Raw genomic sequence first — 288,358 nt, forward strand, 5'->3', positions numbered from 1 at the left:
ATGCCAAGTCATGTTGATTCTATCATCACAACACCTCTTTTATCTATCTACTTCTCTTTACTCACTAGTCACCAAGGTAATTCACATCCTTAACACTGTCCATATGGCCTATTGTAATAGCTAGTAATTGTTCCCCTTGCTTTAAGTCTCTTCTCTTTCAATAAACAAGCATTTATTAAGCTCCTACTATGTGCCAGGCTTAATGCTGAATTGTTGAAAGACAAAGACAAGAGTGAAGCAATTCTTGTGCTCAAAGAATCTTTTACTTAGCCACCATTTTTCCTAAGGAACCTTGTCATCCTCACTGTGAAAAACTTTTAGTGACACCCTCCCCCCCCCGCCCCCCATTGCTTCCAAGATAAAATATTCCTCAGATTTTAATATCCTATATAATCTGGGTCTAATCTTAACTTTTGGTTATTTCCCATAATTCTCTTCCTTGTACCTTGTCTTTCAATAACACTGGACTACAATCTAATTTCTGAAGTTAGTAGATACTCTATCTCCCATCCCCAAGTACATCCTCAAGCTGTCTACCTTTGCTAGAGCACAGTCACTCATCTCTTCTCAGAATCCTTATTATCTTTCAAGAGCTAATGTAGGTGCTATCTCTTCCATGGAACCTTCATTGTTGTTCAAGCCCTTCTTGGAGTAACTTAGTACCATACTTACTTGAGATACATTGTAAACCTCTCCCCAGTAGGATACAAGTTTCTTGAGAGCAGAAATTGCTTTAGTTTTTGTCTTTATATCCCTAATATCTGGCCCAATGCCTTGCATATAGGTGATCGATAATGTTTTTTGAAATAGAATTTGAATGTTCCTTAAATCATGTATAGAATATTTCTACAAAGAACCTAGAGTAATGGAAATCAAAGCAACGAGTACTTACAATTGCTAATATCTCCTTATTTTACTTTTGTTGTGTTTTGGTAGAAATATAATTTGAGAGAAGTTTCAATTCCCCCCTCTTTGGTATTTTGAGATTCATTCCCTAAATACCTTTTAAACTGTATTATATCCAACGTGGATTTCTTAACTATGTACTTTTTTAGGTCTTATTGTTCTTCACAGTTTATCATTTTAAATTCTATTACCATGAGTGATTAGTCTGAAAATAGTAGTTCTCACAATTATTATTAATTAGAAAAAAAATAGATCACTGTTAAAAAAAAAAAAAACATTAGTAGCTCCATTTCATTTTATGTATATTTGCTATCTTATTCTTCACTTAATCTGTAAAAGTTCTTCTAATAATCTCATTCAGCTGGGTCTCACACCAAATTCTCTCTGAGTTTAATTCCACTTCAGCTACCTCTTATTATTTTAAAAGGTACTGCTTCTTATAATCTTAGGTCATTCTCACTTTAATGTTTTTCAACTCAACTTCTTCAAAAATATGGTATCCTTGCTGTCCTATATTTACATTTGACAAGGAATTATATTTATTTGTTTGCTTATTTACTTATTACTTATTCATTCATTTGTGGTTATTAGTTTGGGGAGTTGAAGGTTTTTTTGTTTGTTTGTTTGTTTGCTATTTACAGCAATTTTTAGATGAATTTCTTTCAGTCTCCTTGTTTTGGAATCTATTTGTCTGATTAAACTTCTTTTAGGCAGCTAATTGGCACAATGGATAAAGCAGCAGGACCAGAGTCAGAAAAACATCTTTCTGAATTCAAATCCAACATCAGACACTTTCTAACTATGTGACTCTGGGCAAGTCACTTAACCCTGTTGACCTCAGTTATCTTATCTATAAAATGAACTGGAGAAGGAAATGGAAAACTCCTACAGTATCTTTACCAAGAAAATGGGGTCACAAAGAGTCAGACTTGACTAAAACAATTAAACAACTATAAAATAACTATTTTATTTATTATAGAAATATCTCAATTTCTTAAATTATCTTGTTAATATTTTACTTGGAAAATTTTTCCAATTTTCAGAACTAACAACTTAGAAAATTTTAGTTAGATCTATAATTGCACTCCATGTCTTCTTTTGTAAATCCTTTCTTCTGATCCAACATTTACTTTATATTATGTCTAACCAGACTATAGAATGAGCATAAATGATTCTGAAACAACTACTACACCTGTAACCAGTCACTCTCTGTATGTTAAGATGAAGACAAATTCATTTTTATGATGTTATTTAGAGCTTCCCATATCTAGCATCTTTTTGAAATAAGTGTCCATGCCTCAAGATGAAAAATGCTATCTGTCTCCAGAGGAAGAACTGATGTTGTCTGAATACAAACTGAAGCATACTATTTTTCACTTTCTTCTTTTTGTTCAGGTCTTCTTACACAAAATGACTAATATGGAAATGTTTTACATGATTGCACATGTATAACTTAGATCAGATTGTTTGCCATGTCATGGAGGGGGAAGGGAAGAAGAATGTTAAAATTTGTTTTTATATGTAATTGAGAGAAAAATAAGCTATTAATTGAAAAAAACAAAAAAGGGCCGGGGATTTTCAAGCGTGAGGGTTCTGAGCTTTCCATAAGCCTTTGGACTACTTTATTCCTTGATTCTGAACCAGATTTTCTAACATAGCTTTCTCTGTTCCTCTCTACTCACTTTCAAGATGAAATTACTAAGTACCAAAGTATATATTGGCTTGTTGAACTTTTCTACTTCATTCTCTGAATGGTTCTTGTTGTATGAGCTACAGTTATCACTATGGTAATCTATTTGTTTGTACTCGTACTGATCACTATGAGATGAGAAGATTAAGGATGCCATGAAAGGATGCTTATTTATTTTTAAAAAGCTTTTTTATTTTCAAAACATATGCATAGATAATTTTCAACATTCACCCTTGCAAAACCTTGTCTTTCAATTGTTTTTCTCCCTTCCTTCCCCCTACCCCATCCCCAGACAATAAATAATCAAATATATGCTAAAAATGCAATTCTTCTATACATATTTCCACATTTATCATGCTGCACAAGAAAATCAGATCAAAAAGAGAAAAAATGAGAAAGAAACAAAATGTTAGCTAACAGCAAAAAGAGTGAACATACTATGTTCTGATACATACTCAGTCCTCTCCCTGGGTGCAGATGGCTCTTTCCATTATGAGATCATCGGAACTGGCCTGAATCACTTTGCTGCTGAAAAGAGCCATGTCCATCAGAATTTATCATCATATAATCTTGTTCTATATATGATGTTCTTCTGCTTCTACTCACTTCATTTAGCATCAGTTCATATGTCTCTCTATGCCTAGGATATTTCTTTATGTATGATGTCAACTCTATCCACAACTTTATTGTAAGTTCTATGAGGAAAATACATGAGCATCCTTCTATTAGGTCTTCTCAACATCTTTAGCCATTTGACCCTGAACTCCCTGGGATCATGGATACTAATCTTTACTGTGACCAGTTTCTCCTTACCTCTACCCCTGTGCAACATTCTCTCCCACACACAAGCCCTTTCTACTTCTTATTCTGAGAAATGGAATTAAATAAACAATAAATACCATTGCCTCTGGAAAGGGTATACCAATGAATTGCTCTATTTTTCCACTCATCAACTATTCAGGGCTTCTCAAACTTTCCCATGCATGACCCCTTTTTGCCCAAGAAATTTTTATGTGACCTCAAGTATATAATACAAGTATAAAAATCAAACATTTACTGATAATAAATCATAATTTCACAACCCCCCCACACACACACATTCACTTCTAGGATTCCATCTGCAATTGTGAACAACAGTTTAAGAAGCTAGAATCTATATGACTTCCCATACAAACTTCCTTCCTTGCCACCATTCAGCCTATATGTGTTATCTCCTCCTTTAGAATGTATTTTTTTGAGGGCAGGGACTATCTCACTTTTACATTTACATCCTCAACAGTTAGCACAGTGCTTGGCAAGCACTTTAAGGTCTTTATTCATTTATTCATTCATATAATACCATGTCCATCTCTTGAAAGAGAGTCTAAATTGAAAGGACCAAAAATTAAATTCATATTTTAGATTTAACAACTGTAATTTTTGACATCTTTTGTCTTCCTTCTCCCCACTCATTATTAGTATGGAAGCAAAAAGGGCCACAGATGACTGAAGGCCCTTTTTAATATTTGTCTATTTCATGGGTTGTCAAAAACATAAAATCACTGTCTAGTGGTCAGTATGAATTACTTAGCTGGACTGGTCATTGGTAATGATATATGGTTGGTCTTTCTGGCTTAATACAACCTGTCATAGCTTATTCTCCACTTAGTATGTCTATGAGAACTCATGAATCACCTCTATTCACTCATGAAACTTTGGAATAAGACTTCAGTGGATTACATCATAGTAAGTACATCAAATCCTTCTCCTAACAAAACCCAAAGTAATACCAGAGTTCAGTTTTTATATGTGCCAGATTATGAAATATAGCTGGTCAAGAAACATCTTAATAGGAAGGAAATAAACATTGAGTAAGTACCTTCTTCATGCCAGGCATTGTATTAATCACTTTACAAATAGTAGCTCATTTGATTTTCACAACAATCCTAGAAGGAAGATGCTGTTATAATTCCCATTTTACCATGGAAGAAACTGAGTCAAAAAAAGAGATTAAGTGACTTGCCCAGGTTATACAACCAATAAGTGTCTGAGGTCAGATTTTAATTCAGGTCTCCCTGACTCCAGGCTCAGTGCTCTATCCATTGTGCTAGTTAGCTCCCATCAATATGGACATTTTCAACAAACATGATAGATGGATAATAAACTGAATTCAGAAGTGAGTAGTGCACATTTCTATGGTGCTTTAAGATTTTAAAAAGTTATTTCCTTGTAATAAGGAGCTACAGTTAATAGAGTGCTGGGCCTGAAGTCAAGAAGTCTCATCTTCTTGAGTTCCAATCTGGTCTCAAATATTTACTAGCTATGTGCCCCTGCGCAAGTCACTTAACTCTGTGTGCCTCAGCTTCTTCATCTGTAAAATGGGTTAAAGAAAGAAATGGCAAACTTCTCCACTATCTTTGCCAAGAGAGCCCCAAATTGGGTCACAAAGTGGTGGGCACAGCTGAAAAACAACTGAACAACAAAACAAATTATGCAATCATATGAATTAATAGTGTAAATGTTATTATCTTTGCTTTATAGATGAGAAAATCATACTTTGCCCTTACTTGAGTGTCTTACTTGCCCTGGGTCACAGAGATAGAATTTGAAACTAGGTCTGCCCAACTGAGATACCAGTAATCTTTCCATATTCTCCATAGAAGGAAGGGACCAAGGCAGACAGAATTTCAGAATTATAGTGATCTCAGTCATCTCAAATGTCTTCCCACTGCAGGTTATCTCTTTCATGCCAATTTTCCTGCTCATGTAATATTTCCAAATAACAGTAACTTGATACAAAGCATAAATTACAATTGTCCAAAAGCTTAAACAATCAATCAACAAGCATTTATAAAATGCTTATGAAGACTGAATTAGCACCCTGGATACCTTAGAATCAGCCAGAGACAGGATAAGCAAAAGTCCTTGGTTTTTAGGGGTAGAAGTGAATTGGGTGGACACAGAATCTCTGTGACCTTCCTTTTACACCTCTACTGCCAAAGTGACTGGTTTGTCTTACTCCATTCCCTAATCCTTCCCACAATTCTCTGTATACCGCAAAAGATTGAACCAGCACAGAATAGTGGGAAGGGCCATTTTCCAAGCATATGCTAATAGAGTATTGCCCAATCTGTAATTAGCTTTAAGTGCACAAACCAACCTCAGTGCATCAACTCAGAGTTTCAGCCCTTTACAATGCTCATGATGTGTCAAGCACAAAGACAAAAATAAACTATTCCTTAACATGAAGTTTATTTTCTGATGTATATGGCAAATAGAAGCATCCCTAAAAACTGAAGCAGTTTTTACTTTTATTTCTGCCTAGTATACTGCATGGCATATAATGAATAAATGAAATAATTTTAGAACCCATATCTATACATAATACCTCTATTTGCATAAGACCTTTTCCATTCCTTGTCATATTTAATTGAGGAATCAGCATGGTACATGGGAAAAGGACTGCTCTGGAAGTAGAAACTTCAGGTTTGAATTTTAGCTTTGCTACTAATTACTTACCTGTGCAACTTTGGACTATTTACTGTTTCTTGGAACTTAGATTTCCTCATCTATAAAGGGGGATGGACTGGATTGTTTCAAAGAGATCTCTAAATCTGTCGTAAAAATAAGCATGTGAGTTCACTTGTGTGAGTATTAATATTTCCATTTTGCATATGAGGAAAATGAAACAATGATGTGATTTTTCTCTCAGTCACACAGCTGAGACCCATACCGAGGTCCACAGCCTTTTTTCCACAGTGCCATGCAAAGATATTTCTATTTGAAGTGAGTATATTAGTGCTTAGATAGATAGGCTGCAAGAGGGTTCAATCAGATGAGATCCATCAGCAGGAAGATTTCCTAGTCAAGTTGAAATTAGAATTGTGGGAGATGCAGAAGGACTCTTGCAGACAGAGAAGACTGCTAGCTGGTTTTGCCCACAATTGAAACAATTGTTGGAATTATATTGGCAGGAAATCTGAATGACTAAGTGCTTAAGTTTACCTGTGTAGCCATAATGATTGCTGCTCTGGGTTGAAGAGCAAATAGGCAGATGTCAATCCTATTATGTGTAATGGGTAAAGTTCTGGGCCTTGAGTCAGAAAAATTCAATCTGGTCTTAGATACTTTTAAACATGTGACCCTGGGCAAGTCATTGTGTTTCAGTTTTTTCAACTATAAAATTGGTGTAATAATAACATTTATCTCTCAAGACTGGTGTGAAGATCAAATGAGATAAAATTTGTAAAGTTTCTAGAACTGAACAGATGCTTTAAAAATTCTTATTTCTTTCCTATTCACTCTTTGTACAAGAAACTCCTCCCCTTCGATGTGAATTTTTCTGTAGGTACTCCCATTGCTATTCCCCTCTGATAAGTACCATTCCTTTCAAAGCAGGTCTGGGAAAATAGCAAATGGTAGGTATGTGTCTCAGTACCAGCCCATTCAATTATTGCTTAATCCCATTAAAAAATCTTCTTTTTGCCATGGGTTGCTCCAAAAAGGAATAAATAATTCTTTCTTTGCTTCTGAATCCAGAAATCACTGTCAGATAAAATATAACAATCTAAAATCTCTCTCTCCTCCCAGATAATGTCTAATCATCCTCTTCAAGCTGCATGTGAATCATAATTTATACAGTTAAGTAGTTCCAATTAATGTTTTTTTAATCAATCTTTCCATCTTAAGAAAAAAGTAAAAATAGTTAAACTTAGAAGGAAAAAAAATCTCTTAAAATACAGTATAGTCTAGAGTCATGGGGAAGACAGTCTCATTTTTTCTCACAAGAGAAGTAAAGAAAGAGAAAAAAGGAAATGAAGAATCACTGTCTTGGATTTATAGCTTGGATGGATTTCTGTAGCATTATTATAGTTCCTTGTCCTTCGTTATCAAAGAGGACCATGACATCAGGGAGGTGATACCATGCCATGCAAGTGAATTGGATTTAAGTGAGGGAGGGCTGGGCAAAGTCACCAGCCTCACTTTTTATTCTAGAGCTATCTGGCAAGATATAGATCAAGAAGACTAGAGATGGTCCCTGAATACAGTAAAAGAGTTTTGGTTTTTGAAGCTAAGGTCTTTAACCTGCCTCAATTTGACTGAAGCAATCCTAATCATTGATAAAGGCTAGGTAAGAAATGAGTCAAAGAATTGCCTCTTTTACCTCTTTATTCTAGGAGGGGAAGATCCTCTGGGTTTCTGGACAAAAAAGAAACAACTGCTATTTATATTCACTCTGAGCTAATTAGGACCCAAACAAATGATTTGGGTTTAAGGTAAGGAGTTAGTCCTTAAATCCCTACGTATCTTATAAGGTTTCAGAGATAAAAATATTCATCCTTTAGGCAAAGTACCAGCCGTTAATGAAATGATAACCTATGTAAACGAAGGGAACAGAAGTGAAAGAAGAAAGACAGAAGAGAAAAAGGGAAGGAGAAGAAAAGGAGAGGAGAGGAGAGGAGAGAAGAAATGAGAAGATAGGAGAACAGAGGAGAGAAGAAGAGAGAAGAGGAGAAAAGGAAAGAGAAGAGGAGAAAAGGAGAGGAGAGGAGAGGACAATGCATGATTTGTTTACAATGCCTTTAATTTAGTTTGATGAACTTCAAGGCTGAAAGATTTTTTTGCCACTTAAATGGTGATTGTACCTCTGTGGCTCTCACTTCTTGCAGTTCTCTTGCTTTCTCTTTCAACCGATCTAAAGAATTGGAGAGGCTAGTTTATAAGTCTGTATCAGTCACTTTCTAGTACCAACATCAGGGCAAAACTCCCCAGGAGGATTGCAGAGGACGTGTATATTAGGATATTACTACCTGAAATCACCAAGCATCCATCTCTAGTGCCTGTATGTCTTTTGTAAAACCTGGAAAAAATGTAGCTAAAATAGCATTACATTTATCTCAGTCCCCCCATTTCTTGGCATCAAGTAGCTATAGGGTCTTGAATGCTGACATAAATTCAGAAATAAATCTAGATTAAAAAGTGTTGTCCAATGGAAAGAAATTTGAATTTGAAAATCAGAGGACAAAGTCTGGCCCCAGTACTTACTAGCTGTGTGATTTTAGACTCACTCAGCCTGGATTTCTTCATCTCTAAACCAGAAATAATACTTATCCTGCCTTCCTCATAGGATTATCATATGGGTCATCTTCATAAATATAAGATGGAAAACTTATGGTTAGCCAGCAGTTTTGAAAAAAAAAAAATCTGAGAGTTTTAATGGATTGTGAGTTTAATGTTTAATTAAAGAAAATAATGTTTAAATTCAGAAAATCTTAGCAGCAAAGAAAACAAATACAATCTTTGGCTTTTTAAAGAGGGCGTAGCTTCCAGGAGTAGGAAAGTGATAATTCCACTCCACTCTGTCCTTATCATCTGGAAAACTGTATTTATATCTGTGCATACAAGGTGAAGAAGGATTTTGCCCTCTTGTTCACCCTCTCCTGTTTATCACCCAACATAGTAAAAAGTCACAAGTTCATGTCATAAGAGGTTCAGTTAGGAGAAACTAGACATGTTTTTATCCTGGAGAAAAGGAGGGCTAAGAAAGATGATGGTTGTCTTCAACTATTTCAAAGGTTTTCACAAGAAAAGAAGAATTAGATTTCCTTTGTTTGGCCCTTGGTAAAGAATCTGGAGCAATGGATAAAAGTTTTAAGGAAGCCAGTTTAGACTTGGCATTAAGAAATAATTCCTAACAATTAAATTAAAATTGAAGGGGCTGCCATAACAGTTTATTGGATTCCCCCTTTGAGCAGATGCTGGAAATCATTTGGCAGTATGTTTTTCATAATGGATATTCCTTTCATATATGAGTTGAATTGGATAGCCATTAATGTCTCGTCCAACTCAAAAATTCTGTGATTCTATTAAAATGAAAAATGTCATATTAATTTGAATTATTTCAGTTATGAGTATGTACATATGTGACACAAATAGAGAAAGAGAGAGAGAGAGAGAGAGAGAGAGAGAGAGAGAGAGAGAGAGAGAGAAAGGGCAACTGGGTAGTACTGTGAATAGAATAATAGAATACCAAGTCTGAAATCAGGAATATTTATCTTTCTGAGATCAAATTTAACCCCAAACACTTTCTGGTGTAAATGTGGGCAAATCACAACCTTATTTACCTCAGTTTCTTCATTTGTAAAATGAGCTGGAGAAAGAATGGCAAACCATTCAGTATTTGCCTAGAAAATGAGGTCACAAAGAATCAGAACAATTGAAAAATGCCTGAACAATTCTCATCAGTCATTCATAAGAAATGCTTTCAAATTTTTAAATACAACTATCACATCCTCTAGGCTGATTATCTCTAATTCCTTCAATAAATACTAATATATCACTAATTTGAGGTTATTTACTACCCTGGTTGCCTTCTTCCAGCTTTTTTCAATGTCCTTCCTAAAATATGATATCCATAATAATAATAACAATGATGATGGTTAATGATGATGATAGCAAGTATGTAACACTGTAAGGCTCACAAATTATATGTAATAATTCTTTTGATTCCCACAAAAGCTCTGGAAAATTAGATGCTATTATTTTCCCCATTTTTTACAAAAGAAGAAACTGAGGCAATAAAAAGTTAAATGACTTATCTGGGGTCACATAGCTAAGATATGTCTGAGATAGGATTTGAATTTAGATCATACTGATTCAAAGCCTAGGCTCTATCCATTAAGAACTCAATTGTCCAATGCAGTATTCCAAATAGGGTCTGGCAAGGGTAGAATATGGCAGTATTTATTCTTTTCTACCATTTCTCTTAATGAAGCTAAACAAACCTGTTTGGAATTCAAAGGCTTTTATATCCTAAACCCCCTCTCTATCTTTCTAGCCTTATCCCATCTTACATTTTACACTCCCTCCCAAGTGTTCTTCTAGCTAGTGATACTGGCTCCTTTGTTAGAATATATACAAGACGTTCCATCTCCCATCTCTGCCCATTTCACTGTCTGTCCTCCCCCCCAATACTTGGAGGGCTTTCCCTCCTGATTTCCCTGGAATTCTTTAAGACTCAAATCAAATCTCATCTTCTATAGGACACTTTTCCCAATCCCCTTTTATTTCTAGTGTCTTCTTTCTGTTTATTATTTCCAATTTATACTTTGTACAGATTGTTTGTACAAAGTTGCTTGCATATTATATTACTCATTGTGTGCTTCTAGAGGGCAAGGACTGTTTTGTTTTTGTTTTTTGCCTTTCTTTCTATCTTCATGGCTTAGCACAGAGCATAGAATACCTCAGGCACTTAATAAATATTCATCAGCTGACATTAATTTTCCTGGTTTCCATATCACTGACACATATTATTGTTCAGATCACACACACCCACACACCCACACACCCTTACTTTTTTCTTTTTTTTATGACTCTACTTTTAAAAAATGTCTTAATAGTAACTTATTTTTCCAATTAGCTGTGAAGACAATTTTTTAACATTCACTTTAATGAAATTTTTAGTTCCAGATTTTTTCCCATTCTTCCTTCTCTACTTAAAATGGTGAGCAATTTCACATAGGTTATAATTATTCAATCCAACACATACTTTTTTCATAGAACTATTGTCTAGCCAAGCTTTTCCTATCCTCATGAAGCTGATTTATTTTTTATTAAAAATTAAAATTTAGGGAATGACTGAATAAGTTATGGTATATGAATGTAATAGAATATTATTGTTCTATAAGAAATGATCATAATGGCCTAGAGAGACTTACACAAACTGATACTAAGTGAAGTGAGTAGAACCAAGAGAACGTTGTACATAGCAACAAAATTATGTGAGGATAAACTGTGATGGACTGGGCTCTTTTTTTTTCTGAGGCAGTTGGGGTTAAGTGACTTCCCCAGGGTCACAGAGCTAGGAAGAGTTAAGTATTTAAGACCAGATTTGAACTCAGGTCCTCCTGACTTCAGGACTAGTCCTCCATCTACTGCACCAGGCTCTTTTCAATAATGATAGGTGATTCAGGCCAATACCAATAGACTTGTGATGGAGAGAGCAATTTGTATCCAGAAAGAGGACTATGGAAACTAAATATAGATCACAACCTAGTATTTTAGGCTTTAAAAAAATCAAAATTTAAGGCTTTACATTTATCCTTATTAAATTTCATCTTTTTAGTTTCAGTCCAGCATTCTTGTCTATCAAGATCTTTGGAAATCTTAATTCTGTTGTCTGACATACAATCTACCTGTCCTAGTTCTATCATTTTTTTCTAGGTTTTGTCATATGCCAGTTTGAAAAGTATCAGTCATGTGCCTTATTTGACTTATTGATAAAAATGTAGAATTGTGCAGGGATTGTATAGATCCCTGAGGCATTGAGTTAGAGATTTCCTGTCAAAGTGACCTCAAATTATCTCTCTGGGTCCAGGCATTTAAGTAGTTGATTGTACTACTAGCTAGCCCATATCTTTCCATCAAGTTCACAATAATAACACATTTCTCAAATTTCTCAAATACTTTAGTAGAATCTAAGTAACAACATAAATGGCATTCTCCTGTTGTACCTGCCTTATAAGGCTATCTTGAGAAAAAGTAAGTTTTATTTATCATGGCCTGTTTTCTACACTTTCATTTTACTAACTATTCTCTTATCAATCCTTCTACCATTTAACCAAAAACAAAATCCAACCTCACTGGTCTATAGTTTTGAGGTTTTTGTTTCCTTCCTTAAAAAAAAAAAAAATCAAAACAACATTTGCCCTTCCTTAGTGCTGCATGCATACAAATATGCACAGTATAAGTAATGAACAAGGTGAACTGATCTGATTTATTCAAAAAGTTTAGTTTATTCAAAATATAAAAAGATAATAATGTGGGAGAAGAGTTACACTGTCTATAAAGAAGATCTATTCATAGAAGGAAAAACCAGGGACCACAGTAGAGAAGCAAAGCCGAAATTATTTGGGTGGGGATCAGTGGAAGCAGAAATGGTTCTCCATCTTTCCAAAATCACTTGTAATGGATCCTCACTTACATTGACCTAGTCTTTCAGGACTCAAGACTTATGAGAACACAGTTCATTTTGGAATGGGAGAGCTGAACTCATCAAGGGTTACTAGTCATTCTTTCTCAATTCCCCAATCGATCCTGGGAATCAATTCTCTATTAGTCACTTTTGCTTTGTCTTTTTCAAAACTAATAGAATTTTCCACAGGAGAGAACATAAAATCCAAATAGGAGTTGATCCAGCTTTGCAATCTCTCTGTCATCATCTGAACCACTCTAGTGGTTCATTTTTGTTTCTTGGACTCAAATTCTTTCCCTAATATAACAACAGCAACAACAAAATGTCCTTATATGTGTTCACTAACTTCAACTCATTCTGGATTTTAATGGTCTTGACACTATTTGTCCAGATTTAGATCATCTTTTTTTATTTAGCCTCCATTACCTGCCATTACTTCCATTTTCTATGGCTATCTTTTTAAAGTCAGTGATAAGTTACCTTTGCATCCACATTGATCTTAGAAAATCCCCTTTTTTCTCTCATCATCTGAATTGTTTCTCTCTCTCTTTTTTTTTTTTACTAAGAATTAAATATTTACGAGTCATTCCCTAACTGACAAATGACCAAAGGATATAAATAGGCAGCTTTTAGAAGAAATCAAAGCTATTTATAGTCATGAAAAAATTCTTAAAATCTATGGATTAGAAAAATGCACATTAAAACAACTGTGAGGGGACAGCTAGGTGGCTAAATGGAAAGAGCACCAGCCCTGAAGTCAGGAGGACCTGAGTTCAAATTTGACCTAAGACACTTAATACTTCCTAGCTGTGTGATCCTGGGCAAGTCACTTAATCCCAGTTGCCTCAGGGGGAAAAAACACAACTGTGAGCTATCACCTTACATCTATCAGCCTGCCTAATATGACAGATAAGGAGAATTAATAAATGTTGGAAGGAATGTGGAAAAATTAGGACACTAATGCACTGTTGGTAGAGCTGTGAAATAATCCAACCATTCTAGAGAGCATTTTGGAACTATGCCCAAAGGGATATCAAACTATGTATAAACCCTTTAATCCAGAAATGCCACTACTAAATCTGAATCCCAAAGAGATCAAAGAAAAAGGAAAAGGACCTATGTGCATGAAAATATTTCTAGTAGCACTTTATGTGGTGGCAAAAATTGGAAATTGAGGGAATGCTCATCAAATGGTAATGGTTGAACAAGCTGTGGTATGTAATTGTAAAAGGATACTATTGTGTTCTAAGGAATGACAAGCAGGTGGGTTTGAGAAAACCTGGAAAGACTTATATGACCTGACACAAAGTGAAGTGAACAGAACCAGAAAAACATTGTACATAGCAACACTAATAACATATAATGATCTACTGTGAATGACTTAGCTTTGCTCAGCAATACAATGATCCAAGTCAATTCCAAAGGATTCATGAAGAAAATTAATATTGACCTCCAGAAAAATGAGTGGATGCCCATCAGTTGGAGAATGGCTGAATAAATTGTGGTATATGAATATTATGGAATATTATTGTTCTGTAAGAAATGACCAACAGGAAGATTTCAGAAAGGCCTGGAGAGACTTACATGAATTGATGCTGGGTGAAACAAGCAGATCATTATATACTTCAACAACAATACTATATGATGACCAGTTCTGATGGACCTGGCCATCCTCAACAATGAGATCAACCAAATCATTTCCAATGGAGCAGGAATGAACTGAACCAGCTACACCCAGCGAAAGAACTCTGGGAGATGACTAAAAACTATTACATAGAATTCCCAATCCCCATATTTTTGCCCACTTGCATTTTTTATTTCCTTCACAGGCTAATTGTACAATACTTCAGAGTCTGATTCTTTTTGTACAGCAAAATAACGGTTTGGTCATGTATACTTATTGTGTATCTAATTTATATTTTAATATATTTAACATCTACTGGTCATCTTGTCATCTGGGGGAGGGGATGGGGGAAGAAAGGGAAAAATCAGAACAAGAGGTTTGGCAATTGTTAATGCTGTAAAGTTACCCATACATATAACCTGTAAATAAAAGGCTATTAAATAATAATAAAAATAAATAAATAAATATTACCTCACTTCTCCAGAAAAAAAAAAAAATTGACCTCCAGAGAAAGAACTGATAGATTCTGAAAGCAAATCAAAACATGTTTTTTAAAATTTATTTTTGTTAGAAATTTTTTTTTGATTGGTGCTTTCTTTTGTCATATGGTTAATATGGAAATATGTTTTGCATGCCTACACATGTATATCCTATATCAAATTATTTGCCTTCTCAGGGAAGGGATAAGGGAAGAAGGGAAAGAAAGAATTTGGAACTAAAAAATTGAAAGAACATATGTTAAATTGTTTTTATGTGTAATTGGAAAAATATTAATTTTTAAAAATAATTTAATTCTTGAGGATGTCTCATCTCTTCTTGTTTGATTTTACCTAATCGATTTTAATTCATGCTTAAGAATTCTTATCAATGTAGTAACTAATAAAGGATTTAGAAGATAAGCATGTTTCCCCTCTTTTTGTTAAAAGCAGAGAGAATAGATCTGAGTTATAGAATAAGACACATTTTCAGAGAAGGCAATTGTGTAGGTTTATTTTGCTTGACTGTAGATTTATTTTGCTTTATATTTGCTTGAACGGTAAAGAAGATGGTTTTTGTAGGGGAAGAAGAGCTGGGTTAGAAATGGAGTTCATTCTCATATTTAATTATAATCTGCTTTTGGGAGGTGAGAGGATGAAAGTGAGAAAATAAAGTAAAAAAAAAGTACAGAACAGAGAACAAAAGAACAACCTACAAGGAAGCAAAGAAAATATGGACATTCATTAATATAATTTCTTCTACTATTATATATCCTTTCTTGAACTGGAAATTTATTGTTATATATTTTGAATCTTCTTTGGTGTTCTGCTGGTCATATGACAATTGTTTTGTTTTCCTTTACATCTTTTTTTCCTATTTAAAAAAAAATAAACAGAAAATAAAATAAAAAATCAATCAATCATAATCAGAAATGAGTTTGTGATAGTGAAATCAAAAAAAGTAAAAAAATAATTATCAAGAAAACATTTAAAAAATGAAGAGAATAGAAAGAAGTTCAGAAGAGGATTCAGACAAGGTAATACAGAAACTACTGTGTTGAGTTTAATACATATTTAACTTAAAATAAAAAAGTTGTACATATTATTCATGATGTCATATAGAATCTTTTGTAGTTCCTGATATTAAAAAGTTTGTTGTCTATCAAATTTAGAATAATAAAAAAGAATATTTTAAAAATTAATCCATGACATTCTCAATTTTCTCTGAACTCCCATAAATCTACTTTCCCAAAATTTACATGTCATATTGTACCTAGCTTTCTTCTCACTTACCATAAATTCTAAAATGAAAGAGTCTTTTGCCTTCCCAGCAAGATTCCAATTATTTCCACTGCAGACAAGAGTTTTACTTGTCACTGAAAATCTGATCCAGAACATGAGTTATGCTCATGTTGTTCTCTCATTTTTTCAAGAAAGAAATTATCATTAAAAAAAGAAAAAAATTTGACTCTTCTGTTTTGAGTAGACTGAGATTTCTAGTAAATAAGCAAAGAAATGAAGCTCTCTAATCTTAGAATATCATTTTTTATTACTAGACTTCTTGTCTGTTTCCTGTATCCCTCTTTCTATCCAAGAGGTGTTCCATCATTCTTTCCCACTCTGTGTCCTGATTTTCTTCATATGAATATATATTCTTTATAGACAATGCTACTCTATCCTCAGTCTTTTACTAATTATTTTCTTTCAAATGAAGTATACCTTCAGAAACAGGAAATCATATTTGCCTCCTTTCTTAAGTATCCCTAATTCATCTTTCTTTTTACTCATATTGCACTTTTGTACATAGAATATGGTGTTGACTCCTTTCTTAGATTTTGTTTCCTGGAAATTTCAGAGCATCTCTATTGCTATTCTTCTTACATTCTTACTCTTTATGCTATCTATCCCTTTCCCACCTTATTTTTTCCGATTAAAAAAAATTTTTTTTCTGGGTTGTTTTTTTTTTTCTGTTTATGGCAGCCCTTTTTGTAGTGGCTAGAAAATGGAAATTGAATGGATGCCCATCAATTGGAGAATGGTTGAATAAATTGTGGTATATGAATGTTATGGAATATTATTGTTCTGTAAGAAATAACCAGCAGGATGATTTCAAAGAGACTTACGTTAACTGATGCTAAGTGAAATGAGCAGAAACAGATCATTATACACTTCAACAACAATACTATATGATGATCAATTCTGATGGATGTGGTTCTCTTCAACAATGAGATGATCCAAACCAGTTCCAATTGTTCAGTAATGAAGAGAATCAACTACGCCCAGAGAGAGAACTATGGGAAATAAGCGTGGACCACAACATAGTATTTCCACTCTTTCTGTTATTGTTTGCTTGCATTTTTGTTTTCCTTCTCAGGTTTTTTTTTTTTTTTTACCGTCTTTCTAGATCTTATCTTTCTTGTGCAGCAAGATAATTGTATAAATATGTATACATATATTTATTTAACATATATTTTAACATATTTAACATGTATTGGCCTACCTGCCATCTAGCAGAGGGGGTGGGGGAAGGAGGGGAAAAGTTCGAACAGAAGGTTTTGCAAGGATCAATGTTGAAAAATTGCCTATGAATATGTTTTGTAAATAAAAAGCTATGATAAAAAAATTAGATTTTAAGACTTCAGCAAAACCATTCTTAGGAACATTTTTAAATATGCTCTCTCCCTGACTAGGTTCCTGCCATTCTTTCATTTTAAGTCAAGGGGGCCAGGAAATCAAATCTCAATCTCAGGCATCATTTAAAAAATATATTGTTACTTCTTTTTACATTGCTTTCACTTCTGAATGATATTGCCACTCAAAAGAAACTTTTCTTGTTACAATAAAGTAAAGTTAAATAAATCTATAGTTGATGATTTGAAATGATAGTTCATTTCATACTTGTTTTCCAAAAAAAAGAAGTCATGTTTCATTATACTGATCCCACTAGAGTACAAGACCCATCTATTTCTACCTCATCAATCAGCTATTCTTTTCCCCAGTCCTTCCTTTATCCTGAAGCCCGTACTTCCAATTGGTAGCAATAATAAAAATAGCACCTGTGCTCCTAATATCTTCAATTTCCTCCCCATGACTCTGTAGTCTCTAGTAATGTTTTGCAGATTTCTTTTGAAAAGTATCGGTTGGGACTAAATGAATACCACAGGTGGAGAGTAGTCATCTGGTTTGATAAGCCGTGGGAGGTCCTCAAACATATTCTGTATCATCCCCCAGCAAGTCATCATACCTTTCTATTATTTTCAGTGACAAATAGTCATCTTTGGTACTCCTTATCTGGAGAGTCACTAAACACTGCTATTTATCTCTTCTTAATCTGAGCCTTACTTGATGGTATCTCCTCTGACACCACCTGGGGATCAATATCAGCATGCCCTGGAGGATAATAGATGCTTTCTGCTCACTGTCCAGCATTCTCATTAGGGAGAATTTCATATATGACACAGTCATACTTTCAGCATTTTTTTTAATTGACGCAAGAAAGAGCAACCATGGCTTTGAACAAAACATCTTATCTCTATTAGCAGTGTTCAGTTGGTGCAATTATGTTTTTGAATAAAACATCTTAGATTTGGATTTCATTTTTGTTCTCCATAAATATTTAAAAGGAAGGCAAGTAAGTGCTGCAGTCAATAAACAACTAGGCTTCAAGTGAGGAAGACCTGGTCTACTTCAGGTACTAGCTGTATGATATTATAAAAGTCATTTAATTTCTCCCTGTCTCAACTTCTTCACCTCTAAAATGGGGTAATAATAACATTTATCTTGCTGAATTGTTCAGAGGATCAGATAACATAAGTAAAGCATTTTGCAAACCTTAAAATGTACAAATGCCAGTAGTTGTATCATTATATCATTAGATTCACAGAATTTTAAGATTTAGTGTCTTGTCCAAAGTGATTAGACAAATTGGTGAGTGGAGATCCCTTTCTGGGGTAGAGGATCTGAATATAAATTAAAGGAGGAAATATAAAACTAAAAACCAGGCTAGGATGATATCAATATGATTATGGAATATCTAAGTCAAAATCCATTAATATGTAAAATCCTTGAGAACAGGAATTGTTTCATTCTTTGTAATTGTATCCTTCAGTGCTTTTCACAATACTTGATATAATATACATATACATTTATACATACATGCACTATATATGTGTGTATGTATATATACAGATCTGTGATGCTTAATTTAAAAAATCTTGCTTAATTGATTGGTGACTAGAACATTTGAGGAATCTTTTCTGCATATAGATTTACAAATGAATTCTATAAAACATTAAAAATACTATTAGTTCTAATACTATATAAGTTTTTTGCAATTAAAAAGAAAAAAGTGCCCTTCCAACCTCTTGAAACCTAAATTAGGAAGAGATGAAGCAGAAAAAGAAAAGTACAGACTAATATATATATAACACAGACATAATATACATAACATTGATGCAAAAATTTTAAATAAGCTATTAATAATTAGACCAAGCAAAAAAAAATGAATTATATATTATGACCAGATTGGGTTTATGCCAGAAATGCAGTTAGGTGACCATAAAAAAGACTTTAAATATGATGAACCATGTGAATAATATGTAAATAACAAAAACTACATTGTTATATCAATAAGTACTGAAGAGTCTTTTGCCAAAAATCCAACACTCATGTCCATTTTTTAAAATCCTTTAGAAATTACAGAAATAAATGGACCTTTTTTCAATATAATAAATAGTAATTATCTAAATTTGAGAGCAAACATGTCACAGGGAAAAGTTAGGGATCTTTCTGACAAAATCAGAAGTAAAGGAAGGCTACCTATTATTACCCCACCATTTGACATAGGTCTAACAATGCTAGCAATAGTAAAAAAGAAGGAACAAGAAAAGAGGGAGAAAAATTGAGGGAATAAGTATAGGCAAAGAGAAAACAAAATTCCTGATTTTTGCAAATGATATAATGTGCTTAAAGAATACTAGAAAATCAACTAAAAATTAATTGAAGGAACAGCTAGATGGCACAGTAGATAGAGCACCAGCTCTGGAGTCAGGAGGACCTGAGTTCAAATGTGATCTCAGACACTTAACACTTCTTGGCTATGTGAACCTAAGCAAATCATTTAATCTCAATTGCCTCACAACAACAACAAAAGATAAAACAAAAATTAATTGAAGTAACAACTACCATAAAGTTGTATAATATAAGGTAAATTCACATAAATTATCAGCATTCTTGTGTAACAAAATTCCTATATAACAGTACTTTTATTCCAACAAAGTCCCTCAATAAAAGCAAGAAAGAAAAATTTCATTCAAAATAACTACAGAAGTTATTCAATATTGGGGGGTGTGAATGCCATGAGCTAACCAGGGACTATACAGATCTATAAAACATTCTTTGCAGAAAAATAAAATAAAATAAGACCTAAAAGTGGAAGAAATATTAATTTCACTTAGATAAATAGAGCAAATATAATGAAAGTTACAATACTTATTTAGTACTATGCCCATCATTCTCTCAAAAGAAAATTGTATAGTTCTAGAAAAAATAATAACAAAATTTACATGGAGAAACAAAAAGTCAAGAATCTCCATGATAATAATAAAAAAAAAAATTGAGAAGGAAGAAATTATTCAGTACCAGATCTCAAATTATACTAAAAACAGCGATCATTAAAAACAGTTTGGCATTAGTTTAAAAAAAAAAAAAAGGAGGGAGAAGTTGATCAGTGGAACAGATCAGGCATACATCATACAAAAGCAAACAAAAACAGTGTGTTTGATAAACCCAGAGACTGTACTTTCTAGGAGAACTCATTGTTTAAAAAACTGCTAGAAAAGAGGACAAGTGTCTAGCAGAAATTAGATTTAAACCAACACCTCATACCATACAGCAAGATACATTCCAAATGGATATATGATCTAGGTATTTTTGTTGTTGTTGTTTGTTTGTTTGTTTGTTTGATCTAGGTATTAAAGGACACATAATAAACAAATTAGAATAAACAAATGAAGAAACTGAACCATACAAAGGGAAAGTGTTCATAAATAAGCAAATGATAGAGGATCACACAAGATAAAATGGACAATTTTGATTGTAAAAAATTTAAAGTTTTTTTGCATGAACAAATCTAACATAGTAAACATTAGAAATGAAATAGGAATCTATGAGGGGAAAACATTTTGGAATGGGGTCTTTAGTAGTCTCATTTCCAAGATATGCAAAATACTAATTCAAATTTGACTAAGAACTATTTCCCAAAAGATAAATAGCCCAAGGATATGTAAAAAAAGTTTTCAAAGAAAGAAATTCAAATTGGGAATTATTAATTATTTATTTTATTATTATTATTAGAATAATTAAGAAAACAAAAACCTCAGTTCCAATAGGCTTGGAATGGAAAATGTCATCTGCAACCAGAGAGAGAATTTTGGAGAATGAATGTGTAGGGACACATAGTATTTTCACTTTTTTTATTGTTGTGTATTTTTTTTTCTTTTTCATAGTTCCCCCCACCCTTGCCCTGATTTTTCTTGAACAATATGACAAATAGGGAAAAATATTTAAAAGAACTGTACATATTTAACTTATATCAGGTTGCTTGCTATCTTGGGGAGCAGGGATATAAGAGAGGGAAGGACAAAAAAATTGGAACATAAAGTTTTTTTTTTATTATAACGTTTTATTGACAGAACATATGCCTGGGTAATTTTTTACATTATCCCTTGCACTCACTTCTATTCCGACTTTTCCTTTCCCTCCCTCCACCCCTAGATGGCAGGCAGTCTTATACATGTTAAATATATTATAGTATATCCTAGATACAATATATGTGTGTAGAACTGAACAGTTCTCTTGTTGCACAGGGAGAATTGGATTCAGAAGGTAAAAATAACCTGGGAAGAAAAACAAAAATGCAAACAGTTTACACTCATTTCCCAGTATTTCTTCTCTGGGTGTAGCTGGTTCTGTCCATCATTGATCAATTGGAACTGAGTTAGATCTTCTCTTTGTCAAAGATACCCACTTCCATAAGAATACATCCTCATAAAGTATCATTGTTGAAGTATATAATGATCTCCTGGTTTTGCTCATTTCACTCATTATCAATTCATGTAAGTCTCTCTAAGCCTCTCTGTATTCATCCTGCTGGTCATTTCTTACAGAACAATAATATTCCATAACATTCATATACCACAATTTACTCAACCATTCTCCAATTGATGGGCATCCATTCATTTTCCAGTTTCTAGCCACTACAAAGAGGGCTGCCACAAACATTTTGGCACATACAGGTCCCTTTCTCTTCTTTAGTATCTCTTTGGGATATGAGCCCAGTAGTAACCCTGCTGGATCAAAGGGTTTGATAACTTTTTGGGCATAATTCCAGATTGCTCTCCAGAATGATTGGATTCGTTCACAACTCCACCAACAATGCATCAGTGTCCCAGTTTTCCCATATCCCTTCCAACATTCATCATTATTTTTTCCTGTCATCTTAGCCAATCTGACATTTTAGCCAATCTGACAGGAATGTAGTGGTATCTCAGAGTTGTCTTAATTTGCATTTCCCTGATCAATAGTGATTTGGAACACTCTTTAATATGAGTGGAAATGGTTTCAATTTCATCATCTGAAAATTGTCTGGAATATAAAGTTGTTTTTTTTTTTTATTTAATAGCCTTTTATTTACAGGATATATACATGGGTAACTTTACAGCATTAACAATTGCCAAACCTCTTGTTCCAATTTTTCACCTCTTACCCCCCCACCCCCTCCCCTAGATGGCAGGATGACCAGTAGATGTTAAATATATTAAAATATAACTTAGATACACAATAAGTATACATGACCAAAACATTATTTTGCTGTACAAAAAGAATCAGACTCTGAATTATTGTACAATTAGCTTGTGAAGGAAATCAAAAATGCAGGTGTGCATAACTATAGGGATTGGGAATTCAATGTAATGGTTTTTAGTCATCTCCCAGAGTTCTTTTTCTGGGTATAGCAAGTTCAGTTCATTACTGCTCCATTAGAAATGATTTGGTTGATCTCGTTGCTGAGGATGGCCTGATCCATCAGAACTGGTCATCATCTAGTATTGTTGTAGAAGTATATAATGATCTCCTGGTCCTGCTCATTTCACTCAGCATCAGTTCGTGTAAGTCTCTCCAGGCCTTTCTGAAATCATCCTGTTGGTCATTTCTTACAGAACAGTAATATTCCATAATTTTCATATACCACAATTTATTCAGCCATGGAATATAAAGTTTTACAAAAATAAATTTTGAAAATTATCTTTACATGTAATTGGAAAAAGAAAATACTATTGAGAAATAGAAAAAAAGAAAGGAAAAAAAGAAAAGCCTTAAGGTAAGTACTTTAATTCATTAAAAATCATCACAAAGAAATTCAAGCTATCAAAAATCATTTAAAATTTCCTTTAAAAACTAAGAATTAAAAAATACAAATTAAAGCAGCTTTAAGGCTCTACTTCATATCTATCAGATTGTCAAAGATGGCAAATGAAGAAAATGACAGATATGAGGCACTATCAGAAAAAGGTACTCTACGTTAGCCAAATATTAAAAACCACAGGGATATCTTAGTGGGACATAGCTAAACAAATTGTGATATATGAATGTAAAGAAATATTATTGTGCATAAGAAATTATGAAATGGATAATTTCAGAAGAAACCAAGAAGAATTCTTTAAACCAATACAGAGTGAAATGAGTAGAAATAGAACAATTTAAATAAGAATAACATTACAGGGGAAAAAACTGAAGATTTTATAACTCTGTCCACTGATAAATTATGAATCCAAAAAAATGAAATAAAACATGCCATTCATTGATAAACTTAAAATGCAGAAAGAGAAATATATCTTCAGACATGCTTAATATGGACAATTGTTTTCCCAGACTATGTTTCTATGTAACAAGAGCTGAATTTTTTGATGTTTTTTTTTTTTTAATATGTTCAATGGTGGAGAAGGACAGATTCGTTAAATGTAATCCTTAGCTCATTTGGAATTTGAACAATGCGGTCATCCCAAAGGAGTTGTGCTCTCCAAAGTGGAGTTGGAATGCTCGGCAGTTTGGTTCGAGAAAGGACTTCAGTGTCTGGTACCTTATCCTGCCAGGTGATCTTCAGAATCTTCCTCAGACAATTCAAATGGAAGTGATTCAGTTTCCTGGCATGGCACTGGTATACTAGTTTTCACAAGCTATATTTGAACTCATTTCTTATTTCGGGCCTAATACTCCATCTACTATATCATTTAATTGCCTCTAATTATGACAATTGTCTAATCAAATGTAGTTAGTTATATTTCTTCCAGTCTACTATACATTTTATTTCATATTACATATGCAAAATATGTAAGGTCTGTTCTAAAACTCTTTTTTACAGAGGCCACAGAAACTGGTACTATCTCTTTGAGAATCAAGGGTGTTTGATGAACAATAGGCTTCCCATGTCTGTGGAGTCTAGGGTTTACCTTTGATCCATGAGGATTTATTGAAGTTTTTGGAGAAAACAGAATAAGGATGATGAAAACCTTCTTTCTTGAGAGAACTGTCTTAATTATCATTTTATGAAGAAATCTTATAGAGAAAATTTTATAAGCCATGAATGATTCTAGAAACTGATAAGTTGGTCTTGTAAAAAGCTGGAAAGGTTATTTTTCTGGCATGGGTAGAAATAGACTGGAAAAGATAAAGAATTTGGAGGGATCTTTATTTAGGAAACTTTCATAACTATCTTAGGGATAAGATAAAAAAAGTTTCTTACAAAATGATTTTTTAGTGATGTCATGAGTGAACTAAATGATATAGAGCTGTGTTTCCAGATATGAAGAAGAGGAATTATCAATAGTTTCAGTAATAGTTTGAGGTGATTCCTTCTCACAATCAAAACAAGTAATTATATCTTTTTATTAGATTTCATTTTTTAATATAGCTTTTTATTTACAAAACATATGCACAGATAATTTGACAACATTGACCCTTGCATAACCTTGTGTTTCAGATTTTCTCCTTTGCCCCCACTCCGTCCCCTAGATGGCAAGCAATCCAAAATATGTTAAATATGTTAAAATATATATTAAATCCAATATGGTAAACATTAGATTTCATTTTTTTCTCTTTTTGGAGGGGGAGTGGTCATGAATTAGAAAATATTTTATTTTTTAATTAAAGCTTTTTATTTTCAAAACATATGCATAGATAATAGTCAACATTCACCTTTGTAGAATCTTGTATTCCAAATTTTGCCCTCCCTTCCTCCATCCTCTCCCACAATAACCCAATATATATTAAACATGTGCAATTCTTCTTTATATATTTCCACAATTATCATTCTGCACAAGAAAAATCATATCAAAAAGGAAAAAAAAGAAAAAAAAGAAAATGCAAGCCAACAACAAAAAGAATGAAAATCCTATGTTGTGATCCACACTCAGTCCCCACAGTCCTCTTACAAGATCATTGGAACAGGCATGAGATTTCATTTTTTCTAAAGTGTATTTCAAGTTAATACACTTAATAATAAATTTATTATTATTAATTATAAATAAAGTTATTATTATTTCATTTGGGAAATTAGAAGTTTTAATATAAAGAGAAGTGAGTAACTACTGATGGGAAATGAGACTCTTCCAGTTTAATAAATAAACAGTATTTGATAAATGGTGTGGGAGCTATAGCCTTATATGTTTGGGAGAAATGTCGAAATTATATTAATTAATTAATTAGTTAATTAATTAAGAATGTCAAACATAATTTTGCATTAAATATGAGAACTAGCCAAGTAGCAGAATGAGGGACAACTGACAAGTAAGAATAATAATAGCATCTGTCTCCCAGAGTTGTTTTTGGAATCAAAATAATATTTGTAAAGTGCTTTGCAAACCTTACGGAGATATATAAATATTAGCCCGTACTCAGATGGATGTGTGATTTCATTGATTCAGGAGTTTCCTCCAGCAATGAAGATCTCAACCCATCAAGGTCTGTCATTCCTGTGCAAGATCAATACTAGAGGTATTATAATTTTTTTATAGATGAGGAAACTGAGGCTCACAGACTTTAAGGGATTTGCTCATGAGTTGCACAACTGTGCAACAGTTATTATTGCAACAGTCAATAAGAGATAGACTAGTACAGGTCCTGGAGTAGGCAGGCTTTGTCACTTAACATCCAAAGAGCTCAGTTTCCTTATTTGAAAAGTGGCAGGGTTATATTAGATGGCCCCTAATGGCCCTTCCAACCTGAGATCTAGGATCCTTCGTCAAAGATCAGAGGCAACTCTACTAAAAAAGAAAGATGTTGATTTATTTCAGTTTTATTCCCCTTCCTCCCTAGTCCTCTCCCTTTTATCCTCTCCTATTCCTTCCATGTAAAATAAAATAGCCTTAAGCCATGCAGTGGGAGGAAAAGGGAGGAAAAGGCATGAGAAGTGCATGAGCTGTAAAGTGAAAAGGCAGAGTGGGAATTAGCTGGGTCTGATTCTCCCATGCTGTGCTCAGTCAGAGGCTTTCTCCAGTCCCCTGTTCCCCTTGGTGGATGAAGAAAGAACTGAGGAAGCTGTTCTCCCATAGGTTCTACAAGCAAAAGCAAAATGGAATTCTTTTCTTTTCCCCCTTCCAGGAAAACGAATTTCACTATTGGCTGTGCAACTACCCTTCATAAGCTTTTGCTATTTGAAAGAAAGGCTTAATGTATTGAAAATATTTAACAACCAACTCACTTCCAAAGAATGTACTTTTAATGTATATTTTATGTATATTTTAAAATGTACTTTTTAGGAGCAGCTAAATATTAGCACAATGGATAGAGAACTAGTTTGAGATCAGAAGGATCTAAGTTCAAATCTGGTCTCAGATACTTATTACTACCTAGCTGTATGATCCTAGGCAAGTCACTTAACCCCAATTGTTTAGGCAAAAACAACAACAAAAAATGTACTTTCAAAATTTTAATCTGCATTATTAACATTTTCTTCATCATTTTCTTACATTTATACAATTGGCAAAATAATAAATCAAGCTCTGATTAATAGGGCTTTCTATTTTCAAGATATAAATTCTCATAGAGAAAATTTAACAATTATACCTCAGGAGTCTGTTCAAAGCCTACTTCAGCATGTTTTTGCCATGCCCACCCCACATAGGGTATCAAACAAATGGTTATGATAAGAAAATAAAAATAAAAGCAACAATGTGGATTTGGAGCCAGACAATCTAAATTTCTCATTTTACAGATGAGGAAACAGAGTCACGGAGAGGGAAAGCTAATTTCTCAAGGTCACACAGTTAGTAAACAATTCCTCTGGATTCATTTATTTTTCCATTGTACCATACCCTTCTCCCCAGAGCAGGCCACTTAATTTTTTGTCAACTGTCTAAATGAATTAAAATCACCCTTTAATTTGACTTCACTTCTTTCTGAAATGGGCGTCAGATGACCCAGATAGAGTCATATTTTCCCTCTACTTTGATCTTTTGATAATCTCCCATTATCTGTCATTTGCAGATCATTTCTCCAATTAGAATGTGAACTTTTGGAGGCATGAACTGTATTTTTTTCCCTTTTTTTTACATTCCTAGGCTTTTAGCACAGTATCTGGCCAATAGCAAACAGTTAAACATGCTTATTAATTATTCACTGATTGATTGGAGATGGATGTTTTTGTGTTTGAATTACCAGCTCTGGTCCTTACTAATTGTGGGTGGCCTTTTCTTAATCCTCATTATCCTTGAGCTCTCTTCAGCCTTCAACATTGTTGATCACCTTCTGCTGAACCTCTTCTCTCTAGGTTTTTGGGACTCCATTCTCCTCTGGTTTTCTTCCTACCTATCAGACTGCTCCTCCTCTGTCTCATTTTCCAGATTTCCTTCCAGATTACACCAACTAATGATACGCATCCCTCAAGGTTCTGCCCTAGCCCTCAGTTTTTCTCCCTCTCTATGACTTCATTTGGTGATCTCATTTAATGACTATTTCTATGCTGATAATTCTCATATCTACTTATCCTGCCCCAATCTCTCTGTTGATCTCTTATCTTGCTTCTCCAGTCTCTGCCTTTCAGACATGAACTGGATACAGTAGACAATGAGTAAAACTCAATATGTTTAAAACTGAACTCATTTCTCCCTCCAAACTCTCCCCTCTTCTTACCCTCCCTATTATGGTAGAGCAAGGCTTCTTAAACTTTTTCCAATCACAACTCCTTTTCGCCTGAGAAATTTTTACACCATCCGGTATGTAGATATATTATTTAAAATAGGTATCCAAACCAAACATTTACTGATAACAAATCACAAAGAAACTTATTTTAAAACAATTCTCTGATATACATATATAATTTTACCACTTATTAAAAATAAAAGCAAATTTGCATACTAATGAGATAGGTGTGATTGTTTCTTTTTATATAAAACATTAAATCTAGGCAGAATGTTTTACTCTTTTTACTAAGTTTTTCTTCTTACCAAATTTACCTTTGCTAAATTTTTGTGATCTCCACATTAAATCCAGAGCCATAATTTAAGAAATTTTGTCGTAGAAGTCAACGCCATCTTCCCAACACCTCCAGTCTTGAAACCTAGGAGGAATATTCAATATTTCATACCATCCTCTTTTCCCATTCAATCTGTTGCCAAGGTCCTCCAATTTCATCTTTGCAACATCTCCCAAATACATGCTCCGATCCCTCATCTGACACTGATGATCTGACACTTCTCTGATGGATGCCCTTATCACCTTATATCTGACTTGCAATAGCTACTGGGAGGCTTGTCTGCCTCAAATCTCTCTCCACTCTAACACATCCTCTATTTAGCTACTAAAGTGATTTTCCTAAAACACAGGTCTTACCACATCATCTTCCTACTCAATATAGGAAGTTTTGGCTTCCAGAACCAAATTCAGCATCCTTTCCTTGGCATTTGAAGTACACAGTCCAGAGTCTTCCTATATACTCCCTGGTGTGTATTCTGAGTTCTAGTGACACTGGCTTTTTAGTTGTTTCACAAACAAGATACTCCATATCTGGGTTCAGGGTATTTTCTCTGATTGTTCACATGCATAGAATGGTCTCTTTCCTTTATTCCAGCTCCTGACTTTCCTGTATTCCCAGTTTCTATAGGAAGCATGTCCCCAAGCCCCTCTTAATTTTAGTGCCTTCCCACTATTATCTCCTGTTTTTCTTGTATACAGCTTGCTTTGTATATATCTATTTGCATCTTTTCCTTATTAGGATCTAAGCTTCTTCAGGAGTAAGAGTATTTTTATAGAACTTATGACAATGCCTAATTGACAATGCCTTTCTTCTGTTGATTGCTTCTATTCAACTCTTTGTGACCCCTTCCTTCCTTCCCTCCCTCCTTCCCTTCCTTCCTTTCTTCCTTCCTTTTTCCCTTCCTTCCTCTTTCCTTCCCTTACTTCCTCCCTTCCTTCCTCTTTCCCTTTCTTCCTCCTTCCTTCCCTCTCTCCTTCCCTCCCTCCCCTCTTCTCTCCTTCCCTCCTTCTCTCCTTCCTTCCTTCCCTCCCTCCCTCCCTCCTTTCTTTTTTCCTTCCTTCCTTCCTCCCTCCCTCCTTCCTTCTTTCCTTCCTTTTCTCCCTCCCTCCCTCCCTCCTTCTCTCCTGTTGATTGCTTCTATTCAACTCTTTGTGACCCCTCCCTCTCTTTCTTCCTTCCAATTCTTCCTTCCTGAAATTCTACCATTATTGATCTTCCTTTAATCCTGAAGACTTCCTAACCTCCCAAAAGTTTACATCTTAAAATCAGTACTAGCTAACATCTTGCTGGGAATTGGTTTATTAGTTTTTTATTGAGACATTGGATACAAATAGACATCCAAAAGAATGAGATAAAATAATAGCCTAGATTTAAATCACTCATTAGAATGGAAATTTTATACCTCCCTTAATAATTTATATTATTAAGTTATATTATTAAATAACAATATTTGTTGTTAAATATAATATTATAATAAATTATATTATTATAAATTAAACTGTCATTCTTTATAATACAAATTACTTTTCTTGCTATAATAATATGAGAGAAAAGAGGGAAGCCACCAAAAAGAATCACTTGACAAGCTTATTATAAAGGATAAGCTTTCAAAAAAAGAAAGAGAAGAGGAACTAAATCTAAGAAACACAGAAAAGACCAGTTTTGACCTTCAATATTTTGTAGAGCAATAGTAAGAAGAGAATTATTGATTATGTAAGCATCATATACTGTAGAAAGTAGGGGTCTATCTTTTGCTCTTTGTAATACTTTTATAAGGCAATGTGCCACGGTGAATGGGGAGCTGATTTCAAAGCTAGTAAGACTTCCATTAGAGCTGACATTTTGACCCTATGATTCTGGGCAAGTCAGTAACATTGCAAAGCTCTAGGCAAGTCTCTAACATTATAATTTTTCAAATTTTTAATAATATTTTATTTTTCCAAATACATGTAGTTTGCAAGATTCATTTTTGTAAGATTTAGTGTTCCAAATTTTTTCTTCTTCCCTGAATCATCTCCCCCTACCCAAGACAGCAAGCAATTTGATATAGGCCAAATATGTGCAATACTTTTAAGCATATTTCTATATTTATCATATTATGCAAGAAAAATCTGACCAAAAGGGGAAAAGCCACAAGAAAGAAAACAAACAAACAAAAGGTGAAAAAACTATGCTTCAAACCACATTCAGTCTCCACAGTTATTTTTCTAGATACAGATGGCATTTCCCATTCCAAGTCTATTGGAATTACTTGGAATCACTGCATTGTTGAGAAGAGCCAGGTCCATCACAGTTGATCATCACATAATCTTGTTGCCACTGTAACACTATAAATTGCAAAGAAAATGTTGATTTGCATTAGCAGAAATAATTTCTTCATCTAGAAATTTCCCATACCAATAAAACCACAATAATAGTTCCTATCACTCAAAATTCTATAATTTTGTTGGTATCTCTATGTTTTAATCCACAATGTTAACAGCAATTTCCCTCGAACTTCCCATCTGCATAATTATATTCACCCTCTGCAGTTTCAACTAGATACTCTGACATTCTTCATCTTTTCCCCAAACTGTAATGTTAAGTTACTTTGAGGTTGTTAGCCAGCTGTTAGATTTGATCCCAAAGTGGTTATATTTCAGAGAAGGGAGAAATGATCCCCAACATGTTAACATGTATTTTATAAAGCACTTTGGGAACCTTCCAAGGCAGAATGAACTTTATGCATTTCAAAAACATTAACAACATCATTACCACTACTAAATCATTACTAATGCTTTCTTCATATGGTACCAAAGGTTCCATTAACATCAGGTACTGCCTTAGGCCCTTAGAGAAAGAGAAGTACTAAAGAGATTCCCTTCTATATGGTGATAGGATCATAGGATCATATATTTGAAGCTGGAAGTGAACTGAGCTCTTTAAGAGTAAAATTTATTTATTTAGTTACTTATTTATCCATTTTTATTTATGTGTTTAATTATATTTATTCACTTGTTTGATTTTTATTTGTTTTTGCTTTTCTTTATAGCCCTAGAGCTTAGAAAAATACCTACTGTTTAATAAATGCTAATTGACTTAGTCATTAAAGAGACCTTTGAACCATTAAGCTCAATTTCCTTATTTTACAATTGTGGCTGAGATGTTAAGTGACTTGGCCAGGACTACACGGCTCCAAAATAAAAGTAATATAAAAAAGTATTTAAAAATGTGTTTTTAGTAATATGAATTAGGCAATCATCCTGACTCCTTGGGCACTAGCAGTCTCCATCAGCTATAATTTCAAGTTGTTTGTACCCTAGGAGCAAATTTTTAGTCTCTGCAGTTCTTTTCATAAACAATTGTGTTATTCAAAGTGTCAGAAACTCTTCTAAAGTGTAAAATGTACTCTTTATACTATGAATGGACCTCACTTTTAAATTTTATCATGTCTATTTTTTTTTTTTTGCCCCATATGAGTTTCAACACAAGTTTTCCCTTCCAACTGCTTGTCATAATTTAGGCAATATACATTTTTATTCACTTTTCAAACCATGTGATTGTTAGATTGCTTTTTTTTAATTGACTGTAAATTTCTTTAAGGAGACAATATAAAGTTCCAGGGCTTGATGAAATCAGCATAATGCCATCTGCAAATAGAAGCATCTGGAGAACCTTCCCATTGATACAGAATTCCTTTTATATTTGGATTTGGTGCAAGACATTGTCTATGACAGTAGTGAACATCTTTGGTGAGCATATGTCTCCCTATTTCATGCTTCGTTTGATATTGATAATCAGAGGATTATTGAACAAAATTATCTCTATGCTTGCATTTATCAAGACATCTTGGATGATCTTAACATTTATAAGCCAGACATTTTGTTAGAAGAGAGATTTTGAGGCTGCATTTTGCTCTATCAAATAAAATGCCTTCTTAAAATCAATAATGTGATTCTCATCTTTTAAATGTATTATTTTTACCCAAAAGGCATTTTCCAATAAATTCTCTAAGCAATTCCTTCTCTCCAAAATAATATATTCACCCCAAATACTTTAATGGGGATAGTAGTTTAACAGTTAACAGGAAAGAAGACTATGTCTTCTAACTTCAATAACATCGTAGTAACATTGACCATTGTATTTGATTAAAGTTTTATTGCCTCTCATTTATTGCCTCTCCTTGCCTTGTTGACTCTTTATTTACATTTTCATAATTATTATTTATATTATTCTTTTGCTTCTGCTTTCTCTACTTTATATTACTTCCAAAAATATATTAGATGCTGAACTAAACCTAGTTAAGACCTACTGATTTCACTGACTTTATCATCTTAACTGTCATTTCCCTTTTTCATTTAACACAGATTTATTGTTTAAAAGGGATCTTGGAGGTCCTTGAATCCAACCTCTTCATTTTTCAGACATCATTGAATATTATAGTGTTTAAGTTGAAATGCAGTTGCTAGATCTCTTCTTTCATGAAAGAAGAGATCACTAGGAACCATTGCCCATTATGTATTTTCCTTCTTCCAGTTTTACCAACAAATGTTTTCAGGATGATGTGGCCTTTGGGTCCAATGACTAAGCTTTTCCAAATATATTCTCCGGCTCCACTACTTTTTACTATTTTATGAGATGATACTGTTCATAATCTCCAATCTGAATTTGTACTGAATTTGTAGTCCAAATAAGTACTAACCTTGACTGCCCTGTCTTTAATTTTTTGGGGCTAAGGCAATTTCTGAGGTCTTTCAGCTTTTTCATTATGATGACTATTTTATATCAATTAAATTTCTGTTAAAAATGGTGATAATTTGTGACAATAAAAAAGTTCTGAGAGACCAAATTTATGGGTAAGTTAAAATTTGTTTTATTGACTATGGCTAGAAAGCAGTTGCTTTTGATGATTATTTGGCACTTTCACCTGTGGCTCCAAGAAGCTGTAGCATGCACAATGGCCCATCTCAATAAACCATCTGGGCCAAAGGACTAAATAAAGTTGAGAATAACCCATGGAGTTATTCAAACTGTAGGGGAGTGGGGTGAATACCCCAAGGATGTGAAGACTTCCCCAGGCAGAATGGGCAAATAGAACAATTTGTTCCAACAGCTATGAGGGTAACTAAAGCAGCATTTATGGAATACACAGAACTTAGTTAGACATGGAAGACGCTGGGGTCATCCATTGCATTTCAAGCCATCATGTGTCGTATTGACTTTTGTCTTGCTATTGGACATCAATGATTCTAGAAGAGAGAGTGAGGCTGAAGATTTTGTGCAACTGTGCCTAACTCAATTAGTAAGTGAGTCAAGATATCACCCTATGAAAGGACCATCAAAAGGTCCTTTTCAAAAAAAAAAAAAAAGGACAAACAACAGCAACAACAAAAATAATCTTCCTCTTCCTACTTATATAGGCTTGTCCTCAAACAGAAGGCACATTCAATTATTGGGAATGTGCCTAGTAATTTCCTAGATTGGAATATCTGGGTGCCTATGTTTGAGCTTCACTAGTGTAGCATTTGAGAATCTGGGATCTCTTCCACGCTTCAGTAAGGCATCATTGTATGTCTTTGTGGGAACCAAATTTATTAAGAGGCATTTTTAAGTCCAGCATGGATTTTAAAAACCAACTGTTTAGATATAATATACAGGGTATAGTTTAATATATATATATAGTATATACAATATATAGTATAGTCTATATATGTATATATATATAAAATATAGTATAGTATATAGTATATCACATACTATATACTATAGTATATAGTATAGTAAAAGATTACTTGTTAGTCAATAAGCATTAACAATGTATAAACATGGAAAATATGAAAATATATTTTAAAGAATTACACATATTTAATCTATATCAGATTGCTTGCTCTTTTGTGGAGGGGGAAGGTAAAGGAGGGAGGGAGAAAAAATGGAACTTAAAATCTTACAAAAATGAAGGTTGAAAACTATCTTTACATGTATTTGAAAAATTAAATATTATTGAAAATTAAAAAGAAAATAAGAAAAAAACAGTGTAATTTTAGAGAGCTAGATTGATGTGGCAGGTAGAAGACTAGTCTAAGAATCAAGAAAACCTAAGTTTGATTCCTACCTCAGACTGACAAAATGTATGGCCTTGGGCAAGTTATTTAACCAATGCCTCAGTTTTATCATTGGTAAATTGGGGATAATAATAGCACTACTCTCTATGGGCCAATTAGGAGGATCAAATTAAATTATGTAGATCAAGTGCTTTGCAAACCTTAGAGTACCTAAGAAATATGAGTCATTTTAGGCTACATTGATAGAAGTATAGTGTTGAAGGACAAGAAGCAGTGATGCTCTTGTGTTCTGCTCTGATATGAGCACATCTAGAGTATTGTGTTAAGTTCTGAGGGTCTCATTTTAGGAAAGACATTGACAAGATAGAGCAATTGCAAAATGGGAAGGGGTTCAATGTCATGCTACACAAAGATTTGTTGAAGAATTATAAATGGCAAGCTTGAAGAAAAGAAGACTTAAGAAGAACATGATTTCTGTATTCCAATATTATATGATTGTCAAGTAGGAAGAGGGTTAGATTAGCTTTTCTTGATTACAAAATGAGCAAATAAGAACAATGAGAAGGTAAAGTTCATCACAATATATAGAAGTATTTCCTGACATGAAGAACTATTCAAGTATATTCCTTTCTGTCTCCATTCAGTTTTCTACAAAGATCTAGCATGTCTAAGTTTTCTAAAATTCTATTTACCTCCTTAATTTCTTTCTTGTTTATTTTGTGGTTTGATTTATTTAATTCTGATAGAGTAAGGTTGAGATTCTCCACTGATAGAGTTTTGCTGTCTATTTCTTCTTGTAGATCTCTTAAATTCTCTAGGAACTTGGAAGTTATATCACTTGGTGCATATATTATTTAGTATTGATATTACTCCATTATCCATGATACTCTTTAGCAAGATGTAGTTTCCTTTCTCATCTCTTTTAATTAGATCTATTTTTGCTTTTGCCTGATCTAACATCAGGATTGCTATCCCTAATTTTTTTTTTAACTTCAGTTGAAGCATAATAGATTTTGCTCCAGCTTTTTACCTTTATTCTGTATGTATCACTCTATTGTGTTTCTTGTAAACAACATATTATAGGATTCTGGCTTTTAATCCAGTCTGCTATCCACTTCTGTTTTATGGGAGAGCTCATCCTATTCACATTCACTGTTAAAATTATTAACTCCATACTTCCCGCCATCTTATTTTCCCCAAGTTATATTTCTCTCTTTCCTTTCCCCCTTTCTCTCCTCACCAATGTTTTGATTCTGACCACCACCTCCCTCAATTTGCCCTCTCCTTTTATAATTGCTCTTCCCTTTCTTATTTCTTTTCCTTTCTCCTTCTGTTCTCCCTTCTATTACTTCCCCCTTTCCTTTTTCCTTTCTTCTCCTACTTCCCTGTGGGTGAGACAAGTTTCTATGTTAAACTAAATATATCTGATATTCTCTCTTTGAGCCAAATCCAATGAGATTAAGGTTCACACAATGCTCATTCCCCTCCCTTCTTTTCCCAGGGAGAGCTATTCAACAAAGGAATGGGCTGCTTTTGGAGAAAGTTGATCTGTTTTCACTAGAAACTTTCATCTCACTTATTAGGTATGTGGTAGAGAGGATTCTTGTTCAATTATGGATTGGACCAGGTTGTCTCTGGGGTCCCAGTGAAATCAAAGATTTTTCTGATTCTTGCTTTACCATCCTAACCAAACCTATCACAATCATCTTTTGAAATAGTTCAGGGGAGAAATGATGAGGGATTTTCTATGGAGGATAAGAAATAAGTGGAGTGAAGTGATGCAAGAATATGTGAGGGTAGAATCAACAGGCTTGGTCATTAATTACAAATGTAAGGGAGAGAAAGTATAAGGAGTTGAGGATGACACCAAAGCTTTAAACTCACCACACCTACTATTTCCACAGGTGGAGACAAAATTATTAGAAAAGAAACACAGAAAGAAAAAAAACAAGTTGGCTATATGCACATTATAAGCTGAAAATGACTCATCATTAGAAGCAAAATCATTTAACAGGACAGACTATGAATACATCATTAACGAACTAGTCAGAAAATCATCATCCTCCATCATCATTTAAAATTAAAAAGTATCTCCAAAGGAATTGTTTACTGCTTTGTCTGCAAAAAGTACACCAAACAGTAAACCAGAGAGACAAAACAGCCTTTTGTGGGCTGTTAGAGCACTTAGGAGGTGTAAATTGTAATTAGCCATATGCTGGGCTTGCATAGTCCAATAAGAACTAAGCCTGCAACATCATGAGAACAGCAGTCCAATTTCTCAGGTCAGAAGCAGAATTATAGTACAAGCAGGAATAACTTGCTGAGAGAAGCCTTGTGCCATATACACCATCATCAGGTTTCAAAGAGTACAGAAAAGTGATCTTTCTTATGCTTGAGTTAATAACAGGCAATCACATCCCTAAGTAATTATATATCTGATTAGGAAACCCTGGCATCTTGAGGTGTACAGGATGCCATATGTGATCAAAAGGGGGGAAAAAGCAAATTCTATACCTTCAATCATTGTAGATCAGAGGACATATACAATTTGGCAGGATAGTGAGGAATTAAATGCAATTAAGTTGTGAAAATATTACTCGCAAGTGGCCTGGGTTCTTATGAATTCTTAACTTGAGATCTATGATCATAGGTTTCAAATGCATACACACATCATAAATATATATATATATATATATATACATATATATACACATTTAGACACACACATATTCATATGTGTGTATTTATATGTATATATACACATAGAGAGACAGAGACACAGAAACAGAGAGAGAGGGAGAGAGGGGAGGTAGAGAAAGGGAAAAAAGGGAAGGAGGCTAGAGGGAGGGAGAGAAGGAGGAGAGGAGAGGAGAGGGAAGAGAAGGAGGAAGGAAGGAAAGGAAGGAAGGAGAGGGAGAAGGAGGCAGTTCTGGCACAGCAGAGAGAGCATGAGGCTTAAAGTCAGGTCAATGTTCAAATCTGGCCTCAGAAACTTCACACTTAACTAGCTGTGTGACTCTGGGCAAGTCACTTAACCCTGATTGCCTCACATAATAGATATAGAATTACATTTCAATATAATTACATTTCTTTGTAATACCATGAAATGTTATACATTTCAAAACTATTCTGAGAAATTATGGCTTCCACAAACTGCTAAAGGTGTCCATGACACAGAAAAACTAAGAACCTCTGATTCTAAGTGTTATATACTTACCTCCTTAATTTCTTTCTTGTTTATTTTGTGGTTTGATTTATCTAATTCTGATAGAGTAAGGTGGAGATTCTCCACTGATAGAGTTTTGCTGTCTATTTCTTCTTGTAGATCTCTTAAATTCTCTAGGAACTTGGAAGTTATATCACTTGGTGCATATATTATAATTTTTTCAGACTTCTTCAATGTGATGATCAATTGTACCGATTCTTCCCCCTCCTTTTTGTCTTAAAACATTATTTATTATATGGGAGAGTCTCTGGAAGGGGAAAAAAGAGGAGGAAATTGGGGTGGGGGACTGTGGTGATTAAAAAGAGACATCAATAGTTATTTTTAAAAAACAAAAAGTTGGCCAAAATAAAATCCCCAAATAAGAACCTAATGTTATGGAATGAATAATAGATTTAAAATAAAAGATCTTGGGTTCAAATCTCAACTGTTATTTTTGTTACTGCCAATACAAGTCACTAAATTTCTCCAAGTCTCAGTTTTTTTGTTGTTCAGTCATTTTCATTCATGTCCTACTCTTCATGACCCCATTTGGGGTTTTCTTGGCAAAGACACTGGAGTGCTTTGCCATCTCTTTCATTCCTGGAGAAGATGAAAAGACTGAGGCATGCAGGGTTAAGTGACCTGCCTGAGGTCACACAGCTAGTCTAAAACTAGATTTAAATTAAAGTAGATGAGTCTTGTTGATTCCATGACCACTACTCTATCCACTATAGCGCCATCCAGTGAAGGCTTAGTTTGCTCCTCTATAAAATGAAGGGGTTAGACTGGATTTTAAGGTCCCTTCTAGGTCTAAATTTATGAATCTATTATTTCTGTGCTAAGGAAAGGGGGAAAGTGTTTGATGAAAACCTGGAGTTAGTCCTTCTGAGACTAAGAGTGACAGTGACTCCTTCCAGAAGAATTAGAGTTCTAACTTATAGAAATAAGAGGTAAACTCTAAGAGGAATTGGAGCTTTTTAAAAAACTGATTTCAAGAAGAAGGTAATAGGAAGGTAAAGGACAGGATAATCAGCCCATTAGGAAGTCAGGGAAAAAAAGAGAAAAAAGGAAAAAAGAACTAGAGTTGGAGCTGAGGGAAATCCCAGGACTGCAGACTTCATGGATGTTGGTTACTGGCAGCCACAATAGAGCATTTCTATAGACTATGAAGTAATACAGACAAAACAATCAATCTCCAAGAATTTGCTAAGAATCTCCCATTGTTTGAGGCACTTTTGGTACAAAAACAAAAAGGAAAGACTTCCTATTTTCAAAACGTTCTTCTTTTATGGGAGAGAAGACATGCACATATGAATGAATATATGCCATACAAATATAAGGAATTTTGAGAAGGAGGGAGTTACTAGAGGAAGCAAGGTGACATAATAGATCTGGAGTCAAGAAGATTCAAATTCAAATCTAGACCCAGACACTTCTTAGCTGTATAAATGTGAACAAGTCACTTGACATGTTTACTTCAATTTACTCAATTATAAAATGAGAATAATAATTGTATTTACTTCACAGGGTTATTGTGAAGATAATATTTATAAGTGAGATAATATTTACAAAATGTCCCCCACCTCTTACTTCTCTTTTGTCTGAATAATTCCTTACTGGATCATTATTCATGTCTTTCCTCCTCCAATAAATATAGACTAGTAATGTTCCTGGGTCTTCCTTTCTTCTCTCTTGATGATCTTGTCAGTTTCCATAAGTTAACTTATGATCTCTCTATGAATATTATCCCTTGCTCATCTGTCACTTGAAGACCAATTGTACATTACCAATTGTCAGCTGGACATCTGTAGTTGGGTGTCCATAGACAATTCAATTTCAATATATCCAAAATCCACCCTTCCTAGCATCCCTATTTCTGTTGAGGCTCCCACCAATCATCAGACTCACAATCTCAAATCTTTTTCATCATCCTGTCAGCTTCCAAATCTTCCAAATTCTAATTGCACAAAGCTTTCTCACATCTGTCCTCCCTTTTGTACTCACAGAGCAACCAGTCTACCTCAGGTCTTTATTGCTCCTTGCCTGTATTGTCGACAGCATCCTAACCAATTAGCACATGGGCCCCCTCATTTTCTTCCTCCACTTTTTTCTTTTGATTGGTGAATAAGACTCACACCTCCATTTGAGGAATCATCTATGACCACCATGTTTGCTGAAAACTAGCCCATTATTCCCTGGATTCCTTCTGGACTTTGCTTTGCACCCCATCCAATTCCCTTCTACTGCTTACTAACATTAGAATGTAAGTGTTTTGAGGATAGGGAGTGAATTCTTGGTGTTTGTATTTGTATTCCTAGCTCTTTTTACATTGTCCTGGCACATTGTCAATATTTAATAAATAAATAAGTAAAAAGGAGGGACCAGTCAACATTTTCACATGCTTCAGAGAAGGCAAGTAGAATGAGGATTTTTAAAAAATCATTAGATTTGGCATTAGTAACTGGAAAAATTAGTCTCATTCAGTGTCAGATAAACCAGATGATAGAGACGTGAGCAAGTGTGGGAATGTGTAAAAAACAAGAATACATTACTTTTTTTCCCAACAACTAGAATGAAGACAGGAAGGATAGGACAATAGCTTGAAGGGAAAGCAAATTACAGGAAAAGATCTTATTGTTTTAAACCTGAGTGTGTTTGTAGGCAGAGGGTAAACAGCTAGTTAGGTGAAAACAATGCATTCCTTTGCAGAGGGGATAATTGAAGATGCAAGATCTAAAAAGAGATGAAAGGGCATGGGATCAAGCTTGGCAAAGAGGAAATATGGTTCATCTTCAGAAGCAGAACAGATGAGGACACAACATAGAAAGACAGAAAGCCTTTGAGGTGTGCAATAAGATATGTGAAGGAGCAGCTCTCATCAAGTTACTGTATCTTGTCAGTAACACCAGAGGCAAAGGTTACTGTGGTCACTAAAATCAAATGTCAAAAAGATAGAAATTAAAGGATTGTTGTGTCATGGTGAGGATCCAGTTGAGGTTAAATAACATGGATTTATCATAGCTTTAATCATTTTATTTTTTATTATTATTTTTAGATTTTTTTATTAAAGTTTTTTATTTTTCAAAACATATGCATGGACAATTCTTCAATATTAATCCTTGTAATACATTGTGTTCCAATTCCCCCCCTTCCTCCATACTCTCCGCTAGATGGCAAGTAGTCCAATATATGTTAAACATAGTAGAAATCCAATATATGCATATATATTTATACAATTATTTTGTTGCACAAGAAAAAATCAAATCAAATCAGAAAAAAATGAGAAACAAAATAAAATGCAAGCAAACAACAACAAAAAGAGTGAAAAGGCTATGTTGTGAACCACCCAGTTCCCATGGTCCTCTCTCTGGGTGTAGATGGCTTTCCTTCATCATTAAACAATTGGAACTGGTTTGAATCATCTCATTGTTGAAAAGAACCGCATCCATCAGAATTGATCATCTTATAATCTTGCTGTTGCCGTGTACAATGATCTTCTGGTTCTGCTCACTTCACTCAGCATCAGTTCTTGTAAGTCTTTCCAGCCCTTTCTGAAATCATCCTGCTGGTCGTTTCTTACAGAACAATAATATTCCATAACATTCATATGTTATAACATATTCAGCCATTCTCCAACTGATGGACATCCACTCGGTTTCCAGGCTTTAGTAATTAAAAAAAATTCCTCGAATGCTGCTCCAACACTTCTTAGCTGTGTCTGGAACATGATCACAACATGGATCAAGTTTGGATGGAAGTATGGCCCAGGCATGAAGGAATTAGTATCTGCCATTGGCATCTGAATACCCACCTTATCTGAGCAATTATCTCATGGTCACAACTGCACTAATTTGAGAGCAAGAGCCATAGTTATTATGTAAGTGAAGCAGAAAAGTTTAACTATCATACTTGTCACAGTTTGTTGTCTTGACCTATCGACCAATGGAGGCAGCTGGGTAGCACATGGATAGAGTGCGGGGTCTAGAATCAGCAAGACTCTTGCTGTGTTCAAATCTAACCTCAGACACTTCCTAGATATATGACCCCCCAGGAAGGTCAATTAACCTTGTGTTTCTCCATTCCTTACCTATAAAACGAATTGGAGAAGAAAATGGCAAATTACTCAAATACCTTTCCCAAGAAAACCCCAAATGGGGTCACAAAGAGTAGGACATGACTGAAAAATGGCTGAATAAAAACATAGGGCAATAAGTTAAAGATTAATCTAGATCTGAAAAAATCATCTAATAAACTTGGTATTATGGTAAGTAGATAGCAGATACAGTGGCTGGGCTGGAATTCCACCTCAGACATTTACTAACTGAGTAAGCTAGACAAATCATTTAGTTTCTATTGTCTTAACTTTCTCAACTATAAAGCAAGAATTATAATATCTACTTGAGAGGGTTGTGAAGATTAAATGGGATAATTTTTTAAGTGTTTAGCACACCATCTAGCACATTAGGCACCATGTAATTGCTTATTTCCTTCTTTTCCCTTGTGTTAATTTCTTTGTATAGAACTTGAGAGAGTAAAGAGAAGACAGTACATTTCGCACAAAATTCAAGAAATTCTAAAAAGAAAAGTCATTGATTAAATTTGTTTATTTGAGGTTGACCTGAATGATCAAGAAATCATACCTATAGTTCTACAATTATATGATTAGAAAGCACAATGAGACTATTCCACTTTCAGCAGTTTCTTTTTTTTTTTGTATCCCATTATCATCCCACATCCCCCTACCCAGTGAGTAGTACAAAGTAAAAGTACAAAGTACAAAGGCAATTCAAACTGTGCCCCCTCCCTTCTAATTGTTGGCATCTTAATAACAATTATATTACTGTTCACAAATGATTTGTTCCAAATGCAGTCCAGGCAGAAACTAGGGGAGAATGGCAGAGCAGAAGGCTTTGGTGATAGTGGGGGTGGAGGTCGTGGTGGCTAACAGAGCTTCTTCAGGTTGGGGGTAGCAGCTGGGTGATTCTATGATCCAGCCAGACACAGGTGCTCTTAGAAAGGAGCATATGGGAAGTGCCTGGAATGAGGCCCTTCTCTTGCTTATACAAAAAAGGTATACACAAAAAGAAGGAAAAACAAGCTTAGTGAATGTTGACTGATGATTTAAAAAAAAAAAAAAAAAGCCCTATTATTAAACCAAGCTAGCCAAATCATGTCTGCATTTCCATCTGAAACTCAGCATGTCCAAAACAACTCAGTATCATTTCCCCTAAAGCCTCCCCACATGCTACCGTCCCTGTTATAATAAAGGGCAACACCCTCCATCTTCCCAATCCCTCAGATTCAAAACCTAGATGTCATCCTCAACTCCTTACCAGCCCCTTTCCAGTCTCTTGCCAAGACCTGTCAAATTTTCCCCTTGCAACAATTTCAAATTTACCCCCTTCATTTCTTTAGCAAGGCTATCATCTAGGTGCAGGTAGGTCTTCATCACCTCATCCTCATCCCAATCCTCCCTCCATTCAGCTGCCAAAGTAATTTTCCTAAAGCAAAACTCTGGCTTATCACCTTCCCTATTCAATAAACCCCATTAGTTCCCCACCTCCTGCAGAGTCAAATATAAATCCTCTGTTTGACATTCAAAGTTCTTTAAAACCACTTCTGTCCCATTTTCCCAGTCTTCTTACACCGTAAACCCACTACCATGTATTCTGGAATCTAACATTGCCTTTTTGCTGTTCCTCAAACAAGACACTCCATCTCCCTATTCCCTGCCCTTTCTCAGTCTGTTCCTCATGTCTGGAATAGTCTCCCTCCTTTTATTCTCTTTTTGACAGGAATCTTTCCCAAGCCTCCTTAAATCTAGTACCTTCCTTATAGTGATTATTTCCAATGTATCATATATTTAGCTTGTTTATACTTAGTTATCTGTTTGCATGTATCTTCTATTAGACTGTAAACTCTTTGAGGACTTCTTTGTATCCCAGCACTTCGTACAGTGGCTGTCATATTGTAAGTACTTAAAAAACATTTATTGAATTGAATTGAATGTAGTCTTCAAAAGAGCAGAACTTGTTCCAAGTGAACCTCACTGTTTCTTGAATGTTTACAGAAACACATGCCTTTTGAGCTTATATGGAATTAATGTCCTGTTTTCTCTGGGGTTGATATATAGACTAGCAGGAGCCAACTCTTCCCTATTGAATTGTACTAAAATGTAAGCTCCTTGAGGAAAGAATAAGCCTTATTCATATTTGTATCCTATATGATACCTAGTATGTTTTCTTGCACATAGTTGATCCTTAATGAATATTCATTTAATTCAACTAAATGAACTGGATGGCACTTAATCTTTGCAATCTGTCCTGTTCCTTCCTGTTCACCTTTTGAGCAATTCAAACCATTGTTTTTAATTTTTAAAGCCCAGCTTGGTTTTGGATCTGTCATTACAAATGTTACTACTTCCCCTTGTCTAATAGGAAAACAATCAAAGTCATGCAGACAGTTTAATCAAAGGTATTGAGATTTTTCTTTGGAAGACAAAGATTTTTCTTGAAGACATTTGTTATTGGATGGGGAAAATTTTTCCTGGAAATTTCTTTCCCCATTCTTTTAAATTTGTTGACCTTTTGAATATACCACATTCATCCTGACTTCCCTAGTTAATTGAACTAACAAATGAAATAATATCTGTAAAATGCTTAGCTCAGCCCAGGCCCATAATAGGTGCTATATAACCCCATCTATTTTTTAAACCCCAACCCCATCCATTTTTTAAAAGACAAAAATAAAATAAAATCAAAAACAGAAGTCTGAGGGACTATCAGACACTCAATAAAATACTTGCTAGATTAATTGGATCATGATTTGCATATTGAAATAGTGCCCAGTAATTCCAAGGCCAATGAATGTAATGAAAACATAGCAAATACAGCTAAATCCTGCCCATCTAAACCCTGTCACGACTACTCTGATCATTCTGTCATTTCCTTATCCTGTTAAAAGTCAGGTCTCTACCTCCTTCCCTTCCCTCAACTCTCCCCCCACCCCCAGTCTCATCTTAACTTAGCCTTCCCCTGTGCCATGGATTTTTACTCATTTTCATATATACTCTAAGTTCAGAACACTGTGACTTCAAGTCCTAGTCTATATTAACTCCCAAATGTGGTATTTTTTTGAACACCCAGGCAGTGTATATCATATACTATCCCCTGATTTCTGAATTGGTATCCCCCCTTATTAAGAGTAGACCAGGCAAATAATTAATGAAGAGGGGTGCCTTTAAGCAAGGAATAGAAGTAAAACCTCAGAGGATGTAGCTTAAAGGTAATAAAATGTCTAGGGAGCAAGATTTAAGCATCTAAGGAGGAGGTTAAAGAAATAGTTTATTCCTTCCTGTGAAAATTAAAACCCTTTCAGAGTAATCTGCTCACCAGAAGCCTATCTAACAATAACAACCATTTGCAGAAGATGTGGGTAGAAAAAGATACACATTCATCTTACTGCTAATTGCCATCTTCTCTGTTGTTTCTGCTTCTGTTTTTATTAACCACATTCCTGATAAATCTGCCGGCTCTCTCCCTTAGCGTCAACTATGTAGTATAGAGAATAGATCTATGGGGATCAACAAGAACTGAATTCAAATTCAGACTTAGCCACTTACTAGTTTGTATCTCTAAATGAGTCACTTAATCCCTGTCAACCTCAGATTCCTCTACCATAAAATGGAATTAATAAATAATAGCACCTATCTCCCAATGTTGTGAAAATCAAATGAAACAATATATGTAAAGTGTTTAGAATAATGATTAATAAATGCTTGTTTTTTTTCCTTCCTTCCCTTTTCCCCTCCATCTCCCTATCATATTTTCACATGATACATATTAACAGTAGGATGAGAGCTGACTTCAGGAGCCATGAAGACTGGGTTCAAGTCTTGCCTCAGAGATCGCAATCAAGTATTATATGCTTACTATCTTTCAAGCACTATTCTAGGAGCAGGAGGAGGAGGAGGAGGAGGAGGAGATTATCCCCCAAATACAATAAATTTATATTCTAATGAAAGACAAGTACATTTAAAAATAAATACAGCATAAATGTCTGTTTTTGTATATAGAGTACCTCATTAAGTACATGATAGGAAGGAAGAGAAATAGCAGCTTGAGGAACAGATAATCAGGAAGGATTCATGCAGAAGATGGGGTCTTAACAGCATTTGAAAGGAAGAGAGAGATACTATGAAGTGGAAGTAAGAAGGGAGTGTTTTCTGGTGCAAAAACATAGAGGGCCTTGAGTGAGGGACAGAGAGAAGTCCAGTTTGACTGGATCATAGGGTGTAGGTGGGAAGGAGAAATATCTAATGATTCAGAAAGAGCAGTTGGAGTCCTATTGTTTAGGGATTTAAAGTCTAATCATCATAGTTTATATTTTATTCCAGAGGTAATAGGAAGCCACTAGAATTAGTTGAGAAGAAGATTCAATTGGTAGTATTGGCACTTAAGAATGATCACTTTTGACAGAAGTGTGTATAATGGAGATGAGAGAGTTGCAGCAGGGAGACCAATTAGGAAGATATTATAATAATTTAGGAGAAATGTGATGAAAGTTTGAATTAAGGTGGTAGCCTTTTAAATAGAAAAAGAGAGTCAGATGTGAGCAGTAGTATGCTGGAGCCAGATTGAATCTGCTCTTGGGAAAGCCTATCGTTTCATTTTCAGTGTGAGCAATTTCACATTGGAAATCAGCCAATATTGCAAACAAGGGTTTTGATTTCTTGTTTTGTTGATTATCAGGACTTCACAAAGTGATGGAGAAAATGTGAATAATATAGATTAAACATAAAACTGTATCCTATGTGCATTCCCCTCCTCCCCCAGAAAGCCAGTTGTTCAACATTTAGTAGTTCACCATTGGATGTAAGAAATGTGAACACAGGAAAAGCAAGATTTAGCAATGGATTGGATGGATGACATGAAACTAGGCAGAGTATTAACAGTAATATCAAGATTATGAATGCAAGACATTGCTAGATGGTGGTGAGCTTAACAGAAATAAGGAAGTTTAGAAGAAAAGATGATTTTTTTACTGTTTTAATTTTAGAGTTGAAGATGTCTCTAGACATTGTTTGACATGTCCAATAGGTGATTAGTGGTAGGAGAGTGGAGTTAGAGGGAAAGGTGAGATGGATATCTAGATCTGGAGTCATCTTCAATCTGAACTTTTTTCAAGCTCCCATTTGGGGTGTTCTTGGCAAAGATATTGAAATGGTTTGCCATTTCCTTCTCAGTTCATTACCCAGATGAGAAAACGGAGGTAAAGAGGATTAACAGATTTGATCAGAGTTACACAGCTAGTATATGTCTGAGGCTAGAGTTGAAATCAGAAGATGAGTGTTCCTAACTCCATGACTCGTACTCTATCAACTGCACCACCTATAGTGTAGGACAAAATTTTTGATATGAATGATGAGCCATCAAAAGAGATCAAGGACCATCAGATAGGTAAGAGGCAAACCATGAGGAAGTAATGTCTCAAAAACTTAGGGAAGAAAAAGTATCTAAGAGGAGAGAGGGTTCCAGCAGTGTCAAATATATCAGGCAAGAAGGATAAGTGTTCATTTTAAAATATGAGTACAGCTTAAATTGAGCAATTAGGGATAAATCCAGATTATAAAGGGCTGAGGAATTATGAAAATAATCTGATGGAAAAAACAAGGGGAAAAGAAAATGAACATGGAGAAGGGTTGACCTTGGCAAGGAGAAGGGGCATTTATTTGTCAGGAACTGGGAGGAAAAAAGGAAAGAATGAGAGATGATGCCAAGAAGTTGTGACATAGAGACCTGGAGGGGGAACTCAAATCAAAACATATCAATTTTTTTGATTCAAGTAACAGACAAAGTACTCAGATGAGAGACAAGGGAGAGGAGGAGGTATAGGGGGCTTGAAGAGGAAGAAAGATGATTTGGAATACCTTGCATGGTGAATGGAATAGGAAATCAATTAGAGAGAAATAAAAGGACTTCTCTGCTTTGAAGTTGTATGACATAAATTCATCTAGAAAGCAAGACTGAGATTTCCTCCAGTTTCATTAAGCTGCTAGTAAGTAGGCATGGAGTAGGTAGCTGTTGGAAATGATCCAGGGTGGAGATTTGGCAAGAGAAAAGCTGCAAAATGACAAGGGGGCAAAGCGATCCCAAAGATCAAAGTATAGTATGAATTGAAATGGCTAACTATTGGGTTGAAGTTGGAGAGTGGGACGAATTAATGCAGAGTAGGGGTAGCAGATTAATAAAGAAATAAATAGTACAGGGAATGGAAGTCTCAATGAGTTTTGAAGAACAAGTATAGGAAGAATGAAGGATAGGAAGTAATGGAATGACAGAAAGTAATGATCAGATAAGGGAAATGTGTCAGAGTGGGGAAGTAGAATACTTGTGGATAATGGAAAGATCTCTTTGTGAACATTCCTATATGTAGCTTATGGGTAAAAGTAATGGGGAAGGAGCAGAATATTCATTGCAGATGGATGAATCTTAAAGAATCTTAATATAAAGGCAGGAGCTGGAGAGTACAGGGAAATAGTGAACTAGACACTGAACTACTTGAGAAAGAATGGAATCTGATCTAGCTGTGTAACCCTAAGAGAGTCATTTAACCTTTAAGGATCCTAGGCAACTCTTTAACACTACTAATTGAAGAGAAAGTTCTAATAAGTTCTGAAAAAAGTAATTTTTCATTTGGAGTTCCTTATGTCCATAAAACTACAGTCCCACTCACCATCCCAATCTCAATCCCAATTCAACGATTTCCCTGCTAAATACACTTTTTTTTTTTGTCATCTCAGTCCATTATATATCTAATAATATATACACACACACCAAATTGTCTTTTACTCCCACTATATACATGCATTACAGATAAGTAAATCATTGAAATAGTCTCTTAAAGCTAATAAGTACTTTAGAGATCATTATCAACCTATCAAAAACAGAGTCCATTACCTTTCCCCTCAACATCCACTCCTCTTCATAATTTGCCAGTGTCCATGAGGAAATCTCAATTTTTCCAATTACTAAGTTTTTCAATCTAAGAATCATCCAGAATGCTTCACTCTCTCTCTCAACACTGCTCATTCCCATGCATCCACTTAGTCTTCAAACATAATTGATTACACTTTCACAACTCTAATTTTCCTTCCTTTTTTCTTTACTCCTACCACAACTATCCCAATTTGGGCTTTTATCACTTTTTACTGGACTACTGTAATAGCCTTCTATCGGGTACCCCTGTACCTAGTGTTGTCTCTTCCCAAACTGTCCTCCACCAAGCAGCCAAACTGATATTCCTGAAATAGGTCTTACAGGTATTCATTTCCTATCCAATAAGTCTCTGAGGCTTGTTCCCCTTTGTTTTTAGAATAAATACAAATTTCTTTCATTGACATTTAGTGCCCCTTCCAATTTGGTTACTGTCTATCTTTCCAAGATGATTACACATCATTCTTCCTGACACACTCTATGCTTCAAACAAACCGTCCTATTTACTACTCCTTATATATGATATTCCCTTTCCTATCTCTATTCCTTTGTACAAGCAGTCATTCATGCTCTGAACATCCTCTTTTTTCACTCTTGCCTTTTAAAACACTTAGCTCTACTTAGGGTTCAGCTCAAGAACCATCTCTTTAAAAAAAAAAAACCCTCTATTGTTTCCCCTAATTTTTACAACCCCTTCTCCCATTAGCTTATATTTATTATATATAGATTTTATATTTATATATCTGTGAACATTTTCCTACCATTCACCCAATCAACAGAATTTAAACTCTTTGAAAGCAGGAACTTGTTTATTTGTTTATAACCCCAATGCTTAACCAGGTGCCGGATGCATAGTAGTCATTTCATAAATAGTTTTTGATTGATTATTCTAGTACAATCTCCTACACCATGAAGGAATTCAGCTGTATCCCTTTGTTTGAATATATCCAGTGATAAGGAACTCTCTATTTACCAAAGCCGTGCATTCCATTCTTGTATCTTTCTAATTGGTAAATTTCTCACTTGAATATGATGCCAAATGTCAACTTAATGATAGAGCATGACTGTATTTTGTATTTGCTCAATAACTTTTTATGGAATTCTCATCTATCATTTTTCTAAGCCTTTCTTGAACTAAGGTCTATTTTCATTCTTTATGTGTTTACTTCCTGTGGCATGTGGACATTTATCATGATATGTGTAGCTTGTTTTATAATGAAAAAGAACTCTATAAACATGAGTTATTGCACTATTAGTTTTAAAACTGGAACAAACTAAAGGGTTCGCCATCCAACCCTTAAGTAATTTACAAAGCAGATGATCTTACTTTTGTCAACCCAATCACCAAGTTCATACTCTATAAAAATTCTTCCCACTTTTGACTGACTGCTTTTGAGGGAAAGGATACACACTCATCATGTGTAATAAAAGGAAGGTAAGTCTACTATATAACTATTATGGAAGACTAAAGAGGGAGAAGATGAGGAAAAGAATCAGACTAAAGAGGGAGAAGATGAGGAAAGGGATCAGACTAAAGAGAGAGATGAGGAAAGGGATCAGACTAAAGAGGGAGAAGATGAGGAAAGGGATCAGACCAAAGAGAGAGAAGATGAGGAAAGGGATCAGACCAAAGAGGGAGAAGATGAGGAAAGGGATCAGACCAAAGAGGGAGAAGATGAGGAAAGGGATCAGACCAAAGAGGGAGAAGATGAGGAAAGGGATCAGACCAAAGAGGGAGAAGATGAGGAAAGGGATCACATCAAAGAGGGAGAAGATGAGGAAAGGGTCAGACTAAAGAAGGAGAAGATGAGGAAAGGGATCAGACTAAAGAGGGAGATGATGAGGAATCAGGTGCTCTCTTTAAATGTAACTCTTTTCTAGGAAGAGCTACAGGTGTGATACCTTGAACCATAATAGTAGTACTGCAGTATATCAGGCCTTAGAGACATGAACCTCAACTGTAAAATGGTGATGATAATGGTGCCTACCTCTCAGGGTTGTCATGAAGATCAAATAAGATAAGAATATAAAATTCTTAGTACAGTGCCTGGCCTATAGTAAATGCCATATAAATGTTAGTTATTATTATAAAACAACAAAAATAATTTATTAAGTGCCTACAGGTATACATGTTAGCTCCAGGGGAGACAAAAAGTTTAGATAAGATTCTTATCCAGCTCATAGTCTAGGAGGGAAATATGTTCTATTTTTGTACAAAAATACATATAATAAAAATAATACATGATAAATGTCAAAACACAGTAATGTTCCAGAGAAAGAAAGGTCATCACTAACTGAGAGATGAAGGCTTCTTAGAAAAAAATGACCTTTGATTTGAATTTATAGGATAGGCAGGAATTTCACTAGAAGAGAGGCGCTAGAAGAGGGAATCTTAGGCATAAGATACAGGCCAAAGGATGGGATGAAAGAAAGTGGAAAATCTTAAGATGGCAAGTAATCTACTTCAACTGTAATGAAACTTTTATAGAGAGAGTAAATCTGTATGATTGATTTGCCTACTAACTAACTAACTAATCTAACTCCCCTTTAAGACTGTTTAGGAGGTATTTCTTGATTGTCCCAGTTGCCCCCACTCTCAAAAATTACTCTATATTTATTTTGGATGTGGTGGGGATTGAATCAATTAATTGATTTTGCTCAATCCACTTTACCTCTGAAATCCTTATCAGATAAGAACACAGTAAAATGAATGAATCCAAAATACTAAGAAATTAGGAACAAGGTGTAAATGAGACTTGGACATTTCCCATTGAATCAGTTAATGACATTTTAGCTAGGTAAAATTGAAAGTCTGCTCCTTTAGTAACCTAAACTTAGTCATGCTTTATGGAGCTTGTAAAAAAAAAATCAAACATATAACTGATTTGGAATTGGGATTTGACAGTATGACATCCTGATAGTCTCAAGCCAAGCCCCTAGAAGGAACCACTTGGGAGGGAAGAAAAAAACTTCAGCTTAGGTTTCAGTCTTGGTCTTGGTCTTTTTCTTATCCATTGACTGGAGAAGACATTCAGAGGGTTGAAATCAATATCTATTGGGAATAGCTGGTGTAGTTTCTCCATCAGGAGGAGCTGAGGACATGTTAGATATACTGAGAAAAGGCAGTTTCGTGACCATAACAACTCAGTTTAAAATCTTCAACATTCCTAATGGAAATGTCTTGATGATTCTAGAAAAAAGACTGAAATCTATGTGTTAACCCTTTGTCAGTTTTTAAGCTTCAACCCACTTTCCTAAGACTCTGTATTTCCTGGTAGGGGAGTTATTTACAGTTTACAAATGTTTTTTAAAGATATCAACTAATAATCATAAGGGAAAACGCACAATGGGAACTTGTGAACTATAGCATTAAAAACATACTCTATCCCACCGGGGCTATCTTTCAGATTTCAAACCTTCAAACAAGTGCTTTCCCCTAGAGATCTAACTTTCTAGGGTGAGCAGAGGATTGGAATATCAGCCTCAGAACCTGTCCTGAATGTATATGCAGGGTATCCCAAATGACTTAATGCAGTCTTCTACTACAACATGCATCAAGACTTTGATAAAGGTTAGGTGGATTAGCCATTGCATTAACAATGCCCAGGATCACACAGTTAAGTATCTGGGGCTAGATTTGGACTCGGATCTTTCTTTTGGGCTCTAGGTTCAATGTTCTTTCTACTTGCCACTTTTTGGAGATTAGTGATATATCTACTACTAAAATTCAGGAGGGAAATGAGTTGGGGTTGAGTAGGAAAAAAGTTTCAGTTTTAGATGAGTGTAGTTTGAGACTCTAATAAAACACCATCAGGTAGTTCATTGTTTCCTGTAGGCAGGATGATTGTTTAGGAAGTTGGAGAAGCAAACTGAAAGCTAGGGAGCTAAATCAAGATGACTAATAGCAGAGATTTAGAAGTTTGTAAGTCTGCCATATAGAAGTGACAGTAAATGCCAAGGGAACACATGGAGATAATCAAGAAAGAAGATGTAGAGAGTGGAATAGAAAAGAATCCAAGAGAGAATTTTAAGGAACACCCACCTCCAAAGGACAAAAGGAAAAAAATATTTACCAGCAAAACAAATAGAAATTAAAAGAACAGGAGAACAAGGAAAACTACTTGTCTTTCAAGATGGCAATATTTGGAACAGAATCCATGGACAGCCAAAGTGTCTGTGGATAGATTTCAAAGGGTCTGTGAACTTGGATTATTTTCAATAAATTCTAAAATTTAGCAATTCCTTCAATTGTGAATCTTGACAACAAATATGATTCTGAGGAATACATAGTCTTCACCAGATTTCCAAAGAAATTCATGACACAAAAAGATTAAGAACCCCTCACCTAGAAGGAGAAAGTAGTAAAGAATAACACTTAAAAGAAAGATCAAGAAAGCTGAAGATGGGAAAACTATCAATTAACTAGATGATTAAAAGGTCATGCTTTATAGAGCAGAAGTAAAAGGGACCCTAGAAGTAAATTGGCCCAACCCACATTTGAGCAGGAACCATCTCCAAGCTCATCAACAAATAGTCATCTACTTTTCTCCATTTGAAGAAGTTCAAAGATGGTAGATTCACTATCTCTGGAAGTAGTCCGGTTCAAACAGCTCTGTTAGAAAGTGTTTTTTTGTTTTTCTCTTAACATGAAGTCAAAATATGCCTCTGTAACTCTAGACTGAGGTCATCATTAATGACAACTCTCAAGAATTGGGGAAGGATCTTTCATCCTTGTCACCACTCACATAACTGCCAACCAATTGTTATTGATAAGGCAAGCATATCAGCCTTGCAGAAATGGCAAAGTAACTTAAAGGACAGACAGAAAGCAGGATATGATAGGCGGGTCAAACCAACAGCACCATTTGTCCTCAGACCTCAATAGAGAAAATCCAGGACCTTCTGCCTAGAATCTCAGTAATAGCAGTACCTCCCAGACCATAAACCCCATTTCCAACATTGCTGATGGCCTGGTCCAAGGGAATGATGGGATGAAACCGAGTCTATGGGTACTGCCATATTACGAGCTATAACTAGTTAAAACAAGAAAAGAATATTTTTGACAACCAAAGTCTTTGATTTTCTCATGTAGTTTAATCTAGAAATTGTAATGGGCCGAAGCTCAAGTTGATGCACTGAAGTCCCAAGCACGTGAGGCTAAATGGTAATTGGACCATACTCTATTAATATATATGCTTGGAGAAAGAATGGCCCCCACCCACTCTTTGTGCAAGTCCTGATGTGTTGTATAGGAAATGACGATTTTGGTGGGTGGAGGCAGAGGGGCAGGGAGAGGCGGGAAGAGAAGGCTAGCTGGCTTCTGGTCTGGCTGGCTTCTTGACTCAGCTGCACACATTGCAATTGTGAAACCCCCTTTACCTCTGATCCCCCTTCACCTCCGATCCTTCTTCACCTCTACTGAGAATAAGGATTGAAGATTTTCCCTTAACCTGAATTCCTGACTCTGGCTGATTTTAAAATACGCGGTCATCACAAGAAATGAATGTGTTTTTTCACTAGAGATGACACTAAATTAATACTATCTTTCTGCTTTGCTGCTATATTCTAAGTCCCACTGGGCTTTTCCATCCAGCTTGGAGCTGAATTCTTATATTTCTTACTTCTTTAGAATATAAGTTCTTTAAAAATAGGTATTCCCTAGCTTACCTATTTTTATACATTGTACAGTTCTTTGCACAGTTCCCAACACTTAATAAATGCTTGTTCACTACTTGAAGAAGAATGAATTTCTAGTGGATAGTTCTAGCTACTTGATCACATTTTTTTCTAGGTACCTGGTAAGTATTAAAATTTTGCAATTTTAGCCATGTGTTGCACAATATTAAACATTTCCTTGCAGAATTTGCACGGGTCAGTAAGTCCAGGTTTCTTAACAATGAACTTTCTGTAGTTCTTAGTTGTAATGACTTGCTCCAGTATCAATATTCTGAACCCCCCTGCCCCAACCCCCACAGTGAACTCAGACATTTATTTAAGCCTTCTTTGGTTGACATATTGTTAATTGAGTTCATGTGGAATATCTACTGCCTTTCTTGCATCTTAGCTGTTTCATAGGCTCCATCCAGTGGTAAACTACTATCATTAACATTTGCTAGGTACAATGGTATCTGTCTCTAGAAAATATTTCTGTAAATTGTTATTTTTACTACCATCACTAATACTAGCTGTTATTTTCTTAAAATTGGAGAATTGTCACAAAGTAGGCTGGAGAGATGTCTTTATTGTGATTGTGTTATTTCAGTCAAATGTGACTCTTCATGATCCCATTTGGGGTTTGGCAAACATATAGGACTGGTTTGCCATTCCTTCTCCAGTTCATTTTACAGATGAGGAACTGAAGCAAATGGAGTTAAGTGACTTCCCAGGATCACACAGCTAGGAAATGACTGAGATCAGACATGAACTCCTGATTCCAGGCTGGTGCTCTAATCTGTGTCACCCAGCCCTTGAAGAGAGAACTCTATTTGTGCCAAATAGCTGTTGCCTAATTTCTTTTATTTTCATGCATTACTGCAGGCAGTATCCTATGCTTGGAATATATTTCACTCTCATCTTTTCTTTGGTGAAATCCTTTTCTTTCTTCAAAGACGGGCTCAACTGCTGCTCTTTCATCAACCCTTTCTACTATCTAGTCTCAAAGCCCATCTCTCTCGCTTCCCAAATTGGCCTGGAGCAATTTCTCCAGCTCTCTCCTTTAACTCTATCATATTCTACCTTGTAGTACCTCGTGTAGGAGGCTGTCAAGCTTAGGTAACTATTAATTCCCATAAGAGTAAGGGTTGGATTCTTAAAATCATAGATGCAGAGCCAAAAGATACCTTAGAGATGATTGAGTCCAACCCCCTTTTTACAGAGGGGGTTACAGAGGTTCTGAGTAAGTTCTTTGCCATCTGTTTCTCACCTAGGTCAGTGTTCCATCTATATGTGTGTATCTATATGTGTGTGTATATATATGTACATATGTATGTTCCGAATATAATGTTTGTTCAGTGTTCCATCTATATGTATAGGTATGTGTATATATATATATCCCTAATATAGCACGTGATGTTATTTGTTCAGTGTTGTATATATATGGATTGTGTGTATATATATATACCGAATATAGTGATTTTGTTCAGTCTTCCATATACTTATATGTATGTGTGTATATACATATATGCATGTGTGTATATGTTCCGAATACACTAAGTATGTTTGTTGGATTGTTGTATTCCTTAAAAATATGGCTACAGTTTCCCTCTCCGCTAGTGCCTTTCCTCTAAAATTGCCTTCCATATGTATTTTGAATGTAGTTCTTTTTATGTCGTCTCTCCCTTTAGGAAGTGAGCCCCTTAAATTAAGAGACCATTTCCCCCCCTTTTCTTTCTTATCTCTTGCGTATAGTTCATCGACGCGCACTTAGCGAGCGCTCACTGTTTGCTGTCTGGACTTCTGTGTCTAGACTGTCATTGCCCATCCGCACTTCTGCCTTACTTGCTTTCTGACTTGACCCTATGAAGCTGTGCCGGATGCCCGGGAAAAGGGGAGCTGCTGTACGGTGGGGTGGAAGAAAGCAGGAAGCCATTCCACTTCTTGCCTTCCCGAAGGACAAAGCATCCTACTCTCTCGCTAGCCAAAAGGAGTATCCTAAGTCCTTTCTCCTCTCTCCGGCTCCAAGAACTGCAGGAACGCCCCTGCCCCAGGCCCTCGCTGGCCCCCACCCTTCACACCCAGCGCACCCCCGCCCTGCACGAACTCCCACCCGCTCCCTCTGTGGCCCCGCCCCTGCGCACACTCCTTTTTCCGCTTTCCTCCAATGATGGTCAGCAGGCGGAACGCCGTCTGCAGCCGGGGCCCGAGTCTACGCTATCCCTCGGTCCCGGGTTCTCCGCTCCGCATTACGCAGACGCGGCACTCTCCGGCCCCGCTGGCCCCCCTCCCTCCTCGCCCGCCACCGCTTCTGAATGAGCCGAGCGCCGCGCAGGGGGTCGCGGGCCCGGGGGCACTGGCGCTACGGCCCGGGGGGCTGCGCTGGCAAAGTTGTGCGTCCTTGAAGGCTGGGGTGCGGCCTGGGTCTGTGCCTCCGGGCCCCTCCCGGGGGCCGGACCGAGCGCGCGGGGAGCCGGACCATGGAGGTGGAGGAAGCGTTCCAGGTGGTGGGGGAGATGGGCATCTACCAGATGTACCTGTGCTTCCTGCTGGCGGTGCTGCTGCAGGTGAGTGCCCGCCGCATCCCACGGCCCTCCTCTGCTGCGGGGCGGCTGGTTAGGGGCCGGGGGACCGGTGTCCCGGCTCCGCGCGATCCTCCTCTACGCGTCCGGGAGGAGGGAGGCTGTGGTTCCCGGAGCTCCGAGCGGGTCTCGCCCCTCCCTCTTCTTCAGGTGCGGGGCTATGCTGAGGTTTGGGCTCAGTGCCCGAAGAATGCTAGGACTCTGGGTAGCCCGGGGCCTTGCAGCCCCAGTTCCATTCATGGGTCTCACTCTATCCTTACCTTGTTTTCTACCATCTAGCTGCTCCCGCTCCTTTTCATTCATCTGAAGGGCAAGATGTGCCTTTGCCCGGGTGCAAGGGCTGTTTTCTAGATGCTGAACATAGTTCATCCATCCCGGCCTGAACCCAGGACGGCATAATAAATAAGTGATCTGTGTCCTTTCCAATGTAATCTGGCCCTCCATGTATCAGAGCATCCTTTGGGAGAATTTAAAGGTTTTGTTTTCTTTTCATGTTTCAGTGCATTTTATAGAATAAGATGTTCAGACTCTTTTTAATGTGCAGTTAGCACTGAGATATACTAATAGACTAGAAGACATTCAGGGACTCCTTTTACTGATAAACCCAGAGAGATTAAGTGACCACTAGAATTGAGACCTAGATGTTCATCTTCCCCACATGAAGGGAACCTGAGGCCCAGAAGGAAGCTGTGGCTTGTCCCAGAAGGAAGTTGTACATATTAGCCACAGATCTGTAACTAGAATTTGAATCCTACTAACTTAAATGTTCATTCCACTGGCATTCTAAAATTATCCCAAGGAGGTTCTTTTAGATTCTGATTCTTCCTCCATAGTTTTAAAATCTATCAGAAATTCACATCAAAAGTTCTTCTATCATGACCATACTCTGCCATGATATTAAAATGTAGATATTAATTTTTATTTTATGGAAATAATTTAAAACTCAGAGAATTCTGGGGAATGAATGAATTTGGAAAGACGAACCTGAGCAACATGAATTTAGGACTTAAAGTTGGTCCTAAAGACCAACACTGTTTCACTTTCCTAAGTGGAGGGAGTTAGGAAGGAAGTCCCATCACACTTAAAATATGATGTGATACACTGGAAAAACACAGCCATTCTCATGCATGTCAGATTTGGAAATTATTATAAGAATTTCAAGGCTGATCAAAGATGAGATTAACTACTATGTGGTGCAGGTCTATGGGTATTCTTCAGCTTTTTAAAGTGCCACCTAACATGTTTAGGCATTGAGGTATAACCACAAGATTGTTAGACTTGCATAAGTGGATGAGGCAGCAGGAAAGTTTGAAAAAAAAGGAACTAGCCTTAATGATTAGTTCTCTTTTCTTTTCATGTATTGTTTGAGGTGTAGACTGCTTTCAATACCCATCAGAAGAAAGGCAGTTTGGCAAATTCCATTTTCTTTTCACATAAAGGAAATTCCCAATATACTAATGAAGTGTTTGAAAAAAATTTCCTCTAAGTTTGTTGTTTGAATACTTTGTGTACACATCTTGCTCATTAAACAATTACTCTATGGAAAAGCACTGTGCCCCAAAGCACTGTACTTGAGGCAGATGGGGAAAAAGATTGCAAAGTTTTGGAGGAAGTTTCCCTGTAGGAGTCTGTAATGCATTCAGAAAATATCTTTTGATAATCCATGAACATTAATTTACATATAGGTGCCCCCTTCAAAAAAAAAAAAAAAAACAGACACAAAAACAATCTATATAAACTTGTGGTACTAAAAGAGGAGTTGTCTTGCAAAGTGTGCTAAGTCTGGAGAAAAAGGACAGATGTAGTCACTTGGGGGACCTTGAACAAGACTCAGTAAAAATGGTATATTTCTATCATCTGATTGTGACTTCATTATTTTGCCTAATAAATTAATTCCAGAACATCAAAGTGACAAAAAATACATGTCAGGCCAACTACCTCTGATTCCTGGATTTGCTTGGATTTTTCAGTTATCATCACTACCTAATATAAATTGGCCAGAGTTGGCAGATTTTCCATTTTCTTATTGATCAGATGACTTTTTTCCATATTTTAGCATTGCTGTTGCCATCTTGTGCTTAAATAATAATAGTACTTGGTATTTATATAAAACTTTAAGGTTTGCAAAACATTTAAAATAGTGTCTCATTTGATTTTTACAATCATGAGACATACGTAGTCATTCCTATTAAAGAAAACAGGCTCAGATTAATTAAATAATTTGTCAATGATCACACAGTAATAAGACCCTGAGACAATATTTATTAAGCACCTACTATGTGCTGAGTACTATGCTGATTGTTGGGGATGCCAAGTTGGATGAAAGAAAATACACTCAGGGAATTCCCAGTCTAAAGGAGAAATCAAACTCAGCTGTTTGGGACGTCCAGTTTAATTTAGATCAAGCTGGTTTCGCATGTATTGTAGTGAGTATAGGTTCACTGTTGTAGTTCACTCATGTCTAACTTTTAGCGACCTCATGGACCATGGATCTTCTTCACCATCTTTCAAAGTCTGTTCAAGTTCATGTTCCCATAACATTATGTATCCATTTCAACCTCTGCCGTCTCTTATTCCTTTTGCCTTCCCAACATCAGGGGCTTTTTCAATGACTCCCATCTTCTCATTATGTGGCCACAATATTTAAGCTTCAGCTTCAGTATTTGACCTTCCAGTGAATAGCCTGAATTAATTTCTTTAAGTACTGGCTAGTTGATCTTCTTGCTGTCCAAGGAAGTCTCAAAAGAGTTTTCCAGCACCACAGTTTAAAAGCATTGATTCTGCCGAGCCCAGATTTCCATATAGTCCACCTCTCATAGCCATGTGTTACAACTGGAAAAAACCATAGCTTTGACTATCTAGACCTTAGTCAACAAAGTGATATTTCTGCTTTTAATGTGCTGTCCAGATTTGGTATAGCTTTCCTTCCAAGGAGCAAGCATCTTTTAATTTCATGACCGCAATCATTGCAGTGATCGTTGAACCCAAGAATATAAAATCTGACACTGCTAATAGTAAAATATGCTGCTAAAGAAGGTAAGAAAGAAGCTACTATTTTGGAAAGAACTGTATTTTTATATACAGTTTGCTACTTTGGAAACTACCTATGGCAGGGGTCTTCAAACTTTTTAAATAGAGGGCCAGTTCACTGTCCCTCAGACTATTGCAGGGCTGGACTATAGTAAAAACAAAAACTTTGTTTTATGGACCTTTAAATAAAGAAATTTCATAGTCCTGGGTGAGGGGGATAATCGTCCTCAACGCAGCATCTGGCCTGCGGGCCATAGTTTGAGGATCCCTGACTGTGGTGTCAAAGTCAGTGGAAACTGGGATCAGTAAAGTATATTTAAGAATCTCCATGGGGGAGGAAAAGGAACCTATTGACCTAGAAAAACCACATGTTAACATTATCTATGTTCTGTTTCAGGACTTCTTAAACTTTTCCCACTCATGACTCCTTTTTGCTCTAGAAATTTTTAGGTGACCCAACATATATTGATACATAAAATAGATACACGAATCAAACATTTACTGATAACAAATTATAAAGAAATTTATTTTAGAACAATTCTTTGGTATACATGTGACTTTAGCATTTATTTAAGATGGAAATAAATTTGCATACTAAGGAAGTGATTGTGCTTGTTTATGTTTACACAAAGAATTAAATCTTGGCAGAATATTTGATCCTGCAGGAACTTTTCACTAGAACATTCAAAAAACTTTTACTGTTGCCACATTTTTCATGACCCCACATTCAGTTATGGGATTCACAGTTTAAGAATTTTATTCTATTGTATTTTCTTTATTTGATTAAATATTTCCAGTTACATTTTAATCTGGTTTTCTGTAGCACTTGGGTAGGTTGGGGCTGGCAAGGTGAGTTTTACACTTTTGGTATAGAGAATTTGCTTTAATGTGGCTAGAACTAACTCAGTTAGCCTCAGTTTTCTTACATGTAAAATTGGTTGGACTTCTGAGGTCCATCCTTCCTCCTTCCATGTATATGATTCTGTGACCTTTTCTAACTCTCAATCTATGATCCTATGAACTGTTTCATATTCATAAATGATTTTTAAGTGGGAGCTGCATTCATATGCAAGTTGTTCCCTTCCCCTCTCTATGCAATATTTATATTTTAAATAAAAACAAACTATGTATCTAAAATGAAAGTAGCTCAGCCTTGTTCATAGTCAAAATTAAGATTTGATTCAATTTAGGATACCTTTGTTAAGAGCTCTTTTTTTAATGCTGAGCTTAATGCTAAGTTTAATTGATAAGAGTTCCTTCCCCCATAAATCTCACAGGGGAATATGATTGACATTCAAGAGATAATAGTAAAAACAGTATATGGAGTCAGTGTATTTTATAGGGGCAGAGTGTATGTAATATTTTTTGGGGGAAAGTTAACTAGAGCAGAAGTGTTAATTTCATTGACTGGATGGATCAGAGTTCAGAATTTCTGAATATGACCTGACCCAGATTAAAATGTAATTGGGAAATGTTGAATGAAGTAGTTAAAAATATAATACAGCACTGGTAATATTGATTTGTGGTTTTCTAAGTCAATATGGGGCTCATTGGAATCTGCTTCTATTTGAATTTGACACCTCTGAGGAATCAAGAAAAACTTCTTGGAAAAGGTGACAAAAATTGGGCTTCAAGAGTGAGAATTCAGTAGGAAAAGAGTTGGGAGGAGATAACATTTCAGACCCAGAAACAGGCAAATCACAGGTCATGTTTGAGAACCAGAAAGGAGGCTGGTTTGGCAGGAAGCAGTGGAGTAAGGCTGCCTTTGGACCTGATGCCCAAGATGGGTATAGGATACTTTTCTGGATGTCTTTTTAAAAACAAAACAAAACAATGTGGCAATTAACTTTCAAGTGATTACTGAACCAGCTAAAAGTTGATTATAATGTTTAACGTGTGAGTCATTTTGTTTACTTTTCATTTTTTGCCTCTGTTTCCTGGTAGCAATTGTGAGTTGGAATGCTAGTCACTTAATTAGCATTTAATTAAGTGCCAACTGTGTGCCAGGCACTGTTCACACATATAGAGGCAGGAAAATAATAAATCTAGTTGGATTGTGCACAATTCCTGCATACATGAATGTGGAGAAAAATGGAAAACAGGACATACTCCTTTGTTTTAAATTCCATTAGGTATTGGAATATTACTGTACCCTAAGAAACGATTGACTGAAGAATACAGATACATGAAAATACTTATATAGGCTAATGCCAGAAACTAGTCACATAGTCAGGGATAAGTGATATGGACAAATTGTATTGAGTCATTGCCATTTCATATGGAGAAGAGAGTGTTGGCCAAGGTATATGTAGGTGCTTTGCAAACATTTTCTGCCTCTGGGTCCTTCTGGAAGAGCCACAAACTAAGCAAACTATTTATCATAGGTGAGTTTTGAGCGCATGTTGGGTTTATTCCCCAAATTTCTGGGGATTTTATTGCTTTCCGCCCACTTTGGGTCACATAAAGGCTTGTCAAATCAAATTCAAGGAAAAATACAAGGAAGTGCGTGGTTAGCTATTTATGTGGCATTGGCTTGTCATTCTGGTATCCCAAGTCTCACAGGTAGTAAGTAACCCAGCTTCTCTGACTCCAGAGATATTGCTTCTGCTGTATCAACCTCTAATGATATCTGAGTTTTTATTAATCTTGTTTATTTTCTTATGATTACAGTGTAGGAAGAGAAGACCCAATCATCAATGCAATTTGTTTTCTTTCTGTTAATGGGTTTCATTCATTTAATTTTTTCTTTTTAAAAATAATAATAGCTTTTTATTTTTCAAAATACATGCAAAACCTTGTGTTTCAGCAGTTAATCTAATATAGGTTAAACATGCACAATTCTCAGAAACATATTTCCACATTTATCATGCTACACAAGAAAAATCAGATCAAAAGGGGAAAAAATGAGAATGAAAAAAACTATCAAGCAAGCAACAAAAATACTATGTTGTGATCCATATTCAGTCTCCATAGTCCTCTCTCTGGATGCATTGGGTCTCTCCATCATAAATCTCTTGGAATTGGCCTGAATCAATCTCATTGTTGAAAAGAACCAAGTCCATCACAGTTAGTCAAGTTGATGGGTATTAAAGGAAGGGCAGACCATTGGCAATCTGGAGCATGCGAGATCTGGAGACAGAGGACCCAAGTTCAAATTTTGACTTTACCACTTATTATTTTTGTGATCTTCACAGATCATTTGGCTTTCCTGGGTCTCGTTTTACTCAATGGTAAAATGAGAGAGTAAAGGAGATTGGACTAGATGATGATGAAAGTCTTCTAAATATGTGTTGTTATAGAGCTATCTGAAGACCCAGATCCCAAGTTGGTAGGGAGAAAAGACGAGGAAGGCTTCTCTTGACAGGGTTGGAATTTTGTGAAGTTTTTGATCTCAAGTTTGGAGCAATGCTCCATCACCCCTCCAGATTGGAAGAGGAATCATGGTAGCCTTGTGGTGATAAACATTGATAGGATTCAGAATTGAAAGTAGTTTTTGAGTTTATCATCTCATGTCCTTATTTTACAGCTGAGAGATTTACCACTTAGAAAGGTAGAACTATTTGCACACACATACTCAGGTAGTAAGGTATTCAAATCGTATTTCTGTAGTGCTGAGAAACTTACAAAATACTTTTTTCCCAACAGACCTGTGAGGTAGATTAGATAGATGTTATTTTCACTTTTTTGTAAATAAATAAAGTAATACCCAGAGGGGTAAAATGCTTGTTAAGTGATCAAAATGACTTAACCCATATGGCTATGGAGTGTGTTGAAGGTGGCAGCCTTTTTCTGTTATTACCCACAGTCCTATTTCTCATCCCTAGAGATGGGGAGGCGACCTAACCATCTCTTAACCCATATAACTGTTCATCAAGATCTCTTAAATATGAGCTAAATTAAAGATGGAAACTGTGGTTGAGTACTCATGCAGTGAACCCACCATGCCCTATTTATGTCATCATTTAACCAAGATTAATTAAAATGTTGGTCCTGCTGATTAATTTTGGGTCATGCTGTACTTGGCATCCTTCATGAGTAATTTAGAAAATGTCATTAGCTGAACTGGTAAAGAAAGTTAAAAAAAATGCTGGATAATATATTTCACCAAGTTTGGAAAAAGAGAATAGTAATATACATGAATGTTGTCTTATCTTATGGTGGTGTTTTTAAGTTTTAAAAAAGCTTGCCTCTTGTATCCTATTACTTTTTATTTAATTTTCATAATTTGTGTTGTTTTGCATGAAGTCTTTAGGTGTATCTGAAGACTGGGGTTATGATCAGTAGTAATAGTTATTCTTTTAACCAAGTGTAAGTGGCAGAACAAGTAAAGAGTAAAGACATTTTTTTAAAAATGTTTTTATTTATGTATTTGTTTTTATTTGCTAGAATGTCTCCCTATAACTCTCTCCCTCTTATATCCCAGAGAATTAAACAAATGAGTAAAACCCTGAAGAAAATGTGATGTGATAATGTATACAACATTTCATATCCATAGGATTCCCTCCTCTTCCTCCATATACACATATCTATGTAAAGGAATTGGGGAAAGTATCTTATTTTTATTCTTTTTTGTAATTTTGAAACATTAATTTTTAAGGAACAAGCATTTATTAAGTACTTATTAAGTAAACAGTACTATGCTTTCCATTGTTTTATGATGGTTATTTTCAATTACATTGTTATAGTTATGTGTTTTCTTGATTTTCTTTACTTCATTTTACATTAGTTAATCAGTAAATTTCTCCATGCTTTTCTGAATTCATCATATTCTTTGTTTCTGATAACACTCAAATACCACAGTTTATTTAGTCATTCTCCAATCAGTGAGAATCTCTTTGCTATCATAAAAGGACTACTAAAAATGTTTTAGTGTACATAGAGCTATTCTTTTTATCAACATATTCCTTAGATAGATTCCTAGGATGATTTGGGTCCAAGACCATGGAAATTTTAGTTATTTTATTTATATAATTACAAATTGCTTTCTAGAATGCCATACTAATTCATAGCTCCACCAACAGTATTATAGTATACCTGTCTTTCAATAACCTTTTCAATATTGATTATTCCCATTCTTTCTTATCTTTAACAGTTTTCTGGTGTTAGGGAAAACCTCAGGGTTGTTTTGATTTTCATTTCTTCTATAATTAGTGATGTGGAGGATTCTTTCATAGAGTTGTCAATAGTTTGCAGTTCTTTCAAGAACTGATTTTATTCATAGCTGTTCACTTATCTACTGTGGACACTGGCTTTAATATTATATATTTTCTAGCTGTCTACATATCTTAGATATTTAAACTTTATCTGAAAATCGGATATAAAATGTTTCCCATATGAAATTTTTAAATTTTAACTTTTAATAAATGATAATAACTTTATTTTTCAAAATACATGCAAAGATAGTTTTGACATTCACACTTGCAAAACCTTATATTCCAAATTTTTCTCCTTCCCTTCCTCTTTTCCTCCTCCCCTAGACAGAAAGTGATCCAATATAGGTTAAATATGTGCAATTATCCTAAACATATTTTCACAGTTATGCTATACAAGAAAAATCACATTGAAAGGGGAAAAAGTGAGAAAGAAAAAAACAACAAGCAAACAACAACAAATGTGAAAATATTATATTGTGATTCACATTCAGTCCCCATAGACCTCTGGATGTAAATGGCTCTTTCTGTCACAAATCTATCGAAATTGGCTTGAATCACTCCATTGTTTGAAAAGAGCTAAGTCTATCACATCACATAATCTTATTGCTGGGTACAATGTTTTCTTGATTCCATTCACTTCACTTAGCATTGGTTCATTTAAGTCTCTACAGGCTTTTTTGAAATCATCCTGCTGATTGTTTCTCATAGAACCATAATATTCCATTACATTCATGTACCATAATTTACTCAGCCATTCTCCAATTGATGGGTATCCACTCAATTTTCAGTTTCTTGCCATTATGAAAGGGCTGCCACAAACATTTTTGCACACCACATTTTTTTTTTCCTGAGGCAATTGGGGTTAAGTGACTTTGCCCAAGGTCACACAACTAGGAAGTGTTAAGTGAACGCAGGTCCTCCTGACTTCAGGGGTGGTGCTCTATCCACTGCACCACCTAGCTGTCCCCCATAATATTTTTAATGTAGATATAAAAGTAACCTAGATATCCTGATAGTAGCAATATGATTTATTTCTTTTTTTTCCTGAACCAACCAGATTTGTTATTATATTGGCATGAGGAGAAAATCCTTTTGGCAATGCAGATCAGAACCTGTTCTGTAAGATATTATTATATGTGGTCTAGGGTATTGAAACATTGAGGGCTGAAGATAGAAACTCCTGACTTTAAATTCTGCTTTCTTCCCACTTCTCAGTGTTGCCTTTAATTTCTTAAAGTATTTTTTAAAATTTAAAATAGTAACTTTCTGATACTGGAATCTCCCTAATGTTGGCAAAATGGCAGTCTGGACAAAACAATCTGAATGGGTAAGAGAGATGAGATGGGGATATGGTCTGGTATTTTAAAACTTATTATGGATAACCAAGAGTTGCTAGAAGAGAAAGCCTAATGTTATAAAGAAAATACTAGACTGAAAATTTAAAATCTTGTTTTTTGATTGCTGACTCTACCTTAATAGCTACAAGACTCCCATCAAGTCACTTCATCGCTTTGTACTTCAGCTTAATCACCGAGAAAATGAAGGAGTTAGACTTGATAATTTCTCCTCTCTTCTGAACTAAAAAAAACAAAAATTAGATAATTGCATGTGAATTATCCCAAAACAAATTCAAAAATAAAAAAGGAAAGACAGCACCATCCATATATTATGTGCTCACAGGTCCTTCTATCCATGGGGTTTCTGAAATGATACATTATTTTAAACCCAAAAGCTCTAGTTTCATCATCTATAAAATGAGGGAACCGGACTACATGGCCCCTTAAGTCCCTTTGTTCACTTTAAGTCTATAACATTAGGGTCAATCATTGAAGTCTTAATGGATCCCTATAGTATCCACAGGTTTGGAACTTTTCTTCTCTCTTTCTATCCCTTACCCTCACAGGACTTCCCTCTACTTCTGTAATTTGGAAAGATTGGAAACACCTAAACTTCACTAAATCTAGGAATGTAAATTGAGATAGAGAACAGCAAATTAAAACTTAAGTGTGAGTTTGGGGCTTTGAGATATACCCATTGGCCTTTTTCAGTATCCAAAGGACAAATTACCTTTTCCCTATCTAGTTAGCATTACAGAGAAAATGGATAACTAGTAATTCATTTCCTGGGCATATGAAATCAGACTGTAAATTCCTTGACAACAAAGACTAATTTTTCTTTTTCTTACCATCTTCAGTGTTTGTGTAGACTCAATCAATTGAACTGAATTTGAAAGAGAGGGAACTCCTTAAATACTCTTTTCTGGGATTCAAATCTTCCTGTCTCCTTTTAAAAGAACATAGAATTGTGGTTTTGCAGCTCAAAAGGACCTCAGAGACCATATAGTCCAACCCTTAGGGGCTTTTTATCTCTGTCTTTCTGTCTCTGTTTCTCAAGTCTATATATCTTTCTCTGTCTCTCTGTGTCTCTGACTCTGTCTCTCTCTGACTGTCTTTCTTTCTCTCCACCTCTTTGCCCCCCTATCTTTCCCCTTCTCTTTCCTTCCCTCTCTCTCCTCCCCTCTATCTCTATCTCTCTGTCTGTCTCTGATTGTCCAGCTCTTTCTCTATCTCTATCTCTTTCTCTCTGCCCCTGTCTCCCCCTCTGCCCCTCTGTCTTCTCCTATCCCCTTCTTCCCCTCTCTCCCTCCCTCTCTGTCCCCTTTCTCCTTTCTCTTCCCTCTCTCTTCCTCCCTCTTCTTTCCCCCTTCTCTCTGTCTCCTTCCTTCTCTCTCTCCTTCCTTTTCTCTCTTCCATCCCTCCCACCCTCTTCCCCCCCCCATTCCCCTATCCCCACATTGCCAGATGCCTTTGCACATTTCAAACTCAACAACAGAGCTCATTAGCTTTTCCCCTATTGTTTCCACTTCAGAACTTTCCTATTGCTGTCAAACATATCACTCTCCTTCCAGTCACCAGGTTCATGACCGCAAAGCCATAGTCATCTCTTCATTCTTGCTCACTTTGCTGCTCCTCATTCCCTGTCAGTCACTAAGTCCTATCAGTTCTGTTTACATACACAGAATATTCTCTCAGATCTTTTTCTCCATTCACAGAACTGCTGGTCTGCTTAGGTCCATCTTTTAACACATCTTAACACTATCTTTAACACATCTTCAACACTATCGAAATAACCTTTTAATTGGTGTCCTTGCCTCAAATTCCCTCTCTAACTACACACATCCTACGTACAACTGCCAGAGTGATATCCTAAAGCACAGACAGAACCATGCCTTTCTCCCTGTTCAATCAACTCTAGTAACTTCCTGTTACCAATAGGAGCAAATATTAATCCTGTTGCTGAACATTTCCAGTCCAATCCAATAAGCATTTATTAAGTACCTACTAAGTTCCAAGTACTGTGCTACTATACAATTAATAAAAAGATTGTCCCTGCCCTCAAGGAACTTACAATCTAAATTCCTTTGCATTTAAAACCCTTTACTTTGGGCTCCAAGTTGGATTTCTAGTCTTATGAATGTTAGTCCTTCCCCTTCATATATTATTGAGCTCAACCAAACTAGCCTCGCTCTTTGTCACACACTACAATATATCTCCTGTCTCCTTACATTTGCAACAACATATTTTTCCCCTTTATCTGGAATGCATTCCTGTCCCATCTTGTCTTTCTAAAATCCATGATTTGGAGCCAGCTATATGGTGCAGTGGATAGAGCACTGGCTCTGGAATCAGAAAGACATGAGTTCAAAGATGATCTCAGACACTTAATACTTCTTAACTATGTGATGCTGGGCAAGTCACTTAACTTCAAATGCCTTGCAAATAAACAAATGCTTAGTTTTCTTCAAAGCTTGTCTCAAGCCACTTCCTCCATGAAGTCTTTCCTGATTCCCCCAGCATTTCCCTGCCAAAAGTTACATTGTATTTATTTAGTATATCCTGATTTTGTGTCTGTCTCTATGTGTACATATTTCTGATAATGTAATATAATCTCTTTGAGGAAAGACATGGTTTAATTTTTATCTTTGCATCTTCAACAGCTGACACATAGTAGGTATTTAACAAATATTTGTTGTGATTATTTATGATCTTGTTGTACTTGTAATTTTAAGTTCTTGAATATTTCAACGAAATGGCCCCTTCCTATGTTGTAGCTTTTTATAGGTTCCCGAATCAATATGGAGAGAAACCATTTTCTTTTCTTTTTCCTTTGTAATAAATTGCTGCCATAGAATGACCTACATAAGCTATTCATTCCTCTAGATTTACTGCTAAACATGAAAATACTTCTTACTGTGGTTCACATTAACCTTATGTTATATTACTTATCATATCATGACTTTTTTTTTCCAGGCCAGTTTCATTCTCTTAACATGACAAACGACTCTTCCTTTGCCTTAAAAGAAAAAAAACAAACAAACTTCACTTAATAGTTGGATCACTGCCCTATAAAACAGACTTTTTATTCTTCAGATAGCAGAACACATGGTAAATTTCAGATTGATCAGATCTTATCAAGGGGGGTCATCTGATCAGAAAGTTATATTGTTCAAGCTACATGAATTTCCATTTCATCTGTTTCATGAAAAAGATGTCTTTTCTTAGAGCCAAGTGAACTCAAACATTGTCCAGAGTTTGGTATTATTAGCTTAATAGTTCATGTGTGCTGGCTAAGCTGAAAAACAAACTAAACTAAAAAAAAAAGCTTATATACCTGCTTTGTGGAAGGTACTTAGAGCAGGAATCCTGAAGCCTCATTTTTTAATCCTGACCCTGTTACTGACATCACTTTTCTGTATCTCTCTTCTCATCAGTAAAATTGAAATAATATTTACAGTACAGAAATCTCATTATAATTCTTTATAAAGCAAGGATTCTTAACTTGGTTCCTCTAGATAGATTTCAGGCGAGGGAAATACAAGGTCGGTGACCTTGGATAAGGGGGAAAAAAACCCATCTTTATTTTTCACTAACTTCTAACTGAAATTTAAATTCAATTAAAATTCAATTATTTAAAAATATATTCTGAAAAAGTTAATAGGTTTCATCAATGAATATCAATGAATATTAATCATTATTGATAATTAATGTTATTAAGGAGTTTCAAGAAGTGGTGAGAAATATTCTGCCCTCAAAAAGTTTACAATCTATTGGGGGAGACAGTATGCAAACAGTACATGCAAAATGGATTATATTCAGGCTAAATAGGAAATAATTAAAAGAGGGAAGGCACTGGAATTAAGAAGGTTTAGAGCTTCCTATAGAAAATGGGATTTTCATTAGAACTTAAAAGGTAGCCAAGGAGGACTGTAGTCAGAGCAAAGAAAAACATGGAAGATAGCCAGAAAAAAATGCTGGAGCTAAGAGTTGGAATGTTTTGTAGACATCCAAAGGAATTCATGATAAAATAAAAGAAAGAACCAATCACTGTTTTAAAATTTCCATAGCATCACAGGACTTGTAGGTGTCAAAGACCTCAAAAATCATGTATTCCCCTCCTCCCCCCCACTTCCCATTTTAAAAAGAGATAACTGAGGATCAAGGAAAATAGTCACCCATTGCAGTAGTACCAGAGATGCCATATTTTTTGACTCCAAATTAATTCTCCTCTAGGCTGTACACTCAGTTCTTCTTTTCTCTATCATGTCTCAGAAACCTCTTCTCCCTGAAAGTTTACTCCACCTCTGGAATTCTCACACTGAAAAATACCCTCTTCTCCTGCAGTTTCTTCCTCCAATAAGCCTTTAGCAAGTGCCTATCATATAGTAGGTGCTTAATAAACAATGTTCTTTTGCACATGTTTAACATACGCTGGATTACTTCCATCTAAGGGAGGGTGTGAGGGGAGGAGAGGGAAAAAATTTGGAACACAAGGTTTTGCAAGGGTGAATGTTGATAACTCTATTTTGAAAATAAAAAGCTTTATATTAAAAAAAAGAAAAGAAAAATAAAGTTAAAAATAAAAATAAATAAATAAATAAATGATGTTCTTTTCCTATTACTTGTCCTCTGATTGGCTGGTCCTTTTCCATTTGAAGAAAGATGCCCAGTTCTGCCCTGTCTTCATTCTTCTCCAGATTTCACCTCTGGTTCTCCTAAATTTCTCTGTCATGTGCTTGTAGGTGTTCCCATCATTCTTTTGTGTTTTGTCTTCTACCAATAGAATATAAGCTCCTTGAGGACAGGGACTGTCTTTCTGTTTATATTTGTATTCCCAAGTCTGCACAGGGTCTTGGCCATGTAGTAAAATTAAAAATGCTTTTTAATGTGTTGGTTCTATTGTGTCTCAAAACACTCAATTGTGCCACTGAAAAATGGAAGGTTCCTTGCATTCTAAGTCCATGTGTGCTGAGAACCCACTGATAGAACCACTGATGGAACGGAACCACTGATGGCAGCAATAATTGAATGTATACTTATAGAGAAATTTGTTTAAAGGCATTTCTTAACAAGGCAGTAGCAGCAAAATACCCTGTTTTGATCGGAGTAAGGTGAACACTGGGTATTCACAAAGACTTGTAAATTGCTGCTCTGGATTTTCCTTCTCTGCAGCCCAGAGGGAGGAAAATCCATAATAAGCATTTATTAATTCTAAAGCACGCCTGGTGTGTCAGGTACTGTGTTAGGAAAGCTTAGGTGGCACAGAAGACAAGAGTATTGTACCTAGAGTAGGGAAGACTTGAATTCAACTCCAGTTTAAGACAACAGCTGTGTTGTCAAGTCACTTTAACCTCTGTCTGCCTCTTATCTCTCATCTGTAAAATGGGAATAATAATAGCATTTACCTCTCACAATCCTTTTAAGAATCAAATAGTATGATAATTGTAAAGAACTTAGCACAACATCTGGTACAAAGAAAGTGCTATATAAATGTCAGCTATTATGATTATGATTATTATTATTGTTAGGGATACAAATACAAGACCCAAGCCTTCTCTTCCTTCAGGGAACTTCCTTATAAACAGGGAGATAAATATACATATGTAGGTACATGCACAATATATATATATATAAGGCAAATTTTGGAGGGGGATGTACTAAGAGATGGGAGGATGAGCAAAGTTTTCATGTAAAAGGTAGAATTGCATTGAGTCTTAAAAGAAGGGAAGGGAAAGGGAATAGACAATTATAGACTGCATATTATATGCCAGGTACTGTGCTAAATGCTTTACAATTATTATCCCATTTGATTCTCACAATTCTGCAAAGGTAGGTGCTATTAATACCCCCCTTTTACAATTGAGGAAACTGAGGCAGACAAATTAGACAACTTGCCCAGAGACACATAGCTAGTAAGCATGTGAGGCTGAAGTTATAGTCAGATCTTTCCAACTCTAGACCCAGAGTTTTGTCTACTGTACCAAATAAGTGCTTCATTGCATAGGAAGAATAGGGAAAGAAAATATACCTGTAAGTTCATTAGTTTAATTAGCTCCTTGATTAAGAAATTCCTTCCCTTGATTCAGGTCAGTACGTTCACTACCATTTCTGTCCTAGAAAATTGTCTAAGATAGATACTAAGAAATCAAGTGACTTGCTGAGAGTCAGTATGTCAGGTAATATTTGAGCCTGCTTTTTCCTGCCTAAGAAGCCAGCTGTATGCCATCCTACTTGTCTTGAAGGTAACCAGAGATTTGAAGCAAAAGCAGTAAAGTTGGCATCTCAGGTATGAGGGACAATAAAGCAAAACTGGGAGATGCAGAGCAATGTTAAGTTTCTATTAGAAGCTCCATACAGTTGGACCATGTTGTTTGTCATGAGGAATGATGCGTAAAAAAGCTAGAAAGGGAAATTGGGACCAACTTGTCGAGAGTGGATGGAGAATAGAAAATTATAAGACTTTCTCTCTTAATAAAGAAGAAATAGGAACTTCTTGCTATAATGAAAAAGAAATTGGGAGCAGAAAAAAGTAGGAGTGGAATTTGGCAAAACTGACAGAGGGATGTTGGAATTGAGGATAAGATCTAGCAAGTCTGAGAGAATTCAGAAAAGATCTAAGGTAAATTAACTCTTTCTGAGATGAGGGAAACAAGGAATACAGTAAGCAGTAATTCATAACAAACAGTTAAAAGTTAAAGATTTATTTAGGTATTTGAGTTTCTGAAATTTTACTGTAAATATTACACAGTTTATTTAAATATGATCATGAATAGATCTAAGAGTTATGCTTAGTTTTATTTAACAAAGTTATAGGGGTTTTTATTTTTTTTTTTTAATGAACAGGAAAGTACTCTATTCTTTGAGACTTAAATTAATCATTCATATAAGAAACATAATTGTTTGAACTTTGACAGAAGCCCAATTGAAAGTGTCCACCCAGTGGTGGAATTTGATTGGAATTTGGAGCGTCTTGATTTTGGGCAAAGTATCTAAAAAGAAGTAACAGCTTTGGAATTGACAGTCTTATGATAAATGTGAACATATGTTTAGAAATATATGTTTAATCTATATTGGATTACCTGCTGTCTAGGGGAGAGTGAATGTTGAAAAAAATATTTTTGTAAATATTAAAAAAAACTATTATTAAAAGAGGGAAGTGATAGTCTTGCAAGTTCAGACTTCTAAAGTGATAGCTAGTATCACACCCATCCTTTTCACTTTCCTGACCTTCTAGGAAACTCAAATAAAGCAGTATTTCCTTGAGCCCTTTGAAAAAACTATAAAATTCAAGATCCACAAGGTGGTGATGGTGTTGGTATAATTATACAGCATCATTAACTACACTGGCCAGAAAAATGCATCCAATGGAAGAGTGTAAATTCATGAGAATGAAATTTTTAAGGTGGATGGCAATTTTCTGTGGAATGTTTTAATGTTGTGCATCTTTATTGCTAGCTTTATGTTGCCACGGAAGCGATCCTTATTGCATTGGTCGGAGCAACGCCTTCCTACCACTGGGACCTGGCAGAGCTTTTGCCTAATCAAAGCCATAGCAACCAGTCAAGGACTGAAGACCAAGCCTTTGGGGAATGGTTCCTGACAGCCAATGGAAGCGAGATGCACAAGCACGTCCATTTCAGCGGCACCTTCACTTCCATTGCCTCCGAGGTAAATGATGAGGAAGTGAAGAAGAAATAGAGTAGTTGGGTCACTTTAATAAATTGGCTTCTTTGTCCATAGTCACCTACTCTTCGAATTTTATTTGCCTGAATTTTAGAGATACCTCAAAAGATCATCCTAATCATCATCAATAACAATCAAAATAATAATGAAACTGTGCTGTTTTTATTTGGAGAGTGGGGATAGTAATTGAGAGTGTATGTATATTCCTGGAGCTGGGAACTTCTGGGGAGGAACAACTTCTACCAGTCCAAGTTAGCTCCTTGTTAGGTAGGAATTGCCTAAAGTGCTGAGAGATGCTGTGATTTGACCTTTCTGCCATAGTTAGAGGCCTGCTCATTAGGTCTTTCTGGCTTCACAACCAAATGAGAAATACCGATAGCAACATGGCCTTCTTCAAACTGGTCCAATTTAATGAGGAATGGGAAAATGCTGTCTAAAAACTTGTTCTTTTTTCTCCTCACTAGAAAGAAAAGGGCAAATAGACCAAAGCTGAATTGTAGTTTGCCAGCCTTTTAACAGGATTAGAAGCTCCTTGAGTGTGGATACTGAAAACCTTACATTGTTTATTGCATCACTATATGCAGAATAGGAGGTCAAGAAACATTTATTTACTGAAAAAAATAAGGAAAGTACAGAGATCCTGTAGAAATTGACATGAGAAAATACTGAAGTTGCCACGCAGCCTGATAGATTCTTTATTTTTAATTTGTTTTTTGTTTCCTTGGATATACTTTTCATGTGTAACAATTTACTCCACACATTAGTATGACAACTATTTTTCTTGAATATATTTATCATAACAACTGGCATTTATATACTACTTTAAGATTTGCAAGTTGCTTTATAAATATATTTTGATCTTCCAAGGAAAACAGGGAGGCAGGGTGCTATTATTAGTTTCATTTTACAGATAAGGATTGAGTCAAACAGAGTTAAGTGACTTACCAAGGAGAATACAATTAGTATCTGAAGAATTTGAACTCAGGTTTTCCTGATTTGTATTAACCTGTGTCTCAAATTAGAAATAGAACACAATTTTTTAGCCTCAATTCCATATAGACTATGTCTGTGGTCCCACAGAGCTGCTCAGCTTAATCCCCTAACATATATTATAAAGGTTATGGCCTTCCAGCATGGCGTGTAGCCTGGGAGGAGGATTTAACCACTATATTGGTGATGGAAAATTTGCCACATAGGCAGTATTTGTGGATTTAGAAATGATTCTATTGTTTGAATGATAATAGAAAGTGCAGAGGACCAGTGGTCAAACTACCAGTCTGAAACCCCAAAGAATGACGTCTGTGTAAACTCTTCAGAAGGTTTTTGGATTTAAGTGGGTCCTACTCAAGAAAGTGGTAGCTAGGTGACACAGTGGATAGAGTTTGGGACCTAGAGTCAGGAAGATTCTTCTTGAATTCATATTTGGCTTCAGACACTTACTAGCTGTGTGACCCTAGGCAAATCATTTAACTTTGTTTGCCTCAGTTTCCTCATTTGTAAAATAAACTGTAGAAGGAAATGTCAAATCACTCTATCTTTATCAAGAAAACCCCAAATGGGATCATGAAGTCAGACACGATTGAACAACTCATGAAAGTATGAAAAACAGTAATGAGAAACTCAAAACTACCCTTCTTCATGCTATGTCCATATCAGACTTTGAACACATTTTTCTTAAAGAATGTTTTAGGAAGGGGCAAAGGAAAAAGGGATGCAGATGTGATTAACTTCATACTGTATGCTGGAAAGACTATAAACTGGCAGGCTTGACTATTCTGAAATGAGCTTCTAATAGCCATTGGGGTGAATTTATGTAGCAAATTGCTATCTGCTGTATTCAAATTATTCCCTGAGCTATGACTCATTCAGAAAGTACCAAGCATCGATGAGACACACAATTATCATGCTTAATTAATGTTTGCAACCAAAAAAGAGTAAGGTTGGATTCTTTAATATCATTGTGGATAATGTGGAACTGAAATGGACTGATTATTATCTTGAGATTAATATATTTTCCCTAAGCCATACCCCAGGGTCAAAAGAGAGAGTATAAAAACTATTTGAAAAATCCACTGCAATAATTGCTTTGGAAGCTCATTTTTTTAATGCCTTGCTTCCTTATGCCTGTGTTACTGATTGTAATAGCCTGCACACTTCACCCATTAAGTGGTAATTCAGAATGACAACTACACAGAGATGGAGCAAGTTAGTTAATCACCATGAAACTGTTCCTGAAATACCCTGTCCAACGACTTCCTCAACACAGAAGGCCCCCGATTGCCCAATATTCTCTTTTAGCAAGATCCTCCCATAGTGAGTCAGTTTCAGATATCCTTACAGGAAGTACAGTATAAGGTGAAGGGGCCACAATTCAGCCAAAATATTTTGAATTTTTCTGTATCTGCAACAGAGCCAGTATCCAATACATTAGTGAGAACATGTCAGTAGGGAAAAACCCAGAGTTGTGTTTGTGAGAAGTTACTAGTCATACCAGCCTATCATCCTGAAGAGTTAACCAAATTCTGAAACTTATTGGGATTGTTGCATATGGCACCAGTTTGGGATTTCATCGGTTATTTTAAAAACAATACTTCCAAGGCTATTGCCTTCTGGTTTGATAAGGCAAGAGGCTGAAATATTAAATGGGTAAGGACAACATCTGGGTATCCATCCTGGTCTTTACAATCAGACTGTCCACATGTAATACCCTATAAGGAATTCTTTATCTTTCTCCTTCTAAGACTTGTACTAAGTAAGCATCTCTCACTGGGCTTTTCCAACACTCTGGTCTTTTAGAAAAGATGGTGGCCAAATGGGTGATCTGGTGCTCCATTGTCCTATCTGCCATCTGAAATCCAGTAGGCTTATAAACTAGTTTTTTAGATTTCTGCTCATTTCAAATGTTAGATTGAGCTAAAGAACTAGGAAGGTTAATTTGCTTTTTAAAAAAAATCACTTTGATATGTATTGAGAGGCTAAATATCAATAAAGTTGGGATTGTCCATGCCATATAAATGAAGAAACTATGCACCACTTTCTGGTGATCCTAAAATTTCACTGTTATCATTCTGCACATTCTTTTAGTATTTTAAAAATTCAAGGATTTTCTCCCCCTCTGTAGTTTAATTTAATAGCCAAAATTGTAAGAACCAAAACCCCGGTCATATTTATTGCTTTGGGACCAAAAGCCTCTAAAATTACCAGAGGTAATCCTTTATCATCATATCTACCATACATCACCAGATTGAATTTTGTGCCATTCTATCTTGGTCCGGCCTTCTAGAACTGCCATAGGCTGTGACCCATACCATCTCCCCACCAGATGAGGTGTCCAAATGACCCAATGAGATTTCTTTAATTCACCTTCCTGTGATATCAGGTAGCTGGCACAATGGACAGAGGATTAGATTTGGAGTCGGGAAACCTTCAGTTCAAATCCTGACTTAGACACTCACTAGCTATGTGAACCTGGGTAAGTAACCTCTCAGTCTTAGTTTCCTCATCTATAAAATGAAGGTAATAATTCACAAGTTCATTGGGAAGATCAAATAAGCTTGATAACTTACAGTGCAGCATTATGAACAAAGAATTGTCCCAGAAGTTAGAAAACTTGTTTAGAATTTCTTCTTTCCTTCCTTCTTTTCCTTCTCCCTTTCTTCTTTCCTTCCTTCTTTTTTCTTTTCTTTCTCCCTTCCTTCCTTCTTTCTTTTCTTCTTTTCTTTTTCTCTTCCTTCCATTCATCCATCCTTCCTTGCTTTTGTTCTTTTTTCATTTCTTTTTTCTTCCTTTGTCCCTTCTTTTCTTCATTCTTTTCCTTTTTTCCTTTCTTCCTTCTTCCCTACATTCTTTTCTTCCTCCTTTCCCCTTTCTTCTCCTTCTTTCTTCTCTTTTTTCATTTCCCTTTTTCCATTCCCTCCCTCTCTTCCTTCTTCCTTCCTTTTTTTGTGAATGTAGATAGATGGGCAACTGGCTTGTTAATTTATAGTCTTAGAACCTGCAACACTGAGCAATTAAGACCAGGGTTTATATATTTTAGAGCTGGAATATCCTTATTTTGTAAATGAGAAAACTGAAATTTAGAGAAGTGACTTATCTAAAGTCACAGAGGTCTAGAGCTCAGAGATTGCCTAGTCCAATGCCCCCATTTTATAGATGAGAACATCAAAGCAAAGACAATGTAGATGAATTGTTCAAGTTTGCACAGTTTCAGGTGGCAGGGGTCAGATTTGAACTCAGGTCCTATGATGCCACAGATGGAGCTGTTTTCACTGTACTGCAGAGCTGGGTTTCAAACATGTTTGTTCTTTCCATTCTCCCATTCTGTAATCAGAGGCCCACAATGAATACATCTGGGTTCCTTTAACTTTCTCTAATGTCTAAGTGAAAAATAATCTATCCCTTTTCTATGGGTCTTTACTGGTTTCCATAGTTTTTCTTTTCATTTTGGGAAGTTAAAACTACAGATATTATTTCTTCAATCTTATAAATTCAGTTCATTTCAATGTAATTCAGGAAACAGTAAGTGCCCATTATGGACAGAGTATACTGGGTTTTGATGATAGCAATAAAAAGACAGAAATGAAAGAAAATCCCTGCCCTTAGGAAGCTTATACTCTACTGAGAGATATAGACAAGCAAACAAAGAAGTATATACAAAGGAAATTGAAGAGAGGGAAGCATTAACACATAGAGGGATTAGAAGCTTCCAATAAGAAGGAGCTCATGCTTTTCAATGTAGGTGTTCTATCTATCCTGTGAGATTGGAGAAAGGAATTCTGAGTTCAGAGAACGGCAAGTGAGTCATTTTGGCTAGAACGTAGTGTCCATGCAAGCATGTTCTGGTGGGAATAATGAGGAAGCTAACTCTCAGAGATAGATTGATTTACATAAACCACACAGTAAGTATGGAAGGTGGGATCCAATGATAGATCTCCTGACCCCACTACTGGATTGGCCACAAGGTGATGTCATTCACTTGTAGCAAACTCTCAAAAACCTCTCAAAGTACAGAGGTGCTATAATCTGCATCAATTTGGGAATTCCAATACTGATGGAATAACAGATGGTTGGAGTACTCTGGTAAGAAGAAACATGATTGCACAGGGTGGGTTCGGTTCTTTAGGAACCGTTCTTGTTGTTTAGGTATTTGTCAGTTGTTTGTGACTCTTTGTAATCCTTCTTGAGGTTTTCTTGGCAAAAATACTAGAGTGGTTTGCCATTTCCTTCTCCAACTCATTTTACAGATGGGGAAATTGAGGCAAATAGGGCTAAGTGACTTACCAAGGATCCCCCAGTTAGTAAATGTGTGAGGTCAGATTTGAATATAGGAAGATGAGTCTTCCTGACTTTGAGTCCAATGCTCTATCCAATGTCCTTAATGTCTCTAGAAATAGCCATCAAATATCATGCTTCATTTACAGTGTTGATATTGTTTGTCTGGGGAATTCCATTCTGACTTACAAAAAGAATATTTGGAAGACAATCCATCCATAAGTTGGAGGGTCCATGGAGCAAAACTACTCTTGGAAGTTTAGGATGTGAGCTTCATGCAGTGGTTTTAAGGCAGCTAGATGGTGCAATGCAAAAAAGTGTTGGGCTTTGAGTCAGGGAGACTTGAGTTTCAGTTCTGCCTCAGATACATTCTAGCTGTGTGAACTCACTCTCTCTCAGCCTCAGTTTCCTTATCTGTTAATTGAGGATAATAATGTCATATATCTCTCAGGATTTTTGCAAACTTTAAAGAGCTATCTAAATGCTCAGTGTTGTTGTTATTGTTATTGTAGAACTATTACTATTATTATTATTATTGCCAAGAGGCTTGGTTGGAATCCTAGCTCCAGTACTTACTGTTATTCAGTTCTTTGTCATATCTAACTCTTTCTGACCCCATTTGGGGTTTTCTTGGCACAGATACTAGTGTTTTGCCATTTTCTTTTCCAGCTCTTTTGACAAATAAGGAAACTGAGACTAGCAGAGTGAAATGATTTGCTGAGGGTCACACAGCTAGTAAATATCTAAGGCCAGCTTTGAATTCAGATCTTCCTGACTGCAGGTCTGGTACCCTGTACATTAAATGTGCTGTCTTGTTGCCCTGTTACTTGCCATGTAACCACAGGCATTTCACTGACTCCGTCTTAGATAACAAGTTGATCGGGAGAAGCAACAGTAACAGTATCCATGCCATCAAGATGGCAGAGTTGTTGTGAGAATAACCTCTGCAAAACTTGTTCAGTCATTCCCAACTCTTTGTGACTTCATGGACCAAACTGGCTATGAAGTGTTCTTGACAGAGATCCTGGAGTGGTTGGGGTATTTCCTTCTCCAGTGGATTAAGGCTGAGAGAGCTCAAGTGACTTGCCCATAAGTGTCTGAAGGTCTTACTAACTCCTGCCCCAGTGCTCTATCCATTGAACTATCTAGCTGCCTCCTGCAAACTTTAGAATGAAAGAAGATGGATTTCTTATATTTTAAAAGAGATAAGAGCATGAAGATTTTAACTGTAAAAAACAACTATCAGCATCTGCCAAGCCAAGTCTTTGATTTGAGTCCAAAAACACTAGGATCATCAAACAAACATTAGGCTCATTTAAAAAAAATGTCCTGCACATTTGGTTTGGAGATCTTCAAAGGTAAAAACAACAACACCTCATTCCTCTGGCGCAGAGAACAATGATTGGTGTGTGTTTGGTTTTTTCCAAAGTCAAAATCCACTCAGATTTTCCATACAACTGAAGTTATCCTTTCAAGGCCATAGCTTTTAAAAAATCCTAATGATTTTTGATAGGTAGCTTTTCCTAAAATATATCATATACTTCCCTGCCCATAAATGTTGTTTTTCTTGTATATACACGTTGGTTTCCCTGCATCTTAAGGTCATCGTCATAACATGACCTTTTCTGATGATCCCATTATGAGCAACATGGCTTTAGAGGATAGAGAACTGGCTTTGGAGTCTGGAAAATCCGGGTTCAAATTCCCCTTGGGACACATAACTAATTGTGTGACACTGGCAATGGTGTACGCATAAAAAAAATAAAGTATATGCATAACACAGTTAATCTATTGTATTAATATATTTTCTCCATGACTTTCTTAATCCTAAACTAGTTGTGTCAAACTCAAATAAAAAAGATCCCTTTCAGGGCATATTGACTTAGAAAACCATAAAATAGCATTATTATTTTATTTTAATATGTTTTGTTAAACATTTTCCAATAACATTGTAACTGTGGTTCCAGCCATGCTGGGGAGTTTGGTAGGGCCTGTATCACCTCTGGTCTAGAACACCAGCAAAACAAATCCTGATTTTTAGTGTTTGCTAATATCTTGGGTTTAAATGCTCATGTGGAAAATTGAACAATTGACTTAGTTGAGCTGGTTCAAGGTGGCACTGAACCTGTTAGTTTTCTCTGCAATTTAAAACAATAAGTTACAGAGAAGTTACAAACCTGCCCTGGGCAAGGCAGCTTCCAGAATGAGGGAGTTCTCTAAATCCCTGAAATCTTAAGTCCAGACTCCCTCCTCCTCTTTCTGAGAAGCATCCTTTGTATTGAATAGTAATATATATTTTTTCTTTTTTACTTTCTATTGTTCTCTTAAAAAGATTTCATCCTGTTTTGAGCAACATTCTCTCCATCTTCTAGTGTCATTTGTTATTTCTAATTTAGCAAACTAGGTAACCAAAATTTTAAAAATAGTATTTTATTTTTCTAAATACATGCAAAGATAGTTTTCAACATTCATCTTTGCAAAGCCTTGTATTCCAAATTTTTCTCCCTCTCTCCCACCTCCCCCCAAGATAGCAAGCAGTCTGATATAGGTTAAATATGTACAAGGTAACAAATCTTTTTTTTTTTCTTCCCTGAGGCAATTGGGGTTAAGTAACTTGCCCAGAGTCACATAGCTAGAAGTGTTAAGTATCTGGGGTCACATTTGAACTCAGGTCCTCCTGACTTCAGAGCTGGTGCTCTGTAACAAATCTTTTTGAGGGACCTTTTGTTAGTTCCATAAAGGAAAGAATATTGGACTGGTACCACTATGAAACACTGGACAAGTCACTTATTTTCTTTAGGCCTCAGTTTACCCATCTATAGAACTGAAGACACTGAATCAAATCAGTTTTTCCTAGCAGTTGGCCCATGATCTAACACTAGTTAAAAAGAAAAAAAAAAACCATTATTACCAAAGATGTTTGCTTTCTTAAATTTAATAAACAAACCAAGTTATTCCTTTTCCTTTACCCCCCTCCCAAGTTTTTCCCTTTCTCCTGATCTTCCTATTTCTAGTTCTCCCTAATTACTTGTCCGTGATCCCAGGCTCCTGAACTCTTGTACTAAGGTTATGGAGGATGATAAAGTCCATAGTAGAAAATTTATATATTTTCATAGTCCATAATACCAGTTGGAAAGTTCTCTACTTGGAAGGTATCCAGGTACCTTCCAGCTTTGAAATTCTGTGATTGGTGAGTTCTAATTGGGAGCCTCCATCTTGGAGATGGTGCCATCCTAGCCATGTTTCCTCTCCCTTCTGGCTGTGCATCTGACTGTCTAGACATGTCTATCAGGTCTTAGCTGGCTTTTTACCCTGGAATTTCCCTCAGTGCTTGGGACCTTCTCATCCATGAACAGTCCTCTCTCCATCTTTTCCCAGTGATGAGTTTCACTTGGGGGATGGGCCCAAATCAAACATATTTCATTCTCCTCCTGACTAAACTTCTCATTCTGCTTAATTCCCCATAATATCTCTGTATAGATGCCTTCTTTTTCCTCCTTCCCTTTCAACTCACCCACTAGAATATAAGTTCCTTGAAGGTAGGAACTGTCATTCTTTGTGCTTATATTTATAATCCTAATGCATAGCACAATGCCTAGAGCATAATAAGTATCTGATAAATATTTATTATTCTAATAAATGCCAATTTTCTCAGATGAAATATCAGAGAAGCAACAAAGCATGGTATTTAAAGGGGCCAGTCTTGAAATAATAGAAAACTAAGTTCATCTGTTGTCTCTGATCCGTGCAGCCAGGTGGTGTAGTAGAGAGAATGCTGTAATTAAACCTGAGTTCAGATGCAGCCTTATCACATACTAGCTGTGTGATCCTAAGCAAGTCACTTTAACCTGTATGTATGAGTTTCCTTACCTGTAAAATGAAGGTAATAATAGCAACAAGCCTCAAAATTCTGTATAAATGTTGTTATCATTATTTTGTGGATCTGGACAAGTCGTTTATTCCTAAGGAACTGCCCCAGACAACTCTCTGAAATTTGAGTAGTTAACAGATGATATGTCACTCTGCATTAGTAGAAAAAGTTTTCTTTATAGAAGAAATTGTAAATCTCCTAACTCTTCTCCAGCAGTTTCTTTTTTCAAATGAGCAATAAAGTGTGTGGTTTCAATTAAGGGAATTTGTGACAACTGTTTCAAGAATGCAGACTTTTTTTGATTGGAGATTGTCAGAAGTTTGATTTCCAAAAGACTGATCTCTAGTAAAGTGGCACGTATCTTAAAATCTTGTTGACTTCCTTTCTTAATTATGACAATTCAAAGTTCAGAAAAGAACCAGGGCTACAAAAATTATTGTGGCAGTCTTACTGTCCATCTGTCTGGAAGGAAGTAAGGAAATAAACACTTAAGTGCCTACTATGTGCTAAGGCTTTAAGTCAATACTATAAGCCACAGAAAACAGAAAGAGAATGCTTGCTGAGCTTCAGCCAGATGGAAAGAACTCAATTGGGAAAATAGAAGCTTTCAAAAGGAAAGGGTCAACTTTCTCAACCAATTTGGCTGCTTTCAGGAAGGGCGATAGGAGGAATTCAACTCTTTAGTCACCCCTGAGACTACTCACCCCAATTCTTTAGGAAGTGTAGTCTTAGATAATGATGGCTCTCTGAGAATAGGGATTTCTTTCTTCCCTTTCATTTTTTTATGGTCCAAAAGTAGCTGAGAGCTGTAAAAGCCATTAGCTTACTGAAGAAATGGACCAACCATATTATATGGGTTTGAATGACTATAAAATTCTTATAATAGCATTATTTTAAAAACTTTTGAATATTTTGTTGACTGAATCTTGAATAGCATCTGAGATGGATTCATTATTCTACAGTCTAGTTAATAGTAAGCTATGTATGAGGGGAAGGGGAAATTAGTGTATAAGCTATCACTGTACATGCAGCCTTTTAATGACTGATTCAATGCAACCATTTTTTCCCTTGGCCTAAAGGCCTCTTTTTCCCCTTTTTTTAGTGGTTCCTAATTGCCAATAAGTCATACAAAGTGAGTGTAGCCAGCTCATTTTTCTTCAGTGGTGTGTTCGTGGGAGTGATAACATTTGGCCAACTTTCGGATCGTTTGGGAAGGAAAAAGGTCTATCTAACAGGTAAGTTATTGCAATCCTGATAAAACCCAAGTTTCATGGCAGTCCTATGTTACTTTTTCATTGTGCTGCTTAAAGTTCTTTGGGTAACTGTTTAGAAAGTGTAAAATTTTGTATTGATTTTATCTGACAGGCAAACTACAACCAGACCCAATTTTTGCCAGATATTTATAGCTTGACTTACCAAGACCAAGTATCTTAATTTTCAACATTATCTTTGTCCTTCTCCTCTAAATTCTAGGGTAAGAATCTCATATAATCTCAGAGTTGTATTGTGTCTCTTATTTCACGGATGAGGAAACTTAGGTTCAAGAAAGATGAAATGACTTTCCCAAATTAGTTTCCCATAGGCCCAGTGGAATAATGAGATAGTCTGCATTCAACCTTCAGCTAGATTTCTGCCTCCTTTGTAGGTTGCCTCTCTCTAAACAGACTACAAAGAATTCTGCCAAGTTCGCTTGCTATGTGGTAACCAATAGAATAAACACCAGAATTCTAAGATCATAGAATTTAGAACTGGAAAGTACCTTAGAGATCACTTACTCCCATAACCTCATTTTGTAGTTAAGGCAACTGAGACCCAACAAGAGTAAAGTGACTTTCTCCTCTCTTCCTCCTTCCTTCCCTCCCTTTCTTCCTCCTTTTTTTCTCTCTCTCTCTCTCTCTCTCTCTCTCTCTCTCTCTTTCTCTCTTTTCTCTCCTCTCTCTGCCTCTCTCTTCCCCCCCTCTGTGTGTCTGGGTCTGTATATATGTATATATATGTTTTCCCCCAGTTACGTGTAAAACAATTTTTTATATTTGTTTTTAAAACTTTGAGTTTCAGATTCTCTCCCTTCCTCCTTCCCCATCCTCCCACTTTCAATTGAGAAGGCATATGTGAAGTTATACAAAACATTTCTATACAAGTAATGTTTTGAAAGAAAACATAGATTCCTCCCCCCAAATAAAACTCTGGGAAAATAAAGTTTTAAAAAAGTATAATTCAGTCTGTATTCAAATACAAACAGTTCTTTCTCTGGGTGTGGATAGTATTTTTCATCATAAATTTTTCAGAATAATTTTGGATCATTGTGTTGCTGAAAATAGCAAAGTCATTCCCAGTTGATCATCCGACAACACTGCTATTAATTTGTACATAATACAGAGGACTTTCCAGTTTTTTTTTTTCTGAGTGCATCCTGCTCATTTCTTATAGAAAATAGTATTCCATCATAATTACATAACACAATTTATTCAGCCATTCCCCAATTGATGGGCATCCCCTCAATCTCTAATTCTTTGCCCTGAGAAAAGAGCTGCTATAAGTATTTTTGTACATATAAGTCCTTTTCCTTTTTTTAATCTCTTTTGGGATTCATGCCAATAGTAGTATTGTTAGGTCAAAGGATCTGCGTGATTTTATAGCTATTTGGGCATAGTTCATATCATAAAGTGACTCACTTAAGAAATGCAGGTAATAAAAGAAAGTTAAGGATTTGAATTGGGTCTCCTGATTACAAATATAATACTCTCTTCATTATAAAGACTATCTGGTGTAGGTCATTTAGAATTTACTTGTACTAGCCTCTGCTCTCTAATAGTTAAATTGTCAGTTTCTGTTCTTCCTAGAAGTATTTTCTTAGTAAGTGTATGAAAAAGATATAACTTAAAAGACTATAGCTTAAGAACATTTGTATTTTTCAAGGACTCTCTTCATAAAGCAACAGATAAAATAAATAATTATCGTCAAATGTTGTTTTTTTGTACCTTTTTTAGTAAATGAATATTATTCCTTGCTTTTTTTAGGTTTTGCCCTTGACATCCTGTTTGCTATTGCAAATGGATTTTCCCCCTCATATGAGTTCTTTGCCATATCTCGATTTCTCGTGGGAGTGATGAATGGAGGGATGTCGCTGGTATCTTTTGTTTTATTGAATGAATGTCTGGGCACTGCCTACTGGGCTCTAGCAGGTAAACTTTTAGACTCATTTATAAACAAAATAGATCTTGGTAGACACTATTATGGACACCACGAGAACTGGTTTAACTCCAAAGTCTTTGAAAAACAAGTTCAGAAGTTCATAGTATTATGTAAACAACACTGACCTAGACATAAAATGCCAAAGTTTCAGTCCTGACTCACTGTCTTTTATGAAAATGGGCAGGTCAGTTAACTCTGAGGCTCACTTTGCTCATATTTGAGCAAATATGAGGGGGTTCAATTGGATGATCTCAGAGGACTCTCTAGTGATCTGGGAATATAAATGTTGTTTAATAATTTTTCTCTTCTGAATTTAGTTCCAATTTTTTTCCCATGTGACCTTGTACAGGTAATTTATTAGCATTTCCTAGAATCATGGAAGACCAGGTGTGGAAAGGACCTTAGAAGTCACTGAATCCAGTCCTTGAATTTATTGTTGTTTTTCAAGAAACTTTATTGATGCCTCTTTTCTTTACAGCCTGTTTCAAAAACAGGTCCCTCCCTCCACTGGAGCCTTTCTTCAGGACAAATCAGCCAACAAGCATTAAGCACTGATTCTGTGCCAAGTACTATACTAGTCTCTAGGGACAGGAAGGCAGAAATAAACCAGTCCCTGCTCCTAAAAAACAAGTTGTATCAAAGAAAAAAAAATCACACAAAATAGATGAGACAATGAAAGCTTCTTTAATATAGCTAATTTTCTTTCCTAATAGCCCTCTACCTTTCTGCTGTGGGGGAAGAACATTTGTTATTTGTCCTCCCAGGATCCTCACTGACTTTTTTAGCTACTGAAAGCTGTTTCTTCTAGTGGGACCTGCACTTAAATCATAGAAGTCACTGTGTCTGTAGATTGGTTATATTTAGAAGTAGCTAGGTGGTGAAGGAGCCTGGAGCCAGGAGGATTTGAGTTTAAAATAGGCTCCTACACTTCCTCATTTAACCTCAATTTACCTCAGTTTCTTCATCTGTGAAATGAGGTTAATAATAGTATCCATCTCTAGTGGTTCTGAGGATCAAATGAGATGATATTTGTAAAGCATAGTATCTGACACATAATAGACACTGTATAAGTGCTGTTATTGTTATAATTATTATATTTTTCTTTTAGCTCTATGTATTCATTTTGTATCAGTTCAAACAGACCTTCCCATGTTTCTCTGAATTCCTCACAGTCATTATTTTTAGTGCATAGTAATATTCCATTATGTTCATACAGTTTTTTCAGCCTTTTCTCAATTAATGGGTATTCACTTTGTATTCACATTTCTTCTTTATTCCCAATTAGTGCTTGTATTAATATTATATTATATAGTGGACCATTGTTTCTATTTTTGATTTCCTTGGGGCATATGCTGACTAATGGGATGGCTGGATTAAAGGATTTGGACAATTTAATCACTTCACCCCTCTCAAGCAAAATTGTTTTCCAGAATTATTAGCATTCTGCATTTCCATTAACAATGCATTAGCCTGCCTCTCTTGTTAGTTCCCCTCAAATGCTGCCTGTTCCCATATTTTGTCACTTTTCCCAATAGACATGTTAGGAGGAGAAATCTCAGAGTTTTACTTTGCTGTTAGTGATTTGGCACATATAATCACTTAGAGTTTTCAAAGTTTCTTTTGAATTTTGTTGTCATTTTCAGACCTTTTGAGAAATAACTCTTCCTTTTATAAATTTGTGTTGATTCACTCTATATTTTGGATGTTAGGCTTATAAGTGATATATGTTGCAATACTATTTCTATCTTATTTTACTTCATTGATTTTATTTATATTCAAGTTGTAGAATTTTATGCAATCATAATTACCTTTTATGATTTCTCTCTCATTTAGAATTCTCCCCACATATATATAGAGAGACATAATTTTAAAAGAGATTTTCTCTTGATCCCTTTGATTTTTTTTATGGTATGTCATTTTATATTTAAATTACATACACATTTTGAGACTACTGTGGTATATAGTGTAAATTATTGCTCTACACTTAATTTCTGCCAAAATGGTTTTCAGTTTTCCATGTAGCTTTTTGGGAAATGGTAGTGAGGCCAAGAAGTTAGTCATTTCGTTACTCATTTAGGCTTTGTGTTTGTTAACACTGAGCTCCTATTTTCATTTATTTCTTTTTTAGTCATTTCACTTTCCTCATAATTTTGATTGGTTTTTTTTAATTAATAGTATTTTATTTTCCCAAATACATGCGAAGGTAGTTTTCAGCATTCATCTTCACAAAATTTTGCATTTCAGAATTTTTTCTCTCTCTCCTCCCCCCTCGCTCAGATAGCAAGCAATTTGATATAGGTGATCATGTCCAATTCTTCTAAACATATTTCCATATTCATCATGCTTTGCAAGAAATATATCAAAAGGGGGAAAAAAACCAAGCAAACAAACAATAACAAAAAAAGTGAAAATACTATACTTTGGTCCACATTCAGTCTTCATGGTTCTCTCTCTGGATGCAGATGGCTCTCTCCATCACAAGTCTATTGGAAATCAACTCTGAGGTACCACAACACACCTCTCAGATTGCCTAAAATGACAGAAAAAGATAATGATGAATACTGAAGGGCATGTGGGAAAACTGAGACACTAATACATTGTTGTAGAGTTGTGAACTGATTCAAACATTCTGGAAAGCAATTTGGAACTATACCCAAAGGGCTATCAAACTGTGCCTGTCCTTTGATCCAGCAGTGTCTCTACTGGGCCTGTATCCTAAAGAGATCTTAAAGGAGGGAAAGGGACCCACATGTGCAAAAATGTTTATGGAAGCCCTTTTTATAGTGGCAAGAAAATGGAAACTGAGTGGATGCCCATCAGTTGGGGAATGGCTGAACAAGTTATGGTATATGAATGTTATGGAATATTATTGTTTTTTAAGAAATAATCAGCAGGATGATTTCAGAGAGGCCTGGAGAGACTTACACGAACTGATGCTGAGTGAAATGAGTAGAACCAGGAGATCATTGTACATGGCAACAGCAAGATTATGTGATGATCAGTTCTGATGGACATGGCTCTCATCAACAGTGAGGTGATTCAGACCAGTTACAATGGTCTGTGATGAGGAGAGCCATCTGTACCAGAGAGGACAATAGGAACTGAATGTGGACCACAACATAGTATTTTCACTCTTTTTATTATTGTTTGCTTACATTTTGTTTTTTCTCATTTTTTCCTTTTTGATCTGACTTTTCTTGTGCAGCATAATATTTGTTTAACATATATTGGATCATTTGCTGACTGGGGGAGGGGGTGGGGGAAGGGAAGAAAAAATTAGAACGCAGGGTTTGGCAGAGATGAATGTCGAAAATTATTCATGTATATATATTTTGAAAATAAAAAGCTTTAATTAAAAAAAAGGAAAAGAAAAAAAGAAATAAAAATCAAGTCTATTGAAATTGCCTTGAATTGCCTCATTGTTGAAAAGAGCCAAATCCATCACAGTTGATCATCACATATTGATCCACATTAGTGGATTATGTCTGTGCCACTATTTAGTTTCAATATTAAGTGATAAAATCAAATTCTCCTTGCCAGTGTTTAAACCTCTTTTCTCATTGCTATAGTTACTATTTCCTCTAGTGTGTATATTCAGAATGAAAAAAAAAAGGACATCCTTGCTATTTTAATCTTATTTTTACTTGGGGAAATTTCTGGTGTTTTTCCATTACAAACAATGCTAGCTCTTGGTTTGAAGTATATGCTTTTGACAAACTTTCATTTTACAAATGAGAATTGAGGCCCGAGAAAATGAAGTAATTGACCCCAGTTACACAGTGAATTAGTGCTATAACAAAGGTTAGAACCTAAGCATTCTATCTCCCTCTTCTTTGCTAGCACTTAAGACTCCCAAACTCATACCAAAAAGATGAAGGACCTCAGCAATCATCCAGTGTTACCATCTTATTTACAGATGCAGATACAAGGGCTCAGAGAACAGCAATCTTTATTCTTTACTTTATTGGCATAAAATGTTGCCCTAGGAGAAAGCCTTTGCAAATCTTATTGTCCATCCAGGCACGTCTTCTCATATTGCAAAAAGGAGGATTTTTCTGTTGTAGAATGTGGTCCAAGAAACTTGTGATCCACCTTGATGAATCCAAGTTCTAATGAATACAAAACTATTTAATGGATGAATGCATATGTATCATGCTGATTTACTCCCGCATGTAGTTTTGCACTTCTCTTTTTTGAGCCCCATCACAACCTTATGAAGTAGATGCCATAACTCTTTATTATCTTCATTTTACAGTTAAGGAATTGAAGTCTGGAAAGGTAAAATGCCATAAATATTTATTTTCCCCATGTTACAAATGAGGAAACTGAGACCCAGGGAGAGATTAAGTGGCTTGCTCATAATTGGATGTGCACCCAGGTCTTCTTGATTCCATGTCCAACACTTTGCCTATTATACCATCATAAGGAGTTGAGTGGAAAAGGAGAGGATTTGACATAAATGGATCCCTGTTCCTCCCCTAGTCCAGCTAAATCAGCTGTCAGAGTCTAGAGGAGAAATAAATTAAGATCAATATGTATGGTTATTAGAGATGGGCTGCTGAGCAAACTGGAAATCAGCTCTAACTTCCCTGGCCATACCTCCTGGTCTTTGGTGCCTTCATAAAGAAGTGAGTTTGGTTGAGCAAAAAATTGACAGTCTTTCCAAACTCTGCCCATTCTGCCATTTATAACTGGTAAGAGAGACATAATTTAATCTTGCACTTGGAAACAGAAGAGAACTTTTTTTTCCAAAAGGAATCAAATAGTGCCTTGTGTCCAGTACTATGCTGGGCAGTGGTAATGCATCACCTTCCCTTCTTTTTTTAGAGATAAGAGGCTATGGATGTGAAACATTTCTCTACTGAAATGTTGGTTAATTTTATTGAATTGCTTTTTATTCCTCTTTTGTTATTCTTTGTTCCAAGGGTAGACCTCACTATACAGTAGAAAAGATGGTTATATTAGGAAATTAAGACTACATAAAAACAAAGAGATATTAATGATTTAAAAAGAAAATTAGTAAGTGAACATTTTAAAATGTATTTTCCAGTTGCAAAAGTGTAGTCTAGCTATAATTAACAAGGAAATTAGCAACAGTCTTGTTTCTGTTATTAAATTTAAATAGAGAAGACTCTAAGACAGTTTTAAATCACTACTAAAATCCTAGCCATTATTCAATTAAGAATCTTCTATATTTTTCATTAGCTTGTCACTTTCCTACAAAAATTCCACATTTCCATATTGATTTATATATGGACTTAATTTGGTTTTGTTTACTTAATCTTTTGCAAAAAGTTAGTGAGAAGTAACTCATTCCCACTCAATTTGTGGTGTCCTGTTCCTATCAAATTTACTTGCATTGGTCAGTAAATAAGGCCTCTTGGTTTGTCTTTATTGGCCAACAGAAATAAAAAGGCATACAATAATCTGTGTTTAAACATAAGAATTCCTCTTTCTCCTCTGTCCCCTCCTTATTCATCCTTGAATCTGTTCGTATCAAAGGTTAAAAATTTCGTACTTGTGAAATCAGTAAGATTGTTAAACTGGAAGGTTAAAACAGAGATAGGTGGTTGGATATCTTTTACAGAGGGCTGAAAAAACTGTGATGATTCTGTTGTTGGAAGTATGGTATAGGGCAAAAATTACTGCCTCTGGAGTCAAGTGATCTAAGTTCAGATCCTGACTGACACTTGTTACTTGTGTGGCCATAGCCAAGATACTTGCCCTCCTTGGACCTAATTGTCCTCATCTTTTAAATGAGTGGTATACACAAGATGACCTCTACATAATTCCAGTGGTACAACAACTTTATCTTTTATGGCAAGAGCTGGAAAGGTGTTAGGAAGAAGTGGTTCTGAAGAGGCTCTTCCTTTGTGCTCTGTGTGTGGGGTGGGGGGAAAGGTATATTTGTTACTTATTCCATATGCCTTGGTATGTGTTAAAAAGGAGTGCCAGAGATAATAATTCTCTCAGCTAAATTTTTTCATTTGTTATAAGTAAATAGATTGATATGGATCTAGATAAATGAATGGATAGATATAGGGAAGGGGAGAGAGAAACAGATAAATGGATGGATAGATATAGAGATAGACACATAGACAGATAAAAATACAGATGGATGGATGTATAGAGATAGATAGGGATATAGATGGATGGATAGATATAGATATATAGATGATAGATAAATAGACAGACAGATGGATGAACAAATGAATGGATGGATGGATGGATAGACAGATAGATAAGCATATAAATGGATGGTTGGATAGAGCAGACAGGTGGATGGATGGATAGATAGATAAGGATATAGATGGTTGTTGAGAGAGACACAAATGAATGGATGGATAGACATAGAGATAGATACCTAGACAGATAGATATGAATATAGATGGATGAATATATGGAGATATAGAGATAGGGAGATAGATGGATGGATAGATATAGAGATAGATAACTATATAGATAGATGGCTGGGTGGATAAATGGATGAATAGGTAGATAGATAAGCGAATAGATGATGGTTGGTTAGAGACAAATGAATGGATGGATAGATAAGGATATAGATGATTGGTTAGAGAGAAAGAGGGGGGAGGGAGAGAGAGAAAGAAAAGTATACAGATAGATAGATATTTTATTTTTTGCTTTGGTCCTCTGATTTATTAAGTATGGGAAATTTCTTGTCTGGAAATTCCTTCCACATATACAAATTGACAATCTGTCTTAGAGAATTGACTATGGTACTGAGAGATTATATTATTACTCCAAGAATACCTGACTAGTTTTATGCAGAGGCAAGACTTGAACACACATCCTCATGACTCCAAAGTCCAAGGTCATAAGCCTTAAGCTGGAAAGGACCTGAAAGGTTATTTAGTCTAACACCTATTATTGTACAGATAAGGCCATTGCAAACCAAGCAGATTGACTTGTCCAATGTTACATAGATATTAAATATCAGAAAAGGGATTTGAACTTGGGGGCTTTAATTGATTCTTTCCACAATATTATGCGCTCGCTTGCACGCGTGCGCGCTCTCTCTCTCTCTCTCTCTCTCTCTCTCACTATTTAAATAAAAATAAGAATTCTTTTCTGGTTGATCCAGAATGCCCTTCTTTTGGCTCATGAAAATTAGATAAACTTTTAATTTAATGGGTTTTTTGTCTCTTTAGTCCGTCAAGATATGCACTTTGTCCCCATTTTAGCTTTTATTTTCCTTTCTTCAGTGCTTCAGTATTCTCACCACTGATACAGATCATAAAAATTCTTTGCATATATTGTTATTTTAAAAAAATCTTTTCCTGGCATCCATTCTTATGGGGATTTTGAACATCTCACAACATAGCTAGGTTGGTGGTCAGAATGTACACATACAGGCTCCAACTGGATATTTTTTTAAAGCACAGTTTTAAAAGAAAATAAAATCTATTTTTGGTGAACCAGGAGCAAGTAGAGAGGAAATAAGAAAAAGCCAACTTGATTATTTAATTCATACTAGCAGTGATGAGGATTAAATGTATGAATTTTACACAAGAACTACATGAATACCTAGAATAAGTGACACAAGAAATAAAAAATGAAAAAGTCTCTGAAATAAAAGAATTAAAAGAAGAATAGTATCTTAGAAAACAACAAACTTTACCTAAAAAATGAACTACTTATAAACTAAAATAGACTAAAGAGAAATAAGTTATTTTATGAGACAGCAAAAAATACTGGGACAAAATCAGAATATTTAAGTGTAGAAAAAATATAAAGTATATGATGTCAGAAACAACTGACTTAGATGATAACTCAAGGAGAAACAATGTAAGTACCATTCAACTCTCTGGAAATAGATTTTTTAAAAGCCAAAATATATATTTCAAAAGATCATAAATTAAAACTGACTAGATCTATTAGAACTAAAGAATAAAGTAAATCTAGAAAGAATCATCTCTTGAAAGAGACCCCAAAAGGAAGTCTCTGGAATGTCATAGCTAAAAACTAAACTTCCACATCAGAAGAAAAAAAAAATATACTGCAAATATCCTCCAAGAAGCATCTCAAGAATTGTAATCAGGATTATATAAGACCTTACAATTTTCACTTTTTTCTCAATAGTATTTTTTTTCCAAATACATAAAAAGATAATTTTCACCATTTATTTTCTGTAAGACTTTGTGTTCCAAATTTTTTTTCCTTCCCAAAACAACAGTAATCTGATATAAGTTAAATCATGTACAATCTTTCTAAATGTGTTTACATGTTTGTCATGTTGTGTAAGAAAAATTAGATCAAAAAGTGAAAAAAATATGAAAAAGAAAAAAGCATATAAACAAACAAAAAAGGTAAAAATATATGCTTTGATACATATCAGATTCCATAGGTCTTTCTCTGGAGGGAGATGGCATTTTCCATCCCAAGTCTGTTGGAATTGTCTTCGATCACCACATTGCTGAGAAAAACCAAGTCCATCACAGCAACTATCACTTTAAATGAGATGTCTTATAAGAGAATTTGATATTCAAAAACTCAAAAGAAATAGATTTACAAACAAAATTTACCTTGCAAAGCTGAATGTTATCTTACAGGAAAAAAATATGGACCTTTCTTAGAATAGAGGCTACATTACTGATTTTTTTTTTTGAGAGCTTAATGTGAATTTGAAAATAAAAACACATAAATCCAGAGAAACCTAGGAAGATAAATTTACTTGACTAATTAGAAGGAGCACTTCTAACATTCTAAAAGAGAAGAAACAAGTACCCTTTAGAACATTAATAACTTCAAAGGGAGTTGATGTTAAGGGAATCAAATAAGAAACTGAGAAGTTCTGAGGCTGGGGGTACAGAGAAAATTGGATTTTCTTTGAGGATTTAAAGAGGGGTAAAAGAAGGGAGGATAAACAGTACATTAATGTAGAAATGAGGAAGAAGGGACTAGAACTTTTTTACAATAGCACATAAGAAGGATATATAGACATACAGGTGTGGGGAGAATAAGCATTAGATAAATTGCATTCTTATCTGAAAAAGAGAGGGGAATGTGGATCACATACAATGTGGTTTGATGTAGTAATATAACAAATTCAATAGGAAAACAAATGAAGTTGAAGAGTGAAATGGTAAGGGAGATTAATGAGAGAGGGAATAGTCACAAGCAAAACAAAACTTCCTGGTCCTGAAGAGAGATTTAAAGAGGGAAAAAGAAGGGAATAGAGAGGAAGGAGAGAAGAAGGGAGGAGAGGGGACAAAAGAAACTTATAGGTGTGTTGGACTTAGTTACCTCTTAGGTAACTGGCAAGTGAATAAACAAAATGGGGTATGCAAATGTAATGGGATATTCTTGTACTGTAAGAAATGATAAAAGAGATAATTTTAGAGGATTCTGGGTAGTATTATTTGATATCAAATGAACCAGGAGGCTGCTTTAAACAGAGCAGCAACATTGAAAAGAAATTAAATTTTGAAAGATTTAAAAATATGTTTAATATGATTGTACGTGTATAATCCATATCAGATTGGATTCATCCCCATGGGAGGGAGGGGAAAATGGAAACCAAAATCTTATAAAAGTAAATATTGAAAATTATATTTACATATAATTGGAAAAAATAGAATGTTATTAAGTGAGGGAAAAAAAGGAAAGATTTAAGTACTTTACATTGTCTCTAGAAGACCTCTGATAAAGTTTATTATCCTCCTGTTGACAGAGTAGTGATGGAAACAAGGTAAAGGGAGAGACATGCATTTTTGGATATGAGCAGCATGTAAATTAATTGTAATAGACTGTTTGATTTTTCTTTTTTTCTCAGTTTTAAATTGGGGGAAGAGAGGTAGGGAAGTGGACAAGGTACCATGGTGATAAAACAGAACATTGTAATATTTTAAAAGTATACAGAAGACAGAAGGAAGTTCATTTGAACACACAGATGAAGAGAACAGTTTTGAAAATAATGTAGAATTTATCACATGTTTTTTAAAAAGTGGGTGATATGAAATATGTATTTCCTGTTTTATATATCCACTACTGTTACTTTTTCTTAGTTCAAAATAAAAATAAATTTTTTAAAAAAGGAACCCATTTGGCTGCTGCTGGGGAAACAAATTTCACTGATTACATAACCAGGTTGAAAACCTTGGCATCACAACATTGATAAATATGGAAATATGTTTAAATAGATTACGCATGTTTAACCTATATCAGATTACTGGTTGTCTTGGTGAGGGAAGCTGCAAAGGAGGAAGGGAGGAACAAATTTGGAAAACAAAATCTTACAAAAATGAATGTTGGAAACTATCTTTACCTATAATTGGAAAAAGAAAATTAAGGGAGTTAAATAAGAAAATGAGAGATTCTGAGACTGGGGTGCAGAGAAAATTGGTTTTTCTTTGAGAACTTAAAGAGGGGTAAAATAAGGGAGGGTAAACAGAATACACTAATGTAGAAAGGAGAAAGAAAAGAGTAGAACATCAACTCTCTCATTTTTTAATCCCAGGATCTACTTAGTTTCACATGTCTTTCTGTTTTATGCCTATCATTTATCTTTTATTTTCTTTCTCCTTTCTCCTCCTACTGCCATCACCCTAAACTAGGTCATAATTACTTTTTATTTGATTTATTTTAATAAATTCCTCCTGAGTTCTCCATATTCATTATGCCTTTTCTTCATATAGTTGCTTAAAATGTCTTTCTAATACATATGATTATTTCATTTTCCCTCAGATCTCAGTTACTTACCATTACTTGTAGAATAAAATATTAGTTCTTCATCCTGGCATTCAAGACCCTTTTTAATTTTTTTCTATGCTACCTTTCTAGCCTTAATAAACAAACACTCTTCCTTTTCAATTAGTAAATCAAAGCATTTATTAATTCCTTCTGTGTTCCAGCCACTATTTTAAATTCTAGAGATTCAAAAAGTACAAACAAGTTTTGTCCTCAAAAAACTCATTTCTTTAAAGTGGAAATGACGTGCACATAATTAGTTAAATATAAAATATACGAAGTATAGATAGAAGGTAATTGCAAAAAGAAAGACATTAGCAGCTGTTGGGGAGGAAGATGGGGGGCAGGGAGGGACTAGAGAAGATCTTTTGTAGTTCACTGGATTTGAGCTGAGTCTTGAAGGAAGCCAAGGAGGATGGGAGTAGAAATTGAGGGAGGGTGAGATCATTTCTCACATGAGGGACAGCCAGTGAGATCTAGTATCTAATGTTTAGCCTGTAGTAGAAATAACAAGTAGACCTGTGTAGCTAGGCCATAGCATATATGGAGAAGAAGAATGTCTAAGAAAATTGGAAAGTAGGAAGAAACCAAGTTATACAGAACTTTTAAAAACTTTTTTTCTTTTTTAAATAATAGCTTATTTTCAAAACATGCAAAGATAGTTTTCAACATTCACTCTTGCAAAATCTTATGTTCCAATTTTTTTCTCCTTTATCCCTACCCCTAAATGACAAGTAACCCAATATATGTTAAACATGTGCAATTCTTCTAGACATATTTCCACAATTATGTTGCATGAGAAAAATCAGATCAAAAAGGGGAAAAAATGAGAAAGAAAATAAAATACAAGCAAACAAAAAAAAAAGTAAAAATGCAATGTTATGATCCACACTTAGTCTCCATAGTCCTCTCGACATGTAGATGGCTTTTTCATCACAAGACTATTGGAACTGGCCTGAATTGTCTCATTGTTGGAAAAAAAACACGTCTATCAGAGTTGACCATTATATAATCTTGTTGTTGTTGTGTACAATGTTCTCTTGATTCTACTCACTTCACTTAGCATCAGTTCCTGTAAGTCTCTCCAGGCTTCTTGATATCATCCTGCTGATTGTTTCTTAGAATACAATAATATTCCATAACATTCATATGCCATAATTTATTCAGTCCTTCCCCAACTGATGGGCATCCACTCAGTTTTCAGTTTCTTGCCACTATAAAAAGGGCTGCCACAAACATTTTTGCTCATATGAGTTCTTCTTCCCTTTTTATGATCTCTTTGGGGTACAGATCCAGTAGAAATACTGCCAGATCAAAGGGTATGCACAGTTTGATAACCCTTTGGGCATAGTTCCAATTTGCTCTCCAGAATGGTTGGAACTCCACCAAGAATGTATTAATGTCCCAGTTTTCCCACATTTTCTCCAACATTTATCATTATCTTTTCCTGTTATCATAGCCAATCTGAAAGATGTGTAGTGGTTCCTTAAAGTTGTCTTAATTTGCATTTCTCTAATCAGTAGTGATTTAGAGCATTTTCTCATAGGACTAGAAATAGTTTTAATTTCTTCATCTGAAAATTATCTGTTTATATCTTTGGCCATTTATCAGTTGGAGGGTGGCTTGTATTCTTATAAATTTGAGTAAATTTTCTATATATTTCAGAAATGATGACTTTATCAGAACCCTTGAATGTAAAAATTTCCCCCAGTTTTCTGCTTCCCTTCTAATCTTGTCTGCATTGATTTTGTTTGTACAAAAACTTTTTAATTTAATATAATCAAAATTATCTATTTTGCATTTCACAATAGTTCTTTGGCCACAAATTCCTTTCTTCTTATTTATTTTGTAGTTCATTTTATCTAGTTCTGATAGAACAAAGTTGAAATCCCCCACTAGTACAGTTTTGCTTTCTATTTCTTCTTTCAACTCTCTTAACTTCCTCTCTAGGCAAGTTTGGATGCTATACCACTTGATGCAAATATATTTAGTATTTATATTACTTCATTGTCACCTTTTAGCAAAATGTAATTTCCTTCCTTATCTCTTTTAATTAAATCTATTTTTCCTTTTGCTTGATCTGAGATCAAGATCATTACCCTTCTTTTTTTTACTTCAGCTGAAACATAATTGGTTCTGCTTTAGCCTTTTACCTTTACTCTTTATAGCATTCTGCTTCAAATGTGTTTCTTGTAAACAACATAATGTAGGATTCTGGCTTTTAATGCAGTCTGATATACACTTCCATTTTATGAGAGAATTCATCTAATTATGCAGAACTTTAAATGACAAACAGAAGACTATATTTAATCATAAATCTAATAGGGAGCCACTAGTATTTCTTGGGTAGTGGAATGGCATAATCGGACTTATACTTTAAGAAGGTCATTTCAGCAACTGAGTGTAGGATATATTGAAGTAGGGAGAGATTCAAGTCTATTATAATAGTGTACTCGAGGACAACTAGGTGGCGCAGTGGATAGAGCACCAGCCCTGAAGTCACTAGGACGTTAGTTTAAATCTGATCTCAGACACTTAACACTTCCTACCTGTGTGACTCTGGGCAAGTTACTTAATCCCAAATGCCAAAGCCAAAAAAAAAAAAAAAAAGTAGTGTAAGATGTAATTATTAAATAAAGCTCCCAAAATTAATAGCTCATATTTTTCTGTATTAAATTACTTAATCTGCTATGGATAACTGTTTATTACAATTATTGAATATATACCTTGTTAACAAATTAAATCAATAATAAAACATGATTTATACTATTTTGACTATGAGAAAGACTATACCTAAATTTATCTTGAAACCTTAGTATGACAGCAGATGTCTTTTCTTCACATCTAAAAATACAATTTTGGCATTCAGTCTTCTACAGATGCTAATTAAAGTCTGTCAGGTATTTTCTTCATATTTATTAAAATGAGTTAATTCAATGTCTCAGGAAATAAATTATGTTAATCCTTTTTCTTCACCCATTCTTTAGGCATCAAAAGAAACACTTTCTAGAATGTCTACAGACAACCACTTCCTGATGATGGATTTCTTTTTAAAATGTTTCTTCATAATATATCAATTAAGATAGTTTTAACAAGAAAGGACTTTCTCCTTTCTTTTTCTTTATATTCTCCACAGTTTACCTCATAATTCTTCACAGTTAAAGATAAAACACATTCATTCCCCTTGATTCTATTAGAAGCACATTAAAGGTAGAATTACAGAAGGCACTCCCAACTATCTTTTCTACAGCATTCCATTTGGCCATTTGGCCCCATTAGTACCTAAAGGTATCATAATGTTGGGCATAGTCTCTGTGGAAAAGTTTAAGAAAATAGATATCACACTATGTTTAGGCAATACCAAGCAAACCAGTTTGTCTAGAATATAAGATGCATGAAAGGCAATAACAGGATGTAATATTGGAAGGGTAGGATGAGGTCTCATTGTGGAGAGTTTTAAATGCCAAGCTAAAGAGTTTATATTTTTGTTACTCAAAGTACTATTACTTAGGGACATGCAGTGAAACCTAGAGGGCAACTTGGTGGCTTAGTTACTGAGCCTGGAGCTAGAAAGACTTTTTCCAGAATTCAACTCTGGATTTGGACACTTACTAGATGTGTGACTCTGGGCAAGTAACGTCATCCTTTTTGCCTCAGTTTCCTCATCTGTAAAATGAGCTAGAAAAGGAAATGGCAAACTGCTCCATTATCTCTGCCAAGAAAACTCAAATGGTATCATGAAGAGTTGGATACAACTGAAAAATGCCTCAACAACAATGAAACCTAAAAGAGCTTTGTTATAATAGAATACATCTTTGTGAAAATAGTTGTTGTGGGGGGAGAGGAAGGAGGCAGAGTAATATATAGGAGATACACATATTGTATATTGGAAAGAATTTAATTCAGTGCCCTTTCTATTATTTCAAGTTCAGAATCTGGTTTGTGGATGATTACAGTAATATATTTATGCTTTGGCCTAATCTTTTTTTTTTTTTTTTTTTTTTTGGCAAGGCAATTAGGATTAATTAGGGTTAACAACTAGTAAGTGTTAAGTGTCTGAGGTGGAATTTGAACTCAGATCCTCCTGAGTCCAAGACTGGTGCACTATCTATTGAATTAATCCAGCCTTTCAAAAGAGACATGGTATTTTAACATAGGTCAAATCCAATATGAAAGTAAAAATAAATGAAACAAAAGCTTCCAAACATCCACTTAAGTGATTTTTTTTTTCTCCTTTCTTTTCTTTTCTTTTTTTGTTATTGGAACAATAGAGATTAAGTACCTTGCTTAGAGTCATATAACTAGTAAGTGTCTGAATCCAGATGTGAACTCAGGCCTCCCTCAGTCCCAAATGATTTCCACTGCACCACCTAGCTGCCCTTGTTTTCTAAGGTCCAGCCATTAGCCTATTAATTTTCATCATTATTCAATCCAACAATATTTTAGTATAACAAAATAATTTGGATGCTTCTTAAAAAGCCATTGTTACACTGCTTGTATTCTTATGGTTCCCATATTTACTTCCTCTATCCCAATAATTTATCCCTTTCCCCACCTTTAGATTATAGCTCTCATTGCTTGATATTTGCATATCATTCTATTTTTAAATTGTCCTTTAATTATCAGTTTCATTGACAACTTTACAACTGGAAAGGATTTCTCACACTGTCTTCGATCAGAAATGATCTTGTGGAATGTTCTTTCTCTAGTAACAATTGTCTTCTCCACGAACTAGGGTCCATCGGTGGGCTGTTTTTTGCGGTAGGAATTGCCCAGTACGCCCTGCTAGGATACTTCATTCGCTCCTGGAGAACGCTTGCAGTTGTGGTTAACCTGCAGGGAACAGTGGTCTTTCTCTTGTCATTGTAAGTTTTTTTTCCTTTAATTTTAATGTAAACATTGCAGGAATACCTTAAGAAAATGAATACTATTATCTAGAAAGATTTTGCTTGCTTGATTAAGAAGTAATTATCAGTTCTCTAATACTTTTTAGCTTTTCAATAGATGACTAATGTCTACATTTTACAGATGTTCATTGTTTGAAATGAGCTCTTGATATAAAGCAATTTAAAGAGATGGATGAATGGATAAATAGATATACAGATAGAGGGATAGATGATATAGAGATAGATAGATAGATGTAAAGCTCTTGATATAAAGTTAATATTACAGGATTGTGAAAGTAGAGAACAAATTTTTTTTTTTTTTTTTTTAGCATAACTTGAGACCAAAAGAGGCGGAATGCTATATCGTAGGTAGGGGGATGATTGGGAGTCAGGGAAGCCTGGGCTGATGTACTGCCTTAGGTACACACTAGAAAGGTCATTTAAGTGTTCGATATCCTAGGCAATTTTCCATCCTTATAAGCTTCTACAGAGCTTCCAATCTGCATCTGTGGAGGGAGTCTTATGGGACTATTGACATTGATAAGATTCTGTTCCTCAAAAACATGTTTCAATAAAAGAAATCATAACAGCTTCTGTATACTAGGCTGTGTTTTTTAATAACCTTAATAAATTTCTTGATATATTTATTTTTATTTGCAGGTAATTTTTTAAAAATTAAAATATAACACCTTAACTATTACGAAATTTTCAAGTTTTTCAGTATATTTTTGTCTTAATTCAGTTGTGATCATCTTTGATCTTATTAAGAATTCTTAGCCTAAGAAAACTATATTTTACTGTCTTAGCTGTGGTATTTCTAAGCAACAACCTAGCACAGAAGAGCTCATCACTGTTAAGTTGACCACTAAATGATAAATTTTTTGGCCATTGCAACCCAGAAAATAAAGAAAATAAAAATTTTGATGGTCCTGGCTGTGCTTTCAAGTTGTAGAAAAATACTAAAAACCACATTTTAGTTAATTTACATAATCATTAACTTAATTATAATCTTTGTTCATTGACCCAAAAAAATGGAAATTATTTTAAAGGAACTGAATCTTATCAATGTCAATAGTCCCATAGTAGATATCATCAGAAGATAAAAGGAAGTTCCAGGTAAATGGAAGGATGGCTCTTGGAGACACTTTTTGGAAAGGCAAACAAAGGAACTGGTGGAGTTGTGTTTTATCACCCACCACCTATGCAATATGGAATATAATTTCATGGAATACTTGGATATCTCATTTTGCATAGTTCATGAAGAGCAGAAGTAAAAATAATAATTAGGGTTTATATAGCACTTTAAGCTTTGCAAAGCCTTTCTGCAATCATTCTGCGGATCGTTTCTTGTAGAACAATAATTTCCATAACATTCATGTACCAATACTATGCATTTTTTGAAAGTACACTAAGAAGGGGTACATAGACTCCCCTAGAATTGTCAGGTCCTGACACACAAAAAGTTAAGAACTTCTAGTTTTAAACCAAGTCAACATACAGGAGAGGAAAGGGAAAAATATATTGGAAAATATGGCTCAGTTTTGAGAAATACAAAAAAGGTCAGAGTTTTTGAGACTATACAGAAGCCTCAAGCCTTGAGATTATGAATGATTTCTTCTGAAAAGCAGTCAGAAGGAACAGGACACTATGAACAGAAAACATCATCAAAAAGGAAATTTTTTCTTTACCATTCTGTTACAGTCTGCTGACTAGGCTCTAGGTTGTCTTTCTTGAGATGTAGAACAGAGTTAGATTAAATGGTCTCAGAGATCTTCCCCAGTTTAGATTCTCCATCTTTGTCATTTCCTGGTCCAGTTGATTCAATATCCTAACCTGTCAAAATCTTTTTGAGTTTCAGTTCTGGTCTCCATTATGTTAACTGCCCCCTCTCAATTTTGCATCATTTGCAAATTTAGAAGCATCCCACCTATGTCATCATCCATGGTATTGATAAAAAAAATATTTAGTGGCATAAAACAAGCACAGATCTATGGAATATTTTATTGGAGGTCTTTCAAGTTGATATATAATCATTATACAACTAGTCTTTGGCTCTAGCCATTCAACCACTTCTAAATCCACCATCACCTAATCCATATTTCTCTTTAGCTAAATGCTTTCCTAAAAATCTAGATAAAGTCAAATCGGCAATTAAATATCTACTATGTGGCAGGCACTGCGGTAAGCTCAAGGGATACAAAGACAAAAAATAGTATCTGCTCTCAATAGGATCTAATAGGAGAGAATATATAAACAGCTAGGTGCAAATAAGCTATATATGGAATAATTTGAATATAATCTGTATAGAGAAGTCATTAACATTAAGGGGATTCTAGAATGTCTTCTGCAGCAACTAGGTGGTGCCATGGTGCAGAAAGCACTGAGTCTGAAGCCAGGAATTCTCTTCTTTATGAGTTCAAATCTGACCTCAGACCTTTATTAGCTGTGTGACCCTAGGTAAGTCACTTAAACCTATTTGCCTCAGTTTCCTCATTTGTAAAATGAACTGGAGAAGGAAATAGCAAACTACTGTCCATTGTCTTTGCCAAGAAACCCCAAATGGGTTCATAAAGTGTCAGGCATGATTGAAATAACTGAATAACAAAGAAAGGCTTTTTGCAGAAGGCAGGATTTGATCTGGATCTTCAATGGAAGCAAGGAGATTGAGATGAAGAGTAAGAGAATTACATGCATGAGAAACAGCCAGTAAAAATATCTGCAGATGGGAAATCGAGTATCTTGTGCCAGGAACAACAAGGAAGTTAGTGTCCCTGGGTTCCATAGCAAGTGGTAGGAATCAGGTGAAGAAATATTTGAAAGCTGAGGGGCCAGGTAATGAAGGACATTGAATGGCAAGAGAGGCTTTTATATCAGATCCTCAAAGTAATAGGAAACTTCTGAAGTTTATGATCTGTAAGGATGTCATAGTGAGACCTACGCTTTTAGGAGATCAGTTTGATAGCCTAGTAGAAAATGGAATGGAGTAAAGAGAGACTTTAGTCAGAAAGACCAGTTAGCCAGATGATATGTGAGGTGAGAAGGCCCTGCAGTAGGATAGTGATGGAGTCAGAGGAGAGAAGGGGCTATGTACAAGAGATACCATGAAGGTAGAATGAAAGAACTGGCAATATATTGGAAATAGGTGATGACATTGAGTGAGGAATCAAGGATGGCTGAACTGACATGTTGATTGTGTTAACTTTTTATTTTTATTTTTTTATTGAAGTTTTTTATTTTCAAAACATATGTAAGGATAATTTTTCTTTTTTTTTTCTTTTTCCCCCTGAGGCAATTGGGGTTAAATGACTTGCCCAGGGTCATACAGCTAGTAACAGTCTGAGGTCACACTTTTTAAGTGTCTAAGATAAGATCTGCTCTCAGGTCCTCCTGACTTTGGGGCTGGTGCTCTATCTACTGTACCATCTAGTTGCCCCCACAAGGATAATTTCTCAGCATTGACCCTTGAAAAACCTTGTGTTCCAATTTATCCCTCCTTCCCCCCACCTCCTCTCCTAGATGGCATACAATCCAATATATGTTAAACATGGTAAAAAAAAAAAATACATTTTAAATTCAATATAGGTATACATAGTTATATAATTATCTTGCTGTGCAAGAAAAATGAGATAAAAAAATTTTTAAATGAGAACAAATAAAATTCATGCAAACCACAACAATAAGAGTGAAAATTCTATGTTGTGATCCACCCCCAGTTCCCACAGCAGAACTCTGGATATAGATGGCTCTCTCCATCACAAGCCTGTTGGGACTAGCCTGAATCACCTCTTTGCTTAAAAGAGCCACATCCATCAGAATTGATCATCATATAATCTTGTTGTTGCCATGTATAATGATCTCCAGTTTTTGCTTATTTCACTCAGCATCATCTCTCCAGGCCTCTCTGAAATGATCCTGCTGGTCATTTCTTACAGAGCAATGTTAGAATCCTTACAAGCTATTAAGTCATTAGAGTTGATAGAGACAATAATTATCTAATTTAGCATGGTTCAGTATGATTGATCTGATCTTACAAGGAGGTGTTATGGGCCAGAACTTGAAACAAGGTACTAAGTGGAACAATGCGTGTGTTCACACCTTTAGAGAGCTCATATAAGCAAGAAGCTCTTAGGGCCAAAGAGCACTCTGGGACACAGGGCACTCTGAGAGATACAGAAGCCCACAAGCCCACTCTCGGAGTTGGAGTCAAATTCATTCCAACTTTCACCTTGGTACTGGCTGGAGATATTTGGAAGAAGAAAAGCCAAAGCTGGCAGAGGCAAAAGATTAGCGGCAAGAGCTCTTGGAACGGCTTCTAAGAAAGCTAACCAGACCCAAGGAAAGAGATAAGAAAATAAACATTTGGATTTTATCCGCTGGCTGCATTTTGGAGTGATTATTGATTTGAACCGAAAGTAAGGCTGCTTCCAGAAAACTTCCCCAAGAGAGGGACACAGAGAACCGTCATATATTATATAAAAGAAAAGAACACCACAGAGCAATAATATTCCATAACATTCATATACCATAACTTATTCAGCCATTCTCCAACTGATGGACATCCACTCCATTTCCAGTTTCTTTCCACTGTTTTAATTAAATTTTAAAATTGGTCTAAATTGATTGATATAGATTCTGCATCTACATTAGGTTCTAAAGCCTGAGCTACATAATCTTTTCTACTCATCATCCCTTTTTGCCCAAGAAATTTTTATGTGACTCATATAAAATAGGTATACTAATAATCACAATTTTGTGGCCCTCACATTCAGTTATACAACCCCATATGGGGTTGCAAACTATAATTTAAGAAGCTGGGTTCTAGATGACTTTCCCTTTTTTTCGTCCTTAACATTGTTTCCAGAATTTTACTTTCCCTCGACCTTTCCTGTAGAGTTTTAGGCCATGGGATTCTATCCTTCCTTTCTATGAACACTTTGAAACCTATTCATCTAAGATCTCTGGTATATGTGATGCTTTACCTTTTCTATCGCAGTCTCTGGTGGGATGCTTACTTCCTACCAAGAATCTGATTGTTTTCACCCCAGCAACTAGTTCTTCATGTTGGTTCCTTTACCTTTCTAAGTTTGAAATGACCATCAAAACAAGTCAAGAAATTATAGTTGCTCTGCTTATAATAGCAACATCTAGTATTTATATAATGCTTTAAGAGTTAAAGAGCACTTTGCATATGTATTTCATATAATCCTCATAACAGTCAAGGGCTGTCAGGTACAGTTAATAATGATATGAAGAGAAACATGTATATTTATGGAGGGATTCTCCACAATGGGAGTTCCCTACAAATCTGAACACTGCTCCTACCTCCCACACAAAAAATGATAAAATTTTAAGTACCTCAAACCAAAGATTTTTTAGAGTAGGTTAAATTTCACTCTCCTGGTGAAATTTAATCATTTTTTAACAAAGGCACCAAGACACTCCTGCTGAAATCCTGGCCTTTAAAACAGTCTCTTGGGACTTGAGGAAGATAATATACTTCTATAATGAAAGCAGCCTTTTTCTTAAAGCATTTTTTGGGAACTCTTCTCTTTAGAATTGCCTGCGGAGGCAATTTATAAGTCCAACTCTCCTACCTTTATAGTCAGCCCTTGTTTTTGCCAAGCTCTGATGTGACTCAGCTAACCATCAACTTTATCCAGCTGACTGAAGCTCTGAAAGACTTCTGGATCAAACTAAATTATTTTTTTGTTAAATAACCAAAGGGTATTCAGAACTAGGGCTTTTGAATAAGGTATATGGTACTATTTGGATTTCAAAATAAAGACTGAATAAATTAGTAAAACTTTCTTATAAACAAAGTATGAAAGCAATTCCCAAGTTTTAAGAACTTTTAAAAAAATATATTGCAATCAAGAGCAGTATTTTTGAAATGAGTGTGTCTCCTCCCCAAATCACTGCAATTATACTTACTTTGTTATTTTTATTATTGTTATTTAAATTTTGAAACTTGGTTCCCCCCTCCCCCCCATCTTGCCCAGATCAGAAATGCAGCAGTCACTCATGGACCAAATCCCACTTTAGATCAAATATGTCTCTGATCTGGGCCTGTTTGCCCTCCTTTAGGCAGCGTGGCAACACTCTGTTCCTGGAAACAGTACCAGTATGAGTTTAGATTTAGTGCAGACATCTAATTATCTTAGCTTAGTGCAACTCAGAACTCTAGAACTTAAGAAATCCACTATCCTCAGCAATCTGGTAGTAGGGATTATAGGTTATGTCATCATGCCAAGTAGTTATATGTACTTTGAAAGGAAAAATACACATTTGCTTGTGTTCTGGCTTGTTTACTTCTAGTCATACTATATATGTGTGTGTGTGTGTATATATATGTATATGATGTGCACACATACAAATGTTACAGTCTATCCAACAAACACTTACTAAGTCTTTGCTTGATAAGGACCACTGTCTTACTCCTGCCCAACATCAGCTCTAGAGAGAACATAATCTGCCTTAGTGAAGCAGGCGGGGACCACATAAACCTACATATATATTCACTGACAAGAACCACATATATCCATAGAGGGCAAAGACATAAATACGGATAAATATAATGTCCCCTACTTCAAGAATCTGTGATAACAAAGATTTATTAAGTACTTATCAAGTACATTCTTTCCCCTTAAAGATCTCCCATCTGATTGGGGAAGATATAGCATATACATAAATTGATTATAAGATAAAAGAGAATAGATAAGAATCCAGATCACCTCAGAAGAGAGTTGTTTTTCATCACACTTTACCTGGAAATGAACATCTCCAAATATAGGTAAGCTAGTCTTTGAAGAGACATATGTGTAATTGCTGGATTTTTTGCTCCTGGATTTGCTTTGGAGAATTGCTCCATATTTGGAGCCTTCCCGTGCTTGGAAGGACCTTTTGAAGCTCCTGCTCCCTTAGCACAGTATTTGAGATCCCAAGATCACCTCCAGGCCAGGATGAGACATTAAAACTGGGTTTTAGCAGTACATATGACAGAGAAATATTGAATGATAAATGTGTGTGAGCATTTCTAAAATGAAGATCTTTAAGTTGGAAGGTAGAAGGTCATTAGCAACAGGGGGAAATCATTTAAGACCTTAAAGAGGCAGTTGATTTGAACTGGATTTTAAAGGGAAAGTTGGGAAGGTTATTTGTGGTATAATGAACACCATTAATTCAGTGTAAGCAGAGAAAAAGAATAGTTTTGTTTGGCTAGATTATATTATATACGGCTCTAGATAATAGAGTGGATTGGAAAGACAGAAAAGCCCCAGATTAGAAAAGCCTTTAATGCCAGGATAAGGAATTTTCATTTCAATCAGTGGGCACTAAGGAGCCCCTGAAGATTTTTCAGGAGAGTAGTATGACTAGATTTAAGCAGAAAGGTTATCCTGGCAATAAGTATGAAGTATAGATTAGAAGAGGAAGAGGATAGAAGCAGCTAGGCTTCTTGGGAACTATTACAATAGTCCAAGATGGTGGTCATAAGGTCCTGTAGCTAGGATGGGTTTGAAACCAGGCCACTTGCATATAGGAGAATTGATCTTTGCCCAGATATAGGGGGAAAAAAAAACATTGGGGGTTATGTGATTCATTTCAAATAATTAAACATTCTAAATACCTACTTTATATAAGGTACTGCCCTAAGAGTTAAAGATGCAACTACAAAGACGATTGGTAAGCCCCCCTCCCAAAGATCTTACACTCTATGAGGGAGATAGAACCTGTTCTCAGATAAGAACAATAGATTAGAACTGCATGAAGACTTTTGGGACACCCTATATATGAATACTATCTGATTTCATCACTATCGTGAACCCCTAGAGTAGAAATCCTTTCTATCAATACAGATTACATTTTAATTATTTAGTAGATAAGTGCTAGAGGCACCTAAAAGCTAAATGACTTGTGAGGGTCATGAAATTATTTGAGAATTTGGGACGTGAACCCAAATTTCTTTTTAAGATTAGCTTGCAAGCATAGCCATCTATTTATGATACCAGTCTGCTCTGCTCCTGGTTATGAATCTTATCCAGAATATAAATATAATAGGAATTAATTAGAAGAAAGAATATTAGAAACTGTGAGGCATTTGGAAAGGTTTCATAAAACAAATGACACCTTTAGAAAGAAAGAAAGCCAAGTTTTAATGATATTTTTATCATATAGTCATTTTACACTTCACACCCTAGGCTAACACACCTCACACTTCCTTCATGATGAAAACAAACAAAAAACAATACAGCAAAAATATCTAATGCTGAAGCCTTGTCTGCCAATTGTACAATAGTCTGTCCTCAGCCTCCTCCCTCTCTGATGAAGAAGGGGTTATGTTTTATTCTCTTCTCTAGGACTCATTGGTTTTTGGTGGCCTAGTGCATAGAGAGCTGGGCCTGGAGTCAGAAAGAATCTGAATTCAAATGTGATCTCAGACATTTACTCAGCAAATCTCTTAACCTTTTTCTCCCTTAGTTTCCTCAATTATAAAATGAAGGATAATGCACCAACCTCCCAGATTTGTTGTAAGCATCCAATGTGTTAATATTTATAAAGTTTTTCTAATGCAGACAAGATTAGAAGGGAAGCAATAAACTGGGAAAATATTTTTACAGTCAAAGGTTCTGATAAAGGCCTCATTTCCAAAATATATAGAGAATTAACTCTAATTTATAAAAAATCAAGCCATTCTCCAATTGAAAAATGGTCAAAGGATATGAACAGACAATTCTCAGATGAAGAAATTGAAACTATTTAGTCATATGAAAAGATGCTCCAAGTCATTATTAATCAGAGAAATGCAAATTAAGACAACTCTAAGATACCACCACACACCTGTCAGATTGGCTAAGATGACAGGAAAAAATAATGATGATTGTTGGAGGGGATGCGGGAAAACTGGGACATTGATGCATTGTTGGTGGAGTTGTGAACGATTCCAACCATTTTGGAGAGTAGTTTGGAACTATGCTCAAAAAGTTATCAAACTGTGCATACCCTTTGATCCAGCAGTGTTACTACTGGGATTATATCCCAAAGAGATTATAAAGAAGGGAAAGGGACCTGGTATGTGCACGAATGTTTGTGGCAGCCCTTTTTGTAGTGGCTAGAAACTGGAAACTGAATGGATGTCCATCAGTTGGAGAATGGCTGAATAAATTGTGGTATATGAATATTATGGAATATTACTGTTCTGTAAGAAATGACCAACAGGATGATTTCAGAAAGGCCTGGAGAGACTTACACGAACTGATGCTGAGTGAAATGAGCAGGACCAGGAGATCATTATATACTTCAACAACAATACTATATGATGACCAGTTCTGATGGACCAGGCCATCCTCAGCAACGAGATCAACCAAATCATTTCTAATGGAGCAGTAATGAACTGAACTAGCTATGCCCAGAAAAAGAACTCTGGGAGATGACTAAAAACCATTACATTGAATTCCCAATCCCTATATTTATGCACACCTGCATTTTTGATTTCCTTCACAAGCTAATTGTACAATATTTCAGAGTCTGATTCTTTTTGTACAGCAAAATAACGTTTTGGTCATGTATACTTATTGTGTATCTAATTTATATTTTAATATTTAACATCACTTCATCCTCCATCTAGGGAGGGGGGGGGGTGAGGTAAAATTGAACAAGAGGTCTGGCAATTTTAATGCTTAGTTACCATGTTATATCCAAATAAAAAGGTTTAAAAAAAATAAATAAATAAATAAAAAAAAGAAGGGAAAGGGACCTGGTATGTGCACGAATGTTTGTGGCAGCCCTTTTTGTAGTGGCTAGAAACTGGAAACTGAATGGATGTCCATCAGTTGGAGAATGGCTGAATAAATTGTGGTATATGAATATTATGGAATATTACTGTTCTGTAAGAAATGACCAACAGGATGATTTCAGAAAGGCCTGGAGAGACTTACACGAACTGATGCTGAGTGAAATGAGCAGGACCAGGAGATCATTATATACTTCAACAACAATACTATATGATGACCAGTTCTGATGGACCAGGCCATCCTCAGCAACGAGATCAACCAAATCATTTCTAATGGAGCAGTAATGAACTGAACTAGCTATGCCCAGAAAAAGAACTCTGGGAGATGACTAAAAACCATTACATTGAATTCCCAATCCCTATATTTATGCACACCTGCATTTTTGATTTCCTTCACAAGCTAATTGTACAATATTTCAGAGTTTGATTCTTTTTGTACAGCAAAATAACGTTTTGGTCATGTATACTTATTGTGTATCTAATTTATATTTTAATATATTTAACATCTACTGGTCACTGCCATCTAGGGGAGGGGGTGGGGGGGGTAAGAGGAAAAATTGGAACAAGAGGTTTGGCAATTGTTAATGCTGTAAAGTTACCCATGCATATATCCTGTAAATAAAAGGCTATTAAATAAAAAAAAATATTTATAAAGTTTTTAACACAGTGCCTAGTTCATAGCAGGTACTTAACAATTGCTTGTTTCCTTCTCTTTCCTAGGAGTAACAGAAGCCTCCTTTTATTGATCTTTTTATTTATATTGTCACAGTTCTCGGCATATTTGTCCTTTTAGATCTGCTTACTTAGTTCTGCATCAAAAGGAAGATGATGAAAGCTCTGAAAGTTAGAGATGAGAAAGTACTTTAATGAAGGCATGAGGGATGATCTGGTCAATGATAATCAACATTTATATAGCTTTTACAATGCACCAGACATTGTACTAAGTGCTTTATAATTATCTTCTATTTTGATCCTCACAACAATCCTGGGAGGTCGCTGCTGTTGTTATCCCTATTTCACAGATGAGGAAACTGAGGTAGACAAAGGTTAATTGACTGTTTGACTAATCAATCTATAAAGCAGGATTAGAATTCGGGTTTTCCTGACTCTGATCCAGAGCTCTATCAGCTGTGCCCCCAACCTTTACTGGGCTAACTGGTAGAGATAAAAAGAAAGTCAAAAACAGTCCCTGACAGCAGCTGTTCAGAGGCAGAAGATAAGCAATTGAAATCCACTATGATAGACTTAACTCTTCTCAGCAATATGATGATCCAAACCAGTTCCAATAGATTTATAATGGAAAATACCAACCATCTAAAGAGAAAGAACTGTGGAGACTGAATGCAGATCAAAACTTACTATTTTCACTTTTTTGTTGTTTTTTTTCTTATTATTTTTCTTTTTTTGATTTTTCTTTTACAATGTGACAAATATGGAATTATGTTTGACATTATTGTACAGGTATAACCTATATCATTTGCCTGCTGCCTTGGGGAGGGGGGAGGAGAAGGGAAAGAGGGAGAAAAAATTTGGAACACAAAATCTTACAAAAATGAATGTTGATTATCAAATTGTGCATACCCTTTGACCCAGCAGTGTTTCTACTGGGTTTTATATCCCAAAAAAATCTTAAAGAAGTGAAAGGGACCTGTATGTGCCAAAATGTTTGTGGCAGCCCTCTTTGTAGTGGCCAGAAACTGGAAGCTGAAGGGATGCCTATTGGTTGGAGAATGGCTGAATAAGTTATGGTATGTGAATGTTATGAAATATTATTGTTCTGTAAGAAATGACCAGCAGGATGATTTCAGAAAGTCCTGGAGAGACTTACAGGAACTGATGCTGAGCGAAATTAGCAGAAACAAAAGATCATTATGTACAGCAACAACAGGATTACCAGATGATCAATTCTGATGGACATGGCTCTTTTCAACAATGAGATGATTCAAACTAGTTCCAATTGTTTAGAGAATCAGCTACGCCCAAAGAAAGAACTATGGGAAATGAGTGTGGATAACAACATAGCATTACTACTCTTTCTGTTATTGTTTGCTTGCATTTTTCTTTTCCTTCTCAGGTTTTTTCTTTCTTTCTGGATCTGATTTTTCTTGTGTAGCAAGATAACTGTATAAATATGTACACATATATTGGATTTAATATATACTTTAACATATTTAACATGTATTGATCTACCTGACAGCTAGGGGAGAGGATGGGAAGAAGGAGGGGGAAAGTTGAAACAGAAGGTTTTTGCAAGGGTCAATGTTGAAAAATTACCCATGCATATATCTTGTAAATAAAAAGCTATAATAAAAATGAATATTGAAAATAATCTTCACATGTAATTGGAAAAATAAAATACTATTGATTGAGGGGGAAAAGAAGATAACTCTGTTGAATAGAAACCACCAGAAATCTACTTTGTCTAGACAGGATTTCTTAAATTTTTCCCCTTTTCATCCAAGAAATTTTATGTGACCCCAATAGGTAAATATGTAAAATAGGAATACAAATCAAATATTTACTGATAATAAATCATAATTTCACAACCCCCAAATTCAGGTGTAAGACCTTATATGGAATCATGAACTACAGTTTAAGAAGTTGAGATCTAATTGCCATTTGCGAATGGCCATGACATAAGATAAGGTATGTGGAAACTGATTAATGGGGAATTTAAACAAAGGCGAGCAATTTGTATTTTACCCAGGAGGTGATAGGGAGCCATGGAAGATTTTTTTTAGCAGGAGAGTAAAATTGACCAACCTGTAATTTAGGAGGAGATTATTTTGGAAATTGTGTAGATTACATATGTTAGAAACTAGGAGTGAGGCTAATTAGGGGGCTGTTTTAGTAGCTCAGAGGAGCAGATAGTATGAACTGAGCTAGGGAGTTAGAGTGATGGCTATTTGGATGTAAAGAAAGGGATGGATGTGAGATGAGCTAAGGAAGTAAACTGGAGGACAAAAAAAAAGGATGTCATAGAGTAGGTTCTAATGCACTTGGTCTAGTCAGTTCTTACTGCTTCCATATTCCCATTTTCTTCTACTTACAATTCTCACATCTTGACCTCCCTGAGTCCCTGTCTTAGTTGTTACTGTCACTACCTTTTCTCTAATCTTGGAATCCCTTCTCTTGGCTTCTTGTGGGAGAGGACACAGATGGGTAACCCAGTAGTTAGAGCACCAGGGCTAGAGTCTGAAGACCTGAGTTCAAATATGGCCTCAGACACTTACTAGCTGTGTGATCTTAGGCAAGACACTTAATTTCTTCCTATCTCTATTTCCTCATTTTAAAATGGTCTAACACCTACCTCCCAGGATTGTTGCGAGGATTAAATGAGTAGAGTACTTAGCACAGTGACTGGCACATAGTAAGCACTCTATGAATGTTAGTTATCATTTATAATTATTATACATTATTCCCCACTTTTCCTCTTTCTTGCTTTCACTAAGGTATAGGGAATTGTATGTATGTTTTTTAACCCTTTCATAATTATGGAGGAAGTGATTAAAGTTATGAAAACCTTAAAAGCTAACCTTTTTCTCTTGTATTAAGTACATGTGAGTAGAACAAAAGCTAGTTTTATTTTTTAGTCATCCTCTTTATCCCAGTCTCCAGTCCATTGAATAGGTTCTATTTTTCTGAGACATTAATCTAAGCTCTTTCTTTGCTTAAATTAGTTTGATTTGCTAAAACTGCTAGGTATCTCAGGACTTCTGGAATTTATCTCCTAGTCTTTTCCCTCGACCTGAGGCTTCTAGTTCTGTAGATACTTTCCTCTGGTGCCTCTAAAAATTCTTTCTTTGGATGTTAGATTATGTTACCAGGACCTTTCTGGCAGCCAGGTCCTTTGACTCCAAATGTGACTCCAAATCCCTTTGGAAGTTCCATCTTCATTTTGTATTATTTGGCTTCCAGACTTGGTATAATAGAAAGAACCTTGGCTCTAGACCAAGAGGCCTGGGTTTACAACCCTCCAGTGATGGAACTGCCCACCAAAAAGGCCAATCACTTAACTTCAAGCCTCAATTTTCTCATCTGTAAAAATAAGAGTCTTGGATTTAGCTTATGAAATTTCTTCCCATTCCAGATCTATGAGCCCAGATTTCAGTACTTCTCCCACTGATCCTTGCTTTTTTGGATTTTTGGATGGAATATTTTCAAGAAATTCTTCAAATTTCATCACTTACCCTTGACCCAGACCCAGATCTCATTCAGTTTGTCTGAAGCATATTTATTACACAATTGATAGGTTCATTCTGCCAGTCTGACTGTTTTGTCTCTTGTCCCAACCTAACAAGAATTGACATTTATATTGAGCTTTAAGGCTATAAAGCATTTTGTTTATATTGGCTAAATTAATTACCCAAAACAATTCTGCAAAATAGATAGTCCAAGTATTTGCCTTGTTCATGAAATGCCCAAATGGTAGGCAGTGATGAAGCTGAGATATAGGAAGTCTAATAGTGAGGTAATTTAGTGAGGTTGGGGAGATAGAAAGAGTGTGGTTTTTATCTAGGTCATCATTCTCCAATTTTGGGGTTCTTTCTACCATTCTAGACAGTATTTGGGGTCAATTTCTTCTAGAATCTGCCATTTTCCTATATTCAATCTCCTTTCTCCATTGTTGTTCTCTGTTTATCATCTCAGTACTCTTTGTAGCTCCATTACAAGGTCAAGATGACCCTGGGTAGACCAATAAATGTTGATTTTTTTTCTGGGTTTGGCTACCGATCCTTCCCACTTTTCTCCTTACAAACTCTTTTAGATGACTCAATACTCTGATCAAGGCTTTGCTTCCCAAGTGGTTGGTTTTCTAGAATCCTGTAATTTCTTTTTATAATAACAAAATTACTTAGTCATGACTCAGACAGACCTTAAGTACAACTAGTCCAACCTGCCCATTTTATAAATGAGGAAATAAGGTCCAGAGGGATTTGGTGACTTGGTCCTAGGTCACACTTTTAATATGATAATTACTTAGAGACCATTCCTTTCACCAATATAAAAAACAATCATTTATTTCTTCCAGGCCATTAGAAATGTCCCTAACATCAGGGAAGCAGGTGAAAATGCTACTGCACAAGCCAAAACTCATTTGACCCTCTCAAACAAAATAGTCTCACTCAGATTTCTTCATAAATGTTCTCCATATTTCATTGTTTTACTTATTGCTTTGTGGGAAGTGCAGATAACTTTATTTCATGGAGGAATGGCCATTTTGATTGATCTTGAATAATGTTTCATTTTAAAGTCATAAAGCACTTTGAATAAATTACACTGGCTCATTTGATTCCCCAAAACAATTCAACAAGATAGATGGTTCAAGTATTAGCCTTGTCTCATAGAATGTCCCAGTTTAGGTAGGGATAGTTGGTCCACTAAAAGACAGGTAACTCCATCTACAAATAAGACAATATAATCATAAGGGTCTTTTTAGCATGCCTTTTTTCGTGGGGTTGGCCTTGAGCAGCAATTATAATAAACAGTACTCATGGAACAATTAATGAGATCACCAGTGCTCATAAATCTACTACTGCACTTCTTGAGTCACAGGCCCCACGTTCAGATTGCCATCTTTGCTATTTACTAATACTTAATACTTATTAATACTATTTGATATTAACTTCCTTAGGCCTCTGTTTCTTCATCTGAAAAATAAAAGTGTTAGACTAGATGACTTCTCAGGTTATCTTCCAGCTTTAAATAAATGATCCTATGATTTTATGAGTTCTCTTTTTTACCCTTGTCTCCTTCATTTTCAGTTTTTTTTAAAGCTCTATTAATTAATTCTGATTAAGAAGTAAAACTTTTCAAGGGCAGGGGGCAGATCTTTTATTTCCACTATCTTCACCCACAGCATCTTGTAGCATATCTGTAGAAAGTGGGTAGTTTGTATATGATTATTGACTGAGCGACTAACCATTAAGTTTCCAAATTCCATAGTAGTAGTATCTGTCCAGTGTCCTTCCTAAAAGCCCCAGAGATTTCTAAAAAGAAGTAATGAAAAGAAAAACAGAGAAAAAACCTTCTTTGATAACCTTAAAAAATAAAAGGTATGATGAATTTCTGATAAATTCTATCCATCCAAATTTCACCTATACAAAGAACTCTAAGCATATATACCATCAAAGTAGAATATTATCATTTTTAGAGCTCCAAATAGGATCCAGATATGCTTTCCTATTGTGATTAGTTAACAGTAACATTTGTGTATCCCTTCCCCAACTTGTCTTTGAAGTGTGCCATCAAGTATATTCTTGGGTTGAGACTAAAAGATAAAGTGTTTAAGGCATCGTGAAGGGGCTGTAGGAAGGAGCATGGTGTCCAAAACTTCATTGGCTTATGGAATTCCTTGTGAAGAAACTCCATCTACCAATACAGATTAGCTCTGACTAAAATCTGTAATCTTAGCGATTTGCCTGGCGGTGACTTTCCCATGGTTGTGTGCAAGATGTTGGTGAAAATGGTAGCATTCTATCCATAATAGGTATATTTTAAAAGCATTAATTTTAATAGAATAACAGAATAATATAATTTCAAATTAGAAAGGGACTACCAAGTCTTACTTGTACCTGAAAAATGCAATAAATTTACTTGACACGTGGTCATCTAGTCTTTGACAAATGATCTCCATATAGCAGGAAAACATTACTTCTGGCTTATTCTACTTCTGCAGGGCTCTAATTGTAAAGAAAATGTTTCTTTATACCAAGCCTAAATCTACCTCTTTGCAAATTCTCCTTATTGTTCCTATATACTAATAGATTTTTTTTAAGTACACATTTAAGATGAGAAAGAAAAAATGATTAACAGTGGCCAAGACATGATAAAATTAAGGATTCCATTGGTCTATATAGTGTAGGAATAATCTTGCTTGATGAGTATCTTTACTCCTTCTTTCCTTCCTTCTTCCCTTTTCCTTCCTTCTTTCCTTCCCCCTCCCTCCTTTCTTCTTTCTTTTCTTCCCTCCTTTCTCCTCTCCTTCCTCTCTTCCTTTCCTTCTTCCTCCCTCCCTCTCTCCCTTCCTTTCTCCCTTCCCTTCTTCCCTTCTTTCTTTCCCTCCTTCTCTTCTTCTTTACTTTTTTTCATAGGAACATATGTAGCTGGTCAAGATATTCACTCCCTAATGTGGCTTCAGGGAATTTATATACTATATTTATCTGATACCTACACTAACTATACCATTTCTGTGCCATTCTATAGTGTTGCCTAATTGAAATGTTTCTGATTCTTTGTTTTATGATAAATTGACATAGGAACTATATAGTAACTAGGATGTTTTTGAGATTTCCAATCTTAACCCATAACATATTTTAAACATTAAAACTTTTTATATATTTTTTAAAATCATCAATTTGATTTTTAATTTTTTAAAAAACTTTTCATTCCCATTTTGCAAACATAGTCCTAATTTCTCTTGATAAATTCATATACCTTTGGGTTCACTCACTACATAATACTTCTCTGTAGGAAGGGCTTTATTTTTGTTTCATTTTTATATATTTTATGTGGGGTTCTAGCATAGGACCAGAATATAATAGAAATGGACCTTTGAGGTCATAGATTCTAACACCTTTATTTTTACCAGTGAGAAAACTGAGGACTACATAAGTAAAGTGATTTGTCTAGGAACACACAACTAGAAAGCTCCGGGGGATTCCGGTCAATCAGCAAGCATTTATTCAGTTTCAGACACCATGTTTTATGTCAGAGATACACAACAAAACAACAACAAAATTGTCCTTTGCATTCTAATAAGAGAAGCAACATGCAAAAATAATATAATGTGTGTTTGTGTGTGTGTGTGTGTGTATATGTGTGTGTGTGTGTGTGTGTGTGTGTATACATGTGTATGTGTGTATATAGAAAGTATATACCAAGTAGATTCAAGGTCAGTTTAGGGAAACAATACTAGCATCCACAGCACTAACAAAAGGTTTTTTAAAGAAGTTGGTGTTCCATCTGAAATTTGAAGGAAATCAGGTATGTCATTGATAGAGTTGAAGAGTTGCATTCTAAGCATGGGGAAATGGCCAGTGTGAAGGTTATGTTATAGAACTGGAAGGTGAAGTGAACTATAAGTAATAGCTAGAAGGCTATTTTGGCCCAACTGGAAGAATAAGTCAGAATAAAGCAGGAAAGGGCCAGGTATTACAAATAGAGAATAGATACATCCTAGAGAAATCTAAGTTTTGAAGGGCAGTTTCAAAGCTTCATAGATTTAGGTGGGAAGAAAGTAAGAATCTGGTTCAGCAGTTGATAAACCTGAGGCTCAGAGAAATTAATACTATCACCCAGTAAATAACTGTGAGTTGGGAGTTTGAACTAAGGTTCTCTTGACTCCAAACCTAGCACTCAATTTATTCCACCAATACTACTATCGCCATTCCACCACCATCATTGCTATCTTTATATCCCTACCATCTAACATGGTCCTTGGAAAATAGTAGGTGCTTGATGAATAAACAAACAAAAAAAGCATTTAATATGCATTTACTATACTCCATGCACCTTGCCAAGCTATGGGAAACAACAGTCCCTACATTTAGGGAGCTTATGTTGTTATGAAGGAAACAACACAAGGTGAGAGAGATGGAAGTGGCCAGGCAAAGGACTTTTCCTTTGAAGATTTTAGGGATGCTTAGTAAAGGCTGCTTTCCAGTAGTAATGTTTGTGATGATTTGATTATGGCTCCAGAACTAGAAAGTGGCAGTGGAATAGGGGCAAGGAAGAAGGAGACAGCTGAAAAGAAGATGGCCAGGGATGGCTGGGGCCCATCTATGAGTCTATAATAATCTTTAATTTATCTATTTTTAATTGGTAATCTAGCTCAAGTTTGTATATTTAAATATGTACTTATATATTATATATATATTAATACAATATAATTATTAGATATTTCAAAACTTTTAATTTAACCCGGGTGCTATATAAACAAAATTATTTTTAAAAAGGCTTTTCATACAAATAAATTTAATAAACTTTAATAAAAAACTTTTATACAAATAAATTTAATAAGGTTTAAATAATTGGGGAGATATTTATTGTTCATGGGTAGGTAGAGCCAATATGATAAAAATGACAATTTTTCCAAACTAATTTATTTGTTCAATGCTATCCCAATTAAACTACTAAAAATTACTTTACTGAATTAAAAAAATAATAAAAATTTATATAGAAGAACAAAAAATCAAGAATAGAAAAGGAAATAATTTGTTAAAAATGTAAACAGTACCAAATTTTAAATGATATTATAAGACAATGATTATCAGACTGTCTGGTACTGGCTAAGAAATGAAAAGAGATCAGTAGAACAGAACAGAGATAATTCACAGCAGCAAATAAACATAATAACTGTGTATTTGACAGATATAAATACCTAAGATTTGGGGATAAGAATTCATTATTTGGTTTAAAAAATTGTTAGCAAAATTAGAAAATAGTATGGCAGAAACTGCACATAGACCAATATCTTACACCATTTATCAAGATAAAGTCAAAAATTATACCTGCCCAAAATGTAAAGAGAGATATCACATGAAAATTAGAAGGACATGGAACATATTACTTATGAAATTTGTGGATAAGCAAACAATTTATGAATAAATGAGATAGAGAGCAAAGTTGGATGTAAAATGTAATGATTATATTAAATCAAAAGGTCTTGTACAGATATTTATATCATTGTATTATAATGCAATTAATAATATTATGTAATACAATATATATTATATTATTACATATATATACACATAGCTCTCAATTCTCTTCCAGATTCATTCCTGAGTCCCCCCGATGGTTATACTCCCAGGGCCGACTTAAAGAAGCAGAAGATGCTCTCTACCTCATTGCCAAGAGGAACCGGAAGCTCAAGTGCACTTTTTCCCTGATGCCTCCAGCAGAGGGGATCTCCAAAGAGACTGGCAGTTTCCTGGACCTCTTCCGCCACAGGATCCTCTTGGGGCACACTCTGATCATGATGTTCATCTGGTACTTGCATGTTTGGGGTATTGCCTTTAAAGAGCTGTTGATGTTCAACAACTCCAGTTTCTAGACATCTGTTGAAAAAATTGTCCTGTCTGCATTATTTCTGAAAATGTTTAGCTCATTCATCAACACAAGAATGTTTGCATGAGAAACAAGCCTTGTCCCTTAGTTTCTGTTGCTTTGTCCTCTACTTTTGGCATCTTTCTGTCTACAATTGATGTTCAGATTACTGGGAGGCAGGTAGCTCATGCATGATGTGTACACACCTGTGTTAGTGACTCAGGGCACAATTAAATAAAGGTTTGCAAAGCCCTTCCCTTTATTCTATTGAACTTAAGTAAGCTTCATCTGGTACAGTATACAAACATGCCATTTCTAACTGTCTCGCTTGGATTATTTGGCTGGACTGGCTATGGCTCAAATGGGCTACCATGGATGGCTTCGTGGGGCTTCCATGTTCAACGTTGAAATGAGAATGGTGACTTTATGTGGATATCATTTTATGAGTAATTCTAGATAGAAGAATAGATAATATATGTCAAAATCACCAAAGACTGCTTTGTACGTTACAGTAGATCTTTAATAAAGCTCTAATATTGGATTAAAGAGCCACTCAAATATAGCAAGTAGAAGAAACAAATCCAGATGCTCTACCAAGAATAAAGGTGACAACTGCTTCCTTTTTCTCTCTTTTTACAACAGCATTTATTGCCCAAAGAGCCTCTGTATCAGGGACTCTGGGGATAGGAAGGAAGGAAGAAACAACCACTTATTCAGGGTCATAACTTTAGACTGGAAGCAACTTTAGAGGCCATTTAATTCATCTGCTGATTTTACAGATGAAAAACTGAGGTCCATAAAGGTTCCATGTCAAATAAATGTTAACCAGGAGAGACAAAATTTGAAGTAAAGCAATAATTCTAAATCCTGCAGCATATAAGAATCATGAATTGAAAATTGGGATGCATGTCAGAAACAAATAGCCCCCTCATTTTAAAGACGAGGAAATTATGGCCTAGGGAGGTTACAGGAATTAATTTCCCGAGGTCACACATGTCCTGAATGTCAGAGGTAAGATTCAAAATAGGGTCTTTTGATTTCAATATTCTTTAATCTGTATCGCCATTAGCCCTGTCCTAAAATTTTTTTCTCTGAGGTGGAAAATTTTAAAATATGTCATTGCTGCTAAGAGATTTTATATCCTGAAAATCCCCTACTTTTATAATAGTAGGGGAGATTATTCCATGTATACTTATTTTTTCAAAAATAGAAAATCCTATTTGAGGTTTAGCTTATTGAGGTATTCTGGACGTCTAGGTGCCATTTAAATGTGACAGTGGGATGTAAAATTTAACCTGAATTTTTCATATCTGCTCATGCAAAATCTAATGAGATCATACCTTTAAACTTAGAGGACACCTCCGATGCCATCAAAACTCACTACCTCATTTTACAGTTAAGAAACTGTGACCCAGAGGTTAAATGACTTTCCCATTATCACAAATCTAACAAGTGGCAGATAGGATGACTTTTTAATAGGTCTATATAGTAGCCTGAGAAAATAATATTAAAGGTTACAGAAAGATTCCGAGTTATATTTAGAATGCAGTGATGATTAAATTGGTTTTTATATGTAGATTTATGGTTCCCAACAGCTTCCAAAAAACCTTGCTCCATGGTACCTTGGGGGTTTAATTGCCTCATTTTTTCTACCACATTATTCCTACCACTTCCCCTGATTATATTCCATTGAACTTTCAACTTGGCTCCCATGCAACTTTGAAATTAATCTATTATAATCTTGACCCAACTCTCCAGATCTATATATTTCCTGAAGCAAAACTAATATTATTTCCATAGACACATTTTCTTACAATGCACGGTTCCCACACTTAAGAAAATGGAATCGAACAGAAGGTAGAAACAAATGAATGTGTTTCTGTGTTGAGAGCTCTGGAGACATTAAGGGTTTCACTGATGATATCTGGAAGTATGTCACATTGATGATATCTGGAAGACTTTTCTCCCTGATAACTTAATGAAGAAATCACAGGTTCTGAGAGTAGAAACAGGCCTAAATAATGTATTGGTCCAAATCTTCCTTGAAATAAAGATTTTCTTTATAGCATTTACTTCATAAATGGTCAACTTGACAACCTCCAAGAAGCAGGTGACCTGTTCCAGCTTAAACAGCTATTTTCCCTTGTTGTATTGAGCTCAGATCTCTGCAATATCCACCCACGGGTGTCAGATTTGCCTTTATTCAAAAGCATATATTTTCTGTATCTCTGTTTTGCTTCAAAATTGTACCTTAAGCAAATATGATTTCCCATAGGAATTATCTATAGTTTAAGACTTATATGGTGGTAGGAGAGTTAATGTTCAGTGTCAAGTTCATTCATGATTGAGGTGTGAATGTATTTGATTGGTAGTCTGATGTGATATCACATGCCTGCTTATATGTGTTTTACCCCCCCAGTTGCTCCTTTCCTCATCCCTTTATTTTTTCCTCTCTCCAGGTTTGTGTGCAGCTTGGTTTATTATGGCCTAACCCTCAGTGCAGGAGATCTGGGTGGAAATATTTATGCCAACCTGGCCCTGTCGGGGCTGGTAGAGATTCCCTCCTATCCTATCTGTATCTATTTGATTAACCACAGATGGTGAGTATAAAAGAATCAGAGATTGGTCCACCTGGTTGTGTATTTGTGTGTGTGTGTGTGTGTGTTACCCAGTGTTTGCCAGTTTGACAGAATAGCCTCAACCTCTTCAATGGGAAAGTCTGAATTCATTTCTTAATAGTGTTTTTGCCTTTGTTGATATGTTGGAAGATTTTACTTGCATATATCTAGCCTGTTAATGAAAGTCATTATCTGATGACTTTTGGTTAAACATGGTGCAGTAGACTGAAGAGTTCTGCTAGATAGGCCTGGCATTCCACATCTGGAAGTATTTTAAAATTTTATAAAATAGTATTTTTATTTTTTTAATTTAATTTAGGAAGCTAGGAAATGTTAAGTGTCTGAGGTCAAATTTGAACTCAGGTCCTCCTAATTTCAGGGCTGGTGCTCTATCCACTGTGCCACCTAGCTGCCCCTAAAATAGTATTTTTAAAACTTTATATAAAGGCAAAAGATTAAAGGAATCAGAAACCTTTTTTAACTCCCAAAAAGGACCTGAGGGGACTAGATTTCTCTTTAAGTGACAGCTCTTTGTTTTTCTATCACCTTCATTTCTAAATCTTTCTCTTCCCTCTTCCCTACTCATTGAGCCATCCCTAATAAGAAAGAGGGGTATTAATTAACCAAATATAACCAAAACATCAGCTGTACCAGTAAAAAGTTCAGTGTTTCACATCCATGGTCTGCCTTCTCTGCAAAGAAGGAGAAAAGATACATATTTTCCTCTCAAAAAGACTGTTGCCACCACCTATGTCTAATGGATATTATATAGACTGATCACAGTTTCATTTGAATTTTTATCACACCTTTCATCATAATTCACACTTAAGTATCACTTAAAAAGTCACTTAAATTTAAAAGACTTTTCTCATTATAATCCTTTCAGGCAGGAAGTGTAGATATTATATTATATATTATATTATATTATATTATATTATATTATATTATATTATATTCCCATTTTACATAGGAAGCAAGACCATCCAAGATCAAGTTTGGCAAATTGCCTGTGGTTGCAGAGTCAGTAAGTTGTAGAGCCTGTGCTCAAACTAGGTCTAATAATTTATGGTCCTATATTTGGTTACATGCCATGTTTCTTTTCCCCTCATTCCCCTCTCCGAGGGAGATGCCATTTAACTCTTTGTCAGGAGCAGCCCCAAAATATAAATTTTATAGAGGGATTTGACCTCTAAGATAATAAAAACCAAATTAAGATAGTTAATAAAAACCAAATTAACTAGAATACCTTATTTCCAAAGTGTTCTGACTAAGAAGAAGAAGAATTAGCCTCCATCTGGCATTTTATGGCTTACTGAGCACTTTTGCCCAGAGAATTCTAATAGTAGGCACACATTGCTTGATAAGTTGATTGCTTGAAAGAGTGTTTCCTCAATCATTTTATCTAACACCTGCCACATAAAGTAGATAGTGCAAGTATTATCTGATCCCTCTAGTGTAAAAAAGAAAGAACTAGACTAGATGGCTTTGAAGGCCCCTTCTAGTTTGAGAGATAGATGATTTAATCTCTGCTTAACAGATGAAAGAGCTGAGGTTCAGAAACACTAGCTACCTTATCTAAGGCCACATACCTAGTAATTGGTGGAGCTGAACCTTCAAATTTTTTTTTTTTTGGCATTCTTCTGACTTGGGGCCCAGTGCTCTTTCCATTGCACTCCACCATTTCCATGGAATGGATGCTGAACCAGCAAGCAGACTGTATAGTCAAAGTTCTTTCAGGCCAGAAAACACTTCAAAAATCAAGTACTTAGCTAAGCTTGAACAGTAGCAGTAATAAGTAGGCAGAACATGGGGGGTCTGATTGGCTTCTGAGCCCTGGTGTTTTGCCAAAAGAGTTTAGTCTAAAGTAATAGTGGGGGAGACAGTCATGGTACAGAAGCACTAGAGAGAAGAGACAAAAATTGGTCCCCCAAAGTGCCGGGTCAGGTCCAGAAAACACAGAAGAATTAGAGGAAGAGCAGAATGGGGTCTCAGAGGGGCTGGCTCCAAGTGTGGGATTATTTGTTCATTCTCTCCCTGCCAGATGTCTGTTTTTAGGCAGGGCTGTGTTCTTTAATGAGCTGGGGAATGGCAGTTGGCCAGGTACCCAGCACAGTAAAACAACCCACAAATCATTTAGCCCACCTCTTATACTTGCTTCCCACAGTCTTCACAAACCAACAAAAATCCTCACTTGAATTACTGAGAAGAGTAGAGTTACATTGGATCATTACCCAGGAGAGGCATGAGATGAGCTTCCATGGGGCCCTAAATCCTGACATTTAGTGAATTTAACAAATGTTTACTAAACACCTATTATGTACAGAATTTTTACTTTGAAGGTATCAAGCATAGATAAAACACAAGTTGTAATTTCATGGAGTTTGTAGATGGCCCTGGAAGGTACCTTCTAAGGACAGACTATCTGTTATCTTTATTAATGGTCTTTGAGACAGGTTTTTAAGGTTGAACACCCACGGTCACCTTTGGTCAGTCTATAGTTAGGGGCTACATGCATTTGGACCCTAGAATCACCTGGCTTGGAGTCAGAAGAATTGTATTTGGAATTATTTTTGAGAATTTACTAATTTGATCTGAGGCAAGTCAGATAGTTAAAAAGCATTTATTAAAGTGCTCAATATGCACCAGGAATGGAATTAAATATTGGGGATACAAAGAAAGACAAAAATCAACCCTCAACCTCAATAAGGGAGAAGACTTGTCAAGAAGTAGCTGTGTATAAGATATATCCAGAATAGAGTGCAGGTGATCAGAAAGGGGAAGTATGTGTAACTCCAGAGGGTTGAGAAAGGTTTCTGGTAGGAGGTAAAATTTGAGTCAAGTCTCAAAGGAAGTCAAGAGGTGGAGATGAGGGAACAAAGCTTTCCAGTTATGGGGGAGAACCTACGGATACTGAGATGGGGAATAAAGAGTTGGATTTGAAAAACTGCACGTAAACTTATGGAACTGCATCACGGAGTGAATTGAAGGGAAGAAAGTATAGAAAACTTGAAAAAGTAAATTATTCTGTCCCTTTGAGTCTCATTTGCCTTATCTATAAAATGTAATAATACTTGTACTGCTTTGTAAGCCTTCAAGATAAATATGAGGTACTGTTATTACTCCTGAGGTACTAGACCTCAAATTTGGATTTTAGAATTTAGGGCTCAAAAAGGCTCTGATCCAATGTCTACATTTCACAAATTTAGGAAATAAAATCAGAGATAGGTAGTTTATGACAGAGCTGGAATAGCAAAGCAAATTTTTTCACTTGAAGTCCCATGCTACCACGTGAAACTTATCTCAAGGACGTGCAATATAGTTTCATATTTTCAGAAGTTTAGATAGCTAGGTCAGTGAAAGTACTCATGGCTTGAGAGGGGAAAAAGAGACATAGTGAGTGGATAGACAGACAAGAAAAGGTAAATACAAGAGTGTTGATAGATGAATTATAGTGACCGTGAGCAGGGAGGGCAGAAGGCAAATATGAATGGAAGTGACTTTCAGAATTGTAGGAAATACAAAGCTATTATTTGAGATGGCTCTCTGTGAGGATGAGGGAATCAGGGAGGAAATTCACATTATATAAAAACAAAAGATATCAGTAAATATACATTTAAAAGGGAAAATGTGGAACTCTTTTCAATTCTTTAGACAGTACTTTTTTGTTCTTGGGTGATTTCATCCATGTGGACACTTTTTTCACCCAATCCCACTCTGCCATATTCTTTGGTTTGTTGAGTTGCTATTAGTCATAAAACAATGCCAATAGTGATGATTACTAATAATATGCTCTTATTTCCCCAGTGAATCTTAATTTAAGAACTCACACTGACACCTCACTTATGTGGCATCTTTGAGAAATGAGCCCTTCCAATAAAGGCGAATGTTCCTCACAGCCAGAGCTTTAGCCTTTAAGAGGCAAAACTTGTTCTGTTTTGATTGTTTTTATGAAATTACAAACACATCTCTGTTAAAATGGAGCACACACTGCCTGCCCCTGAACATAAGACTGACTAGAATATGGCTTTAGGAGTATTAATTGTATAGGGCTGATGCCCTCAGGGACTGTTGAGATGTGTACACCTGCTTACCCCTCTACTAAATGACCCCACACTGTTCAGATATTGGGTGTGGAGGAGGACTCTGAATTTTTTGTTATTTTTCTTTGCTGTTAGTTCTCATGTCTTGCTTGCTTCCATTGTGTACAATTTAAATAGTCCCTACTATTTTTTGCAGCTCATATTTATTATAGGCTTGGATAACAGATGACTGGGCTCCTTATAATTGAGAAGAAAGCAAAACTCAATAGGTTCTGAGTGAGGATCTCTACAAGTAATGTATGTGTCTGTGTGAGCATTATTGCAAATATGTTCACTCTGCAAGATCTTTTTTTCTCCTAAGCTTTGTATGTTTGGGAAAGTTGAAATAAAAGATAAGTAAATTGTTATAGGATTTAGGTCTAAATTATATAGATTATTTAAATTTTTACTGAAGGAAGTTAGCTATAGGAAGAGGGGAATAGAATCTTCTCTGAGTTTACTTTATTGTCAAATGAATTCCTAATTTAGGACTGTTTCACTTGTATATGAAGAACTTGTATCTAGGATAAATGTTTTACATAATAATGATAATGATAATAATAATAATAATAATAATAATAATAACTGTGGGTTTTGTAGTTTTGCAAAATTCCTCACATACATTATCTCATTTGGACTTTACAACATTCCCACAGGTATTATAACCTCCATATTAGGAATGAAAAAATCCATGGCTTAGGAGGTTCATTGAGAGTCCCCTCATGTTTTTAATTTCTTTTAAAAAAATTTTTTTAACAGTAGATTTTTATGTCTAAAATACATGCAAAGATAGTTTTCAGCATTTATCCTTGCAAAACCTTGTTTTCCAAATTTTTCTTTCTCCCCTATATAATCCACCTATAGCTACCTTCACAGATCATATTTTTTGTCATTGAAAAAATGTTAATTTTAAATATGAGATTAATGAAATATATGTATATATATGCACATATATGTATATATTTTTTTCCATCCAAGTTCAATGACCTGAAATTTATTTATGGAGCCCCTGAGAGGGCTCCCAGGTTAAGAATATTTGGCCACTATCTTACAAAGTTAATAAACAATAATAAACAATAAACCATCCTTTGTTTGGCCAGAATTGGCCGATCACACCACCAGTTAACTAAACTAATCATGTAATAGCTTTTTGCTGCATGTTTAAGGATTTGTTCTGAAAACTTCGTGCCTGTCCAATTCAATGGCACACCCATGGGAAATTGGTGATTGACCGTCTTAGCAGTATTGGCAGTATGATACCTGTTACCAAAATCAATATCAATTAAGACAACATTTATTCCAGCTACATCTTCTGCTGGCTCATTAATGGCCTGCCTTCATCTGTACTTGTCAGCCAGCAAATGTTCCTTGACTTGACTTTTTTTTTAATATTGAATCCAAGTTATCTTCAGTTACCATCGTATTGAATAAGAAAGGCACATCTCTGTATATTGTAGATATATGTATATATAATTATGTGTATGTATTTTTGTATACATGCAGTGAAACCAAGGGAAGGGGAAACAGTTGGATTTGGGAGATAATTAATAGGAATGTCTCATTTATTTTGATTTCTTTAGGTTTGGTCGCAAGCGGACCTTAGCAGTTTTCCTGTGCCTTGGAGGACTGGCCTGTCTTATTGTCATGTTTCTTCCTGAAAAAAAAGGTGCATTGTTTTTATTTTTCTCGCCAGGTTTTTTGGTTAGCATTTGGATAATGGTGGATCTTAGCCTGGAAGAGTCAACCATATGTCACACTTCATTTCTGTGACAGGGTATTCTTTAGCAATTGTGTACAATATAATAGACCAGATCCTTCTCGGTGAGACAGCTGTTCTTTGGGTGAATAATGAACTTTGAGCAGAGCATTATTAATTCTTTCAAGCTATTAAGCTACCATCTGGGTGGCTAGAACATCATACTAGTGAGGCCAGATTTGCTAATTGGATCGTGATAAGTAACCGTTAACTTCCCACAGAGAAAATCTCTTGTTTTGTGGCCATAGAATCATACCCCTAATCCGAAGCAGCCAGCTCTTGGGTGTATATAGTTTTGGCTATGAGAAGGCCCAGGCAAGATCTCAATCAATAAGCATCTGTGGTACAGGAGAGAATGTTGGACTGAGCCCACCTTCAACATCAGCTATGTCAGCCTGGTAAAGTCACTTAATCTGTCTGGAGCTCGCTGTAAAAATGAAGAGGTTGAATTTATTAATCTTTCCAATCCTCTGATACTATTCTATACACCAGACACTGTGCTGGATTCCAGGAATCTGATTTAGAACAAAGCTGTAGCCACTATGGAAAAAACTCTTTAAATGTCAGTTCTAAGCTTGGTTCTTTTTTCATAGGTAAAATAAAAATAGTAATAAATAACAGTTATATAGTGCTTACTATATGCTGGGCACTGTGCTAAGTGCTTTTAACAAGTATCATCTCGTTTTATCCTCACAACAACTCTGGAAGATAGTTGCTATTATTATTCCCATTTTACAAATGAGAAAACTAAGGTAAATGAGACTGTATTTGAACTCCTGCTTTCTTGATTCTGGACCCAGGGTTTGTGCATCATGGCGCCACCTAGCCACAAAACAAAAAATAAAAGATGAAAATATATTCCTTTAGTTGTCTTTTGGGGAAATAACTACTGAAGGTGGGATGTCTGAGTCCTAACTGTAAACTACTTGAGGTTAGAGACCATGTATTCTTTCTTTGCAACTTCTAACATGAAACTATTCATTGGTTGTTTACCAAAATAATAATGATTCTAAGGCTTTCCGATTTAAATCTCCAGAATAACTTTCTCATTGGGTGGGATTTGTCATAGTTTTGTTATTATTAAATGATTTTTTTTTTAATTTTAGTTAAAAAAATAATAGGACCAAAAGTCTATTCTAGAATTCATCTGTTCAGGTGTTTTCATACTTCCAATTTTTTGGCAGATTTTTAAGTTATAACATGCAGGTGTAAAAGAAGCATTTCTCATATCCTTGAGCTTTTGTTTTTCCTCCCAGTGCCCAGGAACTGTTAGAAAAAAAGAGAGTAAAATATCAGAAGATGGCCCTTCTATCGTTCTCATTTATCCTGCCCATGATCATTGATTTAAATTAATTCTGATTAAAAGGAGACTTCCTTAGACAGATGCAGAATAAACCAGAATGCCTTAACCAGATTTCACCCCAGTCCCCTAGTACCAAGCATACAACAGACACTTATGTTGTTTTTGGATTAAATATGTAATGAAAATGTTTATATAACCCTCCCAATATGATTGTATCTAAGTCAAGTCAATAAATATTTATTAAGCCTGTCAGCTGGCTGTTTAAATTCTCCTAAACTTAGGACCTTCCTGTTCAAACTCTATAATTTTAAGCCTCCTTTTTCTCCCCTTATTCATTTATGTTCCCTTACTCTCTTATTAGCTAGTGTTTACCTTATTAAATCTTTGTGATTCTAATCCCCTGGACCTTTATACAATGGTCCTTTCTGAACTCATCCATGTTATGCCCCCAAAAGCAAGAGCAAAAACTCATTCAAATTCCTGCCCCCAAGTCTAGACCTGTAATCATCTCACTTATCATTTTCTGTTTATTTCAGAAGGGTTTCCTGAACCTTTTTTTGAAACAGGAGACTCTTACCATGTTTCTCTCATGTGCACTTAGAACTGGATTTATCTAACAGTGATAGTTACCTTTGGCAAATATCTCTCTGTTTTACGACTTACTTCATAAATGATCAGGATTGTCAAAGTTCTTTATTACCTCATCTTTTAAGGAATAATATCTGATCTTAATATGTCCATAAGAGATATTGTCTAGAGAGTACATTTTGTTCTGTCAAATCTCTAGTCAGCCTTTTTTTTTTTTTTTTTTAAAGCCTACTTCCTCTCTAGCTACTTCCTAATGGTGGCAGATCCAATAAGGTAATTCATTTCACACTGTCCATTACCCTTTCATGGGTAATGAACCAGTTTGGTTCTAACATTCCCACTCCTAAGGATTTTCTGCCTTTTTTTCCCTTCATCTTTTCCTCTTAACTCTCTCATCTAAAGCTGCAGAAGATTTGAGCCACTGTAAAATAATTCATTTTTGCCTTCCCTGGTTGAAAAATGTGTGAATCTTGCCTTTGCAATGGATTTCACCTGATTTTTGCCCAGTCTTATCATTAAGAATTTGCTTTTCCAAATTTCAATACTTAAAAAAAAAAACAAAGAAAAAAAAAAACATAAAATGGTTCCTCTACTAAAATAAAGAGCTTTATTATCATGCCAGACCTTTCCCTACCGACCTGCCTTTCTGGGTCCTGACTTTTTTCTGGTCACTTCAGAAACAGAAACCTCATACCTGCCATACTATGTGAAGGACGACTATAGAATTAACATTCTAGTACTTGCTAGACATCCAAACATTGCCACCTTCAAAGTAATTTCTCTAAGAGCTTAAACATTTAATGCAGTGATTATACTCATTTGGGGAATTGCCTTCAGACCTTCAGCACAATTTTCTTTTGAATATTCTCATGCTTTGAGAGTGGATTTTATGTGTCCATATGATCAGAAGCTATTTGACATCGTCTAGGAAGTAAAGTAAGGAATCAACTTGAATCAGGTAGTTCTGGTAAAAAGCATTGAACTTTATTTTAGTGCCTGCTTTGTAAAATGGATTCTGTTAACAGCTCCCAAAGAGGAGTTCTGAAATTCAAAGTTCTAGGTCACAAGTTTAGAACCACAAGTTACCCATCTAGAGAGAGCTGCTAACATCAAGGACTTCATTTGCAGGTGAAAATGAAGCTGAGAAATTAAAAGAAGCAAGCCTGTGGGAGAAGTACAAAATACTTCTAGCCCCTACATTGTGTTACCACCAAGCCCAGATTATGAATGTAGATGGCAGGGGGAGAGTCACACAAGATAATATCCATTCAAGAATGCCAGGAGATTGCCCTTCTTCTGTAAAATGAGGGGAATGGTTTTGATGGTCTCTGAGATCCTTCCCTGCTGTAAATTTTGTGATCATAATTCTAGCATGCTGCTGCTGATTTCAGCTTACTGGTCCCAAATGTCATATGTAACAGACCTTTTCTCGACTTAACTATTATGATGTGGGTCCCATTAGAGATATTTTGATGTTATTTTTTAGTAAGAATTTTGCTTAAGAGTCCACGTGTTGCCCAAGATGTACAGTATCTCCTAACTGATGCTGTCTGGAAGACTTCATAGTACATCGTTTTCAAAGATCATTTCTAGAACCCAGTAAGGAACACACTGATCTGGGCTACCTTGCTGCCCAAATCATTGTACTGACTTAAAGTTTTTAGAAATAATAGATGAATTTGATCTGTTCTCTTTTTAGCTTAGGAAAAAAGCCAGTTTAAAGCCTGATCAAATACCCTTGAGAACAGAGGCCAAAAAACATGAGCCATTGCTTATTCGATGAATTCCCCATAGTGGATTTTGTGGGATGTTGTTTTTTTCCCACAAAGCATGCAAAGCAAGAGCTCAGATTCTTTTCCAGGTAATTTGGCAAGAGAAGAAGACATGTCCCCAGTTGGCAGAGTTTGACCCATCCAAGCTTGAAAATAAATGAGGATTGATTTCAGAACCAAGCAGAGAAGGTGGCGCCTGATGAGATGCCATGGTGACTGTGATTCCTGGAAGCAAGCCTTTCTTTGTAGGCCTTGTCTTCCTTCCCAACCTAAAAATCAGGAATCAGTAGTTTCTTCCCCTAAGATGACCCTCACTGGCCTCCATCTCACCATTCATTGGATGAATATTGGTGATGAGCATGTCCTGCAAACTAAGTATTGTGGAGGATACAGAGAAGTATAAAGCATTAATTATAAGTTCCTTGAGATCAAGAACAATTTTTGTCATTCTAATCTCAGATAATAAATAGTTGCTGAGGACCTCCTCCTACTTTCTATGAGTGATCTTGAGGGATCCTTAAAAAACAAAGGATATAATCCCAGCTCTCAAAGCATGTAATTTAAGCTAAGAACCAAATTAAAATTTCACGTAAGCAATAACAAAACAGAATATCAAAACTGATGATTTTCTGTAGTGCAAATTGTTATATACGAGTTTATGGGATCATAAGTATACAGAAGTTATCATAGTGAGCAAGATTAGTTAAAGAAGGCTTCAAGAGGAAGTATTAATAATAACTAGGGCCACTAGGCAGTTCAGTGGAGAGAGTATTGGCTTGGCGTCAGGAAGATTCATCTTCATGAGTTCAGATATGGCCTCAAACACTGACTTGATGTGTGATCCTGTTTGCCTCAGTTTCCTCATCTGTAAAATATGAAATGGCAAACCACTCCATATCTTTGCCAAGAAAACCCTAAAAAGGGTAACAAAGACAGACACGACTGAAAATAATAGCGCAGCAACAGTAGCATTTTCAACACATCCACAATGTGCCAGAAACTAGGCTAAGTAATGTGCCCAAGAAAGAAAAATAAGATAATCTACTCCAAGGAATTCACATTTGACTATGGGAGCGAGCTTCAGATGCAAGAAAAATCAAAGGGTCCATTGGTCCTTATGGTACAAGGCAAGGCAGATGGTAATGTATCTTCTTAAATGTCATTTCCACTGATAAAATTATATCTTTTTCTGATATTAAGTCATTTGATACTGTCAAGGACTTTGCATTGAAAACTTTCTTTTTGGACTTTTCCATAATGGTAGTTACTGAATGCATTAAAATAGACCCTCAAGGGAAGTGATAAGTCTCCCCCCCCTACCTCCTCCCAACTGGAGTCTTTTGTATGAAGCAAAAGTTGCATAATGATTGGATGGGAGAATTATAGGAAGATTTTTCTTGGGCAGGTAGATGTACTAATCAGTCTCCTGAGGCAGCTAATGGTGTGGTATGGGGCAGTAGGCTGAGGGTCAGCAAACCATTCAAATCCAGTCTTAGTTATTTACTATCTGGATGACTCTGGGCAAATAACTTAATCTCTCCTGCCACATTTTTCTCATTTATAAAATGGAGATTGTAAAATGAGTTCCTATATCTCAAGATTGCTGGGAAGATCAAATGAGATATTTGTTTAAAGCTATCTTAAAGCACAGGGTTTAGCATGTAGTAAGTGCTATATAAATTATAGCTATTATTATGATTATTATCTCCTCCTAAAACTTTATAGTCTCTATGTAAGTATGCTGGGTCTGAATTCAAATTTAATCTGAAGCACTGTTTGCCTCCATTTCGTCATCAGTAAAAATGAACTGGAGAAGGAAATGACAAACCACTCCAGTATCTTTTCCAAGAAAACCCCAATGGGGACAAAAAGAATTAGACAAGACTTAAAATGAACAACAACAAGATATTATATAGTGCTTTATAGATGTTATATAAATGTTTATCCTTCTCCCACCTTTCTTTCCCTTCCCTTCCAAATGTGACATTGCAATTCTTTTAGCATTCTTAAGTATATAGCAAGGTATGAAGAAGGCACAAATTAGTTCCCTCTCAGATCTAATACTTTTTGTTCTTCACTATCTTAATTGACAACTTCTAGGGAGGTTGCGGGTGGTTATTGCTGTTGATCAGAAGTAACTGGAACCTGAACACATTTAATAACCGCTGCTCTGAACAAGCTATAATGCATTCAACTGGAAGGCAGGCAATGTCCACGGCTTAATTTATGAGTCTTTTCCCTAAATTAAAGACCATCCTCCTCCTTGACATTGACTTGAAAGCCTTCCATTCTTTTCCTAAATTACTGTGAACTTCAAAAGAGAATTTTCATCTTTACTAATAATCTCCTTCATTGGGTTGCCTTTTCTTTTCCAGACACAGGAGTATTTGCACTGGTGAACAGCCATTCTTTGTCTTTACTAGGAAAACTGACCATCAGTGCTGCTTTTAACATTGTTTACATCTATACATCAGAGCTTTATCCAACAGTCATCAGGTAAGTATCCATCAAAGAATTCTAGTCCAGGCATCCTGTGTTTATGTTGCAAGGTCTTCCTTTGAGATCCTTAGGCTTCGGGCGAATACCTACCTGCTATATAATTGGCAATCCAATATTTTTCAAGCTGTAAAACTGGCTTTAAAATATTGTTACGAGGGTGAGGAAAACAAATTTTGTTTGAACCCTGTGGGCACATTGTAAACTAAATATCCTGATGGGAAAAGGGAATGTTTTTGCTTTGTATTATCTGACCTTTTCTATGGGTACAAAACCCATAGGGATAGGTTCTAGGAATACCATCATGAAAAGCAAATGATCCTTGCTTTCAAGAGTCTGATGTTCTATCAGCACAAAAATTTTTTTACACATATAACAGATGCAAAATATATTAAAAGTAATGTGGGTGCAGCTAGGTAGCACAGTGGATAAAGCACCAACCCTGAAGTCAAGAGGACCTGCGTTCAAATTTGATCTCAGACATTTAATACTTCCTAGCTGTGTGACCCTGGGCAAGTCACTGAACTCCAATTGCCTCAGGGGAAAAAAATGAAAGTAATGTGAATTTGTTGATGGGCATTCAAAATAGCAAATGGAGAATTCAAAAAAGACCTCATGTAAGTAGTGATGCTTGAGTTGAGCCTTGAGGGAAGCTAGGGAATGGAAGAGCAGGGGTGAGCAGGAAGTAAATTTCAAGCACTATTATGTTTTCCTCTGGGTTTATTAATCCCTCTTAAAATCCAGATCTCTAATCTGAACTCAGTTTCAAAATGGGATCCCAACCAGCACCAGAAGAGAAGGCAGCTAGGTGATTGAATGGCATCAGGTCTGGAGCCAGGAACATCAGAGCTCAAATCTAGCTTCACATACTTAACCAGCTGTGTGACCCCAAACAAATCACTTAGTTAACCTTTGTTTACTTAAATTTTCTCATCTGTAAAAATGAGGATAATAACAGCACCTGCCTCTCAAGGTTGTTAAAATGAGATCAGATTTGTCAAAGGCTTTTAGTATAGTGCCCGGCACATAGTAGGTGCTAGATAAATGTTAGCAATTGTTAATTAATAATTAAATTGTTAATATTTTCAGGAGCTACTAATTGTAATAGTTCAATTATATTATTAGCTTTTTTAAAAAATCATTTTTGATATGTATTTTCTTTTTAGTTCACAGTAAACCACAGTTCTTTTCAATTCATGATAGTCTATGACTAAGCTACTATCGGACAGTTAGGTGGACAGCTATAGTGGACAGAGTGCCAGGCCAGGAGTCAGGAAGGCTCTACTTCTTAAGTTCAAATCTGGCCTCAGACAAATCATTTAATTCATTTGCCTGTTTCCTCATCTGTAAAATGAGCTGGAGAAAGGTAGGGCAAACCACTCCATTATCTTTGCCAAGAAAACCCCAAATGGGGTCACAAAGAGGCAAATACAAGTGAAAAACAACTGAGCAACAGCATCTAGCTGCCACTGACTTCTCAAAACTATTATTGGCAAAATATGAATGATACACTACTTTACCTCTCCCAGTCTTCAGGCATTTCTTTTATCCCTTCATGTGGTTTGATAAATAATAGCAGATACTTTCACCTTTCACAAAAGCACCTACTGGGATGATGTTGCCTCTGAAGCCCTAATAAGAGAAGCAGCATGATGGAGAAGAAATAGAATTGAACCAGAAGTTAGGAGATTCCCTGAGCTCAAACCATCCTTTTAACATTTATTAGCTGTGTGACTATGAACAAATTATTGAATCTGTTCCACATCTTAATTTTTCCATTTTTTAAATAAGGATAATAATATTCACATTACCTGTCTCACAGAACTTTTGTGGTGATCAAATGAGTGAAAATATATACATTGCTTTGCCCACCTTACAGCCTTGCTGTTATCATCATTTTGAGAAATTTGGGTACAGGGCCAGTGACATTGTGTCAGTATTCAAGGTCATTATCAGCTCAAAAACAGTTGTTGGGTTTTTTTGAGTTTGAAAGGATTATAGGAAAAAATGCTTAAATTGTTATTGATTAAAGAAATGCAAATTAAAACAACCCTGTCAGGTTGACTAATATGACAGAAAAGGAAAATGACAAATGTTGGAGGGGATGTGGGAAAAGTGGGACTGAAACGCACAATTGGTGGAGTTGTGAACTGATCCTACTATTCTGGAGAGCAATTTGGAACAATGCCCAAAGGGCTATAAAATTGTTCATACTCTTGACCTAGCACTACCACTTTGAAGGTCTCTCTCCCAAAGAGATCAAAGGAAAAGGAAAAGGGTCTATAGTACAAAAATATTTATAACAGCTTTTTTGTGAATTTTTTATTTTTTCTTTCTGAAATTTAGATGATGCTCATCATTTGGGGAATGACGGAAAAAGTCATGGTAAATGATTGTGATGGAATATTATTGTGCTATAAGAAATGATGAGCAAGATGTTTTCAGAAAAACCTGGGAGACTTACTTGAATTGATACAAAGTGTAATGAACAGAACCAAGATCATTGTACATAGTAACAGCAATTTTCTGTGATGATCAGCTGTGAATGATTTAGTTAGCAATATAATGATATAATGACACAAGACAATTCTGAAGTACTTTATGGAGCTGTCTCTAAAGAAACAACTAATAAAGTATGAATTCAGATTGAAGTATATTTTTTTACTTCATTTTTTTTTTTTGTTCCTTGAATCATTGAAAATCATGTCATCTTCTGGTTCATTAAAAAAAATATTTTTTATTCAGTACTTTTATCTACCTTTTTTTTCCTTTTTCTATATATTTATTGATTATGAAAAATATTTCCAAGATATTATAGATGATAGTTCCTATAAAGGCAGGATTTGTGAACCTCATAGTGTGTGATTTTAAGAAATTTTGTCTTTGTTTTGAATGCTTCTATGTATTTGTTGTATTGCTTTTTAAAAGCAAACTTTTGTCTTTCATTGCAGGAATGTTGGACTAGGTGTGTGTTCCATGTTTTCCCGAGTTGGTGGAATTATCGCTCCCTTCATTCCCTCACTGGTTGGTTTGTACCTTTTGACTTTCTCTTTCCTGATTTTTTTTTTTTTTTTTTTTTTTTTTTTTTTTGCTTTTGAAGTAATTTTCTTTGTGGCTTGAACCTGAAAAAGTATTTAAGAGATACTTTTAATAAATCTACATATATGAGCATTATGTCCTCAGGCTTGGATTTTTGGTATTATTTTGGCTTTTTCCTTTCAGGGTATTGATTGTGTACTTGTTTTAAATCTCAATTCTAGTTTTGTGATGAAGATTAGTGAGCTCTGTGCTAACGAGGGTGTTAGCTAATCCCTCTCCTCAAGAGTTTCATCTGTGTTCTGTTGAATGATACCCAAAAGAACCCCTGATTCCTACCTTCTTCAGAGGGGAAGAAGAACAACACTCTTGAAAAGAGGAGTGAATTTAGACATGCATTCGATTCAAATCCTGTCTCTCTTGTTTTCTTCCTTATGACCTTAAAAAAATTCACTTCACTTTTCTGGACCTCATAAAAGGAGGTTGGACTAAATGATCTCTTAAAGCCCTTTCCAGTTCTACAGCCTATTATCCAAAGAGAATATTAGTGAATCCATGAAGAAAAAACAATTCAGACATATGTGTCCTACCAATGGTGGCTTGTTGTATTTTCATTTAACCAAAGGTATTCTCTTAGGGTGCCATTTTATATTTACTTCTGGATTTACCATTGAGATCACATCTATTTCAGGCCAATTCCTTCCTCCTCTGACCCCAGAATTACCTATTTGACACTTTTATATATTTAGTGGAGTAAATTGTTAGCAAATATCTTTGGCTTACTGGATAAATTATGTTCAACTTTACCTGATTTTTCAGTTTCATACTTATACTTAAATATAGTACTTTAAAAAAAAAAACAATAAAAAATAATGCTTCTTTTTCTAATCCTATAAAGTTTTTTCATTTTTTAAAAATTTCTTTTTATGAATTTAAAAACATTCTGAGTAGGAGGCCCTGGGGTTCCATGATACATACACAAAAAGATTAAGAATCCTTGTTATAGGGGCAGCTAAATGGCACAGTGGATAGAATACCAGCCCTGAAATCAGGAGGGCCTGAGTTCAAATTCAGTCTTGACATTAATTGTGTGAGTTTGGCAAGTCACTTAACCCCCATTCCCTTGCCAAAAACAGACAAACAGAAGATTTTAGATTATGTGATGACCAACCATGATGGACTTAGCTCTTTTCAAGAATGAGGTGGTTCAGGCCAATTCCAATAGATCAGGGATGGAAACGAGCTGTCAACATTCAGAGAGAGGACTCTGGGGATTGAATGTGGATCTCAACATAATATTTTCACCTTTGTTATTGTTGTTTGCTTGTTTTTTTCTTTCTCACTTTTCCCCCATTTTGAGCTGATTTTTCTTGTGCAGCATGATACATGTGGAAATACATTTAAAAGAATTACACACGTTTAACCTATGTTGGACTATTTGCTATCTAGGGGAGGGGAAAGGGGAGGCGGAAGAGAGAAAAAAATTGGAACACAAGGTTTTGCAAGAGTGAATGTTGAAAAATATCTTTGTATTTATTTTGAAAAATAAAAAGCTTTTATAAAAAAATTTTAATTAAAAACTATCATGGGATATAGGGGGAAAAAAGAACCTTTGTTATTAGACGAGAGAAATCTAAATTGAGAGTATGCAAACCCAGAATCTGGCCCACTTTCTACCACTCACCAGCTACAGGACAAGAAACAAGTCTATGGGTCTCATTTTTAAAATCTAGAGATTGGATGAGGAAGTTTCTTTTCCAATTCCAAATTCTGTTTGTTTACAACCTGAATTTGATAGGGAAACATCCCTGGGGATTTGGCTGAAATAGACCAAAAAGCTATTCCTGTTCTTATGGACCTAAGTGCCAATTCAGCTAGGACAAGTAGAAGTAACTTCACAGCATTGCTGTTAACATCTCCAAATTTCTAAACCAGTGGTTCTTAAAGTATGGTCTAGAGAATCCTGGGGATCTCTGAAACCCTTTTAGAGGGTCTACAAATTCAAAAATAGTTTTTATTTCCAATATGGTAAATGTCTATAAATATAATCCAGATAAACAAAAACGCTTTGGAGAGATCCTCTATCATTTTTAATAGTATAAAGATACTGAAAACAAAAGTTTGAGAACCACTGTAAATCTAAACCATAACGAGTAAGTTAGATTACAACTTTTAGATCCCTTTCAACTTTAAAAAGCCAGTGATTTCATATCAGGGCCTTCTCTTTTCTTACCCAGTTATGATTTTTATTTTTTTAAACCAAGGGATTTATAGCAGGAAGTCTAGACACTTTGCCTCAGTGTTTTTCTAAATGGTGCTAACTGAGCTCTGTGTGATTAATTGAATCCTGAGAATCCAGTTAATTCTAAAATAACATCTTTGAACCATGCCCTTGTTTGGGCATGTCAATAAAATAATAGGACATCTTTTATTTATTATAGTTTCATTATGTCATCTTTCCCTAAGGACATATGAACTATGATTTAGAACTAGAAAGAATCTTAAAGGACATTTTACAAATGAGGAAATTGGGATCCAGAAGTTTTAAGTGATTTGCTCAGGATCACACAGCTCAGTAGGTATTTGAGACATAATTTGAACTCCAAGGTCTTCCAGACTTCAAGTCTGTGGTTCTGTCCTCTGCACTATGTGGTCTCAGCAAGATGTAATAGGGGTCCTATGACACAAGAAGTTCTATTCATCCTGAGGATGTCAGACCTGACTCCAAAACGAACAAGAAACACTTGCGCTCACTCTTGCTGTCTCTGTCTCTCAGGCTCTATGTATCTGTCTGTCTGTCTCTCGATTTCTGTTCAAGAACTAGCTCAAAGTAAAACTCCAGTGAAAATGTTTCATGTCTAAGATCTCTCCTACAAAGGAGTCACAGTTTTTTTGTTAAAAAATGTACTCAGTATACCACATCAATATGAAGTACAAGACAGCTATTTGTTTCTTCTGCCAAAAAAAAAAAAGTTTTAAAAACAATCACTCAGAGGGGACATTATATAGAAATACAGGGGAAAAAACATAAAATAAGTTCATGTCTCATTCATTAGATTCTTCTCCATTATGATTTCTCTATGTTTTATCCCTCCCTATAAAAGAATCATGTGTAATTTAATTCATTTCAGAAAAACATTTATTGATGTGCCTTAATGAGGATGGAGAAACACCTCATATACACAAATAAATATGTACAAAATTAGCACAAAATACCATATCCTGTTTGCTAAGCTAGACTAGACACTAGTTCCCTATTAATGGATGATGTCTTTCTTTTTGGATGGATATCCTAGAATATTTTAATCTTTATGTATTTCTATTTATTCCTTTTGATTTTAAAAGAAAGAAAATACTTGTTTAACATCTTTCCTTTGATCTGGCTGAGTAAGTATGTGTGTGTATACGGGGTGGGGATGAAGGAAGTTTTTTGTTTTTTATTCTTTGCTTTTTTTTAGAGGGAGTAATCTTTCAAATTGGAAACCATCAAGAAAAGTCATCACAGTAGAAGTCCTGAGTTAATAATGGTTAGATCTAAGGAGAGACAAAGACAGAATCAACAAAGTTGTAAAGTACCTCGTAAGGGAAGTTCAGTCTGTTTACCAGAAAGAACCAGCAGAGACTCAGCCTCTATTGCTTTTTGACCTTTTAACCATTTTTTGGTTGATCAAATAAATTTTCCCCTCTCCCCCAGAGGAATGATTAAAACCTGAAGTACCCAGTTGGAGCCCCTAATTCAAATTGTTTCCAGTTCCATATTACTAGCCTCATCCATTTCCTAATATCACACTTTACTCCCTGTGTTACTTTCTGTGTCCTGCTTAGGGTCAATGCTGAGATGACACTCTGCCCAGCCGGTGGGGCTGTGTGGTGTGGAGGGCGTGACTGTGGCAGGACATGGTTAAGGTATATCCTTAGGTGAAGTTGGTTGCCTTATCCAGCAGCCAGAAGTTAATAATTACTTAAGTACTTACCTTCTACCCAAAACAGTTCTGTAGAAAACACTTGAAAGCTCTTCTAGCCACTGATTTTAGTACTCAATTCCTGCAATAGTCACCAAAGTGTCAGGAGGAGACTTAAGCCTCCATCCCAACCACAAACTCATCATTCCCAAACTGCACTCAGGTGTGTCGAAATTGCACTGAGCAGTCTCTCCTTTGTCTGACTAAATTCATTCACATCATCTTTCTGACTAAATAATACTCCAGATGGCTGAAGAATTTTTACCCACAATGGACAGTTCCCATAGAAGCCAAAAAAGTCCCACAAGCTTGATCGTGGTGGAGAGGAATGAAATAAAGGGTCATTAAGTATTAACAGTGCTCAGTAATAGCTTAAAAAGGAAATTCACACTGGATTTCTTCTCCTTCCCTGTTACAGAAATCTGTTCAGTGGTCTTTACCTTTCATCGTATTTGGTATAGCTGGCCTGTCTTCTGGACTTCTGAGTTTATTGTTGCCAGAAACCCTAAACAGACCTTTGCTGGAAACACTATCTGATCTCCACATATATTCATATCGGAGGCTGGGGGATGAAGCATTATCTTTGCAAGTACTGGATCATGAACAGGTATATTAATATTTTCTTTAATAATCCCATTCCCTGGGGCAGCTAGGTGGTACAGTGGATAGAGAGAGCACCAGCTCTGAAGTGAGGAGTACGTGAGTTCAAATTTGGCTTCAGATACTTAACACCTCCTAGCTATGTGACCCTGGGCAAGTCACTAAACCCCAGTTGCCTCAGGGGGGAAAAATTCCATTGCCTGTAAATCAACACATGCTATGGTCACTCCTTTTTTTTCAGGTTTTTTTTTCCTCTCCCATGGTTTTTCCCTTTTATTCTGATTGTTCTCTCCCAATATTATTCATAAAGAAATGTGTATTTAAAAAGTTAATTTACATGTATAACCAGAAAAAATAAAAGTTAATAAAAATATAAAAATTTCATTCCTCTTCTTAAATGCAGTTATAGACTTTGGAAAAGGATCCTATAATCTATTACATGTAGACTGAGATAGATTATCTAGAAATACTATTTGGGCTCTCATTGCTACAGATTTTCAGGGAAATAAAGATGACGGATAATTTGTTACCTTTCTCAAAGCGAATTCCAGAGATGGTGAATGAAAATAATCATTAAACATATTTATTTGTTGAATGGCTTGCATATTAATTTTCATTTTTGAAACTCCATTTCATTCCTTTACTACTCCTATCTCTGTGTCTTTGTCTGTATCTCTTTGTCTCTGTCTTTTCCTCCTTCCTTCTTTCCCTCCCTCCCTCTTTCCCCCTTTTTCCCTATTCCTCTCCTCTCTACCCCTCCCTCACTCCTTTCTTTCTTTCCTTTCTCTCTCTGTCTCTGTCTCTCTCTTTTTCTTTCTCTCTACTTCTTCTTTCCTCCCTCCTTTCCTTCTTCCCTTTCTCTCTCTCTTTTTCTCTTTCTCTCTACTCCTTCCTCTGTTCCTCCTTTCCTTCTTCCCTTTCTCTCTCTCTTTTTCTCCTTCTCTCTATTCCTTCCTCTGTCCCTCCTTTCCTTCTTCCCTTTCTCTCTGTCTCTCTTTTTCTCTTTCTCTCTACTCCTTCCTCTGTCCCTCCTTTCCTTCTTCCCTTTCTCTCTGTCTCTCTTTTTCTCTTTCTCTCTACCCCTTTCTCCCTCCTCCTTTCCTTTCTCTGTCTCTGTCTCTCTGTCTTTCTCTCTACCCCTTTCTCCCTCCTCCTTTCCTTTCTCTGTCTCTGTCTCTCTGTCTTTCTCTCTCCCCGGCTCTCCCTCTCTTCCCCCTTCTCCCTCTCCCTCCCCATTTTAGTCTGAAGACAAGGAGAGTACATTTGGAAGTGAAAGTAATGAAGATGAGTTCTATGATGCTGACGAAGAGACTCAGATGATAAAATGAGGAGAACTGAGGGCCTTCCCACCGTCCTCCAATCATCTTTCATGCCTCTGACTTCAGACAGATTTTCCCCGTGAACCTGGAAAGCAGCAGTCAGTGGCGATGCAGTGACAAGCAGACAGTGTTCCTCTTGACTGTGGAATCTTTGGGGCAGGAAGAAAATTTGAGAGACATTCCCACAGGAAGGAAGACTCTGGTATTCTCATTGGAGAAGCATCTGAAACATTTCTTGAATTGGAGCTTAGCTCAGAACTGTGATGACCTCCAACCCCAACCCCAGCGGGTCCAAGAGCCTCATCCTATCTATATTCTCAAATGGCAGAGGTCATTTCTGGAGGTTGAGTCTTAGAGGTGCCTTGAAGTGGATTTTGTTGAATATGCCTGAATGTGATCTCAGGGCAGAAGGATGAATTTGTCTAATCATTTTGTGGGCTAATAGGTACACCCTTATTGTAATTTAATACTGAACAGTATTTAATGTTTATTCTTACTAGCACTCCTTCCTTGCAAGGCACATAAATGTTTCATTTCCATTGGATATCAGAGACAAAGTGCCAGGAGAGTAAATGATTTGGTGAAAGCTCATAATTTTTAGTGGTAAAGCTCAAATTTTGAGCTTCCAGCTGAGTCCCAAAACTATCAGGGGTTCTTAACTTGGGGTCCATGGACTCTCCAAGGTGTCCTTGGATAGATTTCAGGAGATCTGTGAACCTGGATGGAAAACAAATTTCATCTTTATTTTCACTAACCTCTAAATGAAATTTAGTATTTCCCTCCATTATGAATGTAGACAATAAAACATGATTCTGAGAAAGGGGTCCAAAGGCTTCACCAGACTGCCAAGAGGTCCATTCTCCCTAAAAGGTTTAGAACTCCTGCTATAGATTTACTTTAGCTACATGTGCCTTTAATCTGAAAGATGTGGGTTTAATAAAAATTAACCCACTCAAAGAAGCTTTCTGAAATCTTAGAGGTTTGGCTCCCACTGATGATGGGATTGTGTACCTTTTTTTTTTTTTCTTTCTTTTTCTTTTTATATTTCTGCTATATGACTTTAAATAAGCCACTTGACATTTCTGGCCCTCAGTTTTTTGATTTGAGAAATAAGGAGAAATGAAAAGAATCAAGCATATATAAGGATCCCTCAGGGCCACATAATTACTTAGAAAACCACATGTTAATATTACTTGTATAATACAGGAGGATCGTGCATTGGGTGGCACACTGGGCCTATAATCAGGAAGACTCATCTTCATGAGTTCAGCTCTATCATCAGATACTTCCTAGCTGTGTGACCCTGGACAAGTCACTTAATCCTGTTTGCCTCAGTTTCCTCATCTGTAAAATGAACTGGAGAGGGAAAAAAAATGACAATCTACTTCTGTATCTTTGCCAAGAAAACCCCCAATGTAGTCAACAACAGCAAAAGTTCTATTCTGTTTTAAATTTTGTGAAATATTTCTCACTCTCAAGAGTGTAGTGGTTACTTATAGCCCTTAGGCCATATTTTGACACCTCTGCTCTGAAACAGTATGTCCAGTGACTTTCTCTAGCTCTCCAAAATCTTTTTGATTCTGTGGAATAATATTTCTGTTCTGAGTCTCCGGTATTAGGATCAGCCAGAAACTCTTATTTGGATTATATGTAGGATCCCAGAAAGTATGCAAAAAAAGGAGCTAGGGAGTAGACCCTTTTACCCCATGAAGGATAGTAACTGGCTTTCTTTAGGATGAACTTCTCAAAAGAATAGATCCTGCTAGTACATGGGTGGCCAGGGTGTGGGATCTCTGTCTAGCAGACTGTTGTCAGCTTGTTTTGACCTTATTCTATGTGGCTCATCAGTGGGCTCAGACATTAATTACCTCCCTGACTTCTACTTCCCATAGTTCCTGGCCATTTTTCCAAGTGGCTATTGGAAGTTCATAGGAAATCAAAATTCATCGAGGTGACATAGGTGCTGCTGCTGTTCTAGGAGCCCAGCTGAATGGTGCTTAGTTACCCAAATGCTTTCCCTTTGAAAATATCAGAATTGGCCTGCACACTCTCCCACTCCCACACCCTAAGAGGCACTAAATGTTGACTCTTGCTACTTTAAAGTCTACAAGTACAGCGTTGAGTTAGATGACTTTCCTGAAGGAGATGCCATTGTTTTTCTATGAAAACCATGGCATTGCCAGGAATGAGGACAGAAATCTTTTGAAACCGTACTTTTTATTTACCTGTCCCCTAGGATGTGCCCTGGGGATGTCCTCGAATGGGATTCTTAATTTGAAAGATTTCAAGGGATCAGTAAGTTTCCATCTTCATTTCATTATACTTTTTGTCTTTTATTTTGTGCACTTAAACATATGATTCTGAGAAGGGACCTATAGATTTCACTAAATGGAACACAGAAAAGGTGAAAAATGCATGTCCCCAAAATCCAGGTCTTCTGGGCTTTAGACCCACATCACCCACCACACTATCCACCCGGTTTTGGTCCATCAACATAGCCATACTTAGTTTGCACAAAATTAAGTTACACTTTTTCTGTATTTTTCTTAAATCCTTTTAGTATATTTTTATTACTGCCAATTATAGTTTAAGCTATTTAGGACTTTGTGCCTGAAACCATAGATCTATGGTGACTCAAGTAAAGAACATGGACAGGCTGAGGGTTTCCTCCCATCTCTATCTCTAGTTCCCCAAAGAAAAAGCTGTGGTAATCCTCAGTCATTTTCATTTTCTTAGCCCCTGCTACTACAGGTGTCTTGGATGCTCATGGTTCAGATTCCTAAATTACAGAGTCCCAAGCGGTTTCCTTGGGGCTTGGAAATTTAACTAAGGTCCTTCTACCATTGGAAAGATAAGAGCCTTCAAGAATGAGCCTGCCCTTCTCTAATTGCAACATGGCCTAATGTCCATGAGGGAGTTTTGATGAAAGGTTCTGTCAGTCCTGTGCCTGAGTCTCTACTGTCCATAAAGGATGCTATTCCTATGAACTTCAGTTGCTGGGGCACAGTCACAGTGCTTGTATCACTCACTTGCCAGGGAGCTTCTGCTGAGTAAAAAGTCCTTTACCCCAAAGGGGTACAGCTATATTTTTCATCCATCTCATTCTCAAAGTCCCACATATGAGTATTTGTTCCATTAATGGTAACTAACTTTTAAGAAATATTATAAACTTTGGTGTGTGATTCTATATGCACAAGTGCCCACAAATCTATTTGGCTGATTTAAGCGTAAACTAGTTTTTATGCAGTCAGTGCCGTGCCTACTTGCAATCATTTGTATGAAGCATTTTTTTTTCCTGACTGTGTGTCTAAAATAAGTTCTCATTTCTCCTGAAAAGCAGCAATAAAAACACTCCAGGTATCCCAATGTTCAGTGAGTGAAAGGCTCATGAACAAGTTGCCAGGGACCTTCAGATCATGAAGATCCATTGAAGGAAGACTTCCATTTAGGAAGACAATAGTTTTCCCATGGGATATTCTCTTCCAACATAGCTTCCAATGTGTTTGGGGCATTTTTGCTCCATTTAATTCAACAAACATTCATTGAGCAACAACTATGTATTAACCACTGTGCCAAATGACAGGGACACAAACAAGAAAAATGATGGTTTGATGTATATACATGGAAAAAATGAGAGGCAAAAAAAGAGTGATCAAGTATTTGAACAGGGAAAGCTTACTTTCAGTTGGGAAGCCTTTTTGATTGCTCCTAAGCAAATCAGGCATTTTTCAGTATTAAATGATAGACTAGACCACAGTGGGTATGAATAAGTATCACCTGATTATAAGGTTTTATGTCAGTCAAATTGATTGATTTGTGTTCTTTTTTTTTTTTTTTTTTTGAGTGGATTTCTATTCTTGTTGAATACATAATTGATTTTTTTCTCTGTCAAGATCATTTTCAATATTATTCTAACTTGTCATCCCTACACAAGTATTCCTCATATAATCATCAGATTTAAAATTGAGAGACTATAAAGGATTGAGGAAGTTTTAATAGATAAATTAAGTGATGTTATTTCTTGATCATTCAGTAAAGATCACAAAATGGAGAACTATTTTGTCTTTATATAAAATGTCAGGATGGTGTACTGGTGCCTTTTGGGAGGTGGGCATTGTCAAAGCTTGGTCCAAATTGGGGTATGGAGCAAGAAAAGATAGAACCAAAAGTTGTGTCTTCACCACTCCCAGGAAAAAATAAAAATCATTTAAAAAATTTATTGTCAGTATTCTTTAATAGTAACAAGAGCATGTCATACCCATATGATGCTTAGAAGCCCGGTAGGATTTCAAATCCTAGTCTTTCAATTCCAAATTAAGTGGGGAGGGGAGGGAAACAGGATTAGAAATTCATAACTATATAGGATAGGGTCATGGTCTAAACTAGGATTTAGGGTTTCTAATCCCTAATTCAATGCGTTTTTCACAGCATTATGACTTTAGAAGATCACTGGGTTAGAATCCTGGGCCTGAAGTCACAAAGTCCTTTTCAAATCTAGCCTCATATACTTCCTAGTTGTGTACATCTGGGTAAATATTAACATTTGCCTCAGTTTCCCTTACTATAAAATGAGTATAATAATAGTCCCTACCTCAAAGAGTTATTGTAAGGATCATATAAAATATTTATAAAATAGCACCATATCTGGCAGATGATAGATATTTGTTGAATGTTTTTCCTTTCCCTACTAACTTATTTGTTATATGCCCTTGAAGGACCAAAAGTGTAATGGGCTGAAGCTCGAGTTGATGCACTGAGGTCCCAAGCACATGAGGCTAAATAGTAATTGGACCATACTCTCTTAATATATATGCTTGGAGAAAGAATGGCCCCCACCCACTCTTTGTGCAAGTCCTGATGTGTTGTATAGGAAATGACGATTTTGGTGGGTGGAGGCAGAGGGGCGGAGAGAGAAGCGGAAGGAGAGTGCTGGCTGGCTTCCTGTCATAGCTGCTCACATTGCTATTGTGATCCCCCTTCACCTCTGCTGGCTGGGTCCTGTTGCAGCTGCGTATATTGCTATCGCAATCCCCCTTCACTTCAAAAAGAATAAAGATTGAAGATTTTCCCTTAACCTGAATTCCTGACTCCAGCTGATTTTAAAATACGCGGTCATGACATTTGGCGCCCAATGTGGGGCCTAAGGACCCTACTTTCACTGAAGAAGTCTCTGGTCACCAGGAACTTAGGTGAGTATTGTAATAGACAAACAAGGATCTTATTTTCTTAAAAACTAAACTAGTAACCTTTTTTGGCTGAATGGGACAGATGCTAGCTAAAGATCCCCCATTCCCCTCCACTTCCCCACCTCCACCCAGGAGTGGCACTATAGAAAGCATGCTTAAGCTCATAGAAGAACAAGGGCTACTTATAACTTGGGAACAGCTAGCTAGACTTCTGGGTACATTAAAACACACCTCCCCTTGGTTCTTAGAGGAAGAGCAAACCTCTCCAGATAATTGGACATTAATTGGGCAACAGCTCTCCGCATATTACAATGAAAATGGTCCTCATTCAATTTCCATCGAGGCATTCTGTTTATACAAGATAATACAGTTGGCGTTAAAGAACCCTATGATTTATAGAAGAAGCATGTGAGGCTAAACAGTAATTGGACCATACTCTATTAATATATATGCTTGGAGAAAGAATGGCCCCTGCCTACTCTTTGTTAAAATCCTGATGTGTTGTATAGGAAATGACAATTTTGGTGGGTGGAGGCAGAGGGGCAGAGAGAGAAGCGGAAAGAGACTGTTGGCTGGCTTCCTGTCGCAGCTGCTCATATTGCTATTGCCATCCCCCTTCACCTCTAAAAGAATAAAGATTGAAGATTTGCCCTTAACCTGAATTCTTGATTCTGGCTGATTTTAAAATACGCGGTCATCACACAAAAGAGAGCAAAATAGTTGAGAGCCTGTGGAAATGTTCTGTGTCAAAGTTTAAGCAGGTAGGAAAAGCTGTTATCATTCTAAATACCATATAGATTTTTTTCTAATGGGAATATAGATTATGATAGGGTTTCTTCCAGAGGCTTAGCCCCAGGACACTGGCAAATATAAACAGTAGACTTTGGTTTCTCCATCTACCAAAGGGAATCTGTTGGTTTTTTGAAACCAGCTATTGTTTGTCCTTCATTCTCAGAGAATTCACTGAAGTCAGGGAGGTGATTCCATGACATGCGAATGAATCTGATTAAAGTGATGGAGGCTGTGCAAGGTCACCTGCCTCACTTTCCCCTCCAGAACTATCTGGATAGCAGATATAGATTGGGATAATTGGAGATGACCCTACACGGGAGACCCTGGCCTTTTTAAGTTAAGATCTTCAACAGGTCTCAGTTTGACTGAGATAATACTCATTCACTGATTAAGGGTAAGTAGAAATTGAGGTAAAAAGTGTACTCTTTCACCTAATAAAAAAGAAAAAAAGATCTAAATTGTCTTTGGGCAATAGCTATGGCAATATTTTTTTATGATGGTGTGTTATTTCAATATTTTAGCAGACCATAGTTTTATCCATGTTGTTTGCTTTCTCTCCATTTACACAGATCAAAACCCCCCTCTGCCTGAGCCTATATCAGACTTTGTGAGTTGGATTGCCCAAAAGATTCATCACCTTGCAGTTGTACCAATAATCAAGCTCACTGTATTTAGGCCTTTGGAATACAAAGACAAAAAGCAAAACTCTCCACTACTGAAAAGCTTACTTTATGTTTAGGGAAAATAACATACACATGCGTAATGTATAAAGTCATTGAGGGGGAAGATACTCAAGGGGACATCAAAAAAACCTGGATGCTCTTAAATTGAATTTAGTAGTCTAGCTGAGAGGTGATTACCACCTGAAGTGGAAGACAATGCAGATGGAAGAGGAATCGATGAGATTCTCTGAGAGATGAGGAAGAAAAGGAGGCAAGGATTCCAACTTGCATGACTACAATAGTGTGCCTTCAACTGAAACGGGGAAGTTCACAACTCATTTAAGTTTGAGAGGGCAGGGAGACATATAATTTTCTTTTGGACAAAGTGAGTTTGAAACATCCAGTAGGCAATTGCTGATGTGCGACTGGAATTCAGGACAGATTCTAAAGCTGGATATATGCATTTTATAAAGATAATTGAACTTATAGAATCTGATGAGCTTACCAAGAGGAAAAAAGCCTTTGGGGTACACCCACAATTAAGGGAATAGGGGGAAAGGTGATTTGAAGGTGATTTGTCCTCAGTTCTGTCTCTGAAAATCCCTAGGTTCCTTCAAAACTCAACTCAAAACTTACTACTTGAAGGCTTCTGTGATCCCTCCAGTTGCTAATGGTCCCCCCTAAAATTATATTTGTTACCAAAACTCTGGAACTCATCAGGTTTGGGGAATAAGCCCAGATCAAGTTGTCCCCAGCTTCCCCAATTTCAAGCTGGTCCAGTAGTAGTGTTAGCCAGTGCTCTTTTAGAGTGAGAGAAGAATTCTTTATTCCCTGATTCTTATGAGAAGCACACACCTAATACTGAAGCCGGAGCAGGCTTTATATTGTTATTTTAGTTCCTTACTCCTTCCTTCAAGGTTTGGATTGGTCAGACTTACAATCAAAGTTCATTACAATTGGTCACATTTATAATCTGAATTACAATTAAGTTGTATTTGCAATCAGAGTTACAGTTAGTCAGATTTACAATGTTCTTTACCCATTCCATATGTCAAAAGGCTTGTGCCCTATCATTGGGTCTAGCTGGTGGGCCAGTTTAAGTCTGGGCCCCTGGTCAGGAACTTTGTTTTCAGCCAGTTCCTTGACTCAGGAGTGATTGGTTGGAGATATTAAGATACTTCACCCCTCCTTTTATCCTGTTTTGACAATATTTGTGGAAATCTAACTTCTCAAATCCTCACAATTCCCCCATTTCTCTTTTTAATAAGGATTTGTTTTCCACTTTTGAATACCTTTTTTTATTGCTTCTTCTTCAAATATTTTTGTCATTAGTTCACATTTCTCATCACTGGTCATGTGCCCTTCCAACCATTATCCTGACATGACCTGGCCCCAACATTTGCAAATTGGTGGAGAGATCTACTGGGGTCACCTTTGTCTAAAAGGTGTCTTTGAACTAATTGCCAAATGCAAGGGATTATACAACATCCCACAGCCAGTGAGGATTCCCTCAGCTATTATTAGGGAGATGAAGATCAGAGAATGGCACTATGTGAGTCACCTAGTAGCACAGCAAAGAATTGCTTTTGATCAGATTCTTTACAAAGTACTTCAATGATTCTACTCAGTCATTGGTGTCTATGGTTTGCTTTAAGTTCTTGACTTTCATCTGTGGTTTAAGAACGATGATTCCAAATCTTCCCAAGAGATATATACCTACATTACATTTATTCCCAAATCATGTTTGACTTACTCTTTGATCTGTCTTTTCTAAATGTCTGGCCCTTGTGGCAAACCAAACATTATTCTCAATTGGATAGGCAGTTCTAGAAAATCCTTTTTTCCCATCAGAGCACAGATACTTATTATAACTACTAGTCAAGTCTTTATATTCTATAATTTGAGAATCATCAAACTGAATTGTTTGTGGTGTGTCTCAGTAATATTGACCCAAATCTTAACCTGATGTCCCCCATCCTAAGTCCCAATTACTATATTGTAGTAGGGAAGGAACATTAATACTGTATAACTTCCCTCTTAAAGGTATCTTTGCTGCAAACCCACTCAGACATTGAGTAGTTTGGACTCCATTCACCAATCAGTTCTAGTTTCTTCCCTAACCAATGAAGCCCAAAGTCCTTTAGGGTATGGGGTGATGACCTCATCTTCTGAAAATACTTCCTGCTGAGAATGGTCATAGAACTGAGTCATCCTTCAGAGTCCCAATTTGGACAGCTGCTGAGCTGATTGAGATCCAGCAAGTTGAGTCAGATCCCCGAGGCTGATCAACCCAGATATAACTGACCAAAATCTAGAAGAAAACAAACCTAACAAGCAGAGGTTAGGAATAGAAAATGACTGGTTGAGGGGGTCTCCAGTTGGAGAAATTTCTGTTGTTAGGGCCTTCAGAAATATTTAGAGAATGCTCATCTTACAGCCTGCAGTTTGGCCAAAAGGTTGAGACAGGTAAGCCAGAGAGAGAAGATTTATAGGTAGAGTCCTGCTCATTTTTGGGCAATGTTCTCTAACTATTGCCTAATAGTTGCTCTTAGCTTATGATCAGGGAAAAAAGATTTCCCAAGACCGAAGGGTTTCTTGTTAATAAATATTATTTATATTATATCATAATTATTAATAATTATATATTATAATCATGCATTAATATATTATAACTATAAATATATAATTATATATTAATATATATTAAGTGTATATTTACATGATAAATAAAAAACAAAAAATAAAAATAAAAATACAAAAATAAATAAATGAATAAATAGAATAAAATAAAATAATTCTTTGTAATAGACTAAGAGAAGTTTCCACTGGCTTGTCTCTGGGGTGAGAAACTGGCCTAAGGATGTTTAAAACCACCCAGAGGGGGAAGAACATATTCCCTCTTTGGCCTTCTGTTGTAGGATGAACTGAGAGAAGCCAATATAGATTGGCCAGCAGCTTTTCATATTGAATAAATTATTTATAAGAAAACTTGTTTGTGCCACAGAATACACAGGATAAACATGTTATTTCCACTTTAGGAACAAACTTAAATAACTGAATTTCCCATTGATATAACAAAATATTCCATAAGCTACATACCTTTAAGAAAATTTGAATACATTAAAATTCTCTTCTCCAAACTATACTAAAGATGTTTCAGCTTTAGTTTCAATAATCAATAAAAATAACAGCTGGATCCCACAAACAGTTCCTTCAATAACTAAATGTTCTTACATCTTGAAAGATTTAAAGACCTTATACAAGCAAACATATTTCTAGTAAGATATATATATCTAGTAACAGGCAGATAGGTAGGCCAAATATCCATCTTCCCAATGATGGAAAACAGTCATTTACCTAATGACTATATATTCTCAAATAGAAAACATCAAGACCTTCCATACTTGTATTTTGTTCACAGCTTTTAAGCTGACCACTTGCTCTGAATATAGAACTTTGTTATAAGGGAGAGAAAGCAGGGACATGATTATAACAAGGCAAAACAGCCTTAGCTATTTGATTTCAGGTGTGAAAAAAGCAAATTAATTCTACCTCTTTGCCAGACTCAGGAATAGGTGGGAATCATTCCTATAGAAAGGAACACAACAGAGAAATCAAATTAGAAGGATCTGACCTTAAGCAGAGGCTAAGATTCTCCTCCCAGCTCTTGAGCAGATACAGACATCCCCCTGTAATAGTTCAGGGGCATCCCTCTGAGTAACTCGTTCTATTTCTCTGGGATTGTGGGTTTTTCTGGTTTATTGGTCCTCATCCATACATGGATTCAAACTTGAGAAATAATATTAAATATATTATTTATATATTTTGTCTCTCTGTGTCTCTGTCTCTGTCTCTGTCTCTCTCTCTCTACCTCTCTCTACATATATATATATATATATATATATATATATATATATATACAAAAAGAAATTGTCTCTCAGATAGCCAAATCCCATACTAGATGCTTCAGATCTTTATTTAAAAATAAAAAAGGCTTACAAACCAAGCTATCTCAGAACTGATATAGTGATGTGGGGGCAGGGATTCTCATGCTACATCTTTTCCTCACATGTACCTGCAGAGTCAGAACTAAATGCAGGAAAACTTGTAGAATAGCCAACACTGCCAGATTAAAATCTTGTCCTAGATATTTTAATAAAGTTACAGATCACATTTATTATTTTATTCCTTAAACAATGAGATCATGATGCGCTTAAATAAATGTTAAATAATTTGCTGCAGACAGCTGGAGACCTTAGTAGAAGTAATGGGTTTTGAAATAACTCTTTTCAGAGAATTTACAATTAACCAGAAACCTAATAAGCTTCTCTTAGAAGTTCCTTGGATTACTAAGCATTACAACTCTTGATACAGTATCTTATCTAAGATCTTCAGCATTACAGTAATGACCTATCCCTTTAAATAATGCAAGCAATTTCACTTAACCAGCAGGGGATGCAGAAGAGAGGTTTAAGCAGAAATGAGTGAGTTTATTTCCCTCACTCTCCCCCACTGTGGGTAGTGGAACCCCCACTGGAAGGCCAGGGGTAAGGAACAGCTAAACCCACTAGAGAAAAGGTGGACAATGTTCTACTGTCCCCTGGCCAACTGATCTAAAATAAAAACATGTAATTATGCAAAAACGAGTATACTATTTTCAAACCTAAATTTCAGATTAACTTCCAAAAATCCTAATTAAGAATTTTCAGAAATTCAAAGATGAAGAAATTTCAAACTATTTTACCTGGCAAGAGAATTTTATACCTAGGACCAAAAATTTTCCCTAAGGCTGAATGATGACCTTGCTAGCAAGAAAACCTAGCAAGTTTAAAAATTAGGGGAAGGAACCCCAGATCAAGATCTGAGTCTTAACTCCCCCTTCTTTAGCCTTAGAATTGTTGTAGGCTTTCCATCAACTCATAATCAATTTTAGGTTTCAATATTATTGACAAGCCCAAATGATTAACAATGTCACAATTTTCATAAACAATAGCCAAATAATTTTAAAATTCAGATATAACATAATCAGCCACAAAAAATAGAAATCTCATGTAATTTACATTCGAGTTTCTCATTTTAACATACACTTCAATTGAAAAAGTTATTTTAAAATCAATGAGTACATTAGTTTTGTAAGAGTCCTTATGTTGTTTCCCAATTCACACAAACCTTTTCCCTCTTTTTGTGAGCCAAGAAAGGGTCAAGTGCCCATTTTCATTTCCAGATGCAGGCCTTTTCACCTTGAGATTTTCATCAGCACAGCCTCACAACCTGACTCTTGTTAATGCCAGTACAAGTTTCTTATTGCCCTTTTAATCTTATCTATTGCTTTTACAATCAACCTTTCTTGCCCCTTACTTGTAAACCCTCTCCCCCTTTTTAAACTTTCTATAAATTTTTATAAACTCTATCCTCACTTTCTATAAATTCTTATAAACTCTATCCTTTAAGTGTATTTTTTGGCTTTTTGCTAAAAGGAGAAAGCAAGACAAAACTTAAGATTCAGAATATAGGTAATACATAATGATTTGGGGCCAAATTTCACAAAACTTATACTGTATGTTCAATAGGGCTGAGAGAATTTTAAAGCATAGCTCATGCAATTTTTATGAATTGTACCATATGATCTCTTTAGGTAAGCATGTGACCTCTTTAGGTAAATTACCAGAGAACTTTGTTTTAATAGCCAATTTTTTTTGGCTTAAAATCAAATCAAATACAAATTTAAATTTCTAGTAGCATACTTCAATATTAGTACACAAAATATTTCTAAAATCTTATTCTCAAATATATCAATTGAAAGTAATTCTAATCATATACAATTTAAATTTAAACACACAGAAATTTAGATAATATTTTTGAGAGAAATTTCTTCCCCTCAAAAACTCCATTCTCCTAGACTCCTTGAAATTTTTGAAATGGTAGTAAACAATCTGAGACATGATATGACATCCCCAGAAGCAAAATGGTAGTGGCTCTAATCTCTTCTCTAAACCCTGTATTCTCCCCCAAACCCATGTGGATACCTGGTATTTTAATGCTCGTATAGGAAAGAGGGAAAATTTTTAAAGTATAAAGTGTATTGCTCTAGATTTTTTCCAAGCCTTATGGAGGTAGAACACACCTTCCTACAGAGTCCTGAGTCCATGAGAAGGATTTTAGGACTCTGGGGTTCCAGGATCCAGAGATCCAACTACAGAGAAACTGAGGCTGACTCCAGAGCATGGGGTGGAGGTTGTGGGGCACCTACCATCCTTTGGAGAGGCTGGAATGACATACTTTCTCAAGCAGCAACCCTGGACAATCCCCAGTCCCTTCAATTGAGAGAAGCTTAAAGAATGCTTTTATCTCTTAAAAGCTTAACTTTTAAGAAAAATTCAACTTAGTTTGAATCACAAAGAGAAAAAAATTTTCCCAGACTGAAGCAAACAAAAACAGAGAACAGAAACAGAGAGAAAGCAAACTTTTAAAAAATCCTAGATGGCCAGATCCTTTCATTTGTAATTCAGCTGAGTGAGAGGCTTAAAATAGAAGGCAAAACACACACACACACACACACACACAGAGAGAGAGAGAGAGAGAGAGAGAGAGAGAGAGAGAGAGAGAGAGAGAGAGAGAGAGAGAGAGAGAGAGAGAGAGAGAGAGAGAGAGAGAGAGAGAGAGAGAGAGAGAGAAGGAAAGAGACCCAGACAGAAACAGAGAGGGAAAGAGAGAGGAGAGACAAAGAAAGCTTTTTACATTTCTGTCTAGTACAGAATTGTTCCTCCCTATTTTACTTCCTTTTAGAAGAATGTTTCCTATGACTAAAAACCATTACATTGAATTCCCAATCCCTATATTTATGCACACATGCATTTTTGATTTCCTTCACAAGCTAATTGTACAATATTTCAGAGTCTGATTCTTTTTGTACAGCAAAATAACATTTTGGTCATGTATACTTATTGTGTATCTAATTTATATTTTAATATATTTAACATCTACTGGTCATCCTGCCATCTAGGGGAGGGGGTGGGGGGGTAAGAGGTGAAAAATTGGAACAAGAGGTTTGGCAATTGTTAATGCTGTAAAGTTACCCATGTATATATCCTGTAAATAAAAGGATTAAATTAAAAAAAAAAAAAAAAAAAAAAAAAAAAAAAAAAGAAGAATGTTTCCTGGAGAAGAATCTATTCCCTACCTCCTTTTCCCCTAGAATTTCTTATAAATATCCCTATACAGATCCTTTATGCACTTCTGTGTGGAAATCCTCCACACACACTCATGATCTCAGATCACCCTAATATATTTGCTCAACCCTAGATATATCCTTTCCCCAGTGGACTATTTTGGAAAATTTGGGGGAGAAAAATCCTTACCTGTCCCCCTGGGTGCCTTTGTCTTAGAAGTTTTCCCTTATATCCTAAGATTCTTCCTCCAAGGGCCTTTAACTGGGCTGGTCTAATCTAGAATAACATCCTGGACCAACAAGGACTTCCATTGCCACAAATTTTCCTCTTTGTTCCATATATCAACTTGTGCAGTCCCTGGACAGCTTCCTCTTGCCTGAATTTGTTCAGTCACTCTATTCAGCCACTACTGATGTCTTCGGTCCCCATGGACCCCTTGAGGGAATCAGAGAAAAAAGCCTAAAAGATTGGTGGAAGCGCTCCTCCTCTACTCACCCCTCAGCAGCCACCCAAGATTCTCAAGAGATCCCAGATGAGCCCCCAAGTTGTTATTAAAGACTCTGTGGAAGTCAGTAGGGTGGGGGAGTCGAGCTACCATTGGCCACTACTTCCCCAATTGCAAGCTGGTCCAGGAGTAGTGTTACAATCAAGCTCTTTGGGAGTGAGAGAAGAATCATTTTTTTCAGTGATTCTCATGAAAGTAGGTGTGTTTATTGGTGAGACACACACCAAATACTAAAGCCAGAGCAAGCTTTATTTATAAATTTAGTTCCTTACCCTGCCCTTCAAGGTCTGGATTGGTTGGATTTACAGTCAGTTAGTTACAACTGATCATCAGTTTTGCAATCCAAAGTACAATTAGGTGGGATTTATAATCAGAGTTAAAATTGGCCAGATTTACAATCTTTATTAGCCCATTCTATATGTTCTGTCATTGACCCTAGCTGGTTTGGGTCAGTTTAAGCCTGGGCTCCTTTGTCAGAAACTTTGTTGTTTAACCAGTTCCTTTACTTACACGGTGATTGGTTGGAGATAACAAGATACTTCACCCCTCCTTTCATTCTGTTTTGACAATATCTGTGGAAATCTAACTTCTCCTACTCCTCACACATTGTAGTTTATTTTGTATATACTTGCAATATATATAGTCTCTCCATTAATAAAACATAAACTCCTTGAGGAATGGTTTATTTTTGTGTGTTCCCAGCACCTATTAACTTGTGCTTTGGAGGATGTGTTCAAAACATCTCTTGGCTGAAGATAGGTTTGAGGCAGGAAGACCCAACCAACTAACTATTGCAATAACATAAGTGTGATGTATTTTCTAAAGGTACTTCTTTGCGGCTTCAGCTCAGAGGGGAGTGGTTTGTAACATAATGAGACAATGCCCTGGTTCACTGCCAAGAACTTCAGCAAGGGAATAAAGGTGTCCAGGAAGAAAGGAAATTTAAATACCAAGGGAAAACATAAGATAGTCAAATAACAGAGTATCACCACATACTAAGACTGCTGCAAGGTCAATGAATACATCACAATCAGCTGATGCCCATGGAACATCTTGATCATTAAAAGCATAAAGGAAAAAAAAAATATATATATATATATAAATATAAATAATTATGTGAATACAGGTGAGTTGGATTTAGAGAGTGAGGGCTGTACAGTCACCAGTCACCAGTCTCACTTTCTCCTCCAGAATCCTCTGGGACCAATAGCAAAGTATAGATCAGGAAGACTGGAGATGGCCCTGGATGCAGTGAGCGACCTCAATCTTTTTTAAGCTTCAACAGGCCTTAGTTTGATGGAGGCAAAGCCCAATCAGAATTTATGTCTAGGGAACAAATGAGACCGAGCACTGCACTACCTATGAATTTGGATATCACCTGTTGGATCTTTAATGGATTTTTGTGCTCTGTGCTCTGTGCTATTTTTCTAACATGATACTTGTGCTGTACATTTGGCTCTGCAGACAAATTTCATATGAATGCTATATATTATGATCTTGCATGTGGTTATTTGCTGGGTATTTGGGATGATGACCTGGGTCTGTGTGTTTGTTAATAACGTTTATGATGAGCACCTATGAATATACCTCCATACCAAGCGTGTTATGACTATTAGAATATTTTTTTTAATTGAGGGGGATAGTATTGGAAAAGTGATCATTGTGATACTGGCAGAAAATAAGATAAAATGCCAGTTCCACCAAACCCTTACTCTCTTGTTTACCTGGTAAAATTTGCAGGAGCCACAGGTAGCACGATTGGAGTGAAAAGGAGTTGAAAAGAAATTTCTAACCTTACCATGTAAAATTAGATTAGGAAATAGTAGGTAAGACAAAGAATCAGTTCCAAAGATATCTTTAAATACTCAACAGTTTCTCTACCTAGCTGGCTCACTGAGTATGTCTGCTTGGTTGGATAATTTATGGAACAAATGGGTCAGAGTGGACGGATACTTTCTGCTGTAGGCTGGGAAGTTTTAGAGCAGTGGTTCTCAAACTTTTGTTCTCAGTATCTTCATGTTGTTAAAAAACTATTGAGGATCTGTTCAAAGAGTTTTTGTTCACATGGGTTATATTTATAGCTATTTACTATAATAAAAAATAATTTTGAATTTGTAGATCCTCTGAAAGAGTTTCAGAGACCCAACAGTTCTTTGGACTACACTTTGAGGACCACTGCTAGAGCTTCAGAACAAGTGTCCTAAGAGTAGCCAGAGCAATGGCTCCCTGCAGACACCAGCAGAGAGCAGCAAGGTAGAAAGAACAGACTGGCAAAAGATAACAGCTCAGTCAGAGGAGCAGTTAACCTGATGATCTCCCCAAAAGACTGTGGAGGATTTTCTAGAAAATAAGCAATAGCCGCAAAAGTCTGCAGTAAGAGAAGAGCTAGATGATGAATATGGAAATATATTTAGAAGAATTGCACGTGTTTAACATATATTGGATTATTTGCTGTCTAGAGGAGAGGGCAAGAGAGAGGGAGGGAGAAAAATTTGAAAGACAAGGTTTTGCCGAAGTGAATGTTGAAAACGATCTTTGCATGTATTTGGAAAAATGAAAAACTATTTAAAAAAGAAAGCCAAAAAAATAATAGTTAACATTTCTAGCACTTTAAAAGTTTGCAAAGAGCTTTATGAATATGAATATTTCTCAACAACCCCACCTCCCCAAGCAGATAGGTGCCATCATCATTGAGAGAGGTTAAGTGATTTGCCCAGTTTCACACAGCTTCTGAGGCAGGATTTGAACTTGGGACTTTCCAATCCAGCTCTTCTATCCACTGTATCATGTGGTTTCCTAGATTATATGTTCCTTGTGTGTACCGTCTCTCCCACAGGTGTAAGGTAAGATGTAAGAGCATATACCCCTTTTGTATATTGTGGGGAAGAGGAATTCTTTTTTAATCACTCTTTTTACTGTATTACCTAAATAGTTTTCCTTTGTACTAATTTGTCCTTCATTTGGAAGCCTGCAGAATGTTGGCTACAATATGCCTTGGGCTTAGGAGAGCTTTCTGGAGACACGTATGAAAAATGAGCTGGAGAATGGAGGACTACTACAATTACTCTAAATAGAATTGACTTCTGGTATTTTCTGAAAGATAAAATAGATTTATTCATTTGACTAAACAGAGTTTGAATGGAAGTTGCCTGGGGCAGATTTTGCTTAAAATAAACACACACACACACACACACATACACACACACAAACCCTTCCTTCCAACAACAGCTATTCCAAGGGGAAATGAATGGAGTTTCAAGGTAAAGAGTTTCCCATCATCAGAGGGGAAGCAATAACTGAGTAACTACTTAGATTATGGGAAAAGAAGCCTTTATTCAAATAAGGATTGCATCAGAAGATCTCAAAGTCCCTTCCAATCAGATATTGTGTAATTCAATTATTCCAACAATGGAATGGACTTCTTTGTAAGTGTTGAGTTCCCTTTCTCTTGAAATTTGCAAACAAATAGAAGCTGAATAGATATTTGCTCAGGTTGGAACAGTGGGGATTTCCTCATTAGGTAGGAGGTTAGACTATTTAAAGGAGAAAGAATAGTGTAGTAAAAGGAATGCAGAATGAGGGGAGAAATTGATGGGATGGATCTGTATGGGCTTGTTGAACAGGGAATCCTGTTTAATTTCAATATCATTTCCCTCCTCTGAGCATCAGTTATCTCAGTCTATAAAATGATGGGACAGGTATGTGGTGCAGTAGGATAGAATAATGGGTCTAGAATCAGGCAGTCCTGAGTTCAAATCCTGCCTAGAACTCAGACTAGTTATGTAATCCTGGCAAGTCACTTAAGCTTTATTTGACTCCATTTCCTCATTTGCAAAATGGAACTAATAGTATCACCCATCTCCCTGGATCAAATGAGATAATATTTGTAAACTGCTTAGTTCAGTGCCTGCCACATAGTGGACAATTAACAAGTGCTTGTTCTCTCCTCCCTCTCTGTATTCTGTAGTACCATCCCATTATAGATAGCTGATCCTTCTAAATCTCTAAAGTTACTTCTAATTCCAAGATTTGCAATTCAATAAATACTAAGCATCTATTGCAATGATAGCAGTTGTTAACATTTATTTAGTGCTTTGAAGTCTATAAAGTGTTTTATATGTATATATTATCTCATTTGGTTTTTACAATTAATTTATAAGGTAGATGCTATTATTCCCATTTTAGAACTGTAGAGGGAGGGAGGAAAGAAAGGGAAGGAGGGAAAGAAGGGAGAAGGGAGGGGAGGAAAGGAAGGAGAGAAGATGGAAGAAAATGAAAAAGGAGGGAGGGAAGGAAAGAAAGAGGGAGAGAGAGGAAAGGGAGAAGGGATGAAGAGGGAAGGAAAAAAGAAAGAAGGAAGGAGAGGGAGAAAGAGAAAAAGAAAACCCAGGTAGGATGTTCAATGTGCATTCTAGATATTGCATGTCAAGTCCCAAGCACCCCTACCCAGATGATCTTGTACTGGAGATAAAGAGTGGCTCCCATGAATGAATAAACATCTGGAACAGATTTAATAGTTCTTTCCAAATCATTCCACCTGTAAAGAAAACTTAACTAGCCTCCAGGTACCAGTCACTCCTCACCCCATTCTCCAATTCCTTTTAACCTTATCTCATGCCCTGTAGTTTGCTGTCAGAACTTTTCCAATTGGACACAAATGACCAAGCTCCAGGCTAATTAGTGTGAAGCCAGCTGGAGTCTTTAATGAGGGGTCTAGGGCAAGAAAAATTCATCAGCTTAATTAACATCCAACCCATGCTTTGACCTATCCAGATGATATGAGAGAAGCAAAAGGGGCTACCTCCACAGGACAATAGGTGGTCTGGGGCTGGGAAGAATATTCATAGAAAGGAACACACCCTTACATATGGGAGGGTCATTTATGCCAAAAATATTTATGCAGCAGGGGGTTCATTGGGAAGAAACCTGGACAGGGAGTCAAGAAACCAGCTTATAGAGGTCTTACAGAGTACTACACAAAGAAGTATGGATTTTACTTTGATAGCAATAAGGAATCCTTTAAATCCTTGAATATAGAAATGATTCTAGGGTGAATATTCTGGAAGTAGAATGAAAAACAGGTTAAAAGGGAGCAAAAGGAGAGAGGGGAAGACATATTGGAAGCCTGCAGAGTCAGTGTGAATGATTTTTCAGGCATTCCTCAAATGTTATCTTCCTCCCATGAAAATAAAAGCTTTTTGAGAGCTGGGACTATCTCTGATGTTTGCTTATGTTTGTATCCTTAGTTCTCAGTGCAGTGTCTAACACATAGTAAGCCCTCAACAAATGCTCCTTTTTTCCTTCTTTTCTTTCTTCCTTACCTCCCTCTTTCCCTTCTTCCTTCATTCCTTATTTCCATATTTCTTTCCTTCCCTCTTTCTCTCTCTTCCTTTCTTCTTCCTTCCTTCCTTCCCTCCTTCCTTTTTTTCCCCTTCCCTCGAAGAGATGGATCAGCCAATGATACCAAAATGGTATCATGTTTTACATGAGTATCTTTTTAACCCATTCAAACGGAAGGCTTGAACAGTGCCATGATAAGAGATAGCAAGATACAGATACAATCACAATGGTCTTAATCCTTGGGTATCCGAGTCTTTAGGTTTTGATAGAAGAGGCAGGGAAAGGGAGTCTTAATCATCATAGAAAGTCACTTTTCATAATCAATGATAAAGATAATTTGTCTCCCATTTCTTCCACCAGATCAGGAACTATCTCTTCAAATCAGGACTACAGTTATCAGGTTCTAGTCAGAGCAGCAGCTGATGCTTGTCAAGGTACATTCAGCACACAATACCTACCATACTGGGGCTGGGAACCAAACCTCCATCTCCATGATGGAGATGTTCCAATATGGCCCCATAGTTATTGGCAACATGTCAACCAGAGCAACATGAGTCTCTGGAATTTCAAGATTTTAGTCAGATACTCTGATTGGCTTTCTGCTTCTGATGTCACAGGCATGGAGGTAGCAATTATCAAGATTTCATGGAGCACGGAACTTTTTAGCTTAGAAGGTTCTGAGCCCAGATGATTTCACAAAAGGAAGAACTGCCAAGCAGGAGGAAGGGGGCAACTTAGATCACACTTACCCTGCACAGTGTCAAGAAAGACTAGACTACCCAAACCAGAAGATTTTTTGGGCGCAATTTACATTATAGGTGGGTGATGATGAGAAGCCTAGATTTAGAGAGTATCTATAAGAAGAGGATACAGAAGGTGGATATTAGAGATATTCTATATATTAGGACAGTCTAAGTGATTCAGTAAATCAAAGGTCTAGAATCAAGGACACCTGAGTTTAACTCTAACTTCAGACACAAGCTGTGTGACTCTGATTATTGTCTTCCTCAGTTGCCCCATCTGTAAAAGTGAGATAATAACAACTCACCTCCTAGGACTGCTGTGGGGATAAAGTGAGATAATATCTGTAAAGTATTTTACAAGTCTCAAATGTTAGTTGTTGTTGTTGCTATGTTGGTAACTGCTTGGAGATGAAAAGTAGAGGAACAAGAAGGGTCAAAAATAATCCTAAAGCTAGAAGAAAGGGAATAGGAATGTGGTGAATGAATTTGGAAGGAGGTCAGTTTTGGACATTTGAGTTGGGGGTAGACAATGAAAGATCCAAGATGTAGGGGTTCATATTGATACAAGGACTAGAGAGACATAAGATTGTTCAAGATGTATGATGATGGACTTAAGACTGAAGTTCCTAGAAGAGGGTACAACGGAGAAGGCTCAAAGCCAAGGAGTGAGTTAAAGCTGGAAGAGCAACCTAGAAATGAGTCAATGAGAACATTGAGGGTAGCAGTGAGGGTGAGTGTTGGACATGGGTGTTAATCACCCAAAATGAAAAGTTGCTCAAAAGTCACTGAAGTTGGGTGGGAGTGTAGAACAAAAGAATGGTGATGAGGAACAAGGAATGTATGTCCCTCTCTAACCCTGGCCCAGAGAGTTGGGATATTAGAAGGATTAAGCTCAAATAGAGAGGTTTGCAAGGGAGGCAAGAGAAGCAAGAAGGAATATTGGTTAAAAGCTCAAGGATATAGATGACTTCAAAACTAAGAAAGTAAGGCTGTAGTTTGATGAGGTTTCAAATCTGTCCATCACTATTTATGTAACCTTAGGCAATTACCTTAGTCCTATAAAATGAGGGGTTGATTTAGATAACATCGAGGCTAGATAGATTTCTTCCAGATGACCTCTTCTCTATAAATTTTCTCTTAGAACTTTACAAACCAAAAATTGGATTATAGATAAAGGATTCATTGAGTGGTATCACAGGGCCATAGATTCTGGGAAATCTCTCCATTTTGTTGTATTTTTCAATCATGTCTTAACTCTTTGTGACCCCATTTAGGCTTTTCTTGGCAGAGATACTGGACCAATTAGCCATTGTCTTCTCTAGCCCATTTTACAAATGAGGAAATGGAGGTAAATAGGGTCAAATGACTTGTCCAGAGTGACCCAGGAGCAAGTGTCTGAAGCTGGATTGGAACCCAGGAAGATGAATCTAGGCCCTTTATCTACCTAGTTTCCTCCATATGTCCATTTACATGAAGTTATTTAAATGTATATACATAAATCTATATGTATAAGTGAAATTAGATACACATATATGTATGTGCATATATATATGCAATATTTATTTACTTATTTATAGAAAGGGTTTTTTAATTTATTTTAAATACTGAGTTTCCTCATTTAGGCCAGTCTGGATATACATATATCGATGTGTATATGTGTAGTTAGACACACATATATATGTGTATGTATATATATATAGAGAGAGAGAGAGAGAGAGAGAGAGAGAGAGAGAGAGAGAGAGAGATTATAGATATTTATTTATAGATAGATTTTTTTTAAAAATCTTAAAAGACTAGGTTTCCCCTTCTAGGTTAGACTGATATATATTTATATATATCCAGATCTATGTGTATATGTGCAGTTAGATATACACAGGCACATATATACACATATATATATTTCTAGATATAGATTTTTTTTTTAAAAAAAAACTTTTAAAGATTGGGTTTCCCCATCTAGGCCGGTTGGGTATGGATATTCTTGGGCCTAGCCCACAAATGATTCGCATAGGAACTTTGAACTGTTTTGTTTCTGATCTGAGTCAGTTTTTCCCTCTTTAGGCAACCTGATTGCTCCCAACTCCTAGAGACTCACTATAACAAAGGTGAACTTTGGATGTCCGCACTCATCAGCATAGTCCACCGCAACTCAGAATTTTAGAGTTAATGAGATCTCACCAGCCTCCGCCTCTTCAGCAGCTAAGATTACAGGTATGTATGTATACATTTGGCTAAATTCTATATTCTTAGGGGCAGGAACTTTGACTTTTATTTGTTTGTAAGTTCTATGATGTCTATCCAGTCCAATCAAACAAGAATCTCTTAAGCCCCTCCTTGGTAGGTAAGTAGGTGAACGAACTAATAGAGAACCAGCCAGGAGTCTAAGAGATGTCCCTTTGGGTCCTGCCTCTGGACAAGTCATTAACTCCTTTTGTCACTACTATTTACTAAACACTGACTTAGGTGCCAGAAACACTAGGAATAAAAAGAAAAATAAAAGCAGTTTCTGCTCTCAAGGAGCTCCCAGTCTCATGAAGGAGGTAATGTGCAAAGAAGTATGTCCAAAAAAGGTATGGACAGAATTACCTCAGAAGAAAGATGCTAAGATTAAGGAGGACTGGAAAAAGCTGCTTGCAAATAATGGAATTTAAATTAAGACCTTAAGGAAAACAGGCAAGTGAAGAGGCAAAGATGAGGAAGAAAAGGCATATGGAAGAGTTGGTGAACATACACAGAATCTAGAAATGGATCAAGGAGAACAATGTCATTGGATCAGAGAGTATGTGGTGGGGAATGAGATGTACAGTATATAGTGTTGGGCCTGGAGTTTGTGAGCAAGTCACTTAACTCTATTTGCTTCAGTTTCCTTATCTGTAAAATAAGCTGGAGAAGGAAATAGCAAAACGCTCCAGTATCTTTGCTGATAAAACCCCAAATGGAATCATGAAGAGTTGGACATGACTGAAAAAAATAATAGACTGAATAACAATTTCTTGAAACTCTCTCTTCTCCGGGTTTTTAAGTCATTACTCTCCCCTGGTTCATTTCTTCATTGTTACCCTGCTCCTTTCTGTTCTGCTTTCCTGAAGACAAATACCTTTTCCAGGTCACGTCCACTAATCTTTGGTGTCCCACAGGATTCTTTCTTGAATATCTTCTCTCTTATTATCTCACCGTGTCACCCAGCTGTCCATCAAGGAGAAGGAGATGATCGGTAGTGTCAAAGATTACAGAAATATCAAGAGGACTGAGAATTCAGAAAAAAAACATTAGTTTTCACAAATAGAGGATAAATAGTAAGTTTGGAGAATGCAGTTTTGGTTGAATGAAAAGTGAGAAGTCAAACTGCAAAGAGTTAAAAGACTGAGAGGGAAATAAATGGAGGCACTAATGGTAAATAGCTTTCTCAAAGAGTTAAGCCATGACAAAGAGGAGAGATATAGGAGAATAGCAAGAGGGGATAGGTAGATCAAGTGAAGGATTTTTGAGCCTAAAGGAGACAGCATATTTTTAGGTAGCAGGAAAATAATCAGTAGAGAAGAAACAATTGAAGATAAATGAGAGGAGAATGGCTGAATAAATTGTGATATGTGAATATTATGGAATATTATTGTTCTGTAAGAAATGACCAGCAGGATGAATACAGAAAGACCTAGAAAGACTTACATGAACTGATGCTGAGTGAAATGAGCAGGATCAGAAGATCATTATATACTTCAACAACGATACTGTATGATGATCAATTCTGATGGACGTGACCTTCTTCAGCAATGAGATGAACCAAATCAGCTCCAATGGAGCAGTAATGATCTGAACCAGCTACACCCAAGGAAAGAACTCTGGGAAGATGACTATGAACCACTACATAGAATTCCCAATCCCTATATTTTTGTCCACCTGCATTTTTGATTTCCTTCACAGGCTAATAGTACACTATTTCAAAGTCCAATTCTTTTTGTACATCAAAATAACTGTTTGGACATGTATACATATATTGCATTTAATTTATACTTTAAATATTTGACATGTATTGGTCAACCTGCCATCTGGAGGAAGAGGTGGGGGGAAGGAGGGAAACAGTTGGAACAAAAGGTTTGGCAATTGTCAATGCTGTAAAATTACCCATGCGTATATCTTGTAAATAAAAAACTATAATAAAAAATAAATAAATACTATCTTCTCATAAAAAAAAGAAGATAAATGAGAAAGTAAAGATAATAAAGGTACAGTCTGCAGAAAATGGAATGGAATTGTAGCCCTTGAACATAAGGAGGGTTTTGCCTTGGAGAAGGAAAAAACCACTTTCAGGGAGTCATCTAAAACCAGCTATTCTTAAACTTTCCATGTATGCATTTATACCTTGGAATTGCTGCAGATCAGAACTTGATTAATTGTTCTGTTGGTTGTCTAGACTTAAGATAGCAATGGAGCAAAAATTTAATAATATAAATCAAATTTAAAAGTGAGTAATGTGTACATATTCTTTTCCAGAAAGCTATTTGTTAAACATTTACCAACATAGCACTAAGCCAAGTGTTTGTGCAAGACAGGAGTAAAGAAGGAGAACGTGGCAGAAAGCATCTGAGTGATGAAAGAGAAAAAGGGCACTCTTTGCAAATGGCTTCAGTAATTTCAGTGAAATATGAGGCAAGGTTCTCATCTGAGAAGGCAAGGGAAGGCTGCTGAGATGAGTGGGATAGAGAATGGATCTGAGAGACTGTAAAAGGGTCTCCTTGTCTCAGGAAGAGCCCAGCTGAGACTATCTAACACAAACTTGTAGTGGTCCCATTCAACACAGCTTTGTACCTGTTTCCTTATCGGTAAAATAGAATTTGGACTTGCCCTCTAAAGTCACTTTCAACTTTGAATTGATCATCTTTGAAATTAGAGAAGTCACCAGCTTACATTAGCAAAGGGATTTCCTCCTCATGAATTCCTCATACCAATGAAATTACAGCTCCAGACACATATATCCCTGTTCATATATCTGTCTGTGTTGTTTGGGCATTAGTGATACAACTCTATTTTATGTATAGTAGGTTCTTGGGTAACACTGATTTATATGATTTAGGTTCATTACTAAACGGTATTGACAAATATGACAAATATTGGAGATAGAGGATGCATTTATTCAGGTTGAGCTGTTTTGTAGATGTGGAAGTGTATTTTGGTGTCCTTTTCCTTAAAGCACTATTTCCCCAAACCAGGAACTTATATTCCCGGTTGAAACCTCTAACAACTCGCAACCCAGTCACTATGAGTAAACTTCTTAACCCTTCCCCACCCTTTTGACATAATTACTCTCACTCAGGATTTTAGATATCCGTTTCTAGCAGTCTTCATCTATACCCAGAGAAATGGGACCATCCTTTCCTTCATGTATTCTTCCAGCTCACCAGCCCTTCTGCTATGTCACACCATATCAAACTAGAAATAAGAAAGTTATCGAGTTTCAGAAATAAATAAAACACTAAACTATTTGCAAGGGAAAGAAGTGAGGAGCATGTGTTTTTGTTGTTGTTGTTACCAGTGATTTTTCCATAATATTCTCTAAAAAGGAATGACTCGAACACAAGATGGCAGGACATGGAGAGACATCAAAGATGAATTTAGGAATAAATAAGGTCAGGCTGGTGTCATATCTCACTAAGGCAGCAGAGATAGGCAGAGAGATACCAAAAACATACCCAACTGGACTTCCAAGATCAGAGATATTGTCAAGGTTACCTAATCTAATGGGTATAAATTAAAAGGGAAAGCAACAGGCTTAAAGGATTTTTTTGTTGTTATTGTTTTCTCAAAACAAATTCCCCACCTTTGGAAAACTTGACGGAAGCATGCTGAGACTGCATATGCACTGTAATTTGGCAGATTGACTGATAAGGTACTAGTAGGCAATGTTTGCTGGTTTCTCAGAGACAGGGCCATTATGAAACTTTTTTTCCCCTGCAGTAAAACCAGCTTAAGCCAACCTGGCTGGGTATCTGCTGCCCATGCTCTTCTTAAACATGACTCTTGCTGATGAAACCGGATGGGAGCATTTTCTCCACTTATTACAGGCCTGTTTGTAGTGACTTTATTTTTATTGCCAGTCACACAGGGCCTTCACATGGGAAGAGGGAAGTTATGTTTAAAGGAAAACAGGTGAGCAAGCAAAATATCTCCTCCGTCCTGTCATCCCCCCTCCCCCCCCCACCGTGTGTGTGAGCTGTGCAAGAGACAGAGAAAAGAGGGTCAGAGACAAGGGAGAGAGAATGTATATGTGTGTGTGTGTGTGTGTGTGTGTGTGTGTGTGTGTGAGAGAGACAGAGACAGAGACAGAGACAGAGACAGAGACAGAGAGAGAAGAGAGAGAGAGAGACAGAGACACAGACAGAGACAGAGAGATAGTGAGAGAGACAGAGACAGAGACAGAGAGTGAGAGAGACAGAGACAGAGACACAGAAAATGTGTGTGGGTAAGAGAGACAGAGACAGAGAGTGTGTGGGGGTGAAAGAGAGAGACAGAGAGAAAAAGAGAAAGACAGAGAGAGGAAGAGAGAACACGAGAAAGGAGAGAATGTAAGAGAGACACAGAGACAAGAGGAGACAAAGTATGAGTGTGTAAGAGAGAGAGAGAGGAAGAAGAGAGACACAGACAGAAAGAGATACAGGAGACAGAATGTGAGAGAGAGAGAGAGAGAGAGAGACAGAGAGAGAGAGAGGGAGAGAGAATGTATGTGTGTGAAAGAGGGAGAATGAGAATGAGAGGACATAGAAAAAGGAGAGAATTTAAGAGAGAGACACAAAGAGCAGAGACAGAGAGGAGACGTTGTAAGTATGTGAGAGACAAAGACACAGAGACAGAGACAAAGAGGCAGACAGAGAGAGAAATTAGAACACACACAGGGCATCTTGTTCTAAAAGCCAAGAGCAGTACACATCACCTCCCTGAAGCTTGGTGCCAGATTGAGACTGATTATCTCTCAATTTTTTATCTGTTTATTGTAAAGAAACTCGATCAAATTGTTTGTGCTCCAGATTGGCAGGCAGGGCTATTTACTGTCAACACAAGAGGAAAGAGAGATAATATATAAGCCCAGGAAGGCAAAGGACTGCTCAGAGTCTCAATAAAACTGAATTCAAAGGAGGCTGTTGGGTAGAGATTTTGGAAGGCTGGCTAGAAGACATTTTCTGTCTCTGGAAAAAACCCTTTCAAGTATCTGAGTGGGAAATCTTTCTTAGAAGATTAGACACTCTCTAAGAATAGTCTAAAAAAGGATCCTAGCCTTTCATGAATGACAAACTCAGTTTCTCTCTCTCTTTCCTGTCCCCCAAATAATGTCCCTTTTCAAAAGTGACAGAGAAGTTCTTATGACCTGCAAAAAGACGATTTGAGTCAGAGCAGAGGAACCAAGATCCCGGAGGTGTTGGGCCGGCCCTTTTGTTTAACTCCCAGAGAAACTGGGAGGGGCAACATGTGGATAGTGGATGACAGCCTCCAGACAAACAGCACTCCGGCATTTAAATCCCTGCAGTTAGAATCAGCCCAAGAACCTAAAGCATAATCTGGAGCAAAAAAAGAAACCATGGAACCATTTTCAGATGAGGCCGTGAAACAATATGTTTCGGATAAGGTAAGACTGATTCTACCTGTGTCTGTCCCTCCATTCTCCTCTGGCCGTTCACTCAGCATCTTTGTGTACATTTTGTGGTATTAAAGGAGAGGATTCTCAAGAACCCTTTTAGGTTTAATCAGTAATGTGCCGGGCACTGTGCTAAGTACTGAGGATACAAGAAAAGGAAAAAAAAATGAGTCTCTGATTTCATGAAACTACACGCTATGGGGGAAGATAACTTGCAAAAAGAGAAAAAAAAGTACAAACTCCCAAATATGTATACATATTCGTGTATGCGTGTGTATGCATTGCAAATGGAAATAACCTAGAGGCATCCCATTACTGCTCCCTTTTTTGGGTTCCTTTTAGATGGTTCCATCTCTTTCATATTATGCTATTTTACAATCTCCTTTTAGATTTCACTGAGAGGCTGCTTTGTAATTGTTCTGGCATTTCTCAAGTCAATTTTGTCTCCCTGACTGAACTGGTGAACTCCCCCAGAGGCTGAGACATCCTTGCCATGCGCGCGCGTGTGTGTGTGTGTGTGTGTGTGTGTGTGAGTGTGTGATTGTGTGTGTGTGTGTGTCTTACAGAGCGCCTAGTACAGTGTGTCCTGTACAAGGAAGGACAGTTTCATTTGGCCACATTTCCTGAAGGAGCCCAGAACTTATTGTAAGAAATCTCAGACTGACTCTGCGGTGACTACGAATTATGGTCAGTCTGTACATCATTCTTTTTATTTGATAGATTCAGTTTTCTTAGCAGAAGGTGAAGGCACAAAGTACCTACAGTCAGCTCTGCCCCTCTGGAGACAAATTTGTTACTGAGTATGATTACTTTTACTAGAAGTGCCCTAAGTCAAAAAAAACGGCTCTTGGCTTGTGCCAGAAACAAACTAGGGCCAGTGCCCACTTGAGAGCGGTGGAAAGATGGGAGTAGAGAACTCAATTCCTGGACAGGGTGGAACTGTTCACCTTTACAAAGAAAGAAGGTGCTCACAGCTAGTCCAGCTATCTGACAGCTTTTGTATTAAACTGATTATCTCAGTTAACTGGAGGTGAAGGGTTTTTGGTTTTCTAGTTGGCCAGGTAATACATGTCAGTGTCTGCAGGTAAATTTAGTACCCTTAGGCAAAGAGCTAACTATCATCAACTAGTTAGAGTTGTACTAAGGTAACTCAAACCCCTCATTCAAAGATGATGAAACTGAATCCTGGAGGGAAAACATAAAATCCTTTGCTTCATTCAGAAAATAAGGGCACTGGGTCTGTTAAAACCAATAAGCATCTTGAGTGGTTTCAGGACTTTCCAAGAACTTTTATTAAACATATTGGGGGCGAAAAAGCCATCTGGATTAATTAATTAATAAGTATTATTTTTATATTTTGCCACCAGAGATTTCTTAGGCAGAATAAGAAAAAAAAATTAAATAGGTGGCTACTCACTGTGAGGATAATGAAAATGTACCTTTTTAATCTTTTTTTTTTTTTTTTTTCCTGAGGCAATTGGAGTTAAGTAACTTGCCCAGGGTCACACAGCTAGGAAGTGTTAAGTGTCTGCCATTAAATTTGAACTCAGATCCTCCTGACTTCAGGGCTGGTGCTCTATCCACTGCACCACTTAACTGCCCCCTAATCCTTTTCTTGACTTAAGGCACTGCTAGTAAAAGTAATCATATTCAGTAAGCAAATTTGTCTTTAGAGGGGCAGAGCTAACTGTAGGTATTTTGTCCTTTCTTAAAACTTTGTGCCTTTACCTCCTTTTAAGAAAACTTAATCTATCAAATAAAGAGTCCTTTTCCATCTACATTCTTGGATTCTTTTTAAAGTTTTAGGTAAGCAAAATTGTTTCTGACATTCTTTTAAAAAGTTAAGCAGGGTGAGTACTGTGATGAATTTAAAGGCATAATCATTCAAAAGATCTATAGTCCCACAGATTAAAATTCATGCTCCATTTCCCATTCATTTCCCAATCTCTTGAAAGGAACGTTGATTTTGTAATTAAAAGATCTGCTTTAACTCAATAGATTTGCTTGCTTTCAATTATTCATTCATCCATATATGTATGTGTATAAATATGGTAAATAATTATTTAGCTCCTATCCTTGCTCATTATTTTGTCCCTTGTCTCATACTTCCTAGTTAGAACATCACCCTGTTGCATTCACTAAATCATATTCCTACTCTCCTTTAGAACTATGCTTAAGATTCAGTTGCACCATGGAGATTGCCAAGGTTAGAACCATTTGTCCTCAGCTACTCTAAAAATTTCTATGCCCTACCTGTTCAAATTTTCCATAATCTTCCAAGAAGGTGTCCATCTCCACTTCAATCCATGACTACGTCTGTTTCCATCTAAGAAAGTGTTATTAAATATTTGGGTTTATATCTATTTATCAGGCCTTTAGGGAATGCTTATTGAAAAAGACATGGTTTCTATCTTCTAGGAATTTACAATCTTTCTGTCCCCAACTACCAATTTATCTTGTCTCCTCCTTTAGATTATATTCTTAGAAAATAAGAATTACTCTATTGTAATTTTTTTAGCTCTCTGCAGGACTTAAGACAATGCCTGCAAGGAAAATGTAGTATTCAGTACATATTAATGGAACATTTATCTTTAGAGATAAGAAGAGGATGGAGAAGAATCCAGGTGAAGATGTAGATATGGATAATTTCCCAGGACTATACTGTGTCTTGTTGAAGAGAGGGTAGAGCCCACAAAAATTTAGAATCCCAAGCAATATCTTTCTTTAAAGTTGCTTTTAATTAATGTCTCATGACCTCTCATAAATTTCAATCAAAATACTCATCTAGCATAATGGACTCTCTTCATCTGGAAAAAAAAAAATTAGATTACTTCTTGGGTCCCTACCTAGCATTAACATGGTTTATGATGAGTGAGAGATGGCAAAGTGTAATACATAGGGCACGGGATTTGGAGACAGAAAGATATGACTTTGGATCCCCTTTCAGATGTATAACCGTGTAACACTGAGCAATTCATATTACTTTCTGAGCCACATCGTTTCATCTGTGAAATGGCTATAATAATAGCACTTGCTGTTATGAGGGTCAAATGAGATAATTTATATAAGGTACTTAGGCTTATCTTAAAGCACGATATAAATGTGATCTATTATTATTATTGTTATTAATTTGGTAAAAATGTTCTATATGAATGTGGAGTTTGACATATGTATATATATATATGTATGTGTGTGTCTATATTTTTATATAGACACATCTACACACCCACAAACATCTCTGTGTGTGTATTATGACTCTTTTAAGTCTGCCATTAGTTTACATGTGTAGACCCTCCCCAAAGATCTTTTAAAACCATGTCTTTTTAGTATGGTGTGAAGGTGCTTTGGATTCTATGCCATTGGATTCCAAAATCTGGCAGTTCCTATCAAACTGGAAGTTTTGAATCAGGGTCAGTGTTTATGGCTTTCACATCATTTGTCTAAGGGGCAGACTAACTGGTTTACAATCTTGGCAACATTCAGAGTAGTTGAAATCTCTGTCATTGAAAAGAGCACCCTACTAATGAATATGATGAAAATGAGGAAAAGGTAAAGGAGAAGAGCTTTAAAATTTGAAAACATTTCACACATCTCATTTGATCCTCATTACAACTCCGTGAAATAGGTACTACAGGTAATATTTAATATTATCCCCATTTTATAGATGAGAAAAACTGAGATCCTGGAGATGTTGTGACAAGCCTCTGATCACATAATAAATATCAGAGGCAGGACTTAAAACCAGGTTTCTTCTGGCCAGGAACAGATTAAGATCCTTCTAGGCTTATTCCCTTCTGTTTCATAGATCCTTTGGTTGATATATTTTTATAAGTGGATCTGACTGATAATATAATATTTTTAGAATCTTGCAATTAAAAAATATTTTAAATTTAAATTTGCCTTTCAATTATTTAATTTAAAAAAACTTTTAAAAATTCTTTTAATTGTATACAATATAAAATATAAACATATCATTTGTCATATGAGATCATTAAAATTATTTAATTTGGGGGGTGGATAAGGTAATTGGGATAAATGGCTTGCCCAGGATCACCCAGCTAGAAAGTATTACATATTTGAGATCACATTTGAACTTAAGTGCCAGTGCTCTATCTGCTGCATCATCTAGTTGCCCCAAGTGAAATACTTTTCTTTTGCAAAACAATTGGAGTTAAATGACTTGCCTAGGCTCATATAGCTAGGAAATGTTAAATATGGGAGCTCATATTGGAGCTCCTCCTGACTCCAGGGTTAGTATTCTATCCACTGTGTTATCAAGTTGCCCCATATAAGATCTTTAAAAACTTATCTTTGTTATGGTTTTGTTAAATAAATATTTTACACGAAAAGTATTGAAATACCAAATAGTTCCTTCATAATCCTGTATAGTTATGCTCCATGGACCTATAAGATATTTAGCCTTTTCTCCTATTGCTTTCTACAATCGATGCCTATTGCCTCTCTAAAGAAATATTTTTAGTTCTTTTTTTTAAAATCTCTGCAGAATCTATGCAGCTTGTTAAGAGAAGTAAGTCTTGCTTTATTAATTAACTTAGTGAACACAGAATGAGAAAAATCATCTCCCTAGAGCTCTACTGGTTTGTAAAGGCTCCAAAGTCCAAGTGGGATTCCTGCTTTCTTATCTGATTAGACAGGGTTTTTTTGTTTTTTGTTTTTTGGTTTTTGTTTTTTGTTTTTTTGAATACTTTATTATGGGGTAGATATGCTGACATGGCTTGAGGGAAGAGAGAACGTGATATCTTTGCATTTTGCAAGGCAAGGCTAAGGTTGTGGGGGCCAGCTGGCCGGCAGGTTTCTACTTGTGGAAGCTCTTTCTTGTTTGGACAAAACTCTACATGATCTGGTTCCCTCAGAACAAATCATACTCCAGCTATGGAGCACGTCACACCCCACCTTCTCATATCACGCTTAACTTCTGTTTGTCTTTTTCAACCCTGAAATATTCATAATTTGACCTAAACAGGAGTATAGTACTCATGAAATATGACATTTCAAGGGACTACTACTTCCAACCCCTCATTTTGAGGGGGTTTGGACTACATGAGTAAAATACAAGACCAGACTTATAAAATACAGGTGAAGAAATATAGGGAACATAGAATCATAGATTTGGATTTGGAACGGAAGTCCAAGAGAGCTCAAAAGGATCTCCATTTAGACGTGGAACAGACAAAAAATTTCCCTTTTCTGGAAGGGAAATTATATATACATGCACACATCTCTCTCTATAGATATAATGAGGCAGCTAGGTGATGTAATAGATAGAGCTTTGGACTTGGAATCAGACTCTTCCTGAATTCCTGATCCTCAAATTCCTGAATTAGCCTCAGCACTTACTAGCTATATGACCCTGAACAAGTCACTTAACCCTTTTTGCCTAGGTTTGTAAAATGTGCTGGAGAAGAAAAGGCAAACTACTCCAGTATTTTTGCCAAGAAAACCCCAAATGGGTTCACAAAGAGTTATTTACAACTGAAATAACTAAATAACAACATACAAAAGACAAATATATGTATATATACATATACATACTATATATGTATATATATTCACACTATTTACCTGTGTAGATATATTTTTATCAGCACAAAAAACAAACCAGTCCTAAACCAGGCAGTCTTTCCCCTACCCCACTGCTGTCCTAATGGAACAAATCTTCCATGTCAATCGAACAAAAATATCCTATTAAGACTTTGTCTCCAAGTCATGTGATTCTGTTTAGTGGAAAGAGCATGGGAGTCAATAGACATGATTCTATCTGACATTCAGAAAAGTCATTTTACTTCTCTCAGTCTCTTGTTTTTTCTTGTAAGGGTTGGAGTAGATGGAGTTTTGTCATCCTCCTCTCATCTTTGCCAGAGAAGGAACAGGAATTTTTAGGACCCTTGACCCATGATAAATAGCCAAAGGGAACACCTCATGACCTTAGCATTCATTCTGGAAGAGAAGCCAAAATTCAGCTAGGTGCTTATCTCCCTATCTTTTTAATCTTATCTCTTAGATTATACTTTTAAAAGCTTATAATCTGTTATTTTTACTCAATGGTTTTCCCCTCATTTTTCCTGTTTTTCAGGCCTCCTCCTAATAATATTCTTTGTTCTTATTGTGACCTTTAGTCCCTTCAATTCTCAGTGCCTTCCCATCTTTCCAAAACCCCAATCTGACTGCTCTGATCTCTCTGCCACTCTCAAGTTTCCCCAAGCTCTCAGACTACTCCCACTATCTCAGTTCTCTTCCTTCTTGACTTCTCTTTGACATTTGACCCTGTGATCCTCCCTCTATTCCTGGATAATGTTTAATTCTGGGTTTTTGCAATATCACTTTTGGTTATCCTTCTATTTGGCTGATCACCCCTCCTCCTTTGTGGGAATATTGTTCATATTCCACTCCAGCTCATTCCAAGGCTCTCATTCTCTGACTGAAGACTTCATCAGTTATCTGCCATTATCGTCTCCATTCAAATGACTTCCAGATCTCTATCTCTGTCTCTGTCTCTGTCTCTCTCTTTCTCTTCCTGTCTCTCTCTCTCTGTCTCTGTCTGTCTGTCTGTCTGTCTGTCTGTCTCTCTTCCTGTCTATCTCTCTGTCTCTCTCTGTTTCTGTCTGTCTATTTGTCTGTCTCTGTATCTCTGTCTCTGTCTCTGCCTCTCTCTGTCTCTCTCTCTGTCTCTCTCTCTCTCTGTCTCTCTTCCTCTGTCTCTCTGTCTCTCTCTGTCTCTGTCTCTCTCTCTGTCTCTGTCTGTCTCTCTGTCTCTGTTTCTCTGTCTCTGTCTCTCTGTCTCTGTCTCTGTCTCTCTCTCTCTGTCTCTCTCTCTCTCTGTTTCTGTCTCTCTCCTTCTGTCTCTCTGTCTCTGTCTCTCTGTCTCTCTCTTCCTCCTGACTGATGCTCTATCCATTGTGCCACCTCGCTGCCACATACCTCAGTTTTCTCTCCTGAAAATGGGGAAAATAATAGCATTTGCCACTCAGGGTTGTTGTGACAATCAAATGAGTTTATTATAATACTAATACACCCTATTATGTAATATAATACATCACGTTGTTGTTTTGTTCTTTATTCTCCAAGAGGATGTGATGCTATGATATGCAAGTGAATTGGATTTGAAGGAGGAAGAGCTGTGTGTGTGCAAAATCATCAGTCTCATTTTTTCCTCCTGAACCATCTGGATCTAGTGGCCAGATCCAGATCAGGACAATTGGCAGTACAATAATCCAGTACAAACTCGAACATTACAGAGAAAATTAGTGTGGCCCCTGTGCAAGGATGACATGAAAATTCATGAAGCATTCCATAGTAATATATTATATTGTAAAATTAATCAGTATAATATATTACTACTCTATTTATAATAGGGACAAAAAGATTTGCCAGAATCAATGATTTTCACTCCTGCGAGTCTCTCTAGGGCAGGTATTTAGGAATAATATTTTCCCTTGTGGGAGGATTCAGATTAGAAATTTTGGAATGATGAGAGAGCTGATCTTAAGTCATCAAAAACAGTTTTTGCCTGTCTTTCCAACATAGGTGGAACCCAGAAAACGTCTACTCTCCAAACTTGTGGAAGAAGTGCAGGAGATCGTCCATCAGTTAACCCAAGAAATTAGCTACAGAGATATCAGATTCCAAGCTGTTCCTAGATCACTCTATCACAATGAGAACATAAGGGTAAGAGACGGTGACTGGCTTTAGATTTAATGTCTACTCAGAAACTTTATAATTTAAAAATTTTTGCTTGGTCCTGGAGTGAAGAACAGGCAGAAATGGGTAAAAATTTCAGGGAAATACACCAACATATGAGGGGAAAAATCCCAAGAATCAGAGCTTAGGACTTTGTCACCTGAAGGAATTTCTGCAGATTCTAGATGATACCTTTAGGATAATATAGTAGAGAAAATTATTGTACTATATTGCAGAAGCGTTAAATACACAGGTTGACATGTGACTGGCAAAAGTCCCAAGCTCTCCAAATGATATTAGAATATAATGTTGAACAAAATAAATAAAAATACTATTTTATGTTATATATACCTACAACACAGATTGTGTTATTAGTGGTGGTCTGAATCAGTAATATGGTGGGGAACAAGGCCCACCAAATCATTTGCTAAGGCAACTATAGGTGGTGATGAGCTGAAAGCTAAATACAATAACCTCCCACTGTTTGAGTTTTGTTAAGTCGATAATTTTGTTTGGCCCATGAATGATATCATAAAAATCCACATGGCCCTTGACAAAAAAAAAAAAAAAAAAAGTTCTCTACTCCTGGCCTAAAGGGACCTCATTGTATCCGAGGTGCACATAGCTAGACTAGAGGATCTTGGGGGTCCCTTTCTAGTCTAGTGGCTTTCTATCATATTAGAATCAAATATAAAATCCTCTGTTTAATGATCAAAACCCTTCCTAATGTGATCCCCACTCCTTACCTTTCTTAAACCTTACTTCCAGTCATATATTCTTTTGATCCAATGACTTTGACCTCCTGACTATTCTCTGAATAAGATATTCTAACTCTCAGCTCTAGATATTTTCTTTTACTATACTTCAAGCCTCCAACCCCCTCTCCCTCTTGATCTTTATCTCCTGGCTTCTCTGGCTTCCTACAAATCCCAACTAAAATCCCATCACTGAACAGTAAGTTCTAATCCCCCTCAATTCTAGTGCTTTCTATCTCTCTCCTGATTATTTTCAGTATTACCTTGAAGCTTAGATAGAGCTGTATCTGGCCTTAGATACTAGCTCTGTTACCTTGGGCAAGTCATTTAATATTTCATTTATTTTTGGGAAGCTAGATAGCAAAGTAGGTAGAGTGCCAAGCCTGGAGTTAAGGAAGATTCCTCTTTCCTGAGTTTAAATCAGGCTTCAAACACTCACAGACTTTGTGACTCTGGGTAAGTCACCTAAGCCCCTTTGTCTCAATTTCCTCATCTGCAAAATGACCTGGAGAAATAACATTAGCTGAAAAAGAAGGGGAAATTTTCACATGATGGTCAATGAAAGGCACTAGTTATATACTTAGCCAGGAGAAAAGAAGAGGGGTGGGGAGACAGGGGGGAAAAACCAAAAACATGAAAACTGTCTTCCGAGTATTGGAAGGATGGTCACAGGAAAGAAAAATTAGATTTAATGTATTTGACTCAGAAGGGGGGAGAACTTGGACCAATGAGTACAAGTTACAAAGGGTCAAGTTTTGGTTTTCTGTAAGGAAAAGCTTTCTAACAGTCAGAACTTTCCAACAGGGAAATGAACAGTATCAGGAGGTAATGGATGGTAGAGGCCTTCATTGTAAAGTTGAGTAACTAATTGTTGGGAATAAAGGAGGGGTATTGTTGCATTCACTGGCCTTTGTGATTTGGGTATTCATCAAGAAAGTGGAATCTTTGTGTAGACTAGAAGAAAGGTAAGGATTTCTTTTTTTTTTTTTTTTCCTTCTCAATAGTATTTTATTTTTTTCAAATACATATAAAAATATTTTTCAACATTCATTTTTGTAAGACTTTGTGTTCCAAAATTTTTTCTCTCCCTTTCTTACCTCTTCCTTCCCCAAAACAGTAGCAATCTGATATAGGTTAACTATGTGTATTCAAAGCTAAGCATTTCAAAAGGCAAATTTCAATATGCTTGTATTTACTGAATTGTGACTTCCTAAAAATTCCTCTCTCTGGCACATAGGACCCTTCACAATCTGGTCCCAACTTTTCTTGCCTTATTATACATTATTTCCCCTTCATATAATCTGCAATCCGAAGATACCATCCTCTTTGCTATTCTACATACAAGATATTTCATCATTATCTATCCCCCATATCTGGAATTCACTTCCCCTTCTCTATCATTTTAAAGTCTCGTGTCCTTCAAGGCTCTGCTCAAGTAACATCTTCTAAAATGAGGGCTTCTCTGATGCTGCTGGCTGCTGATATTGCCTTCCCCCTGATATCGCCTTCCCCCAGATTTCCTTATATTTGCTTATAGTTAACTCTATATGTACATGTCATCTCCTTAGCCAAACTTAGCTCCTTGCCAGCAGAAATGGTTTTCTTTTGGATTTTGTATCTCTACTGGCTAATACAGAGGTATAAACTTAATAAGTGATTGCTGAAAGAGTTTAGGATGTTAAAGATGATGAATATGTCTTCTTTACCCTGTCTTTATTAAAATCAAATATTTGGTACCCATTATGTACTTGTGGTTATATATATATATATATATATATATATATATATATATATATATATATATATATATAAAACCACAAGTACATAACTATCATCATGGAGTTTACTGGGTTAGGCCAGAAATGGAGAGATGAAAAGGCATTTAATAAGCATATTTTTGCTTGAGCACCATGGATACAATTAGCAGCAGAGTGGATGGAAAACGTAGACATTTTAAGGGTGGAGTGTGAGCAAGAATCTTTATTCCCAGTTCTTTTATTTTATCTCTACCAGATACTCTTGTGGAAAGTCTTGCTTTGTTTTGTTATGTAAGGGCACATTCTAAATGGAATTCAGTAGAGAGAGCATCTCACCCCTGCAGAGCCCTTTGCATGGAGGGAGACCTGGGCCCTCATCAGAGATGGAGCTCTGTAGACTGAGAGTCTCCTACTTTATCAGAGCTTTTTTGGTATGTGTGTGGGGGGTCAGAGACTAGTCCTCTCCTTTGGTGATGTTACGGAGGAATGGGAATAGCAACAGTTTTAGGGTTTGCTTATTAAGAAAGGAGAAGAAAAAAAGGAGAAAAGATACTTGAAGTCTACAGTATGAAATGAGAAATTATCAGTGCTTCCAAAATTAATATGTAAATCTCTAAATATTCTGAACCTAGCTAAGCCCAAGGCAAAAGGCATAGAGAGGGAAGTGGAGTATGCTAATGTTCCACACACTAAGTTTATAGTCACTCTGGTATCAGGATAATAGTAGGTCTAGGCCCTATCCTGATCAATGAATGGCCATTGGCTATTCAAAATTATCTTATTTCATCTTAGGTTTCAGTCAATTCAAGTATCTCATGAACATCTATGCTGTATCTAGCATGCAAAACTTAGAGAGACAGGTCCTCTTGATTTCCCATTCAAAGCTAAATGAAATACCATGATTGGGACTTCCTTGTTTCAGAGCCAGATGACCCAATAGTTAAGAAAATAAACAAAACTAACTATTGGGTCATCTCGATCTGAAACACACATTTAAACTTGGCTTCAATCTATCTGAACATCAGCCCATTGTTCCTTTCGGTCACTTCTTATTCTGCCAATCAACTTATTCTTTTGTTTAGACTATTCTACCATTCTCTTAGACATTCTACCATTTAAGCTGCTCAAATACTTTTCATGGGAAATCATGAGTACTTCGAGTTGATAGAATTTTTTTTCCTCATTAAATTCAAAATAATCTCAAAATACAAAGTTATTGTCCCTAGGACTAACTTTTTTTTTCTTTCCCTTACTCTAAGGATCAGGCACTTCTACATGTCCTGAAATCAGTGCTAGTTTAAGAAAAAAAAAAAGGTTAAAAAGAAAAGAAAAGAAAAAAAAAAAAAAAGATCACAATGGATAGGGCAACAGCCCTGGAGGCAAGAGAATCTGGGTTCAAATGTGACCTCAGACACTTACCTAATTCTGTGACCTTGAGCAATCCACTTAACCTCTATTGCCTCAAAAAAGAAAAAAAAAAATATATATATCAGTTTTATACATGTGTATATATATATATATATATTATATATATATATATCAGTTTTATACATGTGTATATATATATATATATATATATATATATATATATTGAAATGCCATTGGCTCACTATTCTGGCTCATCATGTCACTTGCTAGAACTGTAAGGGTTGCCTTGGGAGATAGTGGATTCCTCACTAGAGGTCTTCAATCAAAGAAAGAATTTTTCTTATTGAGTATATTATAATGGGGATTCCTTTGGAGACATGTGTTGGACTCTTTTCTTGTTGGGCTTGTTTTCTCAAGGCACGCACCTTGGCTATGATGTCTCATATTCTCCTATACTGTACTTCCCATTATGGTAGGAAGTCCCAGGGGCAGAGTCCAAGTTTAGATGAGAGAAGGATGAGGAGGATGGCCAAAGTGCCAGTTGTCTGGCACTTGGAATGATAGGCTCCATTAAACTCTCACACTGCATTTCGGGATTTTACTTGCCTGCCCATTGCCTGTTGGCCCAGGATATAAGAGACTTTTTTGAAAGGGCAATTTTTTTTTACAATGATTTTTTTAATAGCTTTTTATTTACAAGTTATATGTATGGATAATTTTACAGCATTGACAATTGTCAAACCTCTTGTTCCAATTTTTCCCCTCCTTCCCCCCATCCCCTCCCCAAGATGGCAGGATGACCAGTAGATGTTAAATATATTAAAATATAAATTAGATACACAATAAGTATACATGACCAAATCGTTATTTTGCTGTACAAAAAGAATCGGACTCTGAAATATTGTACAATTAGGCTGTGTAGGAAATCAAAAATTCAGTGGGCAAAAATATAGGGATTGGGAATTCAATGTAATGGTTCTTAGTCATCCCCCAGAGTTCTTTCGCTGGGTGTAGCTGGTTCAGTTCATTACTGCTCCATTGGAACTGATTTGGTTCATCTTACTGCTAAAGATGGCCAAGTCCATCAGAATTGATCATCATATAGTGTTGTTGTTGAAGTATATAATGATCTCCTGGCCCTGCTCATTTCACTCAGCATCAGTTCGTGTAAGTCTCTCCAGGCCTTTGAAATCATCCTGTTGGTCATTTCTTACGGAATAATAATATTCCATAATATTCATATACCACAATTTATTCAGCCATTCTCCAACTGATGGGCATCCACTCACTTTCCAGTTTCTGGCCATTACAAAGAGGGCTGCCACAAACATTCATGCACATACAGATCCCTTGAAAAGGCAATTTTTTTTCTGGATATTTAAGTAGTTTCTTTTTCTTTTCCTGCTCCTGCTCCTTCTCCTTCTCCTCGTCTTCCTCCTCCTTTTCCTCCTCCTCTTCTTTTTCCTCCTCCTCCTTTTCCTCCTCTTCAATCACATGAAGGAAAGTGAAGGAGAATGAATAAGTAAAGAATCAATGCAGATTTAAAGAGGGAAAGTGTTATGATACTTTTTTTTTCTGGATGGAGAGCCTCATGAGCACATTTCTCTATCAATGTAGAGAAGAAACTGTTGTACTAATAAAAGGATAATAAAAACACACATTTTAACCTGGAAGAGGCCTTAGAACCATTAAGTTCACCATCACTCCTTTTAAAATGTTTTTATTGATGTCTTGTAATTTTTTTATGTAACCACAGTCATCCCAAGCATCCTTCCCTCTCTTTCTCCTAAAGAGCCATCCTATTTAACAAGCTTTAGTTTTTAGATGGAAAAAAAATCAGTACCACTGCTAAATACAGTGAAAAGGTCCAAAAATAGGTGCAATTTTTAACACCTATGGACCTCCCATCTCCAGGAAGCAGCAGGTCCGGGTGAATAGGGGTATCTTCTTTTATCTGTTCATTCAAGTCTTGCTTGATCATTATAACTTTGTTCTATTCATGTTTGATTTTTTGATGTGTCTTTCCATTGGCATCACTATAGTTACTATGTCTTGTTTCTTGACTCTACTTACTTCACGCTACATCAATTTATACAGATCTTTCCCTGCTTCTCTGTAATTTCTTTTAACACAGTAATACTCCATTATATTCATGTACTTCAATTAGTCTGACCATTCCCCATCAATGGGCATCCACTTTGTTTCCAATTCTTTATTATCACAAAAAGTACCATGATAAATATTTTATATCTATGGAAACATTCCTCTTATCAATAGCTTCCTTAGTCCAATCCCTTCTTTTTGCACATTAAAAAACTGAAGCCCAGTGATGTGCCCAGAATTATATAGCTACTAAATATTTGAAATAATATGTGAACCAAGTTTTTCCTGACTCCTAAGTCCAGTGCTCTATATACTACCTCTTTAAGGTTATCACTTTATGACTTATAAATTCATTGGGATGGCACAATGGATAGAAACTAGCCCTGAAGTCAAGAAGACCTGAGTTCAAATCTGGCCTCAGACACTTAACACTTCCTAGGTGTATGACCGTGGGCAAGTCATTTAACCCCAATTGCCTCAGCAAAAATAAATAAATGAATGAATAAATGAATGAATGAATGAATAAACAGACAGATAGATAGGTAGACGGATAGATGGATAAATAGATAGATTCATTGGGACACTAAAATTCCCTTGGTCAAATAGTCAAATGTGTAGATGTGCATAAGTTCTTGAACCTAGCCTTTCTGATTTCTGATTTGACCAGCTGCCATATTCCCTCTTTTAGGAAATGGTATGCATTGAAATGAATTAATACTAAAGTAAGCAGGTTACATTGTATTGAAGCTCAATGTTATGTTTCTTATAAAAGGTTTAACTAAAATGTGTATCCTGTGACTATTGTTCTCCCTTTGACTCTTGTCAAACTGTGTTGCAAGACAGGTCTCATCTAAACCCTGGGAGAAAAGTAAAGGATGAGAGCCCATTTCCATTGTTAGTCCCTCTTGTCTCAAAATGTTCAGGTCAATCTTCCTAATACATGCCAACTCAAACCAGCATTTATTAAGCAGAGCATTGTACTGGGTCCTGAGAACAATGCAAAGATAAATGATAAAATACTGCCTTCTGGACATTTATAGTCTAGAGGAATCCTTAAGCTATCATAATTCAAAATAATGCACTAAGTGCATCAGAGTGGTACAAACACTACTATGTGATACAAGAAGGAGAAATCCCGAATCTGCATTGGAAGGCAATAAACCAAATTTCTTTTAAATTGATTTAAATTTAAATAAAAATCTGATTAAATTGATTAACCATGATATTATTTGCTTCTTTCTTGCTATTTGTTTACTAGAAAAGTTCTTTTCCATTTGAGGCCAGTGAATTCAGTTCAAGTAAATTCAACAAATATTTATTAAGCACTTGTTATTTGCTAGACACTGTACTAGGCACAGGACTTACAAAGATGGTAGTGGTACCTTCCACTTCTACCTTCCAGGAGCTTATTAGGGGGATACCACATATACATGATTAAGTCTTTTAAGCAGCTAAGTGGCATAGTGGACAGAAAGATGGTCCTAGAGTCAGGGAAGATCTCCCACCTTGGATGCTTCCTGACAATGTAACCCTTAGCAAGTCACTGAATATCCATCGGACTCAGTTCTACATCTGTAAAATGGGGATAATAATATATTTCCTTCCCTCCCAGAGTAGTTGGAAGAATATAATAAAATATTTGCAAAGCACTTTGTAAATCCATCAGACTCAGTTTCTACATCTTTAAAATGGGAATAATAATGTATTTCCTTCTCTCCCAGAATGATTGGAAGAATTTAAGAAGATATTTGTAAAGCACTTTGTAAACCAAACGGCACTATATAAATGTTAGCTATTATTATTATTATTACAAAAACACTAAGTTTCCTGTTTCTTAATTGTCTTTCCTCTTTTTCTCTCTGACTTTGCCTAGATTTTGGCACCCACCCAGTTTGTCATCACAGTCCCAATTAAAGGATTGCTTGGGTATAAAAAGAGCCAGACTCGACATTGGCGGTATTATTCTGTGAGTGGATCTAAGCTCTTCTCTCCAATTCGAGATCCTGAAGAAATGTACCAATGGCTGGAGATAGATCAGTTTTTGAAGACTCTGAGACAGTGGCATGAAACAGATGTAACTATGGAAGGAGACATCATTCCAGCTAAGGTTGCTGAAGTGTTCCTGAAACATGTAGAAGAATCAGTTAAAACCTGCAATCTCTCTAGTGAGTCTAGGAGCATACAAAAGAAATTCATGAAATTTGACTTTGGAATTAGAGATTTTGGAGATTCAAATAACTTTAGAAGTCACTAGTGTAATGTATTCATTTTATTGATGAGGAAATAGAGACTAAGAGTTTTTTTTATAACAAGTTTAGTAAGTTAATGAGTTAATTAAGTTTAATGAACAAGAGGGGGTAATGGTGCAGAGTGGACAAAGAGCCCCACTTTGAGTCAGGAAAACTGACTTTAGATCTCTCCTTATGATCTAGGTGATCCTGAGCAAGTCACTTAACTGTTCTCAGTTCTAGTTTCCTCACTTATAGAATGGGAAAAATAATAGCAAGAATCTTATAGGATTGTTGTGAGGCTCAAATAAGACATAAATATAAAGTGCTTTGCAAATAATATTATACAAAAATATATTAGTTATTATAGTCCAAGCTCAAACAAGTGGTAATAGAACCCGGCTTTGAATCTAGTTCCTCTCTGCCTCTAAAGCTAGTGATCACAGAGATATGGAGAGTTGCTCTAAAGGGTCATCAGTTGACCAGTCCTTTCTTGGAAGGAAGAATTCTATGGATTGATTACTGTGCTCCAAACAAAAGGTGGGAAGTGAATGAACATGGGGTATGTGCAAGTGGAGCCATATGGCAGTGTAGTCTAGGGAAAGATGGCTGGATGAGATTTGAAAATGAAACATGGATGGAGTTCAGGTAGATACAATGGACTAAATGGAATTTTTTTTCCCCATTTAGTCACTGAAACTCAAGAGTGAGAGTTTCAAAGATTCCACAGATGAATGGATGAACTTAGTGCTTTAAACTTATTTTATAGATGAGGAAACTGAGGTCCAAATAAGTTGTAATTTTCAATAGGATAAAAATTTCTCCTGACTCCAAATCTGGTGCCCTTTCCATTATTCTAGCGTGTCATGGATAATAACAAAAACTCAGAAGCCTCATACATACATCCATACATACATATATATAAATTTGTATGTTTGTGTGTATATGTGTGTGTGTGTTTGTGATATATATATAATAAAATAGTAAATCTTGCCAAGGCTTTTAAAATAAATCAAAATTGTTAGATGATATCAGTCAATAATTTAGTCTTAAGTGCTATTCATATCTAGTTAATTATGTGATAAGAATAATGAATATCCTTTTTACTGCCTAAATTGATAAAGGAATGTTTCCTATTTACACAATCCCTTTTAGGCCATAGGTGTTTCTCTTGTCTTTTGCAGTTTTAGTCCCTTTTCTTACTTATGAAAAGATAAGGACTAATCTATTAAAAGACAAAACTTTCTGAGATGAGTGAATGAATAGGTTGGACTGGGGAACCACATTTCAAGAAGAGCTATAACAAGATGGAATGCTTGAGGAGATTCAAAACCATGTCTTATGAGGAACAATGGAGCAAGGGATGATGCCCTGGACTTGAGGGTAATGAAGGAGAAATGCTTTCAGATATGTGAAGCATCCTATGGGTAAGACAGATTAGGCATGTTTTTCAGGGCTTCAGAGTGCAGAACTAGGGCCAGTGGGTAGAAAGTTATAAGGATGTAGATTTATGTTTTTATAAAGAAGAACTCCTAATAATTAGAGCTGTTAAAAACTGTAATAGAATACCATTATAGTGCATAAGTCCCCCATCACCAGAAGTATTCATCCAAATGCTGGATCTCCAAATTACCTTCCATATCTAAAATGCTTTGACCTTATATGAAGAGGCAAGTCTCTAGCACTTTGACTTTTTAGTTATTCAATCCTCAAAAATTATTTGCTTTATTATAGAGACCTGAATTAAGCTCCTAGAGCTTCAGATGTTCAGAGATTCTCACAGAAATGTTGTTTTTTAGTTGTGTCCATTTGGTTTGGGGTTTAGGCTTTTGTTTTGTTTTGGGAGTACTTTGCCATTTCCTTCTTTAGCTTATTTTACAGATGAGAAAATTGAGGCAAACAGGAATATGTAGCTAGTAAGTATCTGAGGCCAGATTTGAACTTAGAAAGATCAACTTCTGACTTTAAACCTTTCACTCTATCCAACAGAAGCACTTAGCTTCTCTCCCACAGAAATATCAGACATTCAAATGAAGGTTTTCATGAATATTGGTTTATCATTCTTCCTTCAAGTCCTCCTTCCAACCTGATAGTTTATGATTCTTTAACAAAGAACAAAAGTCCTATAATCCCCACTAGAACTTGGCTTAAAACTATTTAGATGAAACTTACCAAGTGAAGAAGCCTTGAGTTGTGAGTGACCATTCATGGAAAAAAGAGTTTAGAAGGAAGTTAATTAATCAGCTTACCTTGGTTTAAAAGGGCACAGGATTTGGACTCAACTCCTGGTTCAATTCCCAACTCTAACTCTTGCTAGCTACTTGATCCACAAAGTATTTCATATCTCTACAACAAGTCTTTGTTTGGAATCTGAGGCTGATAATACTTGAAAAACCTACGTTATAGGTTTACTGTGAAAAAAGTGTTTTGTAAGTTTTAAAGGAATTTTAAGACATGTGCTTGTGATAGAATTTTGAAATGTGAGAAGTGAGACTAGCTATTATTGTTTTGAACCCTTCTTAGAAAAAATTCTATGGATATAGCTTGTAAAAAAATATATGTACTTGGTGGGTCAGGTGTCTACTCAACTTCTCCTTAATGTGGATATTCCTGAGGGTTCTATTCTAGGCCCTATTCTCTTCTTTTTCTCTATTCCCTCTCTTAATGTTATCATCTTTACTGAATTTAATAATTCTCAATGCAGACTCCTAAGTTTCTGTGTCTAGTGCTCTCTATTAATTATAGTCTTGAACTGAAAAATGTTTGATGAATATCTCAAACTCAATATGTCCAAAAGAACTCATCTTATTATCTACCCAGTCCCTTAAAGCTACCCAAAACCATGCTGTATGAGGAACTGTTGAAGTAGCTGAGGATGCTTGGTCTGGAGAAGAGATGACCTGGATTTTCTATTATGTAACCACACTTATTTTAGTCACTTGAGTTTATAATATAGGAGTCATCCTTGATTAATTCTCCCCCTTATGATATCTAACAATTATTCAATCAAGTCATGTGTATTCTACCTCTATAACATTTCTTGGGTCTGCCGCCCTTTCGCCACTCATATTCCATCATAATAATTAATTTTCCTTCCCTCTATTCTAGACTACTACAATAGTCTCTTCAATGGTCCGTCTTCCCTTTTTAATCCACTCCATAAAGATGCCAAAGTTATCTTCCCGGGACATATATCTCTTATGTCCATACCTTGCTCAAGAAACTTTGTTTCCCATTACTTCTAAGTACAAACTCTTTAACATTTTGTTTAAGACCCACTGTCTCCTCCCCAGCTTTCCAGACATCCTTTCTATTACTACCATTCACCAATTCTATCACAGCTAAATTGGGCATTTAGGTCTTTGCCCATTTTAATATCCTGTCTTCCACATTTCTCCTATATTTTATATGTGATTCCTTGCTTCTGTAGTGAACTCTCTGGTACAACGGGGAAAGCACTGATTTGGCATTCAGAGGACTCTGGATTCAAATCCTGCCTTTGATAATTACTACTCTGTGACTTTGAGCAAGCCAACCTGGAGCTCAGTTTCCTCCTCTGTAAAATGAAGCCAATGAGCAAAATAAATAGTTATAAACCTTTCAAAATACCAGTTGTATAAATACAATCAGAAAGTCTCTGTTAACTATTCTAATTTTAAACTTGTAATCCTTTCTGTCCCCCCTCATTTCTTCCTTTGAAAACTTTTATCTTTCTAAATTCATTCTCAGTTGATATTTTTTACAAGAGGCTAATTCTTTTTTTGGTGACACCTTCCCTGGTTCCACTAGTGCTCTCTTCTCAAATTACTTCTCTGCCCCAGTAGAAATTAAATTTGAATTCTGGAACTGGCTTTTTGACTTTACATATCCAGTATCTAACAGTGGCTGGCATCTAAAAGTCATTTAATCAGTATTTGCTTTTGAATTGAATTGGTTTGGGGCTTGACAGGGAGATGAAACAAAGCTAGCAAATAATGATTAAATGAAAGTCAATTACAGACCTCTAATTTGAGGGAGAGATGATCAAGGTTACAAGATTCCAAAATGAGAACTACTCTCCCAACCCTCCATCCCTTAAAAAATCAATAGCAATCCCCCAGTCTTTGTTAAATCGCCAGATGCTGTTATGTCCAACCGAGTGCTCCTAAGTTACTCTGCAGTAAAGAATTTGTGGCAAAAATAGAGTGAACCTCCATAGTCAAAGCAAGATAAGATTCATCCAGAGCTTCTCAGAAAATTACCTACTTTACCTACCACGTCAGGCTGCCTTTCTAATGTACATAGGTGTGATCATATTATATGAATATTATGTTAATATTTGTCAAATTTGTCATTTTGACTTTTCCATGGAAGATGAAGTGATAGACACTGATTCAAGAAAAGGTAATCTTTATGTGAAGAAGACAGAGTGTATTATATCTTTAAACGCAGGAGAGAACAAAGTAGGATTTAGGAGTTTGGAATCAACTTAATTATCAGAATCATTTATTATGGTATGGTGAAAATCCATCAACCCACAAATATTTATTAAGCACCTGTAATTCCACTTAGCAGTCTTGCTCTGTCTAAAGCAAAAATCAAATTGCCTTTCCACTACACCCTACTCCCATTCAGGCAACTCCAAAGAATCCTTATTATCTTCTCTGGTCAAGTATAAAATCCTCATTGGCTTTTTAAGCCCTTCATGATTTGACCTTTTCCTACCTTTCCAGTCTTTTCATTCCTTTGCTGCAGTCCATTGACAATGGCTTCCTTGTTTCTCTCCATTTCTTGACTCATGAATTTTATCCTCCCTTCCTGGAATGCTCTACCTCCTCATTAATACTTCCTGACTTCCCGTGTGTCCTTCAAGTTTCAGTTAAAACCTCATCTTAAGGAAATCTTTCCTGATCCCCCTTTAATGTGAGTTCTTTCCCTCTGTTACTTATTTCCACTATTGCTCAACTATTGTTTGTACATAGTTATTAGCATGCTGAATCCCCATTAGACTCTTAAGTTCCTTGTTTTTTATTTGGTTTTGGTTCTGGTTTTTTTTTTGTTTTGGGAGGGGGGGAGGGAGGGTTATTTTTTGTTTTGTTTTGTCCTTTGTATCACCAAAGCATAGCACAGTTGACTTGACATGCTAGCCACTGTATTGGTTGCTGAGGATATCAAACAGAATATGATGATCCTAAAGGGCCTTATATATTCTATCAGGAGAGACAACACATACATAAAGAAGTATATAAAAATATACAAGGCAATTGTACTTGGAGGAGGAAGGCACTATGATGTGGGGATGAGCAAGAAGGGCTTCGTGTGTGAGGTGATGCTTGATTTGAGCATTGAAGAATACTACAGATTCTAAAAAGTAGGAATGAGGAAGGAATATTCCAGATGTAGGAAATAGCCTGAGCAAAGATGGCAGATAAAGAATTGGAGCGTCTGGAAAGATTTGGAGTCAGATTACCTAGATTTGAATTTCTCTGCTTTATCATTTAATATTTAATATTTATGTGACCTTGGACAAGCTTCTTCATATCTCCTGATCTTACTTTGCTCTTATATAAAATTAGGAGATTTAACTCTATGGCCTTTGAATCACTTCTAGATCTAAATATAATCATGATTGCTTTGCCTCTTTCCTTAGCTAGAAAATGAGACAGTAATTTTTTGTAGTCGTTCTTCCTTCCCTTTTACTATGTCATGTGGATTTTACATTGCTATAATCAGGGGGGAAAAAAGGCAATGATTACAAATGTGATAGAGATGCTACATAGATGGTGTAATAATTATTTTTAAAAATCCTAGTATGGTCCAGGATATAGAACTAAATCCCAGTAATTAGGAGGGCCAAAGCTTCAGAGAACTGGCTTCATTCTAAAAGACATTTCATCCTCCTAATGTCCTATATGGGCTCTCTGGGAAGGAAGTGAAGGATGAAGCATTCACATCAATTCTTCACCTTCCTATTCCAAAGGAGGAGAAATTTACCTTGCTAAGGCAAGAAAACATCTCCCTGTTACTGCCATGAGGATGTATGGCATTAATAGACTGGCAGTGATTGGGCTCTCAAGTTATTTAATAGCTAGTTAGAAATTTTTTTTAGTGCTTTAATGTTTGCAAAATATTTTATATAAGTTATTTCATTTAATCAACCCTTAGAGGGAGACGCTATTATCCGCATTTTACAGATGACTCTACTTCCTTGAAATGCAACACTTTCAATTACTACAAAGTATCAACCAAGCAAAGATTCTTAAGCTTTTTTTTTTATGTCATGGAACCCTTTGGTGGTTTGGTGAAATCTCTAAATCCCCTTTCAGAATAATGTGGGGTTTTAGTATTTTTTAAATTATAAACTTAAGTACAAAATGAAAAAAAGTTTAAAAATTCCATATATCAAGTAGAACATAAGAGTTTTTTTAAACATAAAACAATAAATGTCCATTTCAAGAAAACCTATGTATTAAGTACTATATATTGTTTTCAAAGCTAGCCAGCTTTTCTTTGCTTCCTTGATTTTGTTTTGTTTTGTTGTTCTATTATTCACAGAATAAAGTTTTTAAATGCATAAAAAAGAAGGTGTAGGATTGCAACAGGAATCAATTATATTGAAATACAGTTAGCAAAATATATTTTTAAAAATTACAAAACAAGTTCATGACCTCCAAATTAAGAATCACTACTCTAAAAGCTTGCACACAATAAAGCTCTTTGGGTAATATTAAAGGCAATATTTACCTGGCTGCTGAATTTCTCTTGTCATTTATGTCTCACCCCTAAATGCCCTTCCCTATTGCTAATACATAAAAATTGCTACAACTATTGTCAGGAATATTGGTGCTTGTTTTTTCTCTCTCTGGTATCTGGCCTTAAGCAAGATTTTCTCTTTTTTAACAAATTGCTCTGGGATTTCCCAACAGATGAAGTCAAAGTAATAGAAGGTGTTGGCCCCATTGTACGATTGGCTGTGGAGACATCAGAATTTCAGGTGGAGGTAGAGCTGATTCCAGTGGTGGAGATCCTCAACCGGTGGTGTGAGAAAGCTCGGTGGCCCCGATGTTTCTCTCGCTGGCCCTCTCGGGAGAAAGTTCAGTGTGTTAAGGTATCAGGGATTTATGAACTCCTGAGTGCAAATTAAAACACATTTTTCCCCCCACTTCATTTTTGTTTCCTCCCCACAGTATGGCTAATATGGGAAAATGTTTTGCATAACTTCATATGAATAATGGATATCATAGTTCTTGACTTCCTTAAGGGTAGAGAAAGAATGCAGGGAGGAAGAGAATTTAGGACTGAAAGTTAAAATAACTACCCCAAGTGAAAAGTATCAAGGGCCAGAGTGGGAAGGGCTCTACAGAACTCACTAGAGTTTTAATAGTTAAAGATCAACTTATTACCTGAAAGATTGAGTTCGGATTTCGCCATGTGAAGATGAAATGCCACAGGACTGGATGATTCAGGGACTTGTAAAGCTCGGGTCCCTCCCATTAGCTTTCCTGCCAGGAAGGGACAATTCTGGGAGTTCCTTTAATATAGGAGAGTCAGTGACATAATGATTAGAAAACTAATCACAAAGGCAGAAAAAGAGTTCAAGTCTTTCCTCTGACACAGATCTGAAGTATGATGTTGCATAAAAATCACTTAGTAAATCTCAGTGCCCCAGGCAACTATCTCAGATTATAAATTGTAGAGAATGTATCTTATATGCATTCTTAAAGGAAATTTCCTTATTTGAGAGTTTCCATTTTCACTGGAATTACAATTTCTATTCTTAGTCCTTCAATATACAGTAATATGCCCTGAGGTTCATATTCCTTACACTTAAATCTCTTAGATCAGGATTTCTTAAAGTTTTTTCATGAAAAACTCCTTTTCACCTAAGAAATTTTTATTCGACTCTGGGTATATAGGTATATAAAGTAGGTATATAAATTAAACATTTATTGGTAATACATAATTTTGTGACTCCCACATTCAGTTACAGGGTTTGAGCCCACAGTTTAAGAAGCTTTGTTTAGACAAACTGGGAAATTCCCTTTTAGTTTTCCTTTCCTATCCTGAGACTCCCTTACTATCCTAGATATGGATTTTTCAGTCAGTTGACTGTATTTTTCCTATTTCTCTCACCCCGCAGTCATTTGGGTTTAACCTGATGGCTCGCTCCAGTTACCATTGGCAATTGGGTTTTGAACGAGCTGAATATGTGCTGATGGAGGGGATAGACGAAGATGGCGGCTGCCGAAAGATGTGTTACCAAGTCTTGAGACAAATGAAAGAGGATGTTTGGTGTCCTGGCAACAAACCTGTCGTCACAGCCCACCATCTTCAGGTATGTGTGTCAGACAAGGGTTTTGGAGAAGTCAGAGGGAATGTGGAAGCACTTTTCTATCCCTCAAATGAGTTGGGTTTGTTTAACTAAGATTCAATGAATGATCCTTCTCCTGAAGAAGAATCTTCCGATTTGTCCCTATGAAGACCTATCACCATTTAAGTTAACAGTTTGGTATATGATAAATAAAATGTTAGACTTGGACTCAAGAAACCATAGGTTCAAAGATGTCTCAGATATTTCCTAGCTGGTTCACTTCTCTGAGTAAATTTTTAAATCAAGAAAATAAAGATGGTAGAACTGGAAGGTCTTCCAGAGCCTTTTCAGATTGACTCTAAATCTGTGAAACTGTAAGAATTACATAGAAGACGTATGGTAGAGTAATGAATTCAAAAAAGAGGGGCATGGCATCCACAGGACAACTGCAGTAGAGATTTGGGGCCTAGAAAAGAAAAGAATTAAGGAAAACGTGCTAGCTCTCTTCAACTATTTACATGGTTATGATGAGGAAGAAAATGTGCCATAATGGAGAGCCAGAAAGAATCTGATTCAAGTTTTACCCAGCATGTATATGAATGAGTTAAGAACAGAGCTTCATAAAGTTTTTCCATTTGTGACCCCTTTTTGCTCAAAAAATTTTGTTTTTTTCAATAGTCTTTTATTTTTCTAAATACATGCAAAGATGGTTTTCAACATTCACTACTGCAAAACCTTGTGTTTCAAATTTTTATGCCTTTCTCCTTCCCTCCCCACTACCCAAGACAAGAAGAAATCCTATATATCATTCGAGAAATTGTTACATAGCCCTGGGTATATAGGTGTATAAAATAGGTATCCAAATCAAACATTTACTGAGAATAAGTCATAAAATTGCAACTCACATTCAGTTATGACATCTTTAGTTTAACAATAAGTGTATTTGCTCTCTTCTCCTTTCTACAGACTATACTGTTTTGGACTTGTGAAAAGTATCCACGTAGCAAAGATTGGCGTGTCTTCAAAAAAAGCTTCATGCGCCTGGTCCGTAAGCTGTACAAGTGTGTGAACCAGCACTACCTGAAACACTTTTTCATCAAAGGAACCAACATGTTTCAGTATGCCAGCATAAATGACTTGGATTATGTGGCCCAAAAGCTTGGTCTTTACCTAAAGAACCCAGGGCTCCAAGACTGAGCACCAGAAATCATCTCCAATGTTTCCAGAGGCAGTCCCCCTTGATCTTGCCTGACTTCTTTGATGACCACCATGTTATGGAAGTTGGGACTCTGAACACCTGCCATGGTTGTGACAGGACAGAGGAAACATGAACCAAGAGCATTTCAATCAATATCCCATCCATACCCTATGTGGTTTGGTTTAAATATTTCATTTCTAAACTACCTCACTTGGGAGCTGAGCCCTGTCCAAGCTACAGATTGTGAACCATTGATAGTTCTATGTTTATTTGCCTCTTATCAGACTCCTTACTGAGTATTTGAGAAGAAAGGGGAGACTGGAACTCCTAAGATTGGAAATGATCATCATGATCTGGTGTACTCGTATCACTGACCAGGGACATACCATTTTTTTTTTTCCATTTGTAAAATGGGAGTATTAATGCCTGCTTCACCAAGGTCTTGTGAGGCTACTGTAATGCCCTTTCAGGTGAAAGGTGCTTGATCAACACAAAGTGTTATTAGGAGCTGACATCCACATCTAGGATGGAGAGCTTACCTATATCATTGATTAAAAGAATAGGTTTAATAGCTAACAATATTTTCAGTGGCTGTCTCTTTACTAATTACTCTGTTTCACATGGGTGCCTTACTCTAGCTTTTTTCCAGAGGCAGAGAATTACATTGATGGTCTGAAGGTAGGTCAATAAAAGATGGATGGCATGGGTGGATGTGGGCACCGATTACTATTACTCATGCTCCTTCCTTCTGATGTGATACATGGATGATATAACTTCTGATTCATGTACTGCACACACAGACATCATCTCCTATAGGACCCAGTGTTCCACCAAAATTGAGAGCCACAAATGGTCTCCCAAAGCAAAGAGCACTGATTAGATTTGAAAGATTGAGGTTCAAATCACACATGGAACTTTGGGAAAGCCATTTAACACATATTCAATCTTTCTCATTTAGCTTCCAGGGACTTTGGGATAAACTTCAGATCTTGGAGTAGATAGCTTCTCAAACCCTTCCGGATCTAGATCTTTATAGACTTGTGATTCTACAATCCTATATACTCAGTTGTAAATGTTTGATTGACTGAAAACTTGGCTGAGGGCCACAATGCAATTCTGATTTTAAATTTCGTGAGAATCAATAGGAAACCAAGCATCCTAAGGCTACAATGATTGAGCTAGAATCCTCAAATTTTCTTTTTTTTTTTTTATTATAGCTTTTTTATGTACAAAACATATTCATGGGTAATTTTTCAACACTGACCCTCGCAAAAACTTCTGTTTCAACTTTTCCCCTCCTTCCCTCCACCCCCCTTTCCCAAGATGGCAGGTAGTCCCATACATGTTAAATATGTTAAAGTATAGGTTAAATACAATATGTGTATGTATGTATATATATACATATATACAGTTTTCTTGTTGTACGAGAAAGATAAGATTTAGAAAGAAGATAAAAATAACCTAAGAAAAAACAAAAATGCAAGCAAACAATAACAAAGAGTGGAAATGCTATGTTGTGGTCCATCATTTACCAGTGTTCTTTCCCTGGGTGTAGCTGGTTCTGTTCATTACAGATCAATTGGGACTGATTTGGAATCCCCCTAATTTTCAACCAAAAGCAATGACATCCAACCTCTTCCCCGATCATGAATCCCATTTCCAATATCAATGAATCATTCAGCATCCTCTTGATTCAAAGGAATTTATTACTATTGAGCAATCCATTCCGGTTTTTAGCCCCATTAACTGTGAAGAAGCTTTCCCCCTACCTTAAGTGGAAATCTACTTGAAATATTCACCTAATGTTTTTAGTTTTACCCACTGAGAGCAAGCTAAATGAGAATAGTTGCAAATTCAGTGAACCACACTAGCTCCATCTTGAGACTCAATTCTGTTTCTAGCTCGGCTCTCTTTCTATTCAATTATAGGTCTAGTCCAATTTTTATTTTGTGAGTAAACTTTATTCAATTATGGGAATTGTGAGAAAACTTTAGTGCATTGTTTGAACCTATTCTTGAGTGGTTGGGAAGTTGTTGAGAGACCCTTAACCAAGAATCTGGTTGTGCTGATCAGAAACTCAATAGATCCAAAGACTAAGTTGATAAGTTTTGTTTTTCACAATTATACATGTCAAACAACCCATGTCTTATTTGGAAAACTAGCTCCATATTGGTCAATCAGTTATTGTTTCCATGTTTCCTTGATAAAATACAAATTTTTGGGAGAACTGGGATCTCTTTTTCTGATTTCAGGGAATTATACCTATTTACTCTCCCTCTTCCAACTTGAAAAGTTCTTAATCTTTCTTCCAATTAGACATAAAATAACCTAATCTTGTATCCTGGCGTATAACCTGAAATTATGTCTCCCCTATATTTGAAGTCCAGTGCCAAGCTGTGTAATTGGCATGCCTTACTTAATAAATAGATATGCTCATTAACTCATATCATTATTTCCTTAGTTATTTCATCTTTAACCCATTACAATAAGCCCAATCCTTTTTCCACATGAAAACCCTAATGTGAAAATTTACAAATCTTAAACATTTGGAAAACACTATCATTCCCTGACTCCCTCTACCCCCCCCCCCCCCCCCCCCCCCCCCCCCCCCCGTGCCTCTCTATTGTAGGATGTGTTTCCCTTTAGAAGTACAATCAACAAAATATTCAACGAGGGCCTATTTTGTAGCTGATAAATTGGTAAACATTCAAGGGGATACAAAAAAATATAAAATGGACCTTGATGGCAAGGAATTTATAATCTAGTTTTGGAAATAAAATTTATACACATGAAAATATAACTGAAAGGCAATATATAGTGAGTTCTAATAAATAGGGATTAAAAAAGGTGATATCATTTACAATGATAGAAATCATGGAAGTCTTTGAATTGGAAGAATTTGGTCTAAATTGGGAAGGATGGGTAGAATTGTGTCATAGAGGAAAGAGGGCATTCTGAAAAGGTGGTAAACATGAGCAAAGATTTGGAAATGGAAAAATGAAAGATGTGTTCAGAATATAGTGTGTGAACTAGTTTGATTAGAGTAGAGGATTCATTTAAGAGAGTAACACAGGATAAAACTGAAGGCTTAAGTTGGGGCCAAACTATGAATAAGCTAAAGAGCTTGGACTTTGTCCTATAGGCATTGGGCATCTATGAAGGCCTGGGGAGCAGTGGCTAGACTAGAGAATTCATTTTTAGGAGTAATAGGTGCCTATTAGCACAGTGCCATAATGGTGTTTCTAGTGAGCCTTGACAGTAAAAACTATAAGGAGGGAACAAAGTACCTACAAATTAAATCAGCACTCACTCTTTTGGACAGCAGCTTCTGTCTAGTCATTTAAGTAAAACAAAGCTTCTATTTCTATTGTCCTACCTATGCAGTTGGGGAGGGGGGGGGGGGGGGAGATAGAGGGAGAGGAGGCATTCATTGCCCTATGATTTGGCCAAAATACCATGCCCTGTTTCTGTAGAATGGTTCATAGCCAAGGGCCTTCCAGAATTAATCAATCATACAATAATCACCTCTCAATAAAAATCTTTTTTTCCTTTGTGCTAGTAAAATATGGTAAAAAAAAAAAATTAATATCAGAACTAAAGAGTAAGAAATCCTAAGAGTAAATGGGTCGTCTTAACATGGAGGGACGGGAGAAATAGGTGAAAGGGGAAAGAGGCTTTTTTTTTCTACAATACTGGTCCCTAAAATATTATATGACTTCAGCATAGGATTAGAAGTACATTAGAGGTCATTTCATTTTGGAAATTATTATAAATATATTACATATTAAATTATATTATATAAATTCAATGAATTTACTATAAATTGTTATATAAATTATACAAATCATCATATAAATGAGAAAACCAAAATCCAGAGAAAGGAAATAACTTGTTTAGATCATAGAAGCTTTTAATAAGTCGGATTTAAACCCAAGATAAGTAAAAGAGCCCCTCACAATGTACCATTAGGGTTCTCCCTGGACAGTTGTGGTTACACATATGCTTATATTACAAAGATATGGGCCCAAATAAATATAGAACAAGGAAATAAGGCAGTCACACTAAGATTCCACAGCTGGTGGTGGCTTGTAGATTAGCAGAAAATATGTGCCAATAGAATGGCATATTTGGCTACCTGAATAGAGAAAATAAAAAGTGGATTTGACTTTATCTTGACTTAATGGATATAAAACTGGTCTTAAAACCATAAAGCCCTGGGTTCAAGTTACATACTGGCTATCTGCGCTTGGGTGAATTTTAATACATTAGGTAAACTTGTAAAGCTCTAAGTCATAGAGGGGGCAATCAGATAGCATGGTGATTAGAGCACTGAACCTGGATTCAGAAAGAGTAGAAAGACCAGAACAATAATAGTTTGATCTCAAATATTTACTAGCTGTGTGATTCTGAGCAATTTACCTAACTCCTACCTAGAACTGAAGAAGGAAACAGCAACCACTCCAGTATCTTCACCAAGAAAACCTCAAGATCATGAAGGATAGGACACGATTTAAGAATAATAGAAGTCGTATAGGAGGTACCATATTGGATTGGTAAAGAAAGTTCTTACAGGCAGCTTTGTGATATAGTAGGAAGTCAAAAGGACCTGAGTTCAAATCTAACTTCAGACAGTTAATAGCTTTGTCACTGTGGGCAAATCACTTAACTCCAATTGCCTTGAAGGAAGGAAAGAAGGGGCAAAAAAGAGAAAGAGAGAAGGAAAGGAAGAGTTACCCTGAAGGAAGGAAAGAAGGAAAAAAGAGAAAGAGAGAAAGAGGGGGAAGGAAGAAAGGAAGGAAGGAAGAAAGGAAGGAAAAAAGGAAGGAAGGAAATAAGGAAGGAAGGAAGGAAGGAAGGAAGGAAGGAAGGAAGGAAGGAAGGAAGGAGGAAAGGAAGGAAGGAGGAATTTACAAGATACAAATTAAGGAGGAAGTTTACTCCAGTCAATTGACACTGTATTTGAGATGAACTTGAAATGTAATAGGGAAAACCCTGGGTTTGGGGCCAGAGGATCTCATCTGATATCCCTCCTTACCTGTGCAAACCTTATTCATGTCACTTCCTTTTCTTCATCTGAAAAGTGAAGGGATTAGACTACATCTCAAAGGTCTCTTTCAGCTCCAAGTTCTATGAATTTAGGGGCTAAGTATATAAAAGAGGTCCAAATAAAGTTGTGTGGGCCACTCAGGAATGGAAAGATGACTATAGAGGTTGCACAAGGAAGAGGGACAAGAAACTGGAAACTGAATGGATGCCCATCAGCTGGAGAATGGCTGAATAAATTATGGTGTATGAATGCTATGGAATATTATTGTTCTATAAGAAATGATTGGCAGGATAATTTCAGAAAGGCCTAGAGAGACATGAACTGATGTTAAGTGAAGTCACTAGAACCAAGAGAATATTGTCCACAGCAACAATAAGATTATATGATGATCAATTCTGAAGGATGTGGCTGTTTCCAACAATGAGATTATTTGGGCCAGTTCCAATGGACCTGTGATGAAAAGAGCCATCTATACCCAGGGAGAGAATATAGGAATTGAGTGTGAATCGCAACATAGTATTTTCACTTTTTTGTTGTTTTCTTGCTTTTTGTTTTCTTTCTCATTTTTTCCTTTTAGAACTGATTTTTCTTGTGCAGCATGATAGTTGTGGATATAGGTATAGAAGAACTGCACATGTTTAATATATATTGGATTACTTGCCATCTAGGGAAGGGAGGGAGAAAAAAAATTTGAAACACAAGATTTTGCAAGGGTGAATGCTGAAAACTATGCATATATTTTGAAAATAAAAAACTTTTAAAATAGAGGGAAAAAACAATTATCCTGTGCACATAAGGCATAGTGTTTAGCTTTATGAGTCAGGTCATTGAATTCTTTGCCCCTCTAGTTGGTCTCACTTGGATGGGTGAACTTTATTTAACACTAGAGGGCAGAACAAGGCATGATGAATAGATATTGAAACGTAGAAAATCTACCCTCTTCCCCCCTCTACTCCGCGTCCCCTCCCCTTCCTCCTTCTTTCCTCCCCTCCCTCTTCCCTCCCCCCCCCCCCCCCCCCCCCCCCCCCCCCCCCCCCCACTGGTTGCCTTCAAGCAAAGGGCAATGTCTTGTTCAGGCTAGACTAAAAGAGGTAGGGGGCACAGTGGACTCGAAAATAGGACAACCTGAATTCGAATCCTGCCTTGACTATTTCTTAGCTATAAGAATTGGGAAAGGAACTCCTTCCCTGTCTTAGCTTCAGTCTCTTCATCAATAAAATGAAGTGGTTTAATTTACTGGACTAATTCAGATCTGGAATCCTCTGAGCCTCTGAGGCCCCTTCAGCTGTCTGATTTTGTGTTTTGCATTGGATCTGAGAAATCCTTTTGACTATTTTAAATACCCAATTTAGCTTCAAAGGACATATGAAGGAAGACATCATCTGCAATCAGAGAAAGAACTGCTAAATAGAAATATGCATGTTTTACATGTATGTATGATTTTACATATGTATGTATGCATATTAATTTTTAAAAAAATAAAATAAAATAATTTTTCTCTTCAAAAATAAATAATCTCAAGGAAAAAACCTTAGATAGTGAGAGAGGACAGACTCAAGAGAGCCAGGACTTCTTAATCTAAGGTCCATGAACTTTTAAAAAACCTCCATTTCAATCTAATTGACTGCTCTTATAATGTTATATGTATTATTTTCTGTACTTAAAAAACATTATTGCAAATGCTTTCTTTTGCAACATGACTTTTATGGAAATGTTTTACATAGTTTCACACTGCCTTCTCAATAGAAGGGAAGGGAGGAAGGAAGAGAATCTGGAACTCAAAGTTTTAAAAACAAATATCAAAAATTGTTTTACATGTAACTGGACAAAATAAAATATTAAATAAAAAAGAACTACTTTGGCCTATCTAAAAAGAAAACAACAACAACAACATTATTTTAAGAGGGGATCCTCTTCAGCAGACTGGATAAGGGGTCCATGACATCCAAAAGTTACAAACTTCTGCTAAGGATTCAACTGTGACAAAAAAGACGGTCACTTCACCTTCTGAGATCAGAGAAAGGGACAGGATAGACAAAGAATTGTTTGTTGGTATGGAAAAGGAGAATGAAAGCAATTATGATGGATGAAAGAAGAAATAACCATTTTTCCCCCTAGAGTCTGGATGTGCAATCCAGCAAGAATTTTTCCTCTTCCCTGTTTAATCTCCATAATTTTCTTCTGTTTCCTAGGAAGCTGATAATCCAAAGACTTCTTTAATGTTAGTATTTCCTTCCTGCGAGACCATGTCAATGGAATGAGGTCCCATCCAAAACAGGTTATTATTCATTCTTGATTTGGTTAAAGAATTTCATGCTATTGCATGCATTTCTCACACATCAGTATCATTTCTTACATAATATAACAGTAATGTAAATAGCAGATATTTAATAGATGCTTGACGAGTTGAGTAAGGAAAAAATATATCAAAATGCAGCTTTACCCAAATCAGTAATAGCACTGGTGTATTCAAAGAATACTTATGCTTTAAAAACATTTGCTTCAAAAATATGCTTAAAAAATATATGTTTCAAAAACATTTTTTTATCCCAGTAGGTATGGAATACAGAAAGAAAAATCTCTAGTCCTTTCCTTACTCCCAAGAGAAGTGAATTGCCTTATTTTGTAAATAGGTCAAGCAGGACTAAGACTAAACCATAAGAAGCAATAAATCTGTCTTTTCTGGGAGCATATCTCCTACAAGTTTTCCTTGGGAGACCTCCAGGCCCTTAGGAGATGAACCTTTCTGCCTCTGACAGCAGCATTTCATGGGAAGCCATGGAATTAAGGCAAAGTAGACTGAAAATATTGAAAATATTCTAGGTTCTAGCTCTGCTACTGATTCACAATGGGACCATGGGAAACGGTTTTTATTTGTGTGTGTGTATGTGTGTGTTTTTTGACAGGGGGAGATTGTGCTTTTTTTTTTCTTTTAACATTTTAGCTCCCCAATCTGAAATCAAATCTGAATCTCATAATCTGTTAAACTCAGGAATTGAATCAAATGATTTCCGAGGTCCCTTCTGCTCTAGTATTCTAGGATTTCATGGAATACTGTGTCTCCCTTCCTCATGCCAAAGGCCTTTGCTAGTTATATTATATCCCTTTCATAGTGAAAATGGCATTTCTCTCTCTTCTGGGGGAATTCTTCTTCATAAGACTTCCTAAGTTCCTGGGTTTGCTTTTAAAGACCAAAAGCAGAGGCAAGAAGTCTGGAACGTGGGACAGTTTAAACAGTCCAAGGCGTCAAAGCCTCTGCTAGTGAGGAAAAGGAGAAGAAATGGTTTGTTACCATTATTACTGCTCATGAAACTGCTCTTGGGGATCTGCAAGACTACCTAGGCAGCCAGGTAGTATAGTGGATAAAGTTCTAGACCCAGTGTCAAAAACACCTGAGTTCAAATCCAGCCTCAGATATTTGCTACCTGTGTGATTGGGGTAAGTAACTGAATTGTCTGCCTCAGTTTCCTCAACTGTAAAAATGGAAAAAAGAGAGATAAAGATCTTCAGTAAATGGGGGAATTTCCCATACTTTTTGTCTGGATGTCTCCTTTGCTATTATCACACTTTCTACTGCACGTCAAGGCAGCTTGGGAGAAGCTAACAAAAAGCAGAGTAAAACATGTTTGAAGAGCTGCCTAAAATCTCAACAATCAGTCTAGTGAACAGGCAGAAATTCTGAAGATAAAAGAGTTAAGTCACTTAAACATGGTGTCTGGTCCTAATAAATATGGTGTCTTATATAGAGAATAGATGTAATACTTTTTTTTTGGATTGGGTATATAGTTTGTTTTGCATATATTTGTTTGCATCTGTCCGCTTATGAAGGTTGTAAACTCTTTGAAGACAAAATGGAAATGAGAGTGTCAACTTCCCGGTTTTTGTGAAAGCAAGGATCAACTTTAGCCTTTTTTTCTATTCCCAGAAAGGAATACAGTGTCTGGCATATAATATGGATAATAATGTTTTTGATTGGTTAATTGAATTGAACATATATTATTTGGTTGGATTATTTCTTTCTTACCCTGAAATCAGGTTTGGGAATGAGATTATGGCTATATCGTCTCTGAACAGCAGAGGGCAGTGGGATATCGCATATGAAAGCCACGGTGTGTCCAACTGTCATTTCTAGGTTACACCCTAGAAGTTCAGTCATTTAGTTTTCTTCTAGTTTAGTTTGTAGTTTGTATCATTCTGTCTCTCTCTCTCTGACTCTGTCTGTCTGTCTGTCTCTCTCTGTCTCTCTCTCTGTCTCTCTCTGTCTCTATCTCTGTCTCTCTGTTTCTGTCTCTGTCTCTGTCTCTCTGTTTCTGTCTCTGTCTCTCTGTCTTTCTGTCTGTCTCTGTCTATCTTTCTGTCTCTGATTCTCTGTCTCTTTCTGTCTCTGTCTCTCTGTCTCTCTCTGTCTCTCTGTGTCTCTGTGTCTCTCTGTGTCTCTGTGTCTCTGTCTGTCTCTCCTTTGTTTCTCTCTCTCTGCCTCTCTCTGTCTCTTTCTCTCTTAGAATATCAGCTTCATAGGGTGGAGACTTTCTTAGACCTTTATTTGTATTCCAGTGCTTGGTGCAGAGTTTGGAGTTTGTAGTAGACCTTTTGGATCTTCATTTTTAAATATTTCTCTAGTTTTATAGGCTTTTTTGTTGCTCATTCTTCCTGTTTATATCTCATAGAACTAAAGAATTTCTGACTGGGGGAGACCTGGATGGTGGTCTAATAACAGAATCCTTTCTCCAACATATGCGACAGGTGGCCATTGAACCTTTGCTTGAAAACCTCCAGTGAGGTGAAGCCAGTTACCTCCTGAGATAGCCTGAGGTGGAGAGAGCACTTTATCTGGAGCCAGGAAAACATGAGAATATAATCTTGCCTCAGATACTTATTATGTCTGTTATCCTAAGCAAATCACTTAACCTCTGCTTGCCTCGGTTTCCTCACCTGTAAAATGGGGATAATTGCAGTACCTACTTCCCAGGTTTGTTGTGAGATAATATTTGTAAAGTGCTTAGTGCTGTACCTGGCACTTAGTAGATAATGTTACCTATAATTATCATCCTTATCATATCAAGCCTAAATCTGTCTCTTTGCAACTCACATTTATTCCTTGAGGTTCTGGGCCAGTATAAATAAGTCTTATCTTTCCCCCTGGAGAGAGCCTTCAAAAAACGTGAGAAATGGCCATCAAGTTCCTCCTAAGGCTTCTTTCTTCAAACACTCTTAATTCCTTTAATGGAATGACTGTTCCAGCCAGGACAGCTAGAGATTCATCTCCTACTTTTGACAACAATTAGGTGGGTGATTGTGGAAGAGATCCTTGGTCTCTCAGAGCTACAATTCTTCCTCGGTAAATGGAGATAATGGAGCTTTTACTATCTACTTCACAGGAAAGATATGAAGAAAATGTTCTGAAAACTTTAAAGTGCTATACAAATGTGAATTATTTTAGATGTCATGACTGCTGACCCCTTCATCATCCTAATCATCCCCTACTAGTCTCTTTCCAACTTAGTAATGTCTTCTTGAAAATATTTCACTCAGAACTGGCTGTAATAGCTGAGATGTAGTCTGACAAAGGCAGAAAATAGTGAAACATTAACCTCATTCCTTCTGGACGTGGTGTTTTTAATGCAGCCGAAGACCCCATTCACTTTTTCCCCCCATCATTTCTAGCAGATTTCTTTAATTATCTGTAACCAAGCTCCCAAATCCATTGGAATGGGATTCTCTTCTCCTTGGTTGAGAACAATGTTCCATAACTGTACAAGGAATGAAAGTCTAGGCAGGGTTCGTGAGAGTAGGAAAAGAGAGAGATCTGGAGTTCTGGCAGGTAAACTGTGATCTTCACTCTCTGAACATCACAGAAAAGAGCATAAAGTAGAAAGATTATCTCAGTCTGGCCAATTTTAAAGATGGAAGGCAAAATGTTTCTGAAACTTGAGAATCTTATAGGAGAGCCAGATTTGTAGGACAGAGGGAGATTCTACGGGGTAGGTTCCAGCCTTGAATTCCATAGTTTAGCATTAAATGATCTAAATGATCTAAAAGCCTGAAATGAAACAGTTGGACCAGTCAGATCTGTTAACAGAAAAGAACTGAAACAATATCAAAGAATACATGTAAACAAAGAATAAATAAAATTTTAAAGTATTTATTAAATTGAGGAAGAAAATATTTAAAAGAATGTAGAACAGGGAAGATGAAAAGACCTATATTCCTAAGAGGATAGTGGTAGAATAGATGGCAAAGTTCAGAGATTGAAAAATTCTATCTTTTTTTTTTTCCTCTCTCACTTCAGCTTCCATAAATGACATTATTATTGCTATGCAAATGATTCCCAGATCCATATATCCAGTTCCAGTTTTTCTCCTGAGCAACAATCTTCACCAGTTATCTTTGGACAACTCGAACTGAAATTCCAATTGGAGGTCCCAATCTCAAACTTACCATATTGCAAACAAATCTCATTATCTTTCTCCTAAAACCTACTTCCCTTCTTTCCTACTTTTTGAACTTCCCCTATTTGGATCAAAGAGCATTATAATCCATACCACGCCTATTGAATTCTAGCCATCATCCAATGAAAGCTTGGACACTTCCCTGGGATGATAGGTTCTGATGCTTTGATATTTGCCTTATCTTTGCAGAAAACAGATTTCCATATCATTTTTGGCCATTTCAATATCATATAACTAAACATACATCTTTTCTTCTACCCCCTACTTTCAGCTTACTTTTATGTGGTATGTTCCCCTCCCCCCATATAAGCTTCTTGAGGATAATGACTGTTTTGTTTGCTTTTATTTTTATCTCTGCAACTAAAACTGTATCTTAAACACAAGAAGCACTTAATATTTGCTTGTTCTATCACTTTATCCAGCCATCTAACTCTATCCATCCATCCATCCATCCATCATCTACCTGTCCTTCTTCCTTTCTATCATTATTTATCCTGTCTGTCTATAATCAGTCCTTCTCTCCTAGATTCACATTCTTGTGTTTTTTCTTAATTCTCTATTTTACACATAACTGCCAAATTTTGCTTGTTTTTTTTTTTTTTTAACCTTTACAACATCTCTTTTATACATCTCTTTTCTCTACTCTCACATTGAAACCCTCATGCTTCTTTCCTGGACTATTACAATTGCCTTTTAATTGATTCCCCTCTCTCAATTCTCTTTTTTCTACTATATATTTTCCACTCAGCTGCCAAAATAATCTTTTCCAGAGTCAAAGTCTGATGATTTCACTCCTTAAATCAAATTCCAGTTGTTCTTTATTACCTCCAGGATCAAATTATAAATGCCCCTGGCATTTAAAATCAAAGAAGTAGCCAGTTTCTTACATTTTACTCATCTCCTTGTACTATATAATTTAGCTATACTTATTCCTTGAATCAAGTCAAGATGCATTTATTAAACACCTACTATGTGCCAGATACTGTGCTAAATATTGAAATGCAAAGAAAGGCAAAAATATGGTCTCTGTCATCAAGGAAATGACTGTCTAATGACTGTCTAATGTTTGCATAACATGCAAATACTTATGTGCAAACAAGATAAATTCTCTCAACAGAGGGAAAGCATTAGTATTAAATGTTATTAGGAAAGTTTTCTTGTAGAAGGTCAGATTTTGCCTGAGACTTGAAGAAAGCCAGACATTGGAAAAAAGGGAGAAGAGCATTCCCAAGCATAAGGAGACAGACAATGAAAATATATGAAGGTGGGAAAGGAAGTGTCTTGTATAAGGAATCCAGATTCATGCAACAGCTAATATTCTCCTTATAATAATTTTGTAAATATTACAAATATATATATATATATATATATGTGTATATATTGTCTCCTCTTTAGAATGTAAACTCCATAAGAGCTTCATTGTATACCCTAGAGATCAATCAATCAATAAATATTTATTAAGCACCTACTATGCACCAGGCAATGTGTTAAACATTGGGGATACAAAAGGAAGCCAAAAGGGGCAGCTAGGTGGTGCAGTGGATAGAGCACCAGCCCTGAAGTCAAGAGGATCTGAGTTCAAATGTGACATCAGACTTCCTAGCTGTGTGACCCTGGGCAAGTCACTTAAGCCCAATTGCCTCAGGGGAAAAAATAAATTTAAAAAAGAAGCAAAAGGCAGCCCACAACAAATGGGCTACAACAACTACAAGGAAATTACAATAAACCAAACTATATACAGGATAAATAGCAAATGATGGAAATAAGAGGTTTAGATGATGTTTAAGGAAGGAAGCTAGTAGGTGGAGATGAAGGACAATTTCAGTCTTGGGGAACAGGCAAAGAAAATACCTGGAGCTGAGAGATGGAATATCCAGAGAAAGCCTCTACAGGGGTCCTCAAACTATGGCCTGCGGGTCAGATGCAGCAGCTGAGAACATTTATCCCCCTCACCCAGGGCTATGAAGTTTCTTTATTTAAAGGCCCACAAAACAAAGTTTTTGTTTTTACTATAGTCCGGCCCTTTAACAGTCTGAGGGACAGTAAACTGGCCCCCTATTTAAAAAGTTTGAAGACCCCTGCAATGAATAGTACCTGTCAGAAGATTAGAGAGATAGGAGAAGGCTAGATTATAAAAGGCTTTGAATAACAAACAGAAGATTTTGTATTTGCTTCTGGAGACAAGGGGAAGCCAGTGGAGTTTATTGAGCGCAGGTGACATGATAAGACGTGAGCTTTAGGAAAATGACTTTATTGGCTGAATGGAGGATAGATTGGAGGCAGACATAGCCATCAGCAGATAGTTCATGCATGAGGTGATGAAGACCTTCACCAATGCGGTGGCGGTGTCAGACGAATTTAAGAGATGATACAATGGTGAAATTGGCAGGCTTTGACAATCGTTTGGATGTGGGCATGAGATACAGTAAGAAATCCAGGATGACTCCTTCATTGTGAATCTGAGGGAGGATGGTTTACCCTCTAGAAGGATGTTGTTGCCCTCTATGAGAATAGGAAAGATGGAAAGGGTGGATATGTCAGGTTAAGAGGGAAAAATAACGACTTCTGTTTTAGACAAACCGAATTTAAAATGTCTATAGGACATCCAATTTAACATAGCTGAAAGGCAGTTGGAGTTGCAAGATTAGAAGTCAACAGAGAAATTGTGACAAAAAAAGTTGATTTGAGAGTCATTAAATAGAGATAATAATCAAAACTATGGGAGTTGATGGCAAGTGATATAGTAAAGCGAGATGATAAAGGAACCCAGGAAAGATCTCTTAGGAACACCTGTAATTAGAAGACATGGCCTGGAGGAGGATCCAGCAAAAGGATGGGATTCCAAAAACCTGGAGAGAAGAAAGTTTCAAGGAAGAGAGGATGATCAACAGTATCAAAAGCCTATAGATAGGTCAAAAAGATGAAGGAGTTCATGAAGAATGGCCCCAATTTTTTCTGTAAGATATGAGGCAAAGTCCTTAGCTGAGTGAAGGGGCAACCATGAGAGGTTTGAGGAGGAACGAAAATGTGTGGAAGAGCCATTATAGAGAATGGGATAGTGTGTTGATGAGAGAAGAATAATAATGCCTGGTAGCAATGAGAACCCAGTTGAGGTTGTATAACATAAATTTATAGTATATCCATTCAGAATGGTTGTTTGATCTTCTCTACCTTTGTGCACATATATAGGCATGAAGATGACAAATTTAGGAGTGATCCAAGACTGAGGTTTGACTGGGCATAATAAAACCTAGGATCAGGACTCAGGATTCAAAGAAGAGAACTTTGTAGAATTGAATTGGTTCACTAAAGAGTCAAGATGGGGAGAAGAGTAAAGAGTGACTAATACAGGGGAGATATCCTGGAAGAGAATTGAAGGGTCAAGGGATTAGAGGTCATAGTGTAGATGAAGAGAAAGGTGAGGAAAAGGAAAGTGGAGGGAGAAGTGAAATGCCAATAGATTATGGTCAAATAAGGGGATTTCACAATTCTTGAAAGGAAGTGACATATTTATAGTGATGGCAAGATCCAGAATATGATCATCATTTTTATGTGTGGTTGAGGTAGGGTGCAAGGGATGCTCATGAGAGTTGAATGAGGTTGAGGAACTAAGTGGTTTGCATACTTAATGGAGAATCAGGATGAATTAATATGAGGGTAGGGTCATTGAGGAAAGGAGAAAAATTGTTAACCAAATATCGAACTTGTAGAAGAAAGAAGGGGAGTGCTCAAGAAGTCGTCTTGGAGAAAACGTAGCCCCTTTGCTGAGCTTTCTTTGGAGTTATTTGTCATGCCTAGTTTGACTTTTGCTCCAAGTGTAAACATTGAAGTCAAACGAACCCAGGGACACCAGTAGGACACTGAAAGGAAGGTGGGAAATCCAAAGTTCTCTGATACCTTTGAAGTTCTTGAGGTCCTCCTCTGGTCAAGGGTATAGGACCTGAAGATCTAAGCCAAGGTCAGTGCTTGAGCCCTGCCCTCTGCTCCCCAAATGGAGTTTTACATGAGTTCCCTAGATACTCCAATCTTTGCATAATCCCTGATTCACAACTAGCTTGATACTTTATAGATGATCCCCGGGGCATGAACAGGCTTCCTCAGTAAATCAGAGCATGATTCTGATACAAGACATTCCAATTCCAAGGAGATTTTGCACTTAACCTAAAGCCTATTATTGAAACTGATTGACGGAGACTGTTCTCACCTGATTAAGGTATCAGGGCATCTTGTGACTTACTTTAAGTAGGATGGGATGAGTTGATTATTTTACTCAATCAGTTCCTTCCTTATTCATAATCACTGTGGCTCAGAAATTGTTGTTGTTTGTAGAAAAGGACCATGCTATCAGGGAGGTGATGTCATGACATGCAAGTGAATTGGATTGAAGTGAGGGAGGGCTGGGCAAGGTCATCTGTTTCGTTTTCCCCTCCAGAGCCATCTGGGTCCAGTGACAAGATATAGATCAGGACTGGAAATGATGGCCCTGGATGAAATGGGAGACCTTGATCTTTTTAAGCTAAGGTTTTCAACAGGTTTCAGTTTGACTGAAGTCACATCCATTCAGTGATTAAGGCTGGGTAGCAATTGAGACAAAAAAATCTCCTCTGTCATCTAGTTTCACTCCCCACCCCCTTCAAAAAAAATTAAATCTGGGAGGGAAGACCCTCAAGGATTTCTGGCCAAAGCACAAACAATTGCTATTTACATTCAATCTGTGTCAGTCAGGACCCAAACAATGACCAAATGGGGCTCAGCCTAGAACCTATTGGTGGCCAATGAGGATCAGATTGGATTAAGGTATAGTCATTAAGAAAGAAATCTAGCTAGTAAACCCCAAAATATCTTGGGAGGGGGTTCAGAGGTGCAAAAGAGAAAAAATGATTTGGGGAGTATCTGTAGGTGGGGTTATGTGGACAGAGGGAGGAAAGGAGGGAGAGAGGGAGGAAGGAAGGAAGGAAGGAAGGAAGGAAGGAAGGAAGGAAGGAAGGAAGGAAGGAAGGAAAAGAAAGAGGAAAGGAAGGAGGGAAGAAAGGAAGGAGGGAAGGAAGGAAAGAAGGAAGGAGGGAAGGAAGGAAGGAAGGAAGGAAAGGAAAGAGGGAAGGAAGGAGGGAATGAAGGAAGGAAGGAAAGGAAATAGAGAAGAAAGGAGGGAATGAAGGAAGGAAGGAAAGGAAATAGAGAAGAAAGGAGGGAAGGAAAGAAGGAAGGAAGGAAGGAAGGAAGGAAGGAAAGAAGGAAGGAAGGAAGGAAGGAAGGAAAAGAAAGAGGGAAGAAAGGAGGGAAGAAAAGAAGGAAGGAAGGAAGGAAGGCTTCATAAACAGAGTCTACTGAGGGATGCCTGCATATGTTTATATGTATTTGTATCTGTATGTATTTATGTGTGTGTATGCATGTATATCTCAAAAACTAATGCTTTTTCATAACAGAAAAAGAAAACCACCTCTGTTATTTCCCTCCTTTGGGGTCCCTTGCTATTTTAACTACGAGAAGATGCTTTTGACCAAGTGTCAGTCTTGTATAAGGGCAGTGTTAGCAATCTCCCACTTCCCCAGCAGTTGTTATTCATTCTGCCATGCACCAGAGGGTGCTCTTAGGTAGCATCAAACTGTCCCTGCCTCGGCTCTCTGGCTTCTCTCCGTTTACTCTATGCACTTTAGTGGATGACGATGGTAGACGTCTTGGCTTAAGGTTTTAGGTTTGTGCATTTGTCCAATGTAACTCGGCCCTTGCTCCTACCTCTATCCTTGCTTCCTGTCAGTGGAGTTTGATCATCGCCCAAAGTTGGCATAATAGCACCAAATACATCAAGTAATCACTGCAAAGGCTGGACCAGCCTGTGGCTTCTGGATCAAACAACTCAAGATCTTTTGTCTGAAAGCCAGTCAAACTTGAGAGATCAAAGAGCAATCCAGGGACTTAGATTCAAACATCTTCTTCTATCGCTTCAGGGAAGCAGGAGGAAAAGGGTCAGCCATTCCTGGGCTGCTCCTGACAAACTGGGCACTGCTGCCCCTGGCCAGCTCCTGCTGTCCATTCCGGGGGCAAAGCCAGCTCCTTTTCTGCTTCGGTTTTGCCTTGGTCTGATCCGAGGCTGCTTCCTCTTCCAGATGATCACATCTCTTTCTCCCTGGCATGTATAAGACTGTGTAGGTCATCTTTGGGTTCTCAAGGAAAGAAATCTCCAAAGAACATGACTACCCCAAATATCCTAGTCCTGCGGAAGTTGTTGGAGGGGAAAAACACAAAGGCATGGCAAGCCTGCCACAATTACCCCATTTCCATTTTTAAAAAATTCCTTGAAAGTTCCATTTTTTTCATGTTGGGTGAGCTTCTTCCCTTGCTTCCTTCCCCTCCCTTCCTTCTCTTACATGGATATATGCAGGCCCCTGGTGCAGGAAAGGTTAGAGCATGAAAGGGATGTAATGTTTGGATTTAGATAAAAAAGAAACTAACAAAAACAGATGAGCCAATCAGTGCTGAAAGCAATAGGCCCTCTTGTTTGATGATTGGAAAAGGACATATGCTCCAAAATAGTAATAACCATAATGATAGCTAGCATGTAAAACTTTAAGGTTTGTAAAATATTTTACACGTCATTCGAACACAGGTATCACTATTATTCCCAGTTGACAGAAGAAAAAACTGAGTCACAGAGAGGTTGAGTGATTTGCCCAACTGGTACACATCACATCATACATCTGGTACAAATCTCAGCAAGATAATGAACTCAGGACTTCCAATATCTAAGTCTAGCACTCTATCCACCGTGCAATCTCATTGCTTAAATGGATATATCCTAGGATGCACAGAAGTAGATGAAGGGGTGCGGGAGAGGGAAATAAAGAGGTACTTGAGCAGCAGTTGACATCTTCAAAACAAGGGTAGCATGCTGAATTCAGGACCAACTCCTTCCAAACTAAGTCTCTTGACTGAGTCTAGTCCTCTTTTTCAGTCCTTAAAGCACAGCTTTAATAAGGAAGTTTTGTGCCTTCCTGGGGAGATGATCTGGATGGAGCTCTTGTACAGCCCAATACACCATGAAGTTTCTGTGCTTGGACTGGGTGCTGCTGGGTGGGGTAGGTGTAAAAGGGTAGAGTAGATATAGCTAAAACTCCCGAGGAAGGAAGCATGAATGATATTTTCAATGCTCTCCTAAATTTCAAGACCAATGTCAGAGCCTGATCATCCTACCCTAATTATTGCTCTGCTTTGAAGACAAGTCCCCACGTATACATGGGCTCAGATGCTCCTTCATTCTAAAAGAAGACAAAATTTTTTCAGACTGAGAAAGTCAGTTTGCAGAGAGCATCTGTCTCCTTCCCAAGTCAGTCTGCCTTTGCTCAAAGTGCTGTACACAGATTGGAGGTAGATTCTCTCAGAATGCACACTCATGCTGCAGAATTGGCATCCCTTCCACAGCCAGCTCCAGACTCTGCCACTTGAACTGAAGAGGAACAACTGCAGATTGCTTAATTTTGTACCTGCAGTGATGGGGCCATTGCGGACACAGCCCAGGAGGAGGGCTAGCAGCATAACCATTTTGAAGTTTCCACAAAGATACACACAGAGAGTTATCCAGAGAGCTAGTATTGTCATACAACCACGGACAGAGCTGAAAGGCACCGACTAGTCCATAATTACAAGTGGAGAAACTGAGACTTAGGAGAAAATACTCGTTCAGAGGCTGCATGCTTCTCTGACTCCAGCTTCAGCTGTATTTCCCACTGTATCAAGCTCTTTCCTTTATCCTCTGACTATTTACTGAAAATTGGATGCTAGAGAAGAAAGCAAGCCTTTTCTTCACCCCTACCCCTGCCCAAAGGGTGATTGTGAGCAGAACAGGTCAGAAAGCCCTTCAAAATTGTCATCTTTCCTTCCTGTGCAATAGGAAGGATAATAAACCAATCTGTCCAGTCCCTTTGTATATCACTCACAGCTGAGCTCCTGCATTTCCCCTCATTCAACTGGCTTTATTTTTGACCTTTTCATACTCTTTTGTTAGCTAGTTCTTAAAATCTTTCCCAAGCTTTTTCACATAAGTATATCCAGTCAATTCTGAAGCCCTCACTCAAGAGAAAAGGAGAATAAGGTAAAAGATATATGATTATACAGCACATTCTAATAAAAATAAATCTCCTGGGAAGAGCCCCATGTTTAATTTGCTCTCTTCATAGCACCCAGCATTTGGGGGACTGTTTAGGAATTATTAATTACTAGGAAAGTAAATCAAGACCTAGGTTTGACTAGAATTCAGGATCTGCCACTGCTACCTTGGACAAATGAGGTCTCCTTCTGAACAAAATTTCCTCACTTCCAATTTTGATGAAAGAAAAAAGACTCGAGCTTAAGAATACATGGAAGGAATTGTGTGTGGGGGAAACAACATTTTTTTTTTTGAAGTTTTGGAGAAGGACCCAAGGAGAAATAAAAGGACTTAAGGTGAAGAATAAGAAAAATGGAGAAAGAGAAGGAGAATTTGAGGCTTTGGAAAAAGATGGTAGGTAGGTCAAGAGAAAGGATGCAGCTATTAAGGCACTAATGGCATGAGGAAGTACTAACTAAACCAGGGGAGGAGTTCTCTCTAAGGGAATTGACCATAAGAGCAAAATAAGAATTTTGCGTGACCTGCATAGTCAATTATATTAATTTTCCACTCAGCCAAGAAATTATTTCTATGCTGAAAATCATCTCCTCCTTCCTTTTTTTTTTTTTTTTTTTTTAAACAAGGCAATGAGGGTTAAGTGCCCAAAGTCACACAGCTAGCAAACATCAACTGTTTGAGGCTGGTTTTGAACTCAGGTCCTCCTGACTCTATAGCTGGTGCTCTACTCACTGTGTCATGTAACTGCCCCAAAGTATAGGGGTTCAAAGGATGCCTTTTCTCTTTTATGTGATGTTTTCCTTCATTAAACTGTAAGTCGTTTCAGGGCAGACTGTCTTAAATTTGCATTCTCAGCTCCCTAGTATGTTGTAGGTGCTTAATATATATATAAATTATATATATATATATATAATATATATAATATATATATAATATATATATATTTTATCTATTTTATTATGTCCACTTTCTAAGTTATTCAGGGAAATGAAATACAGAAAATACATGTGACTAGGCAACATTCATAAAAATGCCATATATATATGGAATCCACACAGAAAGGACATGTGTGCAGAGAAAATGTGTATCTGTGAAAACACAGCCAGAAAAACTCGTGCTCTTCAGAGCTACTTTCCCCATGAAACCCCTCTCTGACTCCAATGCTGAATCTTGCTTCCCTGCAGAGCTCCTGACGTCATTTTTGGTCTAGGAATATCATTGGTCTACAAGTCAGCTGCAGGAGTTCTCTGCTGGTCTTATCTCTGCTAAAGTGCTCTCAGATGGCTCTCCACTACAGCCACTTGCTGATGGTCCACTCAATTGCCTGGATGTAACAACATCCTTTTCCCTTCAATAGAAAGCATCAAGGCTGGAAGTGATAGGTTATATTTTCTAAACAGGCATATCATTTATTAGAAAGGATGCGAATGAATTGACCCAAACACTTGAGGTGGAGAAAAAAATGGAAAATGTGCTTTATGAAAGATTAAAGAAACTTTATTTTGGGAACAGCCCCAAACTTAGAGAGCTGTTTCGGGGGTAGTAGAATCAATTTAAGTCTTCAAGTAAAAGCTGAATAACCACTTGCCAGATATGTTATGGAGATTTCTAATCTACATGGTCTTCTTCCCACCTCTGAGAATCAATGATTCTGGATTATAGTAACCATCCCCTAAAATCTCTTCCAGATCTAAATCTTAGGAGGTCCTATAAGATCTGAAAGAGAGTGACTCAGCACAGTAGTACATGGATCATTCAGTATTTCCATGTCTAACCCTACAGTATCTAACCCCGGGATCTGTCAATCTCTCTACTCCCGAGCCCAATGAGATGCAAATATCCCAACTCTGCACTATTATTGACTGGTGTGATGCAAAAGTACCAGTGAGATTCTCCTCCTGCTCCTAAAGAGCTCTCTGGCCAGGTTCCACAGCCCCTGAAATCTATTTCCCAGGTGGTCTTTCTGCTAGGTACAGCAGAATTCTATGGGCATCGAGCTCCTAAAGAAGAGGAGAGTCCCTGAAAAGGATGGTGGAGGAGACATGCTATCCCAATGACATCATTTTGCTGAGGGACGCACCTGATAAAATGACGCAGGCTGCAGGGCAGGAGAGGAATTGCAATGAGTGCCCAGGAAGGACAATTTTTCAAGCCAGCTGCCATGCTGTTGGGATTCAGCAGGGGGCAACCTCGGCTACCTCACGCGCAGACTGCACCACAGACATCTCAGAGATCCATCAGGAAAATTCCCATTTCTATAAAGAAAACATACTTTATCAAAGAGCCATTTCAAACCTGCAGACATGGCAGACAGTGACAGCCTTGTTGGGGGAAAGGGACTGGGTTTTGGTAGGTTTCTAAAATGGGGGTGGCTGACTGTCACCCTTCAGTCGGCTCAGAACTCCCAGAAAACCATAAGGGAACCTTGGCTGTCTCCCACAGCAGCCCTTGGGGTTGGGCTTGGTGTCAGTCACTCCATAAATAGGGAACGAGAGTTGGGTGTGGCTCAGCCCCAACCCCACCCCCCAGGGCTGGTGGATGGGGCTTCTGTCTTTGGAGAAAGCAAGAGACGAGCCACAGAAATACACTTGAGCCATCTCCAAAGCAGAAAACAAATGGTTAGAATAAGGATAGTTTATAGTTATTTACCATTTTAAGGTTTACAAAAGGCTTTTCATACACCATCTCATTTGATCCTCATGACTACACCCACAGGGTAGGTGTCTCAGTATTCCCATTTTACAGATGAGGAAACTGAGGCAATGAAAAATTAAAGAACTTGCCCGAGGTCATAAAACTCACGGATGGCAATGCTTGAAGTACAAGACCCTTTCTACTAGACCTTCATTAAAAGTGGTGGAATTCACACACACATACCCATACCTTGATGCTGTACTTTAGCATAGTGATGAGGGCATTTAAGGACAATGACGTAGAGGTAGCTGCCAAAAAGGTGCTACAATACATATAAGATGAAGAAAAATGAAGCCAGTGTTTCATAGAGACTATTAGTCCTCTTGTTTCCACTGTCCCCAAAGCTCTCTGTTAAGAGTTCTGAATGAAGAGAGACAATCATAGATTTAGAGAACATTTAGCCCAATCTTTCACCTTATAGATGAGGGAACTGAAAGCATCAAAGCAGAGTGACTTGCTGGAAATCACATAGGTGATAAGTGGCAAAGTAAGATTTTGACTCCAGGTCCTTTCATTGCAAGTGTATGTATCTGAAGAAAAACAATAGGAGAGAGAGGAGGGAGGCAGAAGGAATAAGTTTATTGAGAGACAAACACACACAGAGAAGACAAAGAGACCGAACAAGAGAAAGAGAAAGAAGGAAGAAGAGAAAAAGGAAGGAAAGAAGGAGGAAGAAAGAAAGGAAGGAGCGAGAAAGGAAAGGAAGAAAGGGAGAGAAAGAAAAAGGAAGAGGGAGGGAGGGAGGAAGAGAAGGAGGAAGGGAGGAAGGAAGGGAGAGAGGGAGGGAAAAAAGAGGAAGGAAGAAAGAGAAAGAGAGAAGGAGGAAAGGAAGAAGAAAGAAAGCAACCACAAAACTCCCTTCTTTGGAAGATATTCCCGTGTGCATCCACAGCCTTTCCTAGGTTAAGGAAGGAGAGAGGAAAGCACGGGGATAAAGGGGAGGGAGCAGTTCTTAGAACATGCCCCAGGAGAAAATTTTCTAGTTGTACCTTTGACCACTAGTAAAATCTTAAAAACCCTTCCATAACAGTTAATCATTGACTTTCTTTCACCAGGCCAAATGAACTTTGTGATTATTGTGAGTTTTTTAGCTTGTGCTTCTTTAAAGTTCTGAGCTTCTCAGCAGGATTATGGTCACCAAAGTAAATCAAGGGACCACTTTGCTCAGTTCTCTTAAACTCTCCAGATTCCCTACACAAAACAGAGGAGACTTAACAACTGGTCCTTCTGTTTTGTTCAGGACATTGGGATTGCTTGCTATGAGCCCTTTTCATCTCCAGTTCCAAATTTCTAAGTGCCTACGAAACATTTCAACCTGGGTCAGAGACATCCCTCCCAAGGGTGACCAGGATTTGTTTTGGGACACTGAAATTTAAGGATCATTAATAGCATTCATACTCAAACAGTGAAAAGAAATTCCTGAACTTAGCACCCACTTAGCAATCCAGACAGATCCAATGGGCATTTGTTAAATCCCTAGTATATTTAGGTCAATATGGTTGAGGATTGGGGGGCTTACATTCTATTGGGGGAGCAGGGGTGGAGAAATCTTCAACGTGCAAATACCTAAGTAACAGCCACCATTTGATAAATGAAATTATTGTCAATGGGACGATTAGGAAAGGCTTTCTATAGAATATGGCATCTCAGGCTGTTGTTTGTCCTTCATTCTGGAAGCAAACCATGACATCATGGAAGCCATGACATTCAAGTGAGTTGAATTTAAGTGAGGGTGAGTTGTGCAAAGCCATCCATCTCATTTTCTCCCCCAGAGCCATCTGGGGCCAGAGGCAGGATATAGATCAGGACTACTAGAAATGGCATCTCAGATGAGCTTTGAAGGAAGGAAGTGATGATGGGAATATTGCCATTGACCCTTCCCCTAAGGAAGCTAGGAACTCCAAGGAGATAGTTAAGAAGGAAATGCATTTCAGATAGAAGAGCTAGCTTCAATGACTAATTAAAATAGAAAACTACCAGATGCTTCCTCTGCCCCTCAGATTCACCTTAGTTGAGTTCTTCCCTAGTCTGCCCCTTCCCTGCTCTCTGCCTGGGTGATATACTCATAATCTTACTGGGTCTGATGTCCCAGGGTTTCTGTCTACTCGCTCCATCCTGTTATGAAGTATTTTCCTCCCCGAAAGACCCTTCATCTTAAACTCCTATTTTTTCCTTCATCTCTAGCCCTAGGGCTTATTGGTTAATACAATTTCATCTAACAGACTATATCTAATACCTAGACAATGATTTACATCCTTTCCTAGTGGACATCTTGCCATTGCTCTGTCATCTTCTGTACATGATACCCATCTTCCCTCTCCCACCTACTTCACCTAAAGAGGTTTGATGGTTAACTACTCTATGGTCCCACTCACCATCCCTGTGATTTTTCAGATGAAAACTCCCTTCTCTGGCTACTTCTTCCCAATGTTTGTCATTCTATTAGACTGTAAACATCTTTACTGCAGGAATTGGCTCACTTTTATATTTGTATCTCTAGTAGGCAATCAGTTAAAAAATATCGATTCAGTGGCTACTATGTTCCAGACACTGTACTAGATACTAAGGCTACAAAAAAGAAAGCAAAAGACAGTGCCTTCCCTCAAAGAGCCTGGCTTCCAGTACAAGTTGGGGCTTTAGCAGGGACTTAAAGGAAGCCGAAGAGAGACTAGGAAGAACTGAGAAGGAAAAACATTCCAGACATGGGGAACAGCCAGTGAAAATGTCGGGAGCCAAAAGATAAGAGTACCTTATTTGTAGAGCAGCAAGGAAGCCAGTGTTACAAGATCAAAAACATGTACTGGGGAGAAAGGTGTAAGAAGACTGGAAAGTCAGGAGGCAGCTAGGTTTTGAAGGGCTTTGAATGACAAGCAGAGCATTTTAAATTTGAGCCCGGAGGCAATAAACTCACAGGAATTTATTGAGTAGGGGAGTAATATGATCAGAAGTAAAAGTAAAAAGAATTGCTAATGTTTAAAACTAACATTTAGAATAAGTAAAACTCTTGAGATGAGTTGAGAAGATGAAAGATTTAAGGAGAAATATCAAACTTGGCAAGAAGTGAACAAATGACTGGATGAAAAAGTATTTATTAAATATCTATGTATTAGATATTAAGGAATATAATAACCAAATAAAAATATCCCCAAATAAAAAAACAAATCCACCTCTGCCTTCAACTAGCTTATAATCTATCACAAACAACCTCCTTCCCTGACTTGCCTAGTTTCTATTAATAGCACCACCATTTTCTAAGTCATTCAAACTTGAGATCATGAGATAAGGCATAAAGATAAAGGGATGATTTCATTATCAAAGAGTGGATCTTTTTCTTTAAAATAAGAAAATAGCTATCTAAAAGTATTAAAACATTCATCCAAGAATATTTTTGATGCTGTCCCATAGCCCCATATTTAACTAATTACCATATCCTCTCAATTTTACATCTGAAATTTCCTTTCAGAGTTTGCAGAGCATATTCATCACACCTCTCCTAAAAGCCCACTTTGAATTATCAAAGTTACCTATGTATATCCAGATATAGATTGCAAATGGCAGAAATGGGATACTAAGATTCTAGAACCAATGCTTTTTCCACTTTACCATAAGCAACAATTAGGATTTAAACTCAATCCAGTGCACTTTCCAAAGAACTGTGTTTCTACCATAAGTAATAGAGAGCTACTAAATTTATTTGAACAGACTTATGCATCAGAAAAATCCCTCCAATTCAGCTCAGAATTGGAAACTAGCCAGTAAAGTTTCAAAAGCATTTGTTATGAAAGCAATTTGGATTTACACACATACTGTCTATCTCTTTCTCCTATCCCCGTGTTTCTATCTTGTATCCTTATGCAACTGTCCTCCAAACCTTTCTTCATGGGTGAATAATAGAGAGTGATTTCTGGTTTGATTGGTTTGCTCTGTGCCCACAAGTGACAGGTCTCCTTCATTTCTCATCACATCTTTTCAAGGCTTCCTGGAAACTCTCACTTTGCCCACCAGAATTTTTGCTCCATTTGTGATAGAGTCTTCCTGTCCCTAAAAATTTCAGAAGGTGGGAAAAATTCCAGTAAGAAAAGCTTGGGTGGTCCTATGGGGAGGTTGTTACAATCCCACTCAAGCTTGCCCAGACACAGCAACACTTTCAGCAAAATGTGACTTCCACAGCATGAGTAATATACTGATGATCCCTCACTTGCCCCAGTTTTCCTGCCAGATCCCAAAAGTTTGGGCCAAGTTTCCCAGGATCTTTAGGTGAATTATTCCATTAAAAATTGTAAGTTGAGCCCAAATACCTGTGAAACAGTTATATCTTCTTCTCTGACAAAGACCAAGAGCAAACATACAGCCGGTTTCTACCACAGAGCTGGGTGCCCTCTGGGCATTTGAGGAACAGAGATTGAATTGAAAGTAGGGTAGAAAATGCAACAATGTCCAGTTACCTTCATTAACACATTCCTCATTAGCATGCTTTGGGGCATATCACAATCTCCCTCTACCCCTTCTGACCACCTCATTAGCCCTGACCTTTGTTAGTATGTTTTCCCACATTTCATTCTGGTTTTTTCTGCCCTTTCGTCTCCTGATAAATGCTTTAATGAAGTTGCAGTGGATTGGAAATATGGAACAGGAATGTGCTATCAAAACATGCGTCTGCCTAAAAGCACATTTGTTTATTCTTGGTGCAATTGGGGTATGGCAGCATTTAGTTTTCTTCATGGTGGACAAGATGAATATAAGTGAAAAGAAACTGATCTTCAGGAAAGATGTGAAAGAGACCTGGCAACCTTACATCCTTCTCAGGAAATCTAAATGCTCAATTTGATGAAGGTGAACACTGCAGCTAAGAGTTTTACTGCAGTTTACTCTGCACTGTAGGATCCCAGAATCAGAGCCAGACCTCCAGCAAAAATGTTGCCTATTGCAAATTGTATATTTAAGGGGCTCAGAGTTCTATTGCCACTCAGATTTTGTGGTTCTAAGCATAGGGAAAGAACATTATGGAAAAGTCTGAGTAAGGAAATACTACATTTGAATTTTTAAAGAAATCAGCTTTACAAATACAAGATAGGAGAGGCTTGATTACAGAGTAATTTGTCTGAAAAAGATCTGGATATTTCAGTAAGTTACAAGCTCAGGAAGAGTCAATAAAACCACTTTGGTGTAGAGGGAGCATGGGGATGGATGGTGGTAAATGCAATCCTAGACAAATTAAAATTAAAAGAGGCATGGTGTCCAGAACCATATATTGAGCACAATATGTAATTCTGAAGATGACTGTCCTATAGAGAGCACATTGATAAATTAGAAAATGACCAGAGATGGTACCAAAATGGTGAGACATTGGAGACTATGCTATTTGAGGATTCCTTGAAGAAAATTTAGTTTAAATAATGACCTCACTTAGTAGAATATATGGTAGCTCTTTTCAACCATTAAAAAAGTTGTCATGTAGAAGATTGAACAGACTAGCTCTTATTGGCCCCAAAGGGCAGAACTGGGGTAGAGAAGAACTGATTCAAAGTAAGTATTAGTAAGTTAAAATTTCTTAACATTTAGAGCTACAGAAGCAGAATGGATAGTATTTCTCCTAGCAAGAGATACTCAAGCAGAGGCCAGATGTCCACATGTTGGGAAAATTCCAAGAGGCGTTTCTATTAAGCTAATAGATGGATTAGATGATTTTGGAGGCTCCCTCTAACTTTGAGAGTTGTCGTTCAGTGATGTTGCCATTACATAGCCATTTCATTGTACAATTAACCCAGTTTCTTTAGATTCATTCCCAACTGGCCAGACCTATTCATTTGACAAGACCAAGTACAGAGACCTTGGCTATATTCTTGGAAAAGAACTAAAAGAAAGGTTTCATTATTTTTTTGCCTTCTACTTTCCCATGAGCATAGAACATAGACTGTCATCCCTACCCAGGGTGAATATCTTCTACCCAACTTGATAGAACAGTTCATAGATATTCAGTTTACCAAATTAGCCAGTGTTCTTCTTGAAGTTCTGGATTGGAAGTGGGGGATTAAAATTTTACTAAAAATACAAAGGGGATAATGAATGGAAGGTGTCCTGTCAGACCAGGAAGGCCTGTTACAATATTGAATCGTGCCATTTTTAATGAATACTCCCCCCACAATCTTTTAAAGATTCATGAACTTGCTGTTTCAAGACCAAAGAATTTGTGGTTTATAACAATGATATTTTCCTCTATTCACAAGTTCATAAGATCATAGAAATAGAGCTAGAAGTGACCTCAGATGTCATCTTATCCAAATCCTTTATTCTGTATATGAGAAAACCAAGGCTCAAGGAGGTAAACATCTCGTCTAGCATAATATATTGGTCCAAGCCATTCTCTCATACCTATGCTAGCAAGAGCTATTTGCCAGTTTGGGAAAAAAGTCCACTAAGAAGATGAAGACAGAGTTCTTGAGGGACATAACAGGCTGCAAAGGTGTTCTTATGGCAGGCAAATAAACTTTTTTGCTATAGAAGACCTCCCTTTTCCATGATGACCTTTAATGATTTATCAGCTTTAAAGGACACTGATCTCTCTTGATTCCCAGCTTCTCCACCTTACCTGCACCTCCCTCATTTGCAGAAGAATCACAAAAAGCTTTCTAGTAGACCTGAGGGATGAAGGACCCATTTCATGAGGAGAAGGATTCACCTCAACTTCTGTTTGTTATAATTGGACCTGCAAGACCAGTTCATCATAGGGACCGTTGTATCCAACATCACTCTAAGGGTACAGATCACACTATCCCCCCCATACTATGGTACCATACATATTTTTTCTGCAAACTGACCAAACAAAAACAACTATATAATTTGAAGGAAAGAGAGACTAGGACCTTTCAAGGAATATGGATGATAGAAGAATGTCACACTGAGGAGAATGGAAAGGAAGAAATATATTATCCACTTATAACAAAAAGCAAAAACAAAAAACAAAAAAAAACTCTAACAACAACAACAACAACAACAAAATCTATTTGGACTATTTCCTGAGATGGCCAGAGCAGCATTTTGGGGAAGAAACAGCAGCTTGTCTTCTAAGGGATGTTATATTAGAAACACAGAGGCTGTCAAAGGAGACATAAGCCAGGAAAGCTTAGAGGAAGAAATAGAAGGTAATATTGGTTGCTGAATCCTTTCTCAGGGATACTGAGGTAGCTTCTTGTGTACCAGATTACCATGAGGATTTCTCTTTCATTCATTTCATCCTTAAAAAAAAAAAAAATTGTGTCCAAGGTAATCCCAATAGACTTTGAATAGAAAATGCTATCTGCATCCAGAAAAAGAACTATGTAATTCAACATATGCTATGTTCATTTCTTTTTTGTTTTTTTCTCCCACGGTTTTCCCCTTTTGTCCTGATTTTTCTCTCCCAACATCATTCATAAAGCAATGTGTATTAAAAATAAATTAATTTTTTAAAATTGTAATTACTGCTTCCTTTTTAAGTTGTTCATCCATCTAAATATCAGAATGATTCCATTTTCTTACTATATTTACCACAGACTCACAGAATGACTCTCAGCAGCTTCTTTTGCTTCAGTTACTCAGTATCTGACCTGTATCTCATGGAATTCCTAGCTTTCTTCAAGGGACAGCTGAGATGTCTCTTACAGGAAGCCTTTTCTGATCTCCCCAGATTTCTTTGAACATATTTATATTCACTTATCTGTGTGTGTGTGTGTGTGTGTGTGTGTGTGTGTGTGTGTATTGCTGTTTTCTCTCTGTAGATGTAAGTTCCTTGAATCCAGGAATTGATTAATTTTTCCTTTTGTTTCCCCCGTATGTAGCTTTTTGCCTGCTCTAGAGTAGGCTCAATTGAATTGAATTAATCAATAATGAGCTCTGCTTTTCTCATGATTCTTTGTAAAGCTGCTTTCTATAAGCCTTATTCTATTATTTCTTATTATATAATCAGACAAGGGAAATGTCTTCTCCTTTACCTGCCATGATCTGAGTGGGAAAGACTACTAGGTAGTGGATTATAACCCAGCCTACAAGTCACAGACATAAAATAAAACCTTTGCAACTTACCTGAGACATTTCCTTAGCATATAAGATTGGAGAATCTGTTTGGGTATTGGATTTGAGTTCAGAAGACCTTGACTATCAATGGCTACCTCTTTTATAAAAAAAACAATTGTTCAGTCAGGTCTGACTCTTTGTGACCCCATTTGAGATTTTCTTGGCAAGGTTACCAGAGTGGTTTGCTATTTCCCCCTTCAGTCTGTTTTACAGATGGAGAAACTGAGGCAAATGCTAGATTTGAACCCAGGGAGATAAATCTTCCTAACTCCCAGCCAGACTCACCTAGGTATCCAATAGCTAACATTTATTGGCACTTTAAAGTTTACAAAGTGCTTTACAAATATTAACTCATTGTATATTCACAACAACCTTGAGAGATAGGGGTTGTTATTATCATCCCATTTTATTGATGAGAAAAGTGAGTTTCAGACAGCTTAAGTGACCTGCCCAGAGACACATAGCCAGTAGTGTTTGAGGCGGTAAGTTTCTGGAACTCAGCTCTTATCTATCTGACCATAACTTTTCAGCTAGATCCTCTTTCAGATTAAACCTTTTAAGGCAGTGGTTCTCAAAGTCTGGTCCAGAGCATCTTGTGAATCTCTGAAATCCTTTCAGAGAGTCTACAAATTCATAATTAGTTTTTATTTTTAATGTGATCACTATCTATAACCATAAACCACATAAACAAAAACTCTTTGGACAGATCCCCAATCATTTCTAATAGGATAAAGATATTGAGAACAAAAGTTTGAGGACCAAAATTTAAGGAGTTCTATCATGGAGCGTTTCTTTTCTCCCAGTACTTTGGTAAACTTTATTTTGGTGATCTTATCAGCTCTCATAGATGTTAATTACCATCTTTTTGCTGATGATTCTCAAATTCTACCCTTATAATCTTTGCAGACCTCCCAATTCCCATCTCCAATTGTCTTTCAGATATCTTGAACTGGATGTCCAATAGATATCTTAAATTGAATATCCAAAATGGAACTTATGATCTTTCCCCTAAATTCCCCACCACAACCACTACATCCATATTATAGAGGAATGTCAACACCATTCTCTCATCCTTCAAACTCTGAATCCTGTATTCCTCTCTCTCTATCCCTTCCTTCCCTCATATCAAAGGATCCCATGGGCTTCATCTTTGCCCAGTTCTCAGATTTGCCTCTTTCTCTCTTCCGACACTGCTCCGACTCTGGTGCAAATCCCCAGCACTGCATTCCTAGATTATCGAAATATCCTGCTAATAGTTTCCAGCTTCAAATCCCTACCCATTCCAATCCATCCTCCATTCAGTCACAAAAATCATGTTCCTTAAGCTCAGATCCTTATGTCATCCCCATACTCAAAAAATTCCAGTGCCTTCCTATTATTTCCAGAATCAAATATAAAATCCTCTGTAGCCCCCTTCTAACTTTCCAGTCTGCTTATTCCTTAGTCCTCAATTCATACTCTTTGATCCAGTAACACTGGCCTCCTGACTGTTCCACTGATAAGACCCTCCCTCTCTCATTTCCAGCATTTGTCCCCCATATCTGGAAAACTGTCTCTTCTTCTCCAGTCTCTCTGGCTTCCTTTGAATCCCAACTAAAATCCCACCTTCTATAGGAAACCTTCCCTAATCTTCCTTCCCTAGTTCTTTATTCCAGGACCTTCCCTCTATTAATGATTTCCTATATCCTATATATAGTTTGCTTTTTATATATTTGTTTGCATGTTGTCTCCTCCAATAGATTATAAGTTCCTTGAGGACAGGGACTGGCTTTTGCCTTTTTATATCCACAGTGCTCAGCAGTGCCTGGTTTAGCATATAATAAGCACCTTTTAAAAATTATTTAATTAATTTTAGCTTAATTACTTTCTTTGAGGCAATTGGGGTTAAGTGATTTGTCTAGGGTCACACAACTAGGAAGTGTTAAGTGTGAGATCAGATTTGAACTCAGGTCCTCCTGACTTCAGGGCTGGTGCTCTACCCATTGCCTCCCTATCTGTCCCTAATAAGCACTTTTAAATAAATATATTTTAAATAAATGTTGATTGATTGATTGACTCCAGTGTTTCAGGCATTGAATCACCAGGATCTATGACCTTAGATAAATTACTTCCCCAGTCTTTAATATTTAGGAGTTAGATTAGGAAGCCTCAAAGACCCTGCCAGTTCCAAAGCTCAAGTTTGATGGTTCTGTTATATACATGATAGGACATCATGGAACATTTCAATGAAGCCCCCAAACTCAAAGGGACCTCTCACCTTTTTTCATATGACAGGGACCCAGCAAGGCAAAGGTTATACGGGTGACAGTTATCTCCATCCTGAGAGGCTCCTCTTCAGGGGGTGCAGTTCGGGTGCCAGGAAACCTCTGCCAGGCAGCTCATTTCCCAGGATCCCACTCTTCCTGAAGCTCTATTAGCTGCAGCTCTCTGGATTCTGGTGTTGCTCTCACTGCTGTTGCCACTGCTGCACCCGTCAGCCAGGGCCAGCTGGCATCCTCCACTCACCCCTCCCAGCGAAGGCTGTATTTCAGTTGAGCTGAATAGGCAATCTCTAAAGTGCTTTGAGCTCCTCTGGGAAGAAGAGCATTATCTCTTTATATTATTATATAATAATGAGAACATATTTCTGCATTCAGAGGCCTCCTGGCTGGGTACACTGTGCACTGGAGGAAATATTGTTTGGGGAAATATTGTTAAACGGGGTCTGCTCTTATTTCTCTTTTTTACACAGTATCAAAACTGACATCATTGCAAAAAAAAAAAAAAAAAAAAAAGCATCTTCCAGGCAGATGCTCCCTGCTCCCCCTGTCCCTTTCCCACCCAGCTCCCACCCTCACTCCCTACCTATCATTTTTGTTCATGACAAATAGACAGACTTCTTACTTGTGGTGGGGGACCCAAGAGAGGCAAAAATCACATAGCAGGCATTTATCCCCTCCCTGAGAGGCTATCTCTCAGGGGCACCAAGCCCACAGACCCTTCCACTTATCAACTCATCTGCTCTTTCTTGCCTATTCGCCAGGGGTGAGAAATGCATCTCTGGATAGCCATCCACACATCTTTGATAATATTGGCTGACATTTATATAACACTTTAACTTTTACCAAATATTTTTCCTATATTATCTCACTAATAATAACAATTGATATTTACAGAGTGATTTAAAAAGTCCACGGCTCTTTACAAATATTATCTCATGCGCTCTTTCCAAAGATCCTGCAAGATAGGTACTGAAGGTATTATTAGTTCTGTTTTAGAAATGGGAATTCTTGAGGTCAGAAAATGTAAAAACTTACCCATCATCACGCAGCCAGGAGTTCTGGGATTATAGGATGATAGCTACAAAATTGAAAGGTCCCTCAGAGACTGTTGAGACCAAATCCATCATTTTACAGATGTAGAAACTGAGGCACAGGGCTGTCAAATGATTTGCTCAGTGTCATAAAGTTACCCAGTCTTTCTGATTCCAATCTCAGAGCTCTCTTTCCTACGTTTAGGGCCAATATTTAAACAAATATTTGCTTAGCGCCTACTGTGAGCCAGGCACTGTTCCGGGAATACAAAGATAAAAAAAGGACAAGCCTTCCCTCAAGGAGATTACATTCTAATTTTGGGGGGTGGGAGGGAGGGGGAGAAGGGAAGCAAAAGGTACAAAGGCATTGTTTTTAAGCCAGATTTCTGATTTCATCAATGTAAGGAAGACTTGAGAAAGAACTTCTTTTTAGTAATGTGGGTCTAACTCAGTACCTTGTCTACAATTTATAATCAGAAAGTTGCTTGGGCTGTCAGGAAGGCCATAATAACGTGGGAAGACAGGGCTGGGAAGCAGAGGGAACCAGGTAACACTTGAGGGAAATAAGGATTCTAAAAAATACATGGAGGTCAAACTCTTCAATGCATAAGGATGGATGGAGATGGAAGATTCTGAATGGAAAACAAAAAAGATCTTTCCTGTCTATAGGTCCTGTCATCTTTCCCTTACAATACTCTGTGTGTGTGTGTGTGTGTGTGTGTGTGTGTGTGTGTGTGTTCAACATCCTGGCATTTAGTATGGTTCCCTTGCAGGCTTTCCCCAGATCTCTGTGGCCTAGAATTGTGGCCACAAAGTTTCCTCAGGTTTCCCAGAACCCATCTGACTGATGAATAGCCAGCCCTCAGAAGGCAGCCAGGAAATTTCGGCTCCCAACCCTACCAGGAAAGGCGATGAGCCAAAGAGCAGCCCTTGGGGACACTTAGTTGAGACCCCTTGAGTGTATATTTATGAACATAAATCAATAGCTAGTTAGCATGGAATGCCGGACCTGACCTTATACCTATGAGCTGGTTGGCTCGGGCAAGTCACCTAACCCTGTTTGGGTGTGCATTTCTATATCTGTACTTGGGTGTCTTTTGTTTGAAGGTTCGTGAGTGCATATGAGTTGCTTCAGTCACATCTTACTCTTCATGACCCCATCTGAGGTTCTCTTGGCAAAGATACTGGAAGGATTGGCCAATGTCCTACTCCAGCCCATTTTGTAGAAGAGGAAACTGAGGCAGACAGAATGAAGTGACTTATTCAGGGTCACACAGCTGCTAGGTGTCTGAGACCAGATTTAAATTCAGGAAGAGGAGCTTTCCTGACCTCAGACCCAGCACCCTATCCATTGTGGTTTTAAGACAAAGGCTCTTAAGAGGGGGTATATGATCTGTTTTCATCCTTTTTCCCTTCCCTCTTTGAGTTACCTGCTCTTAAGCTGGATTGGTCTCCCCAGAGGAGGTTTTGTGGATTTGCTTCTTCCTTATCTTTCTGGTTTGTTGTTTGTTGTTTTATTCTTCTGGGGATAGCTCTCCAGCCCTTTTCCCATCCCTTCTGCCTCCTCCACTGGTAGCTGCAACCTTCCCTCTTTCCTTGGCTCCAACCCGGTTTGCTTCTCCCTAGCAACATCCAAAAAAAAGGCAACAATCATTGGCTCTGAAGCAATTTTTGAGCCAGTGAAATGAGTGGGGCTATAAATACCTTAGGCCATTGCAGGACTATGTTCTTAAACTCCCTGAGCCTCCTACCACTCGCTCCACCAATCCTTTCTCAGATTAACATCAGACAGGCCTGTGGAAGCCTACGCTAAAACCCAGAGAGCTGAGCTGGAAAGTCTTCAGGTGCCATCTTGTCTAACTTCTCATTTTATAAGCCCGGGGTTCAGGCTTGCTTACGATTAATTCCAGGCAGTATTCAAACCCCAAACCTGTGATTCCAGTCAGAATTCCTTTCACTCCATTGGTCCACACTTTAATAATTTCCCCCCTGCACTATCCAGTCCTGGCTAGAACAGATCTGCCCTCCATAGCCCACATGGCACATTCTATACCCTCCCAGAATTCCAGCCCTCCCTCAACTCACAGGTTAAGTCTTATGGAATCTTGAATTCAATACAATTGGACAAGATTTTATTGAACATCTCCCTCATGCCAGGCACTATCCTAGGTGCTGAGGGGATTCAAAAATAAAAAAAGAAATATTCTCTGTCCTTAGGTATCTTCTGTTCCATTGTTTTGAGTCATTCATATATATATATATATATATATATATATATATATATATACACGCAGTACTGCATAAGGAATTCCCAGATAAGGAAATTCCCTCTACCATTACAGATTAGCACTTTCTCTGAAGCTTTTAATCTTAAAGAAGCATCAAACACTGCCCTTGGACTCCCCACATCTGACCAACAACACTCCTGAGTGCTTCCCAATCAAATGAAAATGTAATTGGGAAACATTTAACATAAATAACAATGCAATAAAACATAGATAATGTCAATATTTAATAAGAAATAAAAATACGATAAAATAGAGATAATGGCAATATATGGTTTTCTAAGTCAATATGCACCTGCAGAAATCCATACTATAGAGATATAAATGTATTTAGAAAGATATAGAGAGATATAGTGATTTCACTTGAATTCAATGCAATTGGACAAGCATTTATTAAACACCTCCCCCATGCCAGGCACTATCCTAGGTGCTGAAGGGATTCAAAAATTATAAAAAGAGAAATATTCTCTGTCCTTAGGTATCTTCTGTTCTATTGTTTTGAGGTATTTATATATATCTGCAGTTTCTTTAGTAATGCATAGGGAATTCCCAGATAAGGAAATTCCCTCTACCATTACAGGTTAGCACTTTCTTTGAAGCTTTTAATCTTAAAGAAGCATCAAACACTAGCAATGGTCTTCCCACATCTGGCCAGCAACACTTCTTTTTTTTTTTTTTTTTTAAATTTAATAGCCTTTTATTTACAGGATATATGCATGGGTAACTTTACAGCATTAACAATTGCCAAACCTCTTGTTCCAATTTTTCACCTCTTACCCCCCCACCCCCTCCCCTAGATGGCAGGATGACCAGTAGATGTTAAATATATTAAAATATAAATTAGATACACAATAAGTATACATGACCAAAACGTTATTTTCCAGCAACACTTCTGAATGCTTCCCAATCAAATGAAAATGTAATTGGGAAACATTTGACAACATAAATAGCAATACAATAAAACATAGATAATGTCGATATTTAACAACATAAATGAAAATATAACAAAACATAATGTCAATATTTAACAACATAAATAAAAATACAATAAAACATATATATATCAATATCTAACAAGATAAATAAAAATACAATAAAAAATAATGCCAATATTTAAAAACATAAATAAAAACACAACAAACCATCGATGTCAATATTTAATAACATAAACAATACATGTCAATATCTAACAAAATAAATAAAAATACAATAAAACATAATGTTGATATTTAACAACATAAATGAAAACATAACAAAACATAGAAAATGTCAATATTTAACAATATAAATAAAAATATAGTAAAGCATAGATGTCAATATCTAACAACATAAATAAAAATATAATAAAACATTAGATAATGTCAATACTTAACAACATAAATAAAAATACAATAAAATATAATGCCAACATTTAAAAACGTAAATAAAAACACAACAAACCATAGATGTCAATATTTAATAACATAAATAACAATACATGTCAATAGCTAACAAAATAAATAAAAATACAATAATGTTGATATTTAACAACATAAATGAAAACATAACAAAACATAGAAAATGTCAATATTTAACAATATAAATAAAAATATAGTAAAGCATAGATGTCAATATCTAACAACATAAATAAAAATATAATAAAACATAGATAATGTCAATACTTAACAACATAAATAAAAATACAATAAAATATAATGCCAACATTTAAAAACGTAAATAAAAACACAACAAACCATAGATGTCAATATTTAATAACATAAATAACAATACATGTCAATAGCTAACAAAATAAATAAAAATACAATAATGTTGATATTTAACAACATAAATGAAAACATAACAAAACATAGAAAATGTCAATATTTAACAATATAAATAAAAATATAGTAAAGCATAGATGTCAATATCTAACAACATAAATAAAAATATAATAAAACATAGATAATATCAATACTTAACAACATAAATAAAAAATACAATAAAACATAGATAATGTCAATATGTGGTTTTTAAAGTCAATATGCACTTGGAGAGATCCATATTATAGAGATATAAATGTCTAAATATAGATATGTGGAAATAGAGATATATACTTTTATGGAGTCTGACATCCCTGCCATAGAGCATTTAACATTAAAGCACTTGCCCAGGGTCACACATCATTATGTGCCAGAGCCTGGACTGGCATCCAAGTCCTCCTCCCTTCAAAGCTGGCTTAATATTCACTCCAACATCTTGTTTCTCCTACATGCATATTTGCATGCAAGATTTTTGCAGAGAAAACATAAAGAGAACTTTGTGTAGTACTTGCATTTGAGGAGATGAGACAAGCTTCCTGAAGGAGGTGACCCCCAAGCCATACTTTGAAGGAAGCTGGAGCTAGAAGAGAATTCTGCTGGAATCGAGAGACATGGCAGAGTTGTTAAAACAGTGAGCCTGGAAAATTTACTTCACTCTGTGGGGGTGCATGGATGTGTTTCTGCCTCAGTTTCCTTATTTGTGAAAGAAGGAAGCTGGAAAAGATGACTTTCGTGTTCCATCTGTGACACTGCCTGGATCATCTGCAATGGACTTTTCCAGCCTTGAGAGTCTAGAACAAGAGGAAGAGGAGCTCACTCTACTAGTGGGCTGGGAGGTAGAATCCTCCCCTGGGATGTCATTTCTCCTCACCTTAGACTTACGGTTACTGCCGCACCCCCAGCCCAGCCTCTGAGCCCCCAAGTTATAGAGAAGGCAGGGGGTGCTGATGGAGGGTATTAAAGTCACGCAGAAATCATTTTATTCATTGTGGAGAGGGGAGGGAAGAGGAGGCTTCCGTTTTACAGAGGGGAGCAAGCTGGGGAAAGCTTCAGGTGAAGGTGATGCTGCAGTCCTGGCAGCGGCACGAAGCCGACTCCTGGCAAAGGGTCGGAAGCAAGCCCCGCCCCTGCAGCACTTCTCACTGACACGCCCTTCCCCTGCCTCCCTTTTCTAAAATCTCCATCCTCCTGGTTCAACTGAGGTTCTCTCAAGGCAGGCAGAATCTGGACAAAAGGACTCTAGCCTCCAGGAGCTTGCGAAGGGGAATTTAAAGAGGCAAGAAAGCTGCCCCAGGGGACGATCGGGCTTTTCTAGAGATGGGAAGAAACCTCTCTTTAGATGTTGCTAGGGCAGAGTCAGCAAGACTAGGGATAAGGGGAAAGAGAAAGAGGACAGGGGCCAGGAAAACCTGGATTTGGATCCTGCCTCAGAAATAATAATAGCTAGCTAACGTTTGTGTGGAGTTTACTCTGTGCCAGGCACTGTGCTATCTTGTCCCATCATTTCAATTATATTCCACTCTTTATGACCTATTTGATAATAGCTTTTTATTTTCAAAATATATTCAAAGATAATTTTCAACATTTACCCTTACAGAACCTTGTGTTCCAAATTGTTCTCCCTGGCTTCCCTCCATCCCCTCCCCTAGACAGCAAGCAATCTAATAACACAATCCTATTTGGGATTAAAATTCTGGAACGGTTTACCTTTTCCTTCTCCAGCTCATTTGACCAATAAGGAAGTTGAGGCAAATGGGGTTAACTGACTGGCTCAGAGTCATACAGCTAGTAAGTGGCTGAGGCTGGATTTGAACTCAGGGAAGATGAGTCTTCTTGACTTCCAGACTCAACAGTCTGCTCCGGAGCTGCCCCCAGCATTCTGTAGGTACTTAATAAATATTTTTTTACTAAGAAGTGAAATAATGAAGGAAAGAAAATGAAGCAATAAATCATATGTTTTATATTTTCCAGATTGTGACTGGATCTCCTTATTTGACAAAGGAGGTTGTTGAACTAGGCTTTCCCTAAGATCTTCAAGGTCCTTCTTTGAGGACCACGGGTAGCACCACATTGCGCAGAACACTAAGCCTAGAAAAAGAAGACTTGAATTCAGATTTCATCTCAGAACCTTACTATCCCTGTAACTCTGAATCTAAAGTTTCAGGCTTTTTCCTTATCTGTAAAAAGAGAATAATAATAGTATCTGCCTCACATGTTTGTTCTGAGCATCAAATGATATAATCATTATAAAAGTGTTTACCAGAATGTACTTAGTATATAGTAGGTGTTTAATAAATACTTGATTCTTCCCTTCTTTCCATAGGAATTTCAGAAGCAATAAACCCAGGATCAGACAGCAAATGAAAGCCATCATCAGGGATTTGAACCCACGGCTTCTGTCCTCAAGACCATTATTCTCTCCATTGCTCTGTAGCCTGTATAAATGTGAGCTATGGAAATATCCATCTCTGAAATATATAAATAAATATGAGCTATGGAAAAAAAGAATAATAATAGCTCCTGCTTCACAGATTTGTTCTGAGGATCAAATGAGATCGTGATTATAAAAGTGTTTACTACTGTGCCTAGTATATAGTAGGTGCTTAATAAATTCTTGTTCCTTCCCTTCCTCCCACAGGTCTCAGGAGGCAAACAAATGAGAGCCAGAAGCAGGATTTTGAACCCAGGGATTCTGTCCCCAAGACCATTATTCTCTCCATTGCTCTTTACTGTTTAAATATGAGCTATGGAAATATCCATCCCTGAAATATGTAAATAAATGTGAACTATGGAAATATCCATCCCTGAAAACTCTTCCTATTGTCCTGGTGTCAGAGGCATTGGATATTATCAGAATTGGCCTGCCTGGTCTATTTTATGGATATTCTCCAACCCTAAATAGGTGAAAAGAAAGAAAACGTCTAAGTCATAAATATCCTCTGCTCTTTCTCTGAATTCCTTCCTTAAGGTAATCAGAGTAAAGGGACCCCAACTCCCAGCTTCTATTTCTAGAAATTGGGCCTGCAGACACTGAAGCTAAAAATAAATCTTAATAAGATTTTAAATAAATACTTTCCACAAGGATTTGCTTCATGATTTTCCCCCCATTCCTGGAACAATGTGATTTAGAAGCCAAGGGTATCCTTCCCAGAGGAGGAAATGTCAGAGGATCCCAAAGAGGAAACTGGTCTGGAGGAGGCACTCACCCCCGTCTTACCAGAAGTAGCCAGAGGGATTTAGCATTTGGTAACCAAGCTCCCTCAAAACATCCTGTCCTTCTGTGACCTCTTTAGCTAACCTCCTAACACTAACCCTAATCCTTGGGGGTCTGCTCACTTCTATCAGTCATCTACCCTGGACATTTCTTCTCTAGATGAAATGAAGCCATATAGAGAAGCATTTTACTTTTTTCTTTTTTTATATTTCTTATACCAGCTCTTACCTGAAATAATGCCATAAAGAGAAGAAATTTTCTTTTTTTTTTTTTTTAATTACTTATACCATCCTTCTTTCCCCAATATGGCACCAACTTACAGGGATTCTGTTCTGACTTCAGATGAATATCTGGACCTGTTGTTCCCTTATCCACACAGGCTAACCTATTGTTTGCAAACTCTGTCTCTGGAATGTGTTCTGTGTTATAGGAGGGTGAGGGGGATGGATAGCTAAAGGGCAGAGAGAAGGGAGAAAGTACAAAATAGCCATGGCCTCTACAAGCAATTATCAAGGGTGTTAGAAACACAAGCATTCTGGGCCTGAAATGCCAGCCAGTGGGCACGTGACGGAACGAATTTTTAGCTTTTCTCCCTTACACCTCCAAGTGAGAAAAGGTCAAGGGGGTGCTGGGATTTCTATCAATAGTACCAGCTTCATTCTGTTGCTCTTCTCTGGGAGCCAAGAAGGAAAAACACATATATATAGGAAAGGGGTTGGGGAGGCAGGGTACAGGGAAGGGCGGAGAGAAAGAGAGAAAGGAAGGTGGTTTAATAATACATTATGTGGTGGGAATAGTTGAAATTCCCTGCCATGCTCCAGAACAATGGTCGTCTGACTCTCTGCTTGAGAGAATTGAGAGAGCCCCTTTGAAAAGCTTCCTGGCAGAGGACCCGTCATGGGAAAGGGAGCAGTGGGTGGGGTTGTCCGCAGTGTGTCAGCAGCAGGGAGAAAACAAAGGAACAGGCAGGAGAGCCATGCCCTGGGAACTGGGAAGGTGCCCGGAGAGAGCTCTTGGCTGAAGGCCAGGCCTGATTTTTAATGAAACCACCTGAGTAAATGAGGGAGAGCAGAGCTGCTCCTCTTTCAGTGTCCCCAAGCCATGCTCCGTTCAGTTAGCCAGCCCAAGAAAGCGGCCTTCTGCCCAGCTGCTAATTGGCAAGAGGTGCCCAAACCCTACTCAGCAGGTGGCACTCTTGTCACTGCCTCAGAACAGGACAACTGTCCCCACCAAAGGGAGACGCCTTGCCTGAGCTGAGGTGCCATCTTGTGATGGAGACAAAAACCCCAAGCCCTGACCACTCGTACTCATTTATCTCCCCTAGATACTTTCCACATTAACCCTAGTGTCCTGGCCCAAGTCCAGCCTAAGTAATTGCCTTCCACCAGGCTCCATTTTGCCTTAGGTTTCGATCGAACTGAGTATTTTTCATCATTTTCTTCCTGGAGCTGTGGTAGGACAGGAGTGTCCCTGCCAGGATAAAATGTTAAGTCATCTCTTACTCTGGGATTTGAGGCCAAAAAGAAAGAAAAGGGAGGGGGGAAAGATAAAAGATACACTGGGATATGCAAAATGGTGAGTCAAAGGATCCAGGTTCAAATATCAACTCTACCACTTACTATCATTGTGACCTCTGGCAACTTATTTGTACTTTCTGGGCATTCTCAAAAAGTAAGGATTTTGGATTATATAATTACAGAAGTTACTTCCAAATAGAAATCTCTGATCTTCTGAGCTCCATAATCCCACTAAACAGTAAAAGCTCTCTGAAATTGGCAGAGGTCATGGATAATAGTAGCTGGGAGCTATCCCTGACAAAAAAAGCAAGTGAAAACAAAGACATGCCAGTTTTCCACCCTCCTCCCTTGGCCACTCCCTTATAGCCCATCCCTCCAACCCCAAGGTAGGTCGCCCTAGGCTGAGTCTATGGCAATCTTCCACTTCCAACCTTGGAGAATACTTTGGTTCCTTTCTAATGCTTTTATCACAAAATAAGATGGACCATAACTACTTGTCTTGGTGTTTTATCATTTTAAATGCATTAAGGATCCAGATTCTTTGCCTCAATTATTATCTAGCTTTGATCACTGAATAGGTGTGGCCTTAGTCAGACTGAGACCTGTTGAAGACCTTAGCTTAAAAAGGTCAAGATTTTCCATTTCATTCACCTCCAATCCAATCTGACCACTAGACTTAGATAGCTCTGGAGGGGAAAGTGAGGCAGATCATCTTGCATAGCTTTCCTTCACTTAAATCCAATTCATTTATATGTCATGACATCACTTCCCTGATGTTTGATCTTGTTCAAGAATCTTGGACAAACAAGAGGTTGAGATTCTATCTTAAGTTTATATCTCTCCCAGACTTTTCATGATACTCAGCATTCTGTTTATGGTTGTTTAATCCTTTCAATCATTTCTTAGTCTTTGTGATTCCACTGGGATTTTCCTGCCAGAAATTCTCATGTGGTTTGCCATTTTCTTCTCCAACCCACTCAACAGATGAGGAAACTGAGACAGAGTCACCCAGCTAGGAAATGTCTGAGACCAGATTTCAACTCAGGAAGACTCTTCCTGACTCCAGGCCCAGTGATTTATCCACTGTGCCACCATCATTCTTTAGGTATTTAATAAATATTTGTTAACGAATGAAAGAAAATAAGACAATAAACCTTTTGTATTTTCCAGGACACTAATGTGTTAGATATTCAAATCTATGTCACCATAAACCATCAGAATGTCCTGAAAATGACAATGAAAAATACTACATGAATAAAGCAAGTTTGTAAGCATTGCAGGAGAACTGATACCTGTCCTGCATTAAGAACCACAAATGTAGCAAATTGTAAACTGATCAAGTAAAGTAATTAAACCTAACAATGGATATTCCTTATATGTATGTGGTTTATAAAGGGACATGTATTGGCTTCCATAATTCTTTTCCAGATACCTGTACCCATATTCAATTATGGCAGAAAAAAGAATTGATTGTCCACTGATTTTTTTCCTAAAGCATCAAGTATGGTTAGATTTTCTATTCATGTCACCAGAATTTGTCATTAGAAAAATAAATCCTACCTCCAAGGACTACTCTGTTGCATCTTGGACAAGTGATTTTCCCTCTCTAGGTCTGTTTCCTTATCACAGGAAAAGGCTGGATTAGATAGGCCTTCTAGCCCTCTAACTAGGAGATTAGAATCTAGAGCAGGAGAGATGGCCCAATAGTAGTGTCTGGCTTGGAATCAGGAAGAACTGTTCAAATCTTACCTCAGACACTAGCTGTGTGACCCTGGACAAGTCACTGAACTCGATTTTTGTTGTTTTTTAGTTGTGTCCCTCTCCTCTTGACCCCATTTGGGGTAGAATGGTTTGCCATTTCCTTCTCCAGTTTATTTTATAGATGAGGCAACTAAGGTAAACAGAATTAAATAAGTGTCTGAGGTCTTCCTGACTTCAGGCTTGGTGCTCTAGCCATTGCACCACTTAGTTATGTCCTCATAAAATGTATAATGATAGCACCTACTTGCCAGGATTGTTGTGAGAATCAAATGAAGTGATAATTGTGAGGTGCTTATATAAATGTTATCTGTGATGATAATGATGATGATGATGGAGCAGATCCAAAACTCTAACAAAATTTTTAGTTTCATAGCAAAATAAAAGAGATCTAGAATACCTCCCTCCAGGGCTAGATGTGCTTGCTTGCTCCTTGTTGATGACATCGCTAAGATGGCACTAGTAACTCTTGGTTACCAGTATCTTCCACTAACCTAGAATGATTAAGGAAGGGACCTCAAAGCCCCCCTCCCCCTCCATTTTGCAGAGAAGGAAAGTGAGGGCCAGAGGGGATAAGGTTACTTATCCAAGGTCATTCAGGTTAATTAAATTCCGAACTCAGTTCTTTTGACTTCAAATCAAATGGTCTGTCCACAGGCTCTATAATTGCAGCTTTTTAATATAGTGACTTTGCATTGAAAAATTCGGGTCATGCCCACTGACTACAGGTGGCCTTGTCCAGGCTCTTTTCTCATCTCCTTGATATCATCCATGGATTTAATTATCATCTCTACACTGCTGATTCTTGGATCAATAGATCAAGCCCTGACCTCTCTCCTGACCTCCAGATTTTCATATCCAATTTCCTATCAGATACTGCAAAATGAATGTCCACGAGGCATTTCAACTCAATACATCCCAAACTGAACATATTTTTGCCTTTGTTTGCCTCTCTGTATATTTCTATCGCTTAGCAGAGGGCCTGGTACACAGTAGACTCTTAATAAATGCTTGATGATAGATTTCTTGATGGATGATTTGCCATCTCAGAAAACTATCTCCTCTCTCTTCCTCTTATTTCTGATACCTAACACTTAAAGTTTCTTTTCTTTAGCTTGAGAGTGCAGTCAGAGCTAAATTTTGATCACAAACTCTCCTCTCTTTTTAACCTTCCTATTTCTGTGAAAGTCAACATTCTCCCAGTTATCCAGGCTCACAGCTTAGTTGTCATCATCAACGCTTCACTCACTCCCTTTCTGATAGCCAATATGTTGTCTGTGCTACCTTTATTTGTTGCTTTTCAGTCGTTTCTGACTCTTCATCCTTTTTTGAGGTTCTCTTGGCAAAGATACTGATTTTGCCATATATATTTTACAGATGAGGAAACTGAGCAGCCTTAAGTGACCTGCCCAGAGTCACTCAGCTAGAAAGTGTCTGAGACCAGATTTGAACTCAAGTAGATGAGTCTTCCTGTCTTCAGACTCCACACTCTATCCACCATACCTTCTCTCTGAAACTGCTACCACTCTGAGGTAGACCCTCATCACCTCACTCTTGCACTGTTTAAATAACAAAACTAATCTCCTTGTCTCTCCTGACTGGGGTACCTCTTCCATTCTGACCCCATCACACCCATCTCTGCCTTCCCCCATTTAATCAACTTCAGTGCCCTCCTATTACCTAAAGGATCAAATATAAAACCCTCTGTTTGACCTTCATAACCTGACCCATTCCTACCTTTCTAGTCTTCTTACATCATACTCCCATCCATTTGCTCTGCAATCTCATGACAGTAGACATAGTTCTTTTCACAAGACACTCCATTTCCCAAATCTGAGAATTTTCACTGGTTGTTCCTCCTATACCCAAAGGGTCTTCCTCCTCATCTTTATCTCCTGTACTTCAAGTCTCATTTAAAAATCCCACCTTCAACCATGAGCTTTCCCCAATTCTCCTTTATCTTAGTACCTTCTTCCCTCTGAGATTATCTCCAATTTATTGTGTCTTTATCTTGTTTCTATGCAGTTGTTTACATATTATCTCCAACTCCTCCCCCCATCTCCATTTAGGGTGCTGCTTAAGAGCACAAAAGACTTTTTGATCCCCAGGGAATAGCACAGTGTTTGGCACATAGGAGAAACTTAATTAATGCCTGTTGGCTGACTGACTGATTGAGGGACTAAAACCACTATATGCTCTCTTACGTAAGCTTCACACTAACCTAAGCAATGATCAGGGTAAATCTCTCCACTTTGCCAATGAGAAAGACAAGCAATTTCTTCAAGGTCCCATAGCTGAAAAATGAAGAATGGAGACCAGGTCTCCTAAAACTAAATTTTGTGGTTACCATCCTAACTTAAGCCAGAGAAAAGAAGCTCTAAGTGTTGAGTGTTAGGTATTATTCATAAATAGAAGGAGGGCCAGGGAGATATTTTCCTGAGATGGCAAGTCATCAATTAATCAACAAGCATTTATTATGAGTTTACTTTATACCTGACTCTAGGCTAAGCATTAAGAATATATAAACAAATATATAAATGAAACAGTAATTGAACGAAAAACTAAATGAATGGCTGGATAGATAAATGAATTAATCAACCAACAAACAAAAAAAGCACTAAGCTAGATAGGAAAACACATCATTCCCTGCCAACAAGGAACTTGCACTCTAAAGGTAGAAATAAAATGTAAATAAGCAAGATCTATACCAAATAGATTGAAAGTAATAATAGAGAGGAAGGGTCTAGAAGTTAAGATACACAATCTGATATGTAGCATTTGAAGGATAGTGCCTGTTCACTGCAGTGTGCCTTTAAGCTTGCCTTCTCTTAAATGTCCCTTCAGGCTCCCACTCAGGCTTCCAGACTTCACTGCAGCATTATGAGATCATTATAAAGTGCCTTGTGTTTCCCTCTACATTTGTGCAGCATAAATGTAAAGGAATTATCATTTTTCTTTTTTCCCCTTCCTCCAACCTCAGTTCTCCAGAGGATGAAATTCAAATATGCCCAATTTAAAGAGCAAAGTTAAAAAAAAAAAAAATACTGAGCACTGAGTTAAAAATGGAAACTAGATTATGCAAAAAAGTATTTTCAAGGTGTCTTTCTCTGTGTTTCTATTTTGCAAGTTTTAAAAGAGGAATAAAAGTGTAAGGCTGAGGGAAATTTCTCTGATGCAGCATTTACATAAGAAACACATTCGGAAAAAGGAGCAATAAATCTGAGAGTGTTCTTATTATACAGGACTCAAACATTCCCTGGGGATTGGGGGAGGTTTCAATTAGTTGGGGAGGGAAAAAAAATAAAAATCGTCTTTGCAAAATGCAAATCCTTTCGTACTCTGAGAATTCCACCCAAGGAAAGGGCCACACTGGGTTCGGTTCAGACAATGCTCTCATTGTGCTGTACGTTCTTACCTTCTTGTGCCTTCATTACAATTCCCAGGCTCCTCTGATAATTGCTTGACATGTCCTAACACTGCCATTTGGGCTGCATCAGAGTTCTGTGTTCCTGAGGACAATTCTCAAGAAGGCCATTGTTTTCAGGGATTGCGCATTTGGCTCCAGAAATGGACCCACAGGAAACTGATTGGAACTTGGGAGAGCAAAACGAGTTCCAGTCAGTCACTCAATCATTCCACGAGCATTTATTAAACTATTACGATGTGCCAGGCATTGTGCTGAGCCCTAAGAATACATAAATGAATGAATGAAGAGGTAGACAAATAAACAAATAAATAAATAGATCGATACCAACAAAAACCAAAGCGAAGCAAAACAAAAAACCCTACAGTCCCTGCCTTCAAGGAGAATACATTCTAATGGGAAATAGATGACATGTAAATATCTTGGTCCATAAAAGACATGTACTGGATAGATGGAAGATAATCTGAATGGGAAAACACTGGCAGTCAGGGAAAAGCAGGAAACATCTCTTTAAGAAGGGAAAATTTGAAATGACTCAAAGGAAAACAAGGAATCTTAGAGAATTGAGCACTGAGCAGGTGGGCAGATGGGTGTCCATACCCAAAATAGTCAAGAAACATCTACTATGTGCTGAACAAACATTTTCTCCCCTATATAATAGGGAGAGATATATATAATATAATATAATATAATATAATAAATAAGAGAGAGTTTTAGAGCTGAGTTCTCTAATCCGTAAATTGTCTTTAATTCGTACTGTGTGACCCTGAACAAGAGACACTGAGCCAATCTTCTTGGAGTTTGTTCTAAAACTAAAACAAACTCTTGTTCTAAAGAGTTCTGAGACAATTGAATTATAGACAAGATGCTGATTTGTGTTGGTTGATGAAATTTCTTCATCCAGGACTTACCCATATTAGTGAAATCTGAGGTCCAATCCCTAATACTATCCCTGAGTTGTTCCAAAAATCCTGATGTAGCTTTAAACTATTAAAGTCTCAATAGTTTAAAATTTAAAGCAATTTTGAGCTATTAAATTTGAAACTGCACTAAGATTTTAGGAACAGCCTTGTTAAGATATATATGCAAATAAAATGACCAAATATAAGTAACAATGATATAAGAGCAGGATAATGACTATTTGAAAACCGCAGGAATGAGATTTTATTAAATGATTATAGTAAGTGGTTTGTATTAGAACTTTAGCATTTTCCATACATAATCTCACAGAACTCCCACAACAATCCTGTGAGGCAGGTGCATGGTATAATAGAAAGAATATTGGAATAGACACAGAGGACCATGTTTCCAATCTGGTTCTGCTAATTACCTTTATCACGTTCAACAAGTCACTTTTCTTCTGGGTCTCAATTTCCTCAAGTGTGAAATGGACCTAATGACCTTGAAAGTGTCATCCATTTCTCAATCCATGGCCCTACTATATTATTAACCCCATTTTACAGATGAGAAAATAAGAGTTTTCAAGAAGCTATGTTGTACCTTGTGTTTCATCTTGTGTGAAAAAACCTTGGTTCCTTAATACATAATAGGCAATTTAATAAATGTTTGAATGAGTGGTTGAATGGATAAATGAATAAAATGTATCCATTCAACCACTCATTCAAACATTTATTAAATTGCCTATTATGTATAGTATACTCTGCTTATAGGAAAGATAAAAAGTGTCATAACTAGGAATTCCCTAACCTGAAATTAACTTTTTAAAAATATTTGTATGTGTGTATGTTTTCACCCCTAATAAGATGTCAGCTTCTTGGCAAATGTTAATTAGTTGACTTATTTACTTGCCACAAAACAGCTGAGCCAGGAGAGGGTGGTAGTGACATTTTGGGGGAGAAAACAGACAATAAGGTTGAAGATAATCTGACCATTGGCTGAGAGAAAGAGAGAGAGAGGGAGAATCCAGCCTGTGCAATGGAGAGGGTAGGAGAAGCAGATAATTCAATGATGAAATCCTGGGGTTGGTTGCCTTGGTCTGCTCAAGGAAATGGAATTATGCCACATGAAAGGCCAGCAGAAGACTATAAAGCCAAAAAAATCACAATCTGGGATGAGGTGTGGGTATAGGAGGAAATGTGTCCTTCCTGTTGACACCCTGGAACTAAGCTCTTACTTCCACACCCTGGTTATGGTTGTGATGATAAGTGATAATTTAGATTTCAGTTCCTCGTCTGTAAAAATGAAAGTATTTCATCAGATTAGCAAAGTTGACAAAAAAAGAGAAATGATAAATGTTGGAGGACCTATGGGAAAACAGATGCATTAATGCACTATTATTATTAATGCACTATTGATGTGAGCCAGTTACTTTGGAAAACAATTTGGATTGATGTCCCCAAAGGTATGAAACTGTACATACCCTTTGACTCAGAAAAACTGCTACGAAATCTATACCTCACCCCCACATGCCAAAGAAATGTAAAAAAACACCCGCATGGACAAAAATGTATTTAGCAGCTCTTTATGGGGGAAAAATATGGGAAACTGAGGGGGTACCTATCAAATGAGGAATGATCAAACAAGTTATGGTATATGAATGTGAAGGAATATAATTGCAATATATAAAAATATATTAAAAAATATAAAAAAGAAAGTTTCAGAGAAATCTGTGAAGACTTTATGAACTGATACAAAATAAGGTGAGCATAATTAGGAGAACAATTGGCTACCATATTGAAAACAATATGTTAAAGACAAACAATTTTGAAAGACTTAGGAATTCTGATCAACACAATGAGTCTGCTGATGCAACTCCAGGAGCAATTTCTGTAGAATGCTCTCCATCCATCAAAGTATAGCCTTGTGGGGAAAATAGTACAGAGCATCTCAACCAATGAGTAAGACTATTCTAGTTTCAGCCATTACAGGAAATTAAATCCTGGGGACATATGTATCTACAAAACTTTTTAAGATATGTGACATGGTGTAGGTTAAGGAAGAATTAGATCTACCTCTCTATTCTCTTTTTCTTTCCTACTACAAATTGTGTGAGGCCTCTTTTGCATGTAGGAACAAATTATCCATTCCAATACCAGAATCATATTGTTTCCTAGGTATATATCTACTCCCCACTTTTGGGAAAACCTTAGATGTGAGCTTAAAAAGAAAAAAGCTACCAATAACATCATCCCTGGGTTAAGGATTTAATGAACAAGAAAGTACAAGAAAAGGGACATTAACTTCTTTATTACAGGTCTGGTTTTACAAAGTCTAATTCTGGTCTTAATTGTATGGCTGGATACAGATATGAAAACCTCTCCTTGGAGAAAAGTATTAGAAGTCAGTATCTGTCCCTATGGGCCCAGTATCATTTCCTTCGATTTGTATATGCCTCTGGATTGTTTGCCTGTGGAAATGGGTTTAATCCTTACTTGCTCCCCCCTCCCCAAAAGTCTTTACCTTTGAACAATATCACTAAGCAAATAGAGATGTCAAAGGCACAGCAGTTAGGTTTACCACTTTCATTTATTCTTTTTTCTTTATTTGAAAAAGAGAACATTTAAATTTACTTTTTCTCCCTCCCACTACCTAATTTAAAAAGAAAAAAAGAAACGAAAACCCTTGATTGATTTTGCATGGTCAAACAAAACACATTCCTGCACTGGCCATGTTCAAAAATGTATTCTGCTTTTTCAGTCCATCATCTCCCTGTCAGGAGGTCAGCAACATGCTTTATCAGTTTTTCAGAATCATGTTCATTTGCCATCGATTCTTGAGTCTTTCTAAGTTATTTGTCTTTGTAATGTTATTGTGTTTTCCTGTTCCGCCTACTTTTCTCGGCATTCATCCTTTCATTCATTTACTCATTCAACATACATTTAGTCAATTTATTATTCTATCATTTTTTTCATTCACATCTGACTCTTCATGACTCCATTCGATTTTCTTGGCAGAAATACTGAAGTGATTTGCCTTTATTTTTTTTTCTCTAGATGAGAAAATTAAGGCAAATAGGTTTAAGTCACTGCTAGGAAGTATCCGAGGTCTTATTTGAACTCAGGAAGATGAGTTTTCCTAACTCCAGGCCCAGAACTCTTATAGGCTGGACCACCTAGCTGCTTTTATTAATTGGTGATTTATTCAATTACTCTGGGCAAAACATTGTTTAACTTGAGACAGGGATATAAAGATTAATATAACCCAAAGGCCCTTTCTACCAGGTGATAATGGATCCATTGGCCTTATTGACTTGCTTCTGACTTCTCAGTTCTGGAACAATTAGAAGTCAAGATTCCTAACCTCCAAAAGCATAAAGTTTAGAAGGGTATATAATGGGGCAAGTAGGTGACTAACGGACACTTCCTGTGGCCTCAATTACTGACTGTGACTCTGAGAAAGTCAGTTAGCTCTGTCTCAGTTTCTTCAGCTGTAAAATGAGGTAGAAAAGGAAATGGCAAACCATTCTAATGTCTTTGCCAAGAAAACCCCAAATGGGAAATAAAGAATTAAGCATAACTAAAAAATGATTCAACCAACAAAAAAAAGAGGGAGTAAATAAGATAATTTCCCAAATAGTGATTAAGAAAACAAATAGTGTACACAGTGCTCAAGAGTATTTACTGAGGACTTTGAAGAAGAATTCTGTGTTGCTGGAATAGTTGCTCTGGGCCAGGGAAGACCAGAACAAGACCAGTCAAGGGCTGATTGGGAGACTTTTCCAGGCAAACAGCCATACCTGACACAGCCTTGTTTGATCAGGGCATGGTAGCTGTTCCAGAGCTGAGAGGCTAGAAGCAAGTCCAGGAGGCCAGAGGCTCCATTATCACCAGGGAGCAAAGACCAGATAGGTGAAACCCATGTAGAGTTCCAAAGAATACTAATTATGCATATTAGTTTATGATTTAAGGATTTCAGAGTGGGGTCTCCATGACTCTGGGAGTTCAGCAGTACAAGTATCATTTTACAGATGAGAACCCAAAGTCAAAGAGCTAACAAACAATAAAGCCAGGTGCAATCCCTATCTGCTCATGTCGATTCCAGTGCTCTGACTACCATACTACCCTTAGGGGTCTGATAATGTGGATTAACAGAATTCAGAGTCAAATGTATTAGAAAGGGAACTGATCTTTTTTAGTTTCATCCATCCTCTTCAGTATCATCCCCACCACTTACTTCTTCCTTTTCCTTTTAATGATTTTTCTCCTGATATTCTAATGATGTCTAAAATGGTTAAAGACATTTATCCCATCAAACATTAAGAGGGAATGATTGTAGCCTGAGGTCTAAGATATAAAACCTTTATCTATCAAACATTAAGAGGGAATGATTATAGCCCGAGGTCTTGGACAGAGTAACTGAAGTAGGACAATTTAGGGAAACTGGGTCAGGACATTAAAAGGGAACTGTGGCACAACAATCCAAAGTTTTAAAATAATTAAGGAGAAATCTTTACATATTTTGTTAAGTGGTAAAGTTGTAATCTTGTTCTAATAAATCACTCAAATGAACTTTCACTCTATTTTAATAATCTTTTTTTTAATAGGGAAAAAAGCTTATTTTCCCATAAATAGCTGCTCATTTTTCTGTATGTAATGTAATCTTTCATCTCCTAAAGTTAAATAAATATCGATCGCAGGCTATAAAAAAAGTTTAACAACATTACAAATAATAAAATAGAGAAATAATTATTCGCAAATATGTCAATAAGATATATATTACATATTAGTATAATGTTGTATGTGTTCTAAATTCCCCTTTTTCTTTTTGCCTCCCTACAATTTATAGGCTGTCTCAGAATGGTTTCTGGTCCCGTTCCAATTGTCACTCAGTTTGTAAAAAATTTCAGCTTTTGCTGATTTCATTTGCTCTGCAATGGTTAAATTCCTGCATGGGGCCCTTCCTGGCCCAAGGAGATTAGGTTTCCTTTTCAGAATATGATGAGGCAGTAATTCACTCAGTTCAGGTTTCATAACCTGTGTGAGTGGAAGGTACACTTCCTTCATTTTAAAAAATCCTTTGATCCAACAGTGTCTTCACTGGGTCTGTATCACAAAGATATAAAAAGGGGAAAAGGTCTCACATGTGCAAAAGTGTACAAAGTGCTACAAAGCAGCTCTTTTTGTAGTAACAAAGAATTAGATGTGGATGCCCATCAGCTGGAGAATGACTGAATAAGTTATGGTATATGAATGTTATGGAATATTATTGTTCTGTAAGAAATGATCAGCAGGATGATTTCAGAGAGGCCTGGAGAGACTTACATGAACTAATAATAAGTGAAATGAGCAGAACCAGGAGATCATCATATATGGCAAAGCAAGACTATTTGATAATCAATTCTGATGGATGTGGCCCTCTTTGAGATGATAGTCTTGTTCAGTCTTGGGATCAAGATCTATTTGGTCCCAGTATTTCTCTCCATTTAATAAACCATTGAATTGGTCTCCAATTTCTGTCTTGCTCAGTTTCTCTGGCATTACAGCACTTTGTTTTCTTTCTTATTTTTTTCCCCTTTTTGATCTGATTTTTCTTGTGCAGCTGGATAAATGTGGAAATAATATATAGTAGATTTGCACATATTTAACTTGACATATATTGCTTGCCTTCTAAGGGAAGGAGTGAGGAGAATGGAGGAAGGAAAAAATTTGGAACACAAATTTTTGCAAGGGTGAATGTTGAAAACTATGCATATTCTTTGAAAATGAAAAGTTTTATTTAAAAAAATGGTAATTTGCTTATACATTGTTAGTGAAATGGGAAACACATCCAGCCATTCTAAAGAGCGATTTGGAACTATGTTCAAAAAGTTATCAAACTGTGCATATCCTTTGATCCAGCAGGGTTACTACTGAGCTTATATCCCAAAGAGATCTTAAAGAAGGGAAAGGGACCTGTATGTGCAAGAATGTTTGTGGCAGCCCTCTTTGTAGTGGCCAGAAACTGGAAACTGAGTGGATGCCCATCAGTTGGAGAATGGCTGAATAAATTGTGGTATATGAATGTTATGGAATATTATTGTTCTGTAAGAAATGATCAGTGGGATGATTTCAGAAAGGCCTGGAGAGACTTACATGAACTGATGCTGAGTGAAACGAACAGGGCCAGGAGATCATTATATATACTTCAACAACAATACTATATGATGATCAATTCTGATGGACCTGGCCATCCTCAGCAATGAGATGAACCAATCGGTTCTAATGGAGCAGTAATAAACCAAACCAGCTACACCCAATGAAAGAACTCTGGGAGATGACTAAGAACCATTACATTGAATTCCCAATCCCTTTATTTTTGTCCACCTGCATTTTTCATTTCCATCTCAGGTTAATTGTACACTATTTCAAAGTCCAACTCTTTATACAGCAAAATAACTATGGATATGTATACATACATTGTATTTAACATATACTTTAACATATTTAATATGTATTGGTCAACCTGCCATTTGGGGGAGGGGGTGGGAGGAAGGAGGGGAAAAGTTGGAACAAAAGGTTTTGCAATTGTCAGTGCTGAAAAATTACCCAGGCATATATCTTATAAATAAAAAAACCTATAATTAAAAAAAAAATGGTGATTTGAACGAGGTGATTCAGGCCAATTACAATAGACTTGTGATGGGGAGAGAGCCATCTGTATCCAGAGAGAGGACTATGGGGACTGAATGTGGATCACAACATAGTATTTTCACCTTTTTGTTGTTGTTTGCTTGCTTTTTTTTCCTCTTTTCTTTTTTGATCTGATTATTCTTGTGTAGCATGATAAATATGAAAATATGTTTAGAAGAATTGCACATATTTCACCTATATTAGATTATTTGCTGTCTAGGGGAGGGGAGAGGTGAGGAGAGAGAAAATTTTGAAACAAGGTTTTGCAAGGGTGAATGTTGAAACTTATCTTTTCAGGTATTTTGAAAAATTGGTCTGTAGTATACTACACTACATTACACATACACACACACACACACACACACACACACATATTGATTATTTCTAATTCCTCCTTCCCTTCAGCCTCTCCTCCAACCTTGATTCATCTTTCCCTTTCTGTTCTTTTCAGTTTGGTTTCATGGACAGAATGCTGCATTTCAAGTTAGATGACCTGGCATAGAGTCCTTGTTCTGAACTGACAGTGTGGGCACAGTCACTAAGTATCTCTTGAGTCTCGGTTTCCTCAATCCTAAAATGGCTAATATAATAATATTTTTACTACCTGAGTGTTTTATAAACCACAAAGTATTATTGCAAATGTGAGCTATTATAATTACATAATCACCTGGTACAATCCCTAATCTCCAACAGTTTCCCTACATTTGAAGTATTTTGTAACTATAAAGCATTTTATTATTCCATTTGCTCAGTGATTCACTCATTCTACAGAAATTCATTGCCCCTACCATGTCCAATGGACTGGGATAATGTTATTATTCCTAGGACAGCACTCTGGCCCTTTTAACCACGATGATGGGCCAATCTGCTGCCAGATTTCATTTTTAACTGGGCTCTCTTCCCTCCTTTGCTGCTGATCTGTTATGCTTTCATAAGGTGGTTGGTTCTCTGGCCTAAAGTACTGCTTTTCAGAGTACATTTGGTCTTTGTTTCAGGTCTCCTGGGCCTACAGGAGAGTTTTATGGGCTATATTGATAAGATTCCAAGAATATGATTCCCCTTGGAAATTCCTGCCCTTTTCACAGATTACAGCATTTTCTTACATCCAAAAGGAGAGCACAATAGCCCATAGATCAGAGAGAACTGTGGAAGCAAGAATTCTCTATTTCTCCAGTGCAATTTGATCTAAACCAATCTGATTAGTATTTATTAAATGTATAAAGGGAAGCTAGATGGCACTGTAGTGCTGGGCCTAAAATCAGAGAGCACCGAGTTCAAATCCAACTTTGGATACTAATTGGGTGACTCTTAATTGCGGCTTGCTTAGTTTCCCCATCTGCAAAATGAACTGGAAAAGGAAAAGGCAAGCTATTTCATTATCTTTGCTGAGAAAATTCCAAATCGGGTACGACTAAACAACAACAAATGTATAAAATTCTATCCTGTGACCTAAAAATAACAGACAAAATCAAAAACACCCCTACCCTCAAAGAGCTTATTCATTTACATTGAGAATAGGATAAGAGACTATTTTGGTCAAAATGAACTTTTCTTTTTTTTTTTTTTTTTTTTTGGCAAGGTGATCTGCATCTCCCCCACCTCTTTCTTCCCATCCAATCATCTTTCTGACCTTATTTCCATTCATGGAACCATTCTACCGTCAGCTAAATCCAAAACCTTGGAATAATTTTTGACTCCTCCTTTTCCTTTGTTCCTCATTTATGCTATAAAATCTTGGCACTTCTTCCTATATAGTTCCTGTTTCTCATATTTGTTCTTCTCTTTCCATTTCTATCATGAACGAAACCACTTCAAACACTTGTTATCTCTTGCCTGGACTATTGCAAAAGTCTCTGAACTGTTTTTGCATACAGGTTCTCCTCTATCCCTTCCTATCTAATATTGTCAAATTCATCTTCTTAAAGCACAATCTAATCATTCATTTATGTGCTCAAAAAATATTAATAGTTACAAACTACCTACAGAACAAAGTTCAGATTTCTTGGCTTGCTTCTCCATTATCTGCTCTTAACCTATCTTTCTATCCTTATCTCCCACTATTCTTTTGAATGTGCCTTCTATTCCAGTCAAGTAGGCTTACTTACTAATCCCTGGCTTTATCATAAACTTTTCCATAGATATGCCTTACTCACACAATTCCCTTCATCTAAAAAGTGCAAATGTCTTTATTATCCCTCCTTTAAGAATCTATTCATCCTTCAAAGTCTAGCTGACACACCCATTCCTGTAATAAATAGTCTCTTTCCCTTTCCTGAATTCCTATAGCATCTTAGCTTTTCTTAATGAAATAATATTGCAACTTACTTTTTCTTATATTTATTTGTTTTAATTTCTTATTTCCCTCATTGGAATGTAAAGTCTCCAACGGCAGAGTAGGAATCATCTTCACATCTTTCATAGTTTGTATGTGTGTGTATGATTGTAGATGTTTAATAAATGTTATTTAAATTAAATGAGAGTGAACCTTAAAAGTACATAAAATTAGACACGACACATTTGTTCACATAATTTTAACTGTTTTTGTGATTGATCATGTAAAGAGAAAGGGGGAAGGAAATTATAGATTTGTGTCTTGCTGTAAGAAAAGCAATAAATGAAATCCAAACTTCACAAAATCCCACAATGTCAGAATTGGAAGAACCCTGAGTGACTGTCTTGTTCAGTCTATATCTCCAAATTACAAAGGTTCTTTTTGGGGGGATGGATTAAGGTAGATAGTAACCAAGATTCTTTCTAACTCTGAAATTCTGCAGTTCTAGTGAGAAGTATCCTGCTGTTATAATATGTTAAAGTAAGTGGTTTGCCCTTGTTTGCTGTGCGACCCTGAATAAGCCACTTAATCTTTATTTGTCACAGGTTCCTTAACTACAAATGGGGGAAGGGGAGGGGATGATGTTACAATAGCACCTACCTTTCAGGGTTGTGAGGATTAAATGAGATGATACCCATAAAGGTCATAAAATAAGTGCTTATTTCCTTCCTTCTAAGTGATCTAACTTCTGCTTAAAGCCATTCAGTGAGGGTAATCTTTTGGGGTAGCCTAATTCCACTTTTAGATAATTCTAAATGGATAGGAAGCATTGCCTGACCTCAAGCCTGATTTTACATTAACACAATTCCCACACATTGTACCTCCTTCTGGCCTTTGGGACCACACATAACAAGACTGATGACTTTTCATCATCACAGATAGTTGGAAATAGAAACATCTCCCCTTCTGCATTGTCTTTTCTTCTAGCTAAAATTCTCAGTTCCTTCAAATTTATGGAGATATAGGATGAGCATAGGTCTTTACCATCTCAATTGTTCTTTACATGGCCCTCCAGTTTATTTTAAATTGGTGGGCCCAGAAATGATCCTGACACTCCAGATGTGGTCTGACCGGGTCAGAATTGAAAGACATTACCATTTCCCTATTTTTAGAATCCATGCTTCTCTTAAAGCACTCCACGGTTGAATTACCTGTGAAAGCTGCTGCTAAATCACACTATTGCATCATGTTGAGCTTTCAGTTCATTTGAATGAAACTAATGAATTCAGGATTATTTGAATTATAAAACGATTCATTCCACGTTTTCTTTGAATTGGAAGTTCCCTTAGAGTATTTGGAGTTTAATTCAATTTTCATAAATTTGATTATACACAATTTTCCAAGAATATATCCATTATACAAAATGAGACATTTCTCAATCTCCTTTGATGAATCTTCATCAAGGACCCACTGACTAACCATAGATGTCCCCCAAGCTTCAGTCCTATATCTTTTTCCCGTCTCCCTCTGAACTAGTTTACTTTATCAGCTCCCATGCATTCAATTATCATCTCAATGTAGGTGTTTTTCAGGTCTATTTTGTTCCTAAATTCTCTGCAGCTTTGCATCTCCAATTGCCTATTATACAACTCAATATTTCAATGTTCTGTCTTGTCTATGGAGTTTTTTAGTAAGGTACCATACTTTGGAGGAACAGCTGGATGACACAGTAGATAAAGCACTAGGCTTGAAAGCAAGAAGATTCATCTCTGTGAGTTCAAACCTGGCTACACTCATTGTATGATCCTAGGCAAGTCTCCTGGGCAAGTCACTGTAACCTGTTTGCCTCTGTTCCCTCATCTGTAAAATGAGTTGGAGAAAGTAATGGCAAAACACTCCAGTATCTTTGCCAAAAACAAACAAACAAACAAACCAAAAAAATCCCAAAATGGAATCACAAGGAGCAGACACGATTGAACAACAACAAAACTATTTTTTGGCCATTGTAAATCCTGGGTTCAGAGAAGATCAGCTGTATTTATCTGAAGTCTTTCTAGCCAGATCTAGAAATTCTGCAGCTGCGCTTTAGCTACTTGAGTTCTTGTTAAAAAATAGCTTTTATGGTCTGGCTCTTACTGCTTTATGGCTGACATGGAATGTGACTGGATCTGTCTGTAGATCACCTTCTGAGGATTCTCTCACCAATGGCAGCAGGGCAGCTGGGGAAATACAAGAGGCTGACAATGTGGGGCTGGGATAGATACATAGAGCAGAGGTGGGGGTAAGGGAATGGAACCAGGCAACATTCAATGTAAGCAATAAAAAGGTAACTGTAAAACCATAAAACAATCCGAGGAAAAGAACACAGGATATGGTTAAAATGCCAAGGACCAGGACAGCTTGTGCTTTATAGACTCAGACACATAGAGCTTGAGCGCTGGAAAGGACCTTAACTATTATACCTGTTAGAAATCTAGTTAGTGGATTCATTATCTCACTCACCATAATGTTTTTTCCAAACCTCTTCATTCTTCCTCAGAACTCCTATGGGTTCCTCTCCATCTACTCTCTTAACTGAGAACTTTGCCTCATATTTCACTGAAAAAAAAATTGAGACTACTCACCCAAAGCTTCTTTTCACCTCCTCCTGCTCATTTCACTTGAACCCTTTCTTCAGAAGAAGAGATGGTCTTTCTCTTTGCTAAGCCAAACCTTTCTATTGTCCAAGTGTCATTCCGTCCTGTCTTCTCCATAAGATTTCCTTCACTCTATTATCCCCACTATCTTACTTTATCTTTGATGTCTCCCTGTCTATTGACTACTCCCTTACTGCCTACAAATCCAGGTCTCCTCCATTAAAAAAAATTTCCTTTTTTGACCTATTCACCCCTGCTAGCTATTATATCTTTCTCTTTCTTGGTTAAACTCCTTGAGAAGGCCATTTACAGTCAGTGCTTCCATTTCCTTTCTTCTTGTCTTCTTAATTTTCTATTATCTGGCTTCCAACTTCAATTTTCTACCAAAACTGCTCTTGCCAAAGTTACCAATGACCTCCTAATAGCCTTTCCAGTCTTCATTCTCCTTGACGTCCCTGCTGTCTTTGACACTGTCAATTATCCTTTCATCTTTTATACTCTTTTCCCTCTAGGTTTTTGTCATACTACTCTATCCTGATTCTCCTGACTTCTATTATCATTGTTTCTCAATCCCCTTCGATGAATCTTCATCAAGGACCTACTGACTAACCATGGATGTCCTCCAAAGCTCTGTCCTAGATCTTCTTCTCTTCTCCCTCTGAACTATTTCACTGTATCAGCTTCTGTGCATTCAATTATCATCTCAAAGTAGATGGTTTTTAGGTCTATTTGTCCCTAAACTCTCTCCAATCTTGCATCCCCAATTGCCTATTACACAATTCAAACTGGATGTCTTACAGACACTAAACTCGACATGCCCAAAATTGAACTTATTTTTTTCTCCCAAACCCTCTCTTCTTTATATCCCTTTTAATATAGAGAACACCACCATCCTCCCATTCACCCAGACTCCCAAACTAAGTGTATCCACAATTCCTTGCTCTATCCCCCTAATATTCAATCAGTTATTAAGTGCTGTTTCTATATCCCTAACAGCTCTCATGTACAACCTTGCCTCTTTTGACACTTGGTACAGGTTCCATTGCCTCACTCCTTGACTGGTGAAAAAGCCTGCTGGTTGAGCTCACTGCCTCACATCCCTTCCCATTCCAGTTCATCCTCCCATCAAAGTAATCTTCCTAAAAGACAAATCTGACCACGTCACTTCTATCCACCCAACCAGTCAGCAAATTCCTATAATGGGGATCCAGGATCAAATAGAAAACTACATTTAACTCTTAAAGCTCTTCTTTTTCCTTCTCCCCTTGATCTTTCCCAGAAAAGACACTCATTTTCCCAAATCCTTGCATTTTCACTGCCTACCCTCCATGCCAGGGATTTTCTTTCTTCTCAGCACTATCTTCTAGCTTCCCTGGCTTCCTTCAAGTCTCAGCTGAAGTTTTACCTTCTGCAAGAGACTTTTTTCACTCCTCCTTAATTTTAGTTCCTTTCCTCTGAGATTTTTCCCATTTTAAACTCTGTATATCTCATTTTTACGTAAATTTTTCCATACCATTGCTCCCATTAAACTCTGAAATCCTTGAAAGCAGGGGCTGGACACAGACTATTTTTTGCCTTTCTTTGTAGTTCTGCTTAGCACACAGTAAGTGCTTAATAAATACAGTAGGTGCTTAAACAAATGTTCATTTTTGTTATTGTTTTTGTTAGATGACTTTCAGATCATAGCAATCCAACTTGCTGAGACGTGAAATTTCAATTTCCATCTCAAGCTGTTCCCAGAAAGATAGGACAGATTGTCAACTGAGCAGTAACATATGTGCCAGAGATCACAGAATATTGGTTCAGGAAGGGACTTGAGAGACCATTAAGTATAACCCCTCCTTCCATTTTACAGATGAGAAAATTGAGACCCATTGAAGTGAATTGATTTAAGCTAAGTTCATATAGGTTTGTTTGTTTGTTTTTCTTAATAATAGCCTTTCATTTTCAAAATATATGCAAAGATAGTTTTCAACATTCACCCTTGTAAAACCTTGCATTTCAAATTTTTCTCCTTCCCTTCTCTCCACCCCCTCCTTTAGACAGCAAGTAAACCAATATGTGTTAAATATGTACAATTCTTCTATACATATTCCACATTTATCCAGCTGCACAAGAAAAAAATCAGATCAAAAAGAAAAAAAAATTAGAAAGAAATAAAAAGCAAACAAACAACAAAAAAGTTGTGATCTACACTTATCCCCACAGCCCTTTCTCTAGATACAGATGTCTCTCTCCATCACAAGTTTATTGAAATTTCTTTGAATCACCTCATTGTTGAAAAGAGCCAAGTCCATCACAGCTGATTGTCACATAATCTTGCTGCTGCTGTATACAATATTCTCTTGCTTCTACTCACTTCACTTAGCATCAGTTTGTGTAAGTCTTTCTAGGGCTTTCTGAAATCATTCTACTGATTGTCTCTGATAGACCAATAATATTCCATTACATTCATATCCATAACTTATTCCTCCATTCCCTCACTGATGGGCATTCACTTGGTTTCTAGTTCCTTGTCACTACAAAAAGGGCTGCTCCAGTTTTGCGCATAGCTCATACAGGTTTTAAGAGGCAGAGTTAGTATTCAAACACAAGCATTCTGATTCAAATCAGCCCTTTTTTGGGGGTGCAACAGATATTATCTGGTCTTCAATCTTGTCCAGGAATAAGAACTTTATCTCCCACAACCCTGCCAGGTCTTCTGAGATATTGGCTACCTCATAAGGCAACTTATAATGTCTTAATTTATTTCCTTTTGCGATCCTTGTCAAAATAGCCAATATTGTGCCTTTTATAACAATCGCGTCTACCTGCCTAATATATACTTAAATCTCTTAAAAGACAAACAAGTATTATTTCTATCACTACCAGATTTTATAAAATTCATCCTCCTGTTGAGAAGTGGATTGTGCTTTGGTTTTATTTAAGATATTAGGATTTAGAAATTGAAGAGATTTCAGAAAACAACCGGTCCAATCCTTTAACTTTACACATAAGGAAACTGAGATCCAGAGAGATGAACTAACTTCTCCAAAGATATAAGGATGTGATTCCATGTTCTCTGACTCCAAATTCAAAACACAGGAATTTGGAGTTTTATTCAGAATAATTTTAATGAAGTAAAAAAAAAAAATGAAACAAAGTTTTCCAGGGTATTTCATAAAACTTTGCTACTGCTATCTTCAGTATTAACTGGTTAGCTGTCTGACCTTGGGCTAACTGTCACTTACTGTCCTTGTAAGTGATTCATCTTCCTGTACTTGTACTGTTTGTCCTTGTTGTTTTATTTTATTGGTCTCTGACCACAGTTGGATCCGGTTTTATGTAATGCTATGATTTTAATAGCTGGTTCCTTCAACTAGGATTTATATTTATTTTACTTGCCATATGATACTTGTTCTATGCTCCGGGATGTTGGGTCATTGGTCCCCTGGAGGCAGGTGCCTGGTTGCTATAGTAACGCAATCACAGGAGAAAAGGAAGGAAAGCTGGGTAAGTGAAAGAATGAATGAATAGCTAAGAAGATGGGAGAAAGTGAATTGGCAAGCAATTAAAAAAGAAAAAGCATGAGTGACAAGGAGGAAAGGTGAATGAATGGTCATGAGAAGGACCTGAGGATGCCAGAATATCATCAAAATCCTGTGGCCTGAATTTAAGCTCATTTCTTTTATTTGTCCTTTGATGAGACTGGAATATAGCTGTTCACTCTCCTGATATAATGACTCTCCATAGACTTCAGAGCTATTATTAAACTGCCCCTCAACTTTCTGTACTCTGGGCTGACTAATCGCAGTTAGATCAAATTGAACTTTTTCTCCCAGGCATTATTTATCAGTCTTTTGGATGGCAAAATAGATAGAACTCTGGACATAGAGGCAGGAATACTTGAGTCCAAATTAAACTTCAGATACTTACTTGCTGTGTTAGTCTGGGTAAGCCACTTAACCTCTCTCTGCTTCAGTTTCTTCATCTATAAAATGGGGAAAATAATAGCATTTTCCTTCTAGGATAGCAATGAAGAGAGAATGAGATAATATTTGTAAAGCACCTTGCAAACCTTAAAGTGCTAGATAAATATTGACTATCATCATCATCGCCTTTCTTTATCTCCCCTGAACAACTTGGAAGTTGTTCTCTTCATGTGTGGTGACTAGAATTAGATTAGTAATTGAAAAATTGAAAAAATGTTCAGTTATTTTGCCATTGGAAGGGCAGCATCCTGTTAGATCCAGCAGGTTGAGTACTGGATCTGCAATCAGGAAGACCTGAACTCAAATCCTACCATAGATGCTAGCTGTGTGACCCTGGGCCAATCACTTAACCTTATTTTCCTCAGTTTCCTCATTTGTCAAAAGAAAATGGCAAATCATTCCAATATCTTTGCCAAGAAAACCCCAAGTAAGGACATAGAGTCAGACTCAAATGATTAACAACAAAGCTGTTGGCAAAAATCTCCCTACTCTCCTTTTCCCCAGAATGCATGGATGTGGTTCAAAATCAAGGAATGCTTTGATTTTCAATTCACTGTTAAATCAGGTGCCATTAGGAGGACACCCTTAATTCTAGGTTAAAAAGCCTTTTCTTGAGTGGATTTGTGGATTTGGGGCCAGTCTGGAACATCCAGGGATTTATTAGGCCCATCCTGAGCAGAACTGAATTGGCCCATTGGTCTAAGAACTAAAAATGTCTTTCCAGGAAATCCTCTGAATGGAGATAGATCTGGGCCTAATCTATGCCCTTGAAACCTGACCAATAATGCAATGGTCTTCAGACTTAGGTAGTAAGATAAAGTAGTAAGGATGAGTTATACATCCTAAAACATTTCCTTCCATGTGGACTTTGGGAACTTTAAGGGCTGGGTTACCAGATCCCAGGTGCAATGCCTATGTACTTTCTCCTTTTCTCATCATGTACTCTGACTGATTGACCCTTGAAACAGACCTCACCTTATCTGGATTTTTCCTTAGGAACAACCCAAAAATTTTTGTACTGTCATTTTAAATTTTGTGGAAGTCATTTCACAGTACATTTTGTTGACAAGTGGAATTTTTTTTTTTTTACAGTTCTCAGCATTTTTTACAATCAATTTAAATACATCCGCCCCTTTCTATGTTCTGTGTCTTCTCTTTTGTTCACAGAAATCCTGTGAGTTAGAAGCTTTAAATGTTATCTCCTTAATAAATTTACCATGAGTCACATAGCTTGTAAATATCAGATTCAGAATTCAGACCTTGGTGTCCCGGCTCAAAGTCTGACATACTCTGACTTACCCATGTGACCCTGGGAAAATCGGTCATTTCCGTTCCTTGGGCCCCAATTCCCTCTATAAAAGTAGAGTTGGACTTCATTATCTCTAAGGTCCTTTCCAGCTCATTTCCCAACTTCCTACGCTCCTGTGCATTTCGTGTAAAAGCAATCACTAACCTCTTGAATTCCAATGGACAACATTGCTTTTACATGATCTGGGGTCTCTACTTAACCCTTGGATCTTTGGGGGAGGATCAGTGCCTTCTCCCAGACAGCTCTCCCCAACTCCCATCTAGAGTGATCATTTTCTTCCCACATATCTTTAGCCCGTACTTGTCCTTTCCCGTGATTCATTTTCTTGGTTTCTGACCACAGTTGTTGGATGAGGTTTTATTCAATACTTTGGTTCCTTCATCTAGGCTTTGCAATTATTTATTTTGCTTCTGATGTAATCTGTCTTCTGATTTAAAGTACTAAATCCCTCCCTGGTTTAGGATTTAATGCCCTGGCTTCTGCAGGTTCCCAGAGCCTTTCCATTAAAGGTCTCTCTGCTCTGCCAATATTTATTGCTCGAGTCACTGTTTGCCCAGAAGCTACTATCTCCTGCATCTTCTGGGAAACAAAATTTATATCTCCTGGCATTGTTGGAGGTGACATCATTAGAGCAGTTACCCCCACTCTGGGCTCAGCTGCATAATCACTGAATTTAATTCTCCCCTTGGGAGGGGAAAATGGGGAGCACAGTAGAGAGGAGTGGGTCTCTGCAAACAAATGTTATTTACCTTTCCCTCTTCTCCTTTCCCATCAGTGCAAATGATTACCCTACCTCTCCTGAGAAGTGTCTGTCACAGCTCTGCATATGAAAACCCAGCATCCACATGGCACTGGAAAATGTGATCAGCCACCAAAGAATAGAAGGCAGCAGGAATGGGGAAGAGAGAAAGGGTAAAGGAAGAAGAAGGGAAAGATGAGAATGCTTTGATAGATGCCTGACCTGGGATAGGCAGAGGGGAACTTGCAAAGAAGCTAAGCATTATTGGAGCAGGAAAGGCATCCTCTGGGGATGGTCCAGTAACCTGCACGGTGACTCTGGAGCTTAACCCCAGATCTCTGGTACCTTGATGCCATGACAACCGGGTTGACCTCTTATGAGGGTCACTACAATAGATATCTGATTTCAAGGTAACCTTGTGGGGTCTGCTTTGGCAAGAGTTCTGCTAGCCCATAGAACCACTCCCCCCCACCCCTCCCAGCACACAATTCCCCAGTGAGAGGTGGTTCAGGGCTCAATCATAGTACCTGCCCAGATATCCATTCCCTGGGAAATTTTTTCTACATACACTAAAATAGTGTCCAGAAAGAGAAATAATCAGTCAACCATTTTTACCTACTAATAATACCAAATATTTATAAGAACATAAAATTTAGAGATAGTGAAAAGCTTAAAAATTATTTAGTCTCACCCTTTCATTTCATCCAATGAGAAAGCAGGATTAGAAACATGATGATTTGGCCAAGATTATACAGTTAATAAATAGCGGAGCTGAGATTTGAACATAGCTTGGCAGATTTTTTCCCCCCCTTTTAAGCTAACTGATATGACCAGTTGCTTGGAAATAATTCAGACTGAAAATATTATTATGATAGTCACAATTTATATATATGTATGTGTGTGTGTGTGTATATATATATATATGTTGCTTTCAGACTGAAAATATTATTATGATTGTTAATCACAATTTATATATATATATATATGTGGATGTATATATATGTTGCTTTCAGACTAAAAATATTATGATTGTTAGTCACAATTTATATATATATATATATATGTTGCTTTTTATTCAAATGCTTTATAAGCCTGTCAGATAGGGATACAAGCATTATTTAACCTATATTTAAAGAGAAGGAAATTGAGACTTAAAAAAAGGATAAAATGATTTGCAGGAAGTTAGCAGCTTAATCAAAAATGGAACTTACATCTCCTTTCTAATCTTTAATATTGTCCTAATTATCCATATTCACTATTCTGGGACCTCAGTTGGAAAGTGCCTGGGATAGCTACCAGCTTCTTTTCCAGCTACATCTGAGAATCCATTAGGTAGGGATGGAGAGAAATAGAAGGGAAGATTATCCTGCCTCCATGTCTACCAACATGCATGACTAATACTTCCCTAGAGATAAAGGGAAATCTGAAACCCTCTCTACCCCCAGCACCAGAGTTATATTTTTCTCATCAGTACAAGCTATAGGTATAGCGGACAGAACATAGAGTCTAAAGTGGGAATCGGGAGAATCAACCTCCATTTCCATTCCTGGTACTTATTAGCTGTGTGTTTATATAGCTACATCATTTACTCTCTCTGAGACCCAGCTTCCTCATCTGTAAAGAAGGGATCAGAATGCTGCCATTTCCTATTTCACAGATTTTTATGAAGAAAGTGCTGTCTAAGCCAGCCAGTCTCACAGCCAGTGAGTAACCCAGAACTCTCAAAGTGCAGCCGGGCCAGATTAAATGTAATTGAGAAACATTAACCAGATCAATCAAAATAGAATAGAACATGAATAAGTATCATTACTAGTGCATCAGGTCTGGGGTCAGAAAGACTCATCTTCATGAGTTCAAATCTGGCTTCAGACATTTAATAGCTGGGATCCTGACTTGTTCAATTAGTCCTGTTTGCCTCAGTTTCCTCATCTGTAAAAAGAAATGTCAGACCACTTCAGTATCTTTGCCAAGAAAACCTCAAATGGGGTCATGAAGAATCAGGCATGACTGAAATGACTGAAAACAACAGCAATGTTATTTTGTTTTGTAAGGCAAGCAGGGCTCCCTATGGACAGTTTGATGGCCTCCTTTCATTTGAATTTGACACCATTGCCTTCAAGCACCACATAAGCATAGATTGCTGTTGTCATTCAGAGTTCCCTGTAATTCAGTCAAGCTTCACAGCATCTTTATTCATACTTGGCATTTTCCACTGATTTCCTGACTTTAGGAACTGTTCTGGCTAAAAAGGAAAGGGAGGAGAAAATGTATGCGACCTTACTAGACATATACCTGATATACTGGGAGGTGCATTAAATTTCAAGTAAGAGAGGCTGGAATACAATCACAGGTTATTTAAAACTACCTATGTAACCTTAGGGAAAATAATCCCACCTTTTAGGGCCTCAGTTTACTCTTCTATAAAATAATAGGGTGATTTCAAAATTCCTTTTCTGCTTATCATTCAAGATCCTTTGTAACTCTCCACCAAGCTTGGGATTTCTGTTTTGTTTTGTTTTGTTTTGTTTCCTGAGGGACTGTCCTCTTACCTGTGATGGGACTCCTGACTGGTGGAGAGAATGCTGAGTTTATGTATCTGCATAAAGAAAGAAGGAAATAAGGGGAAGGTCTTTATGACCAAAGAAGAACTAGAGATCATTACTGATCACAAAATAGAAAATTTCGATTATACCAAACTGAAAAGTTTTTGTACAAACAAAACTAATGCAGACAAGATTAGAAGGGAAGCAATAAACTGGGAAAATATTTTTACAGTCAAAGGTTCTGATAAAGGCCTCATTTCCAAAATATATAGAGAATTAACTCTAATTTATAAAAAATCAAGCCATTCTCCAATTGAAAAATGGTCAAAGGATATGAACAGACAATTCTCAGATGAAGAAATTGAAACTATTTCTAGTCATATGAAAAGATGCTCCAAGTCATTATTAATCAGAGAAATGCAAATTAAGACAACTCTAAGATACCACTACACACCTGTCAGATTGGCTAAGATGACAGGAAAAAATAATGATGAGTGTTGGAGGGGATGCGGGAAAATTGGAACATTGATGCATTGTTGGTGGAGTTGTGAACGAATCCAACCATTTTGGAGAGTAGTTTGGAACTATGCTCAAAAAGTTATCAAACTGTGCATACCCTTTGATCCAGCAGTATTACTACTGGGATTATATCCCAAAGAGATTATAAAGAAGGAAAGGGACCTGTATGTGCACGAATGTTTGTGGCAGCCCTTTTGTAGTAGCTAGAAACTGGAAACTGAATGGATGTCCATCAGTTGGAGAATGGCTGAATAAATTGTGGTATATGAATATTATGGAATATTACTGTTCTGTAGAAATGACCAACAGGATGATTTCAGAAAGGCCTGGAGAGACTTACACGAACTGATGCTGAGTGAAATGAGCAGGACCAGGAGATCATTATATACTTCAACAACAATACTAGATGATGACCAGTCCTGATGGACCAGGCCATCCTCAGCAACGAGATCAACCAAATCATTTCCAATGGAGCAGTAATGAACTGAACCAGCTACGCCCAGAGAAAGAACTCTGGGAGATGACTAAAACCATTACATTGAATTCCCAATCCCTATATTTCACCTGCATTTTTATTTCCTTCACAAGCTAATTGTACAATATTTCAGAGTCTGATTCTTTTGTACAGCAAAATAACGGTTTGGTCATGTATACTTATTGTGTATCTAATTTATATTTTAATGTATTTAACATCTACTGGTCATCCTGCCATCTGGGGAAGGGGATGGGGGGTAAGAGATGAAAAATTGGAACAAGAGGTTTGGCAATTGTTAATGCTGTAAAGTTACCCATGCATATAACCTGTAAATAAAAGGCTATTAAAAAAAAAAAAAAAAAAAGAAGGAAATTCTACATGGTTGAAAGATGCCAAGAGAAACAAGAGGGAACTTTTGAGTGGCTATCAGGAGCTCTTAGAGCCATAGAATTGGCTCCCAACATGGCCTTTGTTTCTCAGTGTTCACAACTCTAAAAACTACTGAACATGGACCCTATTTCAGTGAAAAGATCCTCTTTCTTCATTTGAGGAGAGACTTTATCTTCCTTCCAAATAAAGAACTCATTTGCTCCTGTGAATTCTTTGGTCTATTTCAATCTTTATGACTTAATGGATTTGTTTACTGCTTACTCTGATAAAGAGGTATAAAAGCTATTCATGATGGACTTTTATGTAACCAGCATTTATTGCATAGAAGCTAAACTGGCAATAATAAGTTTAGTGTTACCTTTCCCTTGAGAGTGATCAGGGAAAGTAGCAAGGAAAGAATCTGGGCCCCCAAATATTATTCTTCTGGATTATTCATATTTGTGGAATGGTATGAAGGTGGATAGATTCAACTGTAGCACAAGACTTCTCCCAGAGAGGTGAGGGAGTAGTAGTATCTAGATAACAGTTCTCCTACTTTCTACAAGGTCAATAGTTAATTAACATTTATTAAGCATCTGCTATGGGCCTGACAGAAAGCTCAGTCCTGGGGATACCAATAAGAGGAAAGTGCCCAAGGTAATATAGATGATAAGTAGCAAACCACAATTCAAACTATGGAATTCTGATTCAAAATGTAATACTCATTTCTCTGTATCATGTTGCCATCTTGTTTTACAGATGAGGAACTAAAATTTAAAGAAAGTAATCTCTATCACTGCAATAAGACCATTTCCCTACCAGCTTTAAATAAAAATTAGTATTTGATTCCAACTTCTTTTAACTATACAGTTCTTCCTTCTCCTACTTTTTCTTTTTCTTGTCCTCCTCCCTCTCCTCCTCCTCCTCCTCCTCCTCCTCCTCTTCCTTTTATCCTCCTCCTCTCCTCCTCCTCCTCCTTCTCCTCCTCCTCCTCCTCCTCCTCTTTCTCCTCCTCCTCCTCCTCCTCTTCCTCCTCCTTCTCCTCCTCCTCTCCTCCTCCTCCTCCTCCTCCTTCTTCTCCTCCTCCTCTTCTCCTCTTCTTCCTCCTCCTCCTCCTCCTCCTCCTTCTCCTCTTTCTCCTTCTCCTCTTCCTTCTCCTCCTCCTCCTCCTCCTCCTCCTTCTTGTCCTCCTTCTCCTCCTCCTTCTTGTCCTCCTCCTCCTCTTCTCCTCCTCCTCCTCCTCCCTCTTCTTCTTCTTCTTCTTCTTCTTCTTCTTCTTCTTCTTCTCCTCCTCCTCCTCCTCCTCCTCCTCCTCCTCCTCCTCTCCTCCTCTCCTCCTCCTCCTCCTCCTCCTCCTCCTCCTCCTCCCTCCTCCTCCTCCTCCTCCTCCTCCTCCCTCTTCTTCTTCTTCTTCTTCTTCTTCTTCTTCTTCTTCTTCTTCTTCTTCTTCTTCTTCTTCTTCTCTTTATCCTTCTCATCCTCATCTTCTCCAACTTTTTTGAACTATACATTTCTTTCTTTTTTCTCCTCCTCCTCCTTTTTTTGGAGGCAATCAGGGAAAAGTGATTTATCCAAAGTCACACAGTAAGTATCAATGTCTGAGAGTGAATTTGAACTGAGTTCCTCCTGATTCTAATACATTCTATATATTTTACCAACACATTTTGAACACTTTGAAGCTTTGTTTTTTCTTTTATTTTTCATAAGAGACACTGGAAGGTCTAACATCCTTTGCAAAGATACTGAGGCTCTCACCCCTCTGTATGTACATAGTTGGTAGTAAACAAAGATAAGTGAGTGGGCTCCAGGAGGCATAATTCTCCATCTCTAGAAGCCTTAATGTGTACATGGTGACCACTCAGTAAGAATGCAGTGTTTTTGATTAGGTCAGGGTTTCTCCAAATGACTCAGAATAACAAGAAAAGATAAGAATATCAAAAAGGGTGAATTGGATTTGTTTATTTGATTTGGGTTGGAGGCAGAGGGGTTGTTTTGATTTGTTTGTAGCTATATTGGAGAAAAAAAAAAATCAAAGATATACCAGAATCTCTTCTTAGGGTAGATAAGATAATGATAACTGGCAACAGAGGAGAGGCAGATCTACTCATAATAACTTAATTTTCTTATATTTTCCTTGCCAAGAAGAATGATCTTTGGACAGGAAAGAACAAAAGCAAAATAGCTAATATGAAATTGATATCAGCTAGGTTGTGCCATAGAAGATAATGTCTGACCTAGAATCAAAAAGACTCATCTTTCTGAGTTCAAATTCAGCCAGAGACACTTAGTAGCTGGGTAAAACTGGGTAATTCATTTAATCCTGTTTGCCTCAGTTTCCTCACCTGTAAAATGAGCTTGAGAAGGAAGAGACAAACCAGTACAGAATCTTTGCCACTATATATGTTTCAAGTCCAGCCCCCTACAATCATTGAGGAAAGAAATCACAGTTAAAAGGGGACCTACCTCCTTCCTCATCACTACCAACAACACAAACATAAATACTCAGTCACTAAAAGAGGAGATGAGAAAAAGCAGAATTATATGACTCTGAGTGGGCCCAGAATATTTTAAAGAAGATAGTCACAGAGATAGTAGAGAAGATAAGGATAAGCTAGATTAAGTGACATATTATGTCCCTTTCTACCCTGAGACTACTTGATACTATGACTCAGGTTAATGAATCAGAGTTAACTAGATTAAATTTGACAAAGACCTCCCATCTCTAGCTCCTTCATGTTACTCCAGGGTATGAACACCTGATAAGACAAGAGTGGGTAATGTCCAGCAGGCAGTCATATAAGGTTCACAAAATCATTTGCTAAAGCAAAGGCAGGTAATGATGAGCTGAAAGCTAAATGCTTCCCACTGCTTAAGTTCTATAAATTGATAATTTTGTATGGCCCATAAATAGTATTATAAATGTCCAAATGTCTCTTGACAGAAAAAATATTTATTAAAGAATAAAATTAAAGAATAAGAGAAAACATTTAAAATAAAGTTTCTTAGCTAGATTTAAATGAAGATCTATGAAGTTGAGTTTAAAACATATGTTTGATGACTATATTTCAATATAATTGGTTTCCATTACATTTATGTATTTTGTTTTATAAATTTAAAAGCATTCAAAGAAAGGGCTCAAAGGCTACCCCAAGTGAACCAAAGAGGTCCACCACACAAAAAAAGGTTAAGAAATCATGAATTTAAGAGTGACTGCAGGTGGCTAAAACTCTAGGGGATAAAGAAAAAACATTTCCTAACCGTTCTTGTCCATTTCTCTTACTTCCATATATTGAATATTTTCTATATTGTGAAATGGAATGGAATTGAGCTCATCTGCTCTTTGCTGTGTGTGCCCCAAAAGTCCCCAAACTGTGAGAATTCCTTACCCTTTTACCCTGATATCACCCCAAAACCTCTGAGATGAGGCTTTCCAGGATGTCTGCTTCAGAATTAAGTTATATTCTGATCTAGGGTTTGGGGAAGAAGGTGAATTTTGTTCCCTATCTCCAGTAACCCTAGTTGGGATTTCCAGGCTTCACACTGATTTTAGATCTACTGGGGGTTTTCCAGAGCTCCAGGATCAAGTCAATCACAGGAAAAATCCTGAGAGCTCAGAATGGTCCCAACTTGCATCCTAGAGGAGTTATAGGGATCTCTTAAATTATCCATCAATTAAGAGTTAACTTAGTATTTATCATGTGCCCTCTGTATAAAAAGACAAAAAGGGAAATAATCCCTGTCTTCAAGTAGCTTACTTTCTAACAACTGTTAAATTTAGAAGGCTTATGGAAGGAGTTCTTAACCTGAGATATATGAACTATACTGGTTTACAAATATGTTTCAGGGTCTGTATAAACTTGGATAAGGAAAATACTTAAAAAAACCAACTTTATTTCAATGTAATTGGTTTCCAATGTGATCTTGTGTATTTTATTTTATGTATTAAAAAAGCAGTTCTTAGAAGGATTTCATAGGTTTTATCAGACCTTCAAAAGGGTCCATGTGACACACATAAAAATGCTAAGAAACTCTGTATTATGGGATTAAAGGATGGGTTAGTGATTACTCATGTGCAACCAGAATCATAATCATCAGATAAGAAGAAGTCTTAGAGATCATCTAAGTTAATGTTATTATTATACTGACTCTCATTACCCTTATTTCCTCTATCTGATTCAGTTAGCCAATATGGTGGCCATTGACTGGATTATTAGGGAAATGCTGATAGCTGCTTTCTGCCACAATATATACCCTGGTACAAAATCTCTGCTTCCCTAAATTCTCCCTCCACTTGCTCCCTGAGGCATGAAATGTCTTTAAGTACACAGTCTTTTATCCCACAATTAGCAGAAGGATTAAAATAAGAATACTACTGAGAACAAAGTGACAAATTCACAAAAAACTATAAATCAGAGCCAAGACTAGATTCCAGGTCTTCTGAATCCATGTCTGTCATAGTCACTATATGACTGATCCAATCCAATAATAAACATTTATTAAGCTTGTTATAATAATATAGCAGTATATATAAATATACATATACTTATATGTGCATATATATGATATAGTAAAAGCTTGAAATAATAATACAGTATTAATGACCTAGGCATTCAACTGGGAATTGGTGACACAAAGATAAAATGAGAATAAGTTCTCACCCTCAAGGAGCTTACATTCGACTAACTGGGAAGGGAAAGTAGAATAAATGAACAGAGAAATGTTGTTGTTGTTTTTATTGGAAGATAAAGAGAATGCTAACAATTGGGGAGATAGATGATATATATTTTATATATGTACACATATATACATAGATGTGTGTGTATGTTTCGAAACAAATGTTTTGATGAAGACAGAAATAGAGGAGACACTGGCTTAGGGAGAAAATAAGTCACTCCACAAATGAGTATAATGGTAAATTACCCCAAATTTTCAAAGCCTAAAATCTGGCTAGTAAAACCATCATCCCAGGGACACCTGCAGGATTTTCCCAGTGGATGCCTCAGTACCTAAGAATTTGTTAAATCTTGTTGGAAACTGCCTGAATCTTTTCAGAGCTATTGGGACTGGGGAGAAGAGGGAACTGTCAATTACTGCTTCAGTGGGTACGTGACCTCTCAGGAAGTTATCAGTTTAGAGTCCTCCTTCCTGTGTGACTGTCCCTGGCAAGCAGGAATGATGCTATAACTCGCAGACATGGTAGATACACCAAGAGAATCTGTGTTATTTGGTACATTCCTGGGAGCTGTCAGGAATAATGAGCAAGACATTGGAACAGGGAAATAGAATGTCTCAATAAATGAGCATCACTTACTTTTCATTCTCTTTGGTAAGAGGATTGAGTTGGGTCCTTAATCCCCTTTATACTGCTGTGGGAACTCATGAAACAAAACTAATTTGTTTTGCCAGAATTGCCTAGAATACACAGGATAGAAGTCTGTCTATAAAAAGCAGCATATTTGATCATTACAATGTTATCCTGAGACTGGGAACTTTTTGATGGATGTGAGGCAGGCTGGGAGTGAAAGCGACATTTTCTCTGACTTCTTAAAAGATAAACTGGCCTGAATGCTCTTTTCATCATAGGAGATTAGAGTTTCATTTTAAAAATTTTTCTTTTTTAACTATGATCTCACTAATCGTTGATAACATTTCAGTATACAAAAAGCAAAAAAGAAAACTATATATGAAACTGTGAACTTTGTAGTTTTTTAAGTGTGTAAGAAATTTAAGATGGTAATAGCAAATTGCCCTATTTGTGCCCTCCCCAAAAGTTTTTGTTTTCTCGTATGTACTTTTCAAATTTTTTTTGGTATTCTCATTATTCCTTTTTCCACTTCTGAACAACCATCTCAGGACTCCTTCTCCCTCCCCCCTGAAGTTTTCATTTGTAACAAATTAATTTAGTCAGGAAAAAAAATTCTACACAGTTTTTAGATTTTTTAAAAACATTTTTCTCTTCTGTAATAGTCACAGCATAATGGCTTAGTCATCATGCCGCCTGCTCTTCAGGCATCATCTCTATCCCACATGTGAGACAAAGGACTTCACCTCTGGCTTCCCTGATTTTGATGGGTGAAACTTGCTCAGGATCACATAGAAGAAAATAAAAAGATTTGGCTACACAAATAAGGCAATCTGTTACCATTATGTTAAATTTAACAGTCACCATGTAGCAAAAGTTCACCTAGTTTCCCAGATCCAGATGATGGATGACTGAGGAATATTATTTTTCCAGGACCTGGAAGCTATGCCCAAGATCACTCTAGTTTTTGGATAATTATATTATAGTGCTGATCCATAATGGACTTGCAGTCTACTCATGCAAAGCTCTTCTCCCCTTTTCACATACCCATTTCAGTAAGCCTTAGAATATATGCAATTTGGGACTCTAATAGCCAAACCAGTTTTTACCCACTCACATGTAGATCTATATTGGACTCCATGCTAGAGTTTTCAGTTACTGAAATACCAGAAGGAATTAATTATGATGAAGCACTCTAATCTCTAAGGTGATCACATAACAAAGTCCCAACAATCTAGGGACAGCAATTTAGAGAAGAGAAGATGAGCAATGCAAAAGCAGCATCCTTTAAGTTGAAAGAAAAGGATATAGACAACAGCCAGAATAGGAGAGAGACAATCTGTGTCTAGACAATGCCAAACTATTCAGATAAAAATGAAAAATTTTGTCATCTAAATGTTTTGTCTACAGGATGTCAAAATATCCAAATTTTAAAAAATTGAAGAATGTAGTCAATCTTTTGAATGTTTTATTTGCCTGCTGTCAAATCCTTAGGATCATTAAAAAAGGTAAAAGAAAGTTTTCCTATGAGGCCTTGAAGTTTAATTTTGATTGTTTTCCTGTGAGTGGGGAAGAATTATGAATGTATGAGAAGTAATAATAAATCCTATTTTCCTGATACCTTACTCAGTCTCAAGGAGTGACCTAATTTATAGCTACTAAATCCAAACAACATAACAAGACTTATTTTCAAAGTGAATTTACTTGTTTTTCCTGTTTGAAATAGGGCAACTCATGTGGAAAGACCTCTAAGTAGACTTGCACATTTTGAAGGAGCTAAGTATCCATCACAGACAGCCTTTGTTAATTCCTTCCTGAAAGGGCTTTTTTACCGTCAGTTTTTGGCCTAGTTCTCAGAAATATCCCATTTTCCTCTTCTCTGACTCTGGGTAAGTCTAAGGAATGATTGTTGGAATGGATTGATTTGGGGCTACTTGACTCAAAAGGCAGATTGTTATTTGGGGAAGACAAAACAATCACTCATGAAACTTTTACTAATGTAGGTGGTCAGCTTCTCTCTCTTTGCAACTTTGCCCAACTCTGCCTCACTTAAATCCAATTCAGGCATAATACCATTGGTCCTTGAAACAATAATGTAGGTAATTGTTCCTTACCACCATCCCCAACACTCCAGCTATAAATGACGATAAAGGAAATCTCCTGAGACTAGTAGATGACGGCGTAGGTATTTTTGGAAGTCCGCCCCTGCCTGGGAGTTGTTGATGAAGTGTATAGGGAGCAGTTTTTGAGTGTGCAGGGGACATAGAGTGTGGAAGATAGAGCATCTGGAAGTCAAATGAGTTATTTGGTTTATCTGATTATGCTCAAATAGCAGATTATAAATCTGTATGTGTCAGTGAGGTGCAAGACAGTGCATATAAACGAGACTGTGTTTTGAGTATGAATTTCTGAGCAATTTGATAGAACATTTAAAAATTTGTGTTGAAATTCTCCATAAAGTTTGGGTTACAGATAATCCTCAGTTTATAAAACATGAGTGTCGTAAGTCAGCATGAATCAGGTGACCCTAGCCTATGTCCAGTTAGTAATATTCAGTCATACTGGGTTCTACTACCAATCCCCATTATATAATTCTAGCATTCAGGAATTTTAATGGTAAAGGCCTACAAGGTGCTTTTAACTGGTACCTAGAGAGTACCTAGAGGAGAAGAGGTAAATGGACCGTGACTGGAGACTTCAGTGTCCTGTTAAGTCTGGTCTTTCAGGGAAGGCACTTTCTCCACCGTGTCACCTGAAATGCTACTTATTGGTCAATTCAAACTTTACTAAAAAATTTATCATACTCAGAACATTGTATCTTATTTTAACTATAACTCTATGAAGACTTGGTCTTTTGAAGACCAGTTGAAAGAACCAGAGCTATTTAACCTGGACAAAAGAAGTCTAACAGGAACTTGAGAGCTATTGCATGAAAGAGATTTTTATTTTATTTTATTTTATTTACAATTATTTTGTATCTCCAGAGTGGAGGGTCACAAATAGGCAGAAGTTATAAAGAAGTAGGTTTAGGTTTGATTAAAGAAACGCTTCCATCAAGAGCTAGCTCAAAGTGGAATTGGCTGCCTTCAAGAATAGTTGGTCTCCCCTAAGTAGAGGGCTTCCGGTGAAGGTCAGAAGATAACTTAGAGAAGTTGCAGTGATAAATGCTATTTAAGTATGTGTGAACCTCAATGACCTCTCAGGCCTCTAAAGCCCTCTACTTCCTCCCCAGTGACAAGGTTGCTGCTGTCCCTGGTGCTATTATTCTTTCCATGAACTCTCCTTAAAGCACAGTTTTTTGAGAAATACATCTATTTATGACATAATCCTTAAACTTGCTCTATCCTTTCCATTAAAAAATCTCTATACTCTACTTAACTTTCCAACTAAAAGTTTCAGTCACTCTTCCAATTTTCCCTTCGTCATTTTACACAAATTACCAACCTCCCAGTCATTTCTATACCTTCACTACATAAGAGTTAGTGTCTACTACGGTATTCCCAGGCAGTAGTGCTATGAATAGAACCCAGACCTGAAGTCAGGAAGACCTGAATTCTAATCCCACCTCAGACACTTGCTAGTTCTGGAAACTTGAACAAGTCAGTTACTCTGTTTTCCTCAGTTTCCCTATCTGTAAAATGGAGATAATAATAGTACCTACCTCCTAGGGTTTTGTGAGAATCAAATGAAAGGAAATAATGTTTATAAAGTATTTAGCATAGTGCCTGATACATAGTAGGCACTCAAAATTGCTAGTTATTATTGTTATAGTTATTATTATAGCTCCTTCAGAAGCCTACTTGTAGAATTTAAGTTCCTTGAAAACAGGGTGGTAGTATTGCTGTGTTTGCTTTCCCCAAAACAGTCAAAGTGACTGCATATTTTGGGGAGAAGGACAGAGAGTTCTACAAAAGTGTTTGGCCCTTTTATTTATTTCATTGAAGTAAAATACTCCCAGGACAGAAATTCCTTCCACTAATGAGCAGCACTTCTCTATACTTTATAGTCTTAAAGAACTATCACTGGCATTGAAAGATTAAATGACTTTCCATTATCACTTGACTGTCTATGATGAAATCAGCATTTGAACTCAGATCTTCCTGCTTTCAAGGTTAAATTACAATCTACTCTGATGCTCAATTTCTTCATCTGTATGTAGTAAGTGCATAATAATAAGACATTTAGAAAAACACCAGACCTGTGATTTCTTTGATGTAAAGAACTCTTAATGATGAATGCAGACTTACAACTATTTTCCAAACTAGAATCTAGATACTATTTAATAATATAGTAGGTATTTAGTAAATGCTGAATTGAATTGGTCAATAGGAGAAGATTGAATAGTTTTAGAAATAAGTTTCATGTCCCTAGAATCTTGTTTTTTCACATGCCCATAGGCCATGCTGGTGACTGATTGAATTTGGGGCTAGAGGAAGGATAACCAGACCTGAGCAGCCCAATTCTACCTTCCTTCTTTGGAAACTCCTTAGGATCAATTATTCAGAACTCAACCTTCTCATTCTACAAATAAATAAATAATTAAAGAAGTAATTTGTCCATTACCTTTTCCACTCTGTCCTTAGTTTCCTTATTTCTTTGAATATGTAATAGAAAGAGCATTGCATTTAGAATTCAAATTCTCTGCCATTTAATTTTTATGTTGGGCTCTTTCCACTACATATTCAAATAGTTGTTCTAAATCAGGGGTTCTTAACCTTTTTCATCTCCTGGACCCCTTGGCAGACCTCAGAAAAATATATCTAAATGAATTAAATCAAATCTTTAAGATCACAAAGGAAACCAATTGTATTAAAATATAATTATCAAAGCAATTGGAAAAATAAAAAGATCATAGATCCCAGGTTAAGAATCCTTCTTGAGAGAAATGACCTATTTTTTCTGTATTGGTTATTGATTCCTCCTTTGTATTCACTTGGTCTCCATGGGGAGAGGTTTAGAAAAGACCTGCCCAGTACAGAGCATTTTTCCTTTCTCATCCAATTGCTTGACTTAATGCACAGCTCCTCTGAAACATTCTGGTTCCCTGGTTTATGGTTACATAAATATACAGATCATTATCTTAACAGCCATATTTATCTCAGGAATAATTTCCAAGAGCCCAGCACAGAAGAGAGATCTTTATAGGCCCTGTTCCACAATGGCCCTCCATTCATTCTTCTCTGGCTTTTGTTTCTGCCCTTGATTTGAGATACCCTGAATATTTTAAATTACCTCAATTATCCTCTGCCTTTCTCTTTGTACGGGTGCTTCTAATTGTTCATTTCCTTGGATCTGTAGTCTGAGTTTTTTCCTTATTGAGATGACTCTGGGTTGTCTTTTGGAGACATTTATGTTTTGATTTTCACTTTGTGGTTGTTCTTGCTTAACTTGTACATTTTTTCCTTCTTTTTTCTTTGCAATTGTTAGGGTTCCTTGGAGTTCTTGTCTCTTTCCCTCCTCCCCATAAGGCGTCATTTAGAAAAGCAATAACTGGAATCCGATGATTATACTTAATTGGGAGACAAGAGATACGTGTTCTGCTCTCAGCTCTGACATTTATCCCATATGACCTTGAACAAGCAGGCTCTTGGCCACAGTTCATCTATAAAACTGGAATTATGTCTATCCTGACTTTTCTTTATATTCTACAAGTATTTGTTTGCTAGAGATACAAGATTTAGATAAGGCAATATATCTAAATAATATCACAGTCTGTGAATGTCCTTTGAAAATCATAAATACAAAGAACAAAAAAATAGACCTTACTCCCTTTTTTTGGCAGATGGGGTATGAAATATCATGTTTTGTCAGGCTTGGCTGTGGTGTTGACTAGTTTTGCTGAGCTATTTTTTTTTTCTTTCTCTTTTTAGTTCTTCACTCCAAGGAAGGCAATGTGGTATTGAGAGGGAAGGCTAATGTAGCAGTCAATTTCTCCTCTGGAAGAATGCCTTACTGGCCCTGGGTACACCATTAACCTCTCAATACCCTGAGTAATTCCCTAAATTTGGGGTTAGTTGCATATGTGCATTAGCAGATAACATTTCTTCACTTGGGAATTCTCTTTACCAATGAAATAACAGGTACAGTCTTTATACTTAATACAAGGGACAACTGCAAAGGAAAGAGACAGAAAGACTATACAGTATTGGGAACTGAAGATGAGAAGCTGCAAAACACCTGACTTTGAACCTCAGACATTTACTAGCTTGTTTTGACTTCGGGAACTGCTTTCAGGCTCAACTTCCCTATAAAAATCTACAAATTAAAGTCCCTCACAGACTTATTGGGATTATTAAGTGTAATAACATAGGTAAAGTATGTTACAAATCTTAAAGGGTGTTATGTTGGCTATAATTAAGATATAAGATATAAATTTATACATATATAATATATGTAAACATAGGCACATGTGTATATATACACACATACACATAGATGTATATTATATATGATACATAAATATATATCTGTATAGATATGTGTGTGTATGAAGACCCTAATACAATTTAGTGACCATGAGGGCTGTTGCCACCCCTACAATATTTGGGAGATCAAAAAACAAAAAATCCTCCTTGTAGCATATGGGATAAGGGGAGGATCACAAAGCATTATTTTCCCAAGAACATGAACTGACAAAGAAGATACAGAAAGGGAAATTAGGAGTGAATGTTGTTGTTTTTTCCACAATCTATTCATGACAGGAAGAAACAGTATCTCCATAAGCAAGAGCTAGAATGATATATGCTTTCCCCCACATTGATTGGACTGTTCCCCTGGTACTGTCATCCTCAGCATGGAAAGCTGCTAGAGGATCAGTAACACTAATGAACAAATCACTTCCCAGGTGTGCTTCAAAAAAAAAAAAAAATTCTCCAGGGAGAACTGAAAAGACAGAGATCGTGTTCAAATATTGGCACAAGTACAAAAACACAGGTATTCTCTTATAGCTTCTTTTCCTATTCACCCTCTCTTTTGCTCATCTACTCCTTTTAATCAGCCTGCTATTTTGTCCTAATTTTTTCTGAGCTTCAAGCTCTAATTCCCCACAAACTTCCTAAGTCTCTGTGTAGAAAACTGTGCTAGCTTCATGGTTAGGCGTCCAGAGACCTAGCTTCATATCTGTGACTAGTATGCTCTGGACAAGTTAATTCCATGGCTCTCAATTTCCTCAACTGTAAAATTAGTAGGTTGTAACTTAATTCATTTTTTGACAAACATTTATCAAGTGTGTAAAATGTGTTAGGCAATAGGGCATGTAAAGACACCCCTCCCTTCAAAAAAGGAAATAGTCTTTATTTTTAGGGAGTTTACATTCACTCAGTGTAGGACACAAATATAAGATGGATACAGATAAGTCAATGCAAATTCATTCAAAATAATAATAATTAATAAATAATAAAGTAAAATAATTGGAGGTGGGAAGACTAATGGTTAAATTCCAATTCCTAGGTATTAAGAAAGGTTGTTCATAGGAAGCATTTAAGAAAGCCTGAAATCGAATTATTCTTAGAAACAGAAGTAAGGAGGAAGATCTTTCTTGGGTTGGGTGGCTAGTGGGGAGAGAAACAGACAGCGCAAAACTACAAACACAGCTAAGAATTGGAAATCAAATGGATGCCAAGCAATCGGGAAACGGCTAAATAAGTTGTAGTATATGATTGTAATGGAATATTGTTGTGCTATAAGAAATGGCCAACAAGATGATTTCAGAAAAATTTGGAAAGACTAATATGAACTGATCCTAAGTGAAGTAAGCAGAACCAGGAGAACATTGTACACAGTAACAGCAATATTACTTAATAAATTGTGAATTATTTAATTATTCTCACCAATACAATGATCCAAGACAACCCCAAAGGTCTAGTGATAAAGTATATTAACCACCTCCAGAGAAAGAACTGATACTGATTGAATATAGACTGAAACATGTTTTTTCACTTTCTTTTTTTCCCTTCTATTTGAGTTTTCTTGTACAAAATGAGTTATATGGAAATGTTTTACATGATGGCATATTTATAACCTTGATGGATTAAGACTTTTGGAACCCTTCATATATAAACACATTTGACAAAGTAGTTGCTATATTTGTTTTTTTGCATTTCAGTTTTTACTTGTTTTTCTTTTTTAAAATATTTTCTGATATTCTTCCCCCCATAACAACTATTACTTATTCACTCACTTCCCACTCACTCCTAGGAAAAGCTTTCCAAGTCACTCCATTGGTCACATATGAGAATGCAAGTTAGATTTTGTGTTTCCCATCATTGTTCACCTTTACAACAGAAAGTGGGAAGCCAATTTCATCATTAGTATGTTGAAGCTGTGATTTGTCTCTGATTTGGTCAGAATCTTGAAGTCTTTTAAGGTTTTTTCCCCTCCAGTTATTTTGCAAACTGTTCTCCAATTGCTTGTTTTGCAGATCATAAACACAATTTGGGCAGCTGGAGTCTTATTCCCGAGTTCAAATCTGATCTCAGAGACTTATTAGCTGTATTATCCCGAGTTCACTTAATCCCTTTTGTCTCAGTTTCCTAAATCTGTCAAATGAGCTGGAGAAGAAAATGGCAAACCACTGCAATGTCTTTACCAAGAAAACCCTAAATATGGTCACAAAGAGTCAGACTCTACTGAAAAAATGCTCAGCAGCAACAATGGCAACAGGCAGATGGATTAGTAATTATTGATCACCCTGCTTTTACTGCCCACTTTCTGGGTGACCTGAGGGTCACTTAAAATAACTGAGTTTCAGTTTCTCCATGGTTGGGATAGATGAACCCCGAGATTTCTTCTGGCTGTAAATCTATGCCCCCATTCCTGATAGTCCCTTGAGGTACAGAAGCAAAGCTTAGGACCTCCTCCTCTGGTCAGAGAGTAGAAAAGGTGGTCTTCTGGGTGAATACATGAGCTAGTCCTGAATTCCCTCCCTCTTTTTCCTTATCTTCTCTCCTCTCTTTTCACTGATCAGGAAGTTTCTGTGCTGGATGATAACAGTGACTCACCCCTAGGAGAATAAAATTGCTAGTGCAGGGCAGCTCAGTAATGAGGTTGATCTCTTCTGACAATGGAAGGATGTCCCCAGAGTTTTCTCAGGGTGGTACCATTCATTTCCTTGACTGCCTCCCCAGGAGAGCTAAAAAGAGAGGCCATGAAAGATCCAGGGAGTTTCCAAGAACCAATAGAATCGACAGTCTTCTCCTGGAACAATTTGGGCAGGGACAGGATCTTAAAATGGGAAGGAGAAAAATAATGTACGTGGTGGGAAAATTGGTCTCTTTCCTGGGGACACAATTTGAGCTTTCTGGGATACCAGGTAAATGCTAATCCTTATTATGATGCTTTTTTATTTCTCAGATTCATCACATATGGCAAACACTACAGGCATTAGTCAAGCACCTAGTGCTTTATAACAACCTCTTAATTATGTGACAAGTATCCAGGAATTTCCCCTGTTCCTGAAAATAAGTAGCTACTGGAGCACATGAGAATCTGGCCCAGAGACTGCAGGGGACTAGGTGACATAGTGGCTAGAGAATTGGACCGTTGATCCTAGAACTCAGACACTATGTGATCCTGTGCAAGTCATTTAACTGCCCATGTGTCTCAATTGTCTTATCTGTAAAATGGGGATAATAATAACATCTACCTAATGAGAGTTGTTGTGAGGATAAAATGAGATAATATTTGTAAAGTGCTTTGTAAACTTTTAAGCACCATATTAGTGCCAGTTATTATTATTGTGACTTCACTTAGTAAAACCACTGTTTGATAGCAGATGAGAGAAGAAAAAAAGTGTTTAAAGTTTCTGAAAAGCAAAGTTTGGGTCTTATAAACTTTTGTTTGTTTCTTAGTGCCTTAAGTCACTAAAAGACACACTTTTATACAATGGTAGAGACTGGGTCTGCACTAGTAATCTCTTCATTTCCCATCAACTTCATTCTAGGAATTACACCCAACATTTATCAGGCTCCTGCCCTGATGAACTTTCCCCTCCACCCAACACCAACTTTTTGGCTTTCTTTATGTGGTCTTCCCAATTAGATTGTAAACTCCTTGAGGGCAAGAACTTCTTCCTTTTCATATTTTTTAGCCTCAGCACATAGTATAGACCTTGGCAGATAGTAGTCTTTTAATAAAAGTGTATGGTATGATATGATTTAATTTTTATTGAATTGGTTCAGTGATGTCCTACTCTTCATGACCCCATTTGGGGTTTTCTTGGCAAAAATACTTGAGTGGTTTGCAATTTCTTTTTCCAGCCCAGTTTACAGATGAGTAAACTGAGACAAACAGGGTTAAGTGACTAGCCCAGGGTCACACATGTCTGAGGCTGGATTTGAACTCAGGAAGATGAATGTTCCTAGTTCCAGGCTCAATGTTCTATCCACCGTTTCACCTGTCTGCCTGTGATTTCATCAGTACAGGGAATTTCTGAATTAGGAAATTCCCTTTACCAATGCAGACTGGCTTCTCTCAGTCTTTTAGACTCTTAAGTGTCTAAGAACCCTAATAGCTTAAGTGTCCTGTCAGGGGTCATACAGCCATTTGGGCCACATGCCAGACTCTGGCTCTAGTCTCCTGGACTCTGAAGTCTGTTCTTTGTGCTCTATAACTGCCCAACTGTCTTTAGTTTTGTACTTAGCAGCACGTGATGGATAGTTGTTGAATGAATGACCTGATCTTACCATAAGTTTCATCATACTTCTATTTCATTATAGCCTAACAGGCTCCCAGAGGATTCCTAGACATGCCCTCCCCCCACATATATATTTACACACAAACACACCTTCACACACAGTCACATTTTAACACTCCTTCCTCCAGGGCTATTCCACATTTCAAGGTCCTAATCTATGCTAAATTGAGAATTTGAGGGGTGGTGAGATATTTAAAGCCTCTAGGGGTCCACATAGTGAATTGTTAAACCCTGAAGTAGGTAGGTTCTAGCAGAGATAGACCCAAGTCAGAGTTAATGGGGCTTTGCTTCAAGGCACAAATTTGGAAAATTCACTTTCTTTTCTGGAGGGATTAGGAGTTTGCCTACTTCCTCTCTGGGAGGAAGCTTCTCCCACTGAAACTGCCATGTCTATACCTAAGGTCCTCCACTTACCTGTGTGGAAGTATATGGTACAACAATCTCAAGGTGAGATGGAACTCTTTTAGCAGAGTCTGCCTTGGTCAGACTCTTAAAGGGACAAAGGTCTGAATGCTTGTCCCAGAACATCTCTGATTGCTTTCTAAGCCTCTGCACTTTCTCCAGGTGCTATGTCAATGGTTTTAAGGATATTTCCCACAGTGGTCTTTAAGTTCTGGGGGGTCCTGGGGGAATGACTTGGTATCATAAGCTCAAAGACAGAAGGCTATAAGGAATCTTATAGCAGAGATGTGCTGATAAATATTTAAGTAAAAGAGAGATAAGACAGAGACAGAGAGAGAGAGGAAGAAAGAAAGAAACTAAGGAAGAAAGAAATGAAGAAAGAGACAAAAAGAGAAAGAAAGACACAAAGAGAGAAAGAAAGAAAGAAAGAAAGAAAGGAAAGAAGGAAGGAAGGAAGAAAGGAAGGAAACAAACAAACAGAAGGAAAAAAGAAAGAAGGAAAGAAGGAAGGAAGGAAAGGAGAGAGGGAGAAAGGGAGGAAAGAATGAAGAAATGAAGGAAGAAAGAAAAGAGAAAAAAGAGAAAGAAAGAAATGTATGTAGGACAAACTTTTAAGTTTAATCTGCATTATTGCTATTTTCTCTATCAGTTTCTTATGTGCAGACAATTAACAAAATAGTAACTCAAACCTGATTTGTAGCGTGCAACAACTTAAAAAATTTTATTTTTAATGGTGCTTTATTTTCCCAAATACATGCAAAGATATTTTTCAGCACTCACTTTGCAAAAACCTTTTGTTCCCAAATTTTTCTCCTTCTCCTCCCCTTTGACTCTTCCCCAAGACAGCAAGTAATACGATATAGATTAAAGGTGTGCGATTCTTCTAAACATATTTCCACATTTGTCATGCTGAGCAAAAAAAAAAAATCATATCAAAAGAAAAAAAGATAAGGCATCATTTTCTGAGATATAAATATGGATGCTGAAAATTTAACAATTAACTCTCTCGAGTCTATGAACTTTCTCTAATATGCTATCACCTTAAAGGCCATTTAGTTCAACTTCCTCATTTTTATAAATGAGTCAGAAGTTATCCAGGTCAACCCTTCTATATAAAATGAATTTCCATGATAATAAACCCAACAAGTGATGGTCCAGTCCCTGAGTGATTTCCAAAAAGAGGCGAACTCACCACTTCTCCAGGTCACCCATTTCCTTTGGAGATTACTGGCATCGGGAGAAAACCTTTTCTGATATTCAGCCTCTATTTCTGGTTCTGCCTTTCTTGGGACAAATAAAACATTCTAATCACTCTCCCACAGAAAGAATTCAGTTTAGTAAGTGGGCCTTTAAATACCTGAAGAATCCTATTCTGTTCCCTTGGAGTCTTCTCTTCAAAGTAAATATTTCCAATTCCTTCTTACCAAAAACTTAACATAAAGCACTTAAGATGTGTCAAAGTTAAAGTCCATTAGTTATAAGTAAATCCAAGGCAGAAAAAATCCACAAAATGAAGGGTGATTATTTTCTTTATAAGAGAATTGATTTCAGCATTCCTGTAATAAGTGTGTTTTCTTATCCCTACTCTGGGGACATCATAATTCTAGATTCATAAACATTAGATTTTTGTGTAACTTCAGGAATTTTTAAAAAATTGTTTCAGTCATATGTGACTCTTTGTGATCCCATTTAGGATTTTCTTTAAAAAGATATGAGAGTAGTTTGTCATTTCCTTCTCCAACTCATTTGACAGATTAGGAAACTGAGACAAATAGAATTAAGTGACTAGCCCAGGATTATATAAGATAGTGTCTGAGGTCCAATGTAAATTCAGGTCTTCCAAACTCTAAGCCTAACACTCTCCTCTGGGTCACCTATCTGCCCTTCTTCAGGAATATAAATACACACACACACACACACACACACACATATATATAACACATATATGTATATATATTAATAATAATAGTTGCTATTTTTTCAAAATAGATGCAAAGATAGTTTTTTAACACTCACCCTTGCAAAACCTTGTGTTCCAATTTTTTCTCCCTCTGTTTCCCCTTCTCCCTTCCCTGGATAGCAAGTAATCCAATATAAGTTAAACATGTACAATTCTTTTAAACATATTTCCACATTTATCATGCTGTGCATGAAAAATCAGATCAAAAATCTGAAAAATGAGAAAGAAAAGAAACAACTTCTGGAATATTTTTATTTTTTAAGTAAGAGAAATTTAAAATCACTGCAAATTTCATAAAATATCTGTATTGTTGACTTATCCAAACAGTTACATAAATATATTCTTTTTTTTTTAATTTGTTATTTTTTAAAAATAAGTTTATTTTTCACACACATTGCTTTATGAATCATGTTGGGAGAGAAAAATCAGGGCAAAAGGGAAAAACCATGGGAGAAATTAAAAAAAAAAAAAAACAGATAAAAGAAGTGAACATAACATGTGTTGATTTACATTTAGTCTCCTTAGATCTTTTTCTGGATACAGATGGCATTTTCTGTCCAAAGTCTATTGGGATTACTTTGGATCACTGAACTGCTTAGAAGAGCCAAGCTTTTCATAGTTGATCTTCGCACATTCTGGCTGTTATTGTGTATAATGTATTCCTGGTTCTGCTTGTTTTGTTCATCATCAATTGAATCTTTCCAGGCCTTTCTAAAAATCAACTTGTTCATCATTTTTTATAAAAAAATAATAATCCATTACCTTCATATACCACAACTTATTCAGCCATTCCCCAATTGATGGGCATCCACTCCTTTTCCATTCTTTGCTACCACAAAAAGAGCTGCTACGATTTTTTTTGCACATATGAGTCCTTTTCCCTCCTTTAAGATTTCCTTGCGATACAGATCTAGTAATGGCACTGCAAGGTCAAAGGGTATGCACAAATTTATATCTCTTTGGGCATAGTTCCCAATTGCTCTCCAGAATGGTTGAATCAAATATATTCTTTATTAAAATAAATGACATGATAATTGTGGAAATATGTATAGAAGAATTGCACATGTTTAACATATATTGGATTGCTTTCCATATTGGGAAGGAGATAAGGGAAAGAGAGGGAGAAAAAAATATGGAACACGAGGTTTTGCAGAGGTGAATGTTGAAAACTATCTGTGCATATGTTTTGAAATAATAGCAGGAATAATATATAATAGCAGGATAACTATATATTATATATATATAAATAATAGCAGGAAATTAATATAAAATTCTCAAAAATCTTAAACCACTCAGATTTCTATTTCATAGTATAACTATAATAAAAAAAATATTAGATTAATTTCAGATTTGAAATTAGTTATATAGTACAGTAGATGGTATTGTGGCTGGAGCTGATAGATT

At 36.7% G+C, this 288,358-nt stretch overlaps 2 protein-coding genes and 1 non-coding gene across 4 annotated transcripts; all 3 read left to right on the plus strand.

Annotated features, from left to right (window-relative positions):
* The first annotated feature begins 56,222 nt into the window (after nt 1–56,222).
* Nucleotides 56,223–146,471, plus strand: SLC22A15 (solute carrier family 22 member 15). The gene is made up of 12 exons (XM_003769821.3): nt 56,223–56,635; nt 73,626–73,838; nt 84,098–84,230; nt 86,013–86,177; nt 101,630–101,759; nt 121,345–121,560; nt 124,077–124,217; nt 129,895–129,980; nt 136,109–136,229; nt 139,181–139,253; nt 143,646–143,834; nt 145,069–146,471. The coding sequence occupies exons 1-12, from the start codon at nt 56,549–56,551 to the stop codon at nt 145,153–145,155; spliced, it is 1,641 nt and encodes a 546-aa protein (XP_003769869.2). The 5' UTR covers nt 56,223–56,548; the 3' UTR covers nt 145,156–146,471.
* Nucleotides 146,472–165,471: 19,000 nt separating this feature from the next.
* MAB21L3 (mab-21 like 3) lies at nt 165,472–198,842 on the plus strand. 2 transcript variants are annotated; one of them, XM_031967362.1, is made up of 9 exons: nt 165,472–165,618; nt 167,605–167,754; nt 171,496–171,687; nt 172,880–173,158; nt 180,713–180,853; nt 188,722–189,013; nt 195,982–196,163; nt 197,196–197,390; nt 198,333–198,842. In XM_031967362.1, the coding sequence occupies exons 4-9, from the start codon at nt 173,111–173,113 to the stop codon at nt 198,561–198,563; spliced, it is 1,089 nt and encodes a 362-aa protein (XP_031823222.1). In that variant the 5' UTR covers nt 165,472–165,618; nt 167,605–167,754; nt 171,496–171,687; nt 172,880–173,110; the 3' UTR covers nt 198,564–198,842. The 2 variants fall into 2 exon arrangements, with proteins under 2 accessions (XP_031823222.1, XP_031823221.1); XM_031967361.1 differs by lacking the exon at nt 171,496–171,687.
* LOC111720745 lies at nt 180,382–180,486 on the plus strand. Its single transcript, XR_002770303.1, has one exon. It is a non-coding gene; the product is annotated as a U6 spliceosomal RNA (small nuclear RNA).
* Nucleotides 198,843–288,358: the final 89,516 nt, after the last annotated feature.

The sequence above is a fragment of the Sarcophilus harrisii genome, chromosome 4, assembly GCF_902635505.1.
Source record: "Sarcophilus harrisii chromosome 4, mSarHar1.11, whole genome shotgun sequence".
Lineage (NCBI taxonomy): Eukaryota > Metazoa > Chordata > Mammalia > Dasyuromorphia > Dasyuridae > Sarcophilus > Sarcophilus harrisii.

Excerpts from the sequence above, each read along its gene's own strand:
- MAB21L3 (XM_031967362.1), top strand. The coding sequence starts at position 173,111 with ATGGAACCATTTTCAGATGAGGCCGTGAAACAATATGTTTCGGATAAG. Across the intron at positions 180,854-188,721 it reads ATCACAATGAGAACATAAGG|ATTTTGGCACCCACCCAGTT; the intron begins GTAAGAGACGGT and ends GACTTTGCCTAG. Across the intron at positions 196,164-197,195 it reads AGAAAGTTCAGTGTGTTAAG|TCATTTGGGTTTAACCTGAT; the intron begins GTATCAGGGATT and ends CTCACCCCGCAG.
- SLC22A15 (XM_003769821.3), top strand. The coding sequence starts at position 56,549 with ATGGAGGTGGAGGAAGCGTTCCAGGTGGTGGGGGAGATGGGCATCTAC. Across the intron at positions 129,981-136,108 it reads GTTTCTTCCTGAAAAAAAAG|ACACAGGAGTATTTGCACTG; the intron begins GTGCATTGTTTT and ends TTTCTTTTCCAG. Across the intron at positions 143,835-145,068 it reads AAGTACTGGATCATGAACAG|TCTGAAGACAAGGAGAGTAC; the intron begins GTATATTAATAT and ends TCCCCATTTTAG.